At 43.8% G+C, this 288,358-nt stretch overlaps 5 protein-coding genes across 18 annotated transcripts; all 5 read left to right on the top strand.

Moving 5' to 3' along the window:
• Positions 1-14,264: 14,264 nt before the first annotated feature.
• Positions 14,265-33,097, top strand: LOC137345194 (NACHT, LRR and PYD domains-containing protein 3-like). The gene is made up of 7 exons (XM_068008657.1): positions 14,265-14,318; positions 18,518-18,621; positions 19,250-19,369; positions 19,595-19,765; positions 19,946-20,116; positions 31,690-31,857; positions 32,033-33,097. Exons 1-7 carry the CDS (start codon positions 14,265-14,267, stop codon positions 32,124-32,126), a joined length of 882 nt encoding a protein of 293 aa, XP_067864758.1. The 3' UTR covers positions 32,127-33,097.
• A 21,491-nt stretch (positions 33,098-54,588) lies between these two features.
• On the top strand, positions 54,589-76,741 carry LOC137385174 (NACHT, LRR and PYD domains-containing protein 3-like). Of its 5 annotated transcripts, none has more exons than XM_068060157.1 (7): positions 54,589-54,806; positions 55,734-55,816; positions 62,979-63,068; positions 65,461-65,627; positions 70,912-71,083; positions 71,189-71,254; positions 75,162-76,741. In XM_068060157.1, exons 3-7 carry the CDS (start codon positions 63,053-63,055, stop codon positions 76,643-76,645), a joined length of 1,905 nt encoding a protein of 634 aa, XP_067916258.1. In that variant the 5' UTR covers positions 54,589-54,806; positions 55,734-55,816; positions 62,979-63,052; the 3' UTR covers positions 76,646-76,741. The 5 variants fall into 5 exon arrangements, with proteins under 5 accessions (XP_067916258.1, XP_067916256.1, XP_067916259.1 ...); XM_068060155.1 differs by having other exon boundaries at positions 54,589-55,107; XM_068060158.1 differs by lacking the exons at positions 54,589-54,806; positions 55,734-55,816 and adding an exon at positions 60,460-60,786.
• On the top strand, positions 76,659-79,266 carry LOC137385175 (NACHT, LRR and PYD domains-containing protein 14-like). The gene is made up of 5 exons (XM_068060160.1): positions 76,659-76,880; positions 78,160-78,246; positions 78,460-78,630; positions 78,817-78,987; positions 79,183-79,266. Coding segments are annotated over exons 1-5 (570 nt in total). The 5' UTR covers positions 76,659-76,740; the 3' UTR covers positions 79,184-79,266.
• Positions 79,267-89,525: 10,259 nt separating this feature from the next.
• Positions 89,526-161,745, top strand: LOC137385173 (NACHT, LRR and PYD domains-containing protein 3-like). 5 transcript variants are annotated; one of them, XM_068060150.1, is made up of 14 exons: positions 89,526-89,677; positions 89,934-90,003; positions 91,994-92,114; positions 109,588-109,757; positions 112,999-113,094; positions 117,056-117,222; positions 126,178-126,349; positions 126,452-126,517; positions 130,191-131,928; positions 137,996-138,085; positions 150,783-150,869; positions 151,015-151,185; positions 160,367-160,534; positions 160,705-161,745. In XM_068060150.1, exons 5-14 carry the CDS (start codon positions 113,085-113,087, stop codon positions 160,790-160,792), a joined length of 2,757 nt encoding a protein of 918 aa, XP_067916251.1. In that variant the 5' UTR covers positions 89,526-89,677; positions 89,934-90,003; positions 91,994-92,114; positions 109,588-109,757; positions 112,999-113,084; the 3' UTR covers positions 160,793-161,745. The 5 variants fall into 5 exon arrangements, with proteins under 5 accessions (XP_067916251.1, XP_067916252.1, XP_067916250.1 ...); XM_068060151.1 differs by lacking the exon at positions 91,994-92,114 and having other exon boundaries at positions 109,588-109,672; XM_068060149.1 differs by lacking the exon at positions 91,994-92,114.
• A 14,235-nt stretch (positions 161,746-175,980) lies between these two features.
• LOC137385172 (NACHT, LRR and PYD domains-containing protein 3-like) lies at positions 175,981-265,540 on the top strand. Of its 6 annotated transcripts, none has more exons than XM_068060142.1 (19): positions 175,981-176,061; positions 197,845-198,010; positions 208,151-208,240; positions 211,167-211,262; positions 213,374-213,469; positions 214,737-214,832; positions 217,754-217,849; positions 225,056-225,151; positions 240,366-240,532; positions 247,122-247,293; positions 247,396-247,461; positions 250,665-252,438; positions 253,917-254,003; positions 254,200-254,370; positions 254,529-254,699; positions 255,013-255,183; positions 256,198-256,368; positions 262,469-262,636; positions 262,805-265,540. In XM_068060142.1, the coding sequence occupies exons 3-19, from the start codon at positions 208,231-208,233 to the stop codon at positions 262,899-262,901; spliced, it is 3,705 nt and encodes a 1,234-aa protein (XP_067916243.1). In that variant the 5' UTR covers positions 175,981-176,061; positions 197,845-198,010; positions 208,151-208,230; the 3' UTR covers positions 262,902-265,540. The 6 variants fall into 6 exon arrangements, with proteins under 6 accessions (XP_067916243.1, XP_067916246.1, XP_067916244.1 ...); XM_068060143.1 differs by lacking the exon at positions 175,981-176,061 and adding an exon at positions 180,167-180,537; XM_068060144.1 differs by lacking the exon at positions 175,981-176,061 and adding an exon at positions 181,895-181,909.
• Positions 265,541-288,358: the final 22,818 nt, after the last annotated feature.

The raw sequence follows: 288,358 nt of genomic DNA, 5'->3' as shown, positions 1-288,358 counted from the left end.
TTCCTCTACTCTGCCTGGTGGTCGCCTGTTGCCTTTCTGCCTTTGCAGCATTTGCCTGCAGTGTGACCACCTCACTAAACGTGCTATCCACGATGATTTCAGCATCGCGGATGCTCCACAGTGAAGCACCCACAGCTCCAGCTCTGTAATGCGGGTAGCCAGTAGCTGCAGATGGATACACTTCCTGCACACATGGTCGTCAGGGACACTGGAAGCATCCCTGATTTCCCACATAGCGCAGGAGGAGCATATCACAGATGTGAGCTCTCCTGCCATGAATTATCTTTAGATTACTTAGTTACTCCCTTTAATTAAAAAATACTAATTACACAAGGGGCCTTGTTCTACTCCAAACACTACCCACTACAATCTAAAGTCTTTAACTTTACTTTTGAAGCTACTGATAAATCCTACTAAAAAATCAATGCAGTTCACTAGTTAAAATAAACCTTGCTCACAAAAAAAAAGCTTCTCACTTGTTCTTTATTATTAAGCTATTTACACATGCACCCTAACACTGTGTACTTGAAAACTTTGTTTTCAAACTCTGGATGCACCTGGACTCCTCTCCGCTGTTCTCCCGGAAGGTACGTTCTCTAGATCGCGATCCTCGGGATCTATTTATCCGCTCCTCGCTCCGTGTTCTTCCCACAGGTCTGCTGCTCTCCCGGAAGGTAAGTTCTCTAGGCCGCGATCCTCGGGATCTATTTATCTGCTCCTCGCTCCGTGTTCTTCCCGCAGGTCTTCTCCTCTCCCAGAAGGTAAGTGCTCTAGGCTGCGATCCTTGGGCTCTATTTATCTGCTCCTTGCTCCGTGTTCTTCCCGCAGGTCTTCTCCTCTCCCGGAAGGTAAGTGGCCTGGCCGCGATCCTTGGGATCTATTTATTCGCTCCTTGCTCTGTGTTCTTCCCGCAGGTCCGCTGCTCTCCCGGAAGGTAAGTTCTCTAGGCCGCGATCCTCGGGATCTATTTATCTGCTCCTCGCTCCGTGTTCTTCCCGCAGGTCTTCTGCTCTCCCAGAAGGTAAGTGCTCTAGGCTGCGATCCTTGGGCTCTATTTATCTGCTCCTCGCTCCGTGTTCTTCCTGCAGGTGCCCTCCTCTCCACTGTTATCCCGGAAGGGAAGGCTATTCTATCAGCATAACTCTTTATTGCCTTCTCTCTCATATGATTATCTAGCCATCCCTTCAGTGCATATAAACTATTCTCCTGAAACACCCACTGCGATAATGAGTTCCACATTCTCATCATAGAGTCATCCTGCCACAGAAGGAGGCCATTTGACCCATTGAGTCCGTGCCAGCTCTCTGTATAGAAATTCAGTCAGTCCTATTCCCCCACTCTATTCCCGTAACCTTGCTAGTTTTTTCCCTCCAGTATGTATCAAATTCCTTTTTGAAATCATTGATCGTTTTCATTTCCTCCACCCTCCTAGGCAGCGAGTTCCAAGTCATTACTACTCGCTGTGGAAAGTAAAGTTCTTCCTCACATATCCCCTGTATCTCTTACTCAAAATCTGAAATTTGTACCTTCAGCTAATGGGAGCAGATTTTCTTGTCTAACTTATCTAAACCTGTTCTAATCTTATACACCTCTGTCAGATCTCCTCTCAACCTTCTTTGCTCCAAGGAGACAATAACAATGAGGTGCCACAGCAAAGGTTATTGTGGAAAATAAAAGCTCACGTTGTAGGGGGTAACATATTGGCATGGGTAGAAGATTGGCTAACTAACAGGAAACAGAAAGTAGACATAAATAGGTCATTTTCTGGTTGTCAAAATGTAATGAGTAGTTTGTTACAGGGATCAGTGATGAGACCTCAACTTTTTACAATTTATATAAATGACTTGGATGAAGGGTTACTAAATTTACTAAAGGTATGGTTACTAAATTTGCAGATGACACAAAGATAGGTCGGAAAGTAAGTTGTGAAGTGGACATAAGGAGGTTACAAAGGGAGATAGATAGGTTACGTGAGTGGGTAAAGACCTGGAAAATGAAGTATAATGTGGAAAAATGTGAAATGATTGTGTGAACAATGTTTCCAGGGGATGTTTTTGTTTTAACTCTTTATGGTAATGACTTTAACTGATTACTTTTATTAGCATTAAAGTACAAAAAATTTTAAAAGACAGAGATTCACATAAGCTTCATTCGAAATACTTCTCGAAACTTAGAAGGGAAATTCTTCTGCTTCAGGAGACTTCGAGATTAAGGGCTGGATTTTACCAGCCCTTTGGAGACGGCCTGGGAGGCAGGAGGGATGGGAAAATGGTGGTGCAAGGGGGCGGTGGGGAGAGGGAGGTCCAACGTCTTCCTGGTGCCACGATATTTTACCATCAGCAGGAACCTCAGTGGTGCTGCCACCCACCGGGCAGCCAATTGAAGCAATTAAGTGCCCAATGAAGAGTCACCTCCCACCCTCGCTGATATGGGGACAGTGCCAGGTAAATCCTCCTTTATGGTTCCTCCATGGTCCATGAAGAGGCCTCCTGCTCACAATGGTCACCCTCCTGGCTACAGCACCAACGATGGAAGAGGAATTTCCCCCTCCTCCCAATCGCTGAGGTCTGCCTGCCTGGCTCCAGCGGAGTTAAAGTCTGAATTGGCCACCGCTGTTAAAATGCTGCCCCAGGGTCCTGTTGCCCACCGGCCACGGGGTCAGGTCCCACCGGCCACGGGTTCAGGTCCCACCGGCCACGGGGTCAGGTCCCACCGGCCACGGGGTCAGGTCCCACTTTCGATCCTGGCGGCAGGATTTCTTTGCTGCTGATAAAATTCAGTCCTAATTCTCCATCGACATACGTGTGGTTTTCTGTTGGATTGTTTTCGTGATCTCCTCATGGACTGTCTACTCGAACTTGCTAAAATCCTGGTTTTATTATCTTGCTGGCAAAAATACAGTTTGTACTTTTCCACACACTCTCTCTCTTTATCATAGTTTCAAACAGATTGTTACTGCAACATCTGATGCTTACAACAGCTTCTCACAGATTTTCAAAACCTTGCAACTGTCTTATCTTGAACTTTCTGGACAGTCTGCTGAATAAGACATTTTGAATGCAGTCACCCTTACCATCATGCTGTTGATCAGTCCATTTAACAGTTCCTTTGTTAAATTAATACCCTGAAACAAACTCAGATCCTTTAGCAGGTAATTAATCCTTAAAACTGGTATCGAACAATCCAAAATCCTTCAGGTGTACGGTTCCCAGCTTAGGTTTGTGCAGTGATTGGTGGACCAGACAAGGAATGTATGTGATCATGAAAAGGACATTTACTTTCATCTTCTCTTGACACCAACATACCTCGTCCACATTTACAGCCATGTTCCAGACATCTGGGGAACTACTTTGGCTCAATTAACAACCTCCCTTCCTGCAGCTGCCGACTGTGCTTTGACTGAAGGATGACACACAATCTCAAGTAGAACCACCCTGCTTTAGTGCACTTCCTGCACGAACTCCAACTCTTTAACATCAAAGGACATAGTGCTGCCCACATGTCTCCACTGTGTCATTATGTACAATGAAAACTTCCCCTTTTGTAAAAAGCTGCAGCTCTTTAAGAACTGCTGGAGGACTGGACTTTGCAAACACTAGCCCAGTGAGCTACAGGTCAAACTCTCTTGATAACATTTCCCTATTTTTCAGTCTTACAAACATGAAGGGCTTTGATCGAGGAGATCGGGAGAAACTGTTTCCACTGGTGGGAGGGGCAATAACCAGAAAACACAGGTTTAAGATAATTAGCAACAGAATCAGGGGGAAGATGAGGAGAATTTTTTTACACAGCCATTTGCTGTGATCTGGATTGCACTGCCTGAAATGACAGTGAAGCAGATTTACTCAGAACTTTCAAAAGGGAATACTTGAAAGGAAAGATTTGCAGGAGGATGGCATTAGGTGAATTGCTCATTCAGAGGGCTGGTGCAGACACGATGGGCTGAATGGCCTCCTTCTGCACTGTAACAATTCTGTGATTCTGAAATTGTCCATTTTGGCTGGAAGAGTAAAAGAAGCATATTATCTAAATGGTGAGAGATTGCAGAGCTCGGAGATGCAGAGGGATCTGGGTGTCCGAGTGCATGAATCACAAAAGGTTAGTATACAGGTACAGCAAGTAATTAGGAAAGCTAATAGAATGTTATCCTTTATTGTGAGGGGAATTGAATACAAAAGGTAATGCTTCAGGTACACAGGGCTTTTTTGAGACCACATCTGGAGTAATGTGTACAGGATTGGTCTCCTTCTTTAAGGAAGGATGTAAATGCATTGGAAGCAGTTCAGAGGTTTACTAGAGTAATACCTGGAATGGGTGGGTTGTCCCATGAGGAAAGGTTGGACAGGCTAGACTTGTATCTGCTGGAAGTTTAGAAGAGTAAGAGGCGACTTGATTGAAACATATAAGATTCTGATGGGTCTTGACAAGGTGGATGTGGAAAGGATGTTTCCTCCTGTGGGAGAATCTAGAATCAGGGGTCACTGTTTAAAAATAAGGAGTCACCCATTTAAGACAGAGATTAGGAGAATTTTTTTTCTCCGAGGGACGTGAGTCTTTGAATATTTTTAAGGCGGAAGTAGATAGATTCTTGATACGCAAGGGGTGAAAGGTTACTGGAGATCAGCCATGATCCTATTGAATGGTGAAACAGACTCGAGGGTCTGAGTGGCCTTCTCCTGCTCCTAATTCATGTGTGAGGAGAACAACCCCGGATTTTCCAATCTAACCTTGTCGCTAAAATCCCCCATCCCTGGAACTGTTCTGCTAAACCTCCACTGCACCCTCTCAATGACCCTCACATCCTTCCTAATGTGTGGTGACCAAAACTGGATGTAATATTCCAATTGTGGCCTAAAGAGCTTTATAAAGATTCTACATAACTTCCCCGCTTTTGTACTCAATACTTCTATTTATGAAGCCCAAGATCCTATAAACTTTGTTAACTACTCTCCCAAAATGTCCTGCCATGATCAAAGACCCATGCACATGAACCCCCAGATCCCTCTGTTCCTGCACACTCTAGAACTGTGCCATTAAGTCTATATTGCCTCTCCCTATCCCTTCTGTCAAATGCATCACCTCACACTTCTCTGTATGACATTCCATCTGCTATTTGTCTGCCCATTCTGATAGCCTATCAATGTCCTGATGCAGGCGATTGGTATCATCCGCAGAAGAACATTAGAAATAGGAGCAGGAGTAGGCCATTCAGCCCCTCGAGTCTGTTCCGTTATTCAATAAGATCATGACTGATCTAGTTGTGGCCTTAACTCCGCTTTCCTGCCTCCCCCCAATAAACCTTGACTCCCTTGTCAATCAAAAATCTGTCTAACTCAACCTTGAATATATTCAATGATCCAGCCTCCACTGCTCTCTGGGGGAAGAGAATTCCAAACACGAACAACCCTCAGAGAAGAAGTTCCTCCTCATCTCCGTCTTAAATGGGAGGCCCCTTAGTTTGAAACTGTGCTCCCCCCTAGTTCTAGATTCCCCATGAGGGGAAACATCCTCTCAGCATCTACCCTGTTGAGCCCCCTCAGAATATTATAGATTAGATTAGATTAGATTAGATCAGAGATACAGCACTGAAACAGGCCCTTCGGCCCACCGAGTCTGTGCCGACCATCAACCACCCATTTATACTAATCCTACACTAATCCCATATTCCTACCAAACATCCCCACCTGTCCCTATATTTCCCTACCACCTACCGATACTAGTGACAATTTATAATGGCCAATTTACCTACCAACCTGCAAGTCTTTTGGCTTGTGGGAGGAAACCGGAGCACCCGGAGAAAACCCACGCAGACACAGGGAGAACTTGCAAACTCCACACAGGCAGTACCCAGAATCGAACCCGGGTCCCTGCAGCTGTGAGGCTGCAGTGCTAACCACTGCGCCACTGTGCCGCCCTATACTTTTCAATAAGATCACATCTCAATCTTCTAAACTCCAATGAGTATACACCCAACCTGCTCAACCTTTCCTCATCAGACAAACCCCTCATTCCAGGAATCAGCCTCGTGACCTTCTTTGAACTACTTCCAATGCAAGTGTGTCCCTCCTTAAAGAAGGCAACCAAAACTGTACACAGTACTGCAGATGCGGACTCAACAATGCCCTGTACGGTTGTCGCAAGACTTGCCTATTTTTATACTCCATCCCGCTTGCAATGAAGGCCAACATTCATTTGCCTTCCTAATTACTTGGTGTTCCTGCATGCTGACTGTTTGTGAGTCATGTACAAGGTCACCCAGGTCCCTCTGGACCACAGCATTCTGCAGTCTCTCTCCATGTAAATAATTGTATTCCTGCTAAAGTGGACAACCTCACATTTTTCCACATTCTACTCCATCTGCCAAGTTTTTGCCCACCTACTTAACTTATCGATATCCCTTTGCAGACTCCTCACAACTTGCTTTCATACCTATCTTCATAGTGTTCGCAAATTTGGCTACAATACATTCAGACTCTTCATCAAAGTCATTAATATAGATTGTAAATAGTTGAGGCCTCAGCACTAATCCCTGTGGTACTCCACTAGTTACAGTTTGCCATCCTGAAAATGACCCATTTATCCTGGCTCTCTGTATCCTATCAGTTAACCAGTCCTCTATCCATGCTAATATATCACCCCCAATACCAGGAGCTGTTATCTTATGCAGTAACCTTTTATGTGGCACCTTATTGAATACCTTTTGGAAATCCACATACACTACATTTACTGGTTCCCCTTTATCCACACTGCTTGTTACATCCTCAAAGAACTCTAATAAATTTGTCAAACACGATTTCCCTTTCACAAAACCATGTTGACTCTGCCTGATTGTATTGAGATTTTTCCAGATGTCCTGCTACTACCTCTTTAAATAATGGATTCTAGCATTTTCCCAACGATAGATGTTAGGCTAACTGACCTGTAGTTTCCTGCTTTCTGTCTCTCTCCTTTCTTGAACAGACTTATTATACTAGTGGTTTTTCCAATCAACTGGGGCATTTCCAGAATTTAGTGAATTCTGGAAGATTAAAACCAATGCATCCACTATCTCTGCAGCCACTTCCTTTAAGACCCTCTGATTCAGGCCATCAGGACCAGGAGACTTGTCAGCCTTTCGCCCCATGAGTATTCCCATTACTTTTTCTCTAGTGAGAATGATTGTTTTAAATTCCTCCCTCCCTTTTGCCTCCTGATTCCTTCCTCAGTCCTGTTTTCTTCTTTTTCTTTGGCCTCCTTGTCTCGAGAGACAATGGGTAAGCGCCTGAAGGTGGTCAGTGGTTTGTGGAGCAGTGCCTGGAGTGGCTATAAAGCCCAATTCTAGAGTGACAGACTCTTCCACAGGTGCTGCAGAAAAATTTGTTTTGTCAGGGCTGTTACACAGTTGGCTCTCCCCTTGCGCTTCTGTCTTTTTTCCTGCCAACTGCTACCCTGTTACTTCATTAAAAAAATTCAATTACTTTCATCAAATACGATTTGCTGTTTACAAATCCATGCAGAAACCCACGGGATCACCGAGAGAACTTGCAAACTCCACACAGGCAGGACCCAGAACTAAACCCGGGTCACTGGAGCTGTGAGGCTGTGGTGCTAACCACTGCGCCACTGTACCGCTGGAGGAGATTACAGAGATAGAGAGATTAAGAAGAATTACAAGTAATACAAAGACATGTTTCGGCATGTGTGTATAAGCACAAAGTGTGGTGAATAAGTTTGTTGAGCTACAAGTACAAACAGCATGTGGGAATATGAAATAAAAACAAAGTGCAGTAAATACTCAGCAGGTCTGGCAGCATCTGTGGAGAGAGAAGCAGAGTTAACGTTTCAGGTCTGTGACCTTTCATCAGAACTGATGTAAAGATAGGGAAGGATAAAAGGGAAGTGTGGTGACAGTACTGATTAGGGAAGACATTGTCCCTCTGTCCCTCCACACTCTTTAGAACTATGACATTAAGTCTATATTGCCTCTCCCTCCCCATTCTGCCACAATGCATCACCTCACACTTCACTGTACTAAATTCCATCTGCCACATGTCTGCCTATATTACTAGTCTTTCTCTGCCCTGTTACAGTCGATTGGTGACATCCTCAGTGTCTGCTACGTCTCCGGGTTTGGTATCATGAGTAAATTTTGAAATTTTACTCAGTTCCAACATCCAAGTCATTTGTATATGTCAGGAATAAAATCAGTGCACCAGCACTGACCCTTGGGGAATATCAATGTCTATCATCCAGTAGTCTGATAAACAACCATTTACCACCACTCGCAGTTTTCCATCCTGAAGCCAGTTTTTTTGTCCAAGCTGACACTGACCTTTCTATTCCAATCGCATCATTTTTTTTGGGCTGCGTTTGCTGACAATGCAACCACTAGGTGGCGCAGTGCTTGCAGATAAGAACTAGGAGCAGGAGTAGGCAATTCAGCCCCTCGAGACTGCTCCGCCATTTAATACGATCATGGCTGATCTCATCTCGGCCTCAACTCCACTTTCCTGCCCATTCTCCATAACCCTTCAACCCATTACTAATTAAAAATCTATCTCCTCAAATTTACTCAAATGTCCCAGCATCCATCACACTCTGGGGCAGTGAATTCCACAGATTCACGACCCTGTGAGAGAAGTAATTTCTCCTCATCTCTGTTTTAAATCTGCTACCCCTTATCCTAAAACTATGACCTCTCATTCTAGATTGCCCCACAAGAGGAAACTTTGTCTACTTTGTCAATCCCCTTAATCATCATATATACCTCAATTAGATCTCCTTTCATTCTTCTAAACTCTAGAGAGTAAAGGCCTAAACTGCTCAATCTCTTCATAAGACAAACCCCTCATCTCTGGAATCAATCTAGTGAACCTCCTCTGAACTGCCTCCAAAGCAACTACATCCCTCCTCAAGTAAGGGAACCAAAACTGTACGCAATACTCCAGGTGCGGTCTCACTCATGCCTTGTACAATTGCAGCAACACTTCTCTACTTTTATACTCTATTCCTTTCGCAATAAATGCCAAAATTCCATTTGCCTTCCTTATTATCTGCTTTACCTGCATTTTCTGCAATTCATGCACGAGGACACCCAGATCCCTCTGCACCGAAGCACTCTGACGTTTCTCTCCATTTAGATAATTTGCCTTTCTATACTTCCAACCAAAATGGATAACCTCACACTTATCCACATTAAACTCCATCTGCCAAATTTTGGCCCATTCACCTAACCTACCCATATCCATTTGTAAATTTCTTTATTGCAACTTACTATTCCACCTATTTTAGTGTCATCTGCAAATTTGGCTATAGTACCTTCTATCCCTGCATCCAAGTCATTAATATAGATTGTAAATAGTTGGAGCCCGAAGACCAAACCCCTGTGGCACCCCACTAGTTACATCTTGCCAACCAGAAAAAGACCCATTTATCCCGACTCTCTGTTTTCTGTTGGTTAGCCAATCTTCTATCCAAGCTAATAAATTGCCCCGAACCCCATCTGATCTTACCTTGTGTATTAACCTTTTGTGCGGCACCTTATCAAATGCCTTCTGGAAGTCCAGATAAACTACGTCTACAGGATCCCCATTATCCACTTTGATTGTTACAGCTTCAAAGAACTCTAGCAAATTAGTGAAACACGATTTACCCTTCATAAAACCATGCTGATGGATTGCGATTTGACTTTCTAAATGTCCTGTTATTACTTCCTTAATAATGGATTCTAACAATTTCCCAACAACAGATGTTAAACTAACTGGTCTATAGGTTCCTACTTTCTGCCTCCCTTTTTGAATAAAGGCGTTACATTAGCTTTTTTCCAATCCACTGGAACCTTTCACGATTCCAGTGAATTTTGGAATATTATACCAATGGATCCACTATCTCCACTGCCACTTCCTTTAAGATCCTAGGATGTAGGCCATCAGGCCCTGGGGATTTGTCTGCCTTCAATCCCAGTAGTTTGCTCAGTACTTTTTCCCTAGTGATGTTTGTTCTAAGTTCCTCCCATTCTATAACCTCTGCATTACCTGTTACTATTGGGATGGTACTAGTGTCGTCCACCGTGAAAACTGAGGCAAAATACTGATTTAGTGTCTCCGCCATTTCTGTGTTCCCCTCTATTAACTCCCCTGTCTCATCCTCCAAGGGACCAACATTCACTTTAGCTACTCTCTTGCCTTTTATATACTTATAGAAGCTTTTGCTATCGGGTTTTATATTTTGCGCTAGTTTTCTTTCTTAATTTACCTTTGCTCTTTTTACTTTTTTAGTAACCCTTTGTTGATCTTTAAAAGTTTTCCAATCTTCCAGCCTGCCACTGGCCTTTGCAATATGGTATGCCTTAGTTTTTGTCTTTATGTTATCCTTAACGTCCTTGCTTAGCATTGGATGTTTTCCCCCCTCTTAGAACCTTTCTTCCTCTCTGGAATATATTTTAGTTGGGAGGAATTGAATATCTCCTTAAACATCTGTCACTGCTCATCAATTGCCCTACCTTTTAGTCTTCCTGCCCAGTCCACTAGGACCAAATGTAATTACCGAAGTCGGGTCACTGACCCGAAACGTTAACTCTGCTTCTCTTTTCACAGATGCTGCCAGACCTGCTGAGTGGTTCCAGCATTTCTTGTTTTTATTTCAGATTTCCAGCATCCGCAGTATTTTGCTTTTATCCAAATGTAATTACCTTTGTTTAATTCCAGAACGCTAGTGGGACTCCAGTTTCTCACCCTCAAACTGAATTTGAAATTCTAGCATGCTATGATCACTCTTCCCTAGAGGATCCTTAATTATGAGATCATTAATTAATCCCACCTCATTACACAACACCAGATCTCGAATAGCCTGCTCCTTGGTTGGTTCCACAATATATTGCTCCAAAAAACAATCTCAAATACATTCAATGAACTCTCCTCCGAGGCTACCCTTGCCAATTTGATTAATCCAGTCTATATGCATTTTATAATCACCCATGATTATTGCCGTACCTTTCTTACAAGCCCCCAGTATTTCCTGGTTTATACTGTGCCCCGCTGCGGAACTACTGTTTGGGGACTACTCCAACCAGGGACTTCTTTCCCTTGCTATTTCTTATTTCTACCCAGACAGATTCTACACACCTTGATCTACAGTGCCTATATCATTTCTCACTACAGCAGTGATCTCGTCCTTTACTAACAAAGCTACATCACCTCCTTTTCCTTCCTGCCGATCCTTCCGAAATACTGAGTACCCTTGGATACTCAATTCCCAAACCTGGTTTCCCTGCAACCATGTCTCAATAATCGCCACTAAATCATACCTATTCATTTCCATTTGCACTGTTAACTCATTTATTTTATTACGAATGCTTCGTGCATTCAGATACGAAGCCTTGAAGTTTGTTCTATTTATCAAATTTCCCTACTCTTGTACGATTCCTTGTTGCAATTTGACATTCACACGTTCTGTCCCTTCCTTTTATTTTCTGGTAACAATCCGCCTCATCACTAACCTGCACTCCTACCTTCTCCTTTAACTTTGACTTCCTAATTTTCCATGCAACTGAACCCCCCCCCCCTCCCCACTATTTAGTTTACAGTCCTATCTACAGCCATAGTTATGCGATTCGCCAGGACTCTGGTCCCAGCATGATTCGGGTGGAGCCCGTTCCGTCGGAGCAGCTCCCTCCTTCCCCAGTACTGGTGCTAATGTCCCATGAATTTGAACCTATTTCTCCCAGACCAATCTTTGAGCCACTAATTTACCTCTTTAATCTTATTGACCTTGTGCCAATTAGCTCAGGGCTCAGGTAGTAATCCAGAGCTTGTTACCTTTTTGGTTCTGCTTTTTAATTTAGCCCCTAGCTGCTCATATTCCCTCAGCAGAACCTCTATCCACTTTCTACCTATATCATTGGTACCTACGTGGACCACGACAACTGGATCTTTCCCCTCCCTGTCCAAGTTCCTCTGCAGCCCGGATGAGATAACCTGAACCCTAGCACCAGGTGGGTAACAGAGCCTTCGGGACTCTCGATCATGGCCACAAAGAATAGTGTCCATGCCCCTAACTATACAATCCCTGATTACAATTACATTTCTCTTTTCTCCCCCCTCTTGAATGGCTCCCTGTACCGTGCTGTGGTCAGTTTGCTCATCCTCCCGACAATCCCTGATCTCGTCCACAGAGGGAGCAAGAAACTCAAACCTGTTGGACAAGGACAATGGCTGAGTCTCCTAAAACACTATCTCCTGGATCCCTCCACCTGCCTCATTCATAGTCACACCAACCTGTCTCTGACCACTGGCTGAATTCAAGGTAGTTAATCTAAGGGGTGTGACTGTCACCTGAAACATAGTGTCAAGGTAACTCTGCTCCTCCTTGATGTGTCGCAGTGTCTGAAGCTCAGACTCCAGCTCATCAACTCTGAGCCGGAGTTCCTCGAGCAGCCAACACTTGCTGCAGATGTGGTCACTAGGAACCACAATGGGGTCCACCAGCTCCCACATCATACAGATACAACACATCGCTTGGCCCTGCATCTCGATTTTATTGAATTCGATTTTAATTTTTTTTAAATTGCTGACTGGTCTTTAGTTTTATAATCCGCTTTAGTTTTTAGTTTATACACTAATAAATTGATCAAATCTTACTCTATATTTGATTTCAATTAAGTTTAAAGCTTACCTGAGTACTGACCCCAGCAGCTCTCTGTTTCCCTGCTCTCACTGTTGAATTTGACATCACTCTGATGTCACTTTTCGATTTTTTTTCCCAGCTCTGCTCCTGCTCCTCGGACTGTGTTCCTCTCTGTCCCTCCCTATGTCACCGACTCTGATTTGGCACGCTTTTTGAACCTCTGCTCCTCGGGCTGTGCTCCTCTCTCTGTCTCCGACTCTGATTTGGCACGCTTTTTGAACCTCCGCTCCTCGGACTGTGCTCCTCTTTCTCTCTCTGTCTCCGACTCTGATTTGGCACGCTTTTTGAACCTCTGCTCCTCGGGCTGTGCTCCTCTCTGTCTCTCTCGGTCTCCGACACTGATTTGGCGCGCTTTTTGAACCTCTGCTCCACGGACTGTGCTCCTCTCTGTCTCTCTCTGTCTCCGACACTGATTTGGCGCGCTTTTCGAACCTCTGCTCCTCAGACTGTGCTCCTCTCTGTCTCCGACACTGATTTGGCGCACTTTTTGAACCTCTGCTCCTCGGACTGTGCTCCTCTCTCTGTGTCTCTCTGTCTCAGACTCTGATTTGGTGCGCTTTTTGAACCTCCACTCCTCGAGCTCTGCTCCTGTCTCTGTCTGTCTATGGAGATGCGCAATTGCAGCCTCTTCAACTGGAATGTCAGTGTCTGCGAAGTTCAGGCAGCTGCCAGGATTAAAGACGGCCCTGCTCAATTTATCACAGGAAACGCTATGACGAGATCATTCGAGCAAACTAACCTTACATTAAGTTGGATGATAGCCCAGTAATATGCTATGTAGTTACAGGATACTAACTGTAATCCTCAGATCCATTTCATATTCCAGTAATCGCATCAAATACAAAAGGAATTTCATAATTGAATTTCCATTGAAAGATAGTGAATTGGCTCCCCGATCGATGGAAAAGAAAATCGGGCAGAGTGTAATATGTGCTGCCAATTTGTTATTGTGATTCGTTTACATGGCTGACCAGGACTGATTTCATCTGAACGCAGCTACTGGCTCCCACCCCACTGGCCACACTCTCACCCCTCGGCAACTCGCTTTCTCCCCTCCTCCCCACCGGCTGCTTTCCCCGCCCCCCACCCCCCCCCCCATCAGCTTTTTCCTCCAGACCTCGCTGCTCCCCGCACCCGCCACCCCCCCCCACTCCCCTGGCCGATTGTTTCCTGCTCCTCGGCACCCCGCTCTGGCTGCTCGCTCCCTGCATTTCCCCGCCCTCCAGCCGCTAACTCTAGACCACGCCGCTTCCCTCCCCTTGGCCGCTGGCTGCCACGTTTGATCAGTAGGAGCAAGTAGCCGAGAGGAGGGAAGCGGTATTGTCTAGAGTTAGTGGCTGGAGTTGGGGGTGGGGGAGGGGCGCCGGGGGATGTGGCGAGCAAGCAGCCGGAGAGTGGGGTGGCGCGAAACGAGTAACAATCGGCCAGGAAAATCCGGTTGTGGGGGTGGGGAGCAGCGAGGTCTGGAGTGAGTGGCTGAGGGGGGAGAACTCCAGCCTCAAAGTCTACTACTCAGCCGCTTCCTCTAGCCGAGTGGGGGGCTGGATACCTGATGACGCTTTATCGCGCATGGCTGACGATGGACCAGGCACAGATACGCGATGACATCAGTGCTGCACGGTGACATCATCCTGCGCATGCGCCACTTAGTCCTGGCAAGATGTAGCTGCACATGTGCGCAATTTGGCACACTCTGACATCAGCGGCCGCTGCATTGTCAGGAGTCACTTTGTTTTTTTTAACCAGCCTTTTATGTGGTACTTTGTCAAAAGCTATTTTAAAATCCAAATAGAGAATGTCCACCTTCTCTTACATCATTAAAAACATTCAGTTAGATTAGTCAAACATGATCTGCCTTTTACAAATCTGTACTGACTCTCCTTAATTAACTCAAACCTCTCCAAATATCTGTTAATTTTTCCCTAATCATTGGTTCCAAAATCTTACCCAACACAGTTAAACCGACTGGTCTGTAATTACTGGTCCAGCGACCCGGGTTCAATCCTGGGTACTGCCTGTGTGGAGTTTGCAAGTTCTCCCTGTGTCTGCGTGGGTTTCCTCCGGGTGCTCCGGTTTCCTCCCACATGCCAAAGACTTGCAGGTTGATAGGTTAATTGGCCATTAGCAATTGCCCCTAGTATAGGTAGGTGGTCGGGAAATATAGGGACAGGTGGGGATGTGGTAGGAATATGGAATTAGTGTAGGATTAGTAGAAATGGGTGGTTGATGGTCGGCACAGACTCGGTGGGCCGAAGGGCCTGTTTCAGTGCTGTATCTCTAAACTAAACTAAACTACTATGCATGTTCTTACAAACTTTCTTGAACAAGGGTGTCACATTTGTCACTCTCCAATCCTCTAGCACCTCCCCCGCATCTAGGGAAGATTGGAAGTTTATGACAAGCCCTTCCATATCTCCACCCCCATTTCTTTAAGCAACCTGGATGCAAGACATCCAGACCAGGTGACATATGCACTCTAAGCAGAGCCGGCTTTTCCAGTACATCCTGCCTATTTTCACCCCATCCATTACCCCTACCATCTCCACTTCGACCGGTATTTTGTCAGATTCCACTTCCTTGTTAAACACCGATACAAAACACTCATTTCATGTTCTCGCCTTGCCCTGCCCCTCGAAGCATATATCAGCCTCTTTGACGCTAACAGGCCTCACCCCACTTCTTACTATCCCCATAAGCCCTTAAGGTGATTGGTAGAAGGATTAGAGGGAATATGAGGGGAAACCTTTTCATCCAGAGGGTGGTGGGTGTCTGGAATTCACTGTCAGGAATGGTGGTGGAGGCAGAAACTCTGAATTCTTTTAAATGGTACCTGGACATGTACCGAGGGTGCTGTAACCTGTGGGGCTATGGAGCAGGGGCTGGAAGGTGGGATTAGTTTGGGTGGATAGCTCGTTTGGCCAGCACACACACGATGGGCCGAATGGCCTCTTTCTGTGCTGTACTTTTTCTGTGTTTCTTACTATTTACATGCCGTTAGAAGATTTTTGGGTTCCCTTTTACATTAACTGCCAGTCCATTTTCAGATTCTCTCTTTTCCAGTCTAATGCTCTTTGCTCTTCACTTCCCCCCTCAACTTATTGAGCTGGATTTTAAGACTAGCCGCTACTCCTGGCAGTGGGTGGAAAATGCGGGCCACGCACATCAGAGCCGCTGTGATCTCCCATGTGGGAGCTCATTTCAGTCCCCCACCAAGAGTACATTTTGTGCCATTGCCACCCTCAGTGCTTCCTCCAAGTGCTGTTCAACATGGGGGAGTACTGACTCATCAGCTGAGGGAGGGCGGTAGGTGGTAATCAGTAGGAGGTTACCTTGCCCATGTTTGACCTCACGCCATGAGACTTCATGGGGTCCAGAGTCGATGATGAGGATTCCCACGGCAACTCCCGACTGTGTACCACTGTGCCGCCACCTCTGCTGGGTCTGTCCTGCCGGTGGGACAGGGGATGGTGATGGCAGTGTCTGGGACATTGCCTGCAAAGTATGATTCCATGAGTATGACTATGTCAGGCTGTTGCTTGACTAGTCTGTGGGACAGCTCTCCCAACTTTGGCACAAGCTCCCAGATGTTAGTAAAGGAGGACTTTTCAGGGTCGACAGGGCTGGGTTTGTCGTCGTTTCTGCTGCCTACATCGATGCAGGGTGGTCCGTCTGGTTTCATTTTTATTGACTTCGTAGCAGTCAGATACAACTGAGTGGCTTGCTAGGCCATTTCAGTGCATTTAAGAGTCAACCACATTGCTGTGGGTCTGGAGTCACATGTAGGCCAGACCAGGTAAGGACAGCAGATTTCCTTCCCTCAAGGACATTCGTGAACCAGATGGGTTTTTGCAACAATCGACAATGGTTTCATGGCTATCATTAGACTAGCTTTCTGTCTTGCTGATGTCCATGTCACTTTTTGCTACTGCCATTGTTTTCAGTATTAAGTACAGCTACTCCACCTCCCCAATTTCCTCTCTATCTTTTCTAAGTAGTTTATATCCTGCAATGTTTAATGCTCAGTCCAGATTTTTCCATAGCTATGTCTCAGTAATCCCTAATATGGTTCCTCACAATGTAGTATTGCCTCCAGTTCCCCTGTTTTATTACAGACACTGTGTGTATTGCTGTATGAAAAGTTTAACTCATTTATAATAGCAGTTCCTCTTACTTTATTTTTTTACCATCTTTTTACAATCATGCTCCACAATTCAATTTACCTCCTTTCCATCGAAGCCCTCACTTATTTTTTTTTTCCTGTATTATTTCTGTTCAGGCTGATTTCATTTTCTCTTCATCCCTCCCCATCTTCCCCCCCCCCCCCCCCCCCATCCCCCACCCTGCCCTGTCTTATTAGTTTAAAGCCTTTACCTATTTACCCTTTCCACTAGGACACAGGTCCCATCCCGGTTCAGGTGGAGTCTGTAAACTCAGTATAACTCCTTCCTGTGCCAGTACCGGTGCCAGTGTTTCAGTTAAAGGAACCCCTCTTTCCCACACCAGTTCTTTAGCCACACTTTAATTCTCCTGATCTGACTGTTTCTTTGCCAATTTACATGTGGCTTGGGAAATAATCCAGTGATTATTGCCCTTGAGATCCTGCTTTTTAATTTAGCTCCTAACACCTGATATTCCCTCAGCAGGATCTCCTCCCGGTTCCTACATATGTCGTTTGTTCCGACATCGACCACGACAACTGGATTATTCCCTCCCCTTCCAAATTGCTCTCCTGTCACCATAAGATATCCCTTACCCTGACACCTTGTAGACAACGCGTCCGACAGGATTCTCATTCATGTCTGCAGAGGACACTATCCATCCCTCTAATTATAGAAACCCTTATCACTACCACATTCTATTCTTCTCTTTCCCCTTTGACAGTCTTCTGAGCAACAGTACCTTGGTCTATATTGTGACTGTCCTCCCCACAGTCTTTCTTCTTGTCCTCACAGGTAACAAGTACATTGTACCTTTTGGACATGACCTGTGTTTGAGGAACCTCCTTCTCAACCTCTCATAAGTCCTCACCATGCTGCTCCCTAACAATGCTGTTCTTGAACCTGTGATTTTCTCTGAGCTGTGAGTGTGTTCTGGATAAAACTGTGAAGAAATTCCTCCCCCTCCCTTATGTTTGGGAATGTCTCTAACTCACATTCCAGCCCATTGACTCTGAGCTGGAAGGACTGAAGATGGAGACATTTCCTGCTGGTGTGGGAATGCAGGACAGTCTCACTATCCTCAAGCTCCCACATCCTACAGTCCCAACACGTAGCCTGCCCTGTCATCTCTAATCTTTTATAATTAATTTGCTTATTGATAACATGAATAAATGTAATTAGGTCTTTTAAAACAATAATAAATGTATTAATTGATTGATTTATCTCATTAATTTACTGAAGTAATAGATTTATTTCCCCAAGTAATACTTTATTCAAATGCTGTCACTTAGAGAGACAAAAACACACTAATACTCACCAACCTATCACTTACCTTCTGTCCTGTTGTTAATCTGAGTTCTTTTTGCCTTCAGTCTGGTTCAGTAAATATACCGAGTCGGATGTGTAGGTAAAATCAATTTATCTTTATTTGCGCATTAGCCGGCGGACTTACTCTGATACAGCGGCACTGACTCCAACAGAGTCTGTCGGGTCCACCAGAGTAAGTGTTGTTCGTGATACAGATACTACTGTTTATACATTAAGATTCGTGCTACACCCCCTTGTTTAACCAATCAGTGCGGTACAATTTAACTTTCAACCAAGTGATAACAATGCAGTACATCTGTTACTGAGGTTAACAATACCCTCTATTCTCAATACATACTTGTTACTAACATAATATTGTTTTGCATCAGCAAGATAAAAGAAAACAGATAATCAAGATAATTAGCAACGGCAGAAGAGTTAGAAACAACATTCTGGTTTCGATTCCCACAATTGTCATGAGTCCTGTGATCCTGTAATCTTTATCAAGTTGTATTCGTGAGTGTTTCATACAGTCCGCAGTTACACTGATAAGAGGGGCCCTCATTGTCAGGCAGATCGTCGGTGCTGAGCAGTACCAGGCTCAAAACTGCCAGCTAACTAACTTGTCCCACAATGCCTTGGGTAAATACTCCATTTTGTAAGAATATGTGGCTATACTTTCAACTTGTATATTAGCTACAAGTTGCGTCCTGTTATCACTGTTTCTACAGAGTTACACAATCATGCCATAAAGGAACAGATGTCCTTATAACTACTGGCGTAGGCTAGTCTACAACTTCACATCATCAGCATTTACTTTTAACTATTTCATTGCGGTTTCTACAAACTTAAATCATACTATCAAAGCTCAGCAAAGCTACTATTCCTAACTTGGCTACATTTCCCATCAAGCATAGTGCCATGCCGTTCTGCTCATTTCTACATTGTTACATCTCTCTTTGATTTTTATTGACAGCTCCTGAATATATGAGGAGTTCTACAGTGTGAGATTCATTGTCAGTGACAGGAAAATCTGGTTGTTAATTGCCTCAAGTCTTTTTCAGTGTTTCTTGTAACATTAAACAGAAAGTGAATTGTATCAGGTCCAGGGTTTGATTCAGTTTGTTTCTCTCTCTCTGTCTGTTTGTGTTTAGACTGGATTCCAATAATCTGGGAGATTCAGGAGTGAAACTACTGTCTGTGGCTTTGAGGAACCCGGACTGTAAAATACAGAAACTGTGGTAAGTACCAGACTGTGTGAGATTGTGTTTATAATAACTGGGTATCTGACACTGTACGTTACTATTAATATCAGTAATAGTGTTATTAATAAACAGTGTATTATTATTAATATCAGTAATAGTGTTATTGCTAAGCACTGCACGTTATTAATATCAGTCATGGTGTTACCAAGAAACAATGTGGATTTACTCTGATTCCTGTTACTTCTCCATCTTTGATCCCAGGCTGGGCAAAAACAATATCTCGGATTCATGTGCTGGGGATCTCGCCTCCGCTCTCAGTATAAACCGATCACTGACGTTTCTGGACCTGAGTGATAATAAACTGGGAGATTCAGGAGTGAAATTACTGTCTGAGGCTTTGAGGAACCCGGACTGTAAAATAGAGACACTGGAGTAAGTACCAGACTGTGAGAGATTGTGTCTATAATAACTGGATGTCTAACACTGCATGTTATTATTAGTATCAATAATAGTGTTATCAATAAACATTATTATTAGTATCAGCAATAGTGTTCTTAATTAACACTGGTATTTACTCTGATTCCAGTTATTTCTCTCTCTCTCTGATCCCAGGCTTTATAATAACGAACTCACAGCTTCTTGTATCGAGGACTTCGCCTTCACTCTCAGTACAAACCGGTCACTGATTGATCTGAACCTGAGCGATAATAAACTAGGAGATTCAGGAGTGAAACTACTGTCTGCAGTTCTGAGGAACCCAGACAGTAAAATACAGGAACTGCAGTAAGTGCTAACTGTATATTAATTGTGTTTAATTGTATGCAGGTTGTGGGCATTAACTGGGATTTCACTTGAGCACATATACAGAGGCACTTATTTAAACTGTAGTGTGGTTGAGTGGGGATGTGTATGCATGTAATGCTTAACTCTGTAAATTAATGGAAGCCTGAGTAAAGATTAGCTCCAGTAATATTCTTCACCAATTGGATTTCCAGAGTAGAATATGGTAACAGAGAATGGTCGCCTCAAGGTGAAGGTCCAAGGCTATGAAAAAAGGCTGTGTTTGCTGACAACGCAACCACTAGGTGGCGCAGTATGGGCACATGTGCAAATGTCGCCTCATAGACAGAAATGTCACTGTCTGCGACGTCTCAGGCAGCTACTAGTAGTAAAAATGGCGCTGCACAATTTAACACAAAAAAAACTAAATCCACGATTACCGCCTCCACCCACAACCATACCCCACTCCCTCCCACAATCACCACTTCTCTTACCCGCGCCCTCCCACACCGAACATCGCACTGCTCCCGACTGCTCGTCACTCCATTTCACCATTCTCTCCTGCACCCGTCCGCTAGTTGTTCCTCCCGCTGCTCGCTCCCTGCCTCGCATCCCAAAGAAGTGGTGGGGGGGGGAGCCACCAGGTTGCTTGCAGCGAGGTGGGATGAAGTGGCAAAGAGTTGGGAGCGGCAAGCAGGTGGGTGCAGGTGGGTGCAGGAGAGAGCAGGGACAAAAAGAGGTAACTGAGGTGCAGATAGCGGGAGGGTGCGGGGTACTGTTGGAGGGATGGAGATTGCGATCGCAGCCATTGAGGGGTGAAGCAACACTCGGTCATCATTACGTAGCGACGTTGACGGGGGCGTACATGGACCCATACTGGCAAGCTGGCAAATGTGTGGACGCAGTGATGACGTCGTCGATCGCTCTGCACATGCTCTGCGCATGCAGGAGACATTCTGGGGAAAAAACAGACAAAAAAACTACAATCCTAACAGCAATTATCAGAAATGGCTGAAAACAAGTGTAAATTGTTGGGCTTTGATTGCCCTCCGATGTTCTCGGAATCTGAACCATACGACCAGGTGAGGTGAAAGTGATTGCCCTTGATATCGAGGCAGCATTTGACTGAGTGGGACATCAAGGAGCCCGAGGCAAATTGAAGTTAGTGGGAATCAGAGGGAAAACTCTCCACTGGTTGGTGTTATGACCGAGGATGGAGGAGTGCACTGTCTTTCTCTAGTTCCACTTCTCCACAGGTCACAACATATATTTAAATGTTTTACCCAGTTACTGATACAGCCAATTATATACTTCATCTACTTTAGTTTCTGAATAAAAATCTACCAACCAAGTTCCTTTAATAATAAACAAAATTATTAATTTATTATAAAACAAGACTCATTTCATAAAGATACAAAGCTTATTAACACACAGGTTGAAATATGAAAGTATAAATATATTCCCTTCGAAATAACCCAACACACACACACACACCAGTTAAAGGAAAAATAAAGATGCTTTCTCTGCAGAGATCAACTTTACAAAAAAACAGAAAAAAATACTTTGGCCAAGTACTTGTTCATTCTTGGAGAAAAAGGATATGATATGGAATATTCCAATTGGTCTAGATCCATGTAGACGGGGGTCACTAGACACATGCATTTGTCATTGGGATCTTTTCAGAAGCAGTTCGTTCAGGAGATGTGAAGAGAAGGTCTTGCAGAAACTTCTCAGGAGAAATGCTGCATCAGTTTCTCCAGTTCCCACGCTGGATTCTCAGAGTTCTCAAAGAAGTGGAACAGGATGAACTGGTGACGTCTCTTAGCAGGCTGACACCCCAGCTGTCCATTCAAACAGTTCAAAATGAAACCAACTCCTAACATCTAGACATGTGACTTCTCTGTAAACAACTTCAATAGTCAGCAAGGCCTCTGGTGTTCACTTAGTTGAAGACATGTGACTTCCAGTAAGTGTTTTTTTAAACAAAGTCTCAAGTGTCCTTCCAATGACCCTTTTTAAAACAAAAGTCAAGCATCTCCTCGGGTATTTCCACAGTCTTTTGAACACGAGTCCTCAAAAAATATTTTTAAAATGGAAGCACCTTCATAACATTGTTGTCACACCTAGCACAAAGGTTAATGGTTGTGGTTAAAGTCTGGCTACCCAGCCCGAACCTGACGAGACCTGACACCATGTGTTAGGTTCAGATCGTGTCGGGTCAAAATTCCAAGTCCAGCATTCGGGGCTCAGGTCGGCTCAGGCTGAACATTGCTTCTGGGAAGTCGCAGGATCAGGCTTACCAATGATTCTCCACAACTCCAGCTGCTGGAACAGATGATGGAGGTGCATGTTGGGTCGGGTCGGGCGCAAGAAAAAATAAAGGGGTCGGCTTTGGGTTGGCTGTGGTCGGGTCGGGCCCGGGTTCGGTTTTAATTTTATACCCGAGCCAGCCTTTAGTTGTGGTTATTGGAGGTCAATAATCTCAGTTCCAGGACATCACTGCAGGAGTTCCTCAGAGTAGTGCCCTCGGCTCAACCATCTTCAGCTGCTTCATCAATGACCTTCCTTCCGTCATAAAGTCAGAAGTGAGGATGTTCGGTGATGATTGTACAATGTACAATGCCACAAGAACACAAGAAATTGGAGCAGGAGTAGACCATTTGGCCCATCGAGCCTGCTCCACCATTCAGTACGATCATGGCTAATCTTAAGCTTCAACTTCACTTTCCCACCCGCTCGTCATATCCCTTGATTCCCTGAGAGACCGAAAATCTCTCTATCTCAGCCTTAAATGTATTCAACAATAGAGCATTCACAACCCTCTGGGGTAGAGAATTCTGAAGATTCTCAACCCTTTGAGTGAAGTAATTTTTCCTCTTCTCAGTCCTAACTGATCAGCCACTAATCCTGAGGCTGTGCCCCTTGTTTTTGATTCCCCAACCAGTGGAAACAATCTCTGTGTTTACTCTATCCAGTCCCTTCAGAATGTTGTCTGTTTCCGTGAGATTGCCTCTCATTCTTCTAAACTCCATAGAGTATGGGCCAATTTACTCAGCCTCTCATCATAGGACAACCCCCTCATCCCAGGGACCAGTCTAGTGAACCTTCGCTGTACCGCCTCCAATGCAAGTATATCCTTTCTTAAATGTGGAGACTAAAACTGTACACAGCATTTCCAGATGTGGTCTCACCAAAACTCTGTACAATTGTAGCAAGACTTCTTTATTCCTGTACTCCAATCCCCTTGCAATAAAGGCCAACATGCCATTTGCTTTCCGACTTTCTTGCTGTACCTGCGTGCTAACTTTCTACATTCAAGCACACCCAAGTCTCATTGAGCATCAACACTTACAAGTTTCACACCATTTAAAAAACACTCTGCTTTTCTATTTTTACTACCAAAGTGAATAACTTTACACTTCCCTACATTATACTCCATCTACCATTCTCAACTCCTCAGATACTGAAGCAGTCCATGTCCCCATGAGGCAAGACCCGGACAACATCCAGGCTTGGGCTGATAAATGCTAAGTAACATTCATGCTAAACAAGTGCCAGGCAATGCCCATCTCCAACAAGAGAGAATCTAACCATCTCCCCTTGACATTCAATGGCATTAACATCGCTGGATCCCACAGTTTCAACATCCTGGGGGTTACCATTGACCAGAAACTGAACTGGAGCAGCAGTATAAATACTGTGTCTACAAGAGCAGGTCAGAGGCTGGAAATTCTACAGTGAGTAGTCCTCCCCCTGACTCCCCAAAACCTGTCTACCACCTACAAGGCACAAATCAAGAGTGTGATGGAATGCTGTCTATTTGCCTGGATGAGGGCAGCTCCAACAACACTCAGGAAGCTCAACAACATCCAGGATAAGGCAGCCCACTTGATTAACACGCATTCACCACCTTAAACATTCACTCCCTCCACCAGGGAAGGACTGTGGCAGCAGTGTGTTAGTGGTACTGTGAGTGATCATGACACACAGAACAGAGCTATCACATCCAAAGACCAATTGCTCAGAAACTTGGGTGACACATATTCCAGAGGGGTCAAGTTAATGCAGGAATATGATAATTGTGGGACGTGCAGGAAAAGCTACTGGCAAATTTAAATATTGTTTAATGTGCAGGATTATGGTCAAGAAGTGTGGACTGGTAGAATGGGATGAAAGAGTGGAGGGTATGAAAGCACAGTGCACGTTCTGATAGTGGATCTGGAGGAGACCCTTGTATCAGAAAAAATCAGGTACTGGAGAAAGAGCCTCGATAGTGTAAGAGGGAGATCTCACACTAATTGGCCCGACAGATATAAAAGTGCAAGTAGAGGCTGTAACTTGAATAGATTACACAATGAAATTAAAGTCACAGAACAGTCTCTGAACAGAACTAGAAGCAGAAGTCCTCATGTTTGCGAAGTTTTATTGGTTGCCAATAAACTTGAGGATAAACTATTAAGAGAAGTAAAACAAAGGGAATTAGATAGTTGGAGACAGTCGGAGTTTACTCTGATACCAGATCAGGGGCAAGCAGCCTTGTCACATGGGTGGATTTGTACTGAAAAGGTCCTTGTAGATGGGACTGATAAGGCTAAAGCCAGGCTGGTTGCTGGGCGGTTTGAAGAATGACCGGGTGATACAGATGTTGGAGTGGGCTCTCCCACAGCTGGAAAAGTAATCTTGAAAATCGTTTTAGCTCTTTTGGTCACATATTCATGGGAGTGGAGATCAATTGACCTGAAAGCTGCATTTCTGCAGGGCGATACCTTTCAGAGAGGTGTGTTTCTGAAACTTCGCAAAGAGACAGTGGATGCAGAAGGGAAACTATGAAAACTAAACAAATGCACGTATGGCCTGAATGATGCTTCCAACGTGTGGTATTTTACGGTGAGATCTGTTTTGCTGAAATAGTTCAACTCAAAACAGATCCCGCAAAGTTTTATTGGTATCATAAAGGGAAAATTTCAGACATCTTTATGATACATGTTGATTTCTGATGTGGTGATACTGCGGAATTTGAGAAAGGTGTTATTAATAACATTAGAATAGAATTTAAAACAGGGAGTCAGTCTTGTGGAATTTTGAAATATATTGGTTTAGATATTAAGCAGAGTAGGTCTGAAATAATTTTGAATCAACAATCCTATTTAGTGGGTGTTACTCCCCTCCCAGTTAATCGTACTCGGACATCACAGAAAGATGATGTTATATCTGAAGAAGAGACAGAACAATTGTGAAACTTGATTGGTCAGTTGAACTGTTTGGGCCGTCAGACAAGACCAGAGACTAATTTTTATGTGTTGGAGTGAAGTGTTACAATGAAACACCCTAAAGTCGAGAATGTTTTATTTACCCTTAAAACATTCTATAATTAAATTGATTAAATCTGAATACATGTGTGCTTAAGTTCCCATCCCAAAGTGACCCAAAGAACATGAAACTAGTCATTTTTAGCGATGGTTCACATGCTAATCTTCCTGATGGGTATTCTAGTGCAGCTGGTTTCATAATATTACTGATGGGTGAAAATGGGAGATACTGTCCTTCAGCTTGGGAAGCTAAGAAAATAAAAAGGGTTGTTAAAAGTACTTCAACTGATTGACACACTGGCCCTTGTGGAGACAGTGGATATGGGATTCTATTTGTCAAATATTGTAAGTGAGATTCTATACAAGGGGTTTACTGAAGATCACATACTCATTGAATGTTTTGCAGATAATTGTTCATTGTTGGATAATGCACATGTTACAACAAAGCGTCAGAAAAGGTTGCAGATCGACCTTGCTGGCTTGAAAGAAATGCCGGAGAGAAAGGAAATCTCTAAAATTAAATGGGTAGATGCAAGTCATCAACTGTCTTATTTACAAAAGGAAATTCTTGAATGAAGAAATTGTTAGTGGTCCTTGAGGATTTCATAATGTAATGCTTTTTACAGAATATATAGGAACATAGGAAGATAGGAATAGGAGTAGGCCATTCAGCCCCTCGAGCCTGTCCCACCATTCAATGAGATCATGGCTGACCCGCGGCCTAACTCCATATACCTGCCTTCGACCCATATCCCTTAATAGCTTTGCTTAACAAAAATCTATCTCAGATTTAAAATTAATAACTGTTCTAGTTTCAACTGCTGTTTGTGGGAGAAAGTTCCAAACCACTACCACCCTTTGCGTGAAGAGGTGCTTCCTAACATCACTCCTGAACGGTCTGGCCCTAATTTTTAGACTATTCTCCCTTCAGAATCTCCAACCAGTGGAAATAGTTTATCTTTACCGAGCCTGTCTTTTCCTGTTAATATCTTGAAGACTTCAATCAGATCACCCCTTAACCTTCTAAATTCTCGCAAAAACAGGCCTAATTTGTGTAATCTCTGCTCGTAACATAACCCCTGTAGTCCAGGTATCATTCTTGTAAACCTACGTTGCACTCCCTCCAAGGCCAATATATCCTTCCTAAGGTGTGGTACCCAGAACTGCTCCCAGTGCTCCAAGTGGGGTCTCACCAGTGTTTTGTACAGCTGCAGCATAACCACTGTGTCTTTACACTCCAATCCTCTAGATATAGAGGCTAGCATTCCATTAGCCTTTTTGATTATTTTCTGCAATGCTCATGGCATTTTAAAGATCTATGCATCTGAACCGCCAAGTCTCTTTGGACATCCACTGTACTTACCTCTTCACATTTAGAAAGTACCCTGCTCTATCCTTTTTTGGTCCAAAATGGATAACCTCACACTTGCCCACATTGAAATCCATCTGCCACAGTTTTGCCCACTCTGCCTAACTTTGCATCATCAGCAAATTTGGATATATGACTCACTATCCCATCATCCAAGTAGTTAATGAATAATGTGAATAATTGAGGCCCCAACACAGATCCCTGCAGGACACCACTAGTCACATCCTGCCAATCAGAGTACTTACCCATTATCCCCACTCTCTGTCACCTACCACTCAACCAACTTCCAAACCATGTCAATAATTTGCCCTCAACTCCATGGGCGTCTACCTTAGTTAACAGTCTGGAGGTTTTTGATTTGATTTTTTTGTTGAAATTGAATGAAGGGAATCTGTTAATTGTATATTAATGGCGTTTAATATGTGGGCGGTGGTCAAAGAGAGTCATAGCATTATACAGCACAGAAACAGGCCCTTCAGCCCATCATGTCTGTGCCAGCCATCAAGCACCTATCTATTCTAATTCCATTTTCCAGCACTTGGCCTGTAGCTTTGTATGTTATGGCGTTTCAAGTGCTCATCTGAATGCTTCTTAAATATTGAGGGTTCCTGCCTCTACCTCCCCTTCAGGCAGTGTGTTCCAGATTCCAACCACCTTCTAGGTGAAAAATGTTTCCTTACATCCCCTCTAAACCTCCTGCCCCTTACCCTAAATCTATGCCCCCTGGTTATTGACCCCTCCGCTAAGGGAAAAAGTTTCTTACTATCTACCCTATCTATGCCCCTCATAATTTTGTATACCTCAATCAGGTCCCCCCTCAGCCTTCTCCAGTCTCTCTTCATAGCTGATTTGCTCCAGCCCAGACAACATCTGGTGAATCTCCTCTGCGCATTCTCCAGTGTAATCACATCGTTCCTATAATGTGATCAGTATTCCATCTGTGGCCTAACTTGCGTTTTATACAGCTCCAACATAACCTCCCTGCTCTTATATTTTATGCCTCGACTAATAAAGGTAAGTATCTCATCTGCCTTCCAGCCACCTTATCTACCTGTGCTGCTGCCTTCAGTGATCTATGCACAAGTACACCAAGGCCCCTCTGACCCTCTGTACTTCCTAGGGTCCGACCGACAACCCATTGTATATTCTCATGCATTGTTAGTCCTCCCAAAATGCATCACCTCACACCTCTCAGCGTTAAATTCCATTTGCCACTGCTCTGCCCCAGCACATCTATATCATCCTGTAATCTCAGGCTTTCCTCCTCACTATTTACGACACCACCAATTTTTGTGTCATCTGCAAACTTACTGATCATACCTCTTAGATTGACGTCAAAATCATTAATGTACACTACAAACAGCAAGAGTCCCAGCACCGACCCCTGCGGCACACCACTGGTCACAGGCTTCCAATCGCAAAAACAACCCTTCACCATCCCCTTCTGCTTCCTGCCACTAAACCAATTTTGGATCCAGTTTGCCAATTTGCCCTGGATCCCATGGGCTCTTACCTTCTTAACCAATCTCCCATGCGGGACCTTATCAAAAGCCTTACTGAAGCCCATGTAGACTACATCAACTGCATTACCCTCATCTACACATTTAGTCAACTCCTCGAAAAATTCAATCAAGTTTGGTAGGCATGATCTCCCCCTGGCAAAGCCGAGCTGACTATCCCTGATTAATCCCTGCCTCTCCAATTGGAGATTAATCCTGTCCCTCAGAATTTTTTCCAATAGTTTCCCTACCACTAATGTTAGACTCACTGGCCTGTAATTACCTGATTTATCCCTGCTACCCTTCTTGCATAATGGTAACACATTCGCTGTCCTCCAGTCCTCTGGCACCTCTCCTGTGGACAGAGAGGATTTGAAAATTTGTGTCAGAGCCCCTGCTATCTTTTCCTTTGCCTTACATAACAGCCTGGGATACATCTCATCTGGGCCTGGGGATTTATCCACTTTTAAGCCCGTTAAAACCATTAATACCTCCTCCCTTTCAGTGCTACTTTGTTCGAGTATATCACAATCCCCCTCCCTGATCTCTACACCTACATCGTCCTTCTCCATGGTGAACACAGATGAAAAGTAATCATTTAAAACCTCACCTATGTTCTCCAGCTCCACACACAGATTGTCACTTTGGTCCCTAATGGGCCCTGCTCTTTCCTTGCTTATCCTCTTGCCCTTAATATTCTTATTAAACACCTTAGGATTTTCTTTTAACTTGCCTGCCAGTGTTTTTTCATGCCTCTTCTTCGCTCTCCTAATTATTTCTTTTAAGTACCCCCCGCCCCCACACTTCCTATACTCCTCTAGGGCCTCCGCTGTTCTGTATCTGCCGTAAGCCTACTTTTCTTTCCTTATCCAATCCTCTATATCCCTTAACATCCAGGGTTCCCTGGACTTATTGGTCCTACCCTTCACCTTTACGGGAACATGTTGGCCCTGAACTCTCACTATTTCCTTTTTGAATGACTTCCACTGGTCTGATGTAGACTTTCCTATAAGTAGCTGCTCCCAGTCCACTTTGGCCAGATCCTGTTTTATCATATTGAAATCAGCCTTCCCCCAATTCAATACCTTTATTTCTGGTCCATCTTTGTCCTTTTCCATAACTACCTTAAACCTCACAGAGTTATGGTCACTATCCCCGAAATGGTCCCCCACTGACATTTCTACCACTTGTCTGGCTTCATTCCCTAGGATTAGGTCCAGTACCACCCCCCGTACTGGCTCAAAAAGCTCTCCTGTACACATTTTAAGAATTCCGCCCCCTTTAAGCCTTTTGAACTAAGACCATCCCAGTTAATACTGAGGAAGTTGAAATCCCCTACTATTAGTCCTTTAATATTTTACACCTCTCTGAGATTTGCCTACATATCTGCTCCTCTATTTCTCCCTGACTATTTGGAGGCCTGTAGTACACTCCCAGCCAAGTGATTGCCCCCTTTTTGTTTTTAAGTTCTACCCATATGGCCTGATTTGAGGAACCTTCTAAGATATCATCCCTCCTTACTACAGTAATTGACTCCTTGATCGACAGTGCAATGCCACCTCCTGTTTTACTATACCCTGGAATATTGAGCTGCCAGTCCTGCCCTTCCCTCAACCATGTCTCTGTGATAGCAATAATATCATATTGCCATGTGTTAATCAACACCCTCAATCCATCTGCCTTACTTGTAAGACTCCTTGCATTAAAATAGATGCATTCCAGCCTTTACTTGTGCCTCAACAGGTCTATATTTGTTCTGCCTTCCAGACTGACTCAGTTTCTCTTCTATATTTGACTGAGCATCACCCCTACTGTAACTCCACTCTTTATCCCATCCCCCTGCCAAATTAGGTTAAACACCACCCCCCCTCGCCCCACCCCCACTCCCAACAGCAGCAGCAAACCTCCCTGCAAGGATGTTGGTACCGTTCCAGTTCAGGTGCAACCCATCCAACTTGTACAGGTCCCACCTACACCAGAAACAGACCCAGTGATCCAGGAAACTAAAGCCCTCCCTCCTGCATCACGTCTTCAGCCACGCATTCATCTGCTCTATCCTCGGATTCCGATACTCACCAGCACGTGGCACCGGGAGTAATTCAGAGATTACAGTCTTTGAGACCCTGCTTTTTAATCTGCTACCTAGCTCCCTAATTTCTTGTTGCAGGACCTCATCCCTCTTTCTACCTGTATTGTTGGTTCCAATGTGAACTATGACCTCTGACTGTTTACCCTCGCCCTTCAGAATGTCCTACCCTCGCCCTTCAGAATGTCCTGCAGCCATTCTGTGACATCCTTGACCCGAGCATCAGGGAGGCAACATACCATCATTGGAGTCACATTTGTGGCCACAGAAACACCTATCTGTACCCCTTACGATAGAATCCCCTATCACTGCAGCTCTCCTACTCTTTTTCCTCCCATCCTGTGCAGCCGAGCCACCCGTGGTGCCACAGACTTGTCTCTTGCTACACACCCCTGAGAAACTATCTCCTCCAACAGTATTCAAAGCGGAATATCTGTTAGAGAGGGAGATGGACCCAGGGGACTCCTGCACTACCTGCTTAATTCTTCTACTCTGCCTGGCAGTCACCCATTCCCTTTCTGCCTCAGCAGTCTTTACCTGCGGTGTGACCACCTCCCTGTACTTGCTATCCACGATGATCTCAGCCTCGCGGATGCTCCACACTGTTCCCAGCCACCGCTCCAAATCCGAAACGAGAATTTTGAGTAGCTGCAGCTGGAGACACTTCCTTCACACTGGAAGTGTTCCTGACTTCCAACATTGCACAGGAGGAGCACTCCATGTTGCCGAGCTGCCCTGCCAGGTAAATAAGGGACTTGAATCCCGCTCCGGATCCGCCTCCTCCCAGGTCCTCTTTTCGCCGCTCCGGTCTTCAGGTAGGTAAGGGCCTCGAGCTCCACTGTCTCTTTACCTAGGTCCCTCTCCAATTCAGTTCCTCACAGGTCCCCACCTGCCGCTGCTTCAGTCTTCAGGTAGGTAAGGGCCTCGAGCCCCACTGTCTCTTTACATAGGTCCCTCTCCAATTCAGTTCCTCACAGGTCCCCACCTGCCGCTGCTCCAGTCTTCAGGTAGGTAAGATTCAGGTGGTTTCAATTGAGCACATACAAAGAGACACTTATTGAAACTGTGTATGGTTGAGTGAGGAGGTGTGTGCTTGTAATGTTTAACTCTAAATATATCTACGACTGAGTAAAGATTAGCTCCAGTATTATACTTCACCAGCTGCCTTTACAGAGTAGAACAGTAAGTACCAGACTGTGTGAGATTATGTTTATAATAGGATAGTGAACATTATTATTAATATCAGTAATAGTGTTATTAATAAACCGTGGAGATTTACACTGATTCCTGTTATTTCTCTCTCTGATCCCCAGTCTACGGCGTGTCGGTCTCTCAGATTCTTGTGTCAAGGATCTCATCTCTCTTCACAGTACAAACCATTCATTGACGTTTCTGGATCTGAGATCAAACTCCTTCACAGAACAGTCTTTCCCCGCTCTCCACCATCTCATACTGAACTGTAGGAGTCTGGAGCATATCTGGTGAGTGTTTGTGTTAATGCTTAATGTAATAAATAAAATATAAATGTGATTCAGTCACTCTTATCAGTAATATCTCAGTATTTATTATTGAAATATTAATCCCAGTCTCCCTGTATTTACACTGTTGTTCAATCTCTCTATTTGCTATTTAATCCTTAATCTTAATCTGTTTCAGGTTGTTGGGAAATCAATTCAGTTCAAATGGAAAGAGGCTGCTGAAGTCGCTGCAGGATAGAAGACCCGGACTGGATGTGGTTGTAGATGTGTGAACATTTCAATTTGTAAACATTTCTGGTCTATTTTTATGAATATTTTTCACCAATTTTCTGTCCTTCCCCTTTAATTGGCCGCGCTCCAGGTTTAAATCCTATTGGCTGTTTCACTGTTTCTAGTTCGAGCTGAGCGAGTGTCATCTCCCATTGTGACATCAGAGGCCCAGCAACATGGTCACGTGACTCAGCCGCCCGGCCCCACAGCGCTGCTTCTGCAGGATATCTGGGACTGAATGTTCCCCAATGGGGCACTGGGGAAATGTACAGACAGGAAGGGTCCAGGGTGGGGCTCAGTCTGGGCTGCAGTGGGACACTGGTAATTACACTCAATATCCCTGGGTTTGGGAATTACATTATCCAGGGTTCACACTCAGTATCAGTACCCAGTGACCCTGCTGGGAAGTGAACCTGTGTGTGTTCAGGATGGAGACAGGCTCTGTTCAGCTTGGATAGATCCCACCGTCCAATAGATACCAATACCCAGTGTATGGGGTCACCCAGAGAGTATCCTATTGGGGAGGTTCCTGAAACTGGTGCACCCAGGATGGGTCAGCACTGCGAGAGGAGAAATGGGGAAAGTGCCAGTCGGGAATCCCACTGTTCTGTCTGGGTGATCGTGAGCATTTGTAGTGTTTAAGGATCCTGAACTTAATGTGTTTCTGGCACCAGCATGGGAGCAGGTACTGGTGTTACCATGGAAATTAAACATTGTGTACTTACTGTGGACTGAATTTTCAAATGGAATCACCTGAGACTGTAAACCATGAGATCGTGAAAAGGTGCAAGACCCTGTGAAACATCCTGAGGAAACTGAGGGGTCGATGAACGGACTTGTTACCTGTACTCACCTGGATTTGTATAATGACTTCCACTTGGAAATGTTTTATTAAACTTCACCTCTGTATCACTGCCTCCTGGATGATGTAACAGTACTGGTGAGAATTGTTATTGTGTGATGTTGAATTAAATGATGCATTATCTTAACAAGTACATCTCAGGACTTCTTACCAACTTCAAATTTGAGAATAGTTTCAGAGAGTTTTGGCCTTTACCAGATAAAGGTGAGTGTGGATCAAAAGCAGTTCACCTGAGGGAAATATCAGAGAGAGACAAGTCAACATCACTCTTTGAGAGGTGAGAGAGGGAAACCTGGGAATTATAGACCAGTTAGCTAAACCTCTCTTGCAGGGAAATTGCTAGAGACTATAATTAAAGACAAGGTGATTAAACACTTAAAAAAATGTCAATTGCTCAGGGAGACCAGTATGGATTTATAAAGGGTAGGTCATGTCTTGCAGATCTGATTGGACTTTTTGAAATGGTGACTAATGTCGTCAACAGAAGAATGTGTATGGATGTTATTTATGTGAACTTTCACAACGCATTTGATAAAGTGTCTCATCAGAGACTTTTTTTTATTCACTCATTCATGGGATGTGGTCGTCGTTGGCCTGGCCAGCATTTATGGCCCATCCCTAATTGCCCTTGAGAAGGTGGTGGTGAGCTGCCTTCTTGAACCACTGCAGTCCATGTGGGGTAGGTACACCCACAGTGCTGTTAGGAAGGGAGTTCCAGGATTTTGACCCAGCAACAGTGAAGGAATGGCGATATAGTTCCAAATCAGGATGGTGTGTGACTTGGAGGGGAACTTGTAGGTGGTGGTGTTAACATACATTTGCTGCCCTTGTCCTTCTAGTTGGTAGAGGTTGCGGTTTTGGAAGGTGCTGTCTAAGGAGCCTTGGTGCGTTGCTGCAGTGCATCTTGTAGATGGTACACACTGCTGCCACTGTGCGTCGGTGGTGGAGGGAGTGAATGTTTGTGAATGGTATGCCAGTCAAGCGGGCTGCTTTGTCTTGGATGGTGCCGAGCTTCTTGAGTGTTGTTGGAGCTGCACCCATCCAGGCAAGTGGAGAGTATTCCATGACACTACTGACTTCTACCTTGTAGATGGTGGACAGGCTTTGGGGAGTCAGGAGGTGAGTTATTCGCCGCAGGATTCCTAGATCTGACCTGCTGTTTTAGCCACGGTATTTATATATCTGCTCCAGTTTCTGGTCAATGGTAGCCCCTAAGATGTTGAAAGTAGGGGATTCAGTGATGGGAAGGCCATTGAATGTCAAGGGGAGGTGGTTCGATTCTCTCTTTTTGGAGATGGTCATTGCCTGGCACTAGTGTGGCGCGAATGTTACTTGCCACTTATCAGCCTAAGCCTTCATATTGTCCAGGTTAGATTAGAGATACAGCACTGAAACAGGCCCTTCAGCCCACCGAGTCTGTGCCGAACATCAACCACCCATTTATACTAATCCTACACTAATCCCATATTCCTACCAAGCATCCCCACCTGTCTCTATATTTCCCTACCACCTACCTATACTAGTGACAATTTATAATGGCCAATTTACCTATGAACCTGCAAGTCTTTTGGCTTGTGGGAGGAAACCGGAGCACCCAGAGAAAACCCACGCAGACACAGGGAGAACTTGCAAACTCCACACAGGCAGTACCCGGAATCGAACCCGGGTACCTGGAGCTGTGAGGCTGCGGTGCTAACCACTGCGCCACTGTGCCGCCCAGGTCTTGCTGCATTTTTCCACAGACTGCTTCAGTATCTGAGGAGTCGCGAATGTTGCTGAACATTGTACAATCATCATTGAACATCCCCACTTCTGACCTCATGATTGAAGAAAGGTCATTGATGAAGCAGCTGAAGATGGTTGGGCCGAGGACACTACCCTGAGGAACTCCTGCAGTGATGTCCTGGAGCTGAGATGATTGACCTCCAACAACCACAACCATCTTCCTTTGTGCTTGGTATAATGCCAACCATTGCCTTCAGTTTTGCTCGGGCTCCTTGATGCCATACTCGATCAAATGCTGCCTTGATGTCACTCTCACCTCACCTCTTGAGTTCAGTTCTTTTGTCCATGTTTGAACCAAGGCTGTAATGGTGTCAGGAGCTGAGTGGCCCTGGCGGAACCCAAATTGAGTGTCACTGAGCAGGTTATTGCTGAGCAAGTGCTGCTTGATGGCACTGTTGATGACACCTTCCATCACTTTACTGATGATAGAGAGTAGGCTGATGGGGCGGTAATTGGCCGGGTTGGGTTTGTCCTGCTTTTTATGTACAGGACATACCTGGGTAATTTTTCACATTGCAGGGTAGATGCCAGTGTTGTAGCTGTACTGGAACAGTTCGGCTAGGGGCATGGCAAGTTCTGAAGCACAGGTCTTCAGGACTATTGCCGGAATATTGTCAGGGCCCATAGCTTTTGCAGTATCCAGTGCCTTCAGTCGTTTCTTGATATCACGCGGAGTGAATCGAATTAGCTGAAGTCTGGCATCTGTGATGCTGGGGACCTCAGGAGGCGGCTGAGATGGATCATCAACCCGGCACTTCTAGCTGAAGATTGTTGCAAATGGTTCAGCCTTATCTTTCGCACCGATGTGCTGGGCTCCCCCATCATTGAAGATGGGGATATTTGTGGAGCCACCTCCTCTAGTTAGTTGTTTAATTGTCCACCATCATTCACAGCTGGATGTGGCAGGACAGCAGAGTTTAGATCTGATCCGTTGGTTATGGGATCGCTTAGCTCTGTCTATTGCATGCTGCATACGCAGTTTTGCACGCAGATAGTCCTGTGTTGCAGCTTCACCAGGTTTGATGTGTGGTAGGTGCTGCTCCTGGCATGCCCTCCTGCACTCTTCATTGGACCAGGGTTGGTCTCCTGGCTTGATGGTAATGGTAGAGTGGGGGATATGCCGGGCCATGAGGTTACAGATTGTTATTAAGCACAATTCTGCTGCTGCTGATGGCCCACAGCGCCTCATGGATGCCCAGTTTTGCATTGCTGGATCTGTTCGAAATGTATCCCATTTAGCACAGTGGTAGTGCCACACAACACGATGGACGGTATCCTTAATGTGAAGGCAGGACGTCGTCTCCACAAGGACTGTACGGTGGTCACTTCTGTTAATAGTGTCATGGACAGATGCATCTACGGCAGGCAGATTGGTGAGGACGCGGTCAAGTATATTTTTCCCTCGTGTTGGTTCACCCACCTGCCGCAGACCCAGTCTCGCAGCTATGTCCTTTAGGACTCGGCCAGCTCGGTCAGTAGTGGTGCTACCGAGCGACTCTTGGTGATGGACATTGAAGTCCCCCACCCAGAGTACATTCTGTGCCCTTGCCACCCTCAGTGCTTCCTCCAAGTGGTGTTCAACATGGAGGAGTGCTGACTCATCAGCTGAGGGAGGGCAGTAGGTGGTAATCAGCAGGACGTTTCCTTGTCCATGTTTGACCTGATGCCATGAGACTTCATGGGGTCCGGAGTCGATTGTTGAGGACTCCCAGGGCAACTCCCTTCTGACTGTATACCACTGTGCCACCACCTCTGCTGGGTCTGTCCTACCAGTGGGACAGAACATACCCAGGGATGGTGATGGCAGTGTCTGGGACATCAGCTGTCAGGTATGATTCCGTGAGTATGACTATGTCAGGCTGTGACTTGACTAGTCTGTGGGACAACTCTCCCAACTTTGACACGAGCCCCGAAAAGGACCTTTTTGGGGATTATCAGGAAGTAGGAACAAAATTTAAAAAACAGGTCCTCAAGGGTTATAATCTCTGGATTATTACCCGAACCACATGCAAATTGGCTTCGGGATAAGAAAATCATGTAAGTAAACACATGGCTAAATGAGTGGTGTGGGAAAGAGGGGTTCCATTTCATGGGGCACTGGCCTCAGTATTGGGACAGGAGGGTACTGTACCGTTAGGACAGACTCCACCTGAACCGATCTGGGACCAGTGCCCTAGCGGAAAGGATAAATAGGGTGGTCACAAGGACTTTAAACTAGTAAATGGGAGGTGGTGGGGGGGAAGCCTCAGGGAATGTCAATACAGTTTCAAAAACAAGTAACAGGGCAGAAAGTAAAGGAACAGTCAGGAACCCTCCTGCAGGTAATGGCAAAACTGCAAGAAGTATACTGGTTAAACCAGAAGAGAGAAATAATAAACAGGCAAATAAAGCATCAGTGCTGAGGGGCAGGTTAGTGGGTATAGCTCAAATAAGAGTTCTTTATACAAATACACGGAGTGTAAGGAATAAACTAGATAAGCTGCAGGCGCAAATTCAAATGGAAGATTATGATATGGTGGCCATTGCGGAGACGTGGCTGCAGGATGGTTGGGACTGGGAACTAAGCATACATGGTTATAAAGTTTACAGGAGGGACAGGGAAAATGGCAGAGGGGGTGGAGTATCCTTACTGATTAGAAATAATATCACCTCATTGGTGAGGAAGGAGATAATGAGGTGAAAGCATCCAGTGGAGACTTTACGGGTGGAACTGAGGAACAGAAAAGGATCTAAAACTGTAATAGATGTTGTGTATAGATCCCCTGGTAGCAGTTCTGAGGTGTTAGATTGTATAAATGCACAAATTAGGCAAGTATGTATCAAAGGCAGAGTAGTATTAATGGGGGATTTTAACTTACACATAGATTGGGAGAGGCAGACTAGCACCTGTCAGAAAGGTAGTGAATTTCTGGAATGTGTCTGGGATAGTTTCCTACAGCAATATGTCCTAGATGTAACAAGGGGACAGGCAATATTAGATTTAGTTATAAGTAATGAGCCAAATTTAATTAGTAGCCTAACTGTGCGTGAACATTTATCAAATAGTGATCACAGCATGATCGAATTCAAGGTAGTGTTTGAAAGTGAAAAGCACGGATCAGCTACTGGAATTTTAGACTTGGGTAAGGCTGACTTTACTGGGATGAGACAGAGACTGTCCACGGTAAACTGGGAAGATCTGTTAATGGGTCAAACGACTGAAGAACAGTGGAGGATATTTAAAGAAACATTGAATGAAATACAGAGCGAGTGTATACCCCTGAGAGGAAAAAGCTCCACTTCACAGAAAAAACAGCCATGGACAACCAAAGAGATTAGGGACAGCATAAAAGTAAAAGAAAAAGGGCCTACAAAAATGCAAAACGCAGCCCAGATCCGGCCAAATGGGATCGATACAAAGACCAGCAAAGGGTCACAAAGCAGCTTCTCTCTCTCTCTCTCTCTCTCTTTGGCCTCCTTGTCTCGAGAGACAATGGGTAAGCGCCTGGAGATGGTCAGTGGTTTGTGAAGCAGCGCCTGGAGTGGCTATAAAGGCCAATTCTAGAGTGACAGACTCTTCCACAGGTGCTGCAGATATATTTGGTTGTCGGAGCTGTTACACAGTTGGCTCTCCCCTTGCGCTTGTCTTTTCTCCTGCCAACTGTTAAGTCTCTTCGACTCGCCACACTTAAGCCTCGCCTTTATGGCTGTCTGCCAGCTCTGGCGATCACTGGCAACTGACTCCCACGACTTGTGATCAATGTCACAGGACTTCATGTTGCGTTTGCAGACGTCTTTAAAGCGGAGACATGGACGGCCGGTGGGTCTGATACCAGTGATGAGCTCGCTGTACAATGTGACCTTGGGGATCCTGCCATCTTCCATGCAGCTCACATGGCCAAGCCATCTCAAGCGCCGCTGACTCAGTAGTGTGTATAAGCTGGGGATGTTGGCCTCCTCGGAGGACTTCAGCGTTGGAGATACGGTCCTGCCACCTGATGCGAAGGATTCTCCAGAGGCAGCGAAGATGGAATGAATCGAGACGTCGCTCTTGGCTGACATGCGTTGTCCAGGCCTCGCTGCTGTAGAGCAAGGTACTCAGGACACAGGCTTGATACACTTGGACTTTTGTGTTCCGTGTCAGTGTGCCATTTTCCCACACTCTCTTGGCCAGTCTGGACATAGCAGCAGACGCCTTTCCCATGCGCTTGTTGATTTCTGCATCGAGAGACAGGTTACTGGTGATAGTTGAGCCTAGGTAGGTGAACTCTTGAATCATTTCCAGAGTGTGGTCGCCGATATTGATGGATGGAGCATTTCTGACATCCTGTCCCATGATGTTTGTTTTCTTGAGGCTGATGGTTAGGCCAAATTTGTTGCAGGCAGCCGCAATCCTGTCGATGAGTCTCTGCAGACACTCTGCTGTATGAGATGTTAATGCAGCATCGTCAGCAAAGAGGAGTTCCCTGATGAGGACTTTCTGTACTTTGGTCTTTGCTCTTAGACGGGCAAGGTTGAACAACCTGCCCCCTGATCTTGTGTGGAGGAAAATTCCTTCTTCTGAAGACTTGAATGCATGTGAGAGCAGCAGGGAGAAGAAGATCCCAACCAGTGTAGGTGCGAGAATACAGCCCTGTTTCACACCATTCAGGATAGGAAAGGGGTCTGATGAGGCACCGCAATGCTGAATTGTGCCTTTCATATTGTCAGGGAATGAGGTGATGATACTTAGTCGCTTTGGTGGACATCCAATCTTTGCTCGTAGTCTGATGAGACCACGTCTGCTGACGAGGTCAAAGGCTTTAGTGAGATCAATGAAAGCAACGTAGAGGGGTATCTGTTGTTCGCGGCATTTCTCCTGTAGCTGGTGAAGGAAGAACAGCATGTCAAAGGTGGATCTCTCTGCCCAAAAGCCACACTGTGCCTCAGGATAGACACGCTCAGCCAGCTTCTGGAGCCTGTTTGAAACAACTCGAGCAAAGACTTTCCCCATTATGCTGAGCAGGGAGACTCCACGGTAGTTGTTGCAGTCACCGCGGTCTCCCTTGTTCTTATGGAGGGTGATGATATTGGCATCGCGCATGTCCTGTGGTACTGCTCCCTCATCCCAGCACAGGCAAAGCAGTACATGGAGTGCTGAGAGTATAGCAGGCTTGGCACTCTTGATTATTTCAGGGATAATGCCGTCCTTCCCAGGGGGTTTTCCACTGGCTAGAGAATCAATGGCATCACTGAGTTCCGATTTTGTTGGCTGTTCGTCCAGCTCATCCATGATTGGCAGGGACTGGGCTGCATTGAGGGTGGTATCAGTGACAACATTTTCCCTTGCATTGGTCAGTGATTATGTCCCTGATTTAGACTTGAAGGGGGCGATCTTCTTGATGGTTGGCCCAAAAGCTCTCTTAATGCCATCATACATTCCTCTGATGTTTTGGTGTCGGAGGCCAGCTGAATACGACTGCATAGGTGTTGCCAGTAGTCATCTGCGCAGCGCCTGGCTGTTCTTTCTGCAGCGCTTCTGGCTGCTTTAAGTGCTATGGATGTTAATTCGCTTTCTTGTAGTTCAACAGTGCAATGCGCTTCGTGGCTATGACAGGTTCCAGCTCTTCAAAGTGAGATTGAAACCAGTCTGCATTCTGCTTCACACATTTGCCATAGGTGGTCATTGCTGAGTCATAGATGGCGCCTCTGATGTGGGCCCACTTGGTCTCTGCATCCTCTGTAGGAGTGTTTTGAAGGGCTTTTCAAGTGAATTTAGAAACTTATGTAACAGCTGTGGAGAAGAAATTCTGCTAGTGTTGTGCGGGCGGCTTATAAGAGCTTATAAGCAGCTGATGAGAGCTACTAAAAGGGATTATGAAATGAAACTTGCAAGGGACATCAAAATCAATGAGAAGAAATTTTATAGTTACATAAAGGGAAAGCAGGTGGTCAAGAGCAATGTAGGCCCACTAAAAGCTGAAACTGGAGATATTGTCATTGATAATGAGGAAATGGCAGACATGTTGAACAATTACTTTGCCACAGTATTTATAGTTGAAAAAGAGGATAACTTGCTGGAAGTTCCCAAAAGATTAATAGCCAATAGGGACAGGGTCTTAATACAATTAACGTAAGTAAAACATCAGTAACAAGGAAATTAATGGAACTAAAGAGTGAGAAATCCCCAGGACCTGACGGTTTCCATCCGAGGGTGTTAAAGGAAGTAGGGGAGCACATTGTAGATGCCCTAACTATAGTCTTTCAGAGTTCCCAAGATTCGGGAGTTGTCCCTCTGGATTGAAAAGTTGCACATGTCACTCCACTTTTTAAGAACAGCGAAAGGGGAACCAAAGTAATTACAGACCAGTTAGCCTGACATCTGTGGTGGGCAAGTTGCTGGAGTCTATAATCAAGGATAGGGTGACTGAACACCTAGAAAAATTTCAGTTAATCATGGACAGCCAGCATGGATTCATGACGGGAAGGTCATGCCTGATAAATCTCATTGAATTTTTTGAAGAGGTGACGAAGATAGTGGACAGGGGAATGTCTATGGATGTTATATGGACTTCCAGAAGGCATTTGATAAAGTCCCACATAACAGACTGTTAACTAATGTAGAACCCCATGGAGTTCAGGGCAAATTACATGGTTAGGAAGTTGGTTGAGTGGTGGATGACAGAGAGTGGGGATAATGGGTAAGTACTCTGATTGGCAGGATGTGACTAGTGGTGTCCCACAGGGAACTGTGTTGGGGCCTCAATTATTCACATTATTCATTAATGACTTGGATGATGGCATAGTGAGTCATATATCCAAATTTGTTGATGATACAAAGTTAGGTGGCATTGTAGACAGTCTAGATGATAGCATAAAGTTGCAAGGAGATATTGACAGACTAGGTGAATGGACAAAACTGTGGCAGATGGATTTCAATGTGGGCAAGTGTGAGGTTATCCATTTTGGTCCAAAAATGAATAGCGCAGGGTACTTTCTAAATGGGAAGAGGTTAAGTACAGTCGATGTCCAAAGAGACTTGGGGGTTCAGGTGCATAGATCTTTAAAATGCCACGAGCAAGTGCAGAAAGTATTCAAAAAGGAGAATGGAATGCTCACCTCTATATCTAGAGAACTGGAGTATAAAGACACAGAGGTTATGCTGCAGCTGTACAAAACCCTGGTTAGACCCCACTTGGAGTACTGTGAGCAGTTCTGGGCACCACACCTTAGGAAGGATATATTGGCCTTGGAGGGAGTGCAACGTAGGTTTACAAGAATGATATCTGGACTACAGGGGTTAAGTTATGAGGAGAGATTACACAAATTAGGCCTATTTTTGCGAGAATTTAGAAGGTTAAGAGGTGATCTGATTGAAGTCTTCAAAATATTAACAGGAAAAGCCAGGCTAGATAAAGATAAACTATTTCCACTGGTTGGAGAGTCTAAAAATTAGGACCAGACCATTCAGGAGAGATGTTCGGAAGTACTTTTATTTATTTTGATTTACAGATACAGCACTGAAACAGCCCCTTCAGTCCACCGAATCTGTGCCAACCATCAACCACCCATTTATACGAATCCTACATTAATCCCATATTCCCTACCACATTCCCTCAATTCCCCTACCTACACTAGGGGCAATTTACAATGGCCAATTTACCAATCAACCTGCAAATCTTTGGCTGTGGAAAGAAACTGGAGCATTCGTCAGAAACCCACACGGTCACAGTGAGAACTAGCAAACCCTGCACAGACAGTACCCAAAATTGAACCCGGGTCGCTGGAGATGTGAGGCTGCAGTGCTAACCACTGCACCACTGTGCTGCCCAAAGGGTGGTAGAGGTGTGGAACTCTCTCCCACAAACAGCAGTTAAAGCTGGAACAGTTGTGAATTTTAAATCTGAGATAAATAGATTTTTGTTAAGCAAAGATATTAAGGGATATGGGCCAAAGGCAGGTATATGGAGTTAGGCCGCAGATCAGCCATGATCTCATTGAATGGCGGGACAGGCTTGAGGGGCTGAATGGCCTACTCCTGTTCCTATCTTAGTAAGGAGGACTTTGCAGGGTCGACAGGGTTGGGCTTGCCGTTATCGTTTCCGGTGTCTAGGTCGCTACTGGATGGTCCGTCCAGTTTAATTCTTTTTTATTGACTGCGTAGTGGTTAGATACAACTGAGTGACTTGCTGGGCCATTTCCGAGGGCATATAAGAGTCAACCACATTGCTGTGGGTCTGGACTCACATGTAGGTCAGACCAGATACGGACAGCAGGTTTCCTTCCCTAAAAGGACATTTGTGAACCAGATGGGTTTTTACAACAATTGACACTGGTTCCATGGCCATCATTAGACTAGCTTTTAATTCCAAATTTATTAATTGAATTCAAATTCTACTTTCTGCTGTGGAGGATTTGAACCCATGTCACCAGAGTAATACCCTGGGGACACTGGGTTATTAGTCCAGTGACAAAATCAGTGCACCACCACCTCCACTACAAGTAAAGGTTGCAGTTTAGGGAATTGAAGGTAAATTATTGACTTGTTTAGGAACTGAACGACAGGAGACAGAGAATAAGGATAATGGGCAGGTATTCTCATTAGCAGGATGTGACTAGTGATGTCCTGCAAGGATCTGTGTTGGGGGCCTGAACTATTCACTGTATTTATTAATGACTTCGCTGATGGGATAGAAAACCACAGTGTAAGTACCCTGGGAAATTCCTATATTGGGTTTTCTTGCTAATTCATAAAAAAGCAACTTTCATCCTATAACTGACTGTGCACTTTAATTTCATTGTTATACTGAATCATAGAATCATAGCAATAGTTTTAATCCTGTTTGTGAAATTCTCAGGATAAAAGTGGCTGAGATGTGACATGATGGGAAACTATGAATTGGGCCTTCATTGACCAAGTGTTTTATTGCTCCGCAATGTTTAAAAAGAAAAAAAACTGGTCAAAAGTAAATTCAACAGAGATCCAGTAGAGTGTGAAAACAGGTGGCCTGCTGTGTGAGAATTAAAAGATAAAAGACCTTCGCAGAATCTCAGAGGCCCAGGTATAGGTGATGCTGAGGCAAAATAACTGGGTACTGAGGCCACATCATTTTTATTGCTTTTGCCAGGCATTAACATTGGATTGTTTATGAGCTGACAGGAGTCCGCGAGGGGGAAGTCAGAGATTTTGACAGTCTGACCTGGCTTGGCTGCATAGAAGGTTACATGACATATTTGATAAATGGGCAGTTCACACAATAGCAAGGTCAGGATTGGGTTAAATCAGTCTCCATGGATTTTGCTATGACCAGAAAATATAAGAAGGGATTCCCTGAGCAGGGAGGGAGAATATTTTGGCCAGAGAAGGTTTGTCACATCCCACAGACAGGTCCTCGCAGAAGAATAGGCTGTCAGAGGGATCATATGTGCATGTATCGCATTGACTGGGAGCACAGTACCTGGAGCACGACCGGAGAACAGATACCTGGTAATTCCACAAGAAATAGGAGCAGGGGTTAGATGATACAGCCCCTCGAGTCTCCTCTACCATTCAATACGATCATGCCTGATCCTCGGCCTCAACTTTGCTTTCATGCCCACCCTGATATTCCTTGATTCCCTGAGAGACCAAACATCTATCTCAGCCTTAAAGATATTCAATGATGGAGCATCCACAACCCTTTGGGGTAGAGAATGCCAAAGATTTACAACCCTTTGAATGAAGTAACTTCTCCTCATTACAGTGCTAACTGATCGGCCCCTTATCGTGAAACTGGGACCCCGTGTTCTAGATTCCCCTGCCAGGGGAAAGAATCTCTCAGTACCAGCCTAACAAGCCCTTTCAGAATAATGTATGTTTCAATGAGCTCATCTTTGATTATTCTAAATGCCAGAGAGGATAAACCAAATTTACTCAGCCTCTCACCATAGGACGACCCTCTCATCACAGGAACCTATCAAGTGAAACTTTGCTGTACCACCTCCAATGCAAGTATATTCTTCCTTATATATGGAGACCAAAATTACACACCCTGCTCCAAGTGTGATCTTACACAATTCCTATACAATTGTAGCAAGATTTCTTTACTGTTGTATTCCAATCCCCTTGAAATAAAGATTAACATGTCATTTGCCTTTCTAATTAGTTGCTGTACCTGTGTGCTAACTTTCTGCTTTCCTTGTACGAGTGCACCCAAGTCCCTCTGAAAATCAGCATTTACAAGTTTGGCATCTTTTATGCTTTTCTATTCTTACTACCAAAGTGAATAACCTCACACATTGTATTCCATCTGCTACCTTTATGCCCACTCATTTAACTTGTCTGGATCTCTTTGCAGCCTCTTTGTGTCCTCACAGCCTACATTCCCACCTGGCTTTGTATTGTCATCAACCTTAGATACATTATTCTCAGTCTCTTTGTCTAAGTCATTAATATAAATTGTAAATATTGGAATCCCTCGCACTGATCCTTGCAGCACTCCACTAGTCACAACCTGCCAAGTTGACAATGTCCAGTTTATTCTATTTCCTGCTTCCCTTCCGTTAACCAATCCTCTATCTGTACTAATATATTACACCCAACTCCATGAGCTCTTATCTTGTGTATTAGTGTTTCGTGTGAACCTATTAGTTACATCCACAAAAAACTCTAACAAATTTCTCAAACATGATTTCCCTTTTGTAAAGCCATGTAGACTTTGTCTGATCATACTATTATTTTCCAAGTGTATTGTTAAGACGTTCTTAATAACAGATTTTATCATTTTCCTGATGACTAGTGTCAGGCTAACTGGCCTGCATTTCCCTGTTTTCTCTCCCTCCTTTCTGAACAGCAGTGTTATATTTAAGAATTGATGAAAATAGAGACATGTCAAAGTTTTTCATCTTGCACTCATCAGGACAACACACAAAAATAACCAATGTAAGGGAACACAACAACGTATAAGGCATGAGAAGAGAGTACTGCTTGGTTGGCAAGTGAACTCTAATTGGTAGAGGTGTTTCCGTGGAGAATGCACCAGTTTACGGTGACTGACAGTTAACTGCTGAGCTTTATTTGAAATTTAAACCAAGCAGCTTGACTCTGATTGGTCAAGACATTGCCCTGAGGAATAAACCAGCGACTGGCTGTCACTTATTTTGTTCAGCTGAAACAGGTGCAATGTGTGTCCATGTTCTTTCTGTCTGCAGAGAACAGGGCCCTGTGTATTAATATATGTAGCTGTCAGTACATGCACACGAGCCACACTGCGAGCCCTACTGACAATCTTAAATTGGTTGTTAGGTTAATTCTTAGTCCACTGCGGATAATTTAGCAAATGTTGTCCAATCATGGAATCACATCTAATGTTGGACACTGTGTTTTGATTTTTGCAAGCATTGGCTGTTTGGGTACGGCCTGTACCTTGCCCATTGCAAATAGAGGAAGGGACATGTTGTTTTACACGATCCGCTAGTCTTTGGGACGTATAGCCTATATACCCAGCATCACACTGGCATTGAAATTCATATATCACATTACTCATCTGTGTGAGTACTATGTTATTACTTTTACGATGAGATTACTAATCAGCACTGCCTCATTGCGCTTCTACACAGGGCATAATGGTAATGCTGTTGTGCTTTGATACTGCTGCTCAGACATTAGCATGTAGCAAGTCTAACTTATCCTGAATAAAATATAACCACTAGCACCAATAAATAAAATTATCACTTTGTATCATTTACGAAGGGGCGAAAAGATTAATTGATTTTGTTACCCCCAGTTCCAAAAACAGCCAACATTATTAATGGCACAATGATAGGTGGCATTGTGAGCAGTGTAGGTAGTAATATAAAATTACAAAGAGATATTAATTGATTATGTCAGTAGGCAAACTCTGGAAAGTAGATTTCAATGTAGGGAAGTGTTTGGTGTCACCCACTTTGGACCTAAAGAGGATAGAACAGATATTTTATAAATGGTGAATAGCTAGAAACAGTTAAGGACCAAAGAGACTTGGAGATCGATGTACATAGATCATTAAAATGTCATGAACAGTACAGAAAATAATCAAAAGAGCCAAACAAATGCTAGCCTTTATATTGTGAGAACTAGAATATAGGGGGCTATACAAAGTCCTGGTTAGATCACACCTGGAATATGATGAGCAGTTCTGGGCACCACACCTTAGGAAGGATATATTGGTCTTGGAGAGAGTGTAGGGTAGATTTACCAGAATGATACTTTTGATCCAAGTTTAAATGACGAGGAGAAACTACACGAACTGTGGTTGCATTTCTTGGAATTTCACAGGTTGTGGGGGGATTTGATAGAAGTTTTCAAGAGATGAAGTGGAACTGATTGGATAGTTGGAAATTCTTTCTGCTGGTTGGGAGTCTAGGATTAGGGGACATAGTCTAAAAATTAGAGCCAGAACCTTCAGGGCTGAAATTAAGAAACAATTCTACACACAGAGGGTGGTAGAGGTTTCGAACTCCCTTCCACAAACAGCAATTCATAATAAATCAATGATTAATTTTAAAACTGAGACAGAGAGGCTTTTGTTATCCAAAGGTATTAAGGAATATGGGGCAAGGGCAGGCATATAGAGTTCATAGAGTCACTTATGACACAGAAGGAGGCCATTTGGCCCATTGAATCAATGGAGCTAGGTTGTAAATGAAGCATTTACCAGATTGGTTCCAGGGATTTTAGTTACAAGGTTAGGTTGGGAAAGCTGGGCTGTTCTGAAGCATTTACCAGATTGGTTCCAGGGATTTTAGTTACAAGGTTAGGTTGGGAAAGCTGGGCTGTTCTCCCTGGAGCTTGAGGGGAGATTTGATAGAGGTGTACAAGATTATGACAGGCTTAAATAAATTAGGCAAAACTGTTCCCATTAACTGATGATACAAGGACTGGGGGGAACAAATTGAAGATTTGGGGCAAGAATGTGAGGAAGAACTTTTTTCTGCAATGACCTGGAACTCGTTGCCCAAAAGGGTGAAGGAATCTGAGACACTCAATGATTTCAAAGGAAATTAAATGGCCACTTGTAGGAAATAGACTTCCAGGGCTACAGGGATTGAGCCAGGGAGTGGGACTGACTGGATCGCTCTGTCAAGAACCGGCATGGACTCGACGGGCCGAATGGCCTCCTTCTGTGTCATAAATGACTCTATGACCTCACTGAATTTTGAAACAGGCTCAAGAGACTAAATGACCTACTGCTGTTCCTTTCATTCCCTCTATACCTGGTCATCTCATTGGCCTGTCTACTATTGTCTCAACAACAAATAAAGTCATCTTCAATCACTTCCGCCTTTCCCTCACAACTCACTTCCAACACCACTTCTTCTTGTGCCTGCCACTGCACCAAACTCTCCCCTCAGTAATTTACTATTATAATTTTTAGTTGCCAACTATCTAACCATCAGATCCCCTTTTGTCATGATATTCCTATTGCTGTCAATCTGCCCCTCCCCCAATGATGACCTGGATCCCAGTAAATTCTTTCTGGTCCAACCTCCATTTTAGACAATTCAAAGCCGTACAGACGTTAACGTATCTGGTGGACAACTAGTTCAACCATCCATCAACAGATCTGACTGAACCACATCAAGCACTACAGGACCCTGCTCTCTGTCAAACCTATTCATTATTCCAGCAGCATCCTGAATTACAGTTCACTGTTACAGGATGATCATAGCAAGTAAAGATAACCCTTCTTATTTTCTCCACTGCAAACTTAAACACTTTAAACTCTGTTCCTCCACTCACATCACTCTCACCTCCCACAAGAAATGTTCTTAGACTCAGTGTCGATATTTATCTGATTCAGCTTCTGTGAAGCACCTTTGGATGTTTCATTATGTTAAAGGGGCTTTGTAAATATAAGCTGTTGCTGTCTTTGAACTTATTACTTTTATTCTTGATTAATGAGAATATACTTGGAAATGTGTTCCTGTGTTTCCATTTTGCGGCAGTCCAAGAACTTCAGTTCCAGCAGTCTAATGTGAAATGGAGCTGACCATTCTGCTGAATCACAGTCCCACTTCCCCAAACTGACAAGTAGAACATAGAACATAGAACAGTACAGCACAGTACAGGCCCTTCGGCCCAAGATGTTGTGCCAAACCTTTAACCTACTCTAGGATCAAACTACCTACATACCCTTCATACTACTATCATCCATGTACCTATCCAAGAGTCGCTTAAATGTCCCTAATGTATCTGCTTCTACTACCACCGCTGGCAGTGCATTCCACGCACCCACCACTCTCTGTGTAAAGAACCTACCTCTGACATCTCCCCGAAACCTTCCTCCAATCACCTTAAAATTATGCCCCCTGGTGATAGCCCTTTCCGCCCTGGGAAAAAGTCTCTGGCTATCCACTCTATCTATGCCTCTCATCATCTTGTACCCCTCTATCAAGTCACCTCTCATCCTTCTTTGCTCCAATGAGAAAAACCCTAGCGCCCTCAACCTTTCTTCGTAGGACATGCCCTCCAGTCCAGGCAGCATCCTGGTAAATCTCCTCTGTACCCTCGCCAAAGCTTCCACATCCTTCCGATAATGAGGCGACCAGAACTGAACACAATATTCCAAGTGTGGTCTAACCAGGGCTTTATAGAGCTGCAGCATAACCTCGCGGCTCTTAAACTCAATCCCCCTGTTAATGAAAGCCAACACATCGTACGCTTTCTTAACAACCCTATCAACTTGGGTGGCAACTTTGAGCAATCTATGGACATGGACTGCAAGATCCCTCTGTTCCTCCACACTACCAAGAATAGACCCAGAGTCCTATTCCATTATTCCAATTGGGATATTCAGAGGACCAGCCTGCTTTGGAAACTTTATTTTCAATTAAATGTTTTGAACCCAGAACACTCAGCTCAGAGCATCCAGGGAGCCCCAGAGGCAGGAGTTGCAACAGGAGATCGCTCGTCTCTGCCGACCAGCAGCTACATCCCAAGATCCAACTCCTAGCTTTTTAACTGCAGCAGCTTTAATGTAGAGTATTCTAGCTGGAATTACGGTGACTGCTGGCACCAGACTTACCCTCCAATAGATCCTCATTAAAGGATTTACTGACAGATCATAGAGTCACAGCGATAAACACCGCAGGTAAGGATGTGCCCCATCAGACCGAGAGCCCGGGAGAAAGGATGCAGCATGGGGCAGGGAGTGTGATAACCTCACACACCATCCCCATTAAACTGCTTGGTCTGGACAAATAGTTTTGTTTTTATATTCTTCACAAAGATGTACCGACACCTTCATCTGTTGTCAAGGTTTTTTCACTGTCTTGAGAGATATTTTATTTTGCTCTGTGTTTGTTCTGCGGTCAAAGCTGATTTCTCTGAGTTGGTCCCAGAATTCAGTCTCGTTAAGTTTCAGCTGTGTTCCACTTGTTAAAATGGAGGAGCGAGATCATGTGGGACAGCTACTTGAATGGGTCCAGCTACGGGACCCAGGGACTGCCTTTTTCAGCCTGCCTGAATTTAAAACTGGAGCAGTTGAGGGTACATCTTGTTCCAAAACCACAGCTGCCTTGGGCAGAACCAGAGCTGCATTCAAGCTGCATTGACTGCACTATAAGGCCTTCCAGAAAGAAAGGTTCAAGCAGAGAGAAAGGCGAGGCAGTTGGAGGCTGCCAGGGAAAATCTCTCTTCACCCAGTAACCGCCAAATCTCCCTAACCCAGAATCAGGCTTTGAGACATTTAAGTATGCCAAGTTCATACAAAAAAATTGAAGAGAGTGAGATAGAATCCTTTGTTGTCACTTTTGAGAAGGTAGTGGGACAGCTACGATGGCCACAAGAAATGTGGACCCTCATAACTCAGGGTCAGTTAACAGGGACGGCTCAAGAGGTCTATTCAATGCTGATTCCTGACATGTCTGTTAATTATGAGCAGATCAAAGCTGCACAAGTGGTTCCAGAGGCATATCGCCAGCAATTCAGGAATGCTAAAAAAAAAAGTCCCATGCAGAGTTATCTGAATTCGACAGGCTGAAGCAAACCCCTTAGTCCGGTGGTCCAGTCTGTAAAAATACAGCACACCTATGAGAAATGACGTGAGATAATATTGCTGGAGGAATTCAAAAATTGCCCACCACCCCCCCCCCCCCCAACCTAAGAATGCACTTTGAGGAGCTGAGAGTCTGCACAGCAAGAGAGGCTGCAGTCGATGCCAATAGCTATGAACTCACACATAGTCCTGGCAACTCAGGCAGATCCTTCCAAAGCCACCCCCCAAAACTGTGGGTGCATGAGAAGGGAGAGTGGGATAGAAAGGGAGCCACACCTGGAAAGGGGAGTCCACCCCAAGCCCACAAAGAGAAACCCCAGAGACCAGTGTGTTCCCACTGAAACAAAGTGGGTCACTCCAAACTAGAATGCTGGAGGCTAAAAGGAAAGCCAGTGGGTCTAATAGGTCTCTGCAAGGGAGGTCCCAAGGAGGAGAACCCAGTAAGGATCATAGCAGGACCAGCAGAGGACCTCACTGTAGAGCCTAGACCGTCTGAGGGTATTACCCTATGCATTGCTGGACCAAACAAAATCCCCGAGAATTACTGGTGTTTTGTCCTTGCAGGAACCATGCCCCCTTAGCCTTCCCAGGAGATTATCAAGTCCATTGTACTGCTCAGGGATACAGGGGCCACTCAGTCCTTAATGTTAGAGAATAGCCTAAGCCTCCCACATGAAACCTCCATGAAAGACAAGGCCCTGATCAGTGCAGTGGGAAGAGGACACCTGTCTGTTCCTTTCCATCAGGTTCACCTATAGTGTGACCTAGTCTCAGGTCCCATAATCGTAGGAATTGTCCCAGAGTTACCAGTAGCAGGGATAGACTTCCTAGTAGGGAATGACTCAGCTGGCAGCAAGATAATAGCAACCACTATAATCTCAGACCAGACCAGCGAAACCAGGGAAACCGAACAACTACAAGAAGTAGTACCAGGGATCTTCCCCAATTGTGTAGTGACTCGGTCCCAAGCCAGACAAGCCAGATTAGTTGAAAGGGATTCTGTGCCCCAGCTGGATGAGCCGGAGGCCTGATTAGCTGAAACTTTCTTCAAGGACCTGCCCGAAATGGAGGAGGTGCTTAGCCGAGCCTCCCTATTTAATACTCAGATGGCAGACCCTGAAATAAAACATATAGCACAGACTGTTTGTTCTGAGGTAAAGGCCACCAAGATCCCTGAGTGTTATTATGTATGTGATGGGGTAGTAATGCGGAAGTGGAAACCCGCGGAGGAGGTATGGACAGTGCTCCACCAGATTTCAGTGGCCCCAAAATACCAGCTAGACATTTTAAGGATATCCATTGCTGCTCCAATGGCTGGAGATGTGGGTATTTGGAAAACTTTAGCCCGAGTAAGCAAACTCTTTAACTGGCCTCGCCTCTGGTCCGATAATTATAAAACCTGCCATGTCATAGAGAGATACAGCACTGAAATAGGCCCTTCGGCCCACCAGGTCTGTGCCGACCATCAAACACCCATTTATACTAATCCTACATTAATCCTATTTCCCTGTCACATCCCCAACTTCCTTCAATTCTCCTACCACTTACCATTTACAATGGCCAATTTACCTAACAACCCACAAGTCTTTGGCATGTGGGAGAAAACCCACACAGTCACAGGGAGAACTTGCAAACTCCGCACAGGCAGTACCCAGAACCAAAGTCAGGTCACGGGAGCTGTGAGGCTGCAGTGCTAACCACTGCACCACTGTGCCGCCCACATTGCAGGCATACCCCAGGCCACAATTAAACTGGCCCCCCTCAAACCCATTCCGGTGTTCCGTGAACCCTTTGATCGAATATTGATAGACTGTGTGGGGTCACTACCAAAAATCAAAACCGGCTATCAATACCTCCTCACCATAATGGACTTAGCCACCCGATTCCCCAAAGTCATAGCTCTCAGGAAAATCACAGTTTAGGCTGTGATCAAAGGAGTAATCCAGGTCTGCCGAGGGAGATTTAATCAGAGCAGGAATCTAACTTCATGCCCAGAGTGTTTCAGGAAGTTGTATATGGCTTAGGAATCACTGAAGTCCTCAGTGTATCACCCTCAGTCTCAGGGAGCACTAGAGAGGTATCACCAGACCCTGAAAACCATGATTTGGATTTACTGCTCTGAGTATCCACATGACTGGGACAAAGATTTATAACCTGCAATATCTACGTGGAAATAGAGAGACAGAACATCCGAACGGGATCAGGGTAAGGGTAATGTAGCTTCTAAGCTGCAGTTATGTATTTTATTCTTTCATTTCTCCCTTTCCTCTTCCTGTCTAAAAGCCTATTTCCAGCGGTCTGATATGTTCCTCTGCTCTGAGTGGAGTTATTTTGTGAGTGCGGAATCAGACAGTGACAGCAGTCAGTCCATATAACACAGGGTATTTCAGGACTGAATCTACTCCTAGTCCCCAGCAGTCTCTCCACAGACAAATGTATGAACATTTTCGAGACTGAAAACCCATCTTAGTCCAGTAATGCTTCCTTATTTTAGAATTTGCGGGATCTTTAGCAAAAGCGTCAGTGTTAACGAACTTTCCTGGAACAAGAGATAAAGGAACATTTCTAACTAACTTTGTTAACAGTTTAAACGGCAATGAATTGTGAAGCAGGTTCAATTTAATGTAAGCAGGAAGGTCTGTACCATGTTCTGGAATGTTTGAATTGAAATCCATCCTGTATCCTGGCAGCAGCTTTCACAGAGGGTGGAGGGTGACTGAATTTCACACAATAAAGATCAGATCAAATTCCCAATTTGTAACTTCACAAAACAATTCCAGAAATTTCTACCTGATTGGTTTTAATGAAATAACAAGGACAAAAGTCTCAAACTCTACACGGAAATAGACAGAAAATCCTTGCGGGATCAAGGTAAGTTTCATTCCTATCTTATTCTTTAATTTCTCTCTTTAATCTTCCTTTTTGCCGCAGTTTCCCACAGTCTGGTATATTCCGCAGCGCAGGGTTTACAGTTATTCTGAAAGTTTGCGGTGGCTGTAACTGCCGGACAGTTCATTTTATACCGGGGATTTCAGGAATAAACCCAATCCCGGTCTCCACCAGTCTCCCCGTGGACACGTTTTATGAACCGTTGCGAGACAAACCAACAAAACGAGCACTGGAGATTTAATCCAAACCAGTGTAACAGCGTTTACTGGTTTAGAATTTGCATTTCAGACAGATAGAGTTGGGGGAGTAATAAAAGCAAAATACTGCGGATGCTGGAAATCTGAAATAAAAACAAGAAATGCTGGAAATACTCAGCAGGTCTGGCAGCATCTGTGGAAAGAGAAGCAGAGTTAACGTTTCAGGTCAGTGACCCTTCTTCGGAACGGGGATAGATTTGGGGACCTGGGCCCCTCTAACACCGTGTGATTTTTTTTTGTGTTTTTTATATATTATCACTTACTGAAACTTTCATTACCCTGTACATTTTAATTTAACTGATGAAAGGTGGGATCAGAGGTTCAGCTCAGTAAACGCCTCACACATTCACACAAGCAGATTATCGCTCACTGCCGAGCACCTGGAAAATCAGCCTCTGGTTAACCTGACACCAGACTGAACACTATCCAGTCTCAGCATCAGATCGACTCGGGAGATATAACTTGTCAATTAATGTGGCAATGACAATTTAACTCAAAGAGGGAAGGATATGAATTCCGTGGATAATAGAGCAGGGACTTGAGTTTTTGCTGCACAGTAGTTTATATTGAAGAGGTGGTTAATGACAAACTGGATGGAAAAATACAGAGGTCACTCCCTTTAAAAAGAACAAACTTGAGAAATATTTTCGATCGAAACCCGTTCAGGCTGAAAGCAGCTTTCTTACAGAAAGAGGGAAACGAATTCCTGATCTTTATATAATAATCCATTCTGAGCCCTGGCAGCAGCTTTCTCAGAGAAAGCAGAGATATGAATCACACAAGAATCAGATCAAATTCCCAATTTGTGACTTGCTAAAATAAATCAAAGAGCTCATAGCTGATTGGTTGTAATGGAATACCAAGGATAATCGTGACAAAATCTGCACAGAAATAGAAAATCCTTGCGGGATCAAGGTCAGATTCATTTATGTTTTATTCTTTCATTTCTTCCTTGACTCCTCTTCTCTAAAGCCTGTTTCCCGCAGTCTGATATGTTCTGCAGCACCGGGTTTGTATCTATTCTCAGACCGTGCGGTGACTGTGACTGTGACTGCGGACAGTCCATTTATACCGGGGATTTCAGGATAAAGCCCACCCCCGGTCTCCACCAGTCTCCCATAGACACAGTTTATGAGCACTTGTGAGACAGAAAACAGCAACACGAACTCTGGGCATTTAACCCATCCTCTCCAATACAACATCCTTCCAATTTTAGGTAAGGTTGTGAAGCTGCACTTTCTAACTCCGCACGATTTATTTTATTTAATCACAATTGAAGCTTTTATTGCCCCGTATATTTTTTAAAATGTAACTGATCAAAGGCGGGGCCAGGAGGTCAGACTGAACATAACTCAGCTCAGTAAACGGTTCACACATTGGAACAGGCAGGTTATCACTTCAGGAAAATCAGTCTCTGGTTACCTGAGGATGGAATGAACACGATCCAGTCACAACATCAGAGTAACTTGGAAGATAAACACTGACCCTCTTCAATGACAATAATTCATTATTATTTTAGCGGGACGATGTCAATTTAACTCAGTGAGGAAATGATGGGAATTAGGTCGGAGAATACAGTAGGGCCTTGGGGTTTTTAAAACTGGACAATAGTACATGTTAATGAACTGTAAATACCAAGCTACCTGGAAAATACAGCAGCAGCCTCTCCCTTTAGAGAGGAACAAACATGAGGAATATTTTAAATCGATTGAAAGGATTTTCTGTCTCTCTATTTTGCGAGTTATATTCTTGTTATTTCACTACAAACGAACAGGTAGAAGTTCTTTTGAATTATTTTAACAAGTCACAAATGGTTAATTTTATCTGATCCTTGTTCTGTAGGATTGAGAACTCCGCCCTCTGTGTAAAAGCTGTTACCAGTCCTCAGGATGGATTTGAACTCAAACCCTCCTCAGTTCCTTCAGGTCAGGGCAGATTCCTTTCTGTTCATTCAAATTGAACCAATTTCAGGTTTTACTGTCACTCCAACTGTTAACAAAGTTAGTTATAAATGTTCCTTTTTCTCTTGTTGCAGGAAAGTTCATCACATTTGTTAAAGTTCCCATGGTGCTGTTACCTGTTGGTAATCTGAGTAGTTAGTTATTAAATAAAGATTAGTAATGCGGCCTCCTACCTGTTGTTAATTTGAGTCGTTACTTTGATATAAAGATTGGTGAAGGCGCCCTCCTACCTGTTTCAAGCTGAAAGCACCTTTCTCATAGAGAGGGGAAACGAATTACTAATCTTTATATAATAACTAACTCCACAAATCAGACTAATGGTGATTCAGTCAGAGCAGCGCAGCAAGTGCAGAGGTAACATTTGTCCCAGATTATTTATAATGATAAATTACTGTTTAAGGAAGCAAAGTCAGTTTCAGCCAGCTAAGAACCAATCTCAGTTAGGTTTGAGAATGAAGCAGGGGCTGTGTTTTTGCTAAAATAAGTTGATGCTATTGAGGCAATTTGTGAAACTGACTGGAACAAAACAGAGCGGCCTCTCGCCTTGGATAGAAACAAATGTCAGAATATTGAAGATGGAAACTGGTTGCTGGCTGAATTCACCTCCCACAGATAGGGGGATCCTGATCACCAATCTTGACAGAAAAGGCCACTACTCAAATTACCAACATATACGAGGGTCCCGTCACTAAAGTTTAATGATTATAGATTTATTTACGCACAGATTTTTAATTCAAGCATCTGATTCTAAGTCAACAACAGAGTGAAAGTATTCAGGCATCCCTGTAGTCACTGCTTGTCCTGCATCTCCTCAGTGACCACAGTGGTAATTAAAAGGGACGGAGTCATGGAAACCCCATTTAAATCTGTTCATCCCTCAGCTGACATGTTTAAACATTCCTCACAGGTGGCCTTGAAAGTCAAAACTAGAGGCTGGACTTTGAGATCAGCAAATCAATCATCATTAACTCTGTTTAAGCTTTTTCTTGACACTTGGCACTCCATGTGAAGGTGACATCTTTGCTCGCCAGAGGAATTGTCTCAACAGGTTGAGCTACAGTGATGAAATATATTGTTTTAAAGAGTGATAGATGCGGCATTTCTTGCACTTAAGCAGAAGATTGTACCTGTAATGTTCGATAATAAGATTGGTGAGTTACAGGTGCAGATTGCCATGTGGAAATATGATGTTGTGGCTATAACAGAGACCTGGCTCAGAGGAGGGAAGGAGTGTGTGTAAAATATTCCTGGTTACATGGTGTTCAGGAAAGAAAGGAAATGAAGAAAAGGGGAAGGAGTTCAGGGGTCCAAGAGGGGTCAAGGACAGAATCCATGTGGCTGGAGATAAGGACAAAAAAAGGTGAAATTACATTGCTTGGTCAAGTCTATAGTGGTCTATACCAACTAGTGGAAAGGAGGTAGAGGAACACATTTGTAAGGGAATTATAGAGGTGCAAGAATTGTAGAGCAGTTATAATGCGGGACTTTAATTATCCAAAATAGACTAGGATAGCAGTAGTGTAAAGGGTGGAGAAGGGCAAGAGTTCCTAGAGTGTGTTCAGGAAAATGTTCTACAGCAGTATGCTTCCAGTCCAAGGAGAAGGAAGGCACTGCTGGATCTGGCTATTGGGAATGAGGTGGACCAAGTGGATCAAGTGTCAATAGGAGAACATTTAGATCACCGTATCGTAAGGTTTAGGTTGGCTAAGGGAAAGAACAAAGAGCAGTCGAGAGTAAGGATAATTAACTGGGGGAAAGCCAACTTCAAAGGGGAAAGAATGGATCTGGGCCGAGTTAATTGGAATCAAATGTTGGCAGAAAAGACAGTAGCTGAACAGTGGGCCACCTTCAAAGCAGAGATAGTTTGGGCACAGTCAAGATATATTTACTCAAAAGGGAAAGGTAGGACAAACAAATCCCTGCATGACAAAAGAGATACAGATGAAGATGAAGAGGAAGCATGCTTATGACAGATATCAGGTAGATAATATAGTGGAAAACCAGGATGAATTCTGAAGCTTCAGAGGGAAGTGAAAAATTAAGTAAGAAAAGTAAACATGTATGAAAAGTAAAAAGTATGAAAAGAGACTGGCAGCTAACATAAAAGGGAATACCAAAGTCTTCTATTAGCATATAAATAGTAAAAGGCTGGTAAAAGGAGGAGTCGGGCCATTTAGGGACCAAAATGCGGATTGACACAGGGAAGCAGAGAGCATAGCTGAAGAATTAAATAAATACTTTGCATCTGTCTTTACCAAGGAAGATGATGCTACACAGGCCATGGTGAAAGAGGAGGTAATTAATACACTAGAAGGATTTAAAATTGATAAAGCGGAGATATTAGATAGTCGGTATATACTTGCAGCTGATAAAGCACCAGGACTGGGTGAGATGCACCCAAGGATGCTGAGTGAAGTGAGAGGGGAAATTGCAGAGACCCTGGCCATAATTTTCGAGTCTTCCTTACTCTCGGGTGGTGGCAGAGGATTGGAAATTTATAAATTTGAGAGCTAGCTCTAAGGAGGGCAGATCTGTGTATTAAATATTCCTGGATACACGGTGTTCAGGAAAGATAGGAAATGAGGATGCAAAGATAAGCCCAGCAACTACAGGACAGACAGTTTATCATCAGTGGTGGGAAAACTTCCAGAAACAATAATTCAGGAGAAAATTCATATTCACATGGAGAAATATGGCATAATTAAGGAAAGTCAGCATGGAATTGTTAAGGGAAAGTAATGTTAACGAATTTGCTGGAGTTTTGTGTAGTGGCAACAGTGAGGGTTGATGAGGGCAATGCTGTTGATGTTGTGTACATGGACTTCTAAAAGGCATTCGATACAGTGCCACACAACAGACTTGTGAGCAAACTTATAGCTGATGGAATAAAAGGGACAGTAGCAACATGGATACAAAATTGACTGAGTGACAGGAAACAGAGGGTAGTGGTCAATGGATGCTTTTCAGGCTGGAGGAATGTTTGTAGTGGAGTTTCCCAGGGATCTGTGTGAGGACCTTTTCTCTTCCTGACATATATTAATGACCTAAACCTTGGTGTGCAGGGCACAATTAAAGTTTTTTTTATTCGTTCATGGGATGTGGGTGTTGCTGGCCAGGCCAGCATTTATTGTCCATCCCTAATTGCCCTTGAGAAGGTGGTGGTGAGCTGCTTTCTTGAACCGCTGCAGTCCATGTGGGGTAGGTTCACCCACAGTGCTGTTAAGAAGACAGTTCCGTCCATTCTTTATTGATGTTGTAATGGTTAGGTACAATTGAGGGCTTGCTAGGCCATTTCAGAGGGTGTGTAAGAGTCTACCACATTGCTGTGGGTCTGGAGTCACATGTAGGCCAGACCAGGTAAGGACAGCACATTTCCTTCCCTAAAGGACATTAGTGAACCGGATGGGTTTTTACAACAATCGACGATGGTTTCATGGCCATCATTAGACCAGCTTTTTAATTCCAGATTTATTAATTGAATTCAAATTCCACCTTCTGCTGTGGTGGGATTTGAACCCATGTCCCCAGAGCAATACCCTGGGTCTCTGGGTTACTAGTCCAGTGACAATACCACTATGCCACTGCCTCCCCTTATTGCAGATGATATAAGACATGTAAGCATTATGAACTGTGAGGAGGATAGTCTAGAACTTCAAAAGAACATAGACAAGCTGGTGGAATGGGTGGACAAGTGGCAGATGAAGGTCAATACAGAGAAGTGTGAAGTGTTTTATTTTGGTAGGAAGAACATGGAGAGAAAATATAGAATAAAGGGTACAATTCTAAAGGGGATGCAGGAACAAAGGGACGTAGGTGTATATGGTGCACAAGTCATTGAAGCTGGCAGGACAGGTTGAGAGAGAGGTTAATAAAGCATGCAGTATCCCAGGCGTTATTAATAGGAACATAGATTACAACAGCAAGGAGGTTATGTTGAACCTGCATAAGACACTAGTTTGACCTCAGCTGGAGTATAGCGTCCAGTCCTGGGTGTCGCATTTCAGAAAAGATGCGAAGGGATTGGAGAGAGTGTAGAAAAGATTCATGAGAATGGTTCCAGGGATGAGGAACTTCGTTTATGAAAATCGATTGGACAAGTTAGGACTGTTTTCCTTGGAGAAGAGAAGGCTGAGAGGATATTTGATAGAGGTATTCAAAATCACGAGAGGTCTGGACAGAGTAGATAGAGAGAAACTGTTCCCATTCATGGAAGGATCAAGAACGAGAGTGCACAGATGTAAGGGAATTGGCAAAAGAAACCACAGCGAATAGGAAGAATGTACAGGGTTATGGGGAGAAGGCGGGCATTGGCACTCAGTGAATTGCTCACTCGTAGAGCCTGTGCAGACACGATGGGCTGAATTCTGTGCTGTAACAATTCTGTGATTCTGTGATAAGGCTGACAGCCAGGCCAGTTTGGTTTGTTGCATGTACCTTTAATTATACACATACTCAAACAACATGTTGCAATCGTATAGCACCTTTTGTCCAGCAAAACCTCCCAAGGCCCTTCTCAAAAACGTTACATAATGAGATATTTAAGAGACCTGACCAACAACTTGCTCAAAGAGGTTGGTTTTAAGTAGTGTCTTAAAGGAGGAGAGAGGGGCACAGAGGTTTAGGGAGGGAACTCCAAATCTTAAAGCCCGGGCAGCTGAAGGCACGGCCGCCAATTGTGGAGCGATTAAAATCATTGATGACCAAGGTGTCAGAATTGGAGGAGTGCAGAAATCTCAAAGTCTTACAGGCTGGAGATGGTGAGAGAGATAGGGAGGAGCAAAGTCATTGAGCGATTTGGAAACAATGTTTCATTCAGCTGAGTGTCCCCCATTCCTGTGTGAGTACAGCTGGGCCACACCGAGAAACAAGGCTCTGCTGCAATTTGCCACAATACAAGCCCAGAGTCCTTTAGTGCCTGTGCATTGGACCCCCAGGTAAGACCGAGTTAGATGATCTAGTTGAGTCTTATCTTTAACAAGTTTTTGCTGAGATGTTCCAAACAGCTGGATGGAAATACTTTGGGTCATGGGACAAGAACCAGTTTAGAGTCTCACTGCACAGAGTCTGTGAGGATAAGAGCTTGATTACAGAGTCTCAGTGCAGAAGGTCTGAGTGAGGTAAAGTGCCAGGAGAGAGTCTCACTGCACAGGGTTTGTGAGGCACAGTACCAGATTAGAGACTTGCTGCATAGTGTTAGTGAGCTGACAGGTTCCCGGTTAAAGCCTTGCTGCACAGGGCCGAGAAGACCAAGTGTCAGGTTCCAGAATGTCACTGCACAGGAGGCTGGATTTTAAATGTCCGCCGCTGTAATTGGTGGTGGACATAAACTATGAGCGGATCGCACATCAGGGAACCACTGTGATATTAAAGGGGGCAGCTCATTTAAATGGCCGGAGTGGGCAATCCGTCCCCGGAAATGGCACCAGTCACTGGCACCATTTTTAAAGGGCTTCGAGCCCTTCCATTTAATTTAATCTTTTTTTTAATTTTTAAAAAATAAATAAGGTTATCCCGATCCTCTCCCCCAACATGAAGATCAGATTCATTACTTGCTCTCTTCCCAAAAACCCTTATCTTGTGGTCCTGACCGTCCCCACCCAACCCCCCCCCCCCAAAGTTTATAAACTTTAAACATTACCCCTTCCCAACACCCCCAATACCATCAGACAAGTTTGATTCCCCCGTCCCCAACCATCACCCAAACACTTCCCTGCTCCCCAACCACCCCCCCCCCTCCACCCTGTGTCCCCCATCAGCTCCCCAGACAGGGATCCGAAGGCGAGGGAGTGCCGGCCACCGGCGCCAATATCACACCGGGATGGACAGTGGGAGTGGGTAAGTAATTAATCCATTTATTTAAATACAATTAAATATTGACATTTTGCTGCCATTGCCGAGCGGCAGGGTGGCCCCCATGAGACCTCATCATCACCAGTAATAATATAACTATATATCCAGTCTCCAACTCCAACATCCCTGAAATTGCTGTCACTTCCCAATGCCACCCATACTGGAATACACTTATTAACATTACAAGTGACATCCTGTTTGCTTATTATATTAGCCCTCCTCAACCTTTTCCATCTCTCTGTAACATGTGCCATGGTCAAGAAGAAAATCTTCCTCTAATGCATCTTCTCCTTTGCTTAGTTCAATGGGTCATCCCTCACTCGGTTCCACTACTTAGCTGTCCAGTCGTAACCACGGCCTCTCCCAATGGCGCCTCTTACTGTCCCTGCATCACTACTTCTGGAGTCATCAAAGGTGTTTCTCACTCAAGACACAATCACACTCACACCCAACACATTCAAACTCACTGTGCAGGTGGGAAACACAGAATAGAACAACTAGCTCACTCTGTAAAACTGCAGACAAATCTATAACATTTATAGAATTTTCTGAGAGTTCAGAATCTCTAAAGATGTACAAAAATAAATAGGGTGCTTCAATTAACAGTTTAAATTTACTGTATGGCAAATAGATATCAATGTTAATGTTAGTAGAACAGTGGTAAGTATTCTCACCTCCTACAGTGTTCATTAGTCAAATGCTGATAACATGAGAGATTATGTAAGTGCACTCAAAAACAGATACTGACTTCGGAAAATGTCCCTTAACATAGGGACAATGTCACTGCACATAGAGAGAAGGAGAAATTGCATCTGCTGTATGTTGTATATATGGTGCATATGACATTCAGAATGTAACAAAATTTAATGCCAAAATAGTTCATTGTGTAAAACTCAATGAAGGATTAATGAATAAATCAATGATTACCTCACTACGTATTTTCCTGCAGGATATTTCCTACATCAGCAACAAAGGTTGGTGCTGGCCAGCATTGTCCGAGTAAATTTTGCCAAGGAACACTCCCAGTGTAGAGTCTCGGCCAGCGGGCACTCAATTGTAGAGATCAACAGGACTCGCTGGATTTCACTGGGCAGCTGTCTGTGTCACATCTGGTGTGAAGTGTTGAACGTAACACTCACAAAATGCCTGATCCCAGAGTTAACAGCTGTTGTACAGATGGGGAAGGAGGGATTTCATAGCATGTCTAAGGAGTCAACATGCTAGTTCTCATTTTAATATATGTCTGTCCATCCTATTAATATTGTGTCTATTACAGAGCATCATGATCTGGGAATCCCTGTCGCCACTGTGGCTGAAGTTTTAAACAGGGAAGGAGATCCAACATCTTCAATGAGAATGGACACAGGTAGGTTCACAAAATTCTTTAAAATATAAGTTCTGTCCAGACAAATTGTCCAGGTCACCTGTGAGAATGTACAGCCCACACAAGTAGAGACATCCGGGCAGGAGCTGAGCAGAAAGAGGGAAGTGAGTGACCGACCATCTAGATGGGTATCGCAGTCACAGGTGCAGGTACAGCCTGAGTACTGGAACCGTCCAATAGGTACCCGGTATTGATGACTGTACTGTGGATAGAGACAGTAACTGGGAACAGGGATTTCCTCAGGATTTCCAGTAAGACGGGTTGAGAGGCAGGCGTGGAATTGAAATAGGAGAGTGACAGTAATGGGAGTTTCAATAGTCAGGGAAATAGTCAGACTCTTCTGCAGCCCTGAGCAGGTCCTGATAGTTACCTCCTTGGTGCTAGAGGGAAGAACTTTCTGGAACAAGTGGTTGGAGATTGGAAAATAGCCAAAGGTTGGAAGCGATGTCACTCAGAGAGGTAAGTTTATCGAGGAATTATTAAAACTTTTTTTTATTCATTCTTGGAATGTGAGCGTGGCTGGCAAGGTCAGTATTTATTCCCCATCTCTAATAATCCTTGAGAAGATGGCGGTGAGCCATCGTCTTGAAACCTTTTTTCATTTGTTTTTGGGATGTGGGCATAGTTGGCTAGGCCAGCATTTATTGCCCATCCCTAATTGCCATTGAGAAGGTGGTGGTGAGCTGCCTTCTTGAACTCCTGCAGTCCATGTGATGTAGGTACACCCACAGTGTTGTTAGGGAGGGAGTTCCAGAATATTGACCCAGTGACAGTAAGGAAATGGCGATATAGTCCCAAATCAGGATTGTGTGTGATCTGGAGGGGACCTTGCAGGTGGTGACAGACCCATGCATCTGCTGCCCTTGTCCTTCTAGGTGTTAGAGGTTGCGGGTTTGGAAGGTGCTGTCAAAGGAGCCTTGGTGAGTTGCTGAAGTGCATCTTGTAACTAGCACATACTAGGGGACAGTAGCATAATGGTGATATTACTGGACGAGTGATCCAGAGTTCTGACTGATGCTCTGGAGACACAAACTCCAATCCCACCATAGCAGCTGGGGAAATTTAAACTCCATTAATTAATAAACCTGGAATAAAAAACTAGTCTCAGTAATGATGATCATGAAACTACCAGATTGCTGTAAAACCCCATCTGGCTGCCTCATGTCCTTTAAGGGATGAAATCTGCCGTCTTTACCCAGTCCAGTTTCCCTGTGACTCCTGACTCACAGTAATGTGGTTGACTCTTAACTGCCCTCTGAAATGGCCGAGCAAGTGACTCCGTTGTCTCAAACCGTTACAGAAAACTCCAATTAAGATTTAAGATGGAGATGTCTGATTGTTTTCACTGGGCCACTAAAGGAGGGAAATATGAGACAAATTAATGAGCTCCTGCATGGCTGTAGCAGGAAGCAGTGTTCAATCTCTTAGAGCACTAGAGTGAGTTCAGGGGAATGGGAAGGGACGAGCACGATCTGAACCGACCAACAACAGTTGTTTCACACGGTAGGTGAATGAAGTAGTGGGAAGGACATCAGCTGACGAAACGAGATTGTAATTTTAAAAAAACAATTGGAGCAGGAACAAATAGTATTGAAAGTTTACTAGCAGGAAATAAGGAAGGTGGTTTTGAAGTAGTGAGAGATAAAGTCACTTGTTACTAAACAAAAAGCAACGACGAAAATGTTACAATATCCCCAAAAATTGGAGTTAGGGTTGAGTGTTGTGTATGTAGCAGACAATTACCAGAGGCGACATGAGGAGACAATTGTTTTACACAGCACATTGTTACGATCTAGAATAAACTGCCTGAAAGGGTGATAGAAGAAGATTCAACCATAACATTCAGAAGGCAATTGGATAAATACTTAAAGGAAAGAGTTATGGCTCTGGAGAACGCGCAGGTGAAGGGAACTAATTGGATAGTTCTCGCACGGGGCCGGCACACACACGATGGGCTGAGTGGCCTCATTCTGTATCGTATCATTCTGTGATTCTATGTGAAATTACAAAGTAATCCGAACTCATTGGAAAGTCAGAAGCATGAGAGATATGATCTAGTTTCTAAGTGAGGTCTTCGGCATCCACAGAAATCCGAGTGAAATACTGGTTATAACTTTTTATAACAAACAGTTACGAACTCCCCCGTGTTAAAGAATTCCAGGACAGTGCATCAACAACAAAAACCCACTTGTATTTAATTCCATTAACGTAGTCATGCATTCCCGGTCACTTCTTGAAAGAGCGCTATCAAACAAAATGTAACACCGAGCCACATATAGAAACATTGATCAAAGAGCCATTTGGTGTAAAAAGAACTGTAACAGTCCTGATAGAAAGTTGATAGTGAGTTTAGTTTTCTCATTTTTGTTCACAGATCCGAACTCCATAATTACTGAGTTCTTGACAAAGTGTAACAATTACCAGTTGTTCCAGTTGATGAAATTCTACCGGGACAGACTAGAACAGGCGATTGAAGCAGGGGTGGACGGAGTCAGCTCATTGTTAACATACCAGAGACATTTCAGTGGACAAGAACATCGGGTAAGTGGGAGAGACACAGAATGAGTTTGAACGATGTAAACATCACAGAACTGACAGGATATCAGATCTTCAAATCATAGAATGTTGCAGAAGAGAAATTGTAAACATCCTGAATCTGAAACAATATGAAGAGGTGAAGATCCATCAGTATCTGTCCATAGGGCTGGTAACGGTTCCGGTATAACTCTTCTGTGGAATGAAATCAAAGGGTGACAGTTTCAGTGGAACTGGGAAGTGCAGAGAGCAGAGGAAACAGATGAGAGGTGGAGGAAAGGTCATCAGTTAATTGATATGGAAAATACTTCAAGGGAATTAAGGAACAGGCAGATGACAAAAATTATCTGCGGAGTTATTTAGAGGCATTTCAAGAACAAAAAAAAAATGTTAAATAAGATAAAATGTATGAACCTCAATCAGAGAATCTAACCAGAAACAAACTGTGGGGATTGAAAGCCTGATGCTGTGTTGGGTTTATTTTCCCCTACAGATTACCGGGGTCAATTCCAACTCTGGTGGAGGCTCAATCTGGGCGGTAGAACTTGTAGTGGAGCGTCACTCCCCGAGACAGCACTTTAGGAAATTCCGAGCAAGCAGCCAGTAATGTTCTCCCAGTTCCCTTTAACAGAAGAGAAGTAAATGGATTTGATCACCGAGCAGAGTGTATAATGGACGGGCATCCAGTTCCCTTTAACAGAAGAGAAGTAAATGGATTTGATCACCGAGCAGAGTGTATAATGGACGGGCATCCAGTTCCCTTTAACAGAAGAGAAGTAAATGGATTTGATCACCGAGCAGAGTGTATAATGGACGGGCATCCAGTTCCCTTTAACAGAAGAGAAGTAAATGGATTTGATCACCGAGCAGAGTGTATAATGGACGGGCATCCAGTTCCCTTTAACAGAAGAGAAGTAAATGGATTTGATCACCGAGCAGAGTGTATAATGGACGGGCATCCGCTACCATTTATTTATTTGATCATAACTCTTCAGAATCTGAAGATGTGCATGAATTTTTCATTGAATCTGCTCATCTATAGTGGAATGAGCCCAAAGTTCTCAAATCCCTCTCTACAACAGTAACTCCAATAGTTCTGATCACAAGCTAGTGAATTTGTGCAGTGATTTTCCCATTGCTTCTGTTTTCCATCGATGGCGTGTTCAGAAACGACACAACTGAGCACATTTCCAGAACCTGTGTTTTTGTAAAGGACCATCACATCCCGGAGGTTTATATCCGGAAATCAAGATCATCCAGTCTGCAATGACCTGTCTCTGTGCTCTTCTTGTGGATGGTCTTTCACACAGAACAAACAGGATATTGAGCTCAATCTGTAACTCTGTAACTTTCTGTCAGTTCACCTGAATAGATTGATTTCTGATTTGTTTTGCTTAAAGAGTGAGTGCCTGGAAAATGACATATTGGCAGCTTCGTGTTTTATTTTACAATCGGCTGCAGTTTGCGGTAGAAATAATGGTTGGGCTAAATGCGCTCACTGGTATTAAATTAGACAGTAACTTCTGGCGACAGCACATGCCCAGTTCAATGCGAAGATCAAGAAGTTACTCTCAGAGATGTCCTGCTCCTGCAAAAGCTGAGCGAGAACGGTCTGTCACCAAGGTACTCCCCAGTGAAATACATTGAACTGCCTGGTGTTACCTGATATAGACACATTAAACTCGCCAGAAAAAGTTCAGGCTTGTCCGTTCCAGTGCAGGTATTTTTCTAACAGTTTGATAAACCTTAATTACTGTCAAACAAACTCAGCACCAAAAATGAACTTGAACAAGTGTGAAGTCTCATTCCTTCAGATTTAAGTTATTGTTGGTGATTTAAGAAAATAATAACAAAAAAGTTTTAATATTTTCTTTCTGTCTCTTTTCTCTCTCTTTCTGAAGCTAATCTTTCATTCCCTCTCTTTATTCCGCTATCTGTGTCTGATTTGATGCTGAATTGAATATTCCGACTGACACTTGCTGGTTCAGACTCTCCCCTGCTCATTAATGATTCTTCAATCTGATTGTTTGAGAAGATGCACACTTGCTGGTCAGATTGATACTGTTCCCAGATTCTCAATGAAGAGGGTGCTGTGCTTTTTCCAGAATTGACTGAGAAGAACTCCTATTACAGAAACCAAATGTCTATGGACAAGGCACTAAATGACTGGCGTTCGTTGCAAAATGAGGCCCATTTTTCTTTCTCTATTTATAATCTATCTTTTTTTTTTAGCTCCTGTCATTTATTGAGCTTGAAATGTCCTGCAGTTAAATATTGGGATGCCTGAAGTCATTGTCTTCTGCTGCCAATACAAACTCTGTCTCCACGTCATTTCGTTTCTTCCCACTTTCTGTCCACTCTCTGAAACTGAACCAGTCTGTTTCCAACCTAAACCTCCTATTTGCTCACCAGCTTAGCTTTTGATCCCATATTTGCTTTATCATAAATACATCATATGTCCACCTCCATAACATTGCCGTCTCCACTCAGCTTTTGAAACCCTCATCCTTATCTTTGTTACCTTTAGACTCAATTACTTATATTATTCCCTGACCAGCCTCCCCTCCTCCAGCCCCATTAAGTTCAGCTCATTCAAAACTCCTGCTTGCTCCCTGTCCCACTCAGCTATTAGTCCTGTTCTCAAACTCCTATGTCTGTATCCTCCTCCAGCCCTATAACCTCTGTGGTGCAATTGCAAATCACAGTTTCCTCTGACTCTGGCCTTTTGTGCCTCCCGATCACCACCCCTCCACCCCCATCCCTATCCCCCCCAGTGGTAGCTGAGGTTGGATTAGACTAGGTGTGATGTGGATAACAATATGAATGAAGGAGGAAGGTGGTTCTACTTTCTTGTGTTTGAGGTGGTAATTGCCTGCACTTTGTGTGATGCAATTGCTACCTGACACTTGTCAGCCGAAGCCTCGGTCATGCTCAGTTCTTTCTGCATGTGGTTGCAGATGGTTGGGCCAAGGGCGCTGCCCCATTGAACTCCAGCAGGGATGTCCTAGTGCTGAGATGAATGGCTTTGAACAAACAAAACGATCTTTATTTGTAGAAGATTAGATTCAATCCACTGGCGAGCTTTCCCCCATTATCTCCATTGAATTCAGATATACTCGGGCTCCTTGATGTTCCAGTCAGTGGAATACTGACTTGATTTCAAGGGCAATCACTTTCACCTCATGTCTGAAATTCAGCTCTTTTGTCCTTGTTTGGACCAAGGCTGTAATAAGGTCTGCAAATGATTGGTGCTGGTTATTGTTAAATAGGTGCTGCTTGATAACACTATTGATGACTTTGATGATGATTCAGAGTAGGCTGCTGGGACGGTACTTGGCCACCTTAGGTTTATCCTGCTCTGTGTGTACAGAGCATAACTGAGCAATTCTCCATATTGTCAGGTAGATGTCAATGTTATGGCTGTACTGAAACAACTTGGATTGAGCAAGGGCTAGTTCCAGAGCACAAATCTTCAAAGCTACTGCCAGAATACTGTCGGGACCCCTAGCATTTGTTTTGTCCAGAAACTGGCCATTAAATTGTGCAACCTGGACTTCATTCAGTACACTTGCTGCTCTCAGTTGTTCCTTCAAGTTGAGTTCAATATGGGGAATTATTGATTCATCAGCTTAGAAAAGGTGATGGCTGATCATCAATTGGAGATTTCCATTCCCATGTTTGGTTAATTTTTCAGCAGCTTCTGGAACAGGATGTAACAGGACTGATGAGAATTAACTGGATCCATTGGTTCTGTGATCACTTAGCTCTGTCTATCACATGCTGCTTCTGCTGCTGATGGAGGAGTCTAGGACGTTGACTAATAAATATGATGTTATAATTATGATTGTCACATTCTTGCTTGACAAATATATGGTCCATTTCTCCCCATTTTGGTCTAAGTACCAGATATCAAAGAGGAGAAATTTTCGGGGTTGACTCGGCTGGGTGTTCTTTTATCACGTCCAAATCCATCACCGAGGTCACAGCCAAGTGTTCCATCTGTTTAGATTCTTCTCCATTGTAGCAGCTTGCTAAACCATTTCAGAGATAACCACATTGGTGTAGAACTGCAGTCATATAGAGATCAGACCTAAAGGATACCAGGTCTTATAACAATATTCTTTACTGATCTCAGCCTTTTATTTCTAAATATTTTTATTTGAAATTTGAATTTGAATTCACATACCACCAAAAACTCTCTTCACTAGATTACACGTCCAGTAACATAACCAGCTCACCACCGTAATCGATGTTCTTTTACATTGAAGCCTCTTTATAAATGTAAGATTTGCTGAATAATATCCTGAGTATTCCCAGTTACTGAGGTTTCAAACTGGCAGTGACTGTAAAATAATGGGTGTCAGATAGTTCAAATACTGAGGGAAAATTGATTGGAGTGATTGCATTTTTCATCATGATTATTATTGATCAATTTTCCTGACCGATAAATCAACAGCGGTTATTTCGATTAGTTGGAAATTTTTCAGACACTTTTCCAGCTGCTTCCCTCAGTTCAGAAATGTCCCTTCCTGGGTATTGGAATTCTGATTCACTGCTGTTTTATTTCTAAGTAAATCACAAAGTGTGACAGAAGGAAGTACATGTGAGAAGTAAATGGATCATATTGTCAATCAGTAATCTGCTGTCATGTTGGATATTGGTTAACATCCTTCCATCTACTAAAGATGTTGGATACACATCAAACAATCCATTTAGGTGGGATGTCTGCTCTTCGTGCACCTTTGCTGATGGCTGTGAAGGCCAATCCTTGAGATACAAGTTCTGCCACAAGTGTTGGATACTGAAGGACAGATAAAATGAATCACATTAAAATTACTCCAATTTGTTTGTGATTCCTCCCTCTCCTAGAACGACATATCTGATTTCTATCTGTCTTCCACCTTATCACACACATTCCCTTGTGTACTTTCCTCATCTGCCCCATCCTTTTGCTGTCTCTGTACATACTTAAAACCTGTTTCTTCTGTACGTTTCTAGTTCCAACGAAAAGTCACTGAACCGAAAACATTAGCTTCCTTTCTCTCTCAACAATGCTGATGACCTATTTCCAACATTGTCTGTTTTTACCGATGATCTCTATTTTAGTTTCATCTGATTGAATTATTGTTAATGACTAAATCAAGATGTTTACAGAATGTTCAGACCATGTTCAAAATAAATCAATACATGGCCCAGTGATTGTTTTACTGTCACTGAGCAGATCCTTTACTTATTCCCCGTGTTTATCTTTCACTCCACTCCTCAATCTATGCATTAATATTCCTTACAGAAAGTCACTGTGCTCGTGGAGAAGGGAAACAGGGAGGACAGTTCCAAACTTCTCCTCAATCTGGTGATGGAGAAAGGCTCTCTGGCACGAAGGGTGATGTGGGAAGCCTTTGTGAAAATGCGTCACGGGTTACCAAAGTTGGAGAAAATACTGAAAGAAATACTGGAACGTGGTACGGTAAAATCACACACTGAATTCAACTTCAGATTCAAACACTGCAGAATTTACTATAATATTACACAAATCTGATTTCATGAAATGTAATTAATTTAAACAGGTTCTGAGCCATTTGATTACATGATTATCACTCGAGCTTTATCTGATGTACCCAAGCACCTGAAAGGTAAGTGAAGAAATGGCAATTTCAAACAACTGAATTTACACAACATCTTTAATGTAGTAAAATATTTCAAAGCGCTTTGCAGGAGCATTCTCAAACAAATGTGACATGGTGGCACAGAAAGAGCTATTGGGGCAGATGATCAACAGCTCGGTAAAAAAGTAGGTTTTTAGGACTATCTGAAAGGAGGAAAGAGGGTCGAGAGGCAAAGGGAGGGAATTTCAGAACTTAAGGATGAGGCAGCTGAAGCATGGCCAATAATGGAGGAGCAATTAAAATTGGGGATGAAGAGGCCATAACTAGAAGAGCACAGATATTACAGATGGTGTGGAGCTGGAGGGGTTTGTAGAGATTGGGAGGGGAGAGGCTCTGGAGGGACTTGGAAACAAGTATGAGAATTTTAAAATTGAGGAGTTGCTCAACTGAGCGCCAATGTAGATCAGCGAGCAGGGTTGTGATAGGTGAATGGAGTTGGTTTGTGTTCGGACGCCATAAACATAGTTTTGGATGACCTTAACTTTAGGGAGGGTGGAAGATGGGAGAACGGACAGGAGAGCTTTCAACTAGTCAAATCTAAGGGCAGAAAAAGTATGGATGAGGGTTTCAGCAGTAGATAAGCTCTGGCAGGTGCAGAGTTTGGCAATGTTATGGAGTTAGAAGTGGTGTTTATGATGAAGTGGATGTGTAGTCGTAAGCTCAACTCTGTTATAACACTTTGGAGAATCAGAAATACTGGAATCTAACTGTTTGTTTAGAAGCTGTCGGAATCTGGAAATCAGAAGCTCAAAGGCTGGGGAAATAGGTTTGGGTGTCATTTGGATTTGTCCTGCGTTCTTAACTATTCAGCAGAGGTTCAATTATAATTTACAGGACTTACAAAATACCCTGTAGGTATGTGGACATTGAACTATTTCCCTTAATCGAGATGTTCTTCATTAGATCTTGCAAAACCATATACTCACGTGGCAGGATCCTGATACACTGTGAAACCCCATACACACCTGGCAGGATCCTGATACACTGTGAAACGCTATACAAAGCTGGCAGGATCCTGATACACTGTGAAACCCATACACACCTGTCAGGATCCTGATACACTGTGAAACCCCATACACACCTGGCAGGATCCTGATACACTGTGAAACCCCACACACACCTGGCAGGATCCTGATACACTGTGAAACCCATACACACCTGTCAGGATCCTGATACACTGTGAAACCCATACACACCTGGCAGGATCCTGATACACTGTGAAACCCATACACACCTGTCAGGATCCTGATACACTGTCAAACCCCATACACACCTGGCAGGATCCTGATACACTGTGAAACCCATACACACCTGGCAGGATCCTGATACACTGTGAAACCCCATACACACCTGGCAGGATCCTGATACACTGTGAAACCCCATACACACCTGGCAGGATCCTGATACACTGTGAAAACCCATATACACCTGGCAGGATCCTGATAGACTGTGAAACCCCATACACACCTGGCAGGATCCTGATACACTGTGAAACCCCATACACACCTTGCAGGATCCTGATACACTGTGAAACCCCATACACACCAGGCAGGATCCTGATACACTGTGAAACCCCATACACACCTGGCAGGATCCTGATACACTGTGAAACCCCATACACACCTGGCAGGATCCTGATACACTGTGAAACTCCATACACACCTGGCAGGATCCTGATGCACTGTGAAACCCCATACACACCTGGCAGGATCCTGATACACTGTGAAACCCCATAGACCCCTGGCAGGATCCTGATACACTGTGAAACCCCATACACACCTGGCAGGATCCTGATAGACTGTGAAACCCCATACACACCTGGCAGGATCCTGCTACACGGTGAAACCACATACACACCTGACAGGATCCTGATACACTGTGAAACCCCATACACACCTGACAGGATCCTGATACACTCTGAAACCCCATACACACCTGGCAGGATCCCGATACACTGTGAAACCCCATACACACCTGGCAGGATCCTGATAGACTGTGAAACCCCATACACACCTGGCAGGATCCTGATACACTGTGAAACCCCATACACACCTGGCAGGATCCTGATACACTGTGAAACCCCATACACACCTGGCAGGATCCTGATACACTGTGAAACCCCATACACACCTGGCAGGATCCTGATACACTATGAAATCCAATGGAAATATGGTAGTATATTCAATTACTTTTGCTAGAATTCTCCTATGTGATGCAAATGCACTTGGGGCTCACAAGTAAAGAGCATTTTCTTGAGGCAGATATCAACATAACCTATAGGGAACGAGCTGCAGAAATGTGAAACTTTAAAATGTTATCATTTCACAGAGCAGCAGAAGGCATCAGGAAGTATATGATCTGATCTGAGATTTACAGATGTCCACACAATAGAACATTAATCCATCAAGAAATATGAGAAAAAGGCAAAGTCCAGGATGATGAGAAAGATATTGACTGCTTTCCCAATTATAGGGCAAGAGAAAACCTTATTCCACGCAAAGAAGTACCCTTTTAATTCAGGACTCTTTTTAGACCCAATGTAATGACTAACAAAGGCATATTTCTAATTTTCAATAATAAAAACAAGAAATGCTGGAACCACTCAGCAGGTCTGGCAGCATCTCTGGAAAGAGAAGCAGAGTTAACGTTTGATACTATCTTTAATGTTTGTTGCTAGATATGTTCAAAATTTATTCCATTTTGCACAGTTTCGAAGAAGGGTCACTGACCCGAAACGTTAACTCTGCTTCTCTTTCCACAGATGCTGCCAGACCTGCTGAGTGGTTCCAGCATTTCTTGTTTTTATTTCAGATTTCCAGCATCCGCGGTATTTTGCTTTTATCTTTTTTAATTTTCAAACCTGCAATATGGGAAACTAAGACCAAAATGAAACAACAGAGTATAACTATTGGTAAAACAACTGAAATGAACTGCAAATATTTTCTGCTTTAACATTAAAGTGAAGAGGGTTGGAGTTCAAATGCTATTTCGAATCGGTGATATGATGGGCTGTTATTAAAACATATTCAATGAATGTCTGTGTAAAACTGCTGAAAAACTTCACAATTTCTGAAACACAATACAAAAATGATTAGGGACAGGAAAAGTTCATTCAGCACAAAAAGCCTGTCCCTGTCAGAGATGAATCCCTGTGTTCTTCCACTCAGTGCATCCACAGAAAAACGTTCCACTGTTACTTAGGTTCTGATGAAAGGTCATTGGACCAAAACTGACAAGTGCCGTCAGACCTGCTGTGTTTCTCCAGCATTTTCTGGTTTTATTTCTATTGTCATTAACCACTTACACTGCCCCTTTCGTGTCTTTCCCCAGTATACCTGCTCTACTATCCATTGGGTATAAAATTACCTTGATGTCCATTCTGATTCAAACTTTCATTTTTCACCTATTAATTATTTTGGGAATTGTGAGCTTGTTTCCTTCTCTAATGTAATGAATTCAATTAAAACATTTCAATACTCAAGTCTCTTGCCCAAACAAAATGTGTCAAATGTTCCCACCCTTATCTGATCAAGTTTTCATGAATTGAATCATTTTTGGAATTCCCTATGTATCTTTGTACTGGCAGTAACCTTTACCTGTTATCAGATGTCTATTGAGGAGCAGGTAATACACCAGATAAACTATACGAGCCCTGAAACAGGAGCAATTTCACAATGCACAGTCTGTCCCTCTGTTAATGCACACAAAACCCAGATAATGTGAGGTATCCAGAACTGAGTTTTAAATTCACCGATAGTGAAGCTGTGAATTAAATCTTGTAATGCTTCACAGAATAGTGAAATGATATCCAGAAGTTGTTTTTATATCAATACAACTAACATTGAAAACCACTTTCTGTCTGTTCTAATTGAAGATGTTCAACAGAAACACAAGGAAACACTCCGGGTACAAACTGAAACACTGAGAGTGAACACTATCCTAATAAAGGAGAAGGTTAAGATTTTCCAGCTGGTTGATCGATACGCTGAGCTAACGGTCATTTCTGCTGTTCAAGATCGGACACTTGTAGAACATGAACTGCTGGCAAGAGGCCGAGACCATGAAGAGTGGAGAGAGAAACATCTCCGGAAAGAACTGGAAAAAATCCGAACTGATCAATTGTTCCAGAGCAGTTTTTCCCTGAGAAAATCCAAATCTGGGAGTTCAGCAGCAGTGAGTGGAGTCCCGGGGATTGGAAAAACAACAATGGTACAAAAGATTGTCCATCACTGGGCCACTGGGAAAATATACCCAAACAAAAAATTTGTTTTCAGTTTTAAATTCCGAGAGTTGAACACTATCAACTGCAAAATAAACCTGTGGAACATAATATTGCTTTTCTATCCATACATGCAGAATATTTTGGAAGAGCTCTGCAACAGCCCAGATGGATTGCTGTTTATATTTGATGGTTTGGATGAATTCAAGGACACGATCGATTTTGGTGACAATCGGAGAAATACAGAACCTCAGTACATGTGCACAGATCCCGAATGCTGGTGTGAAGTGTCTGACATTGTGTACAGTTTAATACAACACAAGCTGCTCCCAGGATGTTCAGTGTTAGTGACCAGCCGTCCCACTGCATTACATTTATTGGGAAAGACTGAGATCAGTGTCTGGGCTGAAATCCTGGGATTTGTTGGTGATGAACGGAAGGAATATTTCAACAAGTTTTTTGAAGATCAGACGGTGGCAGCAGCTGTTTTCAAACACGTGGAGGAGAACGAGATCCTGTACACCATGTGTTACAACCCTTCCTACTGCTGGATCCTCTGTCTGTCACTGGGTCCCTTCTTTACACAAAGAGACAGGAAACAGCAGCAAGTTCCCAAGACCATCACCCAGCTATATTCCTACTATATTTACAACATTCTGAAAAACCATAGCCGAGAGATTGAAAACCCCCGTGATGTGTTACTGAAGATCGGTGAGATGGCCTTCACAGGAGTCTCCGAGAAGAAGATTGTGTTTAGAGATGGAGATTTGATCGAGTACAATCTGCAACCTTCCCAGTTCCTGTCTGGATTCCTGATGGAACTTTTGGAGAGAGATGATTCTGTCCAGAGTGTGGTTTACACATTCCCACACCTCACTATCCAAGAGTTTGTTGCCGCACTCACACAATTCCTGACTCCAGATCCCAGGGACATCCGGCATCTCCTCAGTGATGCTCACAGTGAGGAAGATGGGAGATTTGAGATATTTCTGCGTTTTGTTGCTGGTCTCTCCTCCCCACAGGCAACACGACCCCTGGAGGAGTTTCTGGGTCGATTTCCTCATCAAACTACTTGCCGAGTGATTGACTGGGTGAAGGAGAGATTGGAAAGAGTGCAACAGGTAAAAGGAATCTCCTGAATACATTGCATTACCTGTTTGAGTCTCAGAGTACAATCCTGGCTCGCACTACAGTGGGATCTGTGGAAACACTTACATTTAGTGGATTGCGGCTGATGCTGATTGACTGTGCAGTCCTGTCTCAGACCATTGGACTCTGTGAAACATTGAAAGAACTCGATCTGGAGAATTGCTACATTCAGATTGAAGGACTCCAGTGTCTGGGACCCGTACTGCATAAATGCCAGGAGTTGAGGTAACAGTTTATTTTTCTCTAACTGTTGGGTGAATTGTGGAGCAGTCATGGATTGTGTTGTTGCTCCATAATGAAGGGGAATGAACAGTTCAGTTAAATCGGAGAGTAGTAAATTCAATACAAATATGACAATTAATAAGAGGATCAGTCAGTAATTCCCTAAGAATTGGAGTATGTAAAATGGATCCTTGTGAACAAGTAGGGATGTTACAGTCTTTATCGGTTAATACAGGTCAGTGAGAGTCTGATCATTTAATTAACTGTTTTTCATATTGACTAAGATATGCCCATTGAAGAAGTTGCTCCTTACTGTTATTACCACATAGACTGAAATAACTGCAGCAGTCCATGTGTCCAAGCATCCCACTCTCTTCACCAGGTGTAGGAATCATAGAATAGTTACAGCACAGAAGGAGGTCATTTGGCACTTTGCCTCTGTGCGGGCTCTCTGCAAGAGCAACTCAGTTACTTTCACTCCCCCTCCCTTTCCATATAGCCCTGCATTTAGTTTTTCTCTACAGATAATTGTTCAATTCCCTTTTGAAAACCGGAGTTAGTGAACCCAGGAATTTCCCATAACCTCCCCCGTGTGTGTGAGAGGCCCCATGTGGGGAGGGATCTTCCAAAAATGCCACAAAAACTGTCAGACTGGTTACACCAGAAATAAATGCAGCACTAGTTCAATGGGGAATAAAGTGAGACTCCCCTCCCCTGTACTTTAGAGTACAGAAACATTTAAAACTTGCAACAGAGAGAATAAACTCTTCCTGCTACAAAAAATCCTGGAAGATGTATTTTACAGCAGCAGCTAGCACCGTTTCTACATGTAACTCATTCCGCAATATTATACAGATTATTATGATGCTCAGAATATATACTGCAGGAAGTCACCCCTAATTTAATTGGGTAAAAATTGCTCCATTCCATAATATCCGGGAAAAGACCTGCAGATATAAGACATTTTTCCCTCAACATGACCAGGCTGTCACTGAGCTCCAGGAAGGTAATTCTGCTCAGGGAATGAAACCAGACTGAGTGACATTTAAATGCTTCACATCGACAGTACTTAATTTAATAAATACATTTAATAAGTACATTACTGACAGTTCCTGAATATATGGGGAGTCAGACAAAGTGAGATTCATTGCCAGTGTCAGGAAAATCAGGCGATTAATTTTCCTGAGGTTTTTCTGTGTTTTTTTTCTGTATCCAACAGAGAAACGTTGTCTCAGATTCAGGATTTGATTCAGTTTGTGTCTCATTCTTTGTTTGTCTTTAGACTGGGGATCAATAAACTGGGAGATTCAGGAGTGAAACTATTGTCTGCAGCTCTGAGGAACCCGGACTGCAAAATCCAGGAACTGGGGTAGGAACCAGACTGTGTGAGATTGTGTTTATAATACTTGGATGGCTGACTCTGCACAATATTAATGAACACCATGTTATTAGTATCTGTAATATTTTCATTAATAAACACTGAATATTATTTTATTAATAATTTTAATAATAAACTCCAGATATTTATGCTAAAAAAATCTCTCACTCTGTTTCCCTTTTTATTTCTCTCTCTGATCGGCAGTCTGAATGAAAACGGTCTCACAGACTCTTCTGCCGAGGATCTAACCTCCACTTTCTGTACAAACCGGTCACTGACGGTTCTGGACCTGGGTAATAATAAATTGGGAGATTCAGGAATAAAACTACTGTCTGTCACTTTGAGGAAGCCGGACTGTGGAATAGAGGAATTGATGTAAGTACCAGACTATGTGAGACTGTGCTTAGAATAACTGAATATCTGAAACTACCCAATGATTAATGGTATCAGTAATATTAACAAACACTGTACATTGTTATTAGTTTCAGTAAGAGTGTCATTAACAAACATTGGGATTCATCATGATTCATCGTATCCCTGTCTCTTTCCCTCTGAACCCAGGCTGACTAATGTCGGTCTCACATATTCTTGCATTGGGGATCTTGCCTCTGCTCTCAGTACAAACCGGTCACTGAAGTTCCTGAACCTGGGTTACAATAAACTGGGAGATTCTGGAGTGAAACTATTATCTGCAGCTCTGAGGAACCTGGCCTGTGAAATACAGAAGCTGTGGTAATTATCTGACTGTTTGAGATTGTGTTTAATATAACTCAATATCTAACACCATCCATTGTTATTAGTATCATTCACTGTGTTATGAATAAACACTGTACATTATCAGTAATACTGTAATTAACAAAGACTAGGATTGATCATTATAATATTATCTCTTTCTGATCTCCAGGCTAACTAAAGTCTATCTCACAGATTCTTGTGCTGATGATCTCGCCTCTGCTCTCAGGACAAACCGATCACTGATGGTTCTGAACCTGGGTTTCAATAAACTGGGAGATTCAGGAGTGAAACTATTGTCTGAGGCTCTGACCAACCCAGCCTGTAAAATACAGAAACTGCGGTAATTACCTGACTGTGTAGATTATGTTTATAACAACTGGATGTCTAAAACCATACATTATTATTCGTAATAATATGACAAATAATAACCTATATTAGTATTTGTAATCATGTTCCCAATAATTTACAGTTCATATTAGTATCAGTAATAGTGTTAAGTATTTTCTGAACCTGTGTCCATTTTCATTCTTGTTGAAGATGTTGGATCTTCTTTCCTCTATGAACATTCAGTCATGTTGGTGACCAACTTCCAGATTCTGATGCTCTGTAAAAAATATAATATTAATAGGCGGGTTAGATGGAAATATTAAAATGAGAATGAGAACGTTGCCTTGTTAAACATGATATCAGTCCCTCCTCCACCATCAGTACAATAGTTGTTAGCTCTGGGATCGAGCATTTCCCGAGTGTTACTATAAACTCTCCACATCACATGTGACACAGACAGATTCCCAGTGAAATCCAGTGAGTCCTGCTGATCTCCACAATCCAGTTCCAGACAGGCTCCCATTGGCCCACACTCTGCACTGGGAGAGCCCTTTGGTAAGATTTACTCTCACAGTACAGTGAAATACCAGCCTCATTGGGAACACAGGAACAGGAGTAGGCTATTCAGCCCCTCGACCCTATTCTGTCATTCAATAAGATCATGTCTGACCTGTATCCTAACTCCATCCACCCATCATGGCTTCATAATCACTTAATAAACTTTCCCAGCAGAAATCTATTGATCTCGATCTGCAATGATTAATTGAGCTAGGATGTTCTGCCTTTTATGGGAGGGAGTTGTACATTTCCACCACCCTTTGAGAGACAATGTTTTTCCTTAGTTCATTCTTGAATGGCCTGACTCTGATTTTCAGGTTATGTTCCCTTGTCCTAGATTCCCAACGAGCAGAAAAAGTTTCTGTCTACTCTCTCAATCCATTTCAAAATCCTAAAAGCCTCAATCAAATCACCCCACAACCTTCTAAATGTTATAAATAAATGGATAAAAAGATATAACCTGTCTAAGGTGCAGTACACCGTTCTGAGCTTGTGAATATTCTGCAGGGAAATATGAAACAGAATTAAATGATCCTTCACTCGGTTTTACACAGTGTGCTAGGAAAGTATTATTTTATTCACAGATTTATATTTCATGTTTTGATTTGTTGTACTTTGATATTACATTATGGTAATTTATGAATATATATATATAATATATATCTCGATGTGATTCCTCTAGTCACTATGAACAGTGACATTGTCCATGTTGGTTGGTGTTTCTATTTGAATATATTTACCATATCTCACAGGGTGCCAGCACCTGACTAGTCAGCACTGTAGGAGGTGAGGACATTTACCACTATTAACATTATTCTGCAATGTAATGTTATAAATCATGTGACTTTAAATAGTGACGTGATGCACAGATTGATTTCTGAAATGTTTTTAGGGGTAGAAAATGCCCTAAATACTGAAGTGGTAGATTTGACTCTTTTACATTCATTATCCTCTACAATGTAGGAAATTTAGTTTAGTTTAGTTTAGTGATACAGCACTGAAACAGGCCCTTCGGCCCACCGAATCTGTGCCGACCATCAACCACCCATTTATACTAATCCTACATTAATCCCATATTCCTACCACATCCCCACCTGTCCCTACAACCTACCTATACTAGGGGCAATTTATAATGGACAATTTACCTACCAACCTGCAAGTCTTTTGGCTTGTGGGAGGAAACCGGAGCACCCAGAGAAAACCCACGCAGACACAGGGAGAACTTGCAAACTCCACACAGGCAGTACCCAGAATTGAACCCGGGTCGCTGGAGCTGTGAGGCTGCGGTACTAACCACTGCGCCACTGTGCCGCCCTGTTATAGGCCGGTGAGCCTTACATCAGTGGTAGCAAAATTATTAGAGAGGATTCTTAGGGACAGGACTTACTCCCATTTGGAAACAAACGAACTTATTAGTGAGAGGCAGCATGGTTTTGTGAAGGGGAGGTCATGTCTCAATAACTTGATTGAGTTTTTTGAGGAAGTGACGAAGATGATTGATGAAGGAAAGGCAGTGGATGTTGTCTATTTGGACTTCAGTAAAGCCTTTGACAAGGTTCCTCATGGCAATCTGGTACAAAAGGTGAAGTCACACGAGATCAGAGGTGAGCTGGCAAGATGGATACAGAACTGGCTCTGTCATAGAAGACAGAGGGTAGCAGTGGAAGGGTGCTTTTCTGAATGGAGGGATGTGACTAGTGGTGTTCCGCAGGGATCAGTGCTGGGACCTTTGCTCTTTGTAGTATATATAAATGATTTGGAGGAAAATGTAGCTGGTCTGATTAGTAAGTTTGCGGACGACACAAAGGTTGGTGGAGTTGCGGATAGTGATGAGGATTGTCAATTATTTTAAAACTGTGATCTCTGGTTGCTGACACTTGCCAGAGGAAACAGATTCTGCAGACTCACTCAAACACAATCTCTCAATGTTTAATATCTCTATTCAATCTGCTTCCCTGCTCGAAAGAGAACAATTTCAGCTTCTCCAATCTCACCATGTAACTGAAATCCCTCACCCCTGGTATCATCCTGGTAAATCTCCTCTGTATCCCCTCCAAGTACTTCCTGAAATGTGGTGCCCAGAATTGTACACAATACTCCAGCTGAAACCTCACCAGTAACCAAATCAGTAACAAGGACTTTAACTGAGTAAATGGAGGGAAGGGATCTGGTAGAAAAGGTAGGAATACAATTAATTATCAATAATAGTTCAAAAGCAAATGAAAGGGAAGAGATTAGAGGAACAGTTCGAAATTGTGCTTCAGGCACTGTAGGTTAAGGGAAAACAAAAAAAATGTGAAGAAATGTAATGGGGAGAAAGGAATAAACGTGTTATTAAATTAGTGGAGCAGAAGCACAGGTTAGGGGGTGTGGTCAAAATCCAAAATAAGCATTCTCAATACAAACGCACAGAGTACATTGAACAAATTAAATTTGGTGTTGAGAGAGACGGATACAATAGAAATGAGGAAAGGTCATTGACCTAATCGGGGGAGGATGGACCAAGTGTGATCAGACAGTGTGTAACCCAAGGAGGATGGACCCAGTGTGATCAGACAGTGTGTAACCCGGGGAGGATGGACCCAGTGTGATCAGACAGTGTGTAACCCGGGGAGGATGGACCCAGTGTGATCAGACAGTGCGTAACCCGGGGAGGATGGACCCAGTGCGATCAGACAGTGTGTAACCCATGGGAGGATGGTCCCAGTGCGATCAGACAGTGTGTAACCCGGGGAGGATGGACCCAGTGTGATCAGATAGTGAGTAACCCAGTGAGGTTGGACCCAGTGTGATCAGACAGTGTGTAACCCGGGGAGGATGGACCCAGTGTGATCAGACAGTGTGTAATCCTGGGAGGATGTACCCAGTGTGATCAGACAGTATGTAACCCGGGGAGGATGGACCCAGTGTGATCAGACAGTGTGTAACCCGGGGAGGATGGACCCAGTGTGATCAGACAGTGTGTAACCCGGAGAGGATGGACCCAGTGAGATCAGACAGTGTGTAACCCAGGGAGGATGGTCCCAGTGTGATCAGACAGTGTGTAGCCTGTGGAGGATGGACCCAGTGAGATCAGACAGTGTGTAACCCAGGGAGGATGGTCCCAGTGTGATCAGACAGTGTGTAGCCTGTGGAGGATGGTCCCAGTGTGATCAGACAGTGTGTAACCCAGGGAGGATGGACCCAGTGTGATCAGACAGTGTGTAACCCAGAGAGTTTATGAGGGCAATGCTGTTGATGTGGTACACATGGACTTTCAAAGGGCGTTTGATATCGTGCCACACAGCAGACCTTTGAGCAAACGTGTAGCTCATGGAATAAAAGGGACAGTCGCAACATGGGTAGGAAATTGGATGAGGGACAGGTAACAAAGTGTTGTGGTTAATGGATGTTTTTTGTCTGGATGAAGGTTTGTAGTGGAGTTCCCCAGGGGTCAATGTTGGGACCCTTGCTATTCCTGATATATTAATGACTTGGATCTTGGTGAACAGGCACAATTTCAAAATTGCAGCTGAAACAAAACTTGGAAGCATTGTTGAAATGTGAGGAGGATAGTGTAGAACTTCAAAACGGCATGGAAAAGCTGGTGGAATGGCCACACACATGGCAGATGAAGTTCAATGCGGAGAAAAGTGAAGTGATTCATTTTGGTAGGAAGAAAATGGTAAGACAATATAAAGTAAAGGGAAGGACTCTAAAGGGGGTGCAGAAAGAGAGGGACCTGGTTGTATATATGCATATGTCATTAAAGGTGGCAGGACAGATTGAGACCAATTAAAACATACAGAATGCTGGCCTCTATTAATAGGGACAATGAGTAGAAGTGCAAAGAGGTTATATTGAACTTGTAATAATACACTAGTTTGGCCTCAGCTGGTTTATTGCATCAGGTTCTGGGCGCAATATATATGGAAAGATGTGAATACATTGGAGAAAGTGCAGAAAAGATTCACAAGAATGTTTTCAGGGATGAAGAACTTCATTTATATAGGAACATAGGAGTAGCAGTAGGCCATTTAGCCCATCAAGCCTGCCCCGCCTTTCAATACGATCAAGACTGCTCTTCCACTTCAATCCCTTTTCCCACACTATCCTCCTATCCCTTTACGTCATTGTTATTTAGGAATCTGTCAATCTCTGCTTTAAACATTCTCAACGACGGAGCATTTACATCTCTCTGGGGTAGAGAATTCCAAAGATTCACAACCCTCTGAGTAAAGAAATTTCTCCTCATCTCTGTCCTAAGTGGCTTCCCCCTTATTTTAAAATTATGTCCCCTGGCTCGAGACTCCCTAACTAGGGGAAATATCTGAGGTGCATCTACCCTGTCTATCCCTTTAAGTATTTTGTAGGTTTCAATGAGATCACCTTTCATTCTTCGAACCTCTAGAGAATACAGGCCCAGTTTACCCAATCTTTCTTCATAGGACAGTCCGCCATCCTGGGAACAAGTCTGGTGAACCTTCGTTGCACTCCCTCTATGGCAGTAATATCCTTCCGAAGGTAAGGGGACCAAACATGCACACAGTACTTCAGGTGCAGCCTTTTCTTTTAATCTTATTCAATCCTTAACTTACTTCCTTATCCACCACTGACTGCATTTATTTTTGTGTTTTTATACCTTGAAGGAATTTATAGTTGCTGTAAATTATGTAATATTTCTTTAAAGACTATCCATTGCCCATGTACTGTCATACCTTTTAATGTATTTTCCCAATCCACCTCAGTCAATTTGCCCTCGTACTTTCATAATTTCCTCTGTTCAAATTAAACACCCTGGCTTCGTATTAAACTACATAACTTTCAAACATAATGTAAAATTCTATCATATTATGGTCACTCATCCCTAAAGGTTCTCTTACAACAAGATTATCAATTATCCTTGTCTCATTACATAAAACCAGATCTAAAATAGCCTGTCCTCTTGTCGGTTCCTCAACATACTGCTCTAGAAAACTATCCTTAATACACTCCAGAAACTCATCCTCCACAGCAGTAGCGCTCATTATGTTTCATATGCAGATTGAAGTTACCCATGATTACTATATTACTATGCCACATGCTTCTTTAATCTCCTGATTAGTACCATGTCCCACACTACCACTACTGTTTGGTGGCCGATAAACAACTCCTATCAATGTCTTGCTGTTTCTTCGCTCCACCCAAACAGATTCCACATTTAGTTCTTCTGATCTGAGATCCTCCCTGACTAATGTACTGAATCCATCCCTTATTTTCAGTGCAATACCACCTCTGTATCCTTTTTGACTTTCCTTCCTACATGTTGAACATCCCTGAATATTCAGTTCCCTTTAAATTCTCTACCTTGTTGCAAATGCTGTGTGCTTCTTGACATTATTCTGCATTTTAAGCCAAGTTGATGCTCACCTTTGTTTTTCCTGCCTTTGAATGTCACTTGCTACTTTTCTGCCTCCTGCTACCAGCTTTACTTTCTTCCTACGAAGAGAGATTGGAGAAGGTGGGACTGTTTTCTTTGGAGAACAGAGGGCCGAAAGGAGATTTGATAGAAATATTCAGAATTATGAGTCTTCTGGACAGAGTAGATGGGGAAAAACTGTTCCCCCTCCTGAAAGAATCAAGAATGAGAGGGCACAGACATAAGGCAGGTGGCAAAAATAAACAATGGTGACACGAGGGAAAATGTTTTCATGCAGCGAGTGGTTATGATCTGAAATGCACTGCCAGAGAGTGCGGTGGAGGCAGGTTCAATCAAGACATTCAATAGGGAATTATATAGTTATCTGAAAAGGAGGAATACACAGGGTTATGGGGAGAAGGCGGGGGAATGGCACTAAGTGAATTGTTCACTCAGAGAGCCAGTGCAAACATTATTGGTTGAATGGTCTCCTGCTGTGCCCTAACAATTCTGTGATTCTGTGATTATTGGGCAAAGGCAGTTATATAGAGTGATCAGCCATGATCAAATTGAATGGCAGAAACGGCTCTAAGGCCTGAATGACCTACTGTAGGTGTAGAGATCAGTGAGGGGGATTGTGATATACCTGAACAAATTAGCATTGGAAGGGAGGAGTATTAGCGGTTTTAGCGGGCTTAAAATTGGATAAATCCCCAGGCCCAGATTAAATGTATCCAAGGCTGCTATGTGTGGAAAGAGAGGAGATTGCAGGGGCTCGGACACAAATTTTCAAATCCTCTGTGGCCACAGGAGACGTGCCAGAGGACTGGAGGACTGCAAATGGTGTACCATTATTCAAGAAGAGTAGCAGGGATAAACCAGGTAATTACAGGCTAGTGAGTCTAACATCCGTGGTAGGGACACTATTGGAAAAAACACTGAGGGACAGGATTAACCTCCACTTGGAGAGGCCGGGATTAATCAAGGATAGTCAGCATGGCTTTGCCACAGGGAGATCATGTCTAACTAACCGGAATGAATTTTTCAAGGAGGTGACTAGGTGCTCAGATGAGGGTAAAGCAGTTGATGTCGTCTATATGGACTTCAATAAGGCTTTTGATAAGGTCCCTCATGGGAGATTGGTTAAGAAGGTAAGAGCCCATGGGATCCAGGGCAATTTGGAAAATTGGATCCAAAATTGGCTTAGTGGCAGGAGGCAGAGGGTGATGGTCGCAGGTTGTTTTTGCAGTTGGAAACCTGTGACCAGTGGTGTATCGCAGGGATCAGTGCTGGGACCCTTGCTGTTTGTAGTGTACATTAATGATTTAGACATGAATATAGGAGGTATGATCAGTAAGTTTGCAGATGATATGAAAATTGGTGGTGTCGTAAATAGTGAGGAGGAAAGCCTTAGATTACAGGACGATATAGATGGGCTGGTAAGATGGACAGAGCAGTGGCAAATGGAATTTAATCCTGAGAAGTGCGAGGTGATGCATTTTGGGAGGACTAACAAGGCAAGGGAATATACAATGGATGGTAGAACCCTCGGAAGTACAGAAGGTCAGAAGGAACTTGGTGTAAGTGTCCATAGATCACTGAAGGCAGCAGCACAGGTAGATAAGGTGGTTAGGAAGGCATATGGGATACTTGTCGTTATTAGCCAAGGCATAGAATATAAGAGCAGGGAGGTTATGATGGATCTGTATAAAACTCTAGTTAGGCCACAGCTGGAGTACTGTGTACAGTTCTGGTCGCCACATTATATTAAGGATGTGATTGCACTGGAGAGGGTACAGAGGAGATTCACCAGGATGTTGCCTGGGCTGGAGTATTTCAGATATGAAGAGAGACTGGATCGGCGAGGGTTATTTTCCTTAGAGCATAGAACGCTGAGGGGGGACCTTATGGAGGTATACAAAATTATGAGGGGCATTGATACGGTAAATAGGAAGAAACCTTTTCCCCTTACCGGAGAGGTCAATAACCAGGGACTGTAGATTTAAGGTCAGGGGCAGGAGGTTTAGAGGGGATTTGAGGGAAAAAAATTCACCCAGAGTGTGGTTGGAATGTGGAACACATTGCCTGAAGAGGTGGTAGAGGCAGGAACCCTCACAACATTTAAGAAGTATTTAGATGAGCACTTGAAATGTCATGGCATATAACGCTATGGGCCAAGTGCTGGAAAATGGGATTAGAATAGATAGGCTTCATGGTTGCACGGTTACGATGGGCCGAAGGGCCTGTTTCTGTGCTGGATAACTCGATGATTCTATGACTCTACTGTTGTCCCTATGCTCCAAAGAGCTCCAGATGTCCCAGCTATAGTTTCTTGACTAATATTTGCTGAGTTTGGAGCAGAGATTGTGGTGAATGAGGAATAATTTTGTTCCACAGGAACATCCGGAAGAGCGGAGAGTATGTACAGTGGTGTATGACTGGAAGGGATTAATGAAAGAGGGAGGGAATCAGGCAAGAAGGGTTTGTAATATGCAGGCAAAAATCTTCAAACCAATTTACTGGTGGACTGGGAGCCAGTGGAACTTGGCACAAAGGCAGTGAACAGGCGTGTGGAACTTTATCCAGGTCAACCATTACAATGTGACACTGAGAATCGTTTCTGAAATTGGCTCAGTGACAGGACACAAAGGGTAATGGTCGATGGATGTTTTTGGAATGGAAGGCAGTTTCCAGTGGCGTTCCACAAGGGTCAGTGTTGGCCCCTTGCTGTTTCTGGTATATATTAATGATTTGGACTGATATGTGGGAGGCATGATTGGGAAATTCACAGGTGACACAAAAATTGATCATGTAATTGATAGTGAAGAGGATAGCTGTAGACTCCAGAATGATATCAATGGTTTGGTTGAGTGGGCGGAAAGGTGGCAAATGGAATTTAATCTGGAGAAGTGTGAGGTAATGCATTTGGGGAAGACAAACAAAGCAAGAAAATACACAATAAACAGGAGGATATCGTGAGAGGTAGAAGAAGTGAGAGACCTTGGAGTGCATGTCTGCAGGCCCCTGAAGGTGGAAGGACAGGGAGATAGATTGGTGAAGAAGGCATATGAAATGCTTTCCTTTATTGGCCGAGGTATAGAATACAAAAGCAGGGATGTAATGCTGGAACTGTATAAAACACTGGTTAGGCCACAGTTGGAGTATTGTGTACAGTTCTGGTCACTACATTACAGAAAGGACATAATTGCTCGAGAGAGAATACAGAGGATATTTACAAGAATGTTGCCCGGGCTTGAAAGTTGCAGCTAACAGGAAAGATTGGATAGGGAGGGTTGTTTTCCTCAGAACAGAGGAGGCTGAGGGATGACTTAATTGAAGTGTACAAAATTATGAGGGGCCTAGACAGATTTATCACGAAGGACCTGCTTCTCTTAGTGGAGACGTCAATTACCAGGGGGCACAGATTTCAGATGATTGGTCGAAGGATTAGAGTTGACTTGATGATAAACATTTTCACCCAGAGGGGGGTGGGTATCTGGAATTCACTGCCCTGATCAGTGGTGGAGGCAGAAACTCCCAACTCATTTGAAAGGTACCTGGACCTACACATGAAGTGCTGCAACCAGCAAGACTACGGAGCAGGTGCTGGAAGGTGGAATTAGATTGGGAAACTAGATTTTTTTCAGCCAGTGCAGACACGATGGGCTTAATGGACTTTCTCTGTGCCTTAACTTTTCTCTGGTTCTATGGGAGAATTAGGATTGTAGGAGGTGAGGGAGGAATGAAAACTTCAGAAGTTAGGACCATAATAGGTAGACAAACCTGCAAGGAGTAACACGGAGACAGAGGAAAGGGAATTAGACATGGGGGAGTCAGGAGAAATATAATTTTAAGCAAGAAATTAATTTTCAAATTCCTTGAAACGCAATGAATTGAATCATGTCAGAATTTTAAAAAATGAAATTAAAGTATAAATTTACAGTCAGACCAATAATAGGGAATTAGTCAATGTTACAGTTGTTTCACTTATTTATGACACACATTTGCTGATTCAGTTCCAGTAAGTGAGACTTGGAGTATAATACTCATGGGGGTGAACATTCTGATCAAGGTTGATCAATGAACTGAAGACTGTCTGCTGAATTTTATAATCATTGATCTTTTGTTAATAAATTACAATGATTGGTTGGCTGTGCATTTTATTCTGGTGTTTGATTCTAAGAATCGTGATCTTTATTCCTTGCTATCTGTGTCTTTTTATAGTCCGATAATAAGCAGGCTTTGTGGTGAACAATGAAATCGGAAACACCCTATTTCTGTGGGGTCTTCTGAACCACGGAATCGTTACAGCGCTGAAGGAGGCCATTCGGCCCAACATGTCGCCACCAGCTCGCTGAATGAACAATTCACCTAATATCACCCCCGTGCCTTCTCCCTGTAACACCGCACATTCTTCCTGTTCAGGTAACAATCTAATTCCCTTGTGAAAACCTTGATCGAATCTTCTCCCACCACACTCACAGATGAGGTGGTATTTAGACATTGTTACCATACACAGAATCCATGACATTAGATAAAAGATCAGTGATTCAGTTCGAATTTGAATGAGACCGTGTGGCATTCAGATTCTCCTTGCTCCAAACAACAGGGCATGTTGTATTGTAATGAAAAGTCTGAAGGTCATCTTTATGACTGAAATGTGGAATTAATCTCTAACCAGGGTGCATGCAGAACACACAACTCGAACCCACCAGACAGTCTGGAACTGCAATCAAGAGACACAGCACAAGGTAAGGACCCTGAATTTACTGAACACAATTATATGTACCCGAATGGACTCGTCGTCTTTTCTCTGCATAGTTGATCAAAGTTATTGATTAGTTGTAATATCCATAATAGATCGAGTTAGAAAGAATTGTTTTATTCAGAAATTAACTTACTGGAAGCAGCACTGTTTAATAAAAAAAACTTCAAAATATAATCTCGCCAGCTAACATTGTACTGTTGTAAATAACGTTTAAATGTATTTCATTTTAATTCATTCACGGGATGTGGACGTCGCTGGCCAGGCCAGCATTTATTGCCCATCCCTAATTGCCCTTGAGAAGGTGGTGGTGAGCTGCCTTCTTGAACCGCTGCAGTCCATTTGGGGTAGGTACACCCACAGTGCTGTTAGGAAGTAAGTTCCAGGATTTTGACCCAGCGACAGTGAAGGAACGCCGATATAGTTCCAAGTCAGGATGGTGTGTGACTTGGAGGGGAACTTGTAGGTGGTGGTGTTCCCATGTACGTGCTGCCCTTGTCCTTCTAGTTGGTCGAGTTCACGGGTTTGGAAGGTGCTGTCTAAGGAGCCTTGGTGCATTGCTGCAGTGCATCTTGTAGATGGTACACACTGCTGCCACTGTGCGTCGGTGGTGGAGGGAGTGAATGTTTGAAGATGGGGTGCCAATCAAGCGGGCTGCTTTGTCCTGGATGGTGTCGAGCTTCTTGAGTGTTGTTGGAGCTGCACCCATCCAGGCAAGTGGAGAGTATTCCATCACACTCCTGACCTGTGCCTTGTTGATGGTGGACAGGCTTTGGGGAGTCAGGAGGTGAGTTACTCGTCTCAGGATTCCTAGTCTCTGACCTGCTCTTGTACCCATGGTATTTATATGGCTACTCCAGTTCAGTTTCTGGTCAATGGTAGCCCCTAGGATGTTGATAGTGGGGGTTTCAGCGATGGTAATGCTGTTGAATGTCAAGGGGAGATGGTTAGATTCTCTCTTGTTGGAGATGGTCATTGCCTGGCACTTGTGTGGCGCGAATGTTACTTGCCACTTATCAGCCCAAGCCTGGATATTGTCCAAGTCTTGCTGCATTTCTACACAGACTGTTTCAGTATCTGAGGAGTCACGAATGGTGCTGAACATTGTGCAATCATCAGCGAACATCCCCACTTCTGACCTTATGATTGAAGGAAGGTCATTGATGAAGCAGCTGAAGATGGTTGGGCCCAGGACACTACCCTGAGGAACTCCTGCATTGATTTCTACTGTATGAAATGGTAATGACGATAAAGTTAGAGTCCAGGATTCTTCAACATAACCCCTATCACCGAAATTCAAAGTTTCCAGCCCTGAGTTTGGGGGAGGGGGTATGGGGTAGTGGGAGTGGAGAGGTGGGTGGTTACGGGATTGCAGGTGGGGGCACTCTTTAATCCATATAGAGTTCAGGATGTTCGGGTTCTTCATTCCCAAAGTGAGTCAAATGCTGCCTTGTTAAGGGGGAATTGCAATCACCATTTCTCTGGAATTTAACTCTTGCATTTGTGAATAAGTCTGAAGATTTCAGGTGCAATATGAACTGAACACCCACAACCAGTTTATTGTTGGGTCAATACTGACATTTAAAGGCACTATTGATGAGTTCATCTATCACTTTGCTGATCATTGTGAGATGGCTGATAGGGTGATATGTTTAGACTTTGTGGATAAGATACAGCCGGTTAATGTTTTATATTGTCCAATATGTCAGTGTCAGATGCTTTGGAATTGCTTTGCTCGGACAGCTTGTTATGATGTTCAGCTCTTCAGCTGCTACTGGTGGAATGTATTCACAACCCAGAGTATTCACTGTGTTCCACCATTTCAGTGTCATCTTAATATCAAGTACAGTGAACTGAATTGGCGGGACAGTGACTCTGTGAGGGTGACAATCTCTCAAAGAGTTAAAAGAGGATTACTTACTTGGCAGTTTGCACTTCTCTTTTAAACTCACGGGCTGTTGCTCCATTTATTTCAGGATAAGCATGTTCATGGATCCACAGAATCAGGGTTAGTTCCTTGGCTTGAAGGAATTGAAGAACTGAGTTGGAAGACGACAGTTTATGTGGGAAAGATTATAAACAGCAGCAGGTTTCATGGTGAGCATTAAAATTGCATTGATGATACAGAAATTATTCAGGCAAAGGAACCCGATTTCCCTTCGGAACAACAAACAGAAAGAACTGGGAGACTTGCAGTCACTGTTACAATGGTTAAAAGATTAGTAATTTCAATGCCATTTAATATTATTAGGACCATGTTGTACAGGGCGGGAGGACAGAGAAGATAGATCCAAACGGAGGAGTCGAGTGATAAGTAAAAAAAGATGTGTAAGCAAAAATTAAAGTAATATTGAAGAGGAATATTAACCAATTGCTCGCCCAGTATTGTAGGTATCATTTTCCCAACCAGTAACTACATTTGGCAGAGACTTTGAATAACTTTGATGAATCCTTTGCAATGGATGGGAAATCCAACATTCAGCAGGATGGAGAGGGGAGCAGGGATAGTGATCCGACTTGGAAAGGGAATCAAATAAAGAGCTGGGGAGCAAACGGATACAGGGGCAGAATCAGCAACCATGCAAGATGAAATGAAGGGAATTAAGATTATTGTAGGTGAGGCGGGAAGGTAAAATCAGGAGAAACAGGATGTCTTTTCGGTTTGATGGCAGCATCCTGTTAGTGGTGAACACCACACGTGTTACTACTGCAGAGTAGCAATGTGAAACATCTATCTTCACCTGCCTATCTCACAAATGAGTAATGTGATATATGAAATTCAATGCCAGTGTGATGCTAGGTATATAGGTCTTACGTTGCAAAGACTGGCAGATCTTATCAAACAACATGTCCCTTCCACTGTTCACAATGGGCAAGGTACAGGCCATACCCAACCAGCCCGTGCATTCAAAACTCAAAACAAAGTGTCTCACATTAGATGTGATTCCGTGATTAGACACCATTTGCTAAATAATGCTCAGTGTGCCAAGAATTATGCTGACAACGAACTTAAGATTGGAAGTCGGATTTGCAGTGTGGCACATTTGCATGCACTGGATAAAAACGCATATCAATGCACAGGGGCCTATTCTTTACAGACATACACACATTGATCCTGTTTCAGCTAAACAAAATAAGCGACAGCCATTCACTGGTTCATCCATCAGGGCAATGTATTGACCAATCAGAGTCAAGCTGCCTGGTTTAAATTTCAATCAAAGCTTATCAGTTAACTGTCAGTCACCATAAACTGCTGCATTCTCCGTGGCAACACCTCTACCAATCAATCAGCACTGTCTTGCCAGACAGTGTAAAGTTACTTCTTTCCCTTGCATTGGTATTATTTTGAATTTTTTTTTATTCATTCATGGGATGTAGACGTCACTGGTCAGGCCAGCATTTATTGCACATCCCTAATTGCCCTTGAGAAGGTGGTGATGAGCTGCCTTCTTGAACCGCTACAGTCCATTTGGGGTAGGTACACCCACAGTGCTGTTAGGAAGGGAGTTCCAGGATTTTGAACCTGTTGTCCTGATGAGTAAAAGATGAAAAGCTTCAACAACATGTCTCTATTTTCAGCAATACTAAATGGAAATTATAATTCTGAAATTCATGAACATTTCAGTTTTTCAGTCTCACAATTAATTGAATCTACTGCCAAATCTTTACTTTAATGAAATGAAAAGGTAAATTTGCAATACTAGCCAGCCAATGATACAAAGGATAAAAGCAAAATACTGCGGATGCTGGAAATCTGAAATAAAAACAAGAAATGCTGGAACCACTCAGCAGGTCTGGCAGCACCTGTGGAAAGAGAAGCAGAGTTAACGTTTCGGGTCAGTGACCCTTCTTCGGAATTGACAAATATTAGAAAAGTCACAGGTTATAAGCAAGTGAGGTGGGGGTGGGGCAAGAGATAACAAAGGAGAAGGTGCAGATTGGACCAGGCCACATAGCTGACCAAAAGGTCACGGAGCAAAGGCAAACAATATGTTAATGGTGTGTTGAAAGACAAAGCATTCGTGCAGATTAGTTGTTAGTACACTGAATATTGAACAGCAGCAAGTGTAAACCTGAAAAAAACAGTGGGTAAGCAAACTGAACAAACTAAGATGAAATGAAATAAATGCAAAAAAAAAGATTGTAAAAAAGTAAAAAAAAAGAAGAAAAATAACTAAAAATGAAAGTAAAATGGGGGGCTGTCATGCTCTGAAATTATTGAACTCAATGTTCAGTCCGGCAGGCTGTAGTGTGCCTAATCGGTAGATGAGATGCTGTTCCTCGAGCTTGCGTTGATGTTCACTGGAACACTGCAGCAATCCCAGGACAGAGGTGTGAGCATGAGAGCAGGGCGGAGTGTTGAAATGACAAGCAACCGGAAGCTCAGGGTCCTGCTTGCGGACTGAGCGGAGATGTTCCGCAAAGCGGTCACCCAGTCTGCGCTTGGTTTCCCCAATGTAGAGGAGACCACACTGTGAGCAGCGAATGCAGTATACTACATTGAAAGAAGTACAAGTAAATCGCTGCTTCACCTGAAAGGAGTATTTGGGGCCTGGGATAGTGAGGAGAGAGGAGATAAATAGGCAGGTATTGCACCTCCTGCGATTGAAGGGGAAGGTGCCATGGGATGGAGACGAGGTGGTGGGGTTAATGGAGGAGTGGACCAGGGTGTCGCGGAGGGAACGATCCCTTCGGAATGCTGACAGGGGAAGGGAGGGGAAGATGCGACCGGTAGTGGCATCACGCTGGAGGTGGCGGAAATGGCGGAGGATGTTCCTTTGGATATGGAGGCTGATGGAGTGATAAGTGAGGACAAGGGGAACCCTGTCACGGTTCTGGGAGGGAGGGGAAGTGGTGAGGGTAGAGGTGCGGGGAATGGGCCGGATACGGTTGAGGGCCCTGTCAACCACAGTGGGGGGAAATCCTCGGTTGAGGTAAAAGGAGGTCAAATCAGAAGCACCGTCATGGAAGGTAGCATCATCAGAGCAGATGCGTCGGACACCGAGAAACTGGGAAAATGGAATGGAGTCCTTACAGGAGGTAGGGTGTGAAGAAGTGTAGTCGAGGTAGCTGTGGGAGTCGGTGGGCTTATAATGGATATTAGTAGACAACCTATCCCCAGAGATGGAGACAGAGAAGTCGAGGAAGGGAAGGGAAGTGTCAGAGATGGACCATGTAAAGGTGAGAGAAGGGTGGAAATTGGAAGCAAAGTTGATAAAGTTTTCCAGTTCGGGGCGGGAGCAGGAAACGGCACCAATACAGTCATCAATGTACCGGACAAAGAGTTGGGGGAGGGGGCCTGAGTAGGACTGGAACAAAGAATGCTCGACATATCCCACAAAAAGACAGGCATAACTAGGACCCATGTGGGTACCCATAGCGACACCTTTTACTTGCAGGAAGTGTGTGGAGTTGAAGGAGAAGTTGTTCAATGTGAGAATAAGTTCAGCCAGGCGGAGGAGGGTGGTGGTGGATGGGGACTGGTTGGGCCTCTGTTCCAGGAAGAAGCGGAGAGCCCTCAAACCATCCTGGTGGGGGATGGAGGTGTAGAGAGATTGGACGTCCATCGTGAAGAGGAGGCGGTTGGGACCAGGAAACTGGAAATTGTCAAAATGACGTCGAGCATCAGAAGAGTCACGGATGTAGGTGGGAAGAGACTGGACCAGCGGAGAAAAGATAGAGTCTAGATAGGAAGAAATAAGTTCAGTGGGGCAGGAGCAGGCTGACACAATGAGTCTGCCGGGACAGTCCCATTTGTGGATTTTGGGAAGGAGGTAGAAGTGGGCTGTCCAGGGTTGTGGGACTATGAGGTTGGAAGCTGCAGAGGGAAGATCTCCAGAGGAGATGAGGTCAGTGACAGTCCTTTGGACGGTGGCTTGATGTTCGGTGGTGGGGTCATGGTCCAGAGGGAGGTAGGAAGAAGTGTCCGTGAGTTGGCATTGAGCTTCTGCAAGGTAGAGGTCGGTACGCCATACGACAACAGCACCACCTCCAGGTTTTATGACTATGTCGGGGTTAGACCTGAGAGAACGGAGTGCCTCAAGTTCAGAGGGGGACAGGTTAGAGTGAGTGGGTGAAGGGGGCAGAGAAATTGAGATGACCAATGTCTCGCCGACAGTTTTCAATGAAGCGATCAAGAGCGAGTAAGAGGCCAGGGGGAGGGGTCCAGGTAGAGGGAGAATGCTGGAGGCAGGTGAATGGGTCTGCTGGTCGGGGGGAGGACTCCTGGTCAAAGAAGTGAGCCTGGAGGCAGAGGCGACGGAAGAACTTTGTAAAATGCCTGATACTGAGCTTAATACAGCTCGGATTCTATATCGCATTATTGGTAAATTAGAATCAGCTCCAAGAAACAGCTCATGATCTAAAGGAAAGGTAATTCCAAATAAATGCCATGTTAAATCAGATTGTTCACTTTGCCCTTCTCTATGAAGTTTGATCCCAATAAACTAACCACAATCTTCGTCCCTTGCGGACTCTGCCCGTTTATAGTTTGATAATAGAGGATTTATGGTGAACAATGAAACCAAATTCAGGATAAAGATTTGATTCCAGCTACCGAACATGGTTTCAGTGTGGGGTCTTCGAAACAGTTTGGGGGCAGTTTAGTGATTGTATATGCAAGTAATTTTAATGACTGGTTAAAGGATCAGGACAATCCAATCTGAATGAGATGATGTGCGATTCAGATTCAGCCCTGTGCCAGAGAATAGGGCGGGGGAGGATTGAACTGATCAGGCTGAAGGTTGTGTTTATGACTGCCTTGTACAACTGATCTTTACCCAGGGTGTGTTCATTACCTGCAGAACCCACAACACTGACTTACCCGGTGACTCTGGGGCTGGAATCAGGATAGTGACCAGACCAGCAATATGCTGAGAACAATCATTGTGCTTTACTGTAGAGAAATGGACACATCAATTTTTATGCAGTTTTCCCCAAATATTTTCCATCTGGGATTCAGATGGGTCTACTTCTGTAATTACTTAAATACTTCCACCATTATATTTAAATAACCACCTCCTTCCCTTCCTCGTCCCCATGTTAGTTTAGCTTATAGTTTAGTTTAGAGATACAGCACTGAAACAGGCCCTTCGGCACACCGAGTCTGTGCCGACCATCAACCACCCATTTATACTAATCCTACAATAATCCCATATTCCTACCACATCCCCACCTGTCCCTATATTTCCCTACCACCTCCCTATACTGGGGGCAATTTATAATGGCCAATTTACCTATCAACCTGCAAGTCTTTTGGTGGTGGGAGGAAACTGGAGTACCCGGAGAAAACCCACGCAGACACAGGGAGAACTTGCAAACTCCACACAGGCAGTACCCAGAATTGAACTCTGGTCGCTGGAGCTGTGAGGCTGAGGTGTTAACCACTGCACCACTGTGCTGCCCCATTCCCCTCCTCCATGATTACAGTTGATATTGCTAATGGCTTCCTCCCTTCAGGAACTGTCCTCCTCTGTTTCTGTTGTCATTACCCTCTCCTCAACAGAAACACCCTTGATCCCTCTGTCGTTGCAAACTACCATCCTATCTCCAAACTCTCTTTCCTGTCAAGCTCATGAATGTGTTGTCACATCCACAATGCATGCCTATCTTTCCATGAATGCCATGTTTGAGTGACTGCCAATCAGGTTTCTGCCCAAACCACAGCACTGATGCAGGCCCTTATTAAAGTTACAAATGATATCCTATGTGACTGTGTTTGTTTGAAGTTCCTTCATGACCAGTCTGCAGATTTTGACATGGTGAACTCACCATCCTCCAGCAACACCTCTCCTCTGTTGTCTAACTGGGTGGGATTATCCTCTCCTGATTCCAATGCTCTCGGAACAATAGTCGCCAGATAATCATCTTCACTCACTGTCAAAGGTTTCTCTTAGAACATAAGAACTAGGAGCAGGAGTAGGCCGTCCGGCCCTTTGAACCTGCTCCGCCATTCAATAAGATCATGGCTGATCTTTTCGTGGACTCAGATCCACTTACCCGCGCTCTCACCGTATCCCTTAATTCCTTTATTGTTCACAAAGATATCTACCTTAGCTTTAAAAACGTTTACTGAAGAAGCGTCAACTACTTCACTGGGCAAGGAATTCCATAGATTAACAACCCTCTGGGTGAAGAAGTTCCTTCTCAATTCAGTCCTAAATCTGCTCCCTCTAATCTTGAGGCTGTGCCCTCTTGTCCTAGCTTCACCTGTCAGTGGAAACATCCTCTCTACTTGTATCTTATCTATTCCCTTCATAATTTTATATGTTTCTATAAGATCCCCCCTCATTCTTCTGAACTCCAATGAACATAATCCCAATCTACTCAGTCTCTCCTCATAAGCCAACCCCCTCAACTCCGGAATCAACCGAGTGAACCTCCTCTGCACCCCCTCCAGTGCCAGTACATCCTTTCTCAAGTAAGGAGACCAAAACTGCACACAGTACTCCAGGTGCAGCCTCAGCAGTACCTTATACAGCTGCAACATAACCTCTCTGCTTTTAAACTCAATCCCTTTAGCAATGAAGGACTCTTCTCATTCCAGCCACAGATTTTTCACATGGCTTGTCCGACATCCAGTATTTGATGAGCATAAATTTACTTGAATTAAATAAATATTGGGGAGACCTAAACCATTGTCTTCGGCCATGATGTAAATTCTGTTCTCTAACCACTGGCAACATCCCTCTCCCCGACAACTGTCTGAGGCCGAGTCGAACTGTTTCCAACCTCGGTGTCCATTTTGACCCTGAATTGAGTTTCTGACCACACATACTCTGCATCACCATGACAGCTTATTTTCACCTCCTTAACATCGGCGACCTCTACTCCTGCTTTTGCTGATCAGCTGCTGAAACATTTATCCTTATCGTTGTTACCTCTCGACTCAAGTATTTCAGTGGTCTCCTGGTCAGAATCCCAGCTTGACCCTCCATAATCTTCAGCTCATCCAAAACTCTGCTCTCTGTATTTTAATGCACAGCTTGTCCCGTTCACCAATCAACCCTGTGCTCACTGACCGACATTGTCTCCCTGTCCAGCAAAGCTCTGATTTAAAATGTATCTTTATCATTCAGATCCCTCCCTGGTCTCATCCCTCTCTATCTCTGTAATCTCCTCCAACCCTACAATCCTCTGAGATGCCTGCACTCCTCAAATTATGTTACATTCCAGATTTTCACCATTGGGGCAGTGTCTTCAGCTGCCTCGGTCCTAAACTCTGGAATTACCTCCCTAAATCTTTCCTCCTCTCTACCTGTCCTGCCCGTGGACGCTCCTTACCACCTACATATTTTACCAAGACTTTGTGAGATTTAGTTTATTAATACTTCCTATGAATTGGATTCTGATCAAAGATCATTGACCTGAAACATTAACTCTGCTGTTCTCTACACAGATGCTGTCTGACCTGCTGAGAATTTCCAACATTTTCTGTTTTTGTTTCTGTCACTGGAAATGCCTGGATTACCAGCAGGGAGGAACAGTGCGTGTGTGCAGGAAATCCCGGGTGTTCGAGGAAGCCAGACTGTGTTTGAGCCTGGCTGCTTTGCTAGCGATTATTTAAACAAAATAATAATCAGAAAATGTTGGAAAGACTCAGCAGGTCCTGCAGCATCTATGGAGAGTGACACAGAGTTAACGACTCAGTACTATGACCCTCGAGTTGTACTATGGGCGATCATGGTTGAACCTGTGCCGATGTTCTGTAAGCAGTCGCATCTCTCTCCACTGCAGAAAGACCTGGACATCATTCAGGCTTGGGCTGGTAAGTGGAAAGTGAAGGCCTGCTCGGGTCTGCAAATGAAACCCGACCCGGACCGAGTCCTTTCATTCTTTCCCATGCCCGACCCGACCACCGGAATGTTCAGTAAACCCAGCTTCTGTTTTTTACTTTTTAAGCTTGTGCAGGTAAACAACAAAAACTGTAAATGGACTTGAAAGGTTGTTTAAAAAGTACATTAATACTGGAGCCATGTACTGGAGGTAGTGAGCCGAAGATTGTTACCATAGAAGTTAGTGATTGTTTGGTCACTAGTTAAACAGAAACCCATGGAGTTGTGTCCAGACAGGTTATCCCACACTGTACCAGTATCTGTATTGCTTAAAATAAACACAGCATTGCCCGAAGGCTCAGAAAATATCATTATACATGACCTAGACTCCTGCTTTACAGGTTGAAATACTTGCTGCAGGTTTATCCAGTGAGCAGCTGAGATGCAGAGACCAGGAAGGTCCTGAGTGATTAATTATAAAATATACATTCCTATATTAAAGAGGTGGTACTCTACTTTCGATGGAATCATTCACTGCAGAGCAGTGCGGAGTGTTTCCTGCCTTGACGTCCTGCCGTCACTGGATTGAGTCCAGGTCTCTGGATTACTAGTCCAGTAATCTTTGAAATGTATCTCCTTGATTCAATATTTTAATCCAGTAGGTCAGATTTTGCAAACAAAAATATTAACTGATTTACGACCGCTTCGTCACATGAATAAAGGAATTAAAATATATTCAACATTATATATCAACTGTTAAGTACCAATGCCCAGATTTGTATATGAAAAATGCCTCTTAATTTCATAAATTATCCATAAACACTGAGGCCATATTAAACTAAAAACAGTGATTTATCAGGTCTGACAATTCATTAAATATATTCCAAATTCAAAGCCTAATTCGTTGTCTTTCCCCTATAAATCTCTTAATTTACTTCACAAGCCTCCTTTATTTTCTTTATTCAATACAATATGTTTTGAGGCAGGCACGAGAAGTCTTTCCAACACCTAACGAGATGCAGTCGATTCATTTGAAAACTGTGCAATTAAAGAAAAGGGCCAAGTTCCTATTAATGCAGATTGAAGCTGTTAAACTGCTTTTGTCACCAAGAATACAAAGCACGAAGGGAAACCAAGAGATAAACTAAACACAAAAAATTTAAATTTGTGTCAATGAAAAATAGAACTCATTAAAAACATCTTATTACATAACAGTGCAGCAACTGATTACATTGTAAATATTTCATTATGATTAAAACGGCAAAGACTTTAAACACCCCTAGAATCAGGAAAAGGCAAGAAAGGGCGAACCGGATAATTATGAGCCTGGGGCTGAGTTCTGCTACAGTGTAGGTAAGAACCGTTTATTGATTAGTACACAGTAAGTTGAAATACCAAGCAGAGTAGGAAGCACACTTCAAAAGATCTGCGGTTTCTAGTGTTTCACAAACAATTGTTACGCAAGGCTCTGATAGTGTTAGTGTGTGTCCGACCTGGTGCGACCTGACCCAAGCCCAAATGCCAGACCCGAAAGAACGACCCAACCCGACCCCGACACGTCATCAGGTCCTGTCTGGTTTGGGTCGGGTAGCCATGCTCTAGTGGCAAGTAACATTGACGCCACACAAGTGCCAGGCAAAGAGCATCTCCAGGAAGAGAGAAACTAACCATCTCCCCTTGGCATTTAATGACATTACCATTGCTGCATCCCCCACCGGGATAAACATATGAAATAAGAGCAGGAGTAGGTCACTCGGCCCTTCTAACCTGCCCTGCCCTTCAATAAGCTCATTGCTGATCTGATTGTAACCTCAACTCCACATTCCTGTCTACCCCCGATAACCTTTCACTTCCTTGCTGAGCAAGAATCTATCTACCTCTGTCTTAAAAATATTCAAAGACACAGCTTTCACTACCTTTTGGGGAAGAGAATTCCAAAGATTCACAACCCTCTCCTCATCTCTGTCTTAAATGGGCGACCTCTTATGTCTAAACAGTAGCCCTTAGTTCCAGATTCTTCCATAAGAGGAAACTTCCTCCTACATCCACACTGTCAGAATCTTATATATTTCAATTAAGTCACCCTTTACTCTTCTAAACTCCAGTCCAGCCTGTCCAACCTTTCCTCATAGGACAACCCACCCATTCCAGGTATTAGTCTAGTAAATCTTCTGTGAAATGCTTCCACTGCATTTCCATCCTTCCTTAAATAAGCAGACCAATACTGTACACAGTACTCCAGATATGGTCTCCACAATATCCTGTATAACTGAAGCATAACCTCCCTACTTTTGTATTCAATTCCCCTCGCAATAAATGATAACATTCCATTCGCTTTCCTAATTACATGCTGTACCTGCGTACTAAACTCATGCACTCGGACACCCAGATCCCTCTGCATCTCAGAGTTCTGCAATCTCTCACCATCTAGATAATATGCTTTTTTTTACAATTCATCCTGCCAAAATGGACAATTTCACATTTTTCCACATTATACTCCATTTATCAGATCTTTAGCCAGTCACATAACCTATCTATATCCCTTTGTCGCCTCCTTATGTTCTCTTCACAACTTATTTTCCTACCTATCTTTATGTCATCAGCAAACTTGATAACCATACCTTCAGTCCCTTCATCCAAGTCATTTATATAAATTGCAAAAGTGGAGGCCCCAGCACTGATCCTATGGCACACCACTCATTACATCTTGCCAACCGGAAAATGACCAATTTATGCCTATTCTCTGTTTCCTGTTAGCAAGCCAATCTTCTTTCAATGCCAATAATAACCTTAACATGTCATTACCCCCCTACACTGTGAGCTTTCATTTTCCACAATAACCTTTGATGTGGCACCTTATTAAATGCCTTCTGGAAATTTAAGTACAATACATCCACCGGTTCCCCTTTATCCACAGCACATGTTACTTCTTCAAAGAACTCCAATAAATTGGTTAAATATGATTTCCCTTTCACAAAACCATGTTGACTCTGCCTGATTACCTTGAATGTTTCTAAATGCCCTGCTATAAAATTTTTAATAGTAGTTTCAAACATTTTGTCTATGACCGGTGTTAATCTAAGCTGAGTGCAGCTCCCAACAACACCCAAGAAGCTCGACACCATACAGGACAAAGCAACCTGATTCATCAGCACCCCATCCAACACCTTAAGCATTCACTCCCTCCACCATTGGCACACAATAGAGGCAGTGTGTACCATCTACAAGATGCAGTGGAGCAACTTGCCAAGGCTCCTTTGACAGTACCTTCCAGACCCATTACCTCTACCACCTACAAGGCCAAGGGCAGCAGATGCATGAGAACACCACCATCTGCAAGCGTCCCTCCAAGTCACACACCATAGTGACCTGGAACTCTATTGCCATTTATTCACTGTCGCTGGGTCAACATCCTGGAACTCCCTGCCTCACAGCACTGTGGGTGTACTTACACCGCATGGACTTCAGTGGTTTATGAAGGCAGCTCACCACCACCTTCTCGAGCAATTAGGGATGTGAAATAAATGTTGGCCATGACCGCGATGACCACATCCCATGAAAGAATAAAATAAAAGCAACATAACGCAGTGCTGGTCGAAGGTGTGAGCGGGGCTATGGGCTCCGTGTTTTCGGATTGATTGGAAGAGCTGTCAATCTGATTGTAGGCAATAGGAGGAGCGGACTAACTGAGGGTCATTAATTGATGCAGAGTTCTGACTCAGTAGTGGCAGTGAGCATGCTCCACCTCGGCCACCAATTGTGCACGGCTTCAGATAAATATCTGTTTATGTAAATGAAATGCCCCGGAATTTATCTCCAAATACTTCATCATGGATCAGTAAAGAAGGTTTCTTTAGATGAAATTGGTCAGTAACTTATTGATCTATACTGACCCCATTTATATAAACATCCAAAGATTGAAAGGATTCTATCTTCATCAATAATTTCTTACACTATTGAATCTTCAAACTCCAATTCCCCAATCACATCTATTGTATCTCGAGAGTGATCCCGATAAATCCTCAAACTCCAATTCCCCAATCACATCTATTGTATCTCGAGAGTGATTCCGATAAATTCTCAAACTCCAATTCCCCAATCACATCTCTTGTATCTCAAGAGTGATCCTGATAAATCCTCAAACTCCAATTCCCCAATCACATCTATTGTATCTCGAGAGTGATCCCGATAAATCCTCAAACTCCAATTCCCCAATCACATCTATTGTATCTCAAGAGTGATCCCGATAAATCCTCAAACTCCAATTCCCCAATCACATCTAATGTATCTCGAGAGTGATCCTGATAAATCCTCAAACTCCAATTCCCCAATCACATCTATTTATCTCGAGAGTGATCCCGATAAATCCTCAAACTCCAATTCCCCAATCACATCTAGTGTATCTCGAGAGTGATCCTGATAAATCCTCAAACTCCAATTCCCCAATCACATCTATTGTATCTCGAGAGTGATCCTGATAAATCCTCAAACTCCAATTCCCCAATCACATCTATTGTATCTCGAGAGTGATCCTGATAAATCCTCAAACTCCAATTCCCCAATCACATCTATTGTATCTCGAGAGTGATCCCGATAAATCCTCAAACTCCAATTCCCCAATCACATCTATTGTATCTCGAGAGTGATCCCGATAAATCCTCAAACTCCAATTCCCCAATCACATCTATTGTATCTCGAGAGTGATCCTGATAAATCCTCAAACTCCAATTCCCCAATCACATCTATTGTATCTCGAGAATGATCCCAATAAATCCACAGGCTCCAATTCCCCAATCACATCTATTGTATCTCGAGAGTGATCCTGATAAATCCTCAAACTCCAATTCCCCAATCACATCTAATGTATCTCGAGAATGATCCCGATAAATCCTCAAACTCCAATTCCCCAATCACATCTATTGTATCTCGAGAGTGATCCCGATAAATCCTCAAACTCCAATTCCTCAATCACATCTATTGTATCTCGAGAATGATTCTGATAAATCCTCAAACTCCAATTCCCCAATCACATCTATTGTATCTCGAGAGTGATCCTGATAAATCCTCAAACTCCAATTCCCCAATCACATCTATTGTATCTCGAGGGTGATCCTGATAAATCCTCAAACTCCAATTCCCCAATCACATCTAATGTATCTCGAGAGTGATCCCGATAAATCCTCAAACTCCAATTCCTCAATCACATCTATTGTATCTCGAGAATGATTCTGATAAATTCTCAAACTCCAATTCCCCAATCACATCTATTGTATCTCGAGAATGATCCCAATAAATCCACAGGCTCCAATTCCCCAATCACATCTAATGTATCTCGAGAGTGATCCTGATAAATCCACAAACTCCAATTCCCCAATCACATCTATTGTATCTCGAGAGTGATCCTGATAAATCCTCAAACTCCAATTCCCCAATCACATCTATTGTATCTCGAGAGTGATCCTGATAAATCCACAAACTCCAATTCCCCAATCACATCTATTGTATCTCAAGAGTGATCCTGATAAATCCTCAAACTCCAATTCCCCAATCACATCTATTGTATCTCGAGAGTGATCCCGATAAATCCTCAAACTCCAATTCCTCAATCACATCTATTGTATCTCGAGAATGATCCCAATAAATCCACAGGCTCCAATTCCCCAATCACATCTATTGTATCTCGAGAGTGATCCTGATAAATCCTCAAACTCCAATTCCCCAATCACATCTATTGTATCTCGAGAGTGATCCTGATAAATCCTCAAACTCCAATTCCCCAATCACATCTATTGTATCTCAAGAGTGATCCCGATAAATCCTCAAACTCCAATTCCCCAATCACATCTATTGTATCTCGAGAATGATCCCAATAAATCCACAGGCTCCAATTCCCCAATCACATCTATTGTATCTCAAGAGTGATCCCGATAAATCCTCAAACTCCAATTCCCCAATCACATCTATTGTATCTCGAGAGTGATCCCGATAAATCCACAGGCTCCAATTCCCCAATCACATCTGTTGTATCTCGAGAGTGATCCTGATAAATCCTCAATCTCCAATTCCCCAATCGCATCTATTGTATCTCGAGAGTGATCCTGATAAATCCTCAAACTCCAATTCCCCAATCACATCTATTGTATCTCGAGAGTGATCCTGATAAATCCTCAAACTCCAATTCCCCAATCACATCTATTGTATCTCGAGAGTGATCCTGATAAATCCTCAAACTCCAATTCCCCAATCACATCTATTGTATCTCGAGAGTGATCCTGATAAATCCTCAAACTCCAATTCCCCAATCACATCTATTGTATCTCGAGAGTGATCCTGATAAATCCTCAAACTCCAATTCCCCAATCACATCTATTGTATATCGAGAGTGATCCCGATAAATCCTCAAACTCCAATTCCCCAATCACATCTGTTGTATCTCGAGAGTGATCCTGATAAATCCTCAAACTCCAATTCCCCAATCACATCTATTGTATCTCAAGAGTGATCCCGATAAATCCTCAAACTCCAATTCCCCAATCACATCTATTGTATCTCGAGAATGATCCCAATAAATCCACAGGCTCCAATTCCCCAATCACATCTATTGTATCTCGAGAGTGATCCTGATAAATCCTCAATCTCCAATTCCCCAATCACATCTATTGTATCTCGAGAATGATCCCAATAAATCCACAGGCTCCAATTCCCCAATCACATCTATTGTATCTCGAGAGTGATCCTGATAAATCCTCAAACTCCAATTCCCCAATCACATCTATTGTATCTCGAGAGTGATCCCGATAAATCCTCAAACTCCAATTCCCCAATCACATCTATTGTATCTCGAGAATGATTCTGATAAATCCTCAAACTCCAATTCCCCAATCACATCTATTGTATCTCAAGAGTGATCCCGATAAATCCTCAAACTCCAATTCCCCAATCACATCTATTGTATCTCGAGAGTGATCCCGATAAATCCTCAATCTCCAATTCCCCAATCACATCTATTGTATCTCGAGAATGATCCCAATAAATCCACAGGCTCCAATTCCCCAATCACATCTATTGTATCTCGAGAGTGATCCCGATAAATCCTCAAACTCCAATTCCTCAATCACATCTATTGTATCTCGAGAATGATCCCAATAAATCCACAGGCTCCAATTCCTCAATCACATCTATTGTATCTTGAGAGTGATCCCGATAAATCCTCAAACTCCAATTCCCCAAGTACTGTTCATATTTCTAAAGATAGTGATTTGATGCCTCTTCAGACTAAGTGTAGGCTGTATTTAATTACGCAGTCTACTTTAAATCATTCAGTTACTGATTCTAATTTTCACTCATAGCGATTTTGTTGCAGACATGTAAATGTATATTGTCCAGTTGTGCATGTAAATTACCATTCACAAAAAAAGAAAAGCAAGTTCATTGCTGATGGCTTCCAATTTTACTCATTCACTGCATGCACTGTCTCTAATTGGGAACTGAAGAGACATGTGGAATGAACTGTTACTAACTGGGGACAGAACCTTGAGACATGGGGAATGAACTGTTACTAACTGGGGACTGAACCTTGAGTCGTGGGGAATGAACTGTTACTAACTGGGGACTAAACCTTGAGACATGGGGAATGAACTGTTACTAACTGGGGACAGAACGTTGAGACATGGGGAATGAACTGTTACTAACTGGGGACTGAACCTTGAGACATGGGGAATGAACTGTTACTAACTGGGGACTGAACCTTGAGACATGGGGAATGAACTGTTAGTAACTGGGGACTGAACCTTGAGACATGGGGAATGAACTGTTACTAACTGGGGACTGAACCTTGAGACATGGGGAATGAACTGTTACTAACTGGGGACTGAACCTTGAGACATGGGGAATGAACTGTTACTAACTGGGGACTGAACCTTGAGTCATGGGGAATGAACTGTTACTAACTGGGGACTGAACCTTGAGTCATGGGGAATGAACTGTTACTAACTGGGGACTGAACCTTGAGACATGGGGAATGAACTGTTACTAACTGGGGACTGAACCTTGAGACATGGGGATTGAACTGTTACTAACTGGGGACAGAACGTTGAGACATGGGGAATGAACTGTTACTAACTGGGGACTGAACCTTGAGACATGGGGAATGAACTGTTACTAACTGGGGACTGAACCTTGAGACATGGGGAATGAACTGTTACTAACTGGGGACTGAACCTTGAGACATGGGGAATGATCTGTTACTAACTGGGGACTGAACCTTGAGACATGGGGAATGAACTGTTACTAACTGGGGACTGAACCTTGAGTCATGGGGAATGAACTGTTACTAACTGGGGACTGAACCTTGAGTCATGGGGAATGAACTGTTACTAACTGGGGACTGAACCTTGAGTCATGGGGAATGAACTGTTACTAACTGGGGACTGAACCTTGAGACATGGGGATTGAACTGTTACTAACTGGGGACAGAACGTTGAGACATGGGGAATGAACTGTTACTAACTGGGGACTGAACCTTGAGACATGGGGAATGAACTGTTACTAACTGGGGACTGAACCTTGAGACATGGGGAATGAACTGTTACTAACTGGGGACTGAACCTTGAGACATGGGGAATGATCTGTTACTAACTGGGGACTGAACCTTGAGACATGGGGAATGAACTGTTACTAACTGGGGACTGAACCTTGAGACATGGGGAATGAACTGTTACTAACTGGGGACTGAACCTTGAGACATGGGGAATGAACTGTTACTAACTGGGGACTGAACCTTGAGTCATGGGGAATGAACTGTTACTAACTGGGGACTGAACCTTGAGACATGGGGAATGAACTGTTACTAACTGGGGACTGAACCTTGAGACATGGGGAATGAACTGTTACTAACTGGGGACTGAACCTTGAGACATGGGGAATGAACTGTTACTAACTGGGGACTGAACCTTGAGACATGGGGAATGAACTGTTACTAACTGGGGACTGAACCTTGAGACATGGGGAATGAACTGTTACTAACTGGGGACTGAACCTTGAGACATGGGGAATGAACTGTTACTAACTGGGGACTGAACCTTGAGACATGGGGAATGAACTGTTACTAACTGGGGACTGAACCTTGAGTCATGGGGAATGAACTGTTACTAACTGGGGACAGAACGTTGAGACATGGGGAATGAAATGTTACTAACTGGGGACTGAACCTTGAGACATGGGGAATGAACTGTTACTAACTGGGGACAGAACGTTGAGACATGGGGAATGAACTGTTACTAACTGGGGACTGAACCTTGAGACATGGGGATTGAACTGTTACTCACTGGGGACTGAACCTTGAGTCATGGGGAATGAACTGTTACTAACTGGGGACAGAACGTTGAGACATGGGGAATGAACTGTTACTAACTGGGGACAGAACCTTGAGTCATGGGGAATGAACTGTTACTAACTGGGGACTGAACCTTGAGTCATGGGGAATGAACTGCCTCTAACCATGGACTGAAGATTGAGACATGAGAAATGAGCTGGCTATACCCAGGGACTGACTATCGGGAGACATGGAATTCATGATCTCCTTGAACAAGGGACTGAAGAATTAGTTTCTCACATGCTGTGGCTGCGGCTTTAAAGGGACTTGGAATGTTGGAGCACAGCTACTTGAGGCTGTTTATTAAATGAAATATTTATTGTATTTAGTTTTGTTACCTTTTTTATTAAACCTTAGAGAACAAATGAACATTGCATTTATCTTGAGGGAAACAATGTTATTCTCATTTTCTGCCCCGATATAGTTAGATCTCCTGGTGAATGACGGAGTGATGAGAAAGGTCCACAGCTGGAAGTAAACAGGGATTGTCGACTGAGGAACAACAGCAGGTGAACCAGCACAGGATTGTGAGAGCACCAACCAGAGAGAACCCTTCCCATTCAATCAGCTGTCATAGATCAACTGGGGAGAAAGGCAAGAGAAAGTCCCATTTACTCTGAGAAACACTGGTCCTGTAGACAGTACACAAAGGTTACAGGGTGAGGCAGGAAATGGTGAGACTGAGACTGACAGGGTCTGACCACGGGGAACAATTCTCCAGCATGAGGCCGAGTAATGGATTGTGAAGTGAGATCAGTTTCTGTCTCAAAACACACAGGATTGAGTGAATGTTGTGTGTATTTTAGAGTCAAAATGTTTCTCATCTTGGGGGCAGCACAGTGGTGCAGTGGTTAGCACTGCAGCCTCACAGCTCCAGGGACCCGGGCTCGATTCTGGGTGCTGCCTGTGCGAAATTTGCAAGTTCTCCCTGTGACCGCGTGGGTTTTCGCTGGGTGCTCCGGTTTCCTCCCACAGCCAAAGACTTACAGGTGATAGGTAAATTGGTCATTGTAAATTGCCCCTAGTGTAAGTAGGTGGTAAGAAATATGGAATTACTGTAGGGTTAGTATAAATGGGTGGTTGTTGGTCGGCACAGACTCGGTGGGCTGAAGGGCCTGTGTCAGTGCTGTATCTCTAAATAAATAAAAAAAAAAGAAATCAAGAACCAGGGGGCACAGTTTAAAAATAAAGGATTTCCCATTTATGACGGAGATGAGAAGCAATTTCTTCTCTCAGAGGGTTGTTCATCTTTAGAATTCTCTGCCCCAGAGAGCAATGGAGGCTGGGTCATTGAATATATTCATGGTTGAGTTCAAATGATTTTTGATCTGGTATCAGGTCAAACACGGGCAAGGGAAACTCCTACTGATTACCACCGACTGCTCTCCCTCAGCTGATGAGTCAGTAGTCCTCCATGTTGAACACCACTTGGAGGAAACACTGACGGTGGCAAGGGCGCAAAATGCACTCTGGGTGGAGGACTTCAATGTCCTTCACCAAGAGTGGCTCGGTAGCACTACTACACATCGAGCAGGCCGAGTACGAAAGGACATAGCTGCTAGACTGGGTCTGTGGCAGGTGGTGGGAGAACCAACAAGAGGGAAAAACATACTTGACCTCGTCCTCACCAATCTGCCTGCCACAGATGCTTCTGTCCATGACAGTATTAGTAGAAGTGACCACCGCACAGTCCTTGTGGAGACGAAGTCCCGCCTTCACATTGAAGATACTGTCCATCGTGTTGTGTGGCACTACCACCGTGCTAAATGGGATAGATTTCGAACAGATCTAGCAATGCAAAACTGGGCATCCATGAGGCGCTGTGGGCCATCAGCAGCAGCAGAATTGTACTCAACCACAATCTGTAAACTCATGGCCCGGCATATCCCCCACTCTACCATTACCTTCAAGCCAGGAGACCAACCCTGGTCCAATGAAGAGTGCAGGAGGGTATGCCAGGAGCAGGAGCAGCACCAGACATACCTCAAAATGAGGTGTCAACCTGGTGAAGCTACAATTCAGGACTACTTGCATGCCAAACTGCGTAAGCAACAGGCGATAGACAGAGCTAAGCAATCCCATAACCAACGGATCAGATCTAAGCTCTGTAGTCCTGCCATGTCTAGCCGTGAATCATGGTGCTGAAGACCTGTGCTCCAGAACTTGCCGCGCCGCTAGCCAAGCTGTTCCAGTACAGCTATAACACTGGCATTTACCCAGCAATGTGGAAAATTGCCACGGTATGTCCTGTACACAAAAAGCAGGACAAGTCCAAGGTGGCCAATTACCGCCCCATCAGTCTACTCTCAATCTACTCTCAATCATCAGTAAAGTGATGGAAGGTGTCATCAATAGTGCCATCAAGCAGCACTTACTTAGCAATAACCTGCTCAGTGATGCTCAGTTTGGGTTCCTCCAGGGCCACTCAGCTCCTGACCTCATTACAGCCTTGGTTCAAACATGGATGAAAGAGCTGAACTCAAGAGGTGAGATGAGAGTGTCTGCCCTTGACATCAAGGCAGCATTTGACTAAGTATGGCGTCAAGGAGCCCAAGCATAACTAAAGTTAATGGGAATTAGGGGGGAAACCCTCAGCTGGCTACAGTCATACCTGGCGCAAAGGAAGATGGTTGTGGCTGTTGCAGGTCAATCATCTGAGCTCCAGGACATCACTGCAGGTGTTCCTCAGGGTAGTGTCCTAGGCCCAACCACCTTCTGCTGCTTCATCAATGACCTTCCTTCATTCATGAGGTCAGAAGTGTGGATGATTGCACAATGTTCAGCAAGATTCGCGACTCCTCAGATACTGAAGCAGTCCGTGTAGAAATGCAGCAAGACCAGGACAATATCCCGGCTTGGGCTGTTAAGTTGCAAATAACATTCGTGCCACACAAGTGCCAGACAATGACCATCTCCAAGAAGAGAGAGTCTAACCATCTCCCCTCGACATTCAATGGCATTACCATCGCTGTATCCCCCATTATCAACATCCATTGACCAGAAACTGAACTGGAGTAGCCATATAAATACTGTGGCTACAAGAGCAGGTCAGAGGCTAGGAATCCTGAGGCGAGTAACTCACCTCCTGACTCCCCAAGCCCTGTCCACCATCTACAAGGCACAAGTCAGGAGTGTGATGGAAGACTCTCCACTTGCCTGGATGGGTGCAGCTCCAACAACACTCAAGAAGCTCGACACCATCCAGGACCAAGCAACCCGTTTGATTGGCACCCCATCTGCAAACATTCACTCCCTCCACCACCGACGCACAGTGGCAGCAGTGTGGACCATCTACACGATGCACTGCAGCAACGCACCACACCAAGACTCCTTAGACAGCACCTTCCAAACCCACGACCTCTACCATCTCAAAGGACAAGGGCAGCAAATGCATGGGAACATCACCCCATGCAAGTTCCGGTCCACGTCACACACCATCCTGACTTGGAACTCTATCGCCGTTCCTTCACTGTCGCTGGGTCAAAATCCTGGAACTCCCTTCCTAACAGCACTGAGTGTGCACCTACCCCTCATGGACTGCAGTGGTCAAGAAGGCAGTTCACCACCACCTTCTCAAGGGCAATTAGGGAGGGGCAATAAATGACGGCCTGGCCAGTGATGCCTACATCCCATGAATGAATTTTATGAAAAGCTGTCTGTGTCACATCTGGTAAGCAGAGTTGATTGTAACACTCCAGAAATACTCGATCCCAGAGCTAACAAGTATTGCACTGATCGGGGAGCAGGGACTGATATCAGGTTTAACAAGGCAACGTTCTACCTCTCATTTTCATACTTCTGTCTAACTTTCCTATGAATATTGTATTTATTACAGCACATGAGAATCCGGGAACGCCTGTCACTGCCAAGGCTGAAGGTTCAAACAGGGGAGAAGATCCAACATCTTCAGTGAAAATAAGAATGGACTCAGGTAGGTTCACAACCTTCTTTGAAATATAATTTTGGTCTTGAAGAAGGGCCCAGATCTCGTGTCAGATGCTGCACCTCACACAGGAAGGGGGAGAAGGAAAGGGGCTGAGTAGAAGGTGCGAAGTGAATGACCATCTAGAGGGCACTGCAGTCACAGGTGGAGGGAGTACTGGCACTGTCCATTGGGGACAGTGGAATGGGGGAGTGTAAGGGGGATAGAGACAATGAATCAGAGCAGGGGCTTCCTGAGCGACAGTGCCACACCAGGGAGCAGGAGGCCACCCTGAGTGCAGCGGTGGTGAGATGTAGGTGGGACACAGGAATAGGAGAATGATAGTGGTGAGAGATTCTATAGTCAGAGGAATAGACAGATTCTTCTACAGCCCTGAGCGGGTGATGATTGATAAGTTACCTCCTTGGTACCAGAGGGTGGAACATCCTGCAACGTTTAAACCATCTCTGGGGAAGGAAGAAGAGCAGAAAATATCCCATGGTCAGTACCAATGACACAGACAGACATTTGTTTATCAAGGGAATACTGAGACTGAGGTATTAATCTGAAAAGTGGGCCCTCCAGGTTATGATCTCTGGGTTGTTTTGCACTGGGCTGCTTAAGGTAAATATGAGGCAGGTGAATGTGTGGCTGCAGGGCTGGAGCAGGAGGGTGAGGGTTCACGTTTTTCGGGCACTAGAGTGTGTTCAGGGGGAAGGGAAGGGACAGTCATGATTTGAACTGACCAGTAGAAAATGGTTTTACACAAAAGATGAATGGAGCAGTGGGAAGGACATCAACTGATGTGACGGGAAGGTGGGAAATATCCAGATCTGAGACTAAAGAGTGGAATTAATAAAACTATTGGAGTAAGACAGAAATTTTATTGAATAGTGAAAAGTTGCTAGAAGGAAAGAAGGAAGATTTACAGGTACATAGGAACATAGGAGCAGGAGTAGGCCATTTAGCCCATCAAGCCTGCCCTGCCATTCAATATGATCATAGCTGATCATCCACTTCAATGCTTTTACCCCACACTATCCCCATATCCCTTTATGTCATTGGTATTTAGAAATCTGTCAATCTCTGCTTTAAACATACTCAATGACTGAGCTTCCACAGCCCTTTGGAATAGAGAATTCCAAAGATTCACAACCCTCTGAGTAAAGGAGTTTCTCCTCATCTCTGTCCTAGAGTCATAGTTATACAGCACAGAAACAGGCCCTTCGGCCCACCCTGTCTGTGCCGGCCATCAAGCTTATCTATTCTAATCCCATTTTTTAGCACTTGGCCCGTAGCCTGGCACGCTATAGCTTTTCAAGTGCTCATCTAAATACTACTTAAATGTTGTGAGGGTTCCTGCCTCTACCACCTCTTCAGGAAGTGCGTTAAAAATTCAAACCACCCACTGGGTGAAAAGATTTTTCCTCAAATCCCCTCTAAACCTCCAGCCCCTTACCTTCAATCTATGCTGTCTGGTTATTGACATCTCCGCTGAGGGAAAAAGTTTCTTCCTATATACCCTGTCAATTTCCCTCATAATTCTGTATACCTCAATTGGTCCCCCCTGCTCTAAGGAAAAGAACCCCAGCCTATCCAGTCTCTCTTCTTAGCTGAAATGCTGCAGCCCAGGCAACATTCTGCTGAATCCCCTCTGCACTCTCTCCACTGAAATGAAGCCTAAATGGCTTCCCCCTTATTTTGAAATTGTGCCCCTTGGTTTGAGACTCCCCACCCAGGGGAAACATCTTAGCTGCATCTACCCTGTCTATCTGTTTAAGTATTTTGTAGATAGTTTCATGGCACCGTTACCAAGACTAGCTTTCAATTCCAGATTTTTGATTATTAATTGAATTTTAAATTCTACCAGCTACCATGGTGGGATTTGATCCCATGTCCCCAGGACATTAGCCTGACATTACCACTGTGCCACTTCTCCCAGTGGGAAGTGAGTGATGAAGTGACTTGGTTTAAAAAATGTAAGATGAGAATGTGTTCACATTCTAATAGTTGGAGAGAATGTTGAATGTTGTCTGTAAATGTATAAATCAAAGTCAGAAGCATGAGAGAGTTAAACTAGTATCTGAAACAGGGTCTGTGTTTTTACAGGGCTCAGTGAAAAATAGTTATGGATGCCAGTATGATTAAAGAGTTACATGAACATTCCACAAACGTAAACTTGTATTTATGTGACTTTCTAAACGTATTAAAACACAGGAGTGTTATCAAACGCAATTTGACACCGAGTTACATACAGAGTTGTGAATAAAAGCTTGGTGACAGAAGTAGACTTATTGAGGAAAGACATAGAGATGTGGAGAAGTTTAGGACATAATGATGTCCCAGGGAGCTATGCTAATTTAGAATCCATATGTACACAGTTTAGCTTTAGGTCAGGAAGTAGCACAATTCCTGGTAGGTTTACAGGCCAGCAAGCAGTTAGGGTTAATTACAGGAGGATCTAAGGGAAACTAACTGTGGACAGTGCAGTTTGGCAACAATATGAAATATTTCCCTTAAATTCTAAAAGTGATGCTGAAAGTGACAATGTTGGTGAAATAAAGGAGGTCCCGGGTCCGTAGTTAAAGGTCACTGTAGGGAATGATTCAGAGCTGGTCAAAATAGCCCAGGTGGATAAGTCCTTGGGACCAGTGATAATGCAACCGCGGCTGTTAAAGGAAGTCAGAGAGGTGATAGGACAGATGCTTGCCACAATTTTTCAATTCACATTTGATATTAAAAAAGGGGGATGAGGGTGGGGGTGCAGTGCTGGGGTGGCGGGTGCAGTGTTGGGGTTGGTGCTGAAAGAGACCAAGCAGTTGTCTCTGTAAAAACAAAGTGAGAGGTGAGAGGGGATAACTGGAGACCTTTTAACCTCCATATGTTGTGGGCAAACTCGTCAAATCTGTTAATCCAGGTTGGAATAGTGAGAACATTGTGATACAAGGGATGATGAGGATATCGCCAAGTTGTATTTGACAAACCTGTGAACATGATCCCTTTTTTTACCATGTACCTGTCCACAGTTTTTTTTTCATGTTTGTGCTTTGGTCCAGGGCTATTCTATTTTTCTGTCCATTAACACCCTCTCTGCACTAATGCTTTGTCTTTTACCACACCATTAACATACCGTTTGTCTTTGCTCCATGACCTTCTGGTCAGTTATTCTCTGTGACCCTGTCCTATCGACACCTTCACGTTTGTTATCTCTTTCCCCACCCCCACTTTATTTGCTTAAAACCTGTTACATTTCTAATCTTTGCCAGTTCTGATGACAGGTCATTGACCTGAAATGTTAACTCTGCCTTTCCCTCCACAGATGCTGCCAGACCTGCTGAGTATTTCCAGAATTTCTTGTTTTTATTTCAGATTTCCAGCATCTGCAGTTTTTGCTTTTATATTATTATTTATGTGAGGAACCCAAAACTGGTTACCCTGTTCTCAAGGCAATTAGGGATGGGCAATAAATGCCAGCGACTCTCCCATTCCAAGAACAAATTTAATAAAATCCCAAGTGAGGTTTGACCAATGTCTTGTACCAGGACAAAATAGAATCCCTCGTCTGATAATCAATTGTCCTATGTATGCACCTCAATGACTGTTTGCCCTAACTATCACTTCACAGCGTTATTTGTTTACTGTTAGAGATAGACACACTAGAATTCCCAGACCTCTCTCTTTCTCCACTGTTTTTAATACTTTTCTTTGAATGTTGTATGAATGTGAACACTACACTTATCCAAGTTGAACATCATTTGCCAGTCATGAGCCCAATCTCCCAACACATTAAGGTACAGCTTTGTTAAGACAGGATGGGATAGCATGATGAAATGTAGCACATCCTGTATATGTAGCGTTTCTGTTTGTTACTGTGACTCTCAGGAGGTGTCAGTCATTTAGTGCAAAGTAAATGTTGCAGCCTGGATGGAACGTGGATAATGTGTTTAGTTTTCTCCATTTTTGTTCACAGATCCAAACTCCACAGTCCCTGAGTTCTTGGCAAAGTGTGATGATTACCAACTGTTCCAATTGACAAAATTCTACCGGGACAGACTAGAACAGGCGATTGAAGAAGGAGTGGATGGAGTCAGCTCATTGTTAACATACGAGAGACATTTCAGTGGACAGGAGCATCGGGTAAGTGAGAGGGACACAGAATGAGTTTGGATTATTTAAATAGCACGGAAGTAACATAATTTCAAGTCTTAGAAATATAGAGTGTTAGAAAAAAAGAGAAAAAATAGAAAGAAATAGATAAAGCTGAGAATATTATGAATCTGAAACAATGATACGAAGAGGTGAAAATAGCCAGCAGATCCATCAATACCTGGACAAAGAACAGACGAATGGTTCAGGTAGAATTCCTGGGTGGACTGAGAACAAGGGAAAATGTTTTAGTGGGACTGGGAAAAGGAGTGATTAGAGGTAACAGACAGGACTAAGACTGAAGGTCATCAGTTGACTGACTTGAAAATTACATAAAGGAAATCAAGGAACAGAAAAATGACAAAAGTTATCTGCAGAGAAAATGAGAGAAATTTGAAGAACAGAAACAACAATGGTTGTAATGTAATAAACCAGATCAAACTATGAGGATTGAAAACTAGATGCCTTGCAGGGTTTTTTCTCCCCATACATCACTGGGGGTCATATCCAACTTTGGCAGAGGCACAATGCAGGGAATAGAAATTGCTGTGGAGTGTTACTCCCTGGGACAGCACTTTAGAAAATTGCACGCATGCAGTTTGTAATGTTATGTCACTTCCCTGTAGTGGAAGAGAAGTAAATGGAAATGATCATCTGTCACGGCATTTAATGGATGATCAATCTGCTGCTACCCACACAAGTGGAAAATCTGGGCAACTGAGTCTTATCCCAACCTCCTGTTCATTACTCATTACTGTTAAAATCCCAGCCCCTAGTCTATTGCCAATCTTCTGTTCACTCTCCAGACTCCAGCCTTCCTTTTTATCCACGCAACTACAGAATTCTGATTTCTAACATTCTGTTCTCTTGTTTTGATAATAGTTAATTAGACTGAATTATGCTTTCTGATCAGTTCATGTGTGATGAACAATGTTCTGTCTAAGCTGTGCAACCACACAGCAACTGGGAAGTTTCTACACAGGCCACACACTATGCGGCCCATTTAAGTCATCGCACATGCAGGACCACCCCAAAATAATTAATCATATCGTCCACTTACTCCCAAAAATTACAGCATGCATTGGTGAAGAAGATTGACTCGACTGATTCCTGAAATGAAGGGGTTATTTTATGAGGAAAGTTTGGACAGGTTTGGCCCACATTCATTGGCGTTTAGAAGAATGAGTGGTGATTAAAGGCCTGCTCAAGTCACAAAAAAACCCGACCCGAGCCCGACCCAGCCCGAGTCCCTCTATTTTTGCCCCCGAGCCTGACCCGAGCCTAACCCGACCACCGCAATGTTCCCTTTAACTTACCTTCCAACTCCCAGTGTGAAGGAAGCTCTAACATGAGCCTGATGACATCATCGCGATGCGCATTCGCTCACTGCGCAGACTCAAGAGTTTCCTTCTTTGACATCATTACTCATTACTGTTAAAATCCCACCCCCTAGTCTATTGCCAATCTTCTGTTCACTCTCCAGACTCCAGCCTTCCTTTTTATCCACGCAACTACAGAATTCTGAAGATGCAGATGAGGAGAATTCTTTTCTCTCTGAGGTTTGTTAGTCTAAGGAATTCTGTCTCCCAGAGAGCAGTGGAGGCTGGGTCATTGAAAACTTTTAAGGCTGAGTTAGATAGATTCTTGATTGACAAAGGAGTCAAAGGTTATAGCAGCTAGACAGGAAAGTAAAGCTCAGGCTGCAATCAGATCAGCCATGATCTTATTGTCGTGCCTAATTTAACTCTGAATCGGAAGATTGACCCCTTTTCCAATTATGTCAAACTCCCAGGCACCAGACACCGGAATACAAACTTATGACAAGGAGAAGTTTAGTACAACAGTTTTATTTAGACACCAAATAAGTACATGTCTCACTTCTTGTCCAAGATACTACCCGTCAATACAGAGGTGATCAGTCTCTCGTCACGGTTGATCACTGAGCCTCCGTACTCAGGGTCCTGCCTTCAAGAGTTGTTCCTAGGTTCCTGCCGAGGATATACTCAAGCGTTAACCCTTATATATTCTTTAAAGGCTCATTGCTCAACACATGACTCATATGATTGTGTCTTGCATGGTCTTTAAGATAAAGCTCCAAACATTAGCTCATCTTTGATTAGCAAGCGTTAGTGGTTTAGCTGCCTAAGCAGATGTCCAGACTTGTTTGTGACACCCATTGTTTGTTCCCCTTAATCTGCTCCCCTTTATCTGCACCGTTCAACAGTCACTGATTTGTTCCCCTTTGTCTGCACAGTTCAGCAATCATGTGCCTTAACCACAAGTTTCGACATGTCTGTAAGCTTACTTCAGCAAGTTCTGCATCTGTCTTAGCTGCCTTAGAGCATGCTGGGTATAGAACAATACCAGAATAATTTTTCAAGGCTTACATTATCAAATGGCAGAGGAGGCTGGAGGGGCCGAATTCATATTCTTGTATGAAATACATCCAACTTTATCCAGATTGCTTTGCATTAAGGGAAGTAGAGCAATTAAATGAACAACTGGCAAAGACACAAAAGGATAGGGATGCTTGGAAGGACCGGGTCCACCAGCTCTCAGGACAGTCAGTGTAAAATATAATTAAATATTTGATAATTCTTCAGACTCTGAACACTTACAGAAACTCCTCAGGTAGATAGTTTGCTGGTCTGACAAACAGATTTTTGGTCTCTCTGGGAAAGTGGAGTTGAAGCCTATGATCAGCCATGATTGTATTGAATGGTGGAGCAGAAATGATGGGCGACATGGTCTACTCCTGCTCCTATTTCTTATGTTTTTGTGTGTTCGCACTTAATCTCTCCACCTCCCATGGAAGTAGCCCAAAGTTCTCAAACTCCTTTCTAACATTAACTCCACATCCCTGGTAACATCCTAGTGAATCTGTATGGCAATTTTTCAATTGTGTTTTCTCCCATAATTTTCAGAACATCAAGAAATCATCTTCTGCCCTTGTTCTTCTAGCTGGTAGCTGGTAGAGGTTGTGGGTTTGTAAGGCTCTGTCGAATGAGCCTTGGTGAGTTGCTGCAATGCAACTTGTAGACAGTACACACTGCTGCCACTGTGCATCAGTGCTGAAGGGAATGGATGTTGAAAGTGGTAGATGGGGTACCAATCAAGTGGACTGCTTTGTCCTGGATGGTGTTGAGCTTCTTGAATGTTGCTGGAACTGCATCCATCTACTTGTTACAAGAGTTCCATTTTTTGTTAAAAACTTGGGAATCTATATTTAAGGAAAAACTAAAAATGATTTCATGGACATTGAAACATCTGGAGATGGCTGAACTTTGTGTCTTTTTTTGAAGAAAAAATGGTTTGGGACTGAGTTGACCTGAGAGTGGAATGTAAACACTTGCTGGAAAACACCTGTTTACAAAGAACCCAACAGGGGGGTTGTTTTCTAACCTAAAGGGACAGATGTTGACAAGCAAGTGACAAAGGAGTGATTAATGGTGGTCATGTGACTTGTTTCTGGAGGTTTAGTTTCAATTTGAACTGTTGAAACAATCAGTTGTTGTTTCTGCCTGGAGAGGAGAAAAACTTCCCACCTTTCTCTTTGAAAAGGAATCCTGCATCTCTTGAGAAGAAACCCTGTATTTCAATTGTTGCGGATTTCTATTTCCTCCTGTCTCTGAAGAATCCCCGCGTCAAGCTGTACTCTTGCATCCTCTGTTTTAAAATGTCCTGAATCTTTGCAGAAACTTTGAATCTTTAAAAGATTTGAACCGAATGTGTAAAAATTGACACTTGTTGCTGCACACCTGATGGAAGACCTATGTGAAGCTTCTGCAGTTGACTTTCTTGACCCAAAACGGACTGTTTATCAATCTCGCCTGGAAAGACTCTGAGTGGCATCCATCTATTCAACTTTGGGACACCTCGCCAAAGCAAAGGACTTCCAACTCTTTGCTTCAGTATAAGTTTATTTTCCCCCTTCTTTTTCTAGGTAACAGTCGGGAACAGAAATCCCTTTATTCCCTGGTTAACCAGTTTTTGGATATATATGCGTGAGGGCTAGGGAAAAAATAAGGAGCTTTAATATTTCAATTCGTATATATATAAACTTAATTATTGGTTATGACTTGGCTTTATAGTAAATGGATAATTTTGCTGTTTATTAAAGAAACCTGGTTGGAGCTCTTTATTCTGGGGATAAATAGAACATCTAATTGGCTGTGTCAGTAAATAGGAAACTTTATTGATATGCTGTTACCTGTGGAGAAGTGGGACTGAGTTAACAATGCAGTCCTCCCGCCTCGGTCATAACACACTCCTGACTTGTGCCTTGTAGATGGTGGACAGGCACTGGGAAGTCAGGAGGTGAGTTACTTGCCATTTCTGACCTACCCTTGTAGCCACAGTATTTATGTGGCTGGTCCAGTTCAGTTTATGGTCAATGGTACCCCCCAGGATGTTGATAGTGGGGGATACAGTGATGGCAATGCCATTGAACATCAAGGGGAGATGGATAGATTCTCTCTTGTTTGATATAGTCATTTTCTGGCACTTTTGTGACGCAAATGTCACTTGCCACTTATCAGCCCAAGCCTGGATATTGTCCAGGTCTTGCTGAATCTAGATACGAGCTGCATCAGTATCTGAGGAGTCGTGAATGGTGCTGAACATTGTGCAATCAGTGCACATTCCCACTTCTGACCTTCTAATGGAGGAAAGTTCATTGATGAAGCAGTTAAAGATGGTTGGGCCTAGGACACGACCCTGAGGAACTCCTACAGTGATGTCCTGGGATAATTGACCTCCAACAGCCACAACCATCTTCCTTTATGCTAGGTCTGACTCCAACCAGCGTAGAGTTTTCCCCCTGATTCCCATTTACTCCTGTTTTGTGAGGGTCCATTGTTACCATACTCTGTCAAATGATGTCAAGGGTAGTCACTCTCACCTCACCTCTTGAGTTCAGCTCTTGTGTCCATGTTTAGACCAAGGCTGTAATGAGGTCAGGCTGAGTGGCCCTGGCGGAACCCAAACAGAGCATCACTGAGCAGGTTATTGCTGAGCACTATCGATGACCACTTCCATCACTTTGCTGATGATCAAGAGTAGACAGATGAGGCGTTAATTGGCTGGTTTGGATTTGTCCTGCTTTTTTGTGTATGGGATATAATTGGGCAATTTTCCACATTGCCGGGTAGATGCCAGTGTTGTAGCTGATGTCACTTTCACCTCGCCTCTGGAATTCAACTATTTTGTCCATGTTTGGGCCAAGTCCATAGTGAGGTCTGAAGCCGAGTGGCTGTGATGAACCCAAACTGAGCATCAGTGAGCAGGTTATTTGTGAGTAAGTGCTTCTTGATAACATTGGTGAGAACTTCTTACATCACTTTGTTGATGATTGTGAGTAGCCAATTGGGATAGTAAATGACCCTGGTTCGGTTTGTCAGTCTTTTCATGTACAAAACATACCTGGGTAATTCTCTACATTATCAGGTAGATGCCAGTGATGTGGCAGCACTGGAACAACTTGTCTTGACCTACGACTAGTTATAGAACTCACGTCTTCAACTCAACAGCCAGAATGTTGTTGGAACCCATCTACTTTGCCGCGTCTATTCCTCTCACCCCTTCCATGATATCATGTGGAGTGAATAAAATTGTCTGGAAACTGGATATCCTCCAAGTGGTGTTCAACATGGAGGAGTATTGATCTTTGGCTGAAGGAGGACGGTATGTGGTGATCAGAAAAAGATTTCCTTACCCGTATTTTCCCTGAAGTGACAAGGTGACGTGGGGTCCTGAGTCAATGTTGAGGACATTCAGGGTCACTGCTAGCCGAATGTATACCATTGTGCCCCACCACAGGTCAGTCTGCTCTGCCGATGGGACAGGATATACTCAAGGATTCTGATGAAGGACTCTGGGATGGGCGCTAATAAATATGATTTTGTAAATATGAGTGTGTTACACTTGCTTGATAAATGTGTGGTCCTCCTGTCCCACATTGGCTTTAGTTCCCAGATGTTAGTGAGGAGTACCTTTCAGGCTTGACTGGGCTGGGTGTTCCTTCATTCTACCCAAATCCCATGCCAAGACCAAAGATCAGTGACCGGCCCAGATTTATTCTTAAAAATCCTTCATTGTCGAGGCTTGCTAGGCCACTTCAGCGGCGACCACAGTGGTGAAGGACCGGAGCCACGTATCGACCAGACCTAAAGGACATTCAGTTTTACAACAATCTTCTTTATCGCTACCAGATTTTTTTTTTTAATTTCCAGATGTTAGAAATTGTAATTTGAATTCAAACTCACAAAATGCCTTGCAGAAATTTGAAATTAGGTCTCTGGATTACTGGTACTATAACATTACATAAGAACATAAGAAATAGGAGCAGGAGTAGGCCATTCAGCTCCTCAGGCCTGCCCCGCCATTCAAAAAAGATCATGGCTGATCTGTCCCAGTCCTCAACTCCGCTTTCGGGTCTGCTCTGCCTCACCCTCGACTCCCCGAGATTTCAAAAATCTATCTACCTCCTCCTTAAATACATTTAGTGACCTGGCCTCGACAACTCTCTGAGGCAGAGAATTCCAGAGATTCACCATCCTCTGAGAGAAGAAATTCCTTCGCATCTCAGTTTTAAATGTGTACCCCCTTATTCTGTAATTATGTCCCCTAGTTTGAGATTCCCCGACTAGTGGAAACATATTCTCAACATCTACCCTGTCGAGCTCCCTTAAAATCTTATATGTTTCCATAAGATTACCTCTCAGTCTTCTAAACTCCAATGAATAAAGGTCTAACCCCGTTTAGACGTTCTTGATAAGACAACCCCTTCATCCGAGGAATCAGCCTAGTGAACCTTTTGTGAACTGCCTCCACTGCTAGTATATCCTTCTTTAAATACGGGGACCAAAACTGTCCATAGTACTCCAGGTGTGGCTTCACCAACACCCTGTACAGTTGTAACAGAACTTCCCTATTTTTAAACTCTAACCCCCTAGAAGTAAAGGCCAAAATTCCATTTGCCTTCCTAATTACTTGCTGCATCTGCATGCTAACCTTTTGTGTTTCCTGTACAAGAACACCCAGATCCCTCTGTGCTGCCGTATTTTGTAGTCTTTCTCCATCTAACTAATAATCTGCCTTTTTATTCTTCCTACCAAAGTGGATGACCTCACACTTTCCAACATTGTACGCCATCTGCCAGGTTTTTGCCCACTCACTTAACCTATCTATATCACTTTTCAGATTCTTTGTGTCCTCACCACAACATGCCTTCCCACCTATTTTTGTATTGTCAGCAAATCTGGATACAATACACTCTGTCCCTTCCTCTAAGTCATTAATGTAGATAGTAAATAGCTGAGGCCCTAGGACTGATCATTGCACCCCACTAGTTATGACTTTCCAAACTGGGAAAGACCCAATAATCCCGACTCTCTGCCTTCTGTGTATTAGTCAATCCTCAATCCAATCCAACACATTACCTCCAATACCCTGAGCTCCTATTTTGTGCAATAACCTTTTATGTGGCACCTTATCAAACGCCTTTTCAAAATCCAACTACACAACAATAATTATCCACTTTGCTTGTCATATCCTCAAAGAACTCTAACAAATTTGTCAAACATGATTTCCCTTTCGTAAAATCATGTTGACTCTGATTGCATAATGATTCTCTAAATGTCCTGCTATTTCTTCCTTCATAATCGACTCAAGCATTTTCCCAATGACTGACATTAAGCTAACTGGTCTATAGTTTCCTGCTTTCTCTTTCCCTCCTTTCTTGAATAGGGTTGTCACATTAGCGGTTTTCCAATCGGCTTGTATCCAGTGAGTTTTGGTATATTATCAACAGTGTCTCCACTATCTCTGCAGTCACTTCTTTTAAAACCCTTGGGTGCAGACCTTCAGGTCCTGGCGACTTTTCTGCCTTTAGTCCCATTAGCTTGTCCAGCACCTTTTCCCTCGTGATATTGTTACAACTTTCTCCCTCCCATTTACACCTTGTTCATCTATTATTGATGTGGTGTTTATAGTGTTCTGCACTGTGAAGACTGATGCAAAATATTGGTTTAAATTATCTGCCATTTCCCTGTTATTAATTCCCCATTCACATCCTCTAAGGGCCCCACACTTACTGTCAATTTTCCACATTAAAGCCTCTATGTTACTATAAAGTGTAGGTGAAAGTCCTGAATGCCTCGTGCCAGATATATGTTCCCAGTGACTGAGGTTTCAAACTGGCAGAGGGTGTGTAAACTAATGGGTGACACACGTTTCAATGACTGAGGGGAAAAGCAATTGGATTTTTCATCCTTATTATTATTGTTAATTCTCCTGACTAATAGATCAGCAGTGATTGTATTGATTAGTCAGTGGTGATCAGTTAGACAGTTTTCTAGCTGCTTCCCTCACTTCAGAATCAATGCTTCTCTGTCACTTGAGTTCTGATTGTGATTTACTGAAATAAAACAGCAGCCAAAGTGTGACAGCAGAAAGTAAGTGGGAGAAACAAGTGGATCATATTGTTATTCAGTATCTGATGCGATGTTGGAGACTGAAGGACAGAGGAAACTAATCCTAGTGAAACGACTGCAGAGCATCAGTGATTCCTCACTCTTCCAGAACAATACTTCTGATTTCTATTTTGGTTTCATCTACTTTCCATGAATGAATTAATCAAGATCTGAGATCGATCGATCTTTGCGAGCCACGTATATTAAGGGATATGGAGCCAAGGTGAGTGGATGAGGTTAGGATATCAATCAGCCATGATCTCATTGAATCGTAGAAGAGGCTTGATGGGCAGAATGGCCTGCTTCTGTTCTCATGTCCCTCGAAGACGCTTGCAGAATATTCAGCCCATGTTCGGAATAGATCAGTATGTACTCCAGTGACTGTTTCCTGTGATTAAAAAAAGGCTGGGATCTTTTCATTCTCAGTGTCCAGCGATCACTCCACTCCTCAATATATTCATCATTATACTTACAGAAAATCATTGAACTCACAGAGAAGGGAAACAGGGCAGACAGTTCCAAACTTCTCCTAAATCTGGTGATGGAGAAAGGCTCTCGGGTCCGAAGGGTGATGTGGGAATCCTTTGTGAAAATGCGTCACGGAGTACCAAAGTTGGACAAAATACTGAAAGATATACAGGAACTCGGTATGGTAAAATCACACACTGAATTCAACTTCAGATTCAAACACTGCAGAATTTACTATATTACACAAATCTGATTTCATGTAAATTAATTGATTTAAACAGGTTGTGATTCATTTGATTATACACGCATCGCAGGAGGTTTATCTGAATTACCCAGTCACCTGAAAGGTAAGTGATGACATGGAGATTTCAAACATCCTATTTCACTTCTCAGAATCCGACTGTCGCCGTTTGTTTCTGGGAATCAGAAGTTCAGAGGCTGGAGAAACACGATTGAAAGTTGCTTGCATTTATCTTAAATCTTAGATTTGGTTTCTGATATACGCTGTAAATGTATGGACTTTGCAAATACTTCACTGAATCCACTGACTTCGGAATGTTGTGTATAGGATCCTGACACGCTATGAAACACCATACACACCTACAGGATCCTGATACACTGTGAAACCCTGTACACAGCTGGCAGGATCCTGATACCCTGTGAAACCCTGTACACAGCTGGCAGGATCCTGATACACTGTGAAACCCTGTACACAGCTGGCAGGATCCTGATACACTGTGAAACCCCAGACACACCCGGCAGGATCCTGATACACTGTGAAACCCCATACACACCTGGCAGGATCCTGATACACTGTGAAACCTCATACACACCTGGCAGGATCCTGATACACTGTGAAACCCTATACACACCTGGCAGGATCCTGATACACTGTGAAACCCCAGACACACCCGGCAGGATCCTGATGCATTGTGAAACCCCATACACACCTGGCAGGGTCCTGATGCACTGTGAAACCCCAGACACACCCGGAAGGATCCTGATACACTGTGAAACCCCATACACACCTGGCAGGATCCTGATACACTGTGAAACCCCATACATACCTGGCAGGATCCTGATACACTGTGAAACCCCATACATACCTGGCAGGATCCTGATACACTGTGAAACCCCATACACAGCTGGCAGGATCCTGATACACTGTGAAACCCCATACACACCCGGCAGGATCCTGATACACTGTGAAACCCCATACGCACCTGGCAGGATCCTGATACACTGTGAAACCCCATACACACCTGGCAGGATCCTGATACACTGTGAAACCCCATACACACCTGACAGGATCCTGATACACTGTGAAACCCCATACACACCTGTCAGGATCCTGATACACTGTGAAACCCCATACATACCTGGCAGGATCCTGATACACTGTGAAACCCCATACATACCTGGCAGGATCCTGATACACTGTGAAACCCCATACACACCTGTCATGTGCCCTCAACTCACAGGGAAATAATAGCACCTTGAGTCAGAAGTATTGACTCCTGTAGCTCTATCCTATAGATTGACAATAAAGAGGAGGAGAGATGTGAAAAAAGAAAATAGAATTAAATGTAGTCTAGCACAGAAGCAGGCCAATTGGTAGCGGTAAAGAAGGTCTTGTCGATATATAGCTCCAGCTCTTCACCAATGTGGTCACCTCTGAAATGGCTGAGCAAGCCTCTACAATGAAGGATGTTTAAGAATGAATCTGAGCAGATCACTGATCTTTGGTCATGGCATGAGATTTTGGCCGAATGAAGGAACACCCACATGGGCCACCTCCCACCCATCTTCCTCTAACGCTATGACGATATCCTTTTATTCCTTTTCACTTCCCAGCTTCCCCTCTTCAGCTGAACTACTCCTTTGGTAGTGAACTCCACATTGCAAACACTCTGGCTAAAGATGTTTCTCCTGAATTACCTATTGGACTTATTGGTGGCTATCTTCATTTACAAATGGCAATCTCCCCTCTATGTCTACTCTGTTAATCCTCATTCGTATTATTAATCACCTCGATTCGGGAAACCTCATCCTTATTTTTTTTTCTAGAGAATAGAGCCCCAGTTTGTTCAGTCTCCCTTGACAAATATCACCTACCAGTTTTGTTATCATCCTCGTGATTCTTTTTTTACGCCTTATCCAGTGGCTTTATCATCGAGATTATATGGAGACATGAGCTGTGCACATTGCTGTAAGGTAGTGTTTTTTGCACAGCAGAGAATGACCAGTCAGAATCCTTTTCATCTCCTCTCAGATGTGAACACAATAGAACATTAATCCATTAATCTAAGAATATGATGAAAATATTGTTCTGGGTGATGAGAAATTTATTTGCTATTTTCCCACTGGCAACAAACCAGTTGAAATGTGCAGTGAAATTTCTTTTGCTCCATGATGGTTCCTTTTAGACTCAAGTCAATGATTAACAGAAACCTATTTTCTAATTTCCAGCACTGCATTAGAGAAAACTCAGAACAAGATTAAACAACACAATGGAATTATTAGTAGGACAGTTGAAATGAAATGTTAAGGTTTTCTGCTCTAACATTATACTGAGTGAAGTGTGCAGTAGCTTTCTTTTTGATTTTAATTGGTGTTCAGAAAGGACTGTTACGTCAACACAATTATTTGTTGCATGTTTGATATAACAGGAGAATGTTTCAGAATAGAAAAAGGCTATCAGTCTCAAATAAGCCAGCTCCTGGTAGAAATGAACCTGCTTACCCCTCCTTTCAGTGTATCCATGGAAACATATTCAGTTGTCCTTAGACCAACTAGCACTGTTCATTTATTGTCCTTCTAAATCATCATTAATTTCATGAGCAATGCTCACTGCATAATTTCAGTTTATCCATTATGAAATATTTTCATTCATTGTGAGTCACTTTCTTGCATTAATTTGATGAATTCAGTTCATATATAGATCAAAATTTCAAAATCTGATGTCTCATCCCACAAACAATGCAAATCTATCTCTGATGCCATTTCCTATGTCTTCATTGAATGAAGCAGTGATCGTTTTAAAGGCAGAGAAGGGAAAGAATTTTTAAAACAAAAGCAGAAAATGCTGGAAATACTCAGCAGATCAGGCAGCTTCTGTGGAGAATAAAATAGAGTTAATATTTTAGATCTGTGTACCTTTCATCAAGAATTTTTGAACTGTGTTCAGGAGAATTATGTTGATCAGTATGTTTCCTGTTGAGGAAGGAGACATTGTTGGATCTAGTCCTGGGGAATAAATTGGGTCAAATTTCATAAAGCTAATATCATGTGTGGATTTGTAATGAAATGCCTATAACAGAGGGCAGACCTGTTAGTATTAACAATAGGGTGGCTATTCATCTAGAAGCAATTGGCACTAATCTAGTACCATATGCCCTTAGATCCAGTATTTTGAAGTTTGCAATGCTGCAGCCCAGCCTGAGGGAAAGGTCAATTCATTCACAGGTACTCACCAACCAGTGTGGTGATGATTTAAAATGAATGATACTAAAATCGAGCAATTAGAGGTTGAAGAGTTCCAAATGGTCCACCCATCCTAGTCTTTATACATATATTAGTTATTATACTGCCTGTATTATGAGTACTGTTATTATTGGTAATTGTTACTTAAACTTAATCCAGAAAGTGATTCGGTGTGCAAAAAATGCAATTGCGATGCTATGTGCTAGTTTTAAATAATTGTATCGACAGGCCTTCAGCTAGCAGCCATTTCTGCATGTGTGCATACGCAGGGGTTGGTGGGTTAATTATCCATCAGAGGGAAACGATCACCTTTGTAGAAATCTCCATGTTCAGTATACATTAGAATCAGGTGAAAATTTGAAACATTTTTCTGCCATCATTCACTTTCAAGCGAGGTTTCCATTAACTGAGATTGAATTTCTTTGTGAACCTCTATTAACGCTGTGAATTAAATGTGACATTTCACTGGATAGTGAAGTTTTTTTTACATCAGTGCAGCTAACATTGAAAACCACTTTCTGTCTGTTCTAATTAAAGATGTTCAACAGAAACACAAGGAAACACTCCGGGTACAAACTGAAACACTGAGAGTGAACACGATCCTAATAAAGGAGAAGGTTAAGATTTTCCAGCTGGTTGATCGATACGCTGAGCTAACGGTCATTTCTACTGTTCGAGATCGGACACTTGTAGAACATGAACTGCTGGTAAGAGGCCGAGACCATGAAGAGTGGAGAGAGAAACATCTCCGGAAAGAACTGGAAAAAATCCGAACTGATCAGTTATTCCAGAGCAGTTTTTCCCACAGAAAATCCAAATCTGGGAATTCAGCAGCACTGAGTGGAGTCCCAGGGATTGGAAAAACAACAATGGTACAAAAGATTGTTTATGACTGGGCCACTGGGAAAATATACCCAAACTTTCAATTTGTTTTCAGTTTTAAATTCCAGAATTTCAACACTATTAACTGTAGAATAAACCTGAGGAATCTGATACTGGATCAGTATCCTTACTTTGGGAATATTCTGGGAGAGCTCTGGAAGAATCCAGAGGGATTGCTGTTTATATTTGATGGTTTGGATGAATTCAAGGACACGATCGATTTTACTGACAATCGGAGAAATACAGAACCTCAGTACATGTGCACAGATCCCGAATGCTGCTGTGAAGTGTCTGACATTGTGTACAGTTTAATACAACACAAGCTGCTCCCAGGATGTTCAGTGTTAGTGACCAGTCGTCCCACTGCATTACATTTATTGGAAAAGGCTGAGATCAGTGTCTGGGCTGAAATCCTGGGATTTGTTGGTGATGAACGGAAGGAATATTTCAACAAGTTTTTTGAAGATCAGACGGTGGCAGCAGCTGTTTTCAAACACGTGGAGGAGAACGAGATCCTGTACACCATGTGTTTCAACCCTTCCTACTGCTGGATCCTCTGTCTGTCTCTGGGTCCCTTCTTTACACAAAGAGACAGGAAACAGCAGCAAGTTCCCAAGACCATCACCCAGCTATATTCCTACTATATTTACAACATTCTGAAAAACCATGGCCGAGAGATTGAAAACCCCCATGATGTGTTACTGAAGATCGGTAAGATGGCCTTCACAGGAGTCTCCAGGAAGAAGATTGTGTTTAGAAATGGAGATTTGATCGAGTACAATCTGCAACCTTCCCAGTTCCTGTCTGGATTCCTGATGGAACTTTTGGAGAGAGATGATTCTGTCCAGAATGTGGTTTACACATTCCCGCACCTCACCATCCAAGAGTTTGTAGCCGCACTCGCACAATTCCTGACTCCATATCCCGGGAACATCCAGAATCTCCTCAGTAAAGCTCACAGTGAGAAGGATGGGAGATTTGAGATATTTCTGCGTTTTGTTGCTGGTCTCTCCTCCCCACAGGCAGCTCGACCCCTGGAGGAGTTTCTGGGTCCATTTCTTCATCAAACAACCTGTCAAGTGATTGACTGGGTGAAGGAGACGGTTGAAGGACAGATTGGAAACACAGGGAGTGAAACTGGTAAAAGGAACCTCTTGAACACATTGCACTACCTGTTTGAGTCTCAGAATAAAGCACTGGTTCAGGACACAGTGGGATCTGTGAACACACTTACATTTCATGAATTGCGACTGACGCCAATTGACTATGCGGTCCTGTCTCACGTTATTGGTCTCTGTGATACCATAAAAAACATTGATCTGTGTGGCTGCAACATTCAGTGTGAAGGATTCCAGCGGCTGGGCCCCGTACTGCACAAATGCCAGGAGTTAAGGTAACTCTTTATTTGTCTCTGACTGTTGGGTGAATTGTAGAACAGTCACAGATTGTGTTGTTGCTCCGTAATGAAGGGAAAGAAACAGTTGTTAAACCAGAGAGAAACAGATTCAACACAACAATGACAAATAATAAGAGGATTGTTTAGTTTTACCATCAGGGCTGGAAAATCTAAAATGGATCCTTGTGAACCATCAGGGATTTTACAATCTGTATGGAATCAGTAAATACAGGTCACTGAAAGGGTCTGATTTAATTACAATAAATCATCATTAATAAGGCTGGACAGCAGAATGTAAATATAAAATATAAACCAGCAGTACAGAAAATTAATGTCAAATATTTTCCACATCCACCATTTTAACTAGAAACAGGACAGGAACCCGAGTTTAAATAATTAACAGTGAGATATTTAATCCAATCCCATGCAGGATGTATATGTCGAGGGAGACGTTTCCTGGATTGGGAGTATTGGGAAAACAGGAATTATTTTAGCTGTAAATGTTTAGAATTATTCACAGTCCTGAACATTAAGTAAAGAGTGACATTTGGGAGGTTAAACGTGCTGATAAAAAGGCTCCAATCTAACATGTTATGGGTATTAACCCCGGAGTACAGACACACACCGGTCAGTGGTGGGGCCTCACAGCAGCAGCTCCTGGGGAAAAACCTGGGCCTGAACCCAGGGATTTCCCATAATCCATCCCCTGTGTGTGAGGCCCCAATCGGGAAGGGAACTCCCAAAGATTCCCCAAAAACTGTTGGACCAGTTACATTTGAAATAAATGCAGCGCCAGTTTAATGGGGAATAAAGTGAGAGACTCCCCTCCCCTGTAAAATAGGAGCACAGGCACATTTAAAACTTACAATGGGACAGAATCAATTCTCCTTGTTATATAAAATCCTGGGGGAATGGATTTTACAGCAGCAGTTCGCACCATTTCACAATATAACTCACCCCAGGTATTATACAGATTGATCTACTGTACAGAGTAAAAAGTACAGGAAATCACCGTTTTATCATTTAATTCCAGGGAAATCACCCCATTCCCATAAAATCCAGGATTTAAGAAGTGACAGAAATGAGACCATTTTCCCCAAACATGACGAGGCTGGTCACTAATCTCCAGGAGGGTAATTCTGATCATCAGGCAATGAGACCAGACTGAGGGACAGTTAAAGACTTCACACAGCCTGTACTGTATTACATAGGATATTCAGCACAGAAACAGGCCATTCGGCCCAACCAGTCCATGCAGGCATTTATGCTCCACTTGAGCCTCCTCCCATCTTTCCTCATCTAATTCTATCAGCATAACTCTCTATTGTCTTCTCTCTCACATGATTATCTAGACTCTCCTTCAATGTAGATAAACTATTCTCCTGGAACACCTAGTGTGGTTCAGTAGAATCATCAAGGGGATGCTTTTAGTTAACTTTTAACTGATTACTTTTATTAACATTAAAGTACAAACATTTTAAAGACAGAGATTCACATAAGCTGAATTAGAAGTACTCCTTGAAACTCAGAATGGCCAATTCTTCTGCTTCAGGAGACTTAGAGATAAAGGACTGGATTTTACCAGCCCTTTGGAGATGGACTGGGAGGCAGGAGGGATGGGAAAATGATGGTGAATGAGGTTGGTGGGGCGGGTAGTCCAACATCTTCCTGTTGCCACAGCGTTTTACCAGCAGTGGGAACCTCAGTGGCACTGCCACCCACCGGGCAGCCAATTGAGGCAATTCAGTGCCCAATGAAGAGGCACCTCCCTCCCTCGCTGATATGGGGAGAGTGCCAGGTAAATCCTCCTTTTATGGCTGGTCCATGAAGAGGCCTCCTGCTCACAATGGCTACAGCACCAATTATGGAAGGGGAATTTCCCCCTCCTCCCGATCACCGAGACTTGCCTGCCTGGCTCCGGCGGAGTTCAAGAGTTAAAGTCAGGATTGGCCACTGCTGTTAAAATGCTGCCTCAGGGTCCCACCACCTACTGACACTGAGTCAGGTCCCGCCACCCACTGGCACGGGGTCAGGTCCCACCACATACTGGCACGGGGTCAGGTCCCGCCGCCCACTGGCACGGGGTCAGGTCTCACTTTCAGTCCTGGTGGCAGGATTTCTTTGCTGCTGATAAAATTCAGTCCTAATTCTCCTTGACATCCCGTGTGGTTTTCTGTCGGATTGTTTTTGTGATCTCCTCATGGACTGTCTACTCGAACTTGCTGAAATCCTGGTTTTATAATCCTGCTGGAAAAATACAGTTTGTACTTTTCCACACACTCTCCCTCTTTCTCATAGTTTCAAACAGATTGTTACTACAACATCTGATACTTACAACAGCTTCTCACAGATTTTCAAAACCTTGCAACTGTTTTAGTTTGAACTTTCTAGACAGTCTGCTGAATAAGACATTTTGAATGCAGTCACCCTTACCATCATGCTGTTGATCAGTACATTTAACAGTTCCTTTGTTAAATTAATACCCTGAAACAAACTCAGATCCTTTAGCAGGTAATTAATCCTTAAAACTGGCATCGAAAAGTCCAAAATCCTTCAGGTGTTTGGTTCCCAGCTTAGGTTTGTGCAGTGATTGGTGGATCAAACCAGGAATGTACGTAATCATGAAAAGGACATTTACTTTCACCTTCTGTTGACACCAACATACCTCGTCCTCATTTGCAGCCGTGTTCCAGACACCTGGGGAACTACTTTGGCTCAACTGACAATCTCCCTTCATGCAGCTGCTGACTGTACTTTTACTGAAGGGTGACACTCAATCTCAAGTAGAACCATCCTCCTTTAGTGCACTTCCTACACAAACTCTTTAACATCAAAGGACATAGTGCTGCCCACAAGTCTCCACTGTGCCCACTGTGCTGTGGGCGGCACAGTGGCGCAGTGGTTAGCACCTCACAGCTCCAGCAACCCGGGTTCAATTCTGGGTACTGCCTGTGTGGAGTTTGCAAGTTCTCCCTGTGTCTGTCTGGGTTTCTGCTGGGTGCTCTGGTTTCCTCCCACAGCCAAAAGACTTGCAGGTTGATAGGTAAATTGGCCATTATAAATTGCCCCTAGTATCGGTAGGTGGTTGAGAAATATAGGGACAGGTGGGGATATGTTAGGGAACATGGGATTAGTGTAGGATTAGTATAAATGGGGGGTTGATGGTTGATACCGACTCGGTGGGCCGAAGGGCCTGTTTCAGTGCTGTATCTCTAAATAAATAAATAAAATTAAAAAATAAATGTACAATGAAAACTTCCCCTTTTGTAAAAATCTACAGCCCTTTAAGAACTGCTGTCGGACTGGATTTTACAAGCACTAGTCCAGTGAGCTACAGGTCAAGTTCTCTTGATAAAATGTTCCATTTTTTTAGTCTTTCAAACATGAAGTGTTTTGATAAAGTAGATCAGGAGAACCTGTTTCCACTGGTGGGAGGGGCAATAACCAGAAAACACAGGTTTAAGATAATTAGCGACAGAATCAGGGGAAAGAGGAGGAGAATTTTTTTACAGAATCGTTACAGTGCAGAAGGAGGCCATTCGGCCCATCATGTCCTCACTGGTTCTCTGAAGGAGAAGCTCCATCAGTTCCATCCCCCCCCCCGCTTTCTCGCCACTATCTTGCACATTCTTCCTTTCCATATAACTGTCTAATTTCCTTTTTGAATGCTTCAATTGAACCTGCCTACACCACCTTCTCAGGCAGCGCATTCCAGACCTTAACCACTCGCTGTGTGAAAACGTTTTTCCTCATGTCACTTTTGCTTTTCTTACCAAACATTTTAAATCTGTGCCCTCTCGTTTTCAATCCTTTCACAATTGCGAACAGTTTTTCTCTATTCACTCTGTCCAGATCCCTCATGATTTTGAATACCTCAATCAAATCACCCCTCAGCCTCTTTTCTCTGAGGAAAACAGTCCTAACTTCTTCAATCTATCTTCATAACTGAAATTCCTCATTCCTAGAAACATTCTTGTTAATCTTTTCTGTACTTTCTCCAATGCCCTCACGTCTTTCCTCAAGCGTGGCACTCAGAATTGGACATCGCACTCCAGCTGAAGCCGAAGTAATGTCTTATACAAGTCTTACACAGTCATTTGCTGTGATCTGGATTGCACTGCCTGAAATGACAGTGAAGCAGATTTAATCATAACTTTCAGAAGGGAAAACTTGAAAGGAAAGATTAGCAGGGCGATGTAGGCCCCTTACAGTCAGAAACAGGGGAATTTATTATGGAGAACAAAGAAATGGCTGACCAAATAAATGCATACTTTGGTTCTGCCTTCATAAAGGAGGACACAAATATCATACCAGAAATGTTGGGGAACACAGGGTTTAGTGCGAGGCAGGAACCGAAGGAAATCAGTATTAGTGGAGAAATGGTATTGGGGAAATTGATGGGATTGAAGACAGATAAATCCCCAGGGCCTGATGGTATGCATCCCAGAGTATTTAAGGAAGTGGTGCGAGAAATAGTGGATGCATTGGTGGTCATCTTTCAAGATTCTATAGACTGTGGAACAGTTCCTACAGATTGGAGGGTAGCTAATGCAACCCCACAATTTAAAAAGAGAGGTAGAGAGAAAGCAGGGAATAATAGACCAGTCAGCCTGATGTCAGTAGTGGGGAAAATTCCAGAGTCCATTATCAAAGATTTTATAGCAGAGCACTTGGAGAACAGTGGTAGAATCGGGCAGAGTCAGCATGGATTTACGAAAGGGAAATCATGCTTGACAAATCTACTAGAATTCTTAGAGGATGTAACTAGTAGAGTAGATGAGGGGAAGCCAGTGGATGTGGTTTATTTGGACTTTCAGAAGGCTTTCGACAAAGTCCCACATAAGAGATTAGCGTATAAAATTAAAGCGCATGTGATTGGGGGTAGTGTATTGCGATGGATAGAAAATTGGTTGGCAGACAGGAAACAAAGAGTAGGAATAAACGGTCTCTTTCCGAATGGCAGGCTAGTGGGGTACCACAGGGATCGGTGCCTGGACCCCAACTATTTACAATTTATATGAATAATTAGTTGAGGGAACTAAATGTAATTTCTCCAAATTTGCAGATGACACAAAACTGGGTGGGAGGGTAAATTGTGAAGAAGATGCACAGATGCTTCTGCGTGATTTGGACAAGTTGAGTGAATGGGCAAATGCATGGCAGATGCAGCATAATGTGGATAAAGGTGAGCTTATCCACTTTGGTAGCAAAAACAGGAAGTCAGATTATGATCCGAATGAATATAAACTGAGAGAGGGGAATATGCAACAAGACCTAGGTGTTCTCTTACACCAGTCGCTGAAGGTAAGCATGCAGGTCCAACAGGCGGTAACAAAGGCAAAGGCCTTCATAGCGAGAGGATTCGAGTACAGAATCAGGGATGTCTTGCTGCAATTATACAGGGCCTTGGTGAGAGGCCACACCTGGAATATTGTGTGCAGTTTTGGTCTCCTTATCTGAAGAAGGATGTTCTTGCTATATAGGGAGTGCAGCAAAGGTTTACCAGACTGATTCCTGGGATGGCGGGACTGACGTACGAGGAGAGATTGAGTCAGTTAGGATTATATTCGCTGAAGTTCAGAAGAGTGAGGGGGGATCTCATAGAAACTTTAAAAATTCCAACAGGACTTGACAGGGTAGATGTTCCCGATGGTGGAGGAGTCCAGAACCAGGGGTCATAGTCTAAGGATATGGGTTAAACTTGTCAGGACTGAGATGAGGAGAAATTTCTTCACCCAGAGAGTGGTGAGCCTGTGGAATTCACTACCACAGAAAGCAGTTGAGGGCAAAACATTGTATGTTGTCAAGAAGGAACGAAAGGGATCAAAGGATATGGGGGGAAAGTGGGAAAAGGCTACTGAGTTGGATGATCAGCCATTATCATAATGAATGGCGGAGCAGGCTCGAAGAGCCGAATGGCCTACTCCTGCTCCTATTTTCTATGTTTCTATGTTTTCTATTAGGCGAATTGCTCATTCAGAGGGCTGGTAGAGACACAATGGGCTGAATGGCCTCCTTCTGCACTGTAACAATTCTGTGATTCTGAAATTGTCTATTTTGACAGGAAGAATAAAAGAAGAATATTAATGGTGAGAGATTTTAGAGCTCTGAGATGCAGAGGGATCTGGGTGTCAGCGTGTATGAATCACAAAAGGTTAGTATGCAGGTACAGCAAGTAATTAGGAAAGCTAATTAGGAAAACGAGGGGAATTGAATATAAAAGTAGGGAGGTTCTGCTTCAGTTATACAGGGCATTGTTGAGACCATATCTGGAGTACTGTGTACAGTATTGGTGTCCTTATTTAAGGAAGGATGTAAATGCATTGGAAGCAGTTCAAAGAAGGTTTACTGGACTAGTACCTGGAATGGGTGGGTTGTCCTATGCGGAAAGGTTGGACAGGCTAGGCTTGTATCTGCTGAAGTTTAGAAGATTAAGACGCAATTTGATTGAAATATGTAAGATTCTGATGGGTCTTGACAAAGTGGATGTGGGAAGGATGTTTCCACTTGTGGGAGAATCTAGAACCAGGGGTCACTGTTTAAAAATAAGAGGTCACCCATTTAAGACAGAGCTGAGGAGAAATTGTTTCTCTGAGGGCCGTGAGTCTTTGGAACTTTCTTCCTCAAAAGGTGGTGGAAGCAGAATCTTTGAATGTTTTTAAGGCAGAGGTAGATAGACTCTTGATGCGCAAGGGGGTGAAAGGTTATTGAGGGTCGGCAGGAGATCAGCCATGATCATATTGAATGGCAGAGCAGACTCAAGGGGCTGAGTGGCCTACTCCTGCTCCTAATTCATATGTAAGGAGAACAACCCCAGATTTTCCAATCTCACCTTGTTGTTAAAATCCCCCATCCCTGTAATTGTTCTGTTAAATCTCCACTGCACCCTCTCAGGGACCCGCACATTCTTCCTAATGTGTGGTGACCAAAACTGGACGCAATACCCCAATTGTGAGCTAACCAGAGCTTTATAAAGATGCTACATAACTTCCCTGCTTTTGTACTCAATTCTTCTATTTATGAACCCCAAGATCCCATAAACGTTGTTCACACTCTCCCAATATGTCCTGCCATGTTCAAAGACCCATGCACATGAACTCCCAGATCCCTCTGTTCCTGCACACTCGGGAGCTGTGCCATTAAGTCTATATTGCCTCTCTCTATCCCTTCTGCCAAATGCATCACCTCACACTTCTCTGTATGACATTCCATCTGCTATTTGTCTGCCCATTCTGATAGCCTATCAATGTCCTGAAGCAGTCAATTGGTATCATCCTCATAAGAACATTAGAAATAGGAGCAGGAGTAGGCCATTCAGCCCCTCGAGTCTGTTCCGCCATTCAAAAAGATCATGATTGATCTAATTGTGGCCTTAACTCCGCTTTCCTGCCTGTCCCCAATAAACCTCGACTCCCTTGTCAATCAAAAACCTGTCTAACTCAGCCTTGAATATATTCAATGATCCAGCCTCCACTGCTCTCTGGGGAAGAGAATTCCAAACACTAACAACCCTCGGAGAAGAAGTTCCTCCTCACCTCCATCTTAAATGGGAGGCCCCTTAGTTTGAAACTGTGCCCCCGCCCCTAGTTCTAGATTCCCCACGAGGGGAAACATCCTCTCAGCATCTACCCTGTTGAGCCCCCTCAGATTCTTGTACTTTTCAATAAGATCACATCTCAATCTTCTAAACTCCAATGAGTATACACCCAACCTGCTCAACCTTTCCTCATCAGACAAATCCCTCATTCCAGGAATCAGCCTCGTGACCTTCTTTGAACTACTTCCAATGCATGTGTGTCCCCCCTTAAATAAGGTGACCAAAACTGTACAGAGTACTGCAGATGCGGACACAACAATGCCCTGTACTGTTGCAGCAAGACTTGCCTATTTTTATACGCCATCACCTTTGCAATGAAGGCCAACATTCATTTGCCTTCCTAATTACTTAGTGTTCCTGCATGCTGACTGTTTGTGAGTCATGTACAAGGTCACCCAGGTCCTTCTGGACCACAGCATTCTGCAGTGTCTCTCCATGGAAATAAAATTATTTCCTGCTAAAGTGGACAACCTCACATTTTTTCACATTATACTCCATCTGCCAAGTTTTTGCCCACCCACTTAACTTATCTATGTCCCTTTGCAGACTCCTCACAACTTGCTTTCATACCTATCTTCATATCATGAGCAAATTTGGCTACAATACATTCAGTTTCCTCATCTAAGTCATTAATATAGATTGTAAGTAGTTGAGGCCTCAGCACTGATCCCTGTGGCACTCCACTAGTTGCAGTTTGCCATCCTGAAAATGACCCATTTATCCCGACTCTCTGTTTCCTGTCAGTTAGCCAGTCCTCTATCCATGTTAATATATCATCCCCAATACCAGGAGCTCTTATCTTGTGCAGTACTCTTTAATGGGGCACTTTAACGAATACCTTTTGGAAATCCAAATACACTACATCTGTTGGTTCCCCTTTATCCACCCTGCTTGTTACATCCTCAAGGAACTCTAATAAATTTGTTAAACACGATTTCCCTTTCAAAAAACCATGTTGACTCTGCCTGTCTGTATTGTGATTTTTCCAGATATCCTGCTACTACCTCTTTAAATAATGGATTCGAGCATTTTCCCAACGATAGATGTTAGGCTAACTGGCCTGTAGTTTCCTGCTTCTGTCTCTCTCCTTTCTTGAACAGAGGTTTAACAGTTGCACTGTTCCAATCCACTGGAACCTTTCCAGAATCAAGGGAATTTTGGAAGGTTAAAACCAATGCATCCACTATTTCTGCAGCCACTTCCTTTAAGACCCTCGGGCACAGGCCATCAGGTCCAGGGGACTTGTCAGCCTTTGATCCCAATCGTATTCCCATTACTTTTTCTCACATGAGAGTGATTGTTTTAAATTCCTCCCTCCCTTTTACCTCCTGATTTTCACTGTTTGCCGCATCTCCAAGTTTGGTATCATTGGCAAATTTTGAAATTCGACTCTGTATTCCAATATCCAAGTCATTTGTATATATCAAAAAAGCAGTGGTCCCAGTACTGACTACTGTCTACCATCCTCCACTCTGAAAAACAACACGATTCACTGTTTTCTGTACTTAAGCCAATACTTTATCCAAACTAACACTGACCCTCCAATTCCAGGAGCCTCAATATTGTTAACCAGCCTTTTACTTTTATGTGGTACTTTGTCAAATGCTTTCTTAAAGTCTATATAGACAACATCCACCGAATTCCCTTCATCAACCTTCCCTGTTACTTCATTTAGAAAATTCAGTTAGTTTCGTCAAATACGATTTGCTGTTTACAAATCCACGCTGCCTCTCCCTAATTAACATAAACCTCTCCAAGTGCTGATCAATGTTTTTTCCCTGATTATTGTTTCTAAAACCTTACCCACCACTGATGTTAAACTGCCCGTCCTGTAGTTACTACGAATGTCCTTACACCCTATCTTGAGTCAGTGTGTCATATTTACCACTTTCCAATCCTCTGGCACCTCCCCTGTATCTCGGGAAGATTGGAAGATTATGACAAGCCCTTCTGCTCTCTCCACCCCACCTCCCTGAGCAACCTGGGATGCAAGCCATCCGGACCAGACGACCCATCCACTCCAAGTAAAGCCAGCCTTTCTAGTCCATCCGGCTGAGCAATTTTCACCCATCCATTACTTCCAGCATCTCCACTTCTTCTGCTATTTTGTCAGCATTATCTTCCTTAGCAGACACCAATACAAAGTACTCATTAGGTATTTTAACCTTACCCTGTGCCTCTAAACATATATCACTTTCTTAGTTATTAATCGACCCCACCCTGCCTCGGACTACCTGCTTACCATTTGCATGCCAGTAGAAGATTTTGGGATTCCTTTTTATATTAGCTGCCATTCTAATCTCATATTCTCTCTTTGTCAGTCTTATTTTGCTCTTCACTTCCCCTTTCAAATTATTGTATTTGTCCTGGTTCAATCATGAAGAATCCAGCTGACATGCATCATACACCCTTTTCTTGTTTCAGTATATTCTCTATATCGATCATCATCCCAGGAGTCCTGGCTTTGGTTCCACTAACTTTTACTCCTGTTGGAATGGATTGAACCTGTATCTGAAACATCTCCTCCCATTGGACACTGCTGAGAATGACAACACATTGGAGAGCAGTCCAGACCATGGCACCAATGAGCAAGAGACTGCACAGGGGGGAACAGCAAAGTGTAGGAATGCAGTAGTTATAGGAGATTCCATAGTCAGGTATTTCTGTAACCCTCATTGTGAGTCTCACATGGTGTGTTGCCTCGCTAATGCCGGGGTAAAGGAGAGAGTGTAGAATAGTTTGCAGGAGGAAGGAAGCGAGCTAAAAATTGTGGTACACATCAGTACCAAAGACATAGAGAGGGCAGGTATTGAGATCCCGTAGTCAGATTTTCAGGAGCTCGGGAGAACGTTAAAAGTCGGACCTCGAAGGTAATAACCTCTGGATTAGTCCCAGTGTCACACGCCAGTGAGAGTAGAAATTGGAAGATAGGGAGCATCAATACGTGGCTTGAAGCATGGTGCAGGAGGGAGGGCTTCAGATTCTTGGAGCATTGGGACCAGTTCTGGGGCTGAAGGCACCTATTCAAAAGGGACAGGTTCCACCCCAACAGGACTGGGATCAATGGCCGAGTGGGTATGTTCACTCGTGCGGTTGTGGAGGTTTTATATTGAAGTGGCAGGAGGATGGTCACCAGCATATAGAAGTAGAATAGAGGAATAAGGTACATAAAGGAGTGAGTATATTGGATAGTACTGGAGAAGGAAGTAGTCCAATATTAGATACGAACATACACCTTAGCAGGTGGAGTCGGCCATTCGGCCACTCGAGTCTGTTCCACCATTTGATAAGATCATGACTGATCTGATTGTGGGCCCAACTCTACTTTCCTGTCTAGCTACTGTAACCTTTGACACCCCTGTTAATCAATAATCTGTCAAACTTAGCCTTAAAAATATTCAATGAACCTATCTCCACTGCTCTCTGGAGAAGAGAATTCCACAGACTAACAACCCTATGAGAGAAAACATTTCTCATCATCTTGGTCTTAAATGGGAGACCCCTTATTTTTAAATTGTGTTCCCTAATTTTAGTCTCCCCCACAAGGGGAAACATCTTTTCAGCATCCACCTGTCAAGTCCCCTCAGGATCTTATATGTTTCAATAAGATCACCTCTCATTCTTCTAAATGCCAATGAATACAGACCCAACCTGTCCAACCTTTCCTCATACGATAATCACTTCATCCCAGGAATCAGTCGAATGAACCTTCTCTGAACTGGTTCTAATGCAATTCTATCCTTTCTTAAGTATGGGGACAAAACTGACTGCAGTACTTCAGATGTGGTCTCACCAACACCCTGTACAATTGTAGCGAAGCTTCCCTACTTTTATATTTTATTCCCCTTGCAATAAACAACAACATTCAATTTCCTTCCTAATCACTTGCTGTATCTGCAGACTAACTTTGTGAATCATGTACCAGGACACCCAGATCCCTCTGTACTGCAGAGTTCTGCAATCTCTCTCCATTTAAATAATATACTGCTTTTCAATTCTTCCTGCCAAAGTGGACAAGTGCACACTTTCCCACATTTTACTCCTGCCAAATTTTTGCTCACTCACTTAACCTATCTATATCCCTTTGTAGACTCTTTATGTCCTCTTCACAACTTACTCTCCTACCTATCTTTGAGTCATCAGCAAATTTAGCAACTGTACATTCATTTAAGAGCAGATAATAACAGCTGGTATGTATATAGCACCTTTAATGTAATAAGATGGCCCAATGCACCTCACAGGAGGAAAACAAAGTATGACAGTGAGCTGTACCCACGTGTCAGCTGTGGCTCAGTTGGTTGCGCTCTTACCTCTGAATCACGACGTTCCCAATTCAAGTCCCACTCCAGGTCTTGAATATGAAAAATCAAGACTGACATTGCAATGTACTGCTGAGCGAGTGCTGCACTGTCGGAGTTACTACCTTCCACATGTGTTGTTAAACTGAAGTTCCATCTACCAGCTTGGGTGGATGTAAAAGATTCTATGGCAGGGGGACTTTCCCTGGTGTCCTGGCCAATCCTAGTCATCAATCAATATCACAACAACAGATTGTCTGCTCATGATCACATTGCTGTTTGTGGAAGTTTGCTGTGTGTAAATTACTTCCCACATTACAACAGTGACTACACTTCAAAAATACTTCATTGGCTGGAAAGTGCTTTGAGCATTGCCTCTCCTTCCCCATTCTGCCAAAATGCATCACCTCACACTTCACTGTATTAAATTCCATCTGCCACTTGTCTGCCTATATTACTAGTCTATCTCTGCCCTGTTACAGTCGATTGGTGACATCCTCACAGTCTGCTACATCTCCGAGTTTGGTATCACCAGTAAATTTTGAAATTTTACTGTGTTCCAACATCCAAGTCATTTATATATGTCACAAATAAAATCAGTGCACCAGCACTGACCCTTGGGGAATATCAATGTCTATCATCCAGTAGTCTGATAAACAACTATTTACCACCACTGGCTGGTTTCCATCCTGAAACCAGTTTTTTTGTCTAAGCTGACACTGACCTTTCTATTCCAGGCACCTCGATTTTTTTTTTATTAACCAGTCTTTTATGTGGAAATTTGTCAAAATCTATTTTAAAATCCATATCGAGAACGTCCACCGAATTCCCCTCATCGACCTTCTCTCTTACATCATTAAAAACATTCAATTAGATTAGTCAAACATGATCTGCCTTTTACAAATCCGTACTGACTCTCCTTAATTAACACAAACCTCTCCAAATACCTGTTAATTTTTTCCCTGATCATTGGTTCCAAAATCTTACCCAGCACAGTTAAACTGACTGGTCTGTCGTTACTACACATGTTCTTACAAACTTTCTTGAACAAGGGTGTCACATTTGTCACTCTCCAATCCTCTAGCACCTCCCCCGTATCTAGGGAAGATTGGAAGTTTATGACAAGCCCTTCCATATCTCCCACCCTCACTTCCTGAAGCAACCTGGATGCAAGACATCCAGACCAGGTGACATATACACTCTAAGCAGAGCCGGCCTTTCCAGTACATCCTGCCGATCAATTTTCACCCCATCCATTACCCCTACCATCTCCGCTTCAACCGGTATTTTGTCACATTCCACTTCCTTAGTAAACACTGATACGAAATATTCATTTCATGTTCTCGCCTTGTCCTGCACCTCCAAGCCTATATCACCCTCTTTGACCCTAAGAGGCCTCACCCCACATCTTACTACCCCCTTAAGCCCTTAAGGTGATTGGTAGAAGGATTAGAGGGCTCATGAGGGTTGTGGGTGTCTGGAATTCACTGTCAGGAATGGTGGTGGAGGCAGAAACTCTCAATTCTTTTAAATGGTACCTGGACATGTACTGAGGGTGCTGTAACCTGCGGGGCTGTGGACCAGGTGCTGGTAGATGGGATTAGTTTGGGTGGATAGCTTGTCTGGCCAGCATGGACACGATGGGCTGAATGGCCTCCTTCTGTGCTGTACTTTTTCTGTGTTTCTATGTTTCTGACCATTTACAAGCCATTAGAAGATTTTTGGGTTCCCTTTTACGTTAACTGCTATTCCATTCTCAGATGACCACACACATCAGAGCTGCAGGAATCTCCCGCACGGCAGCTCATTTAAATAGCCGGCATGGCCTCCCCGACAACGTGGAGGGGGTGGGCTGTCTGACACCGGCAATGGTGTCAGATGCCTGTGCACAGGCACTGTCGCCATCTTTAAATGGCAGCCAGTTCTGACGCCAATTTGAAGTTTTAAAGAAGTATCCCCGCCCCCAAAATTTACCAAATAAAATTGTAACGCCCCATCCCCACCGCCAATAAGAATTACATTAACTATTTGACCTTCCCCCACCCCCCACAAAACACTGACGTTTGAAATGTGACCTTTGCCCCCCAAGGTTTAAAGTTCACTCCTTCCCAAAATCCCCTATACTTATGATGATTATTTGACCCTCCCATCATCATGTCATACCACCCCCCGCACTAAAAATCTTAATCCCCCCCCCACCCCGCACCAGTGTCCTGCCTGCTTTTCCCAGACGGGGAAGTGAAGGTGTGGGAGTGCCGGCTGCTGCACTGGAGATCGTGGTGGGCCTGGATGATTCGAGGTAAGTTTATTTCAATCTATTCATTAAAATATTTAAATGCAGGTCCCGTTGCCAAGCGACAGGGGTGCCGTCACAGAGCCTTGTCACCTCCAGGAGGATCAGGCCGGGCCCTCCCAGAGTCGGGCTCCATGGTGAGCCTCTGCCAGAAGCATCTTCCACCTCCCCCACCACGGAGCCTGAAACCAGGTGCTCGGTAAAATCCAGCCCATTGTGTTTGGTGATCACATCATTTTTCTTCTCAATTCTAACCAAATGTATTCTATCCTTGCTCCCGAATGATCATCCTTTCTTTCCAACACTACAATGTCTTCCCCAATCAGTATTGCCGCACACCTCCCTTTTCTCCTTCACTGTCTTTTCTGAACACTTTGTAGCTGTGAATATTAAGTGCCGCGTCCTCACCATTTTTAAGGCACGTTTCTGTTATTTCCACGACATTATATTCCCAGATAGGTGTTAGTGCTTGTAGCTCATCAACCTTATTCACCACACTTTACATTTCTAAACATGTATTCAGAACGTCTATTTCCTGTCGTCCTTAGTCAGCTCCTATTTAATATGGTACTACTTCCTTCTCTTGTATTATCCAACACTCTCACGACTTTAAGCACCTTGTTCTAATCTTTTCTACTTCAATATGGTGGTGCCTGTGACCCTACCAATTTAGTTTAAAGCCTCTCCAACTACACCAGTGAACCTCCCCGCAAGGACATTGGTCCCAGTTCTGCAGATGTGCAACCTGTCGCTTTTTAATAGGTGTCTCCTGCCCCAGATCCCAATATCCCAATAATCTGAAGCCCTCTTGCATCATGTCCCGAGCCACACATTAATCCTCCCTATCTTTCTATTTCTACTTTCACTGGTGTGTGGCACTGGAAGTAATCCAGAGATTCCTACCTTTGATGTCTTACTTGTTAACTTCCTCCCAGCTCCTGAAAATCAGACTGTAGGACCTCAATACCTGCCCTCTCTATGTCGTTGGTACCGACATGTACCACAACTTCTGGCTCACCCCCTTCCCCCTGCAGAATATTCTCCGTGATGTCCTTCACCTGATCACCAGGGAGGTAACACATCAATCAGCACTCACGAATCTGAATTCACTGTTTGATTTGTGGGTGACTATCTAACATTGATGGTCTCTAGTTTTGCTCTTCCCCACAAGTGGAAACATTCTCTCTGTGTCTCCTCTATTGAAACCTTTCATACTTTTAAACACCTCTATTAGGTCACCCCTCAGCCTGCTCTTTTTTTAGAGAAAAGAGACCAGCCTGTTCATTCCCTCCTGATCGGTATTCCCTACATTTCTGGTATCATCCTTGTAAATATTTTTCACCCTCTCAAGTACCTCCATATCTTTTTTATAATATTGTGAACAGAATTGTCTGCAGTATTCCAGGTGTGGTCCAACCAGGGTTTGACACAAGTTTAGCATAACTTCTATACTTTTCAATTCTACCCCCTAGGAATAAACCTTAGTGCTTGGTTTACTGTTAACCTGTGTAACTACTTTTAGTGATTTGTATATTTGTACTCCCAGATCCCTTACCTCCTCTGCCCCATTTAGAATCATGCTTTGTAAGTAATATGTAACCTCTTTACTTTTCTTTCCAAAATGTAATACCTCACATTTATCAATGTTGATATTAATTTGTAAATTACATGTCTATTCTGCTTGTTCCCTTATCCTGCAATCTCTGACCTTATTCATTAGTCTGTTCTGTGATACCTTATCGAAGACATTTTGAAAATCTGGATAAATTGCATCTACTGCATTAGCATTGTCTACTTTCTCTGTCACCTCTTCAAAAAATTCAACAAGGTTGGTTAAGCAAGACTTTCTCTTTAAATCCATGCTGACTATTCATTATTATATCTTTGGTTTCTAGATATTCTTCTATTCCCACCTTTAGTAGAGATTCCATTATTTTTTACCACTGATGTTAAGCCAACTGGTCTATAGTTCCCTGTACATGTTCTATCTCCTTTCTTAAATATAGATATAATGTTAGCTATCGGTCAGTCTTCTGACACTACACCTTTCTCTAAAGAATGATTAAAAATGTGTAGTAATGTCTCTGCTATCTCTTCCCGAGATTCTTTTAAAATGTGTGGATGTAATCCATTTGGACCAGGGGTTTTTATCCTCTGAGTTTGATTAGTTTATTTAAAACTTCACCTTTTTTATTTTCAATGCTGTTATCTGATTTCTAATCTGTTCACCAATCCTGTTTTCCTGGTAAATATTGAAGCAAGGTCATTATTTAATATTTCTGCCATTTCTCTATCGTTTCCTGTTGTGATATAATCCTGACCATCAATAATTGGCCCTATTTCTATCATGATTTTCCTTTTTTTATTTATCTGCCTATAAAATATTTTACTATTTGTTCCTTGACAATTCAATTGTTCCTTTTTGTCCTTTTTTAAAAATTTCTGATCTCTTTGTCATGCTCTCCCCTGCTGCTCATGTACTTAGTGTCTGTCTTTTTCCAAGACCTCATTTTTCTTTATCTGATGTCTTTATTTATCCATGGTAACTCATTAGTGTTTCACTTGTTCTTGTCTTTTTAGCAGAATATATTTTTCCTGGACTATGTCGAACATGGTTTTAAATGTTTCCCATTGCTGTTCGACATCACTGTTTGACAATATTGCTGTCAGTTTTATTTCCCTCAGCTCTATTCTCAGCCCCTCAAAATCCACTTTTCTCCAATCTATTCCCTGGTCTTCGTCATACTTACGTCCTTCTCAATTATTATCTTAAAGTATATAATATTAATGTTCACTATTGCCCAGATGTTCCCCTACTTTTACTTCTTTTATCCATGTGGATTCTATTTCTGTCTTGTTGCTGGCCGTGTCACTTTTTGCTACTGCCATTGTTTTCAGTATTAAGTACAGCTACTCCACCTCCCCAATTTCCTCTCTATCTTTTCTAAGTAGTTTATACCCTGCAATGTTTAATGCTCAGTCCAGATTTTTCCATAGCTATGTCTCAGTAATCCCTAATATGATTCCTCACAATGTAGCATTGCCTCCAGTTCCCCTGTTTTATTACAGACACTGTGTGTATTGCTGTATGAAAAGTTTAACTCATTTGTAATAGCAGTTCCTCTTACTTTTTTAACTATCTTTTTACAATCACGCTCCATAATTCTATTTACCTCCTTTCCATCGAAGTCCTCACTTATTTTTTTTTTCTTTCCAACGCTCCTCTTTCCTGATTTGTTTATATTCAGGCTGATTTCATTTTCTGTTCATCCCTCCCCATCTCCCCCTCACCCCCACCCTGCCCCATCTTATTAGTTTAAAGCCTTTACCACCTCCCTATTTACCCATCCCGGTTCAGGTGGAGTCTGTAAACTCAGTATAACTCCTTCCTGTGCCAGTGCCGGTGCCAGTGTTTCATTTAAAGGAACCCCTCTTTCCCACACCAGCTCTTTAGCCACACTTTAATTCTCCTGATCTGACTGTTTCTTTGCCAATTTACATGTGGCTTGGGAAATAATCCAGTGATTATTGCCCTTGAGGTCCTGCTTTTTAATTTAGCTCCTAACACCTGATATTCCCTCAGCAGGATCTCCTCCCGGTTCCTACATATGTCGTTTGTTCCAACATCGACCACGACAACTGGATTATTCCCTCCCCTTCCAAATTGCTGTCCTGCCACCATAAGATATCCCTTACCCTGGCACCTTGTAGACAACGCACCCGACAGGATTCTCATTCATGTCTGCAGAGGACGCTATCCATCCCTCTAATTATAGAAACCCTTATCACTACCACATTCTATTCTGCTCTTTCCCCCTTGGACAGTCTTCTGAGCCACAGTGCCTTGGTCTACATTGTGACTGTCCTCCCCACAGTCTTTCTTCTTGTCCTCACAGGTAACAAGTACATTGTACCTTTTGGACAGGACCTGTGTTTGAGGAACCTCCTTCTCAATCTCTCCTCAGTCCTCACCACGCTGCTCCCTAATGGTTACACCCTCTTCTTGAACCTGTGATTTTCTCTGAGCTGTGACTGTGTTCTGGATAAAACTGTGAAGAAATTCCTCCCCCTCCCTTATGTTTGGGAATGTCTCTAACTCACATTCCAGCCCATTAACTCTGAGCTGGAATGACTGAAGACGGAGACATTTCCTGCTGGTGTGGGAATGTGGGACAGTCTCACTATCCACAAACTCCCACATCCTGCAGTCCCAACATGTAGCCTGCCCTGTCATCTCTAGTCTTTTAACCTTAATATCCTTATTGATAACCTGAATAAATGTAATTAGGTCTTTTAAAACAATTAATAATAAATGTATTAATTAGTTCATTTTTCGAATTAATTTAATAAAGGAATAGATTTATTTCCCCAAGCAATACTTTATTCAAATGCTGTCACTTAGAGAGACAAAAACACACTGTAATATTCACCAACCAATCACCTACCTTCTGTCCTGTTACTTCCCTCTTTGATGTTTATTGACAGCTCCTGAATATATGAGGAGTTCTACAGTGTGAGATTCATTGTCAGTGATGGGAAAATCTGGTTATTAATTTCCTCAAGTCTTTTTCAGTGTTTTCTGTAACATTCAACAGAAAGTGAATTGTATCCGGTCCAGGGTTTGATTCAGTTTGTTTCTCACTCTCTGTCTGTTTGTGTTTAGACTGGGTTTCAATAATCTGGGAGATTCAGGAGTGAAACTACTGTCTGCGGCTTTGAGGAACCCGGACTGTAAAATACAGAAACTGGAGTAAGTACCAGACTGTGTGAGATTGTGTTTATAATAACTTGATATCTGACAATGTGCATCATTATTACTGATATCAGTAATAGTGTTATTAATAAACACTGGGAATTTACTCTGATTTCTGTTATTTCTCCATCTTTGATGCCAGGCTGCAAGGAAACAATCTCACAGATTCTTGTATCGAAGATTTTGCCTCCGCTCTCAGAACAAACCGATCACTGATGGATCTGAACCTGAGGAGTAATAATCTGGGAGATTCAGGAGTGAAACTATTGTATGCAGCTCTGAGGAACCCGGACTGTAAATTACAGAGACTGATGTAAGTGCAATTTGTATATTAATTGTGTGCAGGTAGTGGGCAGTTACTGGGGTTTCACTTGAGCACGTATAAAGTGGCACTTATTGATACTGTGGTGTGGTTGAGTGAGGAGGTGTATGTTTGTAATGCTGAACTCTAAATTAATGTAAAACTGAGTAAAGATTAGCTCCAGTAATAATCTTCACCAACAGGCTTTCCAGAGTAGAATATGGTCACAGAGAATGGTCGCCTCAAGGTGAAGGTCGAAGGTTGTGAAAAAAATGCTGCGTTTGCTGACAACGTAACCACTAGGTGGCGCTGCACTGGCACATGTGTAAATACAGCCTGCTGCACTAAAACGTCACTGTCTGCGGCGCTCGGGTAGCTGCCAGGACTAAAGATGGCGCTGCTCAAATAATCACAGAAAGGAAACTGAAACCCATGGCAGCACACAATCGCTGGACAGGAAGCGGGCGATGCGGTGAAGCGGGGAGTGGGTGAGGGGTGGGGAGGGGAAGCGGGTGGCCGAAGTGAGGATGGGGGGGTGAGGAGCGGGCGGGGGGGGGGTTGTGGAGTGGAGTGGGGAATGAAGCGGGGGTAGGGTGTGTGGAGGGTGGAGAACGAGGGGCAATGGGGAGCGGGGAATGAAGGCGGGGAGGGGGCGGGGAGCAGGGAACAAAGACGGATTGGGGAGTGGGGAGTGAGGGGGTGCGATGTGGGGAGTGAGGGGTGTGGGGAGTGAGGAGAGTGGGGAGTGAGGAGGATGGGGAACAAAGGGGGGTGGGGAGCAAGGGGGTGGGGAACGAGGGGGGTGGGGAGCGGGGAACGAAGGGGAGGGCATGTGGTGAGCAGGGAGTGAACGAGGGAGGGAGAGTGGAGGGGGGAAGAGAGTGGAGGGGTAAGCAGGAAGGGAGTGTATGAGCAGGGCAAAGCGAAGAGTTAGGTGGGCGAGGCGGTGGAGGGTAAGCAGGGAGTGAGCAGCTTGCAGTCAGTGGCCGGGGGGTAGGGAGGAGGAGAGCGCAGTCAATTCACCCCCCCACTCTCTCCGTCCTCCCCCCCACCCCACCCCACACTCTCCACACTCCCCACCGCACTCTCCCCCCTCCCACCCCACACTTTCCACACACACCCCCGCACTCTCCCCCCCCCCCACTCTCCCCAATCCCTTCCCCTGCACTCTCCCCACTTCCTCCCCCCACACTCTCCCCACACCCCAGACTCTCCCCACTCCCCACTCCCCCCACACTCTCCCCACTCCACCCCACACTCTGCCCACTCCCCCTCCACTATCCCCACTCCCCCCCGCACTCTCCCCCCGCGCGATCTCCCCAATACCTCGCACACTCTCCCCACCCACTCCCTCACTCTCCCCACTTACCCCCCCACTCTCCACACTCCCCGCACACTCTCTGCACACCCCCCCCCCACACTCTCCCCTCTCCCCCCCACTCTCTCCCCACGCCCGCCCACACTCTCCCCACTCACTCCACACACTCTCACCACTCCCCCCCACATTCTCCCCATTCCCCCCACACTCTCCCCACTCCCCCCCACACACAACCCACACCCTCCACTCTCTCCCCAAGCCCCCCATTCTCTCCCCACACCCCCCACACTCTCCCCACTCCCCCCCACACACTCCCACTCCCCCCCACACACTCCCCACTCCCCCCCACACTCTCCACACTCACCCCCGACTCTCTCCCCACACCACCCTTCCACTCTCCCCACCTCGCACACTCTCCCCACTACCCCCGCACACTCCACACTCCCCTCACTATCTCTCCACTCCCCCCACACACTCCCCACTCCCCCCCACACTCTCCCCACTCCCCCCCACACTCTGCCCACTCCCCCCACACTCTCCCGACTCCCCCCACACTCTGCCCACTCCCCCCCACACTCTGCCCACTCCCCCCCCCACACTCTGCCCACTCCTCCCCCACACTATCCTCACTCCCCACCCTACTCTCTCCCCACACCCCCCACACTCTCCCTCCTCCCTCCATACTCTCCCCACTCCCCCCACTCTCTCCCCATTCCGACCCTACACTCTCCCTCCTCCCCCCATACTCTCCCACTCCCTCCATTCTCTCCCCACTCCCCACCCACACTCTCCCCGCTCCCCTACTCTCTCCCCACTCCCCCCACGCTCTCTCCACTCCCCCTCTCTCTCCCCACTCCCCATGACCACTCTCCCCCCACACTCTCCCCACTCCCCCCCACACTCGCCCCACTCCCCCCACACTCGCCCCACTCCACCCCCACTCTCTTCCCACTCCCCCACTCTCTCCCTCCTCCCCCTACACTCTCCCCACTCCTCCCCCACACACTTCCCACTCCCCCCACACACTCCCCACTCCCCCCCACACTCTCCACACTCACCCCAGACTCTCTCCCCACACCACCCCTCAACTTTCCCCACCTCACACACACTCCCCACTACCCCCCGCACTCTCCACACTCCCCTCACTTTCTCTCCACTCCCCCCACACTCTTCCCACTCTCCCCACACTCTCCCCACTCCCCCCACACTCTGCCCACTCCCCCCCACACTCTGCCCACTCCCCCCACACTCTCCCGACTCCCCCCACACTCTGCCCACTCCCCCCCACACTCTGCCCACTCCCCCCCCACGCTCTGCCCACTCCCTCATACTCTCCCCACTCCCCCCCCAACACTCTCCCCACTCTTGCCCCACACTCTGCCCACTCCTCCCCCACACTATCCCCACTCCCCACACACACTCTTCCCACTCCCCCCCACACTCGCCCCTCTCCACCCCCTACTCTCTCCCCACTCCACCCTCACTCTCTCCCCACTCCCCCCACTCTCTCCCTCCTCCCCTACACTCTCCCCACTCCTTCCCCACTCTCTCCCACTCCCCCCCACACTCTCCTCACTCCCCCCACACTCTCCACACTACGCCCCACATTCTCCCCACTCCTCCCCCCACTCTCCCCACTCCTCCCCCCACACTCTCCCCACTCCTCCCCCCACACTCTCCCCACTCCCCACCCACACTCTTCCCACTCCCCCCCCCCACTCTCGCCCCACTCCACCCCCACTCTCTCCCCACTCCCCCCACTCTCTCCCTCCTCCCCCACACTAACCCCACTTCCCCCACACGCTCTCCCCACTCCCCCCCACACTCTCCCCACACCCCCCACACTCTCCCCACACCCCCCACACTTTCCCCACTCCCCTCACACTCTCTCCACTACCCCCACACTCTCCCCACCACCCCCCACACTCTCCCCACCACCCCCCACACTCTCCCAACTTCCCCTACACACTCTCACAACTCCCCACCACACTCTCCCCACTCCCCACCACACTCTGCCCACTACGCCCCGCACTTTCCACACACCCCCCCACACATTCTCCCCACTCACCCCCACACTCTCCCCACTCCCCTCCCACTCTCCCCACTCCCCCCCACACTCTCCCCACTCCCCCCACACTCTCCCCACTCCTACGCACACTCTTCCCACTCCCCCCACACTCTTTCCACTCCCCCACAACACTCTCCGCACTCCCCCCACACTCTCCCCAGTCCCCCCACACTCTCCCCACCACCCCCCCCACACTCTCCCAACGTCCCCCACCACTCCCCCACCACACTCAGCCCACTACCCCCCGCACTCGCCACACTCCCCCCACACATTCTCCCCACTCACCCTCACACTCTCCCCACTCCCTGCCGACTCTCACCACTCCCCCTCACACTATCCCCACTGCCCCCACACTCTCCCCACTCCCCCACCACACTCTCCCCATTACCCCCCACACTTCCCCACTCGCCCCCACTCTCTCCCCACTCCCCGCACACACTCCCCACTCTCACCCCACTCTCACCGCTCTCCCCCCACACTCTCCGCTCTCCCCCCCCACACTCTCCCCACTCCCCATACTCACTCTCCCCACTCCCCCCAACACTCGACCCGCTCCCCCCCGCACTCTCCCCACTACCCACCTGCACTCTCCCCACTACCCCTCCGCATTCTCCACACTCCCCAACACACATTCTCTGCACTCCCCCTCCCTCTCCCCACTCCCCGCCACACTCCCCCACTCCCCCTCACTCTCCCCACTCCCCCCCCACACACTCCCCACTCCCCCTCACTCTCCCCACTCCCCCACGCCCACTCCACCCCACACTCTCCCCACTCCACCCCACACTCTCCCCACTCCACCCCACACACTCCCCACTCCCGTCACCCTCTCCCCACTCCCCTCCCACACTCTTCCCACACCCCCAACCCCTCCCCACTCCCCCCACACTCTCCCCACTACCCTCCCCACACTCTCCCCATTACACCCCCACACTCTCCCCCACTCCCCCCCACACTCTCCCCACTCCCCCCCCACATTCTCCCCGCTCACCCCCGCTCTCTCCTCACTCCCTCTACATTCTCCCCACTCCCCGCACACTCTCCGCTGTCCCCCCACACTCTCCCTGCTCCCCCCGCACTCTTCCCACTACCCATCCACTCTCTCCCCACTCCCCCCACACTCCCCCCACTTCCCCATCTCACTCTCCCCACTCACCCCCACATTCTCCCCACTTCCCCCCACACTCTCCGCTCTCCCCCCGACACTCTCACCGCTCCCCACCGCACACTCCCCACTCACCCCACACTCTCCCCACTTCCCCCGAACTCTCCCCACTCCCGCCACTCTCTCCCCACTCCCCCCACATTCTCCCCACTCCCCCCCACTGTCTCCCTACTCCCCCCCAAATTCTCCGCTCCCCCCCCCACACTCTCCCCGCCCACATTCTCCCCACTACCCCCACATTCTCCCCACTCCCTCCACACTCTCCGCTCTCCACCCACACTCTCCCCACTTCCTCATCACACTCTCCCCACTCACCCCCCTCACCCCCACACTCTCCACACACACCCCCACACACTCTCCCCACTACCCTCCCCACACTCTCCCCACTCCTCCCCACACTCTCCCCACTCCCCCCCCACACTCTCCCCACTCCCCCCCACACTCTCCCTACTCCCCCCCACACTCTCCGCTCTCCCCCAACACTCTCCCTGCTCCCCCTGCACTCTTCCCACTACCCATCCACACTCTCCCCACTCCCCCAACACTCCCACACTTCCCCATCACACTCTCCCCACTTACCCCCACACTCCCCCGACTCCCCCTCCACTCGCCACACTACCAACCCACACTCTCCACACTCCCCCCACACACTCTCCTCACTACCCTCCTCACACTCTCCCCATTCCTCCCCCACACTCTCCCCACTCCCCCCCACACTCTCCCCACTCCCCCCCACACTCTCCCCAACCCCCACTCTCTCCCTCCTCCCCCCCCCACCACACTCTCCACTGGTTGGTATTATGAGCGAGGATGGAGGAGTGCACTGTCTTTCTCTAGTTCCACTTCTCCACAGGTCACAACATATATTTAAATGTTTTACCCAGTTACTGATACAGACAATTATATACTTCATCTATTTCAGTTTCTGAATAAAAATCTACCAATCAAGTTTCTTTAATATTAAACAAAATTATTAATTTATTGTAAAACAAGACTCATTTCATAAAGATGCAAGGTTATTAACACACAGGTTGAAATATGAAAGTATAAATATATTCCCTTTGAACATCAACACTTACAAGTTTCACACCATTTAAAAAACACTCTGCTTTTCTATTTTTACAACCAAAGTGAATAACTTTACACTTCCCTACATTATATTCCATCTACCATTCTCAACTGCTCAGATACTGAAGTAGTCCATGTCCCCATGAGGCCAGACCTGGACAACATCCAGGCTTGGGCTGATAAGTGCTAAGTAACATTCATGCCAAACAAGTGCCAGGCAATGCTCATCTTCAACAAGAGAGAATCTAACCATCTCCCCTTGACATTAAACGGAATTAACATCACTGGATCCCCCACTATCAACATCCTGGGTGTTACCATTGACCAGAAACTGAACTGGAGCAGCATTATAAATACTGTGTCTACAAGAGCAGGTCAGAGGCTGGAAATTCTACAGTGAGTAGTCAACCCCCTGACTCCCCAAACCTGTCTACCATCTACAAGGCACAAATCAAGAGTGTGATCGAATACTCTCTACTTGCCAGAATGAGGCAGCTCCAACAACCCTCAGGAAGTTCAACATCATCCAGGATAAATGCAGCCCACTTGATCGACACCCCATTTACCACCTTAAACTTTCACTCCCTCCACCAGGGACAGACAGTGACAGCAGAGTGTACCAGATACAAGACGCACTACAGCAACTCACCATGCCTCCTTCAACAGCACCTTCCAAACCCACGACCTCTTCCACCTCGAAGGAAAAGGCAGCAGATGCGTGGGAAGTTTTCCTCCAGGCCACACACCATCCTGACTTGGGAATATATCACCGTTCCTTCACTGTTGCTTGATCGACATCCTGGAATTCCCTCCCTAACAGCATTGTGGATGTACCTACACCAGATAGACTGCAGAGGTTCAAGAAGGCAGCTCACCACCACCTTCCCAAGGGCAATTAGGGATGGACAACAAATACTGGTCTTTCCAGTGACGCCCACATCCCACAAAACAAATAAGTATAAAAAATAACCAGTGGAAGAATGAAGTGGAGATGTGGATATGGGTTGTGTCCCGATGAGAAATCTGGAGAAATGTGTGTTTAAGTTCCCATCCCTCGGTGACCCAAAGAACATGAAACTAGTCATTTTTAGCGATGGTTCACATGCTAATCTTCCTGATGGGTATTCTAGTGCAGCTGGTTTCATAATATTACTGATGGGTGAAAATGGGAGATACTGTCCTTCAGCTCGGGAAGCTCAGAAAATAAAAAGGGTTGTTAAAAGTACTTCAGCTGATTGACACACTGGCCCTTGTGGAGACAGTGGATATGGGATTCTATTTGTCAAATATTGTAAGTGAGATTCTATACAAGGGGTTTACTGAAGATCACATACTCATTGAATGTTATGTAGATAATTGTTCATTTTTGGCGAATGCACATTCCACTAAAAGTGTCAGAAAAGGTTCCAGATCGACCTTGCTGGCTTGAAAGAAATGCCGGTTTAGTCTGAAAGAACGAGTTTGTGATGCAGAGGTTATGATAGATACACAACTCCAGCAGTCTCTGTCCATTCTAATTCATCCTTCCAATGCCATAGCGCCCGAGGCAGGAGGGCCATGAGTCATGGTCGGCCCCAACCCTGGCGTTAAAGTCCCCCAGCAGGAACAAATGGTCGGTATTAGAAATGCTACTAATGATATTATGGAATTCCTTGTGGAACTGGTCTTTAACTTCAGGTGGTGAGCAGAGTATTGGAGCTTAGATGCTGAGTAGGTGTACTGGACCAGAGACAGTGAGCAGTCCAATGGACAGTATGCGTTCCGAGCTATTTGAAGGTGGCTCTATCATGCTGACCAAAGAGTTTCTGATGGCGAAGCACACTCCATGCTGTCTTGGTTCTTCAGGATCCCTACCCTGCCAGTAGAAGGTGTAGTCTTGCTCTCTTAGAGATCCGCTCACAGGGAGGCGTGTCTCCTGAAGTGCTGCAATGTCTACATTGAGTCTACTGAGCTCATTGTTAATGATGGCGGTCTTCCAAGAGTCGTTGGTTTATGTAAGGTTTTCCGACAGGCCAGGATACATAGTTCTGACGTTCCAGTTTGCAAAACGAAGGTCTGGTACCTTCTTTCCTTTTTAGGTCGTGCTGTTTGGTGCTGTGTTACAGTCCACTTGTCGGGCAATGACCCTGCGCTCCAAGCACCCATTAAAGCAGGTGGACTGTGGCGGGACAGAACCTTAGTGACGAGGGGCTGCCCGGTTTGAGGCGGGCGGTAGCTGTCCAGTGAGATGCCATGACCTCGCCCACCGACAAAGGCAACCCATGGTGCCCAATCTCGACGCCAATTGAACTGGACTTATAACCTGTCACTGCTGCCTTCTGTGTTGTTTGGGTCGCTGTGAGGCGACTGTGGAGTGACCTCTCCATGGCGCATGCCTGGGCTGATGTATGGAGGTTGTGAGTTGCCCAAGCATCAAAACCCTCATCTTGCCCTTCCTAGTGGGGTTCAAAGGAGTGCACAGCATGACATTTGACACTGATATGGCTGCAGGAACTGTCGAAAACATGCTAAAGGTGACACTTGACGGTCTTAGGGGTTCTGCTCCAGATGTTCTGTTACGGTTTACTCCCTTAGCCTTGGTCTCTCCCGAGACGTCCACAAGGGAGTGGGGTTGTTATCTCCTATCCCTGAGCAGGGCCCGAACAAGTAAACTGTGCGATTTCATGGAGGGAGAGTAGAGGTGGGGTAGGGGGGAGGGGTGTGGGGAGAGGTGAGAGGGGGAGGGGAAAGGGGGTGCAAGGGGTGGAGGAAGGGGGCGCCATGGGGAGGGGAGGGGGAGTGGGGTGTGAGGGGGTAGAGGGGAGGGGGAGTGGTGTGCGAAAAAGAGAAGGGGGTGCGGGGTCCGAGGGGGGAAGGAGGTACAGGGAGTGGGAGGGGTGCGGGGGGAAGGGGGTGCAGGGAGGAAGGGGGTGTGCGGGGAGGGGAGAAGGGGGTAGGGGGAGGGGTTGCGAGGGAGGAGGGGGTGCAACAGGGGAAGGGGGTGCGAGGAGGGAAGGAGGTGCGGGAATGGAAGGGGGGTGCGAGGGGAGGTGTCCGGCGGGGGTCGCAGCCCTGCCGAGCGGGCCAGCCCAAAGCCTGCCCGGCCTCCTCGATGTCGCCGTCCTCCAGGCTGACTCTGCCCTCCTGGTCACCATCCAGCTCACGGTGGAACGTCTTTCCCGGCTCCCAGCTGTGACGGTGGAAGGGCGACCGAGGCCGGATTGAGGTCCTGAGCCTCGATAACCACCTCATGGGCACTCGGGCCACCTGCTCCTCCCCATCGAGCTCCCAGTAGGTGAATGAAGGGTTCACTGAAGTAGCTGAACATTAAAGCTGCTCTTGTACATTCTTGTGTATTCCAGCCTGAATTTCTCTCTCACCTGCTCTCCCTGGCTGCAACTCTTAATCCAGTCTTTCCTGTTTAGTTTGTTCAAATCCCATCTACTTTGTGGAAATGGGAAGAACCTTTCAATATCTTTACTAATTCATATTATTAATTATTATATAATTATTATTTATTAATATCGGTAATAGTGTTATTAATGAACCCTGGAGATTTACACTGATTCCTGTTATTTCTCTCTCTGATCCCCAGTCTACGGGGTGTTGGTCTCACAGATTCTTGTGCCGAGGATCTCGCCTCTGCTGTCAGCACAAAACAGTCACTGAAGTCTCTGAACCTGAGATCAAACTCCTTCACAGACCGATCTGTCCCCGCTCTCCGCCGCCTCATACTGAACTGCAGGAGTCTGGAGTGGATCGAGTGAGTGTTTGTGTTCATGTTTAATGTAATAAATAAAATATAAATGGGATTCAGTCACTCTTATCAGTAATATCTCTGTAATTATTATTGAAGTATTAATCCCAGTTTCCCTGTTATTTACACTATTGTTCAATCTGTTTATTTCCTGTTTAATCTTTAATCTGTTTCAGGTTGTTGGGGAATCAGTTCAGTTCAAATGGAAAGAATCAGCTGAAGTCCCTGCAGGGTACAAGACCCAGACTGAATGTGAATGTGTGAACATTTCAATTTGTAAACCTCACTGGTCTCTCTCTGTGAACATTTTTGGCCAATTTTCTGTCCTTCCCCTTTAATTGGCCGCGCTCCAGGTTTAAATCCTATTGGCTGTTTCACTGTTTCTAGTTCGAGCTGAGCGAGTGTCATCTCCCATTGTGACATCAGAGGCCCAGCAACATGGTCACGTGACTCATCCGCCCGGCCCCACAGCGCTGCTTCTGCAGGATATCTGGGACTGAATGTTCCCCAATGGGGCACTGGGGAAATGTACAGACAGGAAGGGTCCAGGGTGGGGCTCAGTCTGGGCTGCAGTGGGACACTGGTAATTACACTCAATATCCCTGGATTTGGGAATTACATTATCCAGGGTTCACACTCAGTATCAGTACCCAGTGACCCTGCTGGGGAGTGAACCTGTGTATGTTCAGGATGGAGACAGGCTCTGTTCAGCTTGGATAGATCCCACCGTCCAATAGATACCAATACCCAGTGTCTGGGGTCACCCAGAGGGAATATCCTATTGGGGAGGTTCCTGAAACTGGTGCACCCAGGATGGGTCAACACTGCGAGAGGAGAACTGGGGAAAGTGTCAGTCGGGAATCCCACTGTTCTGTCTGGGTGATCGTGAGCATTTGTAGTGTTTAAGGATCCTGAACTTAACGTGTTTGTGACACCAACATGGGAGCAGGTACTGGTGTTACCATGGAAATCAAACATTGTGTCCTTACTGCGGACTGAATTTTCAAACGGAATCACCTGAGACTGTAAACCATGAGATTGTGAAAAGGTGCAATGATCCTGTGAAACATCCTGAGGAAACTGAGGGGTCGATGAACGGACTTGTTACCTGTACTCACCTGGATTTGTATAATGACTTCCACTTGGAAATGTTTTATTAAACTTCACCTCTGTATCACTGCCTCCTGGATGATGTAACAGTACTGATGAGAATTGTTATTGTGTGATGTTGAATTAAATGATACATTATCTTAACAAGTACATCTCAGGACTTCTTACCAACTTCAAATTTGAGAATAGTTTCAGAGAGTTTTGACCATGGAATCCCTTCTTATATTTTCTGATCATAGAAAAGCCTCTGGAGACTGAGTTCATTCAATCGTGACCTCACTATTGTTTGAATTGTCCAATTAGGAAACGATCTGTCACCCAAACCAGGTCAGAATCTCAAAATCTCTGACTTCCCACACTCGGACTTCTATCAGCTCGAATGTGAACGCCTGGTAAAAGCAAGTAGAAATGATGTGGCCTTAACATCCAGCTAATTTGCCTCGGCACTACCTATATCTGAGCCTCTGAGATTCTGCTAAGGTGTTTATCTTTTACTTCTCACACAGCAGGTCACCTGTTTTCACACTCTACTGCATCTCTGTTGAAGTTTACTATTGACCAGGGTTATAAAGTTACAATCAGATCTAGGCTGATCAGGGTGATGTCAGGAAGCACTTCTCCCAATAAGAAAAGTGGAAATCTGGATCCTCACCGAAATGACTGTGGATGCTGAGGGTGTATTTGAAAAGTGAAAACATATTGATGGACCTGACTGATGAGTTAGACAATGTGTAAAGGCTGGTGAACGGGTTTCAGACACAGAGGGATTGAATGACCTCCTAGTGGTCATGTTTGAGTTGTTATAATCACAGAGATGAGATTAATATACTGTTCATTTATGCCCCAGGAGGATTTATACAACGGAAGGTCTCAGGCCTTTTAGAATTGTTGATTTCAGACACATTTATTCACTATTAGCTGGAGGGAGAATATGTGTGAGTAAAAAGGCAGAAAGGGTTAGGAAACAAATGCGAGTAAATTGAATTAAGAGACGGCAGGTTGATTGGCTTCTTATTATTGTTAAAGCTGGTATATTCGTACAGAGACCTTTAGTCAGCCCTGAAAACGGTTTACTAGACAAACTAAGGCAAAGTGTGAAATCCCAGATATTGCCTAAACCGGGGAATGTTACCTGTATTTTCTGCTTTTATTACTTGTTAAACTGGCTGCTTTATTTAAATTACTCTGAAAATATTCAGCCAAGGGTGAGTAATCTTTCTGATCTCTTGGGCACCACACCTTACACTTACTGAGTTCAGTATTTACATTTCAGGGTTTTGTGTTACTTCAAATAATTCAACTAAAATATGATATGGAGTGAAACGCTGAATTTCACACATGTAAAAAGGTTAGTCTAGCAGTTATGGTGATACATTACAAGGTTATAACAGTAAGCATTGTAAGTTAATACAATACACCTTGTGTCCGTAAGTCACGGCTTAAAATATCAGACTGTGGTTTTCCATCCACTCCGTTCGTTACCACAGAGTCAGACAGTCATGGACTCATTTACAGCACAGAAGGAGGACGTTCAGCCCATCAAGTCCATGCCAGCTCTCCACAGAGCTGTGCTGTCAGTCCCACTCCCTGGCTCGATCCCCATCGCCCTGCAAGTCTATTTCTCCCAGGTGACCATCCAACTTCCTCTTGAAGTCATTGATCGTCTCCACTTCCACTACCCTTGTGGACAGTGAGTTCCAGGTCATTACCACCCGCTGTGGAAAAGAGTGTTTCCTCATATTCCCCCTGCATCTTTTGCACAAAACTTTCAATCTGTGTCCCCAAGCCCTGTAACATTTGTTAATGGGAACAGCTTTTCCTTGTTTAACTTATCTAAGCCTGTCATAATCTTATACACTTCCATTAAATCACCCCTCAATTTCCTTTGTTCTAAGGAAAACTAACCCAGCTTTTCCAACTTAACCTTGTAACTAAATTCTCCATCCCTGGAACCATTCTGGTAAATCTCCTTGGCACCCTCTCAAGGACCCTTACATCCTTCCTGAAGTGTGGTGACCAGAACTGGACACAGTTTTCTCCAGTTGGGTTGAAGTGTGTCTATTTTAACCCAAGAAGTGTCAGGAATAAGGGTGATGAGCTTAGAGCATGGATCAGTACTTGGAGCTACGATGTTGTGGCCATTATGGAGACGTGGCTATCTCAGGGGCAGGAATGGATGTTGTATGTTCTGGGGTTTAGATGTTTCAAAAGGAATAGGGAGGGAGGTAAAAGAGGTGGGGGAGTGGCATTATTAATCAGGGATAGTATCACAGCTGCAGAAAGGGAGGTCATCGAGGAGGGTTTGTCTACTGAGTCATTATGGGTGGAAGTCAGAAACAGGAAAGGAGCAGTCACTTTGTTGGGTGTTTTCTATGGACGCCCCAATAACAACAAAGACACGGAGGAACAGATTGGGAGGCAGATTTTGGAAAGGTGCAGAGGTAACAGAGTTGTTGTCATGGATGACTTCAACTTCCCTAATATTGATTGGAACCTCCTTAGTGCAAATAGTTTGGATGGAACAGTTTTTGTCAGGTGTGTCCAGGAAGGTTTCCTGACTCAATATGTAGATTGGCCGACTAGAGGGGAGGCTACGTTGGACTTGGTGCTTGTCAACAAACCAGGCCAGGTGGCAGATCTCTCGGTGGGAGAGCATTTCGGTGATAGTGATCACAACTCCCTGACTTTTACTATCGTCATGGAGAGGGACAAGTGCAGACGGGATGGGAAAATATTTAATTGGGGGAGGGGGAATTACAATGCTATTAGGCAGGAACTGGGGAGCATAAATTGGGATCAGATGTTCTCAGGGAAATGCACGACAGAAATGTTGAGGTTGTTTAGGGAGCACTTGCTGCGACTGCTGGATAGGTTTGCCCCGATGAGGCAAGGAAGGGATGGGAGGGTGAAGGAACCTTGGATGACAAGAGATGTGGAAAGGCTAGTCAGGAGGAAGAAGGAAGCTTACTTAAGGTTGAGGAAGCAAGGATCAGACAGGGCTCTGGAGGGTTACAAGGTAGCCAGGAAGGAACTGAAGAATGGACTTAGGAGAGCTAGAAGGGGACTTGAAAAAGTCTTGGCGGGTAGGATTAAGGAAAATCCCAAGGCGTTCTACACTTATGTGAGGAACAAGAGGATGGCCAGAGTGAGGGTAGGGCCGATCAGGGATAATGGAGGGAACTTGTGCCTGGAGTCGGAGGAGGTAGGGGAGGTCCTAAATGAATACTTTGCTTCAGTATTCACTAGTGAGAGGGACCTGGTCGTTTGTGAGGACAGCGTGGAACAGGCTGATATGCTCGAACAGGTTGAGGTTAAGAGGGAGGATGTGCTGGAAATTTTGAATGATATGAGAACAGATAAGTCCCCGGGGCCAGATGGGATATATCCAAGGATATTACGGGAAGCGAGGGAAGAGATTGCTGCGCCTTTGGCGATGATCTTTGCGTCTTCACTGTCCACTGGAGTAGTACCGGATGATTGGAGGGTGGCAAATGTTGTTCCCTTGTTCAAGAAAGGGAATAGGGATAACCCTGGGAATTATAGACCAGTCAGTCTAACGTCGGTAGTGGGCAAATTATTGGAGAGGATTCTGAGAGACAGGATTTATGATTATTTGGAAAAGCATAGTTTGATTAGAGACAGTCAGCATGGCTTTGTGAGGGGCAGGTCATGCCTCACAAGCCTTATTGAATTCTTTGAAGATCTGACAAAACACATTGATGAAGGAAGAGCAGTGGATGTGGTGTATATGGATTTTAGCAAGGCGTTTGATAAGGTTCCCCGTGGTAGGCTCATTCAGAAAGTAAGGAGGCATGGGATTCAGGGAAAGTTGGCTGTCTGGATACAAAATTGGCCGGCCCATAGAAGTCAGAGGGTGGTAGTAGATGGAAAGTATTCAGCATGGAGCTCGGTGACCAGTGGTGTTCCACAAGGATCTGTTCTGGGACCTCTGCTCTTTGTGATTTTTATAAATGACTTGGATGAGGAAGTGGAAGGCTGGGTTAGCAAATTTGCCGATGATACGAAGGTTGCTGGAGTTGTGGATAGTGTGGAAGGCTGTTGTAGGTTGCAACGGGACAATGCCAGGATGCAGAGCTGGGCTGAGAAGTGGCAGATGGAGTTCAACCTGGAAAAATGTGAAGTGATTCATTTTGGAAGGTCGAATTTGAATGTGGAATACAGGCTTAAAGACAGGATTCTTGGTAGTGTGGAGGAACAGAGGGATCTTGGGGTCCATGTCCATAGATCGCTCAAAGTTGCCACCCAAGTTGATAGGGTTGTTAAGAAGGCGTATGGTGTGTTGGCTTTCATTAACAGGGGGATTGAGTTTAAGAGCCGCGAGGTTATGCTGCAGCTCTATAAGGCCCTGGTTCAACCACACTTGGAATATTGTGTTCAGTTCTGGTCGCCTCATTATAGGAAGGATGTGGAAGCTTTAGAGAGGGTGCAGAGGAGATTTACCAGGATGCTGCCTGGACTGGAGGGAATGTCCTACGAAGAAAGATTGAGGGAGCTCGGGCTTTTCTCATTGGAGCGAAGAAGGAGCGAGAGGTGACTCTCGATAAAGGGGTACAAGATGATGAGCGGCATAGATAGAGTGGATAGCCAGAGACTTTTTCCCAGGGTGGAAAGGGCTATTCCCAGGGGGCATAATTTTAAGGTGATTGGAGGAAGGTTTTGGGGAGATGTCAGAAGTAGGTTCTTTACACAGAGAGTGGTGGGTGCATGGAATGCGCTGCCAGTGGTGGTAGTAGAAGCAGATACATTAGGGACATTTAAGCGATTCTTGGATAGGTTCATGGATGATCGTAGAATGAAGGGTAGGTAGTTAGTTTGATCTGAGAGTAGGTTAAAGGTTCGGCACAACATCGTGGGCCGAAGGGCCTGTACTGTGCTGTACGGTTCTATGTTCTATGTTCTAAAATCGGAACTCAGTGATGCCATTGATTCTCTAGCCAGTGGAAAAGCCCTTGGGAAGGACGGCATTACCCCTGTAATTATCAAGGGTGCCAAGCCTGCTATACTTTTAGCACTGTACGAACTGCTTTTCCTGTGCTGGGTCGAGGGAGCAGTATCACAGGACATGCGCGATGCCAATATCATCACCCTCTATTAGAACAAGGGTGACTGCGGTAACTGCAACAACTACCATGGAATCTCCCTGCTCAGCATAGTGGGGAAAGTCTTTGCTCGAGTCGCTCTGAAAACAGGCTCCAGAAGCTGGCTGAGTGTGTCTACCCTGAGGCACAGTGTGGCTTCGAGCAGAGAGATCCACCATTGACATGCTGTTCTCCCTTTGACAGCTACAGGAGAAATGCCGTGAACAACAGTTGCCCCTCTACATTGCTTTCATTGATCTCACCAAAGCCTTTGACCTTGTCAGCAGACGTGCTCTCTTCAGACTACTGGAAAAGTTTGGATGCCCACCAAAGCTATACTAAGTATCATCACCTCATTCCAGGACAATATGAAAGGCACAATTCAGCATAGCGGCGCCTCATCAGACCCCTTTCCAATCCTGAGTGGCATGAAATGGGGCTGTGTTCTCGAACCTGCACGGTTTGGGATCTTTTTCTCCCTGCTGCTCTCTCATGCGTTCAAGTCTTCAGAAGAAGGAATTTTCTTCTACACAAGATCATGTGGCAGGTTGTTCAACCTTGCCTGTCTTAGAGCAAGACCAAAGTATGGAAAGTCCTCATCAGGGAACTCCTCTTTGCTGACGATGCTGCATTAACATCTCACACTGAAGAGTGTCTGCAGAGACTCATCGACAGGTTTGCGGCTGCCTGCACCAAATTTGGCCTAACCATCAGCCTCAAGAAAACGAACATCATGGGACAGGACGTCAGAAATGCCCCATCCATCAATATTTGCGACCATCCTCTGGAAGTGGTTCAAGAGTTCACCTACCTAGGCTCAGCTATCACCACTAACCTGTCCCTCGATGCAGAAATTAAGAAGCGCATGGGAAAGGCGTCCGCTGCTGTGTCCAGACTGGCCAAGAGAGTGTGGGAAAATGGTGCACTGACACAGAACACAAAAGTCCGAGTGCATCAAGCCTGTGTCCTCAGTACCTTGCTCTATGGCAGCGAGGCCTGGACAACGTGTATCAGCCAAGAGCGACGTCTCAATTCATTCCATCTTCGCTGCCTCCGGAGAATCCTTGGCATCAGGTGGCAGGACCGTTTCTCCAACGCAGAAGTCCTCGAGGCGGCCAACATCCCCAGCATATACACCCTACTGAGCCAGCGGCGCCTGAGCTGGCTTGGCCATGTGAGCCGCATGGAAGATGGCAGGATCCCCAAGGACACATTGTACAGCGAGCTCGTCACTGGTATCAGACCCACCAGCCGTCCTTGTCTCCGCTTTAAAGACGTCTGCAAACGCGACATGAAGTCCTGTGACATTGATCACAAGTCGTGGGAGTCAGTTGCCAGCGATCGCCAGAGCTGGCGGGCAACCATAAAGGATGGGCTAAAGTGTGGCGAGTCGAAGAGACTCAGCAGTTGGCAGGAAAAAAGACAGAAGCGCAAGGAGAGAGCCAACTGTGTAACAGCTCCGACAGCCAATTTTATCTGCAGCACCTGTGGAAGAGCCTGTCACTCTAGAATTGGCCTTTTTAGCCACTCCAGGCGCTGCTTCACAAACCACTGACCACCTCCAGGCGCTTACCCATTGTCTCTCGAGACAAGGTGGCCAAAGAAGAAGAAGAAGATCAGTAAGTTTGCAGATGACACGAAAATTGGTGGTGTTCTAAATAGTGAGGAGGAAAGCATTAGATTACAGGACGATATAAGTGAGCTGGTAAGATGGGCGGAGCAGTGGCAAATGAAATTTAATCCTGAGAAGTGTGTGGTGATGCATTTTGGGAGGACTAACAAGGCAAGGGAATATACAATGGATGGTAGGACCCTTGGAAGTGCAGAAGGTCAGAGGGACCTTGGCGTACTTGTCCATAGATCACTGAAGGCAGCAGCACAGGTAGATAAGGTGGTTCGGAAGGCATAAGGGATACTTGCCTTTATTAGCTGAGGAATAGAATATAAGAGCAGGGAGGTTATAATGGAGCTGTATAAAACGTTAGTTCGGCCACAGCTGGAGTACTGTGTACAGTTCTGGTCACCACATTATATTAAGGATGTGATTGCACTGGAGAGGGTGCAGAGGAGATTCACCAGGATGTTGCCTGGGCTGGAGCATTTCAGCTGTGATGAGAGAGTGAAAAGGCTAGGGTTGTTTTCCTTAGAGCAGAGAAGGCTGAGGGGAGACATGATTGAGGTACACAAAATTATGAGGAGCATTGATATGTTAGATATGAAGAAACTTTTTCCCTTCACATCGGATATGGGGCATAGAATTAGGGTAAGAGTTAGGAGGTTTAGAGGGGATTTGAGGAAAAACATTTTCACCAAGAGGATGGTTGGAATCTGGAACGCACTGCCTGAAGAGCTGGTAGAGGTAGAAACCCTCACAACATTTAAGAAGTATTTAGATGAGCATTTGATGTGCCGTAGCATACAAGGCTACGAGCCAAGTGCTGGAAAATGGGATTAGAATAGTTAGGTGCTTGATGGCTGGTTCAGACAAGATGGGCCGAAGTACCTGTTTCTGTGCTGCATAACTCTTTGACTCTATGACAATGTTTCTGAATTTCTGTCTCTGCGTATTCAGCTCCATATTACTGTGTGTCTTACTTTCTTTTTGACTGGCTCTGTGTCTCTGACTCTGAGACACTGTGTGTATGACTCCATATCCCCACGTGTCTCTTTATATTCTTATATATCTGACCCTGTGTCCAATTTTTTTTCTCTCTCTGTACCCTTGTGTGAGCCTGACCCTGTTTCTCTATGCGTTATGACTCTGTATCCGAGCGTCTGATTCTGTGTTCCAGTGCATCTGCCTTTGCCCCTTCATGTCTGACTTTTTATATTTGTGTGTCTAACACTCCATACCTTTCTATGTGACTCTGTGTCCCAGTATAGCTGACTCAGAATAGTCGTGTGTCTGAATGTGTATCCATGAGTCAATGAAACTGTATCTCGGTGTGTCTGACTTATTTAGCGCTGTGTGTCTGAGTTTGTCACCCTATGGGTCTGGATGTGTACCTCAGTGTGCCTGACACTGTATCCCTGTAGATGAATCTTTATAATCTGTGTATGAATCTCTCTCTCTGTGCTGTTGACCTTGTACCCTAAGTGTCTGATTGTATTCTTGTGTGTCTATCTATATAGACCTAAGCACCTGACTTTCTGAACTGTGCCTGACTGTATCTGTGTGCCTGACTCTCTCGACCTGTCAGTATGACTCTGTTTATCTGTATGTATGTTTCTGCATTCCTGTGTATGGCTCTGTATCTCTGTGCATCTGTATCTATACCTTGTGTATGTCTGTATTCTTGTGTGTCTATATTTATAACTTTGAGTGTCTGACTCCATACGCTGTGTGCCTGACTGTATCTCTGTGCGCCTGTCTCTGTACACCTGTGTATGTGACTCTGTATTACATATTGACTGACTCAGTGACTTTGTGCATCTAACGGTGTGAAAATATGTCTGAAATATCTGCGTGTTTCTGACACGGTATGACATTATAGCCCTGTGCATCTGACTGTATTGTTATGTGTTTGTTACATATCAGTGCCAGTCTCTGCCCCTCTGATAATGTAAGTCTGCGTGTCTGACACTGCATGTCTCTTTACTGCGTTTCTCCTGACAACGCAGCCAAGCACCACATCATCACTGCAGTCCAAACTGTGCACATGCACGGAACACATTCATCCTTACCCACATGCAAAATGCACCTGAACTTTTCCAGTTTGCCGGTACTAATGTGCACATGCGTGCAAAACATCATCACACAAAGGGACGCAGCCTCCAGTGTGAGTTTTGTAAAGCGGATTCAATTGGCGCTTATCTTCTCCGCTCCCTCCCACAATCGGCACCTCAATCACTGCTTCTCTTCCACAAGAACGCAAGAAATCGGAGCAGAAGTAGACCATGTGGCCCATCGAGGCTGCTCCACCTGCGAGACCAAAAATCTATCTATCCCAGCCTTAAATGTATTCAATGATGTCAGTCATGTAAAACATCCACAACCCTCTGGGGTAGAGAATTCCAAAGATTCACAACTCTTTGAGTGAAGTAATTTCTCCTCATCTCAGTCCTGAATGATTGACCCCTTATCCTGAGACTGTGTTCCCGTGTTCTAGATTCCCCGATCAGTGGGAACTATTTCTCAGTTTCTACCCTATCAAGCCCTTTTAGAATCTTGTATGTCTCACTAAATCACTTCTCATTCTTCTAAACTCCAGAGAATATCGGCCCAATTTACTCAGCTTCTCACCATAGGACAACATGCTCATCCCAGGGACAAATCTAGTAAATCTTCACTGCACTGTCTCCAGTGCAAGTATATCCTTTCTTAAATGTGGAGACCACAACTGCACACAGTATTCCAGGTGCAGCCTCACCAAAGCCCTGTACAATTTTAGTAAGACTTATTTATTCCTATACTCAAATCCACTTGCAATAAAGGTCAACATACCATTTGCCTTCCTGGTCGCTCACTGCACCTGCATGTTAACTTTGTGTGTTCCTTGTACAAGTACCCCCAAGTCTCTATGAACAACAACACTTAGCAGTGTCACACCTTTTAAAAGAATATTCTGTTTTTCTATTTTTACGACCAAAGTGAACAACTTCACGCTTCCTTACATTATACTCCATTTCCTATCTTGTTGCCCATTCACTTAACCTGTTTATATCTCTTTGCAGCCTCTCTACATCCTCCTCGCAGTTTACCTTTCCACCAAGCTTTCTATCATCAGCAAACTTAGATACATTATTCTCTGTCTCTTCATCCAAATCATTAATATAGAGTGTAAATAGCTGAGGTCCCAGCATTGATCCTTGCAGCATCCCACTGTTCACTGTCTGCCAACTTGAAAATGCCCCATCTATACTCACTCACTGCTTCCTGTCAGTTAACCAATCCTCTATCCACGCTAATATATTACCCGCAACACCACGAGCCCTTATCTTGCCTATTAAACTTTTATGTGGCACCTTATCGAATGCCCTTTGAAAATCCAGGTATATTACATCTACTGGTTTCCCTTTATCTACCCTCCTAGTTAGATCCTCCAAAACTCTAATAAATTTGTCAAACTGGATTTCCCACGCTGACTTGTTTTAATCATGCTATGCTTTTCCAAATGCAATGTTAAGACGTCCCGAATAATAGTTTTCAGCATCTTCCTAATGACTGATGCAAGGCTAACTGGTCTGTCATACCCTGTTATCTCTCTAACTCCTTTCTTGAAAAGCGGCAAGACATTTGCCAATTTCCAGTCTGATGGGACCATTCCTGAAACTAAGGAATTCTGGAAAGTCATAGCCAGTGCATCCACTATCTCTGTAGCTATCTCTTTTAGAACCCTCGGATGTAGGCCATCTGATCCGGGGTCTTGTCAGATTTTAGTACCTCAAGTTTCTCCAATACGTTTTGTTGACTGATATAGATTTCCTTAATTTCCTCACTCGTTTTAGCCCCTAGGTTACTGTTTATTTCTGGGATGGAACTTGGGCCTTCTACTGTGAAGACAAACACAAAATATTTGTTCAGTGCCTCTGCCATTTCCTCATTCCCCATGATGATTTCTCCTGTCTCTGCCTCTAAGGGACCAATGTCTACTTTCGCTATTCTCTTCCTTTTTATGTACTTATAAAAGCTCTTACAATCTGTTTTTATATTGCTGGCTAGTTTACTTTCATATTCTATTTTTTCCCTTTTTATCAACTTTTTGGTGGCCCTTTGCTGGTTTCTATAACACTCCCAATCCTCAGACTTGCTACTGTTTTTTTGCAACATTGTAAGCCATTTCTTTTAGTTTAATACTCTCCTTAACTTCCTGAGTGAGACACGGATGGGTCTTTCTGGACGAGTTTCTGTTTTTGAACGGAATGTACTTTTGTTGAACCCTTTGAAGTCTTTTTTTAAATGTTTCCCACTGCTCATTTACCATGATACCTTCCAATCTATTTACCCAATTAGCCTTTGCCAATTCTTCCTTCATACCTTTGTAATTGGCTTTATTTAAGTTTAAGATTCTTGTTTGTGATTGACATGTGTCACTTTCAAACTTAACGTGCAATTCAATGGTATTATGATCACTATTTCCCAGTGGATCTTTTACTATGGCATTGCTTATTAACCCTGCTACATTACACAATACGAGATCTAAAATAGCTTTATCCCTGGTCAGTTCTACAATGTATTGCTCCAAGAAAATGTCATGAAAGCATTCCACAAATTCATCTTCTAGACCACTATTGCCAAGCTGATTGTTCCAGTCTATATGCAGATTAAAGTCCCCCACAATTAATACATTACTTTTTTACATGCTCCAATAATTTCCCATTTAATGTTCTGTCCAGTAGTATGACTACTGTTATGGGGCCTGTAAATTACTCCCACAAATGTTTTCTGACTCCTGCTATTCCTAATGTCCACCCAAACTTATTCTGCTTCATGATCTTCTGAGGCCACATCCCTTCTTTATTAATGTTTTTATGCCAATCTTTACTATCTGGGCTATCCCTCCTCCTTTGCTATTCTGTCTGTCTGTCCAAAATATTGTGTACCCTGGAATATTTATTTCCCAACCTTGATCTCCTTGTAACCATGTATCGGCCATGGCAATTAGATCTAGATCACTTGCCTCTGTTCGTGCCACTAGTTCATCTGTCTTGTTACAGATGCTTCCTGCATTCAGATAAAAGAACTTTAATTTCATTTTATTTTCCTCTATTCCCTGCAATGACCTTATTTGCCAATGTACAATTTTTGTGAAACTCTCTGTCCCTTCCTGTCCCATTCTGTTGGGAGTTACCCACATCATTATCCTGCTCCGATACCCTGACCTCTCTCTTTCGATTTCTAAATTTCCCTTTACCCAAACCCTCACCCCTGTTAGTTTAAAGCACTGTCCACAGCCCTAGTTATGTGATTGGCCAAGACACTGGTTCCAGCCTGGTTCAAGTGAAGTCCATCCCAACAAAATAGCTCCCTCTTCCCTGAGTACTGATGCAAGTGCCCCAAGAATCGAAACCCCTTCTTCCCACATCACTCTCTGAGCCACGCATTTAGTTCTCTGATCTCTGAGGGGCGGCACAGTGGCGCAGTGGTTAGCACCGCAGCCTCACAGCTCCAGCGACCCGGGTTCGATTCTGGGTACTGCCTGTGCGGAGTTTGCAAGTTCCCCCTGTGTCTGCGTGGGTTTCCTCCGGGTGCTCTGGTTTCCTCCCACACGCCAAAGACTTGCAGGTTGATAGGTTAATTGGCCATTATAAATTGCCCCTAGTATAGGTAGGTGGTAGGGAAATATATAGGGACAGGTGGGGATGTGGTAGGAATATGGGATTAGTGTAGGATTAGTATAAATGGGTGGTTGATGGTCGGCACAGACTCGGTGGGCCGAAGGGCCTGTTTCAGTGCTGTATCTCTAATCTCTGATCTGCTTGACCCTGTGCCAATTTGTGCGTGGCTCAGGTAGCAATCCGGAGATGATTACCTTTGATGATCTCCGTTGTAGTTTGGACCCGAACTCCTCACATTCTCTAAGCAGTACATCATTTCCCGTTCTACCTATGTCATTGGTTCCCACATGGATCACGTCAACTGGATCCTCCTCCTCCCACTCCAGGTACCTCTCCAGCCATGAGGAGATATCCTTAACCCTGGCACCGGGCAGGCAACACAGCCATTGGAGCTCCCGGTTGCGACTACAGAGAACAGTATCAATCCCCGGACTATACTGTCTCTGATCACGACCACATTTCTCTTCTCTCTCCCCAGTGGGATGGCATCTTTCACCATGTTGCCATGGTCAGTCTGTCCATCCAGCTTACAGTCCTTCTCTTCATCCACACAGGTATCAAGGCCTCGTACCTGCTGGACAACAGGTGTACAAAATTATGAGGGTGCCATATGGAGCAAACAGGAAGGACCTGTTTCCCCTAGTGGAGAGATCAATTACCAGGGGGCACAGATTTAAAGTGATTAGAAGGATTAGAGGGGCACCGAATGAAAACCCAGAGGGTTGAGGGTGTTGGAATTCACTGCCTGGATCAATGGTGGCGGCAAAAACCCTCAACCCATTTGCAAGGTACTTGGACATGCACCTGAAGTGCTGTAACCCGCAAGGCTATAAACCAGATGCTGGAAGTTGAGATTAGATTGGGAGGCTATTTTTTTTTCAACCAGTTCAGACACGATGGGCTGAATGGCCTCTTTCTGTGCCTTAATCTTTCTATGGTTGTATGGTTTTATGGGAGTATTAGGACTGTAGGAGGTGATAAAGGAAGGAAAACATTAGAAGTTAGGACCATAATAGGTAGACAACCCTGGAGGAAGTAACACAGAGACAGAGGGAAGGGAATTAGACATGGGAGAGTCAGGAGAAATATAATTTTAAGTAAGAAATAATTTTTCAAAATCCTTGAATCTCTGAATAGATTTATCTGTCAGATTTAAAAAAAAAAATTAAATTAAATTTATAAACTTACAGTCAGTCACACCAATAATAGGGAATTATTCAATGTTACAGTTGTTTCACTTATTTATGATGCACATTTGCTGATTCAGTTCCAGTAAGTGAGACTTGGAGTATAATATTCATGGGTGTGAACATCCTGATCAAGGCTGATCAATAAACTGAAGACTGTCTGATGAATTTGATCATCATTGCTCCACTGCTAATAAATTACAACGATTGGTTAGCTGTGCATTTTATTCTGGTGTTTGATTCTAAGAATCATGATTTTTGTCCCTTGCTGTCTGTGCCCTGTTATAATCTGATAATAAGCAGGTTCTGTACTGAATGATGAAATTGAATTGAGGATACCGAACTCCAGGCAGCTACAGGAAACCCTTTTTCCCTGGGGCTTTCTGAACCACAGATTACAAAATCGTTACGGCAGAAGGAGGTCATTCGGCCCTTCATGTTTGCACCATCTCTCCGAATGTGCAATTCACCTAATACCATTCCTATGCCTTCTCCCTGTAACCCTGTACATTGTTCCTGTTCAGATAACAGTCTAATTCCCTTGTGAATACCTTGATTGAATCATCTTCCACCACACTCTCAGATAGAAGAGTTGAGGGAGAATTTAGTCATTGTTATCACACACAGAATCCATGACATTGGGTAAAAGCTCAGTTATTCAGTTCGAATTTGACTGAGACCGTGTGGGATTCAGATTCTCCTTGTTCCAAAGAACAGGGCATGTTGTATTGTAATGAAAACTCTGAAGGTCGTCTGTATGACTGGAATGTGGAATTAATCTTTAACTAGGGTGTGTGCAGAACACACAACTCTAACCCACCAGACACACTGGAACCGGAATCAGGAGACACAGCACAAGGTAAGGACCGTGAATTTACTGAACACAATTATAGTCTTTTTATGTACTCGAATGGACTCGTCACCTTTTCTCTGCATAGTTGTTCAATGTTATTGATTAGTTGTAATATCCACAATGGATCGAGTTAGAAAGAATTGTTTTATTCAGAAATTAACTTACTGGAAGCAGCACCATGTAACAAAATAAAACTTCCAAATATAGTCTCGCTCGCTAACATTGTACCGTTGTAAATAATGTTTAAATATATTTCTACTGTATGAAATGGTCATGACAACAAAGTTAGAGTCCGGGACTCTTCAACATAACCCCTAACTATCACCGAAATCCAAAGTTTCCAGCCCTGGTTTGGGGGAGGGGGTATGGGGTAATGGGAGTGGAGAGGTGGGTGGTTCGGGATTGCGGGTGGGGGCACTCTTTAATCGTATTGAGTTCAGGATGTTCGGGTTCTTCGGTACCAAAGTGAGTCAAATGCTGCCTTGTTCAGGTGGAATTGCAATCACCATTTCTCTGGAATTTAACTCTTGCATTTGTGAATAAGTTTGAAGATTTCAGGTACAATATGAACTGAACACCCATAAGCAGGTTATTGTTGGGTCAATGCTGACATTTAAAGGCACTATTGATGAGTTCATCTATCACTTTGCTGATCATTGTGAGATGGCTGATTGGGTGATATGTTTAGACTTTGTGGATAAGATGCAGCTGGTCAATGTTTTATATTGTCCAATATGTCAGTGTCTGATGCTTTGGAGTTGCTTGGCTCAGACAGCTTGTTATGATGTTCAGCTCTTCAGCTGCTACTGGTGGAATGTATTCACAACCCGGAGTATTCACTGTGTTCCACCATTTCAGCATCATCTTAATATCAAGTGCAGTGAACTGAATTGGCAGGACCGTGACTCTGCAAGGATGGCAATCTCTCAAGAAGTCCAAAGAAAATTACCCACTTGGCAGTTTGCACTTCTCTTTTAAACTCGTGCTAAATAATCCTCAGTGTGCTAAGAATTACACTGACAACCAATTTAAGATTGGAAGTCTGGCTTGCAGTGTGGCGCATTTGTGCATACCGGAAGCTACATATATTAATACAGATGGACCTGTTCTTTGCAGACTGAAAGCATGTACACACATTGCGTCTGTTTCAGCTAAACAAAATAAGCGACAGCCATTTGCTGGTTCATCCGTCGGAGCAACACCTTGACCAATCAGAGTGAAGCTGCCTGGTTTAAATTTCAAACAAAGCTTGTCAGTTAACTATCAGTCACCATAAACTAGTGCTTTCTCCATGGCAATGCCACTAAGAATCAGAGTTCACTTGCCAACCAATCAGCACTTTCTTCTCATACAATATAAAGTTGTTGCTTCCCCTTACATTGGTATTCTTTCAGATTGTCCTGATGAGTACAAGACAAAAAACTTCTGCAATATGTCTCTATTTTCAGCAATAATAAATATAAATTATAATTCTGAAACTCATTAACATTTCAGTTTTTCAGTCTCATAATTAATTGAATCTGCTGCCAAATCTTTATTTAAATTAAATGAAAGGTAAGTTTGCAATACCACCAATAAAAGTTAGCCAGCCAATGGTACAAAGGTAAAAGCAAAATACTGCGGATGCTAGAAATCTGAAACAAAAACAAGAAATGCTGGATTCACTCAGCAGGTCTGGCAGCATCTGTGGAAAGAGAAGCAGAGTTAACGTTTCGGGTCAGTGACCCTTCTTCGGAACTCAATGATACAAAGGTTTTGTTTGTTTACTGTACACATTTGCAGATTAATTTCCAGTAAGTGAAACCTGGAACCTGATAATGGTGGGTGTGAACATCCTGATCAGGGCCGAGACTATTACTTATTAACTGGAGATTGTCTCTCTGATTTTATGATCATTGCTCTCTTGCTAATAACTGACCAGCTTTATAAACTAACTGTAATGATGGAGAAGGGGATTGAAGTACTCCATGGCAATCCAGATCAAGGGAACATTGTAAAAAGCCTGATACTGAGATTAATAGAGCTGGGATTCGAAAGACTTGCATTTATGGTGAATTAGAATCGGCTTCAAGAAACTGCTCAAGATCTAAAGCGGAGATAATTCCAAATAAATAACGTGTTCAATCAGATGGTTCACTTTGCCCTTCTCTATGATGTGTGATCCCAATAAACTAACCACAATCTTTGTCCATTGCTATCTCTGCCCGTTTATAGTTTGATAATAGAGGATTTATGGTGAACAATGAAACCGAATTCAGGATAAAGATTTGATTCCAGCTACCGAACATGGTTTCAATGTGGCGTCATCCGAACAGTTTGGGGGCAGTTTAGTCATTTTTGCCGTAATTACTTTTAATGACTTTGGTTAAAGGATCAGGACAATCCAATCTGAATGAGACAGTGTCCGATTCAGATTCAGCCCTGTGCCAGGAAATAGGGTGGGAAAGGATTGAACTGATCAGGATGAAGATTGTGTTTATGACTGCATTGTACAACTGATCTTTACCCAGGGTGTGTTTACCTGCAGAACCCACAACACTGACTTACCCGGCGACTCTGGGGCTGGAATCAGGATAGTGACCAGACCAGCAATATGCTGAGAACAATCATTGTGCTTTACTGTAGAGAAATGAACACATCACGTTTTATACAGTTTCCCCCTCATATTTTCCATCTGGGATTCAGATGGGTCTACGTGCCTGCAACTACTTCTGTAATTATTTAAATACTTCCACCATTATATTGAAATTACCACCCCCTTCCCTTCCTAGTCCCCATGTTAGTTGATATTGTTAATGGCTTCCTCTCTTCAGGAACTGTCCTCCTCTGTTTCTGTTGTCATTACCCTCTCCTCAACAGAAATAGCCTTGAACCCTCTGTCATTGCAAATTACCATCCTATCTCCAAACTCTCTTTCCTGTCAATCTCATGAACGTGTTGTCACATCCACAATGCCTGCCCATCTTTCCAGGAGTGCCATGTTTGAGTGACTGCCAATCAGGTTTCTGCCCAAACCACAACACTGATGCAGGCACTTATCAAAGTTACAAATGATATCCTATGTGACTGTGTTTATTCGAAGTTCCTTCACGACCAGTCTGCAGATTTTGACATGGTTGATGACACCATCTTCCTACAACGCCTCTCCTCTGTTGTCTAACTGGGTGGGATGATCCTCTCCTGATTCCAATGCTCTTAAATCAATAGTAGCCAGAGAATCATCTTCACTCACTGTCAAAGGTTTCTCTTCTCACTCCGGCCATAGATTTTTCACATGGCTTGTCTGACATCCAGTATTTGATGAGCATAAATTTACTTGAATTAAATAAATATTGGGGAGACCTGAACCATTCTCTTCGGCCATGATGTAAATTCTGTTCTCTGGTCACTGGCACCAACCCTCTCCCCGACAACTTCTGAGGCCGGGTCGAACTGTTTCCAACCACGGTGTCCATTGTGACCCTGAATTGAGTTTCTGACCACACATACTCTACATCACCATGACAGATTATTTTCACCTCCTTAACATCGGCGACCTCTGCTCCTGCTTTAGCTCATCTGCTGCTGAGACATTCATCCTTATCGTTGTTACCTCTCGACTCAAGTATTTCAGTGGTCTCCTGGTCAGAATCCCAGTTTGACCCTCCATAATCTTCAACTCATCCAAAACTCTGCTATCTGTATTTTAATGCACAGCTTGTCCCGTTCACCAATCAACCCTATGCTCACTGACCGCTATTGGCTCCCTGTCCAGCAAAACTGTGATTCAAAATTATCTTTTTCATTCAAATCCCTCAGTGGTCTCACCCCTCCCTATCACTGTAATCTCCTCCAGCCCTACAATCCTCTGAGATGCCTGCACTCCTCAAATTATGTTGCATTTCAGATTTTCACCATTGGGGCAGTGTCTTCAGCTACCGATGTCCTAAACTCTGGAATTACCTCTCTAAATCTTTCCTCCTCTCTCCCTCTCTCCTCCCTGTTGACGCTCCTTAACACCTACATCTTTTATCAAGTCTTTGCGAGATTTTGTTTATTAATACTTCCTCTGAATTGGATTCTGATGAAAGGTCATTGACCTGAAACATTAACTCAGCTGTTCTCTCCACAGATGCTGTCTGACCTGCTGAGAATTTCGAACATTTTCTGTTTTTGATTATGTCAGTGGAAATTCCTGGATTACAAGCAGGGAGGAACAGTGCGTGTGTGCAGGAAATCCAGGGTGTTCAAGGAAGCCAGACTGTGTTTGAGCCTGGCCGCTCTGCTAGTGATTATTTAAACAAAATAATAATCAGCAAATGTTGGAAAGACTCAGCTGGTCCTACAGCATCTATGGAGAGTGAAACAGAGTTAACGGCTCAGTACTGTGACCCTCGAGTTGAACTGTGGGCGATAATGGTTGAATCCTGCGCAGGTGTTCTGTAAGCAACTGCATCTTTTTTCCACTGCAGAAAGAGCTGGACATCATTCAGGCTTGAGCTGGTAAGTGGAACGTAAAGGCCTGCTCGGGTATGCAAATGAAAGCTGACCCGAGCTCGACAGAACCACATCCGACCCAGGCCCGAGTCCTTTCATTCTTTCCCATGCCCGAGCCGACCTGACCTAACACCAGAATGTTCAGTTAACCTAGCTTCCTTTTTTTCACTTTTTAAGCTTGTGCTAATAAGCAACAAAAACTATAACTGGACTTGAAAGTACATTAAGATTGGAGCCACGTACCTGAGGTAGTGAGTCGAAGATTGTTACCAGAGAAGTTAGTGATTGTTTGGTCACTAGTTAAACAGATACCCATTGAGTTGTGCCCAGACAGGTTATCCCACACTGTACCAGTATCTGTATTGCTTAAAATAAACACAGCATTGCCCGAAGGCTCAGAAAATATCATCATGCATTACCGAGACTCCTGCTTTACAGGTTGAAATACTTGCTGCAGGTTTATCCAGTGAGCAGCTGAGATGCAGAGACCAGGAAGGTCCTGAGTGATTAATTATTATAAAATATACATTCCTATATTAAAGAGGTTGTGCTCTACCTTCGATGGAATCACTCACTGCAGACTAGTGCGGAGTGTTTCCCGCCTTGACGTCCTGCCTGTCACTGGATCATGAGTCCAGGCGTCTGGATTACTAGTCCAGTAATCTTTGAAATATCTCTCCTTGATTTAATATTGTAATCCTGTAGGTTAGATTTTGCAAACAAAAATATTAACTGATTTACAACTGCTTCGTATTTAGTGGTGTCACATGAATTAAGTAATTAAAATATATTCAAAATTATATATGAACTGTTAAGTACCAATGCCCAGCTTTGTATATGAAAAATGCCTCTTAATTTCATAAATTATCCATAAACACTGAGGCCATATTAAACTAAAAACAGTGATTTATCAGGTCTGACAATTCATTAAATATATTCCAAATTCAAAGCCTAATTCGTTGTCTTTCCCCTATAGATCTCTTAATTTACCTTACAAACCTCCTTTACTTTTTTTATTCAATACAATATGTTTTGAGACAGGCACGAGAAGTTTTACCAACCCCTAACGGGATGCAGTCAATTCATTTGAAAACTGTGCAGTTAAAGAAAAGGGCCAAGTTCCTATTAATGCAGATTGAAGCTGTTAAACTGCTTTTGTCACCAAGAATACAAAGCGTGAAGGAAAATCAAGAGATAAAGCAAAAATAGAACTCATTAAAAACATCTTATTACATAACAGTGCAGCAACTGATTACATTGTAAATATTTCATTAAGATTAAAATGGCAAAGACTCTCAACACCCCTAGAATCAGGAAAGAGCAAGAAAGGGCGAACCGGATAATTATGAGCCTGGGACTGAGTTCTGATACAATGTAGGTAAGAACCGTTTATTGATTAGTACACAGTAAGTTGAAATACCAAGCAGAGTAGGAAGCACACGTCAAAAGATCTGCAGTTTCTAGTGTTTCACAAACACAATTGTAACGCAAGGATGTTAGAGTGTGTCCGAGCCGGCCCAACCCGACCCAAGCCTAAATGCTGGCCCCGGAAGAGCGACCCGACCTGACCCGAACCCAATACATGCTGTCCAGTAACATCAGGTTGGGGTCGGGTAGCCATACTCTAGTGGCAAGTAAGATTCGTGCCACACAAGTGCCAGGCAAAGAGCATCTCCAGGAAAAGAGAAATTAACCATCTCCCCTTGACATTTAATGGCATTACCAGTGCTGCATCCCCCACAAAGATAAACATACAAAATAAGAGCAGGTGTCGGTCACTCGGCCCCTTGAACCCGCTCTGCCATTCAATAAGATCATGGCTGATCTGACTGTAACCTCAACTCGACATTCCCATCTACCACCGATACCCTTTCACTCCTTTGCTTATCAAGAATCTATCTACCTTTGTCTTCAAAATATTCAAAGACACTGCTTCCACCACCTTTTGAGGAAGAGAGTTACAAAGATTCACGACCCTCTCCTCATCTCTGTCTTAAATAGGCGACCTCTTATTTCTAACAGTGACCCTTAGTTCCAAATTCTTCCACAAGAGGAAACATCCTTCCTACATCCACCCTGTCAAGACCCCTCAGAATCATATACATTTCAATCAAGTTGCCCTTTACTCTTCTAAACTCCAGTCTAGCCTGTCCAACCTTTCCTCAGAGGGCAACCCACCCATTCCAGGTATTAGTCTAGTAAACCTTGTGTGAAATGCTTCCAATGCATTTCTATCCTTCCTTAAATGAGGAGACCAATACTGTACACAGTACTCCAGATGTGGTCTAAGCAATGCCCTGTGTTGCTGAAATATAACCTCCCTATGTTTGTATTCAATTCCCCTCACAATAAATGATAACATTCTATTAGTTTTCCTAATTACATGCATACAAACCTTTTGCGATTCATGCACTCCGACACCCAGATCCCTCTGCATCTCAGAGCTCTGCAATCTCTCACAATTTAGATAATATGCTTCTTTTTTATGCTTCCTGCCAAAATGGTCAATTTCACATTTTTCCACATTATACTCCATTTGTCAGATCTTTAGCCACTCACATAATCTATCTATATCCCTTTGTAGCCTCCTTATGTCCTCTTCACAACTTATTTTCCTACCTATCTTTGTGTCATAAGCAAATTTGATAACCGTACCTTCGGTCCCTTCATCTAAGTCATTTATATAAATTAAGAAGTTGAGGCCCCAGCACCGATCCCTGCGGCATAGCACCCATTACATCTTGACAAGCAGAAAATGACCAATTTCTGCCTACTCTCTGTTATCTGTTAGCAAGCCAATCTTCCATCCATGCCAATATGTTACCCACCCCCCCCCTCACCCCACACCATGAGCTTTTATTCTCTGCAATAATCTTTGATGTAGCACCTTATCAAATGCCTTCTAGAAATCTAAGTACAGTACATCCACCTTTATCCACAACACATGTTACTTCTTCAAAGAACTGCAGTAAATTGATTAAACATAATTTCCCTTTCACAAAACCATGTTGACTCTGCCTGATTACCTTGAATTTTTCTATGTGCCCTGCTGCAACATTTTTAATAATAGCTTCTAACATTTTCCCGACGGAAGATGTTAAGTTAAGCTGAGTGCAGCTCCAACAACACCCAAGAAGCTCAACACCATACAAGACAAAGCAGTCTGTCTCATCAGCACCACATCCACCACCTTCAGCATTCACTCCCTCCACCACCGGCATACATTAGCAGCAGTGTGTACCATCTACAAGATGCAGTGCAGCAACTTGCCAAGGCTCCTTTGATGGTACCTTCTGGACCCATTACCTCTACCACCTACAAGGCCAAGGACAGCAGATGCATGAGAACACTGACATCTGCAAGTTGTCCTCCAAGTCACACATCATTATGACTTGGAATTCTACTACCATTCCTTCACTGTCGCTGGGTCGACATCCTGGAACACCCTGCCTATCAGCGCTGTGGGTATACTTACACCACATGGACTGCAGTGGTTTATGAAGGCGGCTCACCACCACCTTCACACGAGCAATTAGGGATGTGAAATAAACGCTGGCCATGACCATGATGACCACATCCCATGAAATAATAAAATAAAAGCTATATAACACAGTGCTGGTCAAAGGTGTGAGCATGGCGATGTTCTCCGTGTTTGTGGATTGATGGGCGGAGCTGTCAATCTCCTGATCGGAGGCAATAAGAGGAGTGGACTAACTGAGGGTCATTAATTGATGCAGAGCTCTGGCTCAGTAGTGGCAGAGAGCATACACCACCTCGGCCACCAATTGTGCATGGTTTCAGTTAAATATCTGTTTAGGTAAATGAAATGTCTTGGAATTTATCTCCAAATAATTCATCAGGATCAGTAAAGAAGGTTTCTGTAGATGAAATCAGTCAGTAACGTATTGATCTATACTGACCCCGTTTATATAAACATCCAAAGATTGAAGGGTTTCTATCCTTCATAAATAATTTATTACAGTATTGAATCTGCAAACTCCAATTCCCCAATCACATCTATTGTATCTCGAGAGTGATCCCGATAAATCCTCAAACTCCAATTCCCCAATCACATCGATTGTATCTCGAGAGTGATCCCGATAAATCCTCAAACTCCAATTCCGCAATCACATCTATTGTATCCCGAGAGTGATCCCGATAAATCCTCAAACTCCAATTCCCCAATCACATCTATTGTATCTCGAGAGTGATCCTGATAAATCCTCAAACTCCAATTTCTCAATCACATCTATTGTATCTCGAGAGTGATCCTGATAAATCCTCAAACTCCAATTCCCCAATCACATCTATTGTATCTCGAGAGTGATCCCGATAAATCCTCAAACTCCAATTCCCCAATCACATCTATTGTATCTCGAGAGTGATCCTGATAAATCCTCAATCTCCAATTCCCCAATCACATCTATTGTATCTCGAGAGTGATCCTGATAAATCCTCAAACTCCAATTCCCCAATCACATCTATTGTATCTCGAGAGTGATTCCGATAAATCCTCAAACTCCAATTCCCCAATCACATCTATTGTATCTCGAGAGTGATCCCGATGAATCCTCAAACTCCAATTCCCCAATCACATCTATTGTATCTCAAGAGTGATCCCGATAAATCCTCAAACTCCAATTCCCCAATCACATCTATTGTATCTCGAGAGTGATCCCGATGAATCCTCAAACTCCAATTCCCCAATCACATCTATTGTATCTCGAGAGTGATCCCGATAAATCCTCAAACTCCAATTCCCCAATCACATCTATTGTATCTCGAGAGTGATCCCGATAAATCCTCAAACTCCAATTCCCCAATCACATCTATTGTATCTCGAGAGTGATTCCGATAAATCCTCAAACTCCAATTCCCCAATCACATCTATTGTATCTCGAGAGTGATCCCGATAAATCCTCAATCTCCAATTCCCCAATCACATCTATTGTATCTCGAGAGTGATTCCGATAAATCCTCAAACTCCAATTCCCCAATCACATCTATTGTATCTCGAGAGTGATCCCGATGAATCCTCAAACTCCAATTCCCCAATCACATCTATTGTATCTCGAGAGTGATCCTGATAAATCCTCAAACTCCAATTCCCCAATCACATCTATTGTATCTCGAGAGTGATTCCGATAAATCCTCAAACTCCAATTCCCCAATCACATCTATTGTATCTCGAGAGTGATCCCGATAAATCCTCAAACTCCAATTCCGCAATCACATCTATTGTAGCCCGAGAGTGATCCCGATAAATCCTCAAACTCCAATTCCCCAATCACATCTATTGCATCTCGAGAGTGATTCCGATAAATCCTCAAACTCCAATTCCGCAATCACATCTATTGTATCCCGAGAGTGATCCCGATAAATCCTCAAACTCCAATTCCCCAATCACATCTATTGTATCCCGAGAGTGATCCCGAAAAATCCTCAAACTCCAATTCCCCAATCACATCTATTGTATCCCGAGAGTGATCCCGATAAATCCTCAAACTCCAATTCCCCAATCACATCTATTGCATCTCGAGAGTGATTCCGATAAATCCTCAAACTCCAATTCCCCAATCACATCTATTGTATCTCGAGAGTGATTCCGATAAATCCTCAAACTCCAATTCCCCAATCACATCTATTGTATCTCGAGAGTGATCCCGATAAATCCTCAAACTCCAATTCCCCAATCACATCTATTGTATCTCGAGAGTGATTCCGATACATTCTCAAACTCCAATTCCCCAATCACATCTATTGTATCTCGAGAGTGATTCCGATAAATCCTCAAACTCCAATTCCCCAATCACATCTATTGTATCTCGAGAGTGATCCCGATAAATCCTCAAACTCCAATTCCGCAATCACATCTATTGTAGCCCGAGAGTGATCCCGATAAATCCTCAAACTCCAATTCCCCAATCACATCTATTGCATCTCGAGAGTGATTCCGATAAATCCTCAAACTCCAATTCCGCAATCACATCTATTGTATCCCGAGAGTGATCCCGATAAATCCTCAAACTCCAATTCCCCAATCACATCTATTGCATCTCGAGAGTGATTCCGATAAATCCTCAAACTCCAATTCCGCAATCACATCTATTGTAGCCCGAGAGTGATCCCGATAAATCCTCAAACTCCAATTCCCCAATCACATCTATTGCATCTCGAGAGTGATCCCGATAAATCCTCAAACTCCAATTCCCCAATCACATCTATTGTATCCCGAGAGTGATCCCGATAAATCCTCAAACTCCAATTCCCCAATCACATCTATTGTATCCCGAGAGTGATCCCGATAAATCCTCAAACTCCAATTCCCCAATCACATCTATTGCATCTCGAGAGTGATTCCGATAAATCCTCAAACTCCAATTCCCCAATCACATCTATTGTATCTCGAGAGTGATCCTGATAAATCCTCAATCTCCAATTCCCCAATCACATCTATTGTATCTCGAGAATGATTCTGATAAATCCTCAATCTCCAATTCCCCAATCACATCTATTGTATCTCGAGAATGATTCTGATAAATCCTCAATCTCCAATTCCCCAATCACATCTATTGTATCTCGAGAGTGATTCCGATAAATCCTCAAACTCCAATTCCCCAATCACATCTATTGTATCCCGAGAGTGATCCCGATAAATCCTCAAACTCCAATTCCCCAATCACATCTATTGTATCTCGAGAATGATTCTGATAAATCCTCAATCTCCAATTCCCCAATCACATCTATTGTATCTCGAGAGTGATTCCGATAAATCCTCAAACTCCAATTCCCCAATCACATCTATTGTATCCCGAGAGTGATCCCGATAAATCCTCAAACTCCAATTCCCCAATCACATCTATTGTATCTCGAGAATGATTCTGATAAATCCTCAATCTCCAATTCCCCAATCACATCTATTGTATCTCGAGAGTGATTCCGATAAATCCTCAAACTCCAATTCCCCAATCACATCTATTGTATCCCGAGAGTGATCCCGATAAATCCTCAAACTCCAATTCCCCAATCACATCTATTGTATCCCGAGAGTGATCCCGATAAATCCTCAAACTCCAATTCCCCAATCACATCTATTGCATCTCGAGAGTGATTCCGATAAATCCTCAAACTCCAATTCCTCAATCACATCTATTGCATCTCGAGAGTGATTCCGATAAATCCTCAAACTCCAATTCCCCAATCACATCTATTGTATCTCGAGAGTGATCCCGATAAATCCTCAAACTCCAATTCCCCAATCACATCTATTGTATCTCGAGAGCGATCCTGATAAATCCTCAAACTCCAATTCCCCAATCACATCTATTGCATCTCGAGAGTGATTCCGATAAATCCTCAAACTCCAATTCCCCAATCACATCTATTGTATCTCGAGAGTGATCCCGATAAATCCTCAAACTCCAATTCCGCAATCACATCTATTGTAGCCCGAGAGTGATCCCGATAAATCCTCAAACTCCAATTCCCCAATCACATCTATTGCATCTCGAGAGTGATTCCGATAAATCCTCAAACTCCAATTCCGCAATCACATCTATTGTATCCCGAGAGTGATCCCGATAAATCCTCAAACTCCAATTCCCCAATCACATCTATTGCATCTCGAGAGTGATTCCGATAAATCCTCAAACTCCAATTCCGCAATCACATCTATTGTAGCCCGAGAGTGATCCCGATAAATCCTCAAACTCCAATTCCCCAATCACATCTATTGCATCTCGAGAGTGATCCCGATAAATCCTCAAACTCCAATTCCCCAATCACATCTATTGTATCCCGAGAGTGATCCCGATAAATCCTCAAACTCCAATTCCCCAATCACATCTATTGTATCCCGAGAGTGATCCCGATAAATCCTCAAACTCCAATTCCCCAATCACATCTATTGCATCTCGAGAGTGATTCCGATAAATCCTCAAACTCCAATTCCCCAATCACATCTATTGTATCTCGAGAGTGATCCTGATAAATCCTCAATCTCCAATTCCCCAATCACATCTATTGTATCTCGAGAATGATTCTGATAAATCCTCAATCTCCAATTCCCCAATCACATCTATTGTATCTCGAGAATGATTCTGATAAATCCTCAATCTCCAATTCCCCAATCACATCTATTGTATCTCGAGAGTGATTCCGATAAATCCTCAAACTCCAATTCCCCAATCACATCTATTGTATCCCGAGAGTGATCCCGATAAATCCTCAAACTCCAATTCCCCAATCACATCTATTGTATCTCGAGAATGATTCTGATAAATCCTCAATCTCCAATTCCCCAATCACATCTATTGTATCTCGAGAGTGATTCCGATAAATCCTCAAACTCCAATTCCCCAATCACATCTATTGTATCCCGAGAGTGATCCCGATAAATCCTCAAACTCCAATTCCCCAATCACATCTATTGTATCTCGAGAATGATTCTGATAAATCCTCAATCTCCAATTCCCCAATCACATCTATTGTATCTCGAGAGTGATTCCGATAAATCCTCAAACTCCAATTCCCCAATCACATCTATTGTATCCCGAGAGTGATCCCGATAAATCCTCAAACTCCAATTCCCCAATCACATCTATTGTATCCCGAGAGTGATCCCGATAAATCCTCAAACTCCAATTCCCCAATCACATCTATTGCATCTCGAGAGTGATTCCGATAAATCCTCAAACTCCAATTCCTCAATCACATCTATTGCATCTCGAGAGTGATTCCGATAAATCCTCAAACTCCAATTCCCCAATCACATCTATTGTATCTCGAGAGTGATCCCGATAAATCCTCAAACTCCAATTCCCCAATCACATCTATTGTATCTCGAGAGCGATCCTGATAAATCCTCAAACTCCAATTCCCCAATCACATCTATTGCATCTCGAGAGTGATTCCGATAAATCCTCAAACTCCAATTCCCCAATCACATCTATTGTATCTCGAGAGTGATCCCGATAAATCCTCAAACTCCAATTCCCCAATCACATCTATTGTATCTCGAGAGTGATTCTGATAAATCCTCAAACTCCAATTCCCCAATCACATCTATTGTATCTCGAGAGTGATCCCGATAAATCCTCAAACTCCAATTCCCCAATCACATCTATTGTATCTCGAGAGTGATTCTGATAAATCCTCAAACTCCAATTCCCCAATCACATCTATTGTATCTCGAGAGTGATTCTGATAAATCCTCAAACTCCAATTCCCCAATCACATCTATTGCATCTCGAGAGTGATTCCGATAAATCCTCAAACTCCAATTCCTCAATCACATCTATTGCATCTCGAGAGTGATTCCGATAAATCCTCAAACTCCAATTCCCCAATCACATCTATTGTATCTCGAGAGTGATCCCGATAAATCCTCAAACTCCAATTCCCCAATCACATCTATTGCATCTCGAGAGTGATTCCGATAAATCCTCAAACTCCAATTCCCCAATCACATCTATTGTATCTCGAGAGTGATTCCGATAAATCCTCAAACTCCAATTCCCCAATCGCATCTATTGTATCTCGAGAGTGATTCCGATACATTCTCAAACTCCAATTCCCCAATCACATCTATTGTATCTCGAGAGTGATTCTGATAAATCCTCAAACTCCAATTCCCCAATCATATCTATTGTATCCCGAGAGTGATTCTGATAAATCCTCAAACTCCAATTCCCCAATCACATCTTCTTCCGTTGCCTCCGCCTCCGGGCTCACTTCTTCGACCAGGAGTCCTCCCCTCGACCAGCAGACCCATTCACCCGCCTCCAGCATTCTCCCTCTACCTGGACCCCTCCCCCTGGCCTCTCACCCACTCTTGATCTCTTCATTGAAAACTGTCGGCGAGACATTGGTCGTCTCAATTTCTCTGCCCCCCTCACTCACTCTAACCTGTCCCCCTCTGAACTTGAGGCACTCCGTTCTCTCAGGTCTAACCCCGACATGGTCATCAAACCTGCAGACAAGGGTGGTGCTGTTGTTGTATGGCGTACCGACCTCCACCTTGCAGAAGCTCAACGCCAACTCACAGACACCTCTTCCTACCTCCCTCTGGACCATGACCCCACCACCGAACATCAAGCCACCGTCCAAAGGACTGTCACTGACCTCATCTCCTCTGGAGATCTTCCCTCTGCGGCTTCCAACCTCATAGTCCCACAACCCCGGACAGCCTGCTTATACCTCCTTCCCAAAATCCACAAACGGGACTGTCCCGGCAGACCCATTGTGTCAGCCTGCTCCTGCCCCACTGAACTTATTTCTTCCTATCTCGCCTCTATCTTTTCTCCGCTGGTTCAGTCTCTTCCCACCTACATCCGTGACTCTTCTGATGCCCGACGTCATTTTGACAATTTCCAGTTTCCTGGTCCCAACCGCCTCCTCTTCACTACGGATGTCCAATCGCTCTACACCTCCATCCCCCACCAGGATGGTTTGAGGGCTCTCCGCTTCTTCCTGGAACAGAGGCCCAACCAGTCCCCATCCACCACCACCCTCCTCCACCTGGCTGAACTTGTTCTCACATTGAACAACTTCTCCTTCAACTCCACGCACTTCCTTCAAGTAAAAGGTGTCGCTATGGGTACCTGCATGGGTCCTAGTTATGCCTGTCTTTTTGTGGGATATGTCGAGCATTCTTTGTTCCAGTCCTACTCAGGCCCCCTCCCCCAACTCTTTTTCCGGTACATTGATGACTGTATCGGTGCCGTTTCCTGCTCCCGCCCCGAACTAGAAAACGTTATCAACTTTGCTTCCAATTTCCACCCTTCTCTCACCTTTACATGGTCCATCTCTGACACTTCCCTTCCCTTCCTCGACTTCTCTGTCTCCATCTCTGGGGATAGGTTGTCTACCAATATCCATTATAAGCCCACCGACTCCCACAGCTACCTCGACTACACTTCTTTACACCCTACCTCCTGTAAGGACTCCATTCCATTCTCCCAGTTTCTCCGTCTCCGATGCATCTGCTCTGATGATGCTACCTTCCATGACGGTGTTTCTGACATGACCTCCTTTTTCCTCAACCGAGGATTTCCCCCCACTGTGGTTGACAGGGCCCTCAACCGTGTCCGACCCATTCCCCGCACCTCCACCCTCACCCCTTCCCCTCCCTCCCAGAACCGTGACAGGGTTCCCCTTGTCCTCACTTTTCATCCCACCAGCCTCCATATCCAAAGGATCATCCTCCGCCATTTTCGCCACCTCCAGCGTGATGCCACTACCAGTCGCATCTTCCCCTCCCTTCCCCTGTCAGCATTCCGAAGGGATCATCCCCTCCGCGACACTCTGGTCCACTCCTCCATTACCCCCACCACCTCGTCCCCGTCCCAGGGCACCTTCCCCTGCAATCGCAGGAGGTGTAATACCTGCCCATTTACCTCCTCTCTCCTCACTATCCCAGGCCCCAAACACTCCTTTCAGGTGAAGCAGCAATTCACTTGTACTTCTTTCAATGTAGTATGCTGTATTAGCTGTTCACACTGTGGTCTCCTCTACATTGGGAGACCAAGCGCAGACTGGGTGATCGCTTTGCGGAACATCTCCGCTCAGTCCGCAAGCAGGACCCTGAGCTTCCGGTTGCTTGCCATTTCAACACTCCCCCATGTGAGCTCTCATGCTCACATCTCTGTCCTGGGATTGCTGCAGTGTTCCAGTGAACATCAACGCAAGCTCGAGGAACAGCATCTCATCTACCGATTAGGCACACTACAGCCTGCCGGACTGAACATTGAGTTCAATAATTTCAGAGCATGACAGCCCCCCATTTTACTTTCATTTTTTTTTTTTTTTTCTTCCTTGTTTTTACATTCTTTTTTACATTTTTTACAATCTTTTTTTTGCATTTATTTCATTTCATCTTAGTTTGTTCAGTTTGCTTACCCACTGTTTTTTTTTCAGGTTTGCACTTGCTGCTGTTCAATATTCAGTGTATTTACACCTAATCTGTACTAATGCTTTGTCTTTCAACACACCATTAACATATTGTTTGCCTTTGCTCCGTGACCTTTTGATCAGCTATGTGGCCTGGTCCAATCTACACCTTCTTCTTTGTTATCTCTTGCCCCACCCCCACCTCACTTGCTTATAATCTGTGACTTTTCTAATATTTGTCAGTTCCGAAGAAGGGTCACTGACCCGAAACGTTAACTCTGCTTCACTTTCCACAGATGCTGCCAGACCTGCTGAGTGATTCCAGCATTTCTTGTTTTTACCCCAATCACATCGATTGTTTCTCGAGAGTGATCCCGACATATTCTCAATCTCCAATTCCCCAATCACATCTATTGTATCTCGAGAATGATCCCGATAAATCCTCAAACTCCAATTCCCCAATCACATCTATTGCATCTCGAGAATGATCCCGATAAATCCTCAAACTCCAATTCCCCAATCACATCTATTGTATCTCGAGAATGATCCCGATAAATCCTCAAACTCCAATTCCCCAATCACATCTATTGTATCTCGAGAGCGATCCCGATAAATCCTCAAACTCCAATTCCCCAATCACATCTATTGCATCTCGAGAATGATCCCGATAAATCCTCAAACTCCAATTCCCCAATCACATCTATTGTATCTCGAGAATGATCCCGATAAATCCTCAAACTCCAATTCCCCAATCACATCTATTGTATCTCGAGAGCGATCCCGATAAATCCTCAAACTCCAATTCCCCAATCACATCTATTGTATCCCGAGAGTGATCCCGATAAATCCTCAAACTCCAATTCCCCAATCGATCTATTGTATCTCGAGAGTGATCCCGATAAATCCTCAAACTCCAATTCCCCAATCACATCTATTGTATCCCGAGAGTGATCCCGATAAATCCTCAAACTCCAATTCCCCAATCACATCTATTGTATCTCGAGAGTGATCCCGATAAATCCTCAAACTCCAATTCCCCAATCACATCTATTGTATCTCGAGAGTGATCCCGATAAATCCTCAAACTCCAATTCCCCAATCACATCTATTGCATCTCGAGAATGATCCCGATAAATCCTCAAACTCCAATTCCCCAATCACATCTATTGTATCCCGAGAGTGATCCCGATAAATCCTCAAACTCCAATTCCCCAATCACATCTATTGTATCCCGAGAGTGATCCCGATAAATCCTCAAACTCCAATTCCCCAATCACATCTATTGTATCTCGAGAGTGATCCCGATAAATCCTCAAACTCCAATTCCCCAATCACATCTATTGCATCTCGAGAATGATCCCGATAAATCCTCAAACTCCAATTCCCCAATCACATCTATTGTATCTCGAGAGTGATCCTGATAAATCCTCAAACTCCAATTCCCCAATCACATCTCTTGTATCTCGAGAGTGATCCCGATAAATCCTCAAACTCCAATTCCCCAATCACATCTATTGCATCTCGAGAGTGATCCCGATAAATCCTCAAACTCCAATTCCCCAATCACATCTATTGTATCTCGAGAATGATCCCGATAAATCCTCAAACTCCAATTCCCCAATCACATCTATTGTATCTCCAGAGTGATCCTGATAAATCCTCAAACTCCAATTCCTCAATCACATCTATTGTATCTCGAGAGTGATCCCGATAAATCCTCAAACTCCAATTCCTCAATCACATCTATTGTATCTCGAGAGTGATCCCGATAAATCCTCAAACTCCAATTCCCCAATCACATCTATTGTATCTCGAGAGTGATCCTGATAAATCCTCAAACTCCAATTCCCCAATCACATCTCTTGTATCTCGAGAGTGATCCCGATAAATCCTCAAACTCCAATTCCCCAATCACATCTATTGCATCTCGAGAGTGATCCCGATAAATCCTCAAACTCCAATTCCCCAATCACATCTCTTGTATCTCGAGAGTGATCCCGATAAATCCTCAAACTCCAATTCCCCAATTACATCTATTGCATCTCGAGAGTGATCCCGATAAATCCTCAAACTCCAATTCCCCAATCACATCTCTTGTATCTCGAGAGTGATCCCGATAAATCCTCAAACTCCAATTCCCCAATTACATCTATTGTATCTCGAGAGTGATCCCGATAAATCCTCAAACTCCAATTCCCCAATCACATCTCTTGTATCTCGAGAGTGATCCCGATAAATCCTCAAACTCCAATTCCCCAATCACATCTATTGCATCTCGATAATGATCCTGATAAATCCTCAAACTCCAATTCCCCAATCACATCTATTGTATCTCGAGAGTGATCCTGATAAATCCTCAAACTCCAATTCCCCAATCACATCTATTGTATCTCGAGAGTGATCCTGATAAATCCTCAAACTCCAATTCCCCAATCACATCTATTGTATCTCGAGAATGATCCCGATAAATCCTCAAACTCCAATTCCCTAATCACATCTATTGTATCTCGAGAATGATCCCGATAAATCCTCAAACTCTAATTCTCCAAGCAATGTTCATATTTCCAGAGATAGTGATTTGATTTCTCTTCAAGCGAAAAGTAGACTGTATTTAATTGCACAATCTACTTTAAATTGTTCAGTTACTGATTCTAATTTTCACTCATAGATATTTTATTCCAGACATGTAAATGTATATTGTTCAGTTGTGCATGAAAATTACCATTCATAGTAAAAGAAAATCAAGTTCATTACTGATGGCTTCTAATTTTACTCATTCACTGCATGCAGTATCTCTAACCAGGAAGATCGAGACATGGGGAATAAATTGTTACTAACTGGGGACTGAACCTTGACTGAACCTCAATGCAGCCCAGCCTCGACCAGTCATGAATGAGCTGGACGTACAGCCAACAAAATTGCAACTCAGTGATGCCATTGATTCTCCAGCCAGCGGAAAAGCCCCTGGGAAGGACAGCATTACCCTTGAAATAATCAAGAGTGCCTAGCCTGCTATACGCTTAGCACTACATGAACTGCTTTGCCTGTGCTGGGACGAGGGAGCAGTACCTCAGGACATGCGCGATGCCAATATCATCACCCTCTATAAAAACAAAGGTGACCGCGGTGACTGCAACAACTACCGTGGAATCTCCCTGCTCAGCATAGTGGGGAAAGTCTTTGCTCGAGTCGCTCTAAACAGGCTCCAGAAGCTGGACGAGCGTGTCTACCCTGAGGCACAGTGTGACTTTCGAGCAGAGAGATCCACCATTGACATGCTGTTCTCCCTTCGTCAGGTACAGGAGAAATGCCGTGAACAACAGATGCCCCTCTACATTGCTTTCATTGATCTCACCAAAGCCTTTGACCTCGTCAGCAGATGTGGTCTCTTCAGACTACTGGAAAAGATTGGATGCCCACCAAAGCTAAGTATCATCACCTCATTCCATGACAATATGAAAGGCACAATTCAACATAGCAGCACTTCATCAGACCCCTTTCCTATCCTGAGTGGCGTGAAACAGGGCTGTGTTCTCGCACCCACACTTTTTGGGATTTCTTTCCCCCTGCTGCTCTCACATGCGTTCAAGTATTCAGAAGAAGGAATTTTTCTCCACACAAGATCAGGGGGCAGGTTGTTCAACCTTGCCCGTCTAAGAGCGAAGTAAAAAGTACGGAAAGTCCTCATCAGGGAACTCCTCTTTGCTGACGATGCTGCTTTAACATCTCACACTGAAGAGTGTCTGCAGAGTCTCATCGACAGGATTGCGGCTGCCTGCAACGAATTTGGCCTAACCATCAGCCTCAAGAAAATTAACATCATGGAACAGGACGTCAGAAATGCTCCATCCATCAATATTGGTGACCACGCTCTGTAAGTGGTTCAAAAGTTCACCTACCTAGGCTCAACTATCACCAGTAACCTGTCTCTAGATGCAGAAATCAACAAGCGCATGGGAAAGGCTTCCACTGCTATGTCCAGACTGGCCAAGAGAGTGTGGGAAAATGGCGCACTGACACGGAACACAAAAGTCCAAGTGTGTCAAGCCTGTGTCCTCAGTACCTTGCTCTATGGCAGCGAGGCCTGGACAACATATGTCAGCCAAGAGTGACATCTCAATTCATTCCATCTTCGCTGTCTCCGGAGAATACTTGGCATCAGGTGGCAGGACCGTATCTCCAACACAGAAGTCCTCGAGATGGCCAACATCCCCAGCTTATACACACTACTGAGTCAGCGGCGCTTGAGATGGCTTGGCCATGTGAGCTGCATGGAAGATGGCAGGATCCCCAAAGACACACTGTACAGCGAGCTCGCCACTGGTATCAGGCGGCACAGTGGCGCAGTGGTTAGCACCGCAGCCTCACAGCTCCAGGGACCCGTGTTCGATTCTGGGTACTGCTTGTGTGGAGTTTGCAAGTTCTTCCTGTGTCTGCGTGGGTTTCCTCCGGTTTCCTCCCACATGCCAAAGACTTGCAGGTTGATAGGTTAATTGGCCATTATAAATTGCCCCTCGAAAAGGGAGGTGGTAGGGAAATATATCGGGACAGGTGGGGATGTGGTAGGAATATGGGATTAGTGTAGGATTAGTATAAATGGGTGGTTGATGGTCGGCACAGACTTGGTGGGCCGAAGGGCCTGTTTCAGTGCTGTATCTCTAAACAAAACTAAACCCACCGGCCGTCCATGTCTCCGCTTTAGAGACGTCTGCAAACGCGACATGAAGACCTGTGACATTGATCGCAAGTTGTGGGAGTCAGTTGCCAGAGTTCGCTAGAGCTGGCGGGCAGCCATATAAGTGGCGCAAAAGTGTGGTGAGTCGAAAAGACTGAGCAGCTGGCAGGAAAAAAGACAGAAGCCAACTCTCCAAAGGGGAGAGCCAACTGTGTAGCAGCCCCGACAATCAAACTTTTCTGCAGCACCTGTGGTAGAGCCTGTCACTCTAGACTTGGCCTATATAGCCACTCCAGGTGCTGCTCCACAAACCACTGACCACCTCCAGGCGCTTACCCATTGTGTCTCGAGATAAGGAGGCCAAAGAAGAAGAACTGGCGACTGAACCTTGAGTAATGGGGAATGAACTGTTACTAACTGGGGACTGAACTTTGCGTTATGGGGAATGAACTGTTACTAACTGGGGACTGAAGATTGAGACATGGAGAATGAGCTGGCTCTACCCAGGGAGTGACTGTCGAGACACGTGGAATGCACAATCTCCTCGAACCAGGGACTGAAGAATTAATTTCTCACATGTTGTGGCTGTGACTTTAAAGAGACCTGGAATGTTGGAGGCTATTTATTCAGTGAAATATTTATTGAATTTAAGTTTACTACTTTTATTATTAAACATTAGACAACAAATGACCATTATATTTATCTAGAGGAAACAATGTCATTCTCATTTTCTGCCGTGCCATAATTAGATCACCTGGTGAATGATGGAGTGATGAGACAGGTCCACAGCTGGAAGTAAACAGGGATTGTAGACTGAGGAACAACAGCAGGTGAACCAGCACAGGATTGTGAGAGCACCAACCAGAGAGAACCCTTCCCATTCAAAGAGCTGTCATAGATCGACTGGAGAGAAAGGTAAGAGAAAGTCCCATTTACTCTGAGAAACACTGGTCCTGTAGACAGTACACAAAGGTTGCTTTTCTGAATGGAGGGCTGTGACTCGTGGTGTTCCGCAGGGATCAGTGCTGGGACCTTTGCTCTTTGTCGTATATACAAATGATTTGGAGGAAAATGTAGCTGGTCTGATTAGCAAGTTTGTGGACGACACAAAGGTTGGTGGAGTTGTGGATAGTGATGAGGATTGTCACAGGATTGGTTGAAGACTTGGGCGGAGAAATGGCAGATGGAGTTTAATCTGGACAAATGTGAGGTAATGCATTTTGGAAGATCTAATGCTGGTGGGAAGTATACAGTAAATGGCAGAACCCTTAGGAGTATTGACAGGCAGAGAGATCTGGGCGTACAGGTCCACAGGTCACTGAAAGTGGCAACGCAGGTAGTCAACAAGGCATACGGCATGCTTGCCTTCATCGGTCGGGGCATAGAGTATAAAAATTGGCAAGTCATGCTGCAGCTATACAGAACTTTAGTTAGGCCACACTTAGATAATTGCGTGCAATTCTGGTCGCCACACTACCAGAAGGACGTGGAGGCTTTCGAGAGGGTACAGAAGAGGTTTACCAGGATGTTGCCTGGTCTGGAGGGCATTAGCTATGAGGAGAGGTTTGATAAACTCGGATTGTTTTCACTGGAACGCCGGAGGTAGAGGGGTGACATGATAGAGGTTTACAAAGTTATGAGCGGCATGGACAGAGTGGATAGTCAGAAGCTTTTTCCCAGGGTGGAAGAGTCAGTTACTAGGGGACATAGGTTTAAGGTGAGAGGGGAAAAGTTTAGAGGGGATGTGCAAGGCAAGTTCTTTACACAGAGGGTGGTGAGTGCCTGGAACTTGCTGCTGGGGGAGGTGGCGGAAGCAGGCACGATAGCGACGTTTAAGAGACATCTTGACAAATACATGAATTGGATGGGAATAGAGGGATACGGTCCCCGGAAGTGCAGAAGGTTTTACTTTAGGCAGGCATCAAGGTCGGCGCAGGCTTGGAGGGCCGAATGGCCGGTTCATGTGCTGTACTGTTCTTTGTTCTTTGTTACAAGTAAGGCAGGAAATGGTGAGAATGAGACTGGCAGAGTCTAAACAAGGGGAACAATTCTCCAGCATGAGACCGAGCAATGGATTGTGAAGTGAGATCAGTTTCTGTCTAAAACACACAGGCCTGAGTCAATTTTGTGTGTATTTTAGAGTTCAGATGTTTCACGTCTTGTGTCTTCCCCCCTCTAGAACTGGGGGGCACAGTTTCAAAATAAGGGGTTTCCCATTTAAGACAGAGATGAGGAGCAATGTCTCCTCTCAGAGGGTTGTTCATCTTTAGAATTCTCTACCCCAGAGAGCAGCGGAGGCTGGATCATTGAATATATTCATGGCCGAGTTAGACTGATTTTTGATCTACAAGTGAGTCGAGAGTTATGGAGGACCAGCAGGAAAGTGAAGTTAATGTCACAATCAGATCAGCTCTGATCTTACTGATTGGTGGAACAGGCTCCAGGGGTCAAATTACCTACTCCTGCACCTGCTCCTATTTCTTATGTTCTTATGTTCAGGGATTGTTTAATTCAGTCGTTAAATGGTTAATGTGCTCATGTGCAGAAACAGCCTTTCCCTCAGCTCACAGACAAGACACTAGACCCTGGCTCAAACCGTAAACCTCAGGAATTCAATCGGAATTTTAACAATCTCCCAGATGGAAAAGTAACAATTTATTTTTCACCATTTGTCTGTTTCATTGCATTTCCCTGGAAGAACAAGAGATAAAATAAATTATAACTGAAGTTGTTCACAGCTGAATTGGCCACAAGTTCTGAAACTGGTTGGATTTGATTTCACTAGAAATATCGCTCCCTGTTCTGAAGCAAATGAGGAATCTTCTTCTTCTTTGGCCTCCTTGTCTCGAGAGACAATGGGTAAGCGCCTGGAGGTTTGTGGAGCAGCTCTTGGAGTGGCTATAAAGGCCAATTCTAGAGTTACAGACTCTTCCACAGGCGCTGCAGATAAAATTTGTTTGTCGGGGCTGTTACACAGTTGGCTCTCTCCTTGCACTTCTGTCTTTTTTCCTGCCAACTGCTAAGTCTCTTCAACTCGCCACACTTTAGCCCCGCCTTTGTGGCTGCCCGCCAGCTCTGGCAATCACTGGCAACTGACTCCCACGACTTGTGGTCAACGTCGCAGGACTTCATGTCGCGTTTTCAGACGTCTTTAAAGCGGAGACAAGGATGGCTGGTGGGTCTGATACCAGTGACGAGCTCGCTGTACAATGTGTCTTTGGGGATCCTGTCATCTTCCATGCGGCTCACATGGCCAAGCCATCTCAAGCGCCGCTGACTCAGTAGGTTGTATATGCTGGGGATGTTGGCCACCACGAGGACTTCTGTGTTGGAGATACGGTCCTGCCACCTGATGCCAAGTATTCTCTGGAGGCAGCAAAGATGGAATGAGTTGAGACTTCGCTCTTGGCTGACATACGTTGTCCAGGCCTCGCTGCCATCGAGCAAGGTACTGAGGACACAGGCTTGATACACTCGGACTTTTGTGTTCTGTGTCAGTGCACCATTTTTTTTTATTCATCCCAGGGATGTAAGTGCCTCTGGAAAGGCCAATATTTGTTCCCTGTCCCTAATTACCCTTGAGAAGTTGGTGGTGAGGTGCTTTCTTGAACCTCTGCAGTCCATATGGTCCTTTTCCTGCGTTAAAAATCTCTCCTAAATGAGTTTAAAGGCCCATAGAACAATTCAAATGGACTGAAAACAGTGGACTCATCAGTGTATCCCTGATGGCAAATAAAAGTATAATCTTATGCCAATATTAATGATGCTTAAAACAATAAGCCTTTATCATACCTTTTAGGGATTGGTGGTACCTTTCCAAAGCACGTTGTGACTACGGGTGATAAGCAGACAATTTCAATTGACCTCTTGAAATACGAGTGACATGAAACTTGCCCCCTGATCTGACTGAATTTCTTTTGGCAATCCATATCTAGTGACAAACTGTATTAATACCTCAATCACAGCTTTTGTGGTGATCTTTCTCAAAGGTATTGCCTCTGGGAACGTAATGGACAAATCCAGGATGGTTAGGAGAAACTTGGGACACGACTTAGTTGTGGGTAAGGGTCTTACACATACCAGAAGAACCGTACTAAACGGTTTGTCAAAAGCGGGTATTGGTATCAATGGGGCTGGCTTCATCAAAGGCTGTGGCTTCCCAACTGCCAGACATGTATGGCAACTTCTGCAAAATTTAACCACATCCCTAAGCAAGCAAGGCCAATAAAATTCTGTTTTATCCTGGCCCATGGGATCTCATAGGCAATTCTCAAAATTTCATGGGAACAACCTGGTGAAGCATAGCCCAATCCTCAACAGCCGGCCTTTGGGGAGGTCTCCCCTTTCTCAGCAGAATGTCATTCATAATATAATAACACTCCGGGACCTTTTCAACTTCTGCCTCAGAACACGATATTTGCGACATAGTTCTTAAATCATGGTCTGCCATTTGTGCCTCCATCAAAAACGATATGCTAAATAATTCACCATTGCTAGCCTTTTCTACCAACTATCCCATCCAACACCTTCAAAAAAAGCCTAAGCCAGACAAACACCCAATTGTCCTGCAGAACATTCTCATCTTGTTTAATCCTATGTGCCAGGGATTTTGTCACTACAAAATCTGGAATATCCCAGGAATTTCCTCCTGCAAAATTTCCATTTTAGCAAGCTCAACTGGCTTTTCCCAAACAACTGGAGATGTCAATACCTTATCCCCAGCTAAGTTATTCACTCGCAACAAATCCACCCCTTTAATATGCAAATCTGGGACGATTCCCACTGTTACGAAACTAGTGAATACATTACGTTGCAAATGGACCTTATGCAATGAACGGATAAATAACCCACCTCAATGCCCCATGTGATGACTTGCACATTCATAGCACTATTTTGGGAAAGATTTACATCCTTTAATTAATGACTGTGGTGCTTGAAAATACAGGAGCAGTTCAATTGGCTTGCCTGCCTCATCTGACAAATATGGGGACACTGTACCCCTGAACACAACACTTCCATAATCTTCAGGGACCTGACTAAATTTATTAGTGCACAAGCGAAAACAATTCCTGCTCAGTGTCCAACCTTGCCAAAGCCACTGACTTGTCAACAACACCAACTATTGAGGCATCTTTTTCAGGACAGGTTTCCGGTAAAACTAGTACAGCTACTGATTTGCCATTCAACTTACAGCACTCTGATTATATACGTCCTCCTTTATTAGAAGAAATAACATCTTGGTCTTTTTGACTCAACCCTGGTCTCCTGACTGTCGTTTTTACTCTGAGAATTGCCTGTATCCTCTCCTTTAGCATTTCTGTCACTAAAACCAAATCTCTTCTCATTATCCACCCTCCTATGTTTCCAATCTCTTTGAAAATTTCCAAATTGGAGCCTGTAACTGGTACTTTTGTGAGTTAATTTGTAATAATCTGCCATTTCCAGGGCATTCCTTATTTTACCGACTTGATAATCTTCCATATAGGGCCTTATTCATGAAAGGATTCTATTTTTAAATGCTACATTAGGATTACTTCCCTGAGGCTTTCAAAGTCGTGTTCAGTCTTCATGGACTGATACCAATGATCAAATGTCATTTCCTTCTCTAGAAAATTCCATTAATGTCTGGCCCTTTTTTTTTTAATTCCTGAATTTTTGCCTGTAAGCCTCTGGAACCATCTCGTAAGCATTGAGAACTAGTTTTAACCACTTCATAATCACTTGACTGTACCTCTGAAAGTGTTGAGTATATCTCAAATACTTTTCCCACTAACACACTTTTCAATAAAATTGTCCAACTTTCCTTCGACCATTGCAATTTCATAGTAAGTTTTCAAAGGACACAAAGTGCGTTTCATCTCCTTCCACACTGAATGTAGGTACTAAGCAAAGATTCCTTGGCAAATCACAACCATGAGTTAAGTTGGATTCATCCTCAATCATTCCTACCACTTTCTGAATGCATAATCAAAGCTTTTCTTTCTCCAATTCAAATTTCCTGGTTTCTGTTTTTTGTGTAACTCTATTTCTCCTCAAATTCAACTTTGCTAGTTGACATTGTCTATCTTTTTCCCTTTCTTCATTATTCATTTGCCTCTTTTGTAACTGAATGCCAGCTCATTCAATCTGAGAGCTACCGGGATCAGCTTCTTCTTCAAGGGTTAAAATGCTGAGCCAACACTTCAATAATTTTTGCCTTTTTGGCTATTGAATTTAAACTGAGCCCATATTCCTGTCTGTAACCATTAATGCATCCACTGTGAGCCATGTTCAACCATTGAGAGTCAAATCTTATCTCTGCAAAGGCATGAGCATGAAAAGTAGACTTGCTAACTTTTCCTTATCAGTATAGCAAAAGCAATTGTGAAATCGTGTTCGTTTAAATTCAAGCAAATTCCAAGGTACCCATTTTACAGCCTTTGAGTTGAGATTCTGAATCCGAGCCTGCCATTTGTAGTGAGCTCAGTGAGACCGTTAACATTCAGTATACGAGATATGAACTCCCAGACCATTTTAAAGATGGCATGGTAAGGTTTCATGTTTTTAAACTTTTATTGTGACAACTAAACTAAAAGAAATCCCCATTAACTAAATAGTACTATGTCAGTAGCTGCTACCCCAAATTACAAGGACTGTTATTTCTTTACTTATAAAAAAGACTTGAAAAGCTCACACTCCATATACGCTACACAGTCCTCTTTGATTGCACAATTTTTGTGGTTAAATGTCCCAATTTCCTCGCAGCTGCTGTCGGTTGGATCTACCAGTCCTTTCCAAGATCGTTTCAGCCTGTTCCTGCCCCACTGAGCTTATTTCTTCCTGTCTTGACACTATCTTTTTTCCCAGTCCAGTCTCTTCAGACCTACATCCGAGACTCTTACGACACCCCAGGTCATTTTGACAAATTCCAGTTTCCTGGCCCTAACCACCTCCTCTTCACTATGGACGTCCAATCTCCGTACAGCTCCAAACCCCACCAGGATGGTTTGAGAGCTCTCCACTTCTTCCTTGAACAGAGGCCCAACCAGTCCCCATCCACCACCACCCTCCTCCGCCTGGCTGAACTTGTTCTCACATTGAACAACTTCTCCTTCAACTCTACTCGCTTCCTTCAAGTAAAAGGTGTTGCTGTGGGTACCAGCATGGGTCCTAGTTATGCCTGTCTTTTTGTGGGATATGTCGAACATTTCTTGTTCCCGTCCCATTCCGGCCCCCTCCCCCAACTCTTTTTCTGTTACATTGATGACTGTATCGCTGCTGTTTCCTGCTCCTGTCCCGAACCTGAAAACTTTATATCAACTTTGCTTCCAATTTCCACCATTCTCTCACCTTTACATGACCCATCTCCGACACTTCCCTTCCCTTCCTCAACTTCTCTGTCTCCATTTCTGGGGATCAATCTTTAACTAATGTTCATGATAATTCCACCGACTCCCACAGCTACCTCAATTACACTTCTTCGCACCCTGCTTCTGTAAGGACTCCATTCCATTCTCCCAATTTCTCCATCTCTGGTGCATCTGCTCTGATGATGCAACCTTCCACAACAGTGCTTCTGATATGTCTTCCTTTTTCCTCAACTGAGGATTCCCCCCACTGTGGTTGACAGGGCCTTTAACTGTATCTTTCCCATTTCCTGCACTTCTACCCTCACCTCTTTCCCTCCCTCGTAGAACCACGACAGGGTTCCCCTTGTCCTCACTTTCTACCCCACCAGCCACCACATCCAAAGGATCACCCTCCGCCATTTCCGTCACCTGCAGCGAGATGCCACCACTAAACACATCTCCCCCTCCCCACCTCTGTCAATATTCCGAAGGGATTATTCCCTCCAGACACCCTGGTCCACTCCTCCATTAACCCCGAACCTCGTCCACTTCCCACAGCACCTTCGCCTGCAATGCAGGAGTTGTAATACCTGCCTTTTTACCTCCTCTTCACTATTCAAGGCCCTAAAAACTCCTTTCAGGTGAAGCAGCGATTTACTTGTACAGCTTTCAATTGAGTGTACTGTATTCATGCTCACAATTCAGTCTCCTGTACATTGGGGAGACCAAACTCAGATTGGGTAACCACTTTGTGGAACACCACCGCTCAGTCCGAAATCATGATCCCGAGCTTCCGGTTGCTTGCCATTTCAACACCCCCTGCTCACTTCCCACATCTCTGTCCTGGGCTTGCTGCAGTGTACTGGTGACCATCAACGCAAGCTCGAGGAATAGCACCTCATTTTCCGATTAGACACACGACAGCTTGATGGATTGAAAATTGAGTTCAATAATTTCAGAGCATGACTGGCCCTTTTTTATTTTTATTTTATTTTGTTCCGTAGTTTTTTTTTTTACCATGTGCCTGCCTGCTGGTTTTTCATGTTTGTGCTTTTGGTTAGGGCTGGTCATTATCCTGTATGAATATTTCCTCTGCGCTAATGCATTGTCTTTCATCACACCATCAGCACACTCTCTTTGCCTTTACCCCATGACCTCCTTGTCAGTTAATCTCTACGGACCCCTGTCCTACCACACACCTTCCCTTTTCTTCTCTTTTTTTCCCCCCACCATCGTTTTACTTGTTTAATACCGATTACATTTCTAACATTTGCCAGTTCTGATGACAGATCACTGACCTGAAACATTAACTTTGCTTCTCTCTCCACCGATGCTGCCAGACCTGTTGAGTATTTCCAGCTCTTTCTGTTTTAACTTTCCAAAATCATTGTCCTCTTTGCTCACTTCCCTGAGCACTTTCAACCTTGACGTGCTGAATAAGGCGATTCCTGGTGATCCTGTTGGGGTTTGCTACTCCGCAAACTTCAACTTTCAAAACAGGTTCAAGACTTTGCAGTCTTTTGCCGTATCAGGCTTCCGAGAGAATCTCTCTCTCCCTCTCTCGACTGCCACCTCTCTCTCTCTCTCTCTCTCTCCCTCTCCCTCTCCCTCTCCCTCCCTCTCCCTCTCTCTCTCTCTCTCGCTCTCTCTCCCGACCGCCACCTTTGGTTGTCTTCCTTACAACCTCCTCTAAGGCCATAACCATTAGTTTCCTTTCTTGCTGCCAATCTACCTTCAGAAAGTGCATTAAATTTATCTGGAATTAAACGGCACCAGCTTATTGTGCTTTTCCACGTTGCAAAGTCCCAAAGTCTGGTTTTCAGCAGAGCCAGCTGGGCCTTGCATTGTTCCCAGATGTTAACAGCTGCCTGGTACATTTACATCTGTAGAATCATTGACTCTTTGCTTGGGATGGTGAAACCCATTGCACATCTGATGTTACCCCTGCAGTCTCTATTTTTCCAAAAGAAGTATTCGATCTGTGATCTTTGTTGTCCTGGTGACCAAGATTTCTGTCTTGACCTCCAGCACAAACAACAAAGAGCAGTACAGCACAGGAACAGGCCATTCGGCCCTCCAAGCCTGCGCCGATCTTGATGCCTGCCTAAACTAACACCTTCTGCACTTCCGAGGCCCATATCCCTCTATTGCCTTCCTATTCATGTATTTGTCAAGATGTCTCTTAAACGTCGCTATCGTATCTGCTTCCACCACCTCCCCTGGCAGCAAGTTCCAGGCACTCACCACCCTCTGTGTAAAAAACTTGCCTCGCACATTCCCTCTAAACTTTGCCCCTCTCACCTTAAATCTATGTCCCCTAGTAACTGACTCTTCCACCCTGGGAAAAAGCTTCTGACTATCCACTCTGTCCATGCCGCTCATAACTTTGTAAACCTCTATCATGTCGCCCCTCCACCTCCGTCGTTCCAGTGAAAACAATCCGAGTTTATCCAACCTCTCCTCATAGCTAATGCCCTCCAGACCTGGCAACATCCTGGTAAACCTCTTCTGTACCCTCTCCAAAGCTTCCACGTCCTTCTGGTAATATTCTAAGTGTGGCCTAACTAAGGTTCTGTGCAGCTGCAACATGACTTGCCAATTTTTATACTCTATGCCCTGACTGATGAAGGCAAGCATGCCGTGTGCCTTCTTGACTACCTTATCCACCTGCGTTGCCATTTTCAGTGACCTGTAGACCTGTACGCCCAGATCTCTCTGCCTGTCAATACTCCTAAGGGTTCTGCCATTTACTGTATACCTCCCACCTGTATTAGACCTTCCAAAATGCATTAGCTCACATTTGTCCGGATTAAACTCCATCTGCCATTTCTCCGCCCAAGTCTCCAACCGATCTATATCCTGCTGTATCCTCTGACAATCCTTATCTTTATCCGCAACTCCACCAACCTTTGTGTCAGTGAACAGTGGATATGAGGCCATCTGAATTTCCACACTCCATTTATAACTTTAAACATCACAGTTTTTAAAACATAATCCTGTTACAAATTTCAGCATTCGTAACAGTTACATGATTCATAACATTATAGTGTTAATATTAGTGGAGCAGTGGTAAATGTTCTCACTAGTCAGGTGATGTAAACATGAGGGATATGGGAAATCTATTGAAATAGAACTGCAAACCAGGACGCGTCTCCGTGGACATACGGATAATATCACAGCCTGTAGAGACCAGAGGAATCTCTGACTTATATATTGTGTAATCGGATAGATATATTCATAAAGTACCTGAATTTGATTTCAGTGCACAGCAAATCAAAAATTTTATACTCAAATCTGTAAAGAAGATTTGAGCAACACAGCTAGACATTGCAAAATCAAGCAATGAATCTTAGTCTTCAATGAGCACCCTGCTCCATATTGCAATGCTGCATATTTAATATACCTCAGGAATCAGTCTGGTTCGGTCTGTAATATATGTGAGTAAATTTTGTTAATGGCTGCTCCCCAAGGGAGTATCGGCCAAAGTAAGCCAGTTTTCAAATGGACTGTCGAGTTTGGTGAGACTCAGCAGATTTTACTGGGCAGCTGCCTGTGTCACACCTGATGTGGAGAGTTGATCGTCGCACACAGGAAATGCTCGATCCCAGAGATAACAGCTGTTGCACTGATGGGGTAGATGGACTGACACCATGTTTAACAAGGCAACATTCTACCTCTCATTTTCATATTTCTGTCTAAACTTCCTATTAACATTGTATCTTTGCAGAGCATCAGTGTCTGGGAACGTCTGTCACCACCACAGCTGAAGATTCAAACAGAGGAGAAGATCCAACGTCTTTAAGGACAATGGACACTGGTAGGTTCACAACGTTCTTTAAAATATAATTTTTGTCTTGAAGGACCCAGATGTCGTCTAAGTACCTGGAGCTCACACAGGAGGAGGGAGCAGAACAGGAGCTGAGTGGAAAGAGGGAAGTGGGTGACCATTGAGGAGGCACTGCAGTCACAGGTAGAGAAGTTCCCTGAATATTGGAACGGTCCAATAGATGACTGGAATTTGGGGACTGTGAGGTGGATAGAGACACTGACTGAGCAGGGGCTTCCTGAGCAACAGTGTGGCACTGGGAGCAGGAGGCCACTCTGAGTGGAGCGGTGGTGAGGGACAGCTGGGGCACAGGAATAAGAGAACTCTTCTACAGCCCTGAGAAGATCCTGAATGGTAGGTTACCTCCTGGTACCAGAGGGAAGAATGTTTTGAAACAGTTGAGCCAGCTCTGGGAAAGAAAGGAAAGTAGAAAATTTCCATGGTCAGTACCAATGATACAGACATAATATGTTTATCAAGGGAATATTCAGACTGAGGTATTGGTCTGAACAAACGCAGCCTCCAGGTGATTACTTCCTGGTTGTTTTGCACTGTGTTGCTGAAGAAGGTATGAGGCATGTGAATGTGTGGCTGCAGGGCTGAAGCAGGAGGGGAGGGTTCACGTTATTCGGGCACGAGAGTGAGTTCAGGGGAAATAGAAGGGACGGTTGTGATCTGAACTGAACAACAACAATGATTTTAGAGAAAAGTTAAATGGAGCAGTGGGATGATGGGAAATTGTTGGATCTGAGATGAGAGAAAGTAATTACCCTGCAGTCTCTTTTTTTTCCACCAAAAAAAGTGTCTTTGATCGTTGGTCTCTATTGTTCTGGTCACCAGGTTTCCTGTCTTGTCCTATTGATTAGTGAAAAGTTGTTGGCAGGAAAAAAGGAAGGAACTTTTCAAGTAGTGAGAGATGAAATCACTTGGTTAATAAAAATGCAAGACGAGAAAGTGTACATGTTCTAAAGAATTGGAGTGAGTGTTGAATCCTGTCTGTAAATGTGCGAATCATTCCAAACATATTTGGAAGGACAAAAGCATGAGATATTTAACTAGTTTCTGAAACAGAGTCTACGTTTTTACAGGGCTTAGAGTAAACCATTTATGGATGTCAGTGTGATTAAAGGGTTCCATGACAATACTACAATAACAACATATGTGCATTTGCGTAACATTGTCGCATCCCAGGGTGCTCTACAAGACCATAATCAAACAGAGATTATCAAATGTGCAGTCATACATTTATGGTGTTTACTAAAATTGTAAGACCGCTTAAGATCTTCCACAAGTCAATGCTATACATTACCTCATTATTTAAAGTTACTGTAAGGGCATCAGTGAGGCAGTTAACATTAAAAATTCGAGATAGGAACTCTCAGAGCAATTCAAAGAATTACACGACAAGATGTCACGTTTTAAGAATTTCTTTTTATTCCGAAACTGAAAAAAATCACCACTAAGTCGATGATAACCCCTGATTACAAAGGAAGTTATTTTATTCACTCATTAAAGTACTTGGATATCGCACATCACACAGACACATTACACAGTTCTCTTTGAAGTTGCAATCTTTGTGTTTAAAAATTCCGAACTTTCCCCATTTGCATTGGGTTGGATTTCCCAGACCTTATCAAAATCAATGTCCCCTTCGTTTACCTCTCTGAGCACTTTTAACCTGGATGTCGGTGATTAAGGCGATTCCTGGTGATCCTGTTGGGCTTTTACTCCTTTGCTAAATTCAACTTGAAAATCAGGCCTTTCACTGTTTCAAGGTTGCAAGAGCAGCTGTTCCCTCTCTCTCTTGAGGCCACCTCAGTTGGTTATTTTCCTTCCAGCCTTCTCTGAAGCGGCAACCGCTGGTTTCCTTTCTTACAGCCTGTTGGCCTTCCATTGCTCCCGGGTGTTAAGAGCTACCGTGTGTCTAACGAGTGTCTTTTGAACCAGTGACTCCTTGTTCATGGCCTGAAAGTCTGGAAGGGTGAAAACCACTTCTTCAGGTGTTACCCTGCAGTCTCTTTTTTTTCCACCAAAAAAAGTGTCTTTGATCGTTGGTCTCTATTGTTCTGGTCACCAGGTTTCCTGTCTTGTCCTTTAGCAGATTGGATGTGAGATCAGCTGACTTTCCAGACTCCATCTCAAACTGTTAAAAGTCACAGTTTTTAAAACATGATCATGTTACAATGTCCAGCATTCATAACAGTTGCATGATTGAAAACATTATATATTAGTGTTAATAATGGAACAGTGGTAAGTGTCCTCACCTCCTGCAGTGCTCATTAGTAAAGTGCTGACACTATGAAAGATGTGATAAATATCTTCAACTAAAAACACCAACCAGACCACAATCTCCATGAACACAAAGGGAATGTCGCTGCCTATAGTGACCAGAGGAACCACTGACTTATATATTGTGTAAGTGGATAGATATCACATTCCTAAAGTACCTGAATTTAGTTTCCGTACGCAGCAAATCACAAATATTAAACTCAAATCTGTGAATAAAATACCGCTCGACTGTAAAATCAAGTAATAGATCATATTGTTCAATGATCACAACACTTCATATTGCTAAGCACCATGTTCTTTATACCTTGGGAATATATCTGTTTCAGTCTGCATTATTTGAGTAAATATTACCAACATGTGCTGCCCATGGGATTATCGGCCGAAGGGAGCCCGTCTGGAACTAGGTTGTGATGTTCAGTGGGACTCACTAGATTTCATTGGACAGCTGCCTGTGTCACATCTGATGTACAGAGTTGTTGGTAACACTCCAGAAATGCTTGATCACAGAGCTAACAGCTGTTGCACTGATCAGGGAGGAGGGACTGATACCACGTTTAACAAGGCAATATTCCAACTCTCATTTTCATATTTCTTTCTAACCTTCCGAATAACATTGTTTTTGTTACAGAGCACGAGACTCTGGGACCCCCTGATCCTGCTGTGGCTGAAGGTTCAAATAGTGGAGAAGATCCAACACTTTCAACAAAAACGAGAATGGGTTCAGGTAGGTTCACCACATTCTTGAAAATATAATCTTGATGGTGAGAATGGGCCCAGATCTCGTTTTCGATCCTGCCGCTCAGACAGGAAGAGGGAGCAGGACAGTAGCTGAGTAGAGGGAGGGAAGTAAATGACCATTTAGAGGGCACCTCAATCATATGTGGAGGGATCCCCCGAGTGCTGGTATTGTCCAATAGATAGCTGGTATTGGGGACTGTAAGGTGGATAAAGACAGTGAATCAGAGCAGGGGTTTCCTGAGCAATACTTTGGCACTGGGGAGCAGGAGGCCACCGGACTGGGGTGGTGATGAGAGACATGTGGGAGACGGAAATAGGAGGATGATAGTGGTGGGAGATTCTATAGTCAGGGAATAGGCAAACTCTTCTACAGCCCTGAGCATATCCCGAATGATAAGTTCCCTCCCTGGTGTCAAGAGGGAAAGACATCTTAAAATAGATGAACCATCTCGGGGAAAGAAAGGAGAGCGCAAAATATCCCTGCTCGGTACCAATGACACATTTCAAACCATGTTTATCAAGGGAATATTGAGACTGAGGTAGTAGTCTAAAAAAACGAGGCCTCCAGGTGGTGATCTCCTGGTTGTTTCGCATTGGGCCGCTTAAGAAGGTAAATATGAGGCAGGTGAATGTGTGGGTGCAGGACCCGCACAAGGGAAAAGGCAACATGTTCTTCGGGCACTAGAGTGAGTTCAGAGGGAATGGAAGCGATTATCGTGATCTGAACAGAATAACAACAACAATGATTTCACAGAAAGGTTAAATGGAGCAGTGGGTTGATGGGAAATATCTGTATCTGAGACTAGAGAGTAATTAATAAAACGGTTAGAGCAAAACAGAACATTTATTGATTAGTGAAAAGTTGTGAGCAGGGAAAAAGGAAGAAGCTTTTCAATTAATGATAGATGAAGTCATTTGGTTAAAAATTGCAAGATGAGAAAGTATCCATGTTCGAAGGAATTGGAGAGTGTGTTGACTCCTGTCTGTATATTTTCTAATCATTCCAAACATAGGACCAAAAACATGAGATATTTAATCTCGTTCCAGAGGCAGGTTATAAGTTTTTTACAGGGCTTAGAGTAAACTAGCTATGGATGCAAGTATAATAAAAGGGTTCCATGACAATGCTACAACAACAACACCTGCACTTGTGTAAAATGTTTAACACAGTAAAACATCCCAGGGTGCTCCTCAAGACCATAATCTAACCCCGGTTATCAAATGTGCAGTTATACATTTATGGTGTTTACTAAGATTGTTAAACACCTCAAGATTTTCCACAGATTAATGCTGTACATCAGTCACCGTTTGAAGATACTGTTCGGGTCACTGTGAGACCGTTAACATTAAAATACGAGAAATGAACTTTCAGACCAATTGAAAGAATTACACATCATGATGTCACATTTTAAGACTGCTTTTATAACAACTAAACTGAAAGAAATACCCACTAAGTAAGTAGATGATAACCCCAGATTACAAATAGAGTTATTTAATTTATTCATTAGAATATTTTTATCCCTCACACCACACTTACACATTACACAGTTCTCTTTGATGTTGCAAACTTTGTGTTTAAAAGTCCCAAAATCCTCCCAGTTGCAATGGGTTAAATCTCCCAGACCTTATCAAAATCAGTGTCCCCTTCGTTCACTTGTCTGAGCACTTTTAACCTGGATGTTGGTGATTAAGGCAATTCCTGGTGATACTGTTGGGCTTTTACTCCTTTGCTAAATTCAGCTTTAAAAACAGGCCTTTCACTGTATTAAGCTTGCAAGAGCAACTGTTCCCTCTCTCTCTTTTGAGGCCACCTCAGCTGGTTTGCTGGCTTCCTTCCTTGCAGTCTCCTCTGAAGCGGCAACCGCTGGTTTCCTTTCTTACAGCCTGTCTGCCTTCAGAAAATCAGTTAAACATATTTAGAAGCAAACATCATTCGCTTATTGTCCTTTTCCACTGTGCAAATTCAGAAGTCTGGTTTTCAGCAGAACCACCTTGGCCTTCCATTGCTCCCAGGTGTGAATAGCTGCCGGGTACATTTGTATCTTTTGAACCAGTGACTCCTTGTTCATGGCCCGAATAACATTGTTTTTGTTACAGAGCACGAGACTCTGGGACCCCCTGATCCTGCTGTGGCTGAAGGTTCAAACAGTGGAGAAGATCCAACACTTTCAACAAAACCGAGAATGGGTTCAGGTAGGTTCAGCACCTTCTTTAAAATATAATCTTGGTGCTGAAAATGGGCCCAGATCTCGTTTTCGATCCTGCTGCTCACACAGGAAGAGGGAGCAAGACAGTAGCTGAGCAGAGGGAGGGATGTAAATGACCATTTAGAGGGCACCTCAATCATATGTGGAGGGATCTCCCGAGTACTGGTATTGTCCAATAGATAGCTGGTATTGGGGACTATAAGGTGGTTAGGGACAGTGAATCAGAGCAGGGGTTTCCTGAGCAATACTTTGGCACTACGGAGCAGGAGGCCATCCGACTGGCGTGGTGATGAGAGACAGGTGGGGCACAGGAATAGGAGGACAATAGTGGTGGGAGATTCTATAGTCAGGGAATAGACAGTCCTTTCTGCAGCCCTAAGCAAGTCCACTCTGGTAAAGTCGTTGCATGGAGAATGCACCAGGGAAATATTGTCCACCACGCATTTGTTTAAATCTAAAAAGGTGCATGTGCTGCCTATTGTGAACAGCCAAAGGGATGTGTTGTTTGATACGATCCCGCAGTCATTGGGATGTACGGCCTATGTACCTGGCATCTCACTGGCACTGAAATTCATATACCACGCTACTCATTTTTGGTAGGCGGGGCATCTTTTTGGCTTTATGGCAGCATCCTGTTAGTGTGCTAAGAATTAATCTCAAATTGGTTGTTATTGTATCAGTTAGGCTCGCAATATGGCTCAGGTAAGCATCCTAGATGCTGCATACATTCATACTCAGGGACCCCGTCCTGTGCAGACAAAAGGAACATGTCGAGTCTTCATGCCTTTTCTAAATTAAAACAAAGTGTGGGGGACAATAGGTTGCTGATCCATTCTCCATGGCAACGCCTGTAAAAATGAGAGGTGACCTGCCAACCAGTTAGCACCATTGTCCCATCAAGTAATGGATTATATTCTTCAATAATCACAGCGCTTCATATTGCAAAGCTGCATATTCTTTATACCACGGGAATGTCTGTTTTGGTCAACACTATGTTGGAACATTTTAAGAATGAGGCCTTCCCATGGATGTCTTGGCCAAAGAGAGCCCGTCTGGAAATGGAGTTCAGAGGGATGGGGCAGCTGCCTTTGGAACACCTGATGTGGAGAGTTGATCGTAAAACTCCAGAAATGCTCGATTGCAGTTGTACTGATGAAGGAGGATGGACTGACATCATGTTTAACAAGGCAAAATTGTACCTCTCATTTTCATATTTCTATGCAATGTTCCGATTAATATTGTATTTATTACAGGGAACGAAAATCTAGGAATGTCTGCCATTGCCTTGGCAGAAGTTTCAAACAATGCAGAAGGCCCAACATCTCCAACAGAAATAAGAATGGACACAGGTAGGTTCACAATCTTCTTTAAATATCATATCTGAGCTGAAGATGGGCCCAGATCCTGAGTAAGCTCACACAGGAAGAGGTAGCAGGATAGGGGCTCAGTTCAAAGAGGTAAGCGAGTGAACATCTAGAAGGCACAATACTCACACCTGGAGGGATCCCTTCGTCCTGGCACTGTCCAATAGAAACCTGGCATTCGGGACTGTAAAGTGGATAGAGTGGTGAGAGGCAGGTGGGGCACGGGAATAGGAGGATGATAGTGGTGGGAGATTCTATAGTCAAGGAATAGGCAGACTCTTCTACAGCCCTGAGCATATCCCGAATGACAAGTTCCCTCCCTGGTGTCAAGAGGGAACGACATCCTAAAATAGATGAACCATCTCGGGGAAAGAAAGGAGAGTACAAAGTATCCCTGGTCAGTACCAATGACACATTTAGAGCCATGTTTATCAAGGGAATATTGAGCCTGAGGTAGTAGTCTAAAAAACGAGGCCTCCAGGTGGTGATCTCCTGGTTGTTTCGCATTGGGCCGCTTAAGAAGGTAAATATGAGGCAGGTGAATGTGTGGGTTCAGGACCCGCACAGGGGAAAAGGGTACACATTCTTCAGGCACTAGAGTGAGTTCAGAGGGAACGGAAGCGATTATCGTGATCTGAACTGAACAACAACAACAATGATTTCACAGAAAGGTTAAATGGAGCAGTGGGTTGATGGGAAATATCTGTATCTGAGACTAGAGAGTAATTAATAAAACGGTTAGAGCAAAACAGAACATTTATTGATTAGTGAAAAGTTGTGAGCAGGGAAAAAGGAAGAAGCTTTTCAATTAATGAGAGATGAAGTCATCTGGTTAAAAATTGCAAGATGAGAAAGTATCCATGTTCGAAGGAATTGGAGAGTGTGTTGACTCATGCCTGTAAATTTTATAATCATTCCAAACATAGGACCAAAAACATGAGATATTTAATCTCGTTCCAGAGGCAGGTTCTAAGTTTTTACAGGGCTGAGAGTAAACTAGCTCTGGATGCAAGTATAATTAAAGGGTTCCATGACAATGCTACAACAACAACACCTGCACTTGTGTAAAATGTTTAACACAGTAAAACATCCCAGGGTGCTCCTCAAGACCATAATCTAACCCCGGTTATCAAATGTGCAGTTATACATTTATGGTGTTTACTAAGATTGTTAAACACCTCAAGATTTTCCACAGATTAATGCTGTACATCAGTCACCGTTTGAAGATACTGTTCGGGTCACTGTGAGACCGTTAACATTAAAATACGAGAAATGAACTTTCAGACCAATTGAAAGAATTACACATCATGATGTCACATTTTAAGACTGCTTTTATAACAACTAAACTGAAAGAAATACCCACTAAGTAAGTAGATGATAACCCCAGATTACAAATAGAGTTATTTAATTTATTCATTAGAATATTTTTATCCCTCACACCACACTTACACATTACACAGTTCTCTTTGATGTTGCAAACTTTGTGTTTAAAAGTCCCAAACTCCTCCCAGTTGCAATGGGTTAGATCTCCCAGACCTTATCAAAATCAGTGTCCCCTTCGTTCACTTGTCTGAGCACTTTTAACCTGGATGTTGGTGATTAAGGCAATTCCTGGTGATACTGTTGGGCTTTTACTCCTTTGCTAAATTCAGCTTTAAAAACAGGCCTTTCACTGTATTAAGCTTGCAAGAGCAGCTGTTCCCTCTCTCTCTTTTGAGGCCACCTCAGCTGGTTTGCTGGCTTCCTTCCTTGCAGTCTCCTCTGAAGCAGCAACCGCTGGTTTCCTTTCTTACAGCCTGTCTGCCTTCAGAAAATCAGTTAAACATATTTAGAAGCAAACATCATTCGCTTATTGTCCTTTTCCACTGTGCAAATTCAGAAGTCTGGTTTTCAGCAGAACCACCTTGACCTTCCATTGCTCCCAGGTGTGAATATTTGGTACATTTGTATCTTTTGAACCAGTGACTGCTTGTTCACGGCCCGAAGGTCTGGTAGGGTACAAACCACCATCCTTCAGGTGTTACTCTGCAGTCTCTTTTTTTTTTGGTCTCTATTATTCTGGTCACTAGGTTACCTGTCTTGTCCTTTAGCAGATTGGATGTGAGATCAGCTGACTTTCCAGACTCCATCTCAAACTGTTAAAAGTCACAGTTTTTAAAACATTATCATGTTACAATATCCAGCATTCATAACAGTTGCATGATTGAAAACATTATATATTAGTGTTAATAATGGAACAGTGGTAAGTGTCCTCACCTCCTGCAGTGCTCATTAGTAAAGTGCTGACACTATGAAAGATGTGATAAATATCTTCAACTAAAAACACCAACCAGACCACAATCTCCATGAACACAAAGGGAATGTCGCTGCCTATAGTGACCAGAGGAACCACTGACTTATATATTGTGTAAGTGGATAGATATCACATTCCTAAAGTACCTGAATTTAGTTTCTGTACGCAGCAAATCACAAATATTAAACTCAAATCAGTGAATAAAATACCGCTCGACTGTAAAATCAAGTAATAGATCATATTCTTCAATGATCACAACACTTCATATTGCTAAGCAGCATGTTCTTTATACCTTGGGAATATATCTGTTTCAGTCTGCACTATCTGAGTAAATATTACCAACGTGTGCTGCCCATGGGAGTATCGGCCGAAGGGAGCCCGTCTGGAATTAGGTTGTGATGTTCAGTGGGACTCACTAGATTTCATTGGACAGCTGCCTGTGTCACATCTGATGTACAGAGTTGATGGTAACACTCCAGAAATGCTCGATCACAGAGCTAACAGCTGTTGTACTGATCAGGGAGGAGGGACTGATACCATGTTTAACAAGGCAATATTCCAACTCTCATTTTCATATTTCTTTCTAACCTTCCTAATAATATTCTAATAATAGAGCATGAGAATTTGAGACCCCCTGATCCTGCCGTGGCTGAAGGTTCAAACAGTGGAGAAGATCCAACATTTTCAAGAAAAACACGAATGGATTCAGGTAGGTTCACAACCTTCTTTAAACTATAATCTCGGTGCTGCAAAAGGGCCTAGATCTCATGTTCGATCCTGCAGCTCACACGGGAGGTAGCAGCAGGGCAGTGGCTGAGTCGAAGGAGGGAAATGAATGTCCATCTTCTGCGCACCTCTGTCATATGTGGAGGGATCCCCCGGGTATTGTCATTGTCCAATAGATACCTTGCATTGGGGACAGTCAGGTGGATAGAGACAGTAAATCAGAGCAGGAGCGTCTTGAGCAACGGTGTGGCACTGGGGAGCAGGAGGCCACCCGAGTTGGGCGGTGGTGAGAGACAGGTGGGGCACGGGGATCGAAGGACGATCGTGGTGGGAGATTCTATGGTCAGGAGAATAGACAGACTCTTCTACAGACCTGAGCAAGTCCAGAGGGGAAGTTACCTCCCTAGTACCAGAGGGAAGAACATCCTGACACTGATGAACCATCTCCGAGAAAGAAGGGAGAGCAGAAAATATCCATGGTTGGTACCAATGACACAGACATCAGGATGTTTATCAAGGGAATATTTGGACTTAAAAACAGGAACACCAGGTGGTGATCTCCGGTTTGTTTGCACTGGGTCACTTTAGGAGGTAAATATGAACCAGGTGAGTGTGTGGCTGGAGCAGGAGAGAAGGGTCCATGTTCTTCGGGTACTGGCGTGAGTTCAGGGGAATAAGAATGAACTGCCGTGATCTGAACTGACCAACAAGAATGGTTTTATAGAAAAGTTGAATGGAGCAGTGGGAAGGGCATCAGCTGGTGTTATTGGAAGGTGGGAAAATCCAGATCTGAGTCTCATGAGCAGAATTAAAAGAAAAACAACAATTGGAGCAAGAACAGAAAATTTACTGAGTCGTGAAAGGTTGCTATCGGGAGAAAACGGAGAATTTTTTCAAGTGGTGAGATGAAGTCACTTGGTTAATAAAATTGCAGGATGAGCAAGTGCCCAGATTGCAAAGAATTGGAGCGAGTGTTGAATGTTGTCTGTAAATGTACAGAGCATTCCAGACATATTTTGAAGGTAAAACGCATGAGATATGTAATCGAGGATCTGAGACAGGGTCTGGGTTTTTACAGGGCTCAGAGTAAAATAGTTGTGGATGTCAGTTTTATTTAAGGGTTCCAGGACAATGCTACAACAACAACAAACTTGCATTTATGTAGCGTTTTTAACATAGTAAAACATCCCCCTGGATGCTCCACAACACAAGTTGTCAAATGTGCAGTGATACATTTGTGATATTTTCTGAGATAGTAAAATACCTTAAGATATTTCACAAATCACTGTCGTACATCATCTCACTCTTTAAAGTTATTGTTACGACCTCCGAGAGGCCGTTAACGTTAAAAATACAAAGTATTAACTGCCAGACCAATTTAAAGAATGACACGACTTCACATTTTAAGACTGTTATTATGACGAATAAACCAAAGGAAATCCTCACGGACAAAATTGTACTTTGCAAGTAGATGAGAACGCCAGATTAGAAAGGTACATATTTTCTTTCCTTATAAAAATACTTCAAAACCTCACACCACACTTGATCATTGCAGTTTGGTGGCGAAATGCATGCAACTCAAAGTACCAAACTCCTCCCTGTTGCAGTGTGTTGGATCTCCCAGACCTTTTCAAAATGAATATCCTCTTCACTCATTTGTACAAGCCCTTTCGAGCTGGATGTCAGTGATTAAGGCGTTTCCTGTTGATCTTGTTGGGTTTTTCCTTCTTCACAAAATTAAAGTTTCAGAACATGTTCGAGTCTTTGCAGCCTTTCACTGTATCAGGCTTCTGAGAGCAGGCGTTTCCTCTCCTTCTCATTGTCTCTCTCTGTGGAGGCCATCATGGCTTCTTTACACCCTCCTTTGAGGTTATAACTGCTGGTTTCCTTTCTTACAGCCTGTCTGCATTCGTAAAATCTGTTAAATTTGTTTGGAACCAAATAACACCAGCTTATTGTTCTTTTCCACTATGCAAAGTCCAGAAATCTTGTTTGCAGCAGAGCCACCTGGGCCTTCCATGTAGATGTGAGGTCACCTGACGTACCAGACTCATCTTATGTTTTATCAACTGTGATTTTTAAAATTTTATTATGTTACAATTTCCAGCATTCATAACAGTTACATGATTTATAATGTTATCGATTTGTGTAAATGTCCTCACCTCCTACAGTGTTCATTAGTCAGGTGCTAAAACCATGAGTTATATGGTAAATATATTCAAGTAGAAACATCCACCAGGAAACATCTCCATGAGCACACGGAAAATGTCACTGCCCATAGAGACCAGGAAAATCACAGACTTGTGTATCGTATAATTGTATAGATAATGTATTCACAACATATCTGAATTTAACTTCAATACTCACAAATCAAAAATATTAAAAAGAGACATGCTGTCGAAGTTTTTGTCTTGCACTCTTCAGAACTGATGCAAGAATGCCAAATTTTAAAGGTAGCAACAAAATATACTGCACAAGTAAAGGGAGATGATTGATTGGCAAGTCGACTCTGATTGGTAGAGTTGTTGCCATGGAGAATACACCAGGGAAATATTGTCCCCCACGAGTTTGTGCAATTCAAAAAAGGTACATGTGCTGTCCAATTGCGGAATTGCATCTAACGTTAGGCGTTATGTTCTGAGTTTTGGAAGCACTGGCTGGTTGGATACAGTACACTGCTCGTTGTGAACAGCCACAGGGATTTTCTGTTTGATACGATCCCCCAGTCATTGGGATGTACGGCCGATGTACCTGGCATCTCACCAGCACTGAAATTCATATTCCATATTACTCATTTTTGGTAGGCAGAACGTCTTTTTGGCTTTACGGCAGCATCCTGTTAGTGTGTTCCGATTTATACTAACAACCAGTTTAAGATGAACAGTTGGGCTTGCAATGCAGCTCACTTACGTTCGCCAGAATTATTGTACATATATTCATACGCAGGGACCTGTCCTGTGCAGACTTCATGCCTTTTCTAAATTAAACAAAAGTGTGGGGGACAATCGGTCGTTGATCCATTCTTCATGGCAACGCCTCTAGCAATCAGGGGTGACCTGCCAACCAGCAAGCACAATTTGCCCATGCAGTATAAATTGTTGCTCCCTTTGAAATTTGGCATTCTTGTGTCTGTCCTGATGAGTACAAGGCAAAAAGCTACGACCGCATGTCTCTTTTTGCAGCAATACTCAGGTTCTGTATTGCCAACTGACAAAGAAAAAAATATTATACTCCAATCTGTGAATAAAAATAATGCAACACTGCTGGACTGTGTAAGATCAAGTAATGGATTATATTCTTCAATGATCACAAGGCTTCACATTGGAAAACTGCATATTCTCTATACCAGCAATAAACCTGTTTCGGTCAGCAGTTAGAAAATGAGGGTTTCCAATTGATGTCTTGGCTGAAGAGAACCCGTCTGGAACCGTAGTTCAGAGGGGTGGATAGGATGTCGCTGGGTAGCTGCCTGTGTCACACCTGATGTGGGGAGTTGATCATAACACTCCAGAAATGCTCGATTACAGAGCTACCAGTTGTTGCACTGATGAGGGAGGAAGGAATGATACCCTGTTTAACAAGGCAAAATTCTACCTCTCATTTTCATATTTCTGTGCAATCTTCCTATTAATATTGTATTAATTACAGTGGATGAGAATCAGAAAATGCCTGTCACTCCCGTGGTAGAAGGTTCAAACAATGGAGAAGGTCCAAGATCATCATCAGAAATGAAAGTGGGCACAGTTAGGTTCACAGCCTTCTTGAAAATATAACTTTGACCTGAAGAACAGCCGGGATCCTGTGTAAACGCACACAGGAAGGGGGAGCAGGACAGGGCTCAGTACAAAGTGTTAATTGAGTGACCATCTGGAGGACACTCTGCTAACACATGGAGGGATCCCCTGAGTACTGGCAATGTCTAATCGAAACCTGGAATTAGGGACTGTAAAGTGGATAGAGTGGTGAGAGACAGGTAGGGCACGGGAATAGGAGGATGATAGTGGTGGGAGATTCTGTAGTCAAGAAAGAGACAGACTCTTCTACAGCCCTGAGCATATCCCGAATGATAAGTTCCCTCCCTGGTGTCAAGGCGGAAGGATGTTCTGAAATAGATGAACCATCTCGGGGAAAGAAAGGAGTGCACAAAATATCCATGGTCAGTACCAATGACACATTTAGAGCCATGTTTATCAAGGGAATATTGAGACTGAGGTAGTAGTCTAAAAAACGAGGCCTCCAGGTGGTGATCTCCTGGTTGTTTCGCATTGGGCCGCTTAAGAAGGTAAATATGAGGCAGGTGATTTGTGGATGCATGACTGGAACAGGGGAGAAAGGTACATGTTCTTCGCGCACTAGAGTGAGATCAGGGGGAACGGAAGCGACTATCGTGATCTGAACAGAACAACAAGAACAATGATTTCACAGAAAAGTTAAATGGAGCAATGGGATGATGGGAAATATCTGTATCTGAGACTAGAGAGAGTAATTAATAAAACAGTTAGAGCAAAACAGAACATTTATTGATCAGTGAAAAGTTGTGAGCAGGGAAAAAGGAAGAAGCTTTTCAATTAATGAGAGACTGCTCCCCGTTGCAATGTGTTGGATCTCCCAGACCTTTTCGAAATGAATATCCTCTTCACTCATTTTTACAAGCCCTTTCGAGCTTGACCTCAGTGATTAAGGTGATTGCTGTTGGTCCTATTGGGCTTTTAGGTCTTGGCAAAATTAAACTTTCAAAGAATGTTCAAGTCTTTGCAGTCTTTCACTGTATCAGGCTTCTGAGAGCAGCTGTTCTCTCTCCTCCTCATTCTCACTCTGTTGAGGCCATCACAGCTGGTTGTCTTCTTTACACTTTCCCAGGAGGTGGTAACTGCTGGTTTCCTTTCATACAGCCTGTCTGCATTCATAAAAACTGTTAAATATATTTGGAGCCAAACAACAACAGCTTATTATACTTTTCCTCTATGCAAAGTTCAGAAATCTTGTTTTCAGCTGAGCCACCTGTGTCTTCCATGTTTCCAGGTGTTAACAGCTAGCTGATAAATTTGCATCTTCAGAATCACTGACTACTCGTTTACGGCCCGAATGTCTGGGAGGGTGAAAGTCATTCTTCTTCAGGTGTTTCCCTGCAGTACCTGTTTTTTCCAAAAAAGTGTCTTTGCTCTGTGTTCTCTATTGTCGTGGGAACCAGGTTTTATGTCCTGGCCTTTAGCGGAGTGGATATGAGGTCACCTGACTTACCAGACTCCAGCTTAAATTTTAAAAATCACATTTGATAAAACATTATCATGTTACAATGCCCAGCATTCATAACAGTTACATGACTTACAATGTTATCAATTTGTGTCAACATTAGTGGAACAGTGTTAAATGTCCTCACCTCCTACAGTGCTTATTAGTCAGGTGCTGACACCATGAGGTATATGGTGAATATATTCGAGTAGAAGCACCAACCAGGATACATCTCCATGAGCACATGGAAAATATCACTGCCCATAGAGACCAGGAATATTATTGATCTGTAAACTGTAAAATTGGATAGAAAATGTATTCATATAATTCCTGAATTTAACTTCAACAGTCACAAGTCAAAAATATTAAAAGAGACATGCTGTCGAAGTTTTTGTCTTGCACTCATCAGAACTGACGCAAGAATGCCAAATTTTAACGGTAGCAACAAAATATACTGCACAAGAAAAGGGAGCTGATTGATTGGCAAGTCGACTCTGATTGGTAGAGTTCAGTTCAGTTCAGAGATACAGCACTGAAACAGCCCCTTCGGCCCACCGAGTCTGTGCCGACCATCAACCACCCATTTATACTAATCCTACACTAATCCCATATTCCTACCACATCCCCGCCTGTCCCTATATTTCCCTACCACCTACCTATACTCGGGGTAATTTATAATGGCCAATTTACCTGCCAACCTGCAAGTCTTTTGGCTTGTGGGAGGAAACCGGAGCACCGGGAGAAAACCCACGCAGGCACAGGGAGAACTTGCAAACTCCACACAGACAGTACCCAGAATTGAACCCGGGTCGCTGGAGCTGTGAGTCTGCGGTGCTAACCACTGCGCCACTGTGCCGCCCCCAAAGAGTTGTTGCCATGGAGAATACACCAGGGAAATATTTTCCTCCACGGGTTTGTTCAATTCAGAAAAGGTACATGTCCTGTCCAATTGCGGAATCGCATCTAACGTTAGACATTATGTTCTGAGTTTTGGAAGTACTGGCTGGTTGGATGCATTACTCTGCCGATTGTGAACAGCCAAAGGGATTTGCTGTTTGATATGATCCCCCAGTCATTGGGATGTACGGCCTATGTACCTGGCATCTCACCGCCACTGAAATTCATATTCCATTTTACTCATTTTTGGTAGGTGGAATGTCTTTTTGGCTTTGCAGCAGCATCCTGTAAGTGTACTAAGATTTAATCCTAAATTGGTTGTTAGTGTATCAGTTGGGCTCGCAATGTGGTTCACGTATACTTCCTAGAAGCTACATATATTTATACGCAGGGACTTGTCCTGTTCAGACAAAATCAACATGTGCAGATTTCATGCCTTTTCTAAATTCAGTAAAAGTGTGGGGGACAATTGGCCGCTGATCCATTCTCCATGGCAACACCTCTAGCAATCAGCGGTGACCTGCCAACCAGTTTGCACCATTTGCCCATGCAGTATAATTTGTTGCTCCCTTTGAAATTTGGCCTTTCCTGATTTGCAGCAATACTCAGGTTCTGTAGTGCCAAATAACTATGAAAATATAATATACTCCAGTCTGTGAATAATAATGCAACATCGCTCGACTGTGTAAGATCAAGTAATGGATTATATTCTTCAATGATCAGAGCACTTGATATCTTTATACCACGAGAATAAGTCTGTTTCGGTCAGCACTTTTTTTCGAACATTTTAAGAATGAGGGCTTCCAATGGATGTCTTGGCCGAAGAGAGCCTGCCTGGAACCGTAGTTCAGAGGGGTGGATAGGATTTCGCTGGGTAGCTGTCTGTGTCACACCTGATGTGGGGGGTTGACCGTAAAACTCCAGAAATGCTCGATTACAGAGCTACCAGTTGTTGCACTGATGAGGGAGGAGGGATGATACCCTGTTTAACAAGGCAAAACTCTATCTCTCATTTTCATATTTCTGTGCAGCTTTCCTATTAATACTGTATTCATTGCAGAGGATGAGAATCAGAAAATGCCTGTCACTTCCATGGCAGAAGGTTCAAACTGTGGAGAAAGTCCAAGATCATCTTCAGAAATGAGAATGGACGCAGGTAGGTTCACAGCCTTCTTGAAAATATAATTTCTGACCGGAACAAGGACCCAGATACTGTGTAAGCTCACAGAGTAAGAGGGAACAGGACAGGGGCTCAGTACAAAGCGGTAAGTGAGTGACCATCTAGAGGGCACTCTACTCACACGTGGCGGAATCCTCCGAGTACTGTCACTGTCCAGTACAAACCTGGAATAAGGGAATGCAAAGTGGAGAACGACACTGACCCAGAGCAGGAGCATCCTGAGCAACATTGTGGCACTGGGAAGCAGGAGGCCACCATGAGTCGGGTGGGAGTGACAATCAGTTGGGGCATGGGAACAAGAGGACGATAGTGGTGGGAGATTCTATAGTCAGGCAATTGACAAACTCTTGTACTGCCCTGAGCAGATCTGGATTGATAAGTTCCCTCCCTGGTGTCTAGAGGGAAGGACATCCTGAAAGAAATGAACCATCTCGGGGAAAGAAAGGAGAGCAGAAAATATCCATAGTCGGTACCAGTGACACATTTAGAAACATGTTTGTTAAGGGAATATTGAGACTGAAGTAGTCGTCTAAAAAATGGGACCTCTAGTTGGTGACCTCTGGGTTGTTTTGCACTGGGCCACTTAAGAAGGTAAATATGAGTCAGGTGGATGTGTGGCTGCAGGGCTGGAGATGGAGAGAAGGGTGCACGTTCTTCGGGCACTAGAGTGCATTCAGGGAAATGAAAAGGACAGTCGTGATCGGAACCGACCAACAACAATGATTTCAGAGAAAAGTTGAATGGAGCAGTGGGATGATGGGAAATATCTGTATCTGAACAGTGGCGGCACAGTGGCGCAGTGGTTAGCACCGCAGCCTCACAGCTCCAGGGACCCAGGTTCGATTCTGGGTACTGCCTGTGTGGAGTTTGCAAGTTCTCCCTGTGTCTGCGTGGGTTTTCCCCGGGTGCTCCGGTTTCCTCCCACAGCCAAAGACTTGCAGGTGATAGGTAAATTGGCCATTGTAAATTGCCCCTAGTGTAGGTAGGTGATAGGGAATATGGGATTACTGCAGGGTTAGTATAAATGGGTGGTTGTTGGTCGGCACAGACTCGGTGGGCCGAAGGGCCTGTTTCAGTGCTGTATCTCTAAATAAAATAAATAAATAAATAAATGAACCTAGAAAGAGTCATTAATGAAACGGTTCGAGCAAAACCGAACATTTATTGATTCATGAAAAGTTGTGAGCAGGGAAAAAGGAAGGATCTTTTCAAGTAGTGAGAGATGAAGTCATCTGGTTAAAAATTGCAAGATAAGAAATTATCCGTGTTCTGAAGAATTGGAGCGAGTGTTAAATGTTGTCTGTTCATTTTCTAATCATTCCAAACATAGCACCAAAAGCATGAGATATTTAATCTAGTTTCTGAAGCAGAGTCTAGGTTTTTACAGGGATCCGAGAAAACCAGTTATGGATGCCAGTATGGTTAAAGGGTTCTATGACAATGTGACAACAACAAAGCATGTGCATTTATGTAACATTTTTCACGAAGTGAAACATCCCAGCGTGCTCCACAAGACGCTAATCAAACACAGGTTATCAAATGTGCAGTCTTACATTTATGGTGTTTACGAAGATTGTAAAACACCTTAAGATCTTTAACAAACCAAAGCTGTACATCACCTCACTGCTTAAAGATACTGTTAGGACCTCAATGAGACCGTTAACGTTAAAAATACGAACTATGACATCCCAGACCAATTCAAAGAATTACACACAAGATGTCACGTTTTAAGACTTCTTTTATGACAACTAAACTGAAAGAAATCCCCACTAACGAAATAGTACTTTGTCAGTCGATGATAATCCCCGATTACAAAGAAAGGTATTTTATTTACTTATAAAAAATACCCGAATACCTCACACCACACTTAAACGTTACATAGTCCGCTTTGAAGTTGCAATCTTTGCCGTTAAACCTCCTCCCAGTTGCAATGGGTTTGATGTCCCAGACCTTTTCAAAATCCATGTCCCCTTCACTCACTTCTCTGAGCACGTTTCTCTGGACGTCGGTGAATAAGGCAATTCCTGGAGATCCTGTTGAGCTTTTACTCCTTTGCTAAATTCAACTTCCAAACAGATTCAATGTCTTCGCAGCCATTCCCTGTATCAGACTTCCAAGAAGACATATTTCCTCCCTTTTACTCTCTCTCTCTCTCTCTCTCTCTCTCTCTCCATCTCTATCTCTCTCTCTGTCTCTCTCTCCTTTGAGGCCACATCCACTGGCTGTCTTCCTTACAGCCTCCTCTGAGGCGGTGAGCACTGGTTTCTTTTCTAACAGCCTGTCTGCCTTCAGAAAATCTGTTAAATTTATTTGGAACCAAACATCAACATCCTATTGCCCTTTTCTGCTATGCAAAGTCCAGAAGTCTGGTTTTCAGCAGAGCCACCTGGGCCTTCCATGTTCCCAGGTGTTAACAGCTGCCTGGTACATTTGCATCTTCAGAATTGCCGACTCCTTGTTTATGGTCTGAATGTTTGGGAGACTGAAAGGCGTTGATCTTCAGGTGTTACCCCTGCAGCCTCTGTTTCTTTTCAAAATTGTCTTCGATCTTTGACATCTGTTGTCCTGGTAACCAAGACTTCTATCTTGTCCTTTAGCAGAGTGGATGCGATGTTACCTAACTTTCCGGACTCCATATTATATTTTAAAACTCCGAGTTTTGAAAACATAATTCTGTTACAAAGTTCAGCATTCATAACACCTCCCACCTAAAAATATAAAATTCATTGCCATCGTAACAATTTCTCTTACAACATAATTCAGGTGTGGTGCTGGAGGATTGGTGGAATGCTAACGTTATACCTCTGATTAAAAAGCGACAAGGGATAGATCGAATAATTACAGGGCAGTCAGTCTAACCTCAGTAGTGGGACAATTATTGGAATTAATTCTGAGATTCAGGATAAACTGTCACATAGATGGGCACAGTTTAAACAAGAATGGCCAGCATGGATTTGTTAAGGGAGTATTTTGTCTGACCAACTTGGTCAAAAGTTTTGAACAAGTAACAAGAAAAATTGATGAGGGTAGGACAGTTGATGTGGTCTCCATGGATTTTAGCAAGGCTTTTGACAAGGTCACACATGGCAGACTGGTTAAAAAAAATAAAGCCCATAGGATCCATGGAAATATCGCAAGGTGAATACAAAATTGTCTCAGTGGCAGGAAACAAAGGGTACTTTTTAACAGAAAAGCAAAATACTGCGGATGTTGGAAATCTGAAATAAAAACAGGAAATGCTGGAAATCCTCAGCAGGTCTGGCAGCATCTGTGGAGAGAGAAGCAGAGTTAACGTTTAGGGTCGGTGACCCTTCTTCGTAAATGGTACTTTTTAACATTTACTTCCTCGGTACTTTTTAACATTTGTTTTAGCAACTGGAGGACTGTTTCCAGCGGCGTTCCGCAGTGCTCAGTACTGGGTCCCCTGCTTTTTGTGGAATACATCGACAATTTGGACGTAAATGTAGGGGGCATGATCAAGACGTTTGCAGGTGACACAAAGATTGGCCCGTGTGGTCGATAGCGAGGAGGAGAGCTATGGGCTGCAGCAAGATATTGATGGATTGGTCAGATGGGCAGAAATTTGGCAAATGGAATTCAACCTGGAGAAGTCAAACAAGGCAAAGCAATACACAATTAATGGGAAAATACTGAGAAGTACAGAGGAAGTGAGGGACCTTGGAGTGAATGTCCACAGATTCCTGAAGGTAGCAGGACGGATCGATAAGGTGGTTAAGAAGGCATATGGAATCCTTTCCTTTATTAGCTGAGGTGTAGAATATAAGAGCAAGGAGTTTATGCTGGAACTGAACAAATCATTGGTTAGGCCATGACCTGAGTACTGTGTGCAGTTCTGGTCACCTCATTACAGAAAGGATGTAATTGCACTAAAGAGGCTACAAAGGAGATTTACGAGGATGTTGCCAGCACTGGAACATTGCAGCGATGAGGAAATATTGGATAGGCTGAGGTTGTTCTCCTGGAAACAGAGAAGACTGAGGGGAGATCTGATTGAAATATATAAAATTGTGAGGGGCCTGGATAGAGTGGAGGTGAAGGTCCTACTTACATCAGCAGAGAGGTCAATGATGAGGGAGCATAGATTTAAAGTGATTGGTAGAAAGATTAGAGGGGAGATGAGGAAAATATTTATCACCCAGAGGATGGCGGGGCTCTGGAAATCACTTCCTGAAAGAGTAATAGAGGCAGAAACCCTCAGCTCATTTAAAAGGTGTCTGGATTTGCACCTCAAGTGCAGTAACCTGCAGGGCTCCGGACCAAATGCTGTACGGTGGGATTAGACTTGGTGGCTTGTTTTTTTTTGTCAGTGCAGACACGATGGGCCAAGTGGCCTCTTTCTGTGCCATGAATGTTCTATGATTCTATGATGACGTGACATTTTTATTATTGCTATTTTAAGCTTCCTAGACGTAACAACAATATTTTACATTTCTGAGTTGTTTGCCTCCATTATAGCCTTTCTTTAAATTCTGTATAGAGCATCAGCAATTACATTGTTCTTTCCTGCAACTTCTGCAGTGTTTATGGTAAATGGTTGTAACATTAAACTCCACCAAAATAATCTGACGTTCCTGGTTCTGAACCTTTCTAAAAACCTTAATATATTATGATGTTGAAGAGCCATTACCAGCACAAACGCTTCCTTTTTAAATAGTGGAGTACTTCTGGTATTTATTGAGTTTTCTAGAAAAATAACTGACAGGTCATTCGATTTCAGTATCATCATCCTGGTGTAATACTTCTCCTACTCCTACATCACTGGCATCAAAAGCTATCTTAGAATCATAGAAAGCACAGAAAAAGGCCAGTTGGCCCATCATGTCTGTGCTGGTCAAAAAACAAGCCATCCAGCCGAATCCCACTTTCCATCATTTGGTCCGTAGTCCTGTAGGTTACAGCATTTTTTAAATGAGTTGAGGGTTTCTGTCTCTACTACCCTTACAGACAGCACGTTCAAGACCCCTACCACCCTCTAGGTGATAAAACATTTCATCATGTCGCCTCTAATCGCACCTTTCCTAAGTAGTGAATTAATCTAGCTATTTCGCCAGATTCTTACGGTAGACACTCAGAGACCAATTAATTACGACTTTGCTGTGATGTAACTGTTTACTTTTTTCTCTATTCCTTCAAACCCAGCGAGCACCAATTCCAAGCAGTTGATTGGTGTATCTCTCTGACTCCCAGCTCAGTGAAGGTCTCAAGCATTCACGACAAGAGCTTGCAAAAATTTGGTGCAGCTAGACGGGTTCATTTGTTAAAATGGCCTTTAACTTTACAAATGCCACAGGATTCTGTTGACTGGATTTTTACACCCTTTTTTCATAAATACGTCAGTGAAGTTACAACTGTACTGAAGTTAGGAATGAACTTCCGATAGGACCCACACATACTGAGAATTGTAGTATCTTCCTTTTTTGTCTTGCAGACTGTAAAGTCTATTATTGCCTGAAATTTAGCTTCCCTTGGCAACGATTGACCTTGGCCCACTATATATCCTACATACAAAAACAAGAAATGCTGGATTCACTCAGCAGGTCTGGCAGCATCTGTGGAAAGAGAAGCAGAGTTAACGTTTCGGGTCAGTGACCCTTCTTCGGAACGGTTCCGAAGAAGGGTCACTGACCCGAAACGTTAACTCTGCTTCTCTTTCCACAGATGCTGCCAGACCTGCTGAGTGAATCCAGCATTTCTTGTTTTTGTTTCAGATTTCCAGCATCCGCAGTATTTTGCTTTTATATATCCTACATAGGTGACCTTACCTTGGCAAACTTGCTCTTTGCTAATTGGCTGTCTCTAACTGGTCGAACAGAGATTTTAAGTGGATAACATGGTATTCCCAAGTGTCACTGTATACCAATAGATCATCGAGGTATACAGCACAATTGCTTAATCCCGCAATCACCTGGTTAGACAACCTTTGAAATGTGGCCTATGCATTTTTCATATCAAATAACATCAGTTTTCACTGAAATCGGCCATCCGGGGTCCTGAAGGCGGAGGTATTTTTGGTAGGTCTGTCTTGGAGACTTACCAATAACCTTTCAGCAAGTCAATCTTTCTTATAAAGACTGAATTCCCCACTCTGGAAAGACAATCCTCAAGTCATGAGATTGGATAAGCTTCTGTTTTAGATACTGCATTGACTTTCCCATAATCAATACCATATCCTATGGAACCGTTCAGTTTTGATATCAGCACCACTGGTAAGCAAGAGCTACTTTGACTCGGTTCAATTATATTGTCCTTGAGCATATATTGAAACTCCTGCCTGACCAGATCCAATTTATCAGGATTGAGTGGATTAGGGGTTCTGTTTAATGGGTGTCGCTGTTCCTACATCAACCCTACGAATAGCCAGAGGAGTTCAACATGGCTTATCTGCACAAATGGCTTTAAACTCTTCTAGCGGCTCAGCTACACCCCTTTTATGTTTTTCAGAAAGATAAAGGAGAACTGTATCAAGATTTTTCTACTGTTTCTTTTTTTGCCAGCTTCACCGCAGGGGGGTTCAGCCTCTGAGAGTTTTCAGTCACTTCCCCTTTATCCAGTTCATCGAATCTAACACAATATTTAAACTTCTCTTCTGTCATTTGACATGCATTTACTGGCTGACAGGGTTTACAGTCATAATATCATTTCAATATATTCATGTGACACACCCTTTGACGTTTCCTTTTGTCTGGGATACTAACTGGATCATTCACCTCACTAAGTCTCCTCTTAATGAAGTAAGGTCCACTGAACCCAACTTTCCATGGTTCCTCAGGCAAAGGTAACAAAACTAACACCTTGTCTCCAGGCTGTAGACTCCGTGTCTTCGCTGTTCTATCTGCTTGAATTTTCATTACTCGCTGAGAAATCTTGTGATGTTCCATCTCACAAGCTTATGCGAATGTCTCTCTAAATTCTGACACATAATCTAAGAGGGTAGTTTCCATTCCTTGTGCTATCAAACTCTCCTAATGGGTTTAAGAGGACCCCTGACCTCATACCCATAGACCAATTCAAATGGACTGAGACCACTGGACTCATTGGTTGTTTTCCTGGTGGTAAATAAAAATTATATCATCTGGTCCCAACTTTAAGGATAGTCACAACAATAGTCCTTTATCATACTTTCTACTGATTGGTGGTACCTTTCCAAAGCACCTTGGGACTGCAGGTGATAAGCAGACGATCTGAGCTGTTTCACTTCCAAATTACTCATGACCTTTTGAAATGCCCTGACATGAAATTTGACCCCTGATCTGACTGAATTTCTTTTACCAATCCACATCTAGTGACAACTGTATGAACTGCTCAATCACAACTTATGCTGTGATATTTCTCAAAGGTATTGCCTCTGGAAACCTAGTGGATAAATCCATGATGGTTCAGAGAAACTTGTGCCATGACTTACCAGACCGTTGACTAAATTATATTGCAAGTTAATCTTATGCCATGAAATGAGTAAATGACTCGCCTCAATGCCTCGCACCATGAGTTTCGCATTCATAGCACTATTTGGGGGAAGATCTACATCCTTTGCCAGCATTAATGACGCTGCTGCTTAGAAATACAGGAGCTGCTCAATTGGCTTGCCTGCCTCATCTGACACCGTACACCCAAACACAAAACTGCTATAATCATCAGTGACCTGACTAAATTGGTTAGTACACAAGGGATAACATTTCTGCTCACTGTTCAATATCGCCAAAGCCACCGGATTGTCAACAGTGCCACCTATTGAGGCATCATTTTCAGGACAGGCTTTCGGTAAAACTAGTTGAGCTACCGGGCTTGCCGTTCAACTTCCAGCACTCTGATTATATATGCCTTCTCATATTATAAAAAAAAACATGTTGGTGCCTTTGACTCAACTCTCGTCTCCTGACTATCGTCTTTTCTCTGAGGATTAGAACAAAGAACAAAGATAATTACAGCACAGGAACAGGCCCTTCGGCCCTCCAAGCCTGCGCCGATCCAGATCCTCTCTCTAAACATGTCGCCTATTTTCTAAGGTTCTGTATCTCTTTTCTTCCTGCCCATTCATGTATCTGTCTAGATACATCTTAAAAGACGCCATCGTGCCCGCATCTACCACCTCCGCTGGCAACGCGTTCCAGGCACCCACCACCCTCTGCGTAAAGAACTTTCCACGCATATCCCCCCTAAACTTTTCCCCTTTCACTTTGAACTCGTGTCCTCGAGTAATTGAATCCCCCACTCTGGGAAAAAGCCTCTTGCTATCCACCCTGTCTATACCTCTCATGATTTTGTACACCTCAATCAGGTCCCCCCTCAACCTCCGTCTTTCTAATGAAAATAATCCTAATCTACTCAACCTCTCTTCATAGCTAGCGCCCTCCATACCAGGCAACATCCTGGTGAACCTCCTCTGCACCCTCTCCAAAGCATCCACATCCTTTTGGTAATGTGGCGACCAGAACTGTACGCAGTATTCCAAATGTGGCCGAACCAAAGTCCTATACAACTGTAACATGACCTGCCAATTCTTGTACTCAATACCCCGTCCGATGAAGGAAAGCATGCCGTATGCCTTCTTGACCACTCTATTTACCTGCGTTGCCACCTTCAGGGAACAGTGGACCTGAACACCCAAATCTCTCTGGACATCAATTTTCCCCAGGACTTTTCCATTTACTGTATAGTTCACCCTTGAATTGGATCTTCCAAAATGCATCACCTCGCATTTGCCCTGATTGAACTCCATCTGCCATTTCTCCACCCAACTCTCCAATCTATCTATATTCTGCTGTATTCTCTGACAGTCCCCTTCACTATCTGCTACTCCACCAATCTTAGTGTCGTCTGCAAACTTGCTAATCAGTCCACCTATACTTTCCTCCAAATCATTAATGTATATCACAAACAACAGTGGTCCCAGCACGGATCCCTGTGGAACACCACTGGTCACACGTCTCCATTTTGAGAAACTCCCTTCTACTGCTACTCTCTGTCTCCTGTTCCCCAGCCAGTTCTTTATCCATCTAGCTAGTACACCTTGGACCCCATGTGCCTTCACTTTCTCCATCAGCCTGCCATGGGGAACCTTATCAAACGCCTTACTGAAGTCCATGTATATGACATCGACAGCCCTTCCCTCATCAATCAACTTTGTCACTTCCTCAAAGAATGCTATTAAGTTGGTAAGACATGACCTTCCCTGCACAAAACCATGTTGCCTATCTCTGATGAGCCCATTTTCTTCCAAATGGGAATAGATCCTATCCCTCAGTATCTTCTCCAGCAGCTTCCCTACCACTGACGTCAGGCTCACCGGTCTATAATTACCTGGATTATCCCTGCTACCCTTCTTAAACAAGGGGACAACATTAGCAATTCTCCAGTCCTCCGGGACCTCACCCGTGTTTAAGGATGCTGCAAAGATATCTGTTAAGGCCCCAGCTATTTCCTCTCTCACTTCCCTCAGTAACCTGGGATAGATCCCATCCAGACCTGGGGACTTGTCCACCTTAATGCCCTTTAGAATACCCAACACTTCCTCCCTCCTTATGCCGACTTGACCCAGTGTAATCAAACATCTGTTCCTAACCTCAACATCCGTCATGTCCCTCTCCTCGGTGAATACCGATGCAAAGTACTCGTTTAGAATCTCACCCATTTTCTCTGAGTCCAAGCATAACATTCCTCCTTTGTCCTTTAGTGGGCCAATCCTTTCTCTAGTTACCCTCTTTCTCCTTATATATGAATAAAAGGCTTTGGGATTTTCTTTAACCCTGTTTGCTAAAGATATTTCATGACCCCTTTTAGCTCTCTTAATTCCTCGTTTCAGATTGGTCCTGCATTCCCGATATTCTTTCAAAGCTTCGTCTTTCATCAGCCACCTAGACCTTATGTATGCTTCCTTTTTCCTCTTAGCTAGTCTCACAATTTCACCTGTCATTCATGGTTCCCTAATCTTGCCATTTCTATCCCTCATTTTCACAGGAACATGTCTCTCCTGCACGCTAATCAACCTCTATTTAAAAGCCTCCCACATATCACATGTGGATTTACCTTCAAACAGCTGCTCCCAATCTACATTCCCCAGCTGCTGCCGAATTTTGGTATAGTTGGCCTCCCCCCAATTTAGCACTCTTCCTTTAGGACCACTCTCGTCTTTGTCCATGAGTATTTTAAAGCTTATGGAATTGTGATCACTATTCCCAAAGTAGTCCCCTACTGAAACTTCAACCACCTGGCCGGGCTCATTCCCCAACACCAGGTCCAGTATGGCCCCTTCCCGAGTTGGACTATTTACATACTGCTCTAGAAAACCCTCCTGGATGCTCCTTACAAATTCTGCTCCATCTAGACCTCTAACACTAAGTGAATCCCAGTCAACGTTGGGAAAATTAAAATCTCCCAGCACCACCACCCTGTTGCTCCTACATCTTTCCATAATCTGTTTACATATTTGTACCTCTATCTCACGCTCGCTGTTGGGAGGCCTGTAGTACAGCCCCAACATTGTTACCGCACCATTCCTATTTCTGAGTTCTGTCCATATTGCCTCACTGCTCGAGTCCTCCATAGTGCCCTCCTTCAGCACAGCTGTGATATCCTCTTTGACCAGTAATGCAACTCCTCCACCCCTTTTACCTCCCTCTCTATCCCGCCTGAAGCATCGATATCCTGGGATATTTAGTTGCCAATCATGCCCTTCCCTCAACCAAGTCTCAGTAATAGCAATAACATCATACACCCAGGTACTAATCCAAGCCCTAAGTTCATCTGCCTTACCTACTACACTTCTTGCATTAAAACAAATGCACCTCAGACCACCAGTCCCTTTATATTCATCATCTGCTCCCTGCCTGCTCTTCCCCTTAGTCACACTGACTTCATTATCTCGTTCCTTACAGGCTTTTGTTGCTACCTCCTTACTGTCAACTGACCTCCTCAATTGGTTCCCATCCCCCTGCCACATTAGTTTAAACCCTCCCCAACAGCGTTAGCAAAAGCACCCCCAAGGACATTGGTTCCAGTCCGGCCCAGGTGTAGACCGTCCAATTTGTATTAGTCCCACCTCCCCCAGAACCGGTCCCAATGTCCCAAAAATCTGAACCCCTCCTTCCTGCACCATCTCTCAAGCCACGCATTCATCCTGACTATTCTTTCATTTTTACTCTATCACGTGGCACTGGTAGCAATCCTGAGATTACTACCTCTGAGGTCCTACTTTTTAACTTGGCTCCTAACTCCCTAAATTCTGCTTGTAGGACCTCATCCCGTTTTTTTACCTATATCATTGGTGCCTATTTGCACAATGACAACTGGCTGTTCACCCTCCCCCTTTAGAATGTTCTGCAGCCGATCTGAGACATCCCTGACCCGTGCACCTGGGAGGCAACATACCATTTGGGAGCCTCGTTTTCGACCACAGAACCGCCTATCTACTCCCTTTACAATCGAATCCCCTATGACTATAGCCCTTCCACTCTTTTTCCCGCCCTTCTGAACAGCAGAGCCAGCCACGGTGCCATGGACCTGGCTACTGCTGCCTTCCCCTGGTGAGCCATCTCCCTCAACAGTATCCAAAACGGTATACTTGTTTTGGAGGGAGATGACCGCAGGGGACTCCTGCGCTGCCTTCCTGCTCTTTCTCTGCCTTTTGGTCACCCATTCCCCTTCTCCCTCAGCAATCCTAATCTGCGGTGTGACCAATTCACTAAACGTGCTATCCACGACCTCCTCAGCATCGCGCATGCTCCAAAGTGAGTCCATCCGCAGCTCGAGAGCCGTCATGCGGTCTAACAAGAGCTGCAGTTGGACACACTTCCTGCACGTGAAGGAGTCAGGGACATCAGCCAGAAACCGCCCAAATATATAGTGTTTTACTTACCCAGCAGCCCCCTGGCCTCCGCTGAAAACAAAAGGAAATTAAGTTTACTTTCAAACTGACCTTCCCAGCTGCTCACTCGCTCGCACTCTGCTCCCGAAAAAGCTGCTTCCCAGCTGCTCACTCGCTCGCACTCTGCTCCCGAAAAAGCTGCTGCAATGTATCCTCTCCTTTACCCTTTCTCTCACTAAAACCAAATCTCTTCTCATTATCCAACCTCTTGTATATTTCTCACTTAATTGATTTTTTCCAAATTGGGGCCTGTAATTGCTGCTTTTGAGCGTTAATTCGCAATCATCTGCCATTTCTGCGGGATTCCGTATTTTGCCAACTCTATGTTCTTCCAGGTAGGGCCTTATTCCTGAAAGGATACTAGTTTTAAATTCCGCCATTAGGATTACTTTCCCTAGGATTTCAAAGCAGCCTTGTTCAATCTTCATGGATCAATACCAATGATCAAATAAAATTTCCTTCTCTCTAGCAAACTCGATAAATGGCTAGCCTTGTTTCATTTTAGAATTCCTAAATTTTTGCCTGTATATCTCTGGAACTATTTCATAAGCATTGAGAGTGGTATTTTTTTTTTCCGTTTATGAGATGTGGGCGTTGCTGGCTAGGATAGTATTTATTTCCCATCCCTAAATGTCCTTTAGAAGGAGCTGTTGAGCTGTCTTCTTGAACCGCTGGAGGCTTTGAGGGTATAGGTGTACGAAAGTGCTGTTTGGAAGGGAGTTCCAGGACTTTGACCCAGTGACAGTGAAGGAACGGCGATATAGTTCCAAGTCAGGATGTTGTGTGACTTGGAGGGGAACTTGCAGGTGATGGTGTTCCCATGCATCTGCTGCTTTTGTCCTTCTAGATGGTAGAGGTCGCGGATTTGGAAGGTGCTGTCAAAGGAGCTTTGGTGAGTTGCTGCAGTGCATCTTGTAGATGGTACACACTGTTGCCACTGGGCATCGGTGGTGGAGGGAGTGAATGTTTGTAGATGGGGTGCCAATCAAGTGGGCTGCTTTGTGCTGGATGGTGTCGAGCTTCTTGATTGTTGCTGGAGCTGCACCCATCCAGGCAAGTCTTCCATCACACTCCTGGTTTGTGCCTTGTGGATGGTGGACAGGCTTTGGGGAGTCAGGAGGTGAGTTACTCGCCACAGGATTCCTAGCCTCTGACCTGCTCTTGTAGCCACAGTATTTATATGGCTGTTTCAGTTCAGTTTCTAGTCACTGGTAGTCCCTAGATGTTGATTGTGTGGGGTTCAGTGATGATAATGCCATTGAATGTCAAGGGAAGATGGTTAGATTCTCTCTTGTTTGAGATGGTCATTGCCTGGCACTTGTGTGGAGCGAATGTTACTTGCCACTTAACAGACCAAGAATGGATATTGTCCAGGTTTTGCTGCATTTCTACACCAACTGCTTCAGTATCTGAAGAATTGCGAATGGTGTTGAACATTGTGCAATCATCAGTGAACATCCGCAATTCTGACTTTATGATTGAAGGAATGTCATTGATGAAGCAGCTGAAGATGGTTGGGCCTCGGACACTACCCTGAGGAACTCCTGCAGTGATGTCCTGGAGCTCAGATGATTGACCTCCAACAACCACAACCATCTACCTTTGCGTTGGGTATGCCTCTAGCCAGCGGAGGGTTTTCCCCCTGATTCCCATTGACATCAGTTTTGTGAGGGCTCCTTGATGCCATACTCTGTCAAGTGCTGCCTTGATGTCAAGGGCCGTCATCTCACCTCACCTCTTGAGTTCAGCTCTTTTGTCCATGTTTGAACCAAGGCTGTAATGATGTCAGGAGCTGAGTGGCCCTGGTGGAACCCAAACTGAGCATCACTGAGCAGGTTATTGCTAAGCACCTGCTGCTTGATGGCACTGTTCATGACACCTTCCATCACTTTATAGATGATTGAGAGTCGACTGATGGGGCGGTAATTGGCCGGGTTGGATTTGTCCTGCTTTTTCTGTATAGGACATACCTGGGCAATTTTCCACATTGCCGGGTAGATGCCAGTGTTGTAGCTGTACTGGAACAGCTTGGCTCGGGGTGCGACAAGTTCTGGAGCACAGGTCTTCAGTACTATTGCCGGAATATTGTCAGGCCCCATAGCTTTTGCAGTATCCAGTGCTTTCAGTCGTTTCTTGATATCACGCAGAGTGAATCGAAGTAGCTGAAGTCTGGCATCTGTGATGCTGGGGACTTCAGGAGGAGGCCGAGTTGGATCATCAACTTGGCACTTCAGGTTGAAGATTGTTGCAAATGCTTCAGCCTTATCTTTCGCACTGTAGTGCTGGGCTCCCCCATCACTGAGAATGGGGATATTTGTGGAGACACTTCCTCCAGTTAGTTTTAAAAATTCTCCACCACCATTCATGGCTGGATGTGGCAAGACTGCAGAGCTAGGAATGGTCCGTTAGTTATGGGATCGCTTAGCTCCGTCTATCGCATGCTGCTTGTGCTGTTTGGTACGCAAGCAGCCCCGTGTTGTTGCTTCACCAGGTTGACACCTCATTTTGAGGTATGCCTGGTGCTGCTCCTGGCATACCCTCCTGCACTCTTCATTGAACCAGGGTTGGTCTCCTGGCTTGATGGTAATGGTAGAATGAGGGATATGCCAGGCCATGAGGTTACAGATTGTGGTTGAGTACAATTCTGCTGCTGCTGCTGATAGCCTACAGCGCCTTATGGATTCCCAGTTTTGCATTGCTAAATCTGTTTGAAATCTATCCCATTTAGCACATTGGTAGTGCCACACAACACGATGGAGGGTATCCTCAGTGTGAAGGCAGGAGTCGTCTCCACAAGGACTGTGCAAGTGGTCACTCCTACCAATACTGTCGTGGACAGATCCATCTGCAGCAGGCAGATTGGTGAGGGCGAGGTGAAGTATGTTTTTCCCTCTTGTTGGTTCCCTCACCACCTGCCACGTGCCCAGTCAAGCAGCTGTTCTTTTGGACTCGGGCAACTCGGTCAGTGGTGATGCTCCCAAGCCACTCTTGGTGATGGGCATTGAAGTCCCCCACCCAGAGCACGCCCAGATGTATTCACCCTGCCCACATGCATAACATCGCACTTATCCGAGTTTAGCACCACATTCCAGTCCTGAGCCCAATCTCCCAAAAAATTAAGATACAGCTTTGTTAAAATGATACTACTGAGATCCGATGGAATGTTGCACAGGTGGTATATATGGGTTTTCAGAAGCTATTTGATGATGTGATTCGCAGGAGGCTTCAGTTGTTTGGGTACAAAAGGAAATGTAGCAGCCCAGATAGAAAGTGGATAATGTGTTTAGTTTTTGTCATTTGTGTTCACAGATCCGAACTCCACAGTCACTGAGTTCTTCACAAATTACGACGATCAGCAGCTGTTCCAGTTGACAAAATTCTACCAGGACAGACTACAACAGGCAATTGAAGAAGGGGTGGACGGACTCAGCTCATTGCTAACATATGGGAGCCATTTCAGTGGAGAAGAACATCGGGTAAGTGAAAGGGACACAGAACTAACACAATTTCAAGTCTTAAAAATATGGAATGTTCGAGAAAAGAAACATACTAAATAGAAAGTAATGAATAAAGCTGAGAATATTGTGAATCTGAAACAATGATATGAAGAGGTGAAAATAGCCAGCAGATCCATCAGTGCCTGTACAAAGGACAGAGGAATGGTTTGGGTAGAAATCCTGGGTGGATTGAGAACAAGGAAAACTATTTTGGTGGAACTGGGAAAAAGAGAGTCTGGAGGCAACAGACGGGAGTTAAACAGAAGGTCATCAGTTGTCTGACCTGAAAATTACTTGAAGGAAATTAAGGAATTGAGAGATGACAAAAATTATTTGCAGGGAAAAGGAGAGGAACTTGAAGAACAAAACCAAAACTGTTACAATAGTTGAAATGTAATTAACCACAAACAAACTATGGGGATTGTAAACTAGATGCGATGCAGGGTTTCTTTCTGCCCCATACATCACCCGGGGGTCATATCCAACTTTAGTAGAGGCACAATGCAGGGGATAGGAATTGCCGTGGAGTGTCACTCCCTGGGAGAGCACTTTAGAAAATTGCGCGCATGCAGTTTGTAATGTTCTGTCGCTTCCCTCTAGTGGAAGAGAAGTAAATGGAAATGATAATCTGGCATAGTATTTAATGGATGGTCAATCTGCTTCTACCAGCGCAAGTGGAAAATCTAGGCAACGGAGTCTTATCCCAACCTTCAGTTCACTATATCCCAACCTCCTGTTCACTACTCATTACTGTTTATATCCCACTCCCTAGCCTATTGCAAATCTTCTCTTCTGTCTGTATACTCCAACTTTCCTTTTTTATCCACACAACAACAGAATTCTCATTTATGATGTTACGTTCTCTTGCTTCCATGATAGTTAATTAGAGTGAATTATTCTTTCTCACCAGCTCATGTGTGAAGAACAATGTACTGTGTAAGCTGTGTGACCATGCAACAACTGGGAAGTTTACGTATAGGCCACGCACATTGTCGCCCCTTTTAAGATATTGCATATGTGGAACCGCTCAAAAACTTTAAAAACTTGAGCAAACCGCCCACATACTCCCAAAAATATTACAGGGTCTTTCTTTTTCTTTTGGGCCTCCTTATCTCGAGAGACAATGGATACACGCCTGGAGGTGGTCAGTGGTTTGTGAAGCAGCGCCTGGAGTGGCTATAAAGGCCAATTCTGGAGTGACAGGCTCTTCCACAGGTGCTGCAGAGAAATTTGTTTGTTGGGGCTGTTGCACAGTTGGCTCTCCCCTTGCGCCTCTGTCTTTTTTCCTGCCAACTACTAAGTCTCTTCGACTCGCCACAATTTAGCCCTGTCTTTATGGCTGCCCGCCAGCTCTGGCGAATGCTGGCAACTGACTCCCACGACTTGTGATCAATGTCACACGATTTCATGTCGCGTTTGCAGACGTCTTTATAACGGAGACATGGACGGCCGGTGGGTCTGATACCAGTGGCGAGCTCGCTGTACAATGTGTCTTTGGGGATCCTGCCATCTTCCATGCGGCTCACATGGCCAAGCCATCTCAAGCGCCGCTGACTCAGTAGTGTGTATAAGCTGGGGATGTTGGCCGCTTCAAGGACTTCTGTGTTGGAGATATAGTCCTGCCACCTGATGCCAAGTATTCTCCGAAGGCAGCGAAGATGGAATGAATTGAGACGTCGCTCTTGGCTGGCATACGTTGTCCAGGCCTCGCTGCCGTAGAGCAAGATACTGAGGACACAGGCCTGATACACTCGGACTTTTGTGTTCCGTGTCAGTGCGCCATTTTCCCACACTCTCTTGGCCAGTCTGAACATAGCAGTGGAAGCCTTACCCATGCGCTTGTTGATTTCTGCATCTAGAGACAGGTTACTGGTGATAGTTGAGCCTAGGTAGGTGAACTCTTGAACCACTTCCAGAGCGTGGTCGCCAATATTGATGGATGGAGCATTTCTGACATCCTGCCCCATGATGTTCGTTTTCTTGAGGCTGATGATAAATATTACAGGGTACGTTGAAGAGATGTATCCAACTTTATCCAGAATACTTTGCATTAGCTTAAATATATGCTCTCAGGACAGTGACAACTATCACTATATATGTATTTGATCATATGCTTCATAATCTGAACACTGACAGAAACTCCTTACTTAATCTCTTCACCTCGAATGGAAATAACCCAAAGTTCTCAAACCCCTTTCAAACAGTAACGCCACACCCCTGATAACATCCTAGTGACATGGCAGTTTTTCCATGCATTTTCTCTTACAAATACAGTACAGTACTCAGCAAAACTGATTATGTTTCCTGCCCTTGTGCTCTAGTTGTAGAACATCAGGAAATTTATCTCATTCAGGCTGTAACATTCCGACAGTTTACTTCAATGGATTGTTTTCTTCCCCAGTTTGGTTTTGGAGTGAGTGACTTAGCTGTGCGTTATTGGTAGTTTCATATTTTTACAATGGGCTGCACTATGCAGTAGAAACACTTGCGATGCTAACAGACCTTGTCGTTATTGATGTGTAACTTCCATTGATGACACATGCCCTGATAAATGCGAAATTCAGGAAGTTTCCATCTTGATGTTCTACTTCTGCAAAGGCTGTGTTAGAACGGTATCTTCCTGAGAGACTCACCATTGAAACACTTTGAACAGCAAAGTTGCTTGATATATACCAAATTCGCCAGAAAAAAAGTTAAAGCTTGTTCTGTCGAGCGTAAGTTTTTTTAATGGAGTGATCAGTCTTAAATGCTGCCTCACAACCTCTCTGGCACTGAAAATTAACGTTTACAAATGTAGAGTCTTATTCCTACAGATTTGAATCAGATTGAAGATTTAGGAAGATTTTTTAAATTGTTTTTACTGATTCCTCTGTCCCTTATCTTTCTCTTGATCAAATCTTTCCTTCCTTCTCATTTCACTTCCTGTACCTGATTTGATATTGAATTAAATATTCTAAAAATCACTTCCTGGTTCAGACACATTAGCGATCTTTCAATCTGATTGGTTAAGTTACTTGCCCTGTTCATGCAGGTCCCAGATGCTCTGTAGAGGATGCTGCGTTTCCAGAGTTCACTGCGAAGAACTTCCAGTACAATATCCATAGAACGTCCATGGGCATGTGCAAGTGTACTGAATAACTGTCAATGACCACAACAACCGGTCTATTGTTCTTTGCCTGTTTGTTTAGTTTGAATTTTCTGTCAGTTTTGCATTATGATGACTGACTCCATTGTCGTCCTCTACTCCGACCACAACCTCTGTCTCTTCACCACCTAATTTCATTCCCTTCCCTAACTACTGTCTGAGGCTGTTCCTGACTTCACAACATCTGTGTCCTAATTGCTCTTGAACTGAGATTTTGAACCTATTTTTCCTCTATATCATGTCCTTCTACATCTATAAATTTGCTATCTCCACCCATCAACTGATGAAACCCTCATCCGTGCCTTTGTCATCTTTAGACTAGATCATTTAAATTATGCCCTATCCGAGGCTGGCCTTCTTCCCTCTGCCCACCGTAAAATTCAGCTCATCCAAAACACTGCTGTCTGTAACCTGCTTCCCCTCCGCACCCCACCACCTCCCCCCACCACCTCCCCCCACCACCACTACAGGTCCCATTCAGCTACCACTCATTGCTCATTCAGCTATAGCGGCTCCTGATCCTCAAGTGACTCCAATTAAAAATTCCCTTCTTGCAGTTTAATTCCCTTCATGGTCTTGACCTTCCCTATCTGTGTAACCTGCTCCATCTCTACGATCCTTCAGTACCATTGGAAATCTCTTCCTTCTGACTCTGTGCACCCTGGGCACCTTCCCCTTATCAGCGGCGGACAAGGTTGAATTAGAGTTGGTGAGATGGTCATGCCATTGAACGACAAAGGAAGATGGTTAGACTGTTTCTTATTAGAGTTGGTCAGCGGCTGGTGCTTTCAATGTTATTTCCCACTTGTCAACCCAAGTCTGCCTAAATGTCGTCCAGGTCTTGCTGCACATGGTTGCAGATAGTTGGTCCTCGGACACAACCCAAAGAAACTCTTGCAGCAATGGCTTGAGGCTGAGATAATTGTCCTCCTAAAATAGAGGCTATGTTCCTGTGTACAAGGTACGAGTCCAGCAAGTGGAGAGTTTTCCCCAATTCCCATTGACTTCAGCTTTACTGGGACTCCTCGGTGCCACACTCAGTGGAATGCAGCCATGATGTCAAGAGTTGTCATTCTTACCTCTATAATTCAGCTCCTTTGTCCACATTTGGGCCAAGTGGTCTGGAGCTGAGTGGCAGGTTATTTGTGAGTAAGTGCAGCTTGATAGCACTGTTGAGAACTTCTTACATCAGTTTGTTGATGATTGTGAATAGGCCATTCGGGCAATAATTGAACAAGGTTAGATTTGTTCATCTTTTTCATATACAAAGAATTCATATACTGTGAAATTCTGTACATTATCAGATAGATGCCAGTGTTGTGGCAGTACTGGAACAACTTGTCTAGAACTATGACTAGTTATAGAACACAAGTCTCCAACATAATAGCCAGGATGTTGTCAGGACCCATATTCTTTGCTGTGTCCATTCCACTCAGCTCTTCCTTGATATCATATGGAGTGAATCGAATTGGCTGGAAACTGGGTATGAAAGTCTCCTTTCAACCCCAGATGCATCTTACGAGTGGTATTCAACATAAAGGAGTATTGATCTTTGGCTGAGGCAGGATGGTACGTGGTGATCAGAAACAGATTCCTTACCCGTGTTTTCCCTGAAGTGATGAACTTACATGGGGCCCTGAGTCAATGTTGAAGACTTTCAGGTTCCCTCCTAGCCGACTGTATGCCACTGTGCCTCACCACAGGTCAGTCTGCTCTGCCGATGGGACAGGATGTTAGCAGGCATTCTGGTGAAGGAGTCTGGGTCGGGGGTTAACAAAAATAAGATTTTGTAAATATGAGTATGTTACACTTGCTTTATTAGAGTGTGGTCCACCTGTCCCACATTGGTTCGAGTTCCCAGATGTTCGTGAGGAGCACTTTGCAGACTTGACTGGACTTGGGTATTCCTTCATTCTGCCTGAATTCCATGCAGAGACCAAAGACTAGTGATCATCCCAGTTTTATTCTTCAACATCCTTCATTGTAGAGGCTTGCTAGGCCGTTTCAGAGACGACCACATTGGTAAAGGGCTGGAGCCATGTATTGACCAAACCTAAAGGACATTCGGTTTTACGACTATGTTTTTTTTACCACGACCAGCTCTTTTTTTTATTTCCAAATGTTAGAAATTATAATTTGAATTCAAATTCGCAAACTGTTTTTGAGGAATTTGAACTCGAGTCTCTGAATTACTGGTACAATAATAGTAAGAGCATCCTGCAGTCAATTTTCTACATTAAAACCACCATATTAATGTAAAGTGTTGATGAAAGTCCTGACTGTCACATTTAAGCTCAGTACCTTTTGACTAGGGAGGTGAAAAGAATGAGTCGGGGTGATCACTCCTGATTAGTAATTAGTTTAGTGATCCCTGCTTAGAGCTGCAGCTTGGGTCTGCATTCCTCCAGATAGACTGCTGGCACTTCCTCATCTAGGCTTACTCATGAACATAAGGACATAAGAAAAAGGAACAGGAGTCGGCCATTTGACTCCTCCAGTTTGCTCCACCATTCAATAAGATCTTGGATGATCTGATTGTGGCCTTAACTCCACTTTCCTGCTTGCCCATCATAATTCTTGACTCCCTTGTCAATGACTACATGAGCCTAGTGCTAGATACGTGTTCCCAGTGACTGGGGTTTCAAACTGGCAGTGGGGTGTATAAAATAATGGATGTCATATATTTCAATTACTGAGGCAGAAAGCAATTGGTTTTTCATCCTTATTATTATCAATTCTTCTGATCGATAAATCAACACTGGTTGTATCGATTAGTTGGTGGTGATTTCTCAGACAGTTTTCTGACTGCTTCTCTCACTTCAGAATCATCCCTTCTCTGCCACTTGAGTTCTGATTGTGATTTGCACAAATAAAAAAAAGGTCAAAGCGTGAAAGCAGGAAGTAAGTGTGAGAAACAAGTGGATCATATTGTTAATCAGTATCTAATACAATGTTGGACACTGAAGGACAGAGAAAACTGGTCCCATTGAAACTACTTCAGTCTCAGTGATTCCTCACTCTTCTAAAACAATACTTCTGATTTTTATTGATTTCATCTGTTTCCAAGTAATGAATAAATCTAGATCTGAGATCAATAGATTTTTGCTTGCCACGTATATTAAGGGATATGGAGCCAAGGTGAGGGGATGAGTTTAGGATGAAAATCAGCCATGATCTCATTGAATGGTGGAAGAGGCTTGATGGGCAGAATGGCCTGCTCCTGTTCCCATGTCTCTCTAAGACGCTGACAGAATATTCATCCCAAGTTCAGAATGCATCAGTCCCTACTCCAGTGACTGCTTTCTGTGCTCACAAAAAGCTGGGAAATCCCATCACTGTGTAGATCTTTTCATTCTCGTTCTTTGTGTTTGTCTGTTTATCTTTCACTCCCCTCCTCAATGTAATCATTATTATTCTTTACAGAAGATCATTGAACTCACAGAGACAGGAAACCGGGCGGACAGTTCCATACTTCTCCTAAATCTGGTGATGGCGAAAGGCTCTCGGGCCCGAAGGCTGATGTGGGAATCCTTTGTGAAAATGCGTCACGGAGTACCAAAGTTGGACAAAATATTGAATGAAATACAGGAACTCGGTACGGTAAAATCACACACTGAATTCAACTTCAGATTCAAACACTGCAGAATTTACTATAATATTACACAAATCTGATTTCATGTTAATTGATTTTAAACAGGTTCTAATTTATTTGATCATAAGAACATCACACAAAGTTTATCTGAAGTACCCGTTCATCTGAAAGGTAATTAATGAATTGAAAATTTAAATCCGTTTATAATACTTTTGAAAGTTGAGAGTATTTGACTGTAGCCTTTTGTTTAGAGTTTCAGAATCTGGAAATCAGAAGTTCAGAGGCTTAGATTTATCTTCAGTCCTCGACTATTCAGCTTCAACTTATAATTGATATAGTTGCTGACATCTGCTGTAAATGTACAGATGCTGCATTATTTCACTAGATCCAACTGCTGATTGTTATTACATCTGAATCTTATACATAGAATCCTGATTCACTGTGAAACCACATACGCACATGTCATGTGCCCCCAACTCTCAGGCAAATAATAGCACCTTGAGTTAGATATATTGGCTTATCTTTGCTCCTCTAGCTCTATCCTAGAGACTTATGATAAAGAGGTGGAGAGGTGTGAAAATAAGTAAATAGAATGACATACAGTCTATAGCACAGAAGCAGGCCATTCGGCCCAAATGTTCTCCACATGTGCCTCCTCCCACCCATCTTCCTCTAACTCTATGACCATATTCTTCTATTCCTCTCTGCCTACTAGCTTCCGCTTAAATGCATCCATGCTGTTCACCTGAACTACTCCTTTGGTAGTGAACTCCACATTCTAAAGACTGTCTGGGTAAAGATGTTTCTCTTTAATTACTTACTGGACTTATTGCTGACAATCTTCATTTACAAGTAGCAATTTCCTCTCTGCGTCTACTCTGTCAATTCTCATGCATAATATTAAACACCTCTCTTCGGACAATGTCATCCTTATTTTTCTCTAACGAAAAGAGCTTCATCCTGGTAAATATTATTTGAACCTTATCCTGTGGCTCTGTCATTTTTATTATATTGAGACCAGAACTGTGAACATTGCTCTAAGGTAATGTAATTGCACAGCACAGAATGATCTGTCAGAAATGTTTTAATCTCCTCTCAGATGTGCACACAATAGAACATTAATCCATGTAAGAATATGATAAAAATATTGTTCTGGGTGACAAGGAATTTATTGGCTTGTTTCCCACTGGCAGCAAAACAGTTCAAATGTGCACAAAGAAATTTCTTCCACTTCACGCTAGTCCCTTTTAGATGCAGGAAACATATTTTCTCATTTCCAACACTGCATTATAGAAAACTCAGAACAAAATTTAACAAAAGAATACAATTATTAGTAGGACATTTGGAATGAAATGTGAAGGCTTTCTGCTCTAATGTTATGTTGAGGGAAGTGTGTAGCAGCTTTCTTTTTGATTTGAATAGGTGTTAGGAAAGAACTGTTGTGTCAACACAATTATTTGTTGCATGTTCAAATAATCGAAAACAGGCAATAATAGCAGAATATTTTGGGACAGGAAAAGGCTAATTGTCTCAAATAAATGTGTTCCAGAGCTGAACCCACCTACAACTCCTTTCGATGTATCCACAGAAATATGTTCAGTTGTCCCTAGATTCACTTACACCGTTCATTTATTTTCCTTCGCCTGTAACTAAACCCCCAATCTATTACACTTCAATTGAAAAATATCATCCTGAATTTCCTTCTGTCATCGCTACATAGTTACATTGTATCCGTTGTTAAATAATTGCATCCATTGGGAGTGTCTTTCTTGCATTAATTTTATGAATTCAGTTCAAATACAGATCAAAATTTCTTAATCGGTTACCTCATCCCATAAATAGTACAAATCCAACTCTTGACGCCCTTTCCTATGTCTTCATTGAATGGAGCAGTGATCGTATTAAAGGCAGAAGAGCAAGAATTTTTGAAGTGCGTTCAGGAGGATTTTCTTGATCAGTATGTTTCCTGCCAATGAGGGAGGAGAAATTGATGGATCTAGTCCTGGGGAATAAAATGGGTCAAGTTCCATTGCGCTCAGCCTCAGCTGGAGTATTGCAGTATCAACTTCTGGGAGCCGCACTTTGGGAAAAATCTGAGGGCATTGGAGAGAGTGCAGAAAAGATTCACGAGAATGGTTCCAAAGATGAGGAAGTTCAGTTATGCAGATAGATTGGAGGAGTTGGGACTGTTTTCCTTGGAGATGAAAAGGCTGAGAGGTGATTTGCGAGAGTTATTCAAAATCATGAGGAGTCTGAGCAGAGTAGATTGGGAAAAACTGTTCCCATTCATGAAAGGCGTGAGAATGAGAGGGCACAGATTTAAAGTGATTGGCAAAAGCGGCACGAGTAAAATGTATTTCGCACAGCAAGTGGTTAAGATCTGGAATGTACTGTCTGAGAGTTTGGTGAAGGCAGACTCAATCGAGGCGTGCAAAAGGGAATTAGACTGTTATCTGAAAAAGGAAGAATGTGCAGGGTTACGGGCAGAAGGTGAGAGAATGACATTAGGTGAATTCCTCATTCAGAAAGCTGGTGTGGATATGATGGGTCAAATGGCCTCCTTATGTGCTGAACAATTCTGTGATTTGTAATGAGGTGCCTATAGAATAGGCCAGACCTGTTAGTATTAACCATAGGGTGGCTATTGTTGTGTATTGGACAGTCCAGACTTGAGTGCATCTGGCCCCATCTGGTATCGGACGCCCTTAGGTCCAGTATTTTGAAGTTTTCAACAACACAGCCCAGCCTGAGGGGAAGGTCCATTCTTTTGCAGTCACTAGCTGCCCAATGTGAAAGTGATTTAAAATGAATGACATCAAAGTCAATGAATTAGAGGCTGGACTGCCCGACCCTCATTATACTACATATATTAGTGATTATACTACAAATATTATGAGTACAGTTATTATTGACAATTACTGCATAAACATAAACAACATAGTAATTCAGTGTGCAAAAAGTGCAATTGCAGTGCTCCGTGCTTGTGTTAATTAATCATATGGACAGGCCTTTAGCTCATAGCCATTTTTGTCTGATCGCATGCACAGGGGTTGGTGGTCTGGGGCAGGGTCTTTGCCTAGTATTCCTGGCCTCCGCCAGTGGTCACCATAATTAACCATCAGAGGGAAATATCGCCTTTGTAAAAATCTCCATATTAGTAAAAATAAGAATCAGGTGAGAATTTGAAGCTTTTCTCTGTCCTTGTTCAATTTCAAGCAAGGTTTCCATTAACTGAGTTTTAACTTCTACATATACCTAGATGAAGCTGTGAAATAAATGCTACGTTTTACTGTATAGTGAAACAGTTTTGAGAAATTGTTTTATTGTCAATACAACTAACACTGAAAACCACTTTCCGTCTGTTCTAATTGAAGATGTTCAACAGAAACACAAGGAAACACTCCGGGTACAAACTGAAACACTGAGAGTGAACACTATCCTAACAAAGGAGAAGGTTAAGATCTTCCAGCTGGTTGATCGATACGCTGAGCTAACGATCATTTCTACTGTTCGAGATCGGACACTTGTAGAACATGAACTGCTGGCAAGAGGCCGAGACCATGAAGAGTGGAGAGAGAAACATCTCCAAAGAGAGCTAGAGAAAATCCAAACTGATCAATTGTTCCAGAGCAGTTTTTCCTGGACAGCCTTTCTACTCCAGAAATTAAAGAGTTTCTTCTGGCAATCCAGTTCTGGGAGTTCAGCAGTGGTGAGTGGAGTCCCAGGGATTGGAAAAACAACAATGATACAAAAGATTGTTTATGACTGGGCCACTGGGAAAGTATACCCAAACTTTCAATTTGTTTTCAGTTTTAAATTTCGGGATCTGAATGGTATTAATTGCAGAATAAACCTGAGGAATCTGATATTGGATCAGTATCCATATTTCAGAAATGTTCTGGGAGAGCTCTGGAAGAATCCAGAGGGATTGCTGTTTATATTTGATGGTTTGGATGAATTCAAGGACACGATCGATTTTGCTGACAATCGGAGAAATACAGAACCTCAGTACATGTGCACAGATCCCGAATGCCGGTGTGAAGTGTCTGACATTGTGTACAGTTTAATACAACACAAGCTGCTCCCAGGATGTTCAGTGTTAGTGACCAGTCGTCCCACTGCATTACATTTATTGGAAAAGGCTGAGATCAGTGTCTGGACTGAAATCCTGGGATTTGTTGGTGATGAACGGAAGGAATATTTCAACAAGTTTTTTGAAGATCAGACGTTGGCAGCAGCTGTTTTCAAACACGTGGAGGAGAACGAGATCCTGTACACCATGTGCTACAACCCCTCCTACTGCTGGATCCTCTGTCTGTCACTGGGTCCCTTCTTTACACAAAGAGACAAGAAACAGCAGCAAGTTCCCAAGACCGTCACCCAGCTATATTCCTACTATATTTACAACATTCTGAAAAACCATAGCCGGGAGATTGAAAACCCCCGTGATGTGTTATTGAAGATTGGTGAGATGGCCTTCACAGGAGTTTCCGAGAAGAAGATTGTGTTTCGAGATGGAGATCTGATCGAGTACAATCTGCAACCTTCCCAGTTCTTGTCTGGATTCCTGATGGAACTGTTGGAGAGAGATGATTCTGTCCAGAATGTGGTTTACACATTCCCACACCTCACCATCCAAGAGTTTGTAGCTGCACTTACACAATTCCTGACTCCAGATCCTGGCGATGTCCAAAAACTCCTCAGGAAAGCCTACAGCGAGAAGGATGGGAGATTTGAGATATTTCTGCGTTTTGTTGCTGGTCTCTCCTCCCCACAGGCAGCATGGCCCCTGGAGAAGTCTCTAGGTTCATTTCTTCATCAAACAACCTGCCAAGTGATTGACTGGGTGAAGGAGAAGGTTACAGAACATACTGGAAACACAGAGAGTGAAATTGATAAAAGGGACCTCCTGAACACATTGCACTACCTGTTTGAGTCTCAGAATAAAGCCCTAGCAGAGAACACAGTGGGATCTGAGAGAACGCTTCATTTTTGTGGATTAAGACTGACCCCGATTGACTGTGCAGTCCTTTCTCATGGCATTGGACTCTGTGAGACAATAAAACACCTCGATCTACAGAGCTGCAATATTGACTGTCAAGGACTGAAGCGGCTGGAACCTGTTCTGCACAAATGTCGTGAATTGAGGTAATTATTTATTTGTCTCTGTTAGGGAAATAGTAGAAAAAAACATAACTTGAATCATTGCTCTAGGTTGAAGCGATATGGTCCAGTTAAACCAGAGAGAAGCAGATTCAAAAAAAATGTGATAAATAGTAAGATAATTAGTAAATAATTCCCTTAGGAGTGGAGAATCTAAAATGTATCCGTGTAAGCAATTAGGAATGAATCACAGAATTGTTACGGCACAGAAGGCGGCCGTTCGGCCTGTGCTGGCTCTCCAAATGAGCAATTTACCTCGTGCCACTCCCCTGCCTTCTCCAGTTAGCCTTGCACATTCTCCTGTTTTACATAACAGTCCAATTCCCTCTTGAATGCCATGATTGAACCTGCCTCCACCATATGCTCAGGCAGTGCATTCTAGATCCTAACCCCATGCTGTGTGAAAAAAGCTTTTCCTCATGTCGCCATTGCTTCTTTTGCCAGTTATCTTAAATCTGTGCCCTCTTGTTCTCAGTCTTTCCACCAATGGGGACAATTTTCCCTGCCTATTCTGTCCAGACCACTCATTTTGAAGACCTCTATCCAATCTCCTCTTAATCTTCTCCTCCAAGTTCCAAAACTCAGAGTGTGAGTTGCTGCAACTGATGACACTTCCTTCACTTATGGTTATCCAGGACATGGGTAGTGTCCTGGAGTTCCTGCATAGCTCAGGATGTGCATGCCAGAGGTCAGAACAGCCTTGCCATTCCTTTAACTGTGAGATGATAAATCTTGCTACTACAGATAAGCCTTGAAACTGTGAATAACTAAACACTCTGATTTCGGGTCCGATCAAAGAAAAGGTAAAAAAATGAAAAATACTCACCAACCATTCATTTTCCTGCTTCCCTGTGATGTCACACTTGACTTTTCTTTACAGTGCTGTCTGTCAGCTCTGAACCTACAGACAATCCACCGCTCCTTTAGCAGCTTGCTCTTTTCCAGTCCACCGCTCTGGCTCTGCTCGCTCTTTTTAACTCGGCTGCTCTGACTTTGCTCCCTCACAGGCACGTTCCTTTCTATTCCACCGCTTTGGCTTTGCTCCCTCACAGGCCCGTTCCTTTCTAGTCCACCGCTTTGGCTTTGCTCCTTCACAGGCCCATGCTTTGCTCCAGTCTTTCTCATAAAATCCAGAATTAACAGAGCAGCGGGAATGAGACAAGAGTCTTTAAACTTTAAGTAGCCGCTCACTGAGCTCCAGTGGACTGATTCTGATCATCAGCGAATGGAACCAGCCTGAGAGTCATTTGAAGGCCCCTCACAGACTGCACTTTATTTAAAGAATACACCTACTGACCGTCTCTGAATATAAGGGGACTTGCACAGAGTGAGCTTCATTGTCGCTGACAGGAAAGTCTGCTCACTAATTTCTTGAAGTCTTCTCAATGCATCCAGTACCTTCCGAGGGAGAAAAGCTGTATTCAGGAGTTGATTAATTTATTTCTTGCTCTGTTTGTGTTCAGACTCGGGAATAATGAACTGGGAAATTCGGGAGCAAAACTGCTGTCTGCAGCTCTGAGGACCCCAAATTGTAAAATACAGAAACTGGGGTACGTAATAGATTGTGTTTAAAAGTCTGGATGCCTGAAACTATACATTTTAATGGTAGCAGTATCTGTAACGTTATTAGTAAACACAACAGTATTAGTAGTATAATGATACTGTTAATAATCATTGAGTAGTCGCCCTGAATTGTTTCTCCGTCCCCAACCCCAACCATACTCTCTCTCCCTCTCTCATCTTCAGACTGGAGGAAAACAGTCTCACTGCTTCTTGTGTCGGGGATCTTGCCTTCGCTGTCAGTACAAACCAGTCACTGTTGGAGCTGAACCTGAGTGGTAATAAACTGGGAGATACAGGAGTGATTCTACTGTCTGTGCCTCTGAGGGACCCAAACTGTAAAATACAGAAACTGCAGTAAGTACCAAACTGTGTGAGATTGTGTTTGTAATAACTGGATGTCTGATATTGTACATTATTATTTGTATCAATAATGATGTTGTTATTCAGTATCAGTAATATTTAAATAATAAGCACTGGGATTTATTCAGATTCATATTGTCTCTGATCTCCAGGCTAGGTAATGTTGGTCTCACAGCTTCTTGTATCGAAGATCTCGCGGCTGTTCTCAGTACAAACCTGTCACTGACTGAGCTGAACTTGAGTGAGAATAAACTGGGAGATTTAGGAGTGAAGCAACTATCTGAGGCTATGAGTAATCCAGACTGTAAAATACAGGAACTGAAGTAAGTACCAAATATTGTGAGCTGGTGTTTATAATAACTGGATGTCTAACACTGTATATTATTGTATCATTAATAGTATTACCAATAAACACTGCACGATATTATTTGCATCCATACTAGTGTTAGAATAAACATTGTGCATTTTACTTTCATGTGTCATTGCGTTATTAAACACTGTGCAATATTAGCATCAGCACTAGTGTCAATAAATACTGTACATTACTTATTAACACGAATAATACTATCAGTAATAGTATTATTAATCACTAGGATTTATCGCGATTTAAATTATCTCTCTGTTTCTGATCTCCAGGTTGAGTAAAGTCGGTCTCACATCCTCTTGTGTTAAGGATCTGGTTTCGACTCTCAGTGTATACAGGTCACTGACGGTTCTAGACCTGGGTGATAATAAACTGGGTGATTCGGGAATAAAGCAATTGTCTATGGCTTTGAGCAATCCGAACTGTAAAATACAGAAACTGCAGTAAGTAGCAAACTCTGTGAGATTATGTTTATAATAACTGGATGTCTGACACTGCATAATATTAATATTAGTAAAAGTGCTGGTAATAAACACTTTATTTTATTAGTATGAACAGTATTTAATAATAGTATTATTGATAATGTGGAATGTTCATTAACATCACTATTTGTGTTATTAGTTAACACTTAGAACTGGATTATCATTCCAGGGTCCCGCTCCAATGTCAGGCTGAATTCTGGGTTGGGAATACAGAACTGCCAGTGGCAGAAAACTGGAAGTGATTTTTGAGGAAGCAGCCTCCAGGAGCCCTGTACAATTACTGACAGCTGGTGGACTATATAGGCTGTATGGCCAATAGAAGGCCCTTCAACACTGACACATCGGCAGCCCTATCATTAGAGGTGGGAGCTGTTGTTGCAAGTGGGAGAGAGGGAGGGTGCTTCAAGGTGGAGGTGCCCTCTGAAGACTTTTTCTTTTTAAAAAAAAAAGAGGCCACATTGTGCACAGGGCAGCCTGCAGTCACAACTGCGGCCATTTATCAAACACGGCTGTGGGGGTGAGTGGGAGGTAAACTGGTAAATGGAGCTATAACCCCCCTATAAGATCTGTCACTGTTGGGAGGCCCCATTCATTCATCGGCTGGTTTATGGCCTTCACTGTGGCAGGGGCCCACCTGCCACCTGGGAAATTCCAGTCAACGGCAGCAGAGGAGTATTAACAGGCACTTTTAAGAGGCTTAATTGCAAGTGGCAAGCAGTTGTTAACCTCCCCCCACCCCACCTCAACCTGGCCGCATCCAAAATGGCCTGGAGGTGGGACCATGGCGGCAAACTGGCCCGCTGGCCTCATAGAGGAGATTTGCGGGCCTGTCCATCTCCAGTCTCGCCTCCATAGCGTTTCAAAATTCAGCCTCAGATGTACACTGGACATCAGTAATGCTGTTAGTAAACATGTTACATCATTATTAGTGCCTGTATGCATCTGTATATCTGTTCCCATTACTCTGCTCTCCAGGCTGTGTGAAAATGGTCTCTCAGCTTCAAGTACCAAAGATCTGATCTCTGCTCTCAGTACAAACTGGTCACTCATAGAGTTGGACCTGGGTCGTAATAAACTGCGAGATGCAGGAGTGAAACCACTGTCTGAGGCTTTGAGTAACCCAAATTGTAAAATACAGAAACTCTGGTAAGTACCAGACTCTGTGAGATTGTGTTTACAATAACTGGATATCTAACACTGTACGTTATTATCAGTCATAATCTTATTAATAAAAACTAAGTGTCAATCGTGGATCACTGATAGCATTCACACTGCTGAATCTGAAGCTATGGGTTCAATTGTCACTCTAGATACTTGAGCGCAAAAATCTCAACTGACACTCCAGTGCAATACTGAGGGAGTGCTGCATTGTCAGATGAGACGTTAAACCAGGGCCCCCTGTGTGCTCTCACAGGTGAATGTAAAAGATCCAATGATGCTGTTTTGAAGAAGAGATGGGGAGATATCCCTGATGTCCTGGTTAACATTTAACCCACAATCAGTGTCACTTTTAAATCAGGATGCAATGATCCCGTTATGGTGAAACGTTTAAAGGCTCCAATAAACATGAAGGGGATTGTTATGTAAGGTACATTGGCTTGAACAGAAGGTGAATCGAGACAAGAGTTAAATTAGGGACACAATCATTTCACCTCCGCTCATATTAAAGGTGTTCAATAATTTTGAAGGGGCTGCTGGACAGTATATTTACTTTGAAGGTGTCAGGACAAATCATTCAGACTGTCACCAGCATCATTAGAACAGGTAACCTGATCATTATCACAGTGCTGTATGAGGGAGTTTGCTGTAAGCGAATTGGCTGCAGCGTTCTATAGTACAGCTGTGACTAAACTTCAAAAATGATACGATTTTACATCATGTTTGAAAGTGAGGTCGTTCAATCTGAATCCAGGGTGTTTAGTTTGAACAAAGGAAATTATGAAGGTTTGAGGGCAAATTGGCTGAACTGGATTGGGAAAATACATTAAAAGGTATGACAGTTCATGGGCAATGGATAGTCTTTAAATAATGATTACAGAGTTTACAGCAACTATGCATTCCTACAAGGCACAAAAACCCCAAAAGGAAAGGCAATCAACCGTGACTAACAAAGGAAGTTAAGGATTGTATAAGATTAAAAGAAAAGGCTTATAAAGTTGCCAGAAATAGTACTAAACCTGTGGATTGGGAGGATTTTAGAATACAGCAAAGGCAGACGAAGAAACTGATAAAGGGAGAATAGAATATGAATGTTAACTAGCAAAAAACATTAAAACGGGCTGTAAAGGCTTCTACAGGTACATAAAAAGGAAACATTTGGCTAAAACATGGGTCCAGGGAATAGAGAAATGGCAGAGAAGCTAAATGATTACTTTGTGTCTGCCTTCATTAGGAAGATGCAAGAAATCTCCCAGAATAAGAGGTCCAAGAGACGAGGGAAAATGAGGAATTGAAGGAAATTAGTATTAGTATTAGTATTAGTAAGAAGGTTGTGTTAGAGAAATTAATGGGGCTGAAGGATGATACGTCCATAGGACCTGATATTCTACATCTCAGGGTGTTGAAAGAGGTAGCTGTGCAGATAGCAGATGCATTGGTGATTGATGTCCAAAATTCTATAGATTCTGGAATGGTTCCTGCAGATTGGAAGGTAGCAAATGTCACCCCACTGTTTAAGAAGTGAGGGAGAGAGAAAGCAGGGAACTATAGACCTGTTAACCTTACATCAGTCGTTGGGAAAATGCTGCAATCTATTCTAAAGGATATGATAAATGGACACTTGGATAATAATGACCTGATTCGGCATAGTCAACATGGATTTATGAATGGGAAATCATATTTGATGAACCTGTTGGGAGTTTTTTGAAGATGTTATTAACAGAATTGATAAAAGGGAGTCAGTAAACATGGTATACTTGGATTTTCAGAAGGCTTTTGACAAAGTCCCCAAAGGAGGTTGGTTAGCAAAATAAAAGCACATGGGCTGGGAGGTAATATACTGGCATGGATTAAAGATTGGTTACCAGGCAGAAAGCAGAGAGTAAGAATAAATGAGTCTTTCTCGCATTAGCAGGCGATGACTGGTGGGTTACCACAAGGATCAGTAGTTGGGCCCCAGCTGTTCACAATATATTACAATGATTTGGATGTTGGGACCAAATGTAATATTTCCTAGTTTGCGGTTGACACAAAACAAGGTGGGAATGTGTGCTTTGAGGAAGATGAAAAGCGGCTTCAAGGGGATTTGGACATACTTAGTGAGTGGGCAAGAACATGGCATTTGGAATATAATGTGGAAAAATGTGAGGTTTATCCACTTTGGCAGGAGGAATAGATGTGCAGAGTATTTCTTAAATGGTAAGAGATTAGAAAGTGTAGATGTACAAAGCGACCTGGGTATCCTTGTCAATAAGTCACTGAAAGCTAACATGCAGGTACAGCAAGCAATTAAGAAGGCTAATGGTATGTTAGCCTTTATCACAAGAGGGTTTGTGCAAAGTCTTGCTTCAATTGTTTCGAACCTTGGTTAGACCACTCCTGGAGTACTGTGTGTAGTTTCAGTCCCCATACCTTAGGAAGGATATTATTGTCATAGAAGAAGTGCAATGAAAACGACTTTAATTTCGTTGGGATCGAAGTTAGGAGGCATCCAGACTTGTTCCCAGGATGGCGGGGCAGTCCTCTGAAGAGAGATTGGGGAAACTGGGCCTGTATTCTCTCGAGTTTCAAAGAATGAGAAGTGATCTCTTTGAAACCTACAAAATACTTAAAGGGATAGACAGGGTAGATGTAGGTTAGATGTTTTCCCTGGTTAGGGAATCTAAAACCAGCGGACACAATTTCAAAATAAGGGGAAAGCCACTTAAGACAGAGATGAGGAGGATTTTCTTTACTCAGAGGGTTGTGAATCTTTGGAATTCTCTACTCCAGAGGGCTGTGGAAGCTCAGTCATTGAGTATGTTTAAAGCAGAGATTGACAGATTTCTAAATATCAATGACATAAAGGGATATGGGGATAGTGTGGGGTAAAAAGGCATTGAAGGGCATTGTGGAGAAAATATAAACTATTTCAAGTCCACGGAATTCATGCAAATAAAGACTTAATTTCAGGCACATGGAAGGGTGAAGCCCTCTGGTCACGCTTAGTACTTCTCAGTGATACAGAATTTGCAGTACACACTTACAGGATACAACAGCCATTACTCGTTTGATCATAATACTTCGACACATTCCAGGTCTACAGCTTGATCAATACACTGCATTGTATTGCGCAATCATCTCCTCCCTAAACCTTGAAGCTACTAGTGAAGCTGCCAGTTTTCACAGTTTATTGCATCCTTGTCTCCAGTCTTGCCCTGATCTCTTTGATGAGTGAAGCGAGGACAGCATGTTTACACTGTGGTGGCGGTTCGGTACTGAGCAGTACAAATCCCAGAATAATGGTCAAGTTTCCCATCATTCCATCGGTCCCTTACAGTTGCATTGTTTCGCATTTTCTCTAAGGTTATTAATACATTCTGATGCTAAATAATTTACAAATGTTGCCCCTTTGGTCCTACTTTGTGATGATCAGCCATGATCATAATGAATGCTGGAGCAGGCTCGATGAGCTCAATGGCCTACTCCTGCGCCAATGTTCCTAAGTACTAAGAGCGTAGGAATATAGAAACATAGGAGCAGGAGTAGGACATTCAGCCCACAGAACCTTCTTTGCCATTCAGTTAAATCATGGCTGATCATTTACCTTAACACCACTTTCCCGCACTCTCCCCATATCACTTGATGTCATTAATATCCAGATATCTAACTATTCCTGTCTTGAACATGCTCAATGATTGAGCTTCCACAGCCCTCTGGGGTAGGGAATTCCAAAGATTCACCACCGTCTCAGTGAAGAAATTTCACCTCATCTCAGTCCTTATTCTGAGACTACATCCCCTGGTTCTAGACTCACCAGCCAGGGAAACCATCCTATCTACATCCACCCTGTCACAGCCTATAAGAATTTTGTAAGTTTCAATGAGATCACCTCTTTGAAACTCTGGAGAATACAGACCCAGTTTCCTCAATATCTCCTCAAAAGACAATCCCTCCATCCCAGGGATTAGTCCCGTGAACGTCCTTTGCACTCCCTCTGTGGAAAATATATCCTTTCTTAGATGAGGGGACCAGAACTGTACACAATACTCCAAGTTCAGTCTCACCAAGGCTATATAGAACTGCAGCAAGACTTTACTCCTATACCCAAAACCCCTTGCAATGAAGGCCAACATACCATTTGCCTTCTTAATTGCTTGCTGCACCTGCATACTAGCTTTTAGTGACTCAGGAACAAGAACACCCAGGTCCCTTTGGTCATCAATACTTCCCAACCTCTCACCATTTAAGAAATACTCTGTCTTTCTGTTTTCCTACCAAAATGAGTAACTTCACACTTATTCACATTATATTCCATCTGCTATGTTCTTGTCCATTCACTTAGCCTGTCCAAGTCCCCTTGAAGCCTCTTTGTATCCTTCTCACAACTTGCATTCCCATCTAGTTTTGTGTCATCAGCAAATTTTGAAGTATTACTTTTAGTCCCCACATCCAAATCATTTATATAGATTGTGAACAGCTGTGGCCCAAGCACTCATCCTTGTGGTACCCCACCAGTAACAGCCTGCCCTCCTGAGAATTACATGTTTATTCTTAATCTCTGTTTTCTGTCTGTTAACCAATTCTCAATCCATACCAGCATATTGCCCCCAATCCCATGTGCTGTAATTTTATTTACCAACCTCCTGTGTGAGACCTTATCAGTTGCCTTCTGAGAATCCAAATGCACCACATCCTGGTTCTCCTTTATCTATGCTACAAGTAACATCCTCAAAGAAACCTCCAAGTTTTTCAAAGCAGCTATGAGGAAAGATTGGATAAGCTGGGGTTGTTCTCCTTGGAACAGAGAAGGCTGAGGGGAGATCTGATTGGAATGTACAAAATTGTGAGGGGCCTGGATTGAGTGGAGGTGAAGGGTCTATTCACCTTAGCAGAGAGGTCAGTGACAAGGGGGCATGGATTTAAAGTGATTGGTAAAAAAATTAGAAGGGAGATGAGGAAAAATTCTTTCACCCAGCGGGTGGTGGGGGGCCTGGAACTCGCTGCCTGAAAGGGTATTTGAGGCAGAGACCCTCAACTCATTCAAAAGGAGTCTGGATATGCACCTCAAGTGCCGTAATCTGCAGGGCTACTGACCAAATGCTGGAACGTGGGATTAGAATAGTTGGATCTTTTTCAGCCAGCACAGACACAATGGGACAAGTGGCCTCTTTCTCTGTCTTAAACTTTCTAAGATTCTATGATTTCCCTTTCATAAATCTATGTTGCCTCAACCCAATCATATCATTATTTTCTAAGTGTCTCATTATCACATCCTTTATTATAGATTCTAACATGTTTCCCACTACTGACTTCAAGCTAACAGATTTGTCGTTCCCCGTTTTAGCTCTCCCTCCTTTCTTAAAGAGTGGGATTGCATTTGCTACTTCCCAATCTGCAGGAACCTTTCCAGAATCTATAACATTTTGAAAGAGAACAACCAATGCATCCATTATCTCTACAGCCACCTCCTTCAACAGTCTGGGATGTAGTTCATTTGGTCTAGGGGATTTATCAACCTTCAATCCAGTTAATTTTTCGAGTATTACCTCTTTATTAATACTAATTTCTTTCAGTTCCTCATTTTCACAAGTCCCTTGGTTCCTGAGAATTTCTGGGAGATTTTCCTCCTTGAAGACAGACATAAAGTAATTGTTTAGTTTCTCTGTCATTTCCCTGTTCTCCATTATAAATTCTGTCTCTCCCTGTAATGGACCCACATTTGTACTTGTTAATCTTTTCCTTTTCACATAGCTAAAGCTTTTACAGTCTGCCTTTATGTTCCTCACTAGCTTGCGTTCACATTCTCTCTTCCCTTTCTTGATCAATTTCTTGGTCATCCTTTGCCAGATTCCAAATTGCTCCCAATCCTCGTGATTGCCACTTTTTCTGGCAACCTTATCTGGCTTTAGTCTTTGATCTAATACAATCTTTAACTTCTTTTGCTAGTCACTGTCTGTAAAGTGTTTTGGGATGTCTTGAGGTCATGAAAAGCACGATATAAATGCATGTCTGTCTGTCTATATTTTATCAGTATCACTGATAGTGATATTAATAAAAGCTTGAGATTTATCCTAATTCCTGTTACTTCTCACTCTCTAAACCCCAGGCTGGATGATACCCGTCTCACAGATTCTTGCGCCGAGGACCTTGCCTCGGCTGTCAAAGAAAACCGGTCACTGACAGTTTTGAACCTGGATTCAAACTCCTTCACAGACAAATCTGTCCCCGCTCTCCGCCGCCTCATACAGACCTGCAGTAGTCTGGAGCAGATCGAGTGAGTATTTGTGTTAATGTATAATGCAATAAACAAACTATAAATGTGTTTCAGCCACTTTTATGGGTAATATTTGTAATAATTATTGAAATATGAACTGCAGTTTCCCTGTTTTTTTACACTGTTGTTCAATCTGTTTATTTCCTGTTTAATATTTAATCTTTTCAGGTTGTTGGAGAATAAGTTCACTTCAACTGGAAAAGATCAGCTGAAGTCACTGCAGGGTTCAAGATGCGGACTGCACGTGGAGCTGTCGTCATATTAATTTATAAGCATTACTGCTCTCATTATTGTAACATTTTTGGCTGATTTTCTGCCCCTCCTCTTTAAGCATCCATGCTCCAGGTTTAAATCCTATTGACCTTTCCTGGTTTCTAGTTTGAGCTGAGAGAGCAACATCCCCCATTGTGACGTCAGAGGCCCAGCAACAGGGTCACGTGACTCAGCCGCCCAGCCCCACAGCGCTGCTTCTGCAGGATATCCGGGACTGAATGTTCCCCAATGGGCCACTGGGGAAATGTACAGACAGGAATGGCCCAGGATGTGCCTGCAGTGGGACACTGACAATTGCATTTTGTGTTCCTGGTTTTGGGGATAACATTACTGGGGATTCTGGCTCAGTATCAGTGCCCATTGACCCTGCTGGGAAGTGAATATGGGCGTTCAGCATGGGGGTAGGGTCTGTTCAACTGCGATGGATCCTGCTGTCCAATAGGGAACAGTATCTGGAGTGACCCAGGAAGAATATGCTTTTGGGGACGTTCCTGAGGATGCTGCACCCTGGATAGTTCTACAAACCAAGAGGAGAAATGGGGGAAGTGCCAGGTTGGAATCCCGCTGTTCTGTGTGGGCAGTTGCGAGCATTTGTAATGTTTAAGGATCCCAAACTTTCCCTGTTTTTGACACCAACACGAGGATAGTTATTGGTGTTACCGTGGAAATGAAACCCCATGTACTTCCTACAGTCTTAAATTTCAAACCGAATCAGCTCAGAATGCAACCTTCGACCGTGAAATTGTGAAAATACCCATCGGCTCTGCTAACTGTTCTGAGGCAACTGAGGGATCGATGAATGGACTTGTTACTCGGGTCACTTAGCTTTGTATAATGAGGTATACTTGGAAATGTTTCCGGCTGTGTTAAACTTCACCACTGCCTTGCTGACTCCTGGAATTTGTAATGCTGTTTGTGAGAATTGTTGTGTGATGTAGAATTAAATGTTACCCGCATAAAAGTTAAAAATAGTTTCAGGGAGTTTTGGCCCAAAGGTCTCTAATCATTGCTATTACCAGATAAAGCTGTGTAGATCAGAAGCAGCCTCCTTGAAGGAAGGTGTCACCAAAAGCCAGGTCGACAAAGCACCGCTATGTAAGGAAAGTGTTAGGGTGAAAACAGGGAATTATAGACCAATTAGCCTAACATCCGTTGTCAAGAAATTGCTGGAGTCTATAATTTAGGATAGTGTGACTGAACATCTTGAAAATCTTCAGCTGAGTAGAGAATGCCACCAAGGATTTGTAAAAGGCAGTTTATGGCTTACGAACTGTATTGAATTTTTTGAAAAGGTGACTAAAGTGGATAGGTCAATGTCTATGTAGGATATTTATATGTACTTCCAGAAGGCATTTGTTAAAGACCATCATAAGAGACTGTTATATAAACTTGAATTTTAAGGAACTGAAGGTATTAATCTGGTTATGAACTGGCTGAGTGGCAGCAAAGTAAGCATAATGGGCAGATACTGTAATTGGCAGAATGTAACTAGTGGTGTCCTGCACAGATTGGTGTTGCGGCCTCAGCTTTTCACCATATTTATGAACAACTTAAATGTTAGGATAGAAAGCCATATGTCCAAATTTGTTGATGAAACAAAGATATTTGGCATTGTAAGTGGTGGCGATGGAAGCATAACAATGAAAAGAGATATTGTTAGATTAAGTGAATGTGTAAAGTCATAGCAAATAGATTTCAATGTAGGCAAATGAGAGGACCTAAGAAGAATAGGGTACTATCTAAATGGTGGAAAGCTAGAAACATTGGTTTGGTGGTCAATAGAGATGTGGGAGTCCAGGCAAACAAATCATTAAAACGTCATGAATGGGTGCAGATAATCTTTATATTTAGAGGACTGGTGTACAAGGGGATAGAACTCGTACTTCAGCTATACAACGTTCTGGTTAGCCTACACCTGGAGTACTGTGAACTGTTCCGGGCAGCAAACCTTAGGAAGGATATACTGGTTTTGGAGGGATTGCAACATGGTTTTACTGGAATGATAGCCTTGTGATGGAATCTGTGGTTGCAAAGCTTGTCATTTTATAGAGACAGACCTTAACTTGAAGGGTAAATGGGATTGAAACAGAACCTAAAAACAGAAACTGAACCAATACACAAACAGAAGTTGAAATGAAACCTTCCGGTTACAACCAGACAAAAGGAGACAGAGTCCTCACAAATCCGGCAGGAGTGGAACACCAGCAAGCAGAAGAAAGTGAAGACTGAATCCAGGAGTTGTTTCTGTTGCTTAAAGTAGCCGACGAACCAGATCAAGCCATACTGTGCACAGCTTGTCACTGAAGGACTTGGATAAAGGGAAGACTGGTAAATCCGTGCCATCAAGACTGTCATGAGCAGAGCTGAGGAGGTTCTGGAGAAGTACGCCTTGTGGTGAAGGCAGTACCCATGGGGTATGGGTTGAGTGGAAACTGCTGTTGGATGAGCAACAGCGACTAAATCCTTGAAGAAAAGAGCTGGAAATCTACCTGAGAAAATTCAGAGTTCCGAAGAACTACATGACTGTAATTTGGTGCAATATATGCTGAGTGGACTGCTCAATGAGATCTATCTCTATTCTGATAGTTAAGGTGTAATTTATAATGTATATGTACATATTGTTTGATATCTCTGTGATTCCTATTTAATTTATGTTGATTTTTGGTTTGATAAACTAAGAGTTGTAAAAATGAAATCTTTCCACTAGTTTTGTTTTTCCTATTTGGAGTTGTTCAGTAAAACCGCTTCTTTCGTTTTGTTGATTTCCACAGGCATCATAACAACTTGGACTACAAGGGATAAATTGTGAGGAGAGCTTACACAAACTAGGGTTGTATTGCCTGGAAGTTGGATGACAAAGAGATGATTTGATTGGTGTTTAAGATATTAAGGGGAACGGATAGGCTAGATAGAGATCAACTATTTCCAGTGGTTAGGAAGTCTAGGACTAGGTGGCATATTCTAAAAGTTGGAGACAGACCTTTCAGCAATTAAGTTATGAAATGCTTCTGCATGAAAAGGGTGGTAGAAGTTTGGAACCCTTCTGCAAATGGAAATTTAGGCTAGATCAATTGTTAATTTTAGGTGTTAAGGGGTATGGGGCAAAGTCAGGGAGTTAGTTCACCGATACTCTGTGATGTCATTGAATGGTAGAACAGGCTCAAGCAGCTAAATGGCCTACTCCGGTTCCTATTAATTATTTTTTTCCCCAATATCCAGGTAGAATCATAGATTTATAGAATAATATAGCGCAGAATGAACCATTCAGATCATTGTGTCTTTGCGGTCTCTGAATTCCCTATCACTGAATCACTGAAAATTGTTCCACTTCGAGCACATATCCAATTCCCTTTTGAAAGTTATTTAAACTGCTTCCACCATACTGTCAGATCATAACAATACCCTGCTTAAAAGAACATTTTTATGTCACCTCTGGTTCCTTTGGCAATCACCTTAAATTTCTGTCCTCTGGTTACCAATCCCTCTGCCACTGGAAACGGTTTCTCCATATTTACCCTATCAAAAACCTTCATGATTTTGAATATATCTGTCAAATCTCCTCTTAGCTTTAGCTGCTCTAAGTCAGTAGATTAATTGCACATCAGGTCGAGTTCATTACCTTTTGTGTCTCAGACCTTGTCATTGCCGGAACTGAGAGAAATCTACCTCAGCTGCCAGTCACAAAAGTCGAGTGGGTGCCCAGGACTGGTGAAAAGGAAGTGTGAACAAACATAGCAATGTTCCACATACTGGGAAAGAAAGTCCGGCATGTACCCTGGTGTAGATCATACAGAGCTCACAACGGCTGCTCACTGAAGCCTCAAAGAACGTCCAGGAGTGCTGGAGGATGTTTAAAAATGCTAATTACTACCTGACCGCAGGATAATAGAGGGAATGATATTGTAGAGCACAGACTAATAGAAGAGAGAAGAGATGCAGGAGAACAAGCAGTAGATTACAGAAGACGGAGGTTGATTGGAAAATTGCAGAGGCTTATACCAGCGGAAAACAATAAACCCAGGAAATTGCCCCAACTGCATCCCAGTGACCCAGTTATAGAAAGGCCAATCTATCAGTCAATCATTTCCAAGCCTCACACCATCCTGACTTAGAACGAAATCCTTGTTCCTTCACTGTCACTGGGACAACAATCTGCAACTACCTGTGGTCTGTGTGTACTTATAGTGCATAGACTGCAACGGTTCCAGAAGGTGGCTCCCTAATAACGTCACAAGGGCAATTAGGAATGGGCAATAAATACAAACCTTACCAGCTATGCTCACATCCAATAAATGAAGAAGTAAAAGCATCATTATTTATCTGATCAGATTTTAGTGAAGCAGCTTTGTAAGTTTGGTGTGCAAGACAAAGGAAACTCCTAAGGCATTTTATGAGTATATTAAGGGCAAGAGGATAACCAAGGAAGGAATAGGGCCCATTAGGGACCAAAGTGGCAATCTGTATGTGAAGCTGGAGGACATGAGTGAGGTTTTAAATGATTACTTTTCATCTGTGTTCATTATGGAGAAGGATGATGTAGGTGTCGAGATCAGGGAAGGGGGTTGTGATATACCTGAACATATTAGCATTGAAAGGGAGGCAGTATTAGATGTTTTAGCGGGCTTAAAAATAGATAAATCCTCAGGCCCGGATGAGAATAATTCCAGGTTGTTATGTGAGGCAAGGAAGGAGATAGCAGGGGCTCTGACACAAATTTTCAGATCCTCTCTGGCCACAGGAGAGGTACCAGAGGACTGGAGGACAGCGAATGTGGTACCATTATTCAAGAAGGGTAGCAGGGATAGACCGGGTAATTACAGGCTGGTGAGTCTAACATCAGTGGTTGGGAAATTATTGGAAAAAAATCTGAGGGACAGGATTAATCTCCACTTGGAGAGGCAGCGATTAATCAGGGATAGACAGCACAGCTTTGTTAGGGGTAGATCGTGTCTCACTAACTTGATTGAATTTTTCGAGGTGACTAGATGTGTAGATGAGGGTAAAGCAGTTGATGTAGTCTACGTGGACTTCAGTAAGGCTTTTGATAAGGTTCCACATGGGAGATTGGTTAAGAAGGTAAGGGGATCCAGGATAATTTGGCAAATTGGATCCAAAGTTGGCTAAGTGGCAGGAATCAGGGTAGTGATTGAGGGTCGATTTTGTGAGTGGAAGCCTGTGACCAGTGGTGTACCACAGGGATCGGTTCTGAGACCCTTGCTGTTTGTAGTGTACATTAATGATTTAGATGTGAAAATAGGAGGTATGATAAGTAAGTTCACAAATGGCACGAAAATTGGTGGAGTTGTAAATAATGAGGAGGAAAGCCTTAGATTACAGGATGATATACATGGGCTGGTAAGATAGGCGGAGCAGTGGCAAATGGAATTTAATCCTGAGAAGTGTGGGTGATGCATTTTGGGAGGACTAACAAGGCAAGGGAATATCCAATGGATGTCAGGACCCTAGGCAGTACAGAGGGTCAGAGGGATCTTGGTGTACTTGATCATAGATCACTGAAGGCAGTAGCACTTGTAGATAAGGTGGTTAGGAAGGCATATGGGATACTTGCCTTTATTAGTCGAGGCATAGAATATAAGAGCAGGGAGGTTATGATGGAGCTGTATAAAATGCAGGTTAGGCCACAGCTGGAGTACTGTTCTGGGCACCACTCTATTGGAAGGATGTGATTGCACTGTAGAGGGTACGGAGGATCCAGAGTCCTATTCCATAACTCCAGTTGGGTTAATCAGGTGCTTTAGAAACTTTATTTTCAATAAAATGTTTTGAACCCCGAGACACTCACCGTAGAACATCAAGGGACTGTCCAGAAATAGGAAGTTGCTCATCCTACTGCCAAGGAAAAGCACCATCCCAAGATCCAACTCCAAGCGGTTTAACTGCAGCAGCATTAATACAGACTAGTCTAGCTGAAATTATAGTGGCTCCTGGCACCAGACTTATTCTCCAATAGATCTTCATTAAAGGATTTACTGATATTGTAACCACAGAGGTGTGGATTTTTCTTGATTGCACAATGTTCAGCTCCATTCACAGCTCCTGCATTGACTCACAGTCCAGCAAAAACTCGATTTAAATTATTGTGTTCAGATCCAACTATGGATCATCTCTTCTTATCTCAGTACCCTCCTGTGAACCTCCTCCAACATCCCTGCAAAAACACTGCATTACTCAGATCCTGCCATCTTCTAAACCACCAATTTCCTTCACTGCACCATCGGTGACTGTGCCCTCAGCTGTATCTCTAAGCTCTGGAAGTCCCTCTCCATACATCTCTGCTGCTTCACCCGTTTTTTCCTCAGTTGAGACGTGGCTGAAAGTCTAAGTCTTTGACCAATCTTCTGGTATTTTGTTCTAAGATCTCTAACTGTGCCTTGGTGTCAAATCTTGCCTGCTACCCTCCTGCAAAGTGTTTTAAAACATTTCGCTATGGTAAAGGGGCTAGATCAATGCAAGTTGTCATTGGTGTTGAGGAGTGGATTGACAGAGCAGTGAGGCAATAGTGAAAAAGAATTACAAGACGAGAGACAGGCAGATGTAGGCTGAGAGATAGAGAGCAAGTGTGTGTGTGTGTGTGTCTGTGTGTGTGTGTGTGTGTGTGTGTGTGTGTGTGTGTGTGTGTGTGTGTGTGTGTAAGAGAGAGCGAGAGTCACCTAAAAATGAGGTGCCAACCTGGTGAAACTACAAAACAGGACTACATGCATACTAAACAGTGGAAGCAGCATGCTATAGACAGAACTTAGCAGTCCCACAGCTAATAGATCAGATGAAAGCTCTGTATTTGTGCCATCTCCAGTCCTGAACTCTGGTGGACAATAAAACAACTAACCGGAGGAGGAGGTTCCACAAATATACCCATCCTCTATGATGGTGGAGCACAGCACGTCAGTGCAAAAGAAAAATCTGATGCATTTGCAACTATCTACACCCAGATTTGCTGAGTGGATGATCCAACTGGGCCTCCTCCTCCAGTCTGCAGCTTCATAGATGACAATCTTCAGTCAATTTGATTCACTCCATGTGATATCAAGAATCGGATCAAGCAAAGGCTGTATGGCCCTGACAATATCACGGATGCAGGACTGAATATTTGTGCTACAGAACTAGCCACAGCCCAAGCTAAGCTGTTCCAGTTACAGCCCCAACACTGGCATCCACGGACAATGTGGGAAATTGCACAGGCACGTCCTGTCACAAAAGGCAGGACATATCCAATCTGGCCAACTACTGCCCCGTCAGTCTACTCTCAATCATCAGCAAAGTGATGGGACGTTTTGTCGACAGAACAGTCAGGCCACCCTGACTCAGCAATAACCTGCTCACCAATGCTCAGTTTTGGTTCTGCCAGGACCACTCGGCTCAACAACTCAATACATCTTTGACTTCTGACAAAAGAGTGGGATGCCAGATGTGAGGTGAGGACGACTGCCCTTGATATCAATGTAACATTTGACTAAGTGTAGCATCAAGGAGCCCCAGCAAAATTGCAGGCAATGGGAACAAGGTGGAAAACTCTCCATTCGTAGGAGTCATAACTAGTACAAAGGAATATGGTTGTGGTTGTTGGAGGCTAAACATTTAAGCCCCAGCACATCATTGCAAGAGTTCCTCAAAGTAATGTCCGAGAATCAACCATCTTCAGCTGCTTCCAATGACCTTCCCTCCATCATGATGTCAGAAGTGGAGATGTTCACCGATGATTGCACAGTATTCTATCCTAGTCACAACTCCTGAGATAATGAAGTAATCCAGGTCCACATGCAGCAAGAACTGGACAACGTTCAAGCTTTGGCTGTTAAGTAGCAAGTAACATTAGCATCACACAAGTGCCAGGCAATGCCCATCTCCAACAAGAGAGAATCTAACCATCTCCCATTGACATTGAATGGCATTACCATCACTGAATCCCCCACTATCAATATCCTAGTGGGTTCCCATTGACCAGAAACTTAACTGGATCAGCCATATACTGTGGTTACAAGGGCAGTGCAGTGGCGCAGTGGTTAGCACAGCAGCCTCACAGCTCCAGTGACCTGGGTTCAATTATCGGTCCTGCCTGTGTGGAGTTTGCAAGTTCTTCCTGTGACTGCGTGGGTTTTCGCCGGGTACTCCGGTTTCCTCCCACAGCCAAATACTTTCCGGTTGATAAGTAAATTGGCCTGGTCTTGGTAGGGGAATTGAGGGAAGGTGGGGATGTGGTAGGAATATGAGATAAATGTAGGATTAGTATAAATGGATGGTTGATGGGGGCCGAAGGGCCTGTTTCAGTGCTGTATCTCTAAATAAATAAAGAGCAGGTCAGAGGCTGGGAATTCTGCAGCGGGTACCTCACGCCCTGTTTATCATCAACAAGGCACAAGTCAGGAGTGTGATGGGATACTCTCCACTTGTCTGGATGAGTGCAAATCCAACAACCCTCAAGAAGCTCGACACCATCCAGGAAAAAGCAGCCCATTTGATTTACATCCCATTCACCACCTTCAACATTCAGTTCCTCCATCACACGTGTACAGTAGCAGCAGTGTGTACCATATACAAGTCGCACTGGAGTAACTCACCAACCCTCCTTCCAAATGAACTACCTTTACCACCTGGAAGGACAAGGGCAGCAGAACCATGGGAACACCACCAAGTTCCCCTCCAAGCCACACACCATCCTGACTTGGAAATATATCTCTGGTTGTTCATTGTCTCTTGTTCACGTCCCACGAAAGAATAAAAAAAAAGGGTGAAGATGGTGTGGTTGATTTAGGTCAATCATTTCAGTCTCAGGACATTGTTGCAGGGGTTCCTCAGGGTGGTGTCCTCAGCGTAATCATATTCATCAATGACATCCCTCCGTTGTAAGGTCAGAATTGTGGATGTTTGCTGATGATTGCACAATGGTCAGTTACATTCACAGCTCCTCAGATTTTGAAGCTGTCCATGCCTGCATTCAGGTTTAGACTGATAAGTGCAACTAGCATTCACACCACACAGGAACATTGCTGTTGTCAATTTCAGCTGCTGGTCAATTCTGTCAACTCACTATTGCTGCCACCATTTGTATCATCACTTTCTAGACTAATACAAACGGAGCTGAAGGGCAGGCATAAAGGTTTAAACACAGAATTTTGATGAAGACTTGTCCTTGCTTCAGGTTACACGTGCTAACAAACATGATATTGCATCACTTTCTGTGATGACATACCGAGTAGCATTAACATGAATTTCAATACAGTACTATAACTGGGGTCACATACAAAGTTAATATCTCATGAGAGAGGGGGGCATAATAGCAAAGAAGGTAACATGGAGAGGGTAGCTGCATATGCACAGTGGGTAACACATGGAGGAGGTGCATACACACAGCGAGAAACACGTGGAGGTGCCCACATGCATAGGGAGTAACACATGGAGAGAGGGACCACATGGACATAGCGGTAACATGTGGAGAAAGGGGTTGCATGCGCACAGTGGGTAACTGATGGAGAGAGGGAACCGCCTGTGCACAGTGGACCATTATTGAGGGGCGGAGCCAGGCTTCATCACAGTGCTTCTTACATCATCGAATATCACATTGAGTGGGTGTTGGGGTTCAAGTGACAAACACGGTAACATAACACCCCCTACAAAACAGATTCATGGTTTTAAAATGATCAATTCTCTTCCATTTCACTGAGAATGCTTAGTATTTTAATCCTACTCCAATTGGAAGTTCGTTGGTTGAACGTATTTTCTGTCTTTGCCCCTCACAAAGATAGTGGCCACTGAGGGGCAACAAGGCCGGCCCTGGCTGCCATTGTTAATGAGGAGGATCCAGGAGGAGACAAGAATGAATCAAAAATATCCATCTCATCCAACAGCGCCAGAGGGAACTTGTGGACGTTCAGCTGCAGCAATCAGATATAAAACAAAATAAGTTTCTTTTCTTTTCCCGCAATTTGTTCCTCGGCTTCCCTCATTCAAGTTGTCTAGTCTTCATCTGTGAAAACAGACAGGAACTTTTTGGCAGCATATTAGGCCATGGAAGTCTGCACAACTGGACCAGATCCTGGAAGTCTCTAAATAACAGAATCTGTGGGAACTCCATCGCCAGGAGCGACAGGAGTTGGTTTAACAGCAAAGGCCCAACACCAGCTTCCTCAAGGGGTTATTAATGTCGACATTGCCAGCGGTGATCACATCCCATACATCAATCTATAAAGTGAAAAAATGCTGGAAAGAGATGACATATATTTATTCAGGGTCTTTCACATACGCTAGTGAGTGGTGGGGGGATAATCCTGCAGTATTTATTCAGGGTCTGTTCCTATGTACATGTGGGTTATGAATGGGTTAATGCGCGACCTTGATTTTGCAGTGCCAATGAATGTGAACAGGTGGGTGAATAATGCCCGTCTCTCCCCCTGTTTCAGCTCATCTACTGTTGAAACCCTCATCAATGTCTCTGTTATCCACAAACACGACATTTTCCACCCACCGTAAATTTCAGCTTATCGCACTTTTTGCCGCCCAATATCAAAACTGGTATTAACCCCTCCCCCCATGTTTGCTGACCAGCATTCGCTTCTGCTCCAACAGCATCTCAATTTTAAAATACTCATCCTTGTGATCAAATTTCTCTGTAGCCTCACCCCACCCCCATTTCTGTAACATCCCCCATCCGCTATAATACTCCCTATCTGTGCGATCTCCCCCCTCCCCTCCCCAATTACACTTCCTATTTCTGTAACCTCCTCCAGCCCCTACAATGTTCCCTATCTCTGTAACCTCCTCCAGCCCCTACAATGTTCCCTATCTCTGTAACCTCCTCCAGCCCCTACAATGCTCTCTATTTCTGTAACCTTCTCCTGTCCCCACAACCCTCCCTATCTGTGACCTCGTCTAATAACTACAATCCTGTTTAGCTATGTAACCTTCTCCATATCTCTGCAAACTCCTCTAGCCTCTACAATCTTCCATATCACTGTAACCTCCTTGAGTCACTACAACCCTCCCTACTTCTGGTGTCTCGCCCAGCCCCAAAACTTTCTGAGTTCTTTGTGCTCCTCTAATTCTGGCACCTTGAGAATTTTCCAACAACCCTCACCAACGTCAACACCTGACTCAGGGACAGAGAGCGAGAGAGAGAGAGATGGCAGTGAATGGGTTGGGAGAATGGAAGCGAGACCGACTTAATAAAGTATCTCCAAAAATAAAATAAATAATAATAATCAACTGACATGAAAATATTTCCAGCAGCTGCAGAATTTTACGTTTGTAGGAACAAATTTTGTTTGCTGAGCCAATATGAGGAACTGAGAATGGAACCAGTGGAGGTGGAGGAGAGACTCTGGCTGCTGTTTTCTCTATTGTCCTGCAGGGACACTCTGACTCTCCTTTTGCCCCTTTTCTGTCCACTTCACCGTGTGTGGCTCATCGCGCCCCTGTCACCAGTGCATTTTGAGTCATTCAGCTGCCATTCATTCCTTGCCTGTTGGACTGGAAACACTGGGACCTGCCTTATGGCTGCTGTCAGTTGTTTTGTTTGTTTATTAATTGAATAATTGAAGTAATTGGATATTTCCCCATGCTCTTGACCTGCTCTCTGAACTTGGACTGAGTCACCCCATAAATAAATGTGTTTGTGCAGCAACTTAAATTCCGCAGCATGAATCCGACTTGCTGAAATATATATTCAGAATTGTTGTAATTCCTGGGATTTGATCCTGCAATATTGTAATATAAGAAATGCATGACATATATCAACCACAGAAGTATGAAGCTGCCAGATATGGTGAAGAGTAAAATCACAGACTTCCTTCTGCTCTCCATCTCTGGGTCACTGTGATTCTCTCCCTTGCTCTGACCCCTCAGTCCCTTACGCACTCGACTGGCCACTAAAATATGTCTGACTGTCAGAGCATTGAACAACAGAACTAAAAAGAATGAGAGCAATGGGGTTAAAACCATACCAAACCAAGCAAATCCGATCCATCCGTGATCAGTAACATAGCTTGGAATTGGATAACACAACCACACTACATCATCAGTTATCTCTCCAGGTTCAAATGCAAACTAGTAGGGAATATTTTTTGAACAGAGCAGAATGCAGGTTGTTGCCAGAACCACCATCGCAGTTTTCTCGGTGCAATATTTTGTTTTCAGCTTCTGGCAACAGATTGCCACAAATCGATCAAAGGTGAAAGTGACGGTGAACCAGACAGAACAGTCTGTGGCTGCATGGAGTAGGACAGCATTAACACTACACACAGGGGTGATGTCCAAGAAGGATCCTGGGAAGTAATAATAACTGATCCACCACAGTATGACCTCACTGATAATGAGAAGTAGATCCGCCGTTGCCATGGCCACCAGGTAGCGAGTGGTGCAGGTGGAGAGGCCGCACTTTCCCCGGGACAGGATTATAATCGCCACTAAATTAACTGTAAAATAGAAAACAGAAAAGAGACCAGAAATCACTGATTAAATATTCACCATGTATGACCCAGACAGGGCAGGATTTTAGTACCAAAAGCAGGTGGGTTGGGAAGAGTCAGAGGTTAAAGCATAAAACTCACAAAAGCAACCCCAACTAACAACGGACCCAGCCCACTTCCGGGTTTAAAGAAGTTGGCTTGGGGATGGGCAGACACCACTCCCAGGAAATGGGGTTGGCAATTGAAATATTTTAATGAGGCCGCAAGTCTGTGATTTAATATATTTTTCAGGTTGAACTCCGGTCAGCCTGGTTTCCCCATTATAACACACATCACTTACAAACACACATGGGATTGTCAATCAGAGCCTGTAAAGGTAAAGGAATAATTAATAAAGTCATCAAAGAGAGGGTAAATGCTCTGATTCGGATAGATTGCATCCAAGCATGCTAAAAAATAAGGAAGAGATAGCAGAGGCATGATTATCTGCTCATTAATAATCATCAGAATAGGGAATAGTGCCAGAGGGCTGATGGACAGTTAATGTGATTCCCATATTTAAAACATAATATAGTACAAGTCCAAAGAAATATAGACCAGTTAGAACAAGGTCAGTGGTAGGAAAGATGATAGAATTCTTATTCAAAGATGAAATCGAAAAAACATCTAATATAGTTAAGAATTGTCAGCACACCTTCCAAAAGGAAGTTCATACTCGAGAAAACTTGTGGAATTCTTCGAATAATATCAGAAAAAAGTAGATAAGACTAAGACCATCGACGTAATATGCGTTGCCTTTCTAAAGGTCTTTTAGAAGGAATCACACAGCAGACACATGACTAATCTCACAGCAAGTGAAGTTAGGGGACAAGCAGCAGAATGGACAGCAAGCTGGCTACATAAACATGAAATAGGGAATAGCAGTTAAAGACATCTCTTCAGTTGGCAGAAGGTGGGATGTGGTGTTCCACAAGGATCGGCTCTCAGAACAATGTCGTTCCCCTTTCACAAAAACAATATGGACTCGGGAGCCAGAAGCACAATTTCAAAATTAGCAGACAAATCCAATTAGAGAATATAGTTACTAGAGAGAAATAATGCAACAAAATACCTGAATACGTTAAAAATTATAAAATATAAACTTGCATGATGAACATTTAAATGGAAAATTAATTTCAATCTAGCTAAATGTTAGGAGTTGAATTTTGTTCGGAAGGATAAGCTTCCCAATCCCCATAGAAAATAAGTGCCTGAATAGTGTAGAAGGGAAAAGGGGGTTCAGGGGTACAGATTCACAAATCATTTAAAATAGCAACACAGGTTAACAGGGCCATAAAATACAAACACAGCACTGGAGATCATTTCCAGAGCAATAGAATTGAAAGATCGAAGAACTGATATGAAACTAATACATAACCTTGGTTGAACAACACATCACGCACTATGTCGTTCTGGTCTCCATATTACAAAAAGGATATTGATGCACTGGAGGAGGTACAATTATTCTAACCAGTATGACACCTGAACTGAGAGACCTGTACTATTTATTTCAGCATTAACAGTTTACTAATGTTATTATTTACTGCCCACGATCTGATCACGGTATTATGAAAACCCGAGATGTATGTTCCTCAGTTAGAGGTGTTTGTCCTCGCAAGGACACACCTCACAGAAATAAGGGCAGAGACTGCTGCAGGTTACATGTCTCCAGGCTGTGAATCATAGATAAGAACCGATCTGTCAACCTGAATCTGTTACAGAAATGGACCTTTCAAAACTCCAGCCCAATTATAATGCAGTGCAAATAGCAAGATAATAACGTGCAGCATTCATGACCCACAGATTTTCAGGACTGTGTTGGGGTAAGGGGATTAATCATCTCTAAAATAACATAAGTGTTTACAGTGACAAGAGTCAGAGTAAGAAACGTCATTATCCAGGGGATTGGAATGCTGTAAGAGTGTTTTGCTGTTTCATTGTCAGTAAGTCGTTCACATATGTTTCTGCTGGAGCAGTTCAATAGGAGACAGAACAATATCAATACATTTTACTTTATGCAGTTATTACCAATGATTAGCAAAAAAAAAAGTTTTAAGTCAATGACAATGTTCAAACACTGAGGCAGCTTCATGGAATGGAGATATCCCTCAGCTGAAACAATGATTTCAAAATACAAACGGATTGCACAATTATGCTCAGTACGATTCGTAAGTGACAGATACTCCCAGTAACACATGGTCACTGGGGTCAGGTGTTCCACTCCAGTTAGTGACCCACACTCAGTACAATTTCTATAGTGACAGATACTCCCAGTAAAGCATGGTCACTGGGGTCAGGTGTTCCACTCCAGTTAGTGACCCCACACTCAGTACAATTTCTATAGTGACAGATACTCCCAGTAACACATGGTCACTGGGATCAGGTATTCCACTCCAGTTAGTGACCCACACTCAGTACAATTTCTATAGTGACAGATACTCCCAGTAACACATGGTCACTGGGGTCAGGTATTCCACTCCAGTTAGTGACCCATACTCAGTACAATTTCTATAGTGACAGATACTCCCAGTAACACATGGTCACTGGGGTCAGGTATTCCACTCCAGTTAGTGACCCATACTCAGTACAATTTCTATAGTGACAGATACTCCCAGTAACACATGGTCACTGGGATCAGGCGTTCCACTCCAGGCAGTGACCCCACACTCAGTACAATTTCTATAGTGACAGATACTCCCAGTAACACATGGTCACTGGGGTCAGGTATTCCACTCCAGTTAGTGACCCACACTCAGTACAATTTCTATAGTGACAGATACTCCCAGTAACACATGGTCACTGGGGTCAGGTATTCCACTCCAGTTAGTGACCCATACTCAGTACAATTTCTATAGTGACAGATACTCCCAGTAACACATGGTCACTGGGGTCAGGTATTCCACTCCAGTTAGTGACCCCACACTCAGTACAATTTCTATAGTGACAGATACTCCCAGTAACACATGATCACTGGGGTCAGGTATTTCACTCCAGTTAGTGACCCACACTCAGTACAATATCTATAGTGACAGATACTCCCAGTAACACATGATCACTGGGGTCAGGTATTCCACTCCAGTTAGTGACCCACACTCAGTACAATTTCCACAGTGACAGATACTCCCAGTAACACATGGTCACTGGGGTCAGTTGTTCCACTCCAGTTAGTGACCCACACTCAGTACAATTTCTATAGTGACAGATACTCCCAGTAACACATGGCCACTGGGGTCAGTTGTCCCACTCCAGTTAGTGACCCACACTCAGTACAATTTCTATTGTGACAGATACTCCCAGTAACACATGGTCACTGGGGTCAGTTGTTCCACTCCAGTTAGTGACCCACACTCAGTACAATTTCTACAGTGACAGATACTCCCAGTAAAACATGATCACTGGGATCAGGTATTCCACTCTGGTAGTGACACACACTCATTTTGATTTCACGCCGACTGATGCAGCCACTGTTACATTAACTCAGAGAGTTTCCTACACTGAGGTCTAATTCAACATTACACGAAATTCCAGCAAAAGCATTACCTTGATAATTCAGAGAGTCTGCCAGTTGTAAAGAGAGGTTTGTTATCAGCTGATACAATGGAATGACACCACAGAGATACTTCAGGAGATTTGATTTGACAAAATGATATCACTATTCGGGTGTCTGTATATCCTTGAGAACTAAACCAGCATGTAATGTTATCAGTCACAGAGTAAAACCAGAGACCAGCTCACATACAGGTTTGCACAACTGCAGTGGTCATCGTCACTTACCAGGGACACCAATGACAGCAAGGAATGGGTAATATATTTTCTGGAAACTGTCAATTGGTAGATCCATTTTCTGTTTGAAGTAAAATGTTCCTTCGTGCTAGAGGGAATCACTTTGTGTTCAACTCTGAAGAGATACATTCCCAAAGCCTGTAATTTATAGCCAATAGGATCTCCGTGGGGATATTGAGTTGCCACATTGTTCAAACTGTTTATTATTTTTTAATTCCACCAACAGATTACGACATTGAGCTGAATCCGTGCTGTGAAAGATATATTTATTTCCCAGATTGAATTGGAAAACTTCAAAGACTGGACAATTCTGATCACATTAATTAGCTAATAAAAATTCGAAGCTGTATTCCCCCGAAATGATGTTGTTTTCTCAAACACCATCACTCCCATCGCTATGTTGTTTCAGTGATATATTTCACTCGATTGTGGTTCAGATGGTGAAGAGCTGATTGAGGTCATCGTCCATCTGAGCCTTGAACTAGTCTCTCTCATTGTAAAGCACATAGAACTGGGACTGCAGGTAGCAAAGCTGCGGGGAATCCTGCACCATGTCATTGGCAAGAGTCTTCAGCTGTTCCTGGGGAGTGGAGAGGGAGGAGGAGACACCGGACAAGGACTCGGTTAACCAGAAAGAGAGAGAGATTCACTGCTCTACACCACATCTGACCAATCAGAGTAAACACAGCAACGGGAGGAGACCATTGATCCTCTCGAGCCTGATTGCCATGAACAGGATGAGGCCATACAGCCCCCTGGAGCATTTTGCACAGGAAAAGGAGTTTGCCATTCAGTCCCTCGAGTTTGTAGCACAGGAACAGGAAGAGGTCATTCAGTCCCTCAAGCCTGATCCACAGGAAAAGGAGAAGACCATTAAAACCCGTTGAACCTGATGCAGATGAACAGGAGGAGGACATTAAGCCTCTCTAGCCTGTTACACAGGAACAGAAGGAGGCCATTGAGCCCTCGAGCCTGTTACATAGTACCAGGAGAATGTTATGAGCCCCTCGAGCCTGTTATACTGCAACAGGAGGAGACCATTCGGTTTCATTGAACATGTGACACAGGAGCAGGAGGAGGCTATTCAGCCCTTCAAGCCTGTTACTCACGAATAGGAGGAGGCTTTGAGCCCCTTCAAGCCTATTACATAGAAACAGGACCAGGCCATTCAGCCCCTTGAACCGTCTCTTCTCCAGGGTGAACAGCCTCAACCTCTCCAATCTATCCAACTAACTGAAGTACCTCATCCCTGGAACCATTTTCCTTATTCGCTTCTGCAACCTCTTTGAAATGTTTACATCCTTCCTAAAGTGCTGTGTCCAGAATTGGACACAATATTCTGGTTGAGGCCATAGCAGTGTTTTTATAAAGGTTCATCCAAACTTCCTTATTTTTGTACTTTGCCTCTATTTATAAAGCCCAGGATTCTGTATGCCTTTTTAACCACTTTATCAACCTGATCTCCGACACACTCTTTAGAATAGCACCACTTGTTTTATATTGACACTCCTCATTCTTCCTATTCAAATGTATCACTTCACACTTCTCTGCATTAAAATTCATCGACCAGGTTTCCACTCATCCCATCACCCTTTCTATAGTCTCTGGAAGTTTATCACTATGCTCCTCATAGTACACAATACTTCCAAGATTTGTGTCTTCCCCAAAATTTGAAATTGTGCCCTGCACACTTAATCCTCGGGCCTTAATATAGATCAAGAAAAGCTGGGGTCCTAACACTATCTCCTGGGGAAACCCACTATATACCTGCTCCAGTCCATAAAACAACTGTTTATAACTTTCGTCTGTTTCTTGGCACTCAGCCAACTTTTCATTCGTACTGCCTCTGGTCCTTTTATTTCATGGGTTCTGACTTTGCTGACAGGCCTGTTATTTGGCACTTTATCGAATGCCTTTTGGAAGTCCATGTACACCACCTCAACCAAATGACCCTCAGCAACACTCTGTATTACCTCATCAAAAACTCAAGCAGGTCAGATAAATACAATTTGCTCTTAACAAATCCATGCCGGCTTTTCACATTAATCCGCATTTTTAAAAGCAATTGATAATGTAGTCCCGGATTATCATTTCTAAAACTTTCCCACCACGGAGGTTCTGATGAAGGTTCACTGACCTGAAACTTTAACTTTGCTTCTTTCTCCACAGATGCTGCCAGACCTACTGAGTATTTCCAGCACTTTTTGTTTTTATTTCAGATTGCTAGCATATGTAGTATTTGTTTGTATTATACGGAGGTTAGACTGACTGGCCATTAGTTGCTGGCCTTATCCTTACACTGTTGAATAAAAATCATTAATTGTTAAATTGTTCTTGATAACAAGTGTATGGGATAGAATGATAAGGTTAGTTGTTAAATTGAAAATTACATGTGGACACAGAGGAATATTGTTACAGTTAACAGTTAAATTGGTCTTGAAAACTAATACACAGTGAAATAAAAATACACATTTAATCGTTAAATTTGAATTTTTTCTAAAATTTTTCCCGTCCACCCCAGTTTTCCACCCATAGCTCTGGAAGTGAATCTCCCCTTACTCCTCCCCTATTCCCCTCTCTCCGTCCTCTTCCCCAATTCAATTTCCCATTACCCCATCGTATTACCTCATCACCATTCCCCCTCCTCATTCCGTCTCTCCTCCCCTTCCCCATTACCCCTCTCCATTAACCCTCCTCATTACACCACCCCATTACCTCTCCCCATTTACCCATTCCCCCTCCCCATTCCACCTCCCCTCCCCTTCCCCATTACCCCTCTCCATTAACCCTCCTCATTACACCACCCCATTACCTCTCCCCATTTACCCATCCCCCCTCCCCATTCCACCTCTCCTCCCCTTCCCCATTACCCCTCTCCATTAACCCTCCTCATTACACCATCCCCATTACCCCTCCCCATTTACCCATCCCCCCTCCCCATTCCACCTCCCCTCCCCTTCCCCATTACCCCTCTCCATTAACCCTCCTAATTACACCATCCCCATTACCTCTCTCCATTCCTCCACCCCATTCCTCCTCCCTATTACCTCTTCTCCGTTATACCTCTCCCCTCACCACTCCCCTTAACCTATTTCCCCTCCTAAATTCCCACTCTTCCGTTACCCCTGCCCATTTCTCGTCCCCATTCCCCCGCCCATTGCCACTTCCCCTTTCCCCTTTCAATTCCCCTCTTTCCCTTCCCACACCACCATTTCCGCTCCCACATGCGCTCTCCCTCTCTCTCCCTATGGAAAGCCCTGCCCGCATGTCTCACCTTCTAAACCACCACATCCAGCGAGAGGGCTGGGGGGTGGGCCGCATGCCAGCAGCAGGTAACAAGTGGATCGGGGGAGCCACATACATAACAGGGTAATTCGTGGAGAGGGGAAACCACATGTGCACAGCGGGAAACCCGTGGAGTGGGGTGTCACATGCTCATAGCACCTAACATGTGGGGGCTGCATGTTCATACCGGGTAAGAGATGGAGAGAGTGAGTCTCATGGTCACAGTGAGTAATGTTACAGCCAGGTAAAGAGGGGTCTCCGGCTCCCCTTTTGCCCCTTCTTTAGTTTATCTTTTTTCTTTAAACACATTGTTTGACCTTAACACCTCACTGAGCGTTTGCTCCTGTTACTCTAACGTGATTGCAAAAGAACCAATCAGACAGGTTTTCTTGAGTTTAAACAAGAAAGAGGTAAGTTTATTACACTTAGCATTCTAACCTAGTTTAAGATACTAAAAAATGCGCTACATATTCACCGACACATTCACAAGAGAGTCACATACATACAAATAGATTACGGAGGTCAGCAGTGAGTGGATTAAGGTCCGGAATAAATGGAATTTAAATGCAGTATGTGAGTCCAATGTTCCTCAGCTGAAATTGTAGTCTTCAATTCTTGGTTGGGCCACATGCACGTTGTTTGGCTTGCTTTGCTCAGGGCTCCTGTAGGCAGGAGGGTCGTGGCTGATTCTTGTCCCCTAGTTGTTGGCTGTAGCAGTCTATAGACTTGTGGTGGGGCGTGGGGGGTTGGTGGTAGTTGGGTCGGTGTGCAGGGTGAGACAGTGCGGTGGTTCCCAGCAGTAGCTGGATCTTCTTTTGATATTTTCTAGGGAGAGAAAAAGAGAGAGAAAGAGAGAGAACCTTCTTATTTGCTGGCTTTTCAGTTGCTGCCTGTCTGCTGTCTGCGTGACAAAATATACAGTTCCTTCAGAGCTGTGCAAGCAGACAGATGTTTTTTTTAAGCCACTATGTTTTCATGAGTTTTTTTTCCTAAACGTTCTCTGGAATTCAAGGTGCTAAATGCCTCAGGGTGCCCAGAGACACTTGGAACTGGATGGCTCTTTCAAAGTCAATGGGTGGGAATGGTCTTGATGACCATGTTGATAAAACCCATTCAATCATTGAGAGAAAGCCATTGTTAGACTTTTCATCTCTAATTAATCTCCTGGTGTTTTAACTGTAAATTACAGTGGCCATCTTGTCTGCTATATCTTCAAAAGTTAACCTGTAGAATTTTACCATTAAAAGTCTGATGTAAATGTCCAACAAATGAAATGAATATTTCCCATTTGGCATATAGGGTTTTCCTAATAGTATCATGTGGAGAGGGGGACGCATGTTCACAGCGGGTAACACGTGAAGAAGGGGAGTCATATGTGCACAGCAAATAACATGTGGAGAGTGGGAACTGAATGAACGCAGCAGGAAACAGGCGGAGAGAGGAAACTGCATCCAGTGTGTCATGTGAAACGTTGATCTCAGAGTGCCACTGATGGTGAGTGGATGGGTGAATATAGGGATTGTTCTGCTCTTTCCCTATAGTCCCCAAAGGACAGACAGTACATTTCATATTCGCAGCACTGAGCCCTGAAATTATTTTCATCTGATTCTGAGATTATATTTTGCTGACTATTTGACAGATTGAGGCGTGACTTGCTCTGCGGAAGAATCATGAACTGTTTCTCAAAAAAGGTAGCACTGAAAAGCTCAGCTGGACTTCAGCTAAACAAAACCTGGACCCACAGCAAAAAGGACAAAGCTGAAAATCGCAGTGATTGTGAGATGGTGAGAGGAGGACAGTAAGTGCAGTGAGACAGGGACGCCAGCAGATGGAGATGGTGAGAGGGAGCAGTAGCTGCAGTAAGACATGGGCACCAGCAGATGGAGATGGTGAGAAGGCGACAGCAACCACAGTGAGAAAGGGACATCAGCAGATGGAGATTCGTTGAGGGGCAGTAACTGCAGTGAGCCAGGGACACCAGCAGATGGAGATGGTGAGAGGGCGGTGCACTAACTGCAGTGAGGTAGGGACACCAGCAGATGGAGATGGTGAGGGGGCCGGGGCACTAACTGCAGTGAGACAATGACACCAGCAGTCTTGATGATGGCAAGGATATGTTTTTGGAAACTGATCTCATGGTCACATATGCCACCAAGGTTTTGAATGGGCAAGTTCAGCCTCAGACAGTTGCCAATGCAATGCATGAGGAGTCGGTGGCTAAGGAACGTTGTTTATGGAGAAGGTGGAATGCAATGGCTTCTGTATTCCCAAACTTTAGTTGGAGAAAATTCCTGCTCTTCCAGTGCTGCATGTCAGATAAACAGTCTAACAATGTAGATAAAGTGAAGCAGTCGAGAAAGGTAGTGGCGAGGTAGAGCTGGATATTGTCACCTCACATGTGTAAACTGATATGTTTTTGGGTGATGTCGCCTACGAGCAGCATTTAGAAGTGAAATAGGAAGGGGCAAAGGAAAGATGCGAGAAGGGGGAATTGAAGACATTTCAGATGAGCCTCTAGTGAAGATTAGATAGCTAGGAATATAACCAGCTGAGAGTAGTCCCATCCAGTTATACAACAGTGAAGAGGAGTTGGAGGAGGATGGAGTGATCAACCAAGTCAAAGGCTGTATACAGTCGAGAAGGGCGAGGAGGGATAATTTCAATTTGTCACAGTCACATTGGACGCCATTTGTAACTTTGATTGGAGCCATTTCAGTTATATGACACAGCAAAAACCTGATTGGAGAGGTTCAAACGTGGAGATGTGGTAAGTGAAAGCACATTCAAAGACATTAGAGGGGAAAGGGAGGTTGGAGACTGCGCAGAAATTTGCAAGGACTGAGGGTTAAAGTGTTTTTTTTTAGGAGAGGGTTCAAGAGGAGAGCGACAGAAGCTGAGGAGTGGGAACCATTAACATTATCAACTAATATGGGAACAGGAGGGTATTGGCCCTTTGCATCTGAGCAGCTGCTGAACTGCGGAACGGAGGGGGTCAGCTCTAGTGCCAGGCCCGATCCTGCTCCCTCACCCCAGGTCTTGTATCTCCATCCTTGGCCCTCGACTGGGCTTATCCAGATACAAACTGCCCCAACAACATCATCTAAATTGGTGCCAGATGTGAGGGTGGGGTGGGGGTGGGAAGAGAGAGAGAGAGAAAGAGACAGCAGGTGGGGGAATGGAAGGCAGCTTTACTCAATAAAGCATTTCCAAAAATTAAACAAATAATTATAATCAACTGACACGAGATTCCCAGCACCTGCAGCATTCTGTTTTCATAAGAAAAGGTTTATTTCCTCTTGAAGAGATGTGAGGAGCCCCTGGATCTGAAGGGCAGACTGTCCTGATCCCTTTCAAGAATTACTTGCACCTAAGATGCACGAGGACCTGGTTGAGATCTCAGACACCTCGTCCCTTTCTCACATTGCCACTGCTGCATTGAACTCATGGCCAAAGTGATGGTGTGCATGTTTGAGCACATTTGTGGGATCTGGCTCTCCGTGTGGGTTGGTAACTCTTGGTGGAGGAAGTCCTGCTCTCAAACACCTGAGACATGGCAGCACCCATGACATGGATGGACTCCTCCATTGTCCGCTCATGGCTGCACATTAACTCTAGCAGCTCTACCAGATGTTCCCTTACATCTCTCTGCAACACCAGCATGTTCTGTGCTGCCGAGACCAGAGGCCAATGATCAACATAGACTGGACACCCACAGTCCTCCAAAAACCAGTGGCCTCGCCTGTCACAGCCTCCATCACCTGCTCGATGCGTGGGTGCTGCTCTCATCAGGTTGTGACCCTGAATCTATGCGTGATCGCATACCCACTGATATGAAAGTATCTGCGCTCTGACTCTAACTGTTGCTGCTCCTCCTCAGAGGCCGACTGCAGGCCCCGTGTCCCAGCAGCTGAGCTCACCTCATAACTCTATGATTCTCGTACTCTAATTTTCCTTACTAATCTTTGAGACACTGTTTGCTTTTTTAAAATATTGTGTACATATATATTTATATTTATATTTCCCTCGACATCATTTGACAATCTGCTCTAATTCAACACCACTTTTCTCAGGCCCTCCATGGCGTCTGACTTTTCAATCTGCTTGTCTAAGATATACTATGGGATGAACACTGTTTTCCTCCAATTAAATACTGGAAATTCTGACGCAATTGCCTTTGGTCTCCCCACAATCTCCATCTTTACTTTTCTTCTTTAAGATGCTCCTTTTACCTACCGCGTTGATCATTCTGAATAACTCCTAATGTGGCTCGTTGTCATTTGTTTTTCTGATAATCACATCTCTGACGCACCAGGGAAGGTTTTACTGCGTAAAAAGCGCTATATAAATGCAAGTTTGTTTTCCTGAATTTGTCACGCTGTAAATTATCACTGGTGTCAGGAATAGTATTATTAATAAACACAGTGCATTCACACGGATAACTATAATGTCTCTCTTTCTCTACTCCTTAGATTGGATAATAGCAGTCTCCATAGATACAGACAGCAAGCATCCTGCCAGAGGACCAGCCGAGCATACGAAGTAGGAGCAGAAGTAGGCCATTCGGCCCATCGAACCTGCTCCGCCATTCAATGATCTGTTTCTGTCCCGAATTCTACACTCCCATCTACCCTCAATAATCTGGATGAGTGACATTGTACATTATTATTAATATAAATTATAGAGTTTTTATCAACACTAGGGATTTTCTGTGATTATTTTTCTTTCTCTCAAATCTCCAAGCTATCTAATAACCGTCCCACAAATTCTTGCACGGAGGATCTACCCTCTGTTCTCACTGCAAACCAGTAGCTAATGGTTCTGAACCTGGGTAATAATAAACTTGGAGATTCAGGAGTGAAACTACTGCCGTGGGCCCTGAGGAAACTGGACTGTAATATATAGGAATTGGTGGAAGTACCAGCCTGTGATGATAGTTGGATATCTGACACTGAACAGTAATATCTGTTTCAATGATAGTGTTATTAACGATCATTGCACATTATTATTAGTATCAGTAATAGTGTTATTGATGATCATTAATAATTTACCATGCCAATTCTCAGCTCTCTCTCTGATACCCAATTTATGGGATGCCGCTCTCACAGGCTGTTCCACCGAGGATCTCGCCTCCGCTCTCAGTAAAATCGAGTCACTGATGGTTTTGTCATTGGAATTAAATTCCTCACAGACAGATCAATCCCCACGCTCTTCCACCTGGTACTGAACTGTAGGAGTCGAAAATGAATCCGGTGAGTGTGTTCATCTTTCATGTAATAAATAAAATCTTAATGGGCATTTTATCTTTAATTACTATTTAAATAATAATGCCGTTTCCCTGTTATTTACACCATTCAATCTGTCCATTGCCGGCTTAATCTTTAATTTGTTTTGAGTTGGGCTGGAATTGTTTCAATTGAACTGGAGAGAATCAGTTGAAGTCGCTGCGGATTCCAGACCTCGACTGAGTGTGATTGTGTGAGCATTTTAATTTATATCTAGATAGATAAAAATGGAACCAGGCGGGTGCTGTCCCACCCATTTGGACGATGCTGGACATGTGTTGGAGGAGGATGTTAGTCAAACTGTTTCTTGGGATATGCAACATCCTGTTTGTTGCAACATGGGGCAAGCCACGGAATAACTCCACTGATTTGAAATGTTTAACATGAACTCCTTTTTTGGAATATGATTTCAGTTTGAAAATATAAAACACTGATTCCACTGGCAGGCCGTGCACAGGGCAGGCCAAAGTACAGGTCCCCGTGCAACAGACCGATTCTACCCACAGTGCAAACCAAACTCCACAGGGCTCGAAAGGGTAAGTGCTTCCTGGGTGGAATCCAACCCCATATACCCGTCTACCTCCAGACATGATACAAACACCACTTTGTGCATTCCAAGTCAAGGGACTTCCCATCTCTCA

The sequence above is a fragment of the Heterodontus francisci genome, chromosome 28 (genome assembly GCF_036365525.1).
Source record: "Heterodontus francisci isolate sHetFra1 chromosome 28, sHetFra1.hap1, whole genome shotgun sequence".
NCBI classification, from domain to species: Eukaryota; Metazoa; Chordata; class Chondrichthyes; order Heterodontiformes; family Heterodontidae; genus Heterodontus; species Heterodontus francisci.
Note: the sequence above shows the minus strand (reverse complement) of the source record. Positions and strands in the feature narration are given on the sequence as shown.

Coding starts and splice junctions, on each gene's coding strand:
- LOC137345194 (XM_068008657.1), top strand. CDS start 14,265: ATGACATCAGTGCTGCACGGTGACATCATCCTGCGCATGCGCCACTTA. Junction 19,370..19,594: donor TGTAAAATACAGAAACTGTG/GTAAGTACCAGA, acceptor CTTTGATCCCAG/GCTGGGCAAAAACAATATCT. Junction 20,117..31,689: donor AGTAAAATACAGGAACTGCA/GTAAGTGCTAAC, acceptor TCTGATCCCCAG/TCTACGGCGTGTCGGTCTCT.
- LOC137385174 (XM_068060154.1), top strand. CDS start 67,038: ATGACATATTGGCAGCTTCGTGTTTTATTTTACAATCGGCTGCAGTTT. Junction 67,245..70,911: donor GAGAACGGTCTGTCACCAAG/GTACTCCCCAGT, acceptor TATTCCTTACAG/AAAGTCACTGTGCTCGTGGA. Junction 71,084..71,188: donor GAAAGAAATACTGGAACGTG/GTACGGTAAAAT, acceptor TAATTTAAACAG/GTTCTGAGCCATTTGATTAC.
- LOC137385175 (XM_068060160.1), top strand. CDS start 76,741: ATGCTGATTGACTGTGCAGTCCTGTCTCAGACCATTGGACTCTGTGAA. Junction 76,881..78,159: donor CATAAATGCCAGGAGTTGAG/GTAACAGTTTAT, acceptor GTTTGTCTTTAG/ACTGGGGATCAATAAACTGG. Junction 78,631..78,816: donor TGTGGAATAGAGGAATTGAT/GTAAGTACCAGA, acceptor CTCTGAACCCAG/GCTGACTAATGTCGGTCTCA.
- LOC137385173 (XM_068060152.1), top strand. Junction 126,518..130,190: donor ATTACCCAGTCACCTGAAAG/GTAAGTGATGAC, acceptor TTCTAATTAAAG/ATGTTCAACAGAAACACAAG. Junction 138,086..150,782: donor GCGTGTATGAATCACAAAAG/GTTAGTATGCAG, acceptor GTTTGTGTTTAG/ACTGGGTTTCAATAATCTGG.
- LOC137385172 (XM_068060142.1), top strand. Junction 213,470..214,736: donor AAAACCGAGAATGGGTTCAG/GTAGGTTCAGCA, acceptor TATTTATTACAG/GGAACGAAAATCTAGGAATG. Junction 217,850..225,055: donor AAAAACACGAATGGATTCAG/GTAGGTTCACAA, acceptor TATTCATTGCAG/AGGATGAGAATCAGAAAATG.